Raw genomic sequence first — 238,752 nt, forward strand, 5'->3', positions numbered from 1 at the left:
GTCCAGGTGATGCCAGTGCTGCTGGTCTCCAGATCACAATGAGTAGCAAAAATCTAGAGAATGTCAAGAATGCAAGATAGGTTAATTGGTGGGGTGGGGAGAGTCCTATTCCAGAACCAGTGGAATCCTATGATCTTTTTAGCTGAACAGATGTGTCCCTCTTAGGACTTTTAGGTCCTCTGGCCATCCATGTGACAAATACGTACTGAGAACCTACAATAAACAAATGTGCTTGGTGCTGGGGGAAGGGTGAGCATGGAGAAGAGGGAAGGTGTTAAACAGGATACAGTTTTTGCTTCCAGGATCTTTCAGACTGGTCATAGAGATGTAAGAATGAACAAGCCATGTCAGTGGAGTGTGATGGGAGCCACTTAGCCCAGTCTTGAGGGTAGTAAGGAAAATTCCAGAAGGAAGCAACAACAAAACCAAGGCATAGAGTTGGTGTTTGAGAGGCAAGGTGCCTGTGATTTGGGTGTCCATGTGTCGTAGGAGGTACATTCTGGAGATAGAGATAAACATATACAGAGGCCCAGAGGAAAGAAAAAGCATGGCATAGCTAGGTAGCTACACACAGTTCAGTACTACTGGGATGAAAAGGGAATAGAAAGGACTAAGGCCAAGAGGGATAAGGCCATGAGGAGGCATTACAGTCCATGTTTATGATTCCAGATACTATTTAAAGACTTTCTAAAGGAAACCACTAAATAGGAGTGATTTGACTTGATTTTTGCTTTAGAAAGATCATGGTGGTGGAAGTAAGATGGTATGCAGTGGGAATGTAGAAAAGTGAATGGACTTGAAAAATCTGCCCCCATTTCCCTGGTTTGATGCAAAGAAAGTACTGCACTAAGCAACTGAAGACTGTTGAGACCAAAAGTTTGGGAGATGCCACATCAAAGAAGGATATCAGGATGCAAACAGCACCACAACTCTTACTGGGACTTGGAGGACCCACCAAATCTCTGTGAGTTGGTGCCAGTATTCTAGTAAAAGACCTTAGCCACCAGGACATACATTCCCAGGCATACCAGGGTGGTTCCTAATTTTATTTGTGAAAGAAGTAAACTCTTCTAACTATTCATTTGGAAACATATCTGCATAACAGATGTATTTGTCCAGAACCTGTGGGTTGGGTTTTTTTTTAGAGAGCTTGACCAAACCTGCTGGACCAGGGCTTGATCCACTAAGCTGTTTAATGCTCTCAAATCTATAAAGACCTTAGCTTGGAGTGGGTGTATCACAGTAGTGTTTGCCACTCTTAATATCATACACTCGCTCAGGTTCCTATATGCTATTTCTGTTTGTTGTCCTATTGGCTAAGTCAAACTTTACATGTCTAAAATCAGTCTCATCCCATTTACCCTCAAGCAATCTCTCTTAATATTTATATCCTTTTTGCTGTAATTATTATCATTATTTTTCTAATCACTTGGACTTGTCACTATGAGCCATCTTTTTTGTCTTTTTTTTCATCCACCCCTCTGCCATATCTTGGTTCTGGTTAATGTTAGACTAGAGATCTTCATACTGCTTTGACTTCTCTAATCTCTGCTATCCATTATTTACATATTACCATCCCGATACGTCCTTATATTATAAATATATCTTGACTAGAATTTATATATATATATACACACACACACACACACACACAAGTATATTTAAAGATTTTATTCATTCATTTGACAGAAAGAGCAAGTGAGAGTGAGCACAAGTAGGGAGAATAGCAAATCAATTTTGTTTAAAGCTCGGTAAAGGAGATGGGCAGGCAAATCCTTATGGCTGTGTAATCCTAGAAAAATCACTATGCTTGTCTGTGCTTCCATTTCTTCATGTAGCAGACTGGAAAAATAATAGTACCCACCTCACAAGGTAGTTATGAGCATTGAAAGAATTAATGTTTGTAAAGCATTTAGAACAGAGCTAGACACATGCTAAGCCCAGAAATCTGTATAGGAGTCTATAAGGAAATGGATTTATTTAGAAAACCCCTTGGGTTCTATCCATTGGATAGAAAATCATAAGGGGAGGCCCTGAGCCATTATCAGGAGTGACTGGTGGTGTGTGGCTAGGTTTGTGAGGAGAAGATATGGAATGAATATTGTATCTAGATGAATCTAGGAGTAGAATATAGTAGTGATGGTACTCCTGACCAGAAATCTGAGCTTAAATCTATTGACAGAATTTTTCAAAGCCTTGATTTACTAACTGGTGTTTTAGATTCAAAACATTGGTTTTCACAGGCATTTCAGTGTAACACAAGGTCATTTAATTAGGTCCCAACTAAGACAGCTGTCACAGAAGGTTTATAGCTTACATCTGAGAAAGTCAAAATTTTCAAAATATGGTTAGTTCCAAAGTATATTTTTGATAAATCAGCTTGAATACTGCATTGTGGATAACAAGGTTAAATAAAGGTTCTAATAAGACAAACAGCGACAATTTAAATAAATCAGATGTTTTTGCCGAAGATTACTCTGTGATTTTCTCCAATTATTCATGACATTTCACCCATTCATATTGTGATCTGCTTTAATAGTGGAAAGAAAAAAAAAAAAACCTTGTCTCCTTGTTTATTCTTTGTTCTCAAGGAGATAAGCTGTTTATAAAGATACGTTATTTGTTATTTAAATCACTTTTACTGAAGTTGTTTATTTCCTTGTTTCAGTTTCTAAAAATATTGCAACAATTGTAATGCTTCTTAGAGATGTCTATTCAATTCAGAAATGATTTGTACTGAAATTCTTTGCTAAATGGGCACAGGTGCTGATGTGTATAACATGCTAGAGTGAGTCAAAACTAATAAATGCTAAAAAAAAAGATAATGGGCATATACTTCTGTCAACTTTTGAAATCTGATTAAAAATATTTTAGACCTAAAGTCTCAGGTATTTGTAAAGGTTGTCTCTATACTTACTACTTCATAACTAATAATAGTAATAATAATGGTAATAAATTAGATAATACTAAAACTATAAGTAGAAAAATTGCATAATTTAAATCCAGAAATCTATTTTTTAGAAAATGCCCTTTAATCACTTTGTAGACTTTCAAGATCATAATTATTATATAAAAGTTGTTACATTAGAAGATAATTTACCTGGTAGTAAAGTATCAAATTAAAGCTGAAAAATAGTACTTGTAAACAGATTTATATTTTAAAAAGATTGTTGAACAGCAGACATGGAAAATCGTATCTCCTGCTTCTCTCTTTGCTATGCATAAAATTACCTCCAGAAAAAATTTTGGTAATTTGATACTATAACGCTACATAGTAGTATAGCATATGTTCTAAGTCTTGCATATCAATGTACAAACCCAAACTATGGCTTACCCTAGGTAATCAAGAGGATTGATGTGTAAAATAAAGCCAAGTGGATTTGATATTTTAAGGGACAGTTGATTATTTGCAAGAACTAAAGCTTCAAAATCCAGCTGAGTTGATTTGGACTAAAGAAATGAAGCCTGGTACCAGAAATTATAGTATGTATTCCTGCTGAGTAAGCCCTGCATACTGCAAACTTGGATCTGTGGATGCACATCTCTCCCTTTGAAGTTGATGAGAATTGCTTGGCCTAAGTGAGGTACATGCTGGGAAAATTGAGTCCTTACAATTGGTGTGTATAGACATTAGAGGTCTCATGACACTTTCCTCATCTGTTCCCTTAGTTTTCTGTACACAGTCTTGGTTTTGGCAGAAGACACTCAACTCTTCTTGAATTAGATATGTCCCATGACTAAACGGTATTCAGGTTTTATCATCTAGAGACTCTAGATAAGAACTACTCTGTGGTTGGGGCGCCTGGGTGACTGAGTAGGTTAAGCGCCTGATTCCATTTTGGCTCAGGTCATGATCTTGGGGTTGTGAGGTCAAGCCCCATATTTGGGCTCCATGCTTAGTGCAGAGTCTGCTTGTCCCTCTCTCTCTCTGCCTCCCCCGCTTTGTCTCTAAATAAATAAATAAATAAATAGATAAATAAATAAATAAATAAAATCTTTTAAAAAACCCATATTATATTAAAAAAAAACTCTGTTGTCAGTAAAGTTGGATAAATAAAACTCACCTTGATTTAAAATTTATCCAAGTAATGTCCCCAAGATGTCCAGTTGAAAACAAAACACCCAGCTGATTCCTTTGAAGTGTAGGCCAAATCACAGCAAATTTTGAGACTAATTACCTGGTGCAAGTACTAATATTGACTTAAACAAATGAGTTCATACAGTTTTATGATTGCATCTTTGAGTTTTAAAGACAGGTTGCATTTTAGGCCAACTTAAGTTCCTCTAAATAAGTAGTCTATAGAACTGAAAAACATTCTGTCTCTTTGATTGCCTGGATGCATCACATCAATCAACTAACCAACCAACAAAACTAGATTTGTTATGACCAACACTAAGTGTCAATGAAAATTCTATGTAGCATGGTCTGCTTTTTTCTATGTATAGACCTGACTTACGGGCTATTTGAAGAATTATCTCATTGAATAGGCAAGTTTTAGCCCCTACTACCACTCAATTAACCTCAAAAAGGAGTAGTACCTGTGTTATCTTAAGTAAGTAGATTTTTTTCTCATTAAGTTTGGATATCCATCTATGTGATTTTTTTTTTTTTTTTTGGTAATGATGAATACTGAGCACATATGCTATATTAAACCTGGAATATCCTTGGAGTTGCCCTGGAAGTATTCAACTTCAAATTTTTTTTGGTAAATTATCTTTGTAATGATTTATATTAATACGATTTTTTCCCCTAAATACAGAAAGTACCAGAACACACTTAGAAATAATGGAAGGGGGTAGAGGGTTGAGGATGGGATCAATTTTCCAGTTTTTCCAAAATAATATGTAGAGAGGTTCATGGAAACAAATGAGATATTTGGTACGTTTTCTGAGTCTAAGTCTTTTGGCAGATATGAGAAAGGTAGGAGCCAGAGCTTGATTTTCTAAAGGCTTATAACAAAACTGTATTTCATTCTGTAGACAGTAAGAAGGCATTGCAAGTTTAGAATCTGTGATGGGATGTGGTCAGATAGGTCATATTTTTGGAAACAGATCTGATAGTGGGCTGGAGTGAGAGATGTAGCCAGTTAGGTGGTGACTGCATTCAGCCTTGGAAAGATAGAAAGGAAGACCCAGTGATGATGGATTTAAGCCATATTAAGATGATAGGATTCAGGAGTATCTGGGGAAAGATTGGCTGTGAGTGATGAAGAACAAACTAATTGAAGGTGGCTGCCAGATTACAAATTTGCATGTGGGGTTGTGGGAGGTTAGAATAGGTTGGGGGGGGGGGTCACTGCTCTTAAATAGAAAGATGGCAGAGAGGGCATGTAGAGAAGTTATATAAGGAAAGCTTCCACTCCCCCCTCAAAAGTTGGGTAAGGAACATTTAAGGAGGTAAAACATAGGTAAATAAAGACATGTCTTATGGTTCAAATAAAAAAAGGAATATTCCAGTAAAGGATATTAAAAACTGAAAAACAGACAGAACCAGTTATTTTTAATCTGCTGTTGAAAATAAGTAGAAAGTAAATAAAGATTTGAGCACTGGACTTGACTTCCAAATATTTTGTCTTGGGCAGTCTCTAGTTACAGGTTAAACAATGTTTCAGTAACGGAAAAAAATGGTAACTTTTGTTGGAAAGTTAGCAAACATAATTCTTATTAGAAGGAATGAACTGCTTCTAACAAAATCTATTTATTTAAAATATTTTTAAAATTTATTTATTTGACAGAGAGAGAGGGCACATGCAAACACACAAGCAGGGAGCCCTGACACAAGGATCCGTCTCAGGACTCTGGGGATCATGACCTAAGCTGAAAGCAGATGCTCAACCAACTGAACCACCCAGGGCCCCCCCCCAAATTTTCACTTTATGTAAATTTATGTTGTTGAAGTAGGTGTATCTTGTTTAAAAGTTTCCATAGTTAAAAAGGCACTTAACCATATTTAATGAGTTTGTTGAAATTAAGTAACTTAAAATATATTTTTGGTTCAGAATCTTTATATACAAATGTTCGAATTTAGAAGCTAGGTATTTGATTCTACTTTATAAAATGGGTCATTATAGTTTTAAATCATTCCTTGTGTGTCTTTAAATGAACCATATTTTCTTATAGTTCTGAAATATTAACATAGAAGAACCTATAATTATGAGGTGCTTTAATTATGAGGAGCCAAGTGTAATGACAAATCCATGAATAAATAAGTGGAAAATGAGTGTTCTTTGGTTGTATTCTACTTCTGTGGTACTGAGTTTGATGGTGTTTCTTTATTTATTTTATTTATTCATGAGAGAGAGAGAGAGAGAGAGATAGAGAGAGAGAAAGAGAGGCAGAGACACAGGCAGAGGGAGAAGCAGGCTCCATCCAGGGAGCCTGATGTGGGATTCAATCCCAGGACTCTAGGATCACACCCTGGGCAGAAGGCAGGTGCTCAACCGCTGAGCCACCCAGGGATTCCTTGATGGTGTTTTTGATCTTTAAAATGGGGTGCCTAGGTGGCTCATTTGGTTAAGTATCTGACTCTTGATTTCAGCTCAGGTTATTATCTCAGGGTCATGAGATGGAGCCCTGCCTTAGGCTCGATGCTCAGTGGAGAGTCTGCTTGAGATTCTTTCTTCCTCTCCCTCTGACCACCCCTTCACCCACTCATGCACTCTCTCTAAAATAAATGGATACATCTTTAAAATAAAATGGGCTCAAAATATTAGGGATATAACCGATTTCATACAGCAGGTTATTTGCTTTTTTGTAGAGACCAAAACAATAAATTTTGTATTTTTATGAAGACTGCTCCTTCAGTCATTCAACAAACATTACCTACTAACCCAGGTGCTATCCCAAACCTTGGGAATACAGCAGTAAACAAAACAGACATAAATCCCTGTTTGCATAGAGCTTAAATTCTGGGAAGAACAGATAATAAACTAATAAATTAGTAAAGTATGTATTATGCCATAATGGTTAACGGTTGTGGAGAAAATAAAGATGGGAAGGAGGTAAAGGAGTGCTGGGTGAGAGTGTAAGTTTATAGAGGTAGCTAGGGAAGGCCTTGACTGAGTAGAAGGAGTATGGAAATGAGGAAGTAAGCTAAGTAGACCTCTTAGAGGAGAGCATATTAGGCAGAAAGCATAGGAAATACAAAAGCTTTGGGGTGGTAAGTTGGCTTTCAGTTCCAGGAATAGCAAGAAAGCCAATGTAGATGGACTGAGGGAAGGTAGGGAAGAGTGGCTTGAGATGATATCACAAAGCCAGTTGAGGTCCAAGTCATGAGGCCTTGTAGGATGTTTTAATAATGGAGTGATCGGGGAAGGCACTAGTGGATATTAAGCACAGGAATGACACAATTCAACCTAACATTTTATTTTATATTAAAGATTTGTATTTGTTTTTGGAAGGGAAGGGGTAGAGGGAGAGGGAAAGAAAATCTCAAGCAGGCTCCATGCAGAGAATGCAGACTCCCAACACGAGTTTTGGTCTCATGACCCTGCAATCGAGACCTGAGCTGAAACCAAGAGTTGGACATTTAACCAACTGTGCCACCCAGATGCCCCTCAACTTAACATTTTAAAACATAAATCTGACTGCTAAGTGAGGATGGCTTGTAGAGGGCAAAAATGGGAGCAGAGAGATGAGTTAGTAGGAAGGCAACTGCAACAATCCAAGAGGGAGATGATGGTGACTTAGACCAGTGTTGGTGGTGGCAATGTTGATGGTGTAAAGTGATAGGATTCTGAATACTTTCTAAGGTGAAGCCAACGGATTCACTGTTGGACTGGATGGGGGATGAGAGAGAAAGATGGCCTGAGCAACTGGAAGGGGCTACAGATAGGGTAGTGGAAGTGGGTATGTGGTATTAGGGTATCCTCTTCCCCCAAAGGAAACAACAATAATCACAGTATTAGGAAATGGTATCCTGGCTGCTTCATGCCAATGGCCTATTCCATCTGCTCCTCTGCAGGCTGTCTCTGACAGTGGCTTAAAAGCACTCTCTAAAATGGCAACCCCCTGAACATAGGGTTGGAAAATCACAATGTATTAGAGCTGGAGAAAAATTAGATATTCCAAATCACCCATATTTATTATGGGTTATCATCTCATTTATTTAAATCCTATTTAACTTTTTTTTTTTTTTTTTTTTTGCTTTTAATGAGTTTCATAAATTTGTTACTTGAAGTATTAAGTTTCAGGACTTTTAAAAATTTCTCCCTACATTTTACAAACCTAGAATACATTCTTTATTTTTTATAATTCTTGGATATCATGAATCCATGCTGTCCTAGACTCATTATTTTAGATTTTGCCTTATCCCTTTTTAGTTTCTGTTTACAGTGTATTTGATTAACTCTTTGTGTACATACATTATTGGACTTAATTCTCATAAGAACTCTGGAAGGTAGAATAGACACTATCTTAATCTTATAGATAAGGAAAACAAAGGGAGAGGTTAATTTGTGACAAAATCAGAACCCAAGTATAATTTCTGACTCCTGCCATAGTATGTTTTTTCTCGACCAGATCACTTTCTTTCCCATTTCCTTCCTTCCTTAATTATCCTTCTCTGGATACTTGGTTTTGTCCTTGAGATGAGGTGCCAGAACTACTTGGCATTCTTTCTAGGGAGGTTTTTAAAGTAAGGACAAGATAATGCTTTCTGGTTTTCTGACAACGTTTAAAAAATTACTTTCGGGTTTATCTTTGCTTTTCGTTTGTTTTAGCAATTGCAGGAACTGCAGAACATAGGATTGATGTTTTAATAAAATGGTTTACAATGGCTACTTAAATAGTCTTCTGGTCATAATGAATTCTCCTGAATACAATAAATGTAATCTAAGTTACCTCATACGGGCCACACAATAAAGTTCACTTGCCATGTTTCTGTTTTCACTTGCACAAATTTCTTGTAGATCTTCCCACAAATTTGGCATTAAACTGTGTCTACGAGTGCTGTTTCAATTGTTAAGCTGTTGGAATCTCTAATAAAAATTTCTTTGGCCAAGGCAAGCAACTGTTTTCCCAGAGCAAACAAAATGACACATAATCTCTGAAAATCTTTTCTTTTAATTTTTTTTTTTTTTTTTTTTTTTTTTTATTTATGATAGTCACAGAGAGAGAGAGAGAGGCAGAGACACAGGCAGAGGGAGAAGCAGGCTCCATGCACCGGGAGCCCGACGTGGGATTCGATCCCGGGTCTCCAGGATCGCGCCCTGGGCCAAAGGCAGGCGCCAAACCGCTGCGCCACCCAGGGATCCCAATCTTTTCTTTTATTAAAGATTTTATTTATTTATTCATGAGAGACACAGAGAGGAGGCAAAGTCACAGGCAGAGGAAGAAGCAGACTCCCTGGAGTCTGAGGCGGGATTCGATCCCAGGACCCCAGGATCACAACCTGATCCAAGGGTAGATGCTCCACCACTGAGCCACCCAGCTTCCCCTAAACTCTGAAAGTTTTGAGTGTGATAAATATGTAAGTGAAGGAAGAATAGTTCAACTTTTTTCAAAAGGTTTTTTTTTTTTTTTCACAAAGCGTCACACCCCAAATTAATAACACTGACATGAAAGAAACATTCACTGTAGCAAGGAGGAATAGTCATGTCCCACAACAGAATTAAAGATAGCACGCAGGAAGTGTAAATGGGCTTATTTCGGAAGATACAGTCAAAACAACTTTTTCGTACTTTGACAGTTATATAGAGAGCCTCCAAATTATTATACTATGCTGTGCTCTCTTTTTTTCCCTGTTCCTTTGGAATTTTCTATTGTGGACAAAAATGCTTAACTTCCTGGAATGTTTTCTAGCGTAGTTGTCTTAATTCTTACTCCACCGAAAAGTGGCTTTGCGGCTTTTGTATAACTCAGACTTTCTTACCTGCCTGCCTTAATTCAACCTATTTCTTATTCTGGGAAGGTCCTCACCTCCTGTTCAAGGTAAGGCCTCCAGAAAGCCGTCCTGAGCTCCCGAAGTGCTCTCCTTTCATCGATTCCACATCTGGTGCAATCTTGCGTTGCTTTTTTTCTTTCATCCCTACTTGGGGTGGGGGCGGGGGATTGCCAGCCTCTTCTGGACAGCAGTTTATTTTTTATTCTTTTTATTATTATTCATTTTTTTTTTTTTAATGGACAGCAGTTTGTATTCTCCATACACTTACCATCGTAACTCAGGCCTTTTCTCTTTGTTTAATGAAATGAGGGCGACCGCTGAGAAATCCGTCTTTGGATGGATACACAGTCCCGTGGCCCCTCCATCCACTGATTGTGCGTCTCGGGCCACGGCCTTTCCCACGGCAGCTGCACATGCTCTCAAGACATTTGAGTGTGTGCCCTGTTTAAAACGATGCACGCTCCTCAAATGCAGGAAGTAGACAGGTGTGTGTGTGTGCAGGAGGAACACGTCTCAGGTGCCCTGCCGACGCGGAGGAGGCCAACTGGAGGCCTCCAGGCCAACTAATCAGGGCTACCGTTGCGGGAGCCTGTGACCGGGTAACATCAATATGTCGTTAAACTCCGAGCGCCCACGGGGTCACCTACCTCTTACTTAGGTCTCGAACTCTCGGTCAGCCCAGGGGTGGTTCCGTGACTGCACATCACTACCGCGGCCCTCGCCCGCGAAGGCGTCTCGGGGTCCAGCGCCGCGGAGGGGGGCCGCGCGGGCCGCAGGATGCTCCGCCTCCCTAGCCCATCCCCCACCCGCCGTCCCCGGTCCCCCGTCCCGCGACCCCGGGCGCCGCCGCGCTGCATGCTGGGAGTTGTAGTTCCGGCTGGCGGCGCCCGGAAGGACGGAATGGGGCCCCGGAGTCTAGGGCAGCCCTCTCCCTAGCGGAGGTCGCCTTCTTCCTCCGGCTCCCTGTCGTTCCCTCCGGCGTCGCCTTCTGTGAGCGCGGCTTCGTCTGTGCCGCCGTTTCTCTCTCGGGTTTCAATAAAGTTTTCCTCTTCCCTTGCTCAGAGCTCAAGATGGCGGCCTCCTGGTCGCCCTCGGTTACCCTGCGCTTAGTGCAGACCCGGCTGAGAGGGACATGTGTGGGGTGCGGGGCCCGGGCCGCTGCCCTCGCCCCGCCGGCCGCCGCCCCGGGAAGCTCCTTTCGGAAAGGTCAGTGACTGTGCCACGAGTAGGCCGAGCCCACTGCACTGTGAGCGGGGAAGCCCCGGGTCGGCCTCCCTCCCGCCTGTCGGCCCCGGTTGCCCCCTGATCTCACGGCTTTCGGAGCTTGGGGGGCCCCCCCGGGGCGCTCCAGCCTCCCTCGTCCAGGTCGGGCTCCCCTCGAGGCCAGCACTGGAGGAAGCTGAGCCCCGCTCCCCTAACCCTCCCTCTCCTTCCTCCTCCTCTCCCTCCCCCCTCCCTCCTTCCTCCCTCTCCCTTCTCCCCCTCCCCTCCCCTCCCTCCCCCTTCCTTCTCCCTCCTTCCCTTTCCTTCCCCCTCCTCCCCTCCCCCTCTCCCCCTTCTCCCTGCTTCCTCCCCCTCCCCTCCCCTCCCTCCCCCTTCCTTCTCCCTCCTTCCCTTTCCTTCCCCCTCCTCCCCTTCCCCCTGCTTCCTCCCCTCCCCCTCTCCCCCTTCTCCCTGCTTCCTCCCCCTCCCCTCCCCTCCCTCCCCCTTCCTTCTCCCTCCTTCCCTTTCCTTCCCCCTCCTCCCCTTCCCCCTGCTTCCTCCCCTTCCCTCCTCCTCCCCCTTCTCTCTGCTTCCTCCCCCTCCCCTCCCTCCCCCTTCCTTCTCCCTCTTTCCCCCTCCTTCCCCTTCCTTCCCCCTCCCCTCCCTCCCCCTTCCTTCTCCCTCTTTCCCCCTCCTTCCCCTTCCTTCCCCCTCCTCTCCCTCCCCTCCCTTCCCCCTCTTCCCCCTCCCTCTCCCTCCTCCCTCCCTCTCCTCCCTCCTCTCCCTCCCTCTCCCTTCTCTCTCCCTCCCCTCCTTCCCTTCCTTCTCCCTCTCCCTCCTCCCTCCCTTCTCCCTCCTCCTCCCTCCTCCCTTCCCCCTCCCTTCCCCCTCTCCCTCTCCCTCCTCCCTCCCCTCCCTCTCTTCTCCCTCCCTTCTCCCTGCCTCTCCCCCTTCCTTCTCCCTCCCTTCTTCTCCCTCCCGCCCCCTCCTTCCCTTCTCCCTACTCCCTCCGCCCCCCACCCTTGCAGCCTGGGGCCCCTGCGCCACAACCCTTCTGAGTGCTCCACGCCTCGGACTTCTGTGGGCCGGGCTGGCCCCTTGGATTCTGGGACGCGGGTGTCGACATATCTCCCAGCAAAGAGTCCATTCTTCTAGCTCTTTTCAAGTCACCAGAGGAGGCTTCGGTCGGAGGGCTTTTGTCACTGGGCCTGCTCCAGTTAGTTATTCATTCAAATCCTTACATGTCCGTAAGCGAATGAACATGTATCCTGAGCAACCGAGTCTGATTCCGCTGCTGCTCTCCTATGCTCCCCTCGCGCTGCTGCACCGAAGCAGGGGCCAGGTGGCTGGCTCCCTCAGCACGAGGCCCAGGGTTGGGGGCCAGATGGGCAAGGTATATTTTCTGAACGAATGAGGTTATTCTTATTGTCTCTTCCATCCACATAGTCACGTTTTCTTTTTTCTCATCTCCAGGCGCCCCTTCTTCTGGGTCTTATTTGACAGAGAGACAGAGCACGAGTTGGGAGAGCTGCAGGCAGAGGCAGAGGGAGAAGCAGGCCCCCTCAATGTGACCTGAGCCCAAGGCAGATGCTTAACCAACCGAGCCATCCAGGCGCCCCTTCTTCTGTGTCTTAATTTTTTTTTTTTTTGAGATTTTGTTTATTCATGAGAGACACAGAGAGATGGGCAGGCTCCTTGTGGGGAGCCTGATGCAGGACTCGATCCCAGGACCCCAGGATCAAGACCTGAGCCAAAGGCACTTAACCACTGACACCCAGGTGCCCGGTGTCTTAATAAATGGAGACTCATTGGCTTATCTAGCTGAAACTCTATCAGTCTTTATTAATTCTCATCAATGGAGTTGAAATTAATACTAGAACTCTAAGTCTCCTTAGGTTTTTCTGCAAAGCTTAGCATAAATCACTTACTACATAATGGAATATTTTGGTAGCATAAGGGTTGAGTCCTAATACAAACTTTATTTTTTAAATTTGTGAAATAGGTTATAAAAGCAAATGATACAAGAAAGAATGTGGTAAAATGTTCCACCCCGTCCCTTAGCCACTTAGTTTTCCTCCCCAGAGGCAACCTCTAATACTAGTTTCTTATGTATTCTTCCAGACACATTCTCTGTATGAACAAACATATGTGTATAAGCATCTGCAGTTAAAAAATAAAGAAGTACTAACATACCTACCCTCTTGTACCTTTCTTTTTTTTCACTTAGTATGTCTTGGAAATCATTACTTATCAATACATACGGAATTTCCTCATTTTAAATAGTTAAAATAGAATTCTATTCTATGCATCTACCATATGAAAACTTAAGATTGAAGGAATATCATCATGATACCATAAGATTTCCCGAATGCTTATTCTGTTCCATGCAGTATGCTAAGTGCTTTCTACATCCATTATCTCATTTAATTCTTAGTATCCTCATTTTGGGGATGATAAATTCAAGGTTGCAGCAGTTATATGGCTAGTTAAGTGTCAGAACTTGTGGCTTCAAGTAAAGGCCATACTTAGATTTACATCTGACCCTAAAGGCTTTGCTATTAACCTGTATTCATATTTTTAAAAAATTAAATCAAGAATTTTATTGCTTTCTGGGGGCACCTGGGTGGCTCAGTCGGTTAAGCATCTTCCTTTAGCTCAGGTCATGATCCCAGAGTCCTGGCATCAAGCACTGCACAGGGGAGTCTGCTCCTCTCTCTCTCTCCTCTGCTTGTACTCTCCTCTCTCTCTAAATAGATAAATAACATCTTTAAAAAAGTTTTTATTGCTTTAAGAATTATCGCATAGAATTTCAAAATCACTAGAAACCAAAGGGTTAATGGGACTAATTACAGCTGCAGGCTAATAAGTACTGCTGCAACTTTTCCTCCAGACCTTTTTCATTTGCCTTTAAATTTCCCTCCTCCTGGAAGCCTGGGTGGTTCAGCAGTAGAGCATCTGCCTTTGGCTGGGGGGGCTGAGTCCCACATTGGGCTCTCTACATGGAGCCTGCTTCTCCCTCTGCCTGTGTCTTTGCCCCCCCCCCCATGGATGAATAAATAAAATCTTTAAAAACGATTTTATTTATTCATTCATGAGAGACAGAGAGAGGCAGAGGTAGAGACACAGCAAGATTATTGCTAGGTTTGGATGGTTACTAACAATTCAGAGCAAAAATGGAGTGACATTTGTGCCAAAATCACACAAGCAGTGTTGAGTGCGTTGACCGTTCAATGGAAATTACATGCTTCCTGGAGAATCTGACTGATTGGAAAAACAGAAAAAATGAACTTTGGCAAAAATATGCCAAGAAACCAACTTAACTTGAGAAGAAGCTTTGCTGGCTTCTCTGCTTTGGGTAAGAGTGGCCCCTAGAAGTAGGCTTGGTTTAAGCTCCTATGAGATGTTACATGGAAGACTCTCTTTACAGTCTTTTCATGGCTTAGGAGTTCCTCATGGGGCTCACGTTAGGGAATTGAATACTTTCAGCTATGTTCGCTATGTACGTTTGCTTCCAGTAGGCTGATGTGCCCTTATACTGTCTGAATCCTGGAGACCTGGAGTTATTAGGGACCAGGAAAAACAAGCACCTGGAGGGCTAGCTCCAACCTCAGTAGATAGGACCTTATGAGGTACTGTTGACCATCCATTCTAAAGTGAAACTAAAGGCAATTAAGCCATTTAGGATCATGACCTGAGCTGAAGGCAGACACTTAACCCACTGAGCCACCCAGGTGCCCAATAAAAAGAAAATTTACATTGAAATGTTTTTCAGTATTTAGAGTCTGATTTTAAAATGGGTTTTGTATCCCTCAATTTTGCATGGGGGTATTTACTGTTTACTGTATTCATCTGCATTTTTTTTCATCTTTTCACATCTACTCTTTTACTACTGTGTAATGTGAGAGAAGCACTGGCTTAATGTTAAATGAAAGGAGGAAATAGACCAAGACAAGGAATGAGGGGAAAGGAAGAGCATAGTCTTTGTTTTTATGTCTCATCTAAGCTTTATGCTAGCCCTGGCTCCAAGGTGTTTTGGAAACTAACTATGAAGAATTTAGGGATCATAATATGCTCTTCATCCAAATCAGCCTACCTGATTGCCTAACTTTAAATTCCTTGGGAAATACAACCTTATAAGTTCCATTTTGGGATATGTGTATTTACATTAGTTTATTGAAAATTTAAATTTAAATTTGGTATTTTAGTGTAATTTAAATATATACGCTCAATTTTTATTTTATTCCCGTTTTCTTTTAGGTCTAAGTGTATCTTCATGTAATGTAGAGGTTGTTCAACCTCCAGATAGTTAAGGGGAAACATTTTTTTAGAGATTAGAGTGGCCATGATGTGGGTGGAAAATGCCTCAAATTTGCCATTCAGTTGAAGCCTTGTATTATTAATTGTGTGTGTGTGTGGGGGGGGGGAGGTTGCGGAGGAGGAAGTGAATGAAATTGAGTCTCAGCCCTTGAATAGCTCACAGTATTGGAAGAGTGATGAAATTATAATAGCTAACATTGAGCCCTTATAATGTCACTGGTAAGTCTGACTTTTTCTAAAATTTTTTATTTATTTATGATAGTCACAGAGAGAGAGAGGCAGAGACACAGGCAGAGGGAGAAGCAGGCTCCATGCACCGGAAGCCCGACGTGGGATTCGATCCCGGGTCTCCAGGATCGCGCCTGGGTGGCGCAACCAAACCGCTGCGCCACCCAGGGATCCCAAGTCTGACTTTTTCTATGTTCCAGGTGATCTGCTGGCAGTTTTTCTCTCATAATTTAATCCATAAAAACCCTGTAAAATACTTTTACCTCTATTTCATAGATGGATAAACATTCCAAATGGGATGTGAACCCAAGCACTCTTTGGTCCAGAACCACAAACTTAACCATTGTTTTCTGGCTCCTTAACATAACAATGGACATTAATAACCCATCATTTAGGCTCATTTTAGTGTTGTAGGATTATGGAGGTGAAAGCTCTGCTTGGAGAGTTGAGGATGTTGTAGCACAAGCATAGAAGTGGGCTGTACAAACCTTTATTGGTTTATTGGCCCTCAGGGAGAGCAGCTAGAGATGAAGCTGGGGAGGTGGCCTGGATCTGGTTAAAAGTCCTGTATAGTGTGCGAAGACATCTAGGCTCAGTAGGACGCTGGTGGAGGTTTCATAAATAGAAAAGTTGTATCGGTGTTAGCATGATTATCATTGCTGCCTGAAAGACAGATTGGAAATCCTGGCTGGAGAATACTGGAAGCTTGGTGGTTATTTAGAAGGAAGTTGTAGTTCTGGAGAGAGCTGTTCATAGCCTGAATTACTGCTGTGGTGAGGTGGGAAGCAAGGAAGGGGATTCAGAGACAATTCTTTGGTAGAATTGCCAGACATTGGGGGAGACAAGGAAAGAGAAGAGTTGAATCAACTTAGGTTTCCTAGTTTGGGTAATTTGATGGCATCAACATCCATCTGTCAAGGTAAACAAACCAAACACACAAAAAGTAGGGCCAGAGATGTTTTAGGGAGAGATTTCATTTTGAACTTGTTAAATTTGAGGTGGTTATGACAGTTCTGGGTAAATAAGTTTAATTAGTTATAGAGAATATGAGGGTCTGAGACTAAGAAAGGAAATATGAGGATGGAAGAACTAGCCTGGGGATATTTCTAAAGTGAAAAAGAGAAAAGGCTAAGGGTGAGTCCTTGGGAAAATTGACATTTTATGAGAAGAATATGACCTTGTTGGAGAGCATTAAGAGAATCCTAGGAAAAGTAGAAGAGAAACCAAAGAGGAGAATGTTTCTAGGTTTTCTAAAATTGAAAATTAGTGTATCTGAAAATTCTATTTTGTTTAAGCTAGCCTTAGAAATTGTTTCATAGAGGCAGGTACTGTGAGAAGCCACATCTTGTTTGTTTTTTTTAAAGATTTTATTTATTTATTCATGAAAGACACACAGAGAGAGTCAGAGACACAGGCAGAGGGAGAAGCAGGCTCCATGCAGGGAGCCAGATGCAGGACTCAATCCCAGGACCCTGGGATCATGCCCTGAGTTAAAGGCAGATGTTCAACCGGTGAGCCGCCCAGGCCTCCCAAGAAGCCACATCTTGTGATTTCCTCTCTAGTGTCTTTTTGTATCTCATTATTAAATGATGACTCATGTTTATCCTTGGCTCCACAATCTCTTCTTTACTAAGTGTATACAGGAGATCTTGATTGGGCATTTATATGAGAACTAATGTACCTCAACCAAAGGAATCGGTATAATTTATTGGTGGTATATATTAGTGATTAAGAAATGGGCTTTGGACTTTAGTACCCAATTAGATGAATATCCTTATGTGAAACCTCATGTTTCTTGGATTTCATTAACATCCATTTATTAGAAAAGAATGTTCATGCCTACTCTTGACACTGATAACTTTCTGATAATGGTTTTGTCCAATTCGTTTTTAAAAAGCATAGCACAGCTTATCACATAGGCAGAGCTGGTACCCTAGGTGTAGTTCTAGGGTGGAGGGAGGGGCAGATAACCAAGGGTGGGTCTGAGAATAGAACTGATAGGAAGGAATATAAGAGGTCCAGAAATGGGTGATCGATCTGTAGATTAGCACTGCTGTACACGTCAAGAGCTTCATTTTCTTTAAAAAAATAGAATTTAAATGGGGGTATAACTATTCTTTTGATTTGTCTTTTTACTAAAAGTATCACAGAAATAATAGGTGTTAAGTGTCTAGAAACTGGTAGTTCAGCCTTGGGCCTGGTATAGTAATATGTTCCATAAATTCTCTGACAAGTGATCTAGCCTCTACTTGAATATGTTTAATACTTGTTCTCCTAGGTCACTCATAATTTTCTCTGGCCTGTAACTAAGTTTTATTCTAATTTCTCTCTTAAAAACCCCTTTCTCTCTGTTCTTCCTGCTGTGTTATGTCTTCTTTACCTAAGGTCCTTGATTGAGGTCCCATTTCTGCATCTACTCTACTGGAGTTCCTGATACTTTGACCTTCAGATTCTTTTTCATAGCTTTTGTTCATTGTCTTGCTTGTACTGCCTTATTTCTTCTCTTCATTAAGCCCATTCTAGGAATTAATTTTTTTTAATTAATTTTTTAAAATGTATTTTTTTAAAGATTTTATTTATTCATGAGACACACACACACACACACACACACATACACACACACACAGAGAGGCAGAGACACAGGCAGAGGGAGAAGCAGGCTCCATGCCAGGAGCCCGATGAGGGACTCGATCCCAGGTCTCCAGGATTACATCCTGGGCCAAAGGCAGGCGCTAAACCACTGAGCCACCCAGGGATCCCCATAGGAATTACTTTTCAATGCATAATCTATTCATGTTCTTGACCTGGTAGCAGTTTTCAACAACTTTTAAAGCCTGAGTATATAATTCTTAGAGTAGTTCCTTCATAGCTTCATAAGGCAACTATATCTTAAATGTAAACCATGTAGATTCCATTAAAAAATTCTTATGTGAGTGTGAGTATATAAAATTTAAAGTAAATGAACATAACAAATGTTATTTTTCTTTAGCACTTGAAAGAAAATAGATCCCTTAGATCTCATTATTAAATAGTGTATGAACCGAGTGAATATTAAGGAGTTACTCAGTATGCTAGGCCATGCCTATAATTACTTCAGAATAGCTTTATTCAGATTTTTAGGCGGTATTTTACTGATTTGTTATCATGAAATTTAAAGTACTATTTTTTTTCCTTTTGTAAAGTTATACACTGGCACATTAAGATTAACCAGCTTCTAAAGGAAAAGAATGATAACCAGCAAGCATTTAGTTTTAATTTTCATAATTTTTCTATTTAAATCAAAAGCACCCTTTTAAAGCCCCTAAATCAGCCTTTTATAAATAAAGTAAATCATCTTGTGATGCATTCCTTGATGATGGCTTATGTTGTTTTTCTAAAGAAAGAGTTTAATTAAGATTTGATTTTCTTCTGTTCTGCACTTTGTTTATTCATCACTGAATCAAACATGGGTCTTTAATGTCACTGGTAAGTCTGACTTTTTGGGTCATTGATGACCATTGCAGTTTTTAAAAAAACAGCTGAATATTTATATTTGGGATATGATTAGAACATAACAGAGCGTAAATAGGCTGCCTATGACCTTAGTATGGGCTTTTGTCATTGTAGGAGAACATTTCTGGTCAGTGGCCACTGTTTACAGTTTGTTAAAATCAACACAAATGTACAAATAACTCATGAATAATTGTGAACACGGTATTTGAATGGATGTTTAATAAATATGCATTAAAAATCTAATTACAGTAATGAAGTTTACAGCTGAAATTTTAATCCAGCCCTTTAGAAATATTAAATGTGCTTTTCCTGATTGTGCATTTTTCTCACAGCAGTTGGGTAAACATTTTAAACTGGAAATCTAAATTCCTTATATAGTTTTGATTTCATTTAACTAAGCATGTGTTCTTTTTTGGCAACAGTCTTCTTCCTCTTTGTGAAGAAGTGAACCTCCTTTTATTCCATAACTGTTACTTTGAAGAATTTTGATCAGTTCTATCTTAGGACTGATGAACATATGGGATACCAGATGAATAATAAAATGTGACCTGCAAAGACAAGATTGTGATTTTGGTTTCATTGATTGTATTGGGACAGTAATTTAATTTGGTATTTCCATTTTCTCATCTGTGGAAATGGGATTAATTATCCTAACTCTACCTTCCTTGCAGGTCATTTATGAGGCTCAAATAAGTTATTATGTGAGAAAGTACTTTGGAAAGTATAAGAACTTTTTTTTAAAGATTTTATTTATTTATTCATGAAAGACACACAGAGAGAGGCAGAGACATAGGCAGAGGGAGAAGCAGGCTCCATGCATGGAAGTTCAATGTGGGACTCCCTGGTCTCCAGGATCACACCCTGGGCTGAAGGCGGCACTAAACTGCTGAGCCACCCGGGCTGCCCAACTATAAGAATTGTTAAATAAATGTGGACTATGCTAGGAGTAATTGAAATATTATTAAAATGCTAGAGGTGGTAGATTCCAGTCAGTGAGTAGAAATGGAATGAATTCAAGTCTACAGAATTACTGAAGTAATTTTAACTTTGGGGAGGACTCCTTATCTTAACAATGGCAAAGGACTCAGTCTGATTTCAGTGCTTTGAATTCTAGAAAATGCAGTTTTGATTTTTTTTTTTTCTTTAAGATTGTGGAAAGGGCTTCTGTAGGTAACCAATGATAGTTTCTGTTCTCCTGGATTTACTGCCTTTTCTCTGGATACTTTGAATATCTAGAGGTTCTTTGTCATAATGTTTCAAAGAAAGCTGTTAACTTTGATTTATAGTAGCAAGTAAAATATCTTAATTTAGTAAGAAATTGATACTGTTTTCAAAAGCAACTTAAGTAGTTGTGAATTATTTGCTGTTCAGAAAGCTATAAACAATATTTTAGGGGCACCTGGGTGGCTCCGTGTTAAGCATCTGCCTTTGGCTCTGGTTGTGATCCTGGGGTCCTGGGATTGAGTCCCTTATCAGGCGCCCTGCAGGGAGCCTGTTTCTCCCTCTGCCTATGTCTGCCTCTCTCTTTGTGTCTCTCATGAATAAATAAATAGAATTTTAAAAAAAGATTTTATTTATTCATGAGACACACACACACACACACACACACACACAGAGGCAGAGACACAGGCAGAGGGAGAAGCAGGCTCCATGCAGGGAGCCCGATGTGGGACTCAATCTCGGGTCCCCAGGATCACGCCCTGGGCTGAAGGCGGCGCTAAACCTCTGAGCCACCAGGGCTGCTCAAATAAATAGAATCTTAAAAAAATATCAAAAGATAATATTTTATAGAATCAGAATAATAGAGGTGAATTAATGACCTCTGTGTCATATAGTCAAATAATGTTAGATAGGCATGTAGTTTCTACTTTAACTATTTCTTTCATTTTTGGGTAGCCCTACATGTTAGAAGATTCTTTTTAAAAATATTTTATTTACTTATTTTAGGTAATCTCTATACTCAACGTGGGAGTTGAATTCACGACCCCCAAAAAGTCTTGGGCTCCTCAGATTGAGCAGCCAGGTGCCCCTAGAAAATTGTTTAAGTAGAATGAAATTTGAGCTTTTCTTTACCTTCTTTCATTCATATTGAATCTTTCCTCAGGCACAACATATATAACTAGTCCTAATTGCACATATGACAGTTATTTAAATAGATCAAGACTGATAATATCATTTACTTATTCATTCATTCATCAAATTTTTGGGTGCTTCCTTGTCCTGATTCCATTTGACAACCTTTCAAACATTAAACACTTATATTTCTTCCATTCATTCATTTATCCCCCAAATATTTCTTGGTGCCATCTATATGCTAGACATGGGGAGTTGGATATTCTTACTATGTTGCTTCTCAGTGTCAACTGTCCCTTGTCCTATTAGTCAAATATCATGACATGGTTTCTAGATCCCTAGAACTACTTCCCTTCTTGAGAATACACTCTACTTTCTGAATGTTACTCTGAAAATATGGTCTCCATATCTCAATATATTCTTTCAGATATGTCTGGCTGGAGTAGTGTTATAGGTTACCTTTCCTGTGGCCTGTTATGTTCATGTCTCACCTTAAGACTCCTAGGGCTGTTAAGACAGATCTCTCCAATTTGTACTTGGTTAAGTTTTTCTTTTTAAAAAATATAAAAATTTTTTATTAAATAAATATAACAGTACATGTGTGGTAAAAAATATAGAAAACTATTAAGTATACTTAAAATATTAAAAAGTCGTGGGGCACCTGGGGGTGGTTCAGTTGGGTAAGTGTCTGCCTTTGGCTCAGTTCATGATCCCAGAGTCCTGGGATCGAGTCCTGCATTGGGCTCCCTGCTCAGCGAGTTTACTACTTCTCCCTCTGCCCCTCCCTTTGCTCACACTCTCTCTCTTTCTCTCTCAAATAAATAACTTTTTCTTGGTTTATTTTTTTAAATTTTATTTGAGGTGTAATATTCATTTAGAAAAGTACACATAGTTTTAAAGCCTATTGAATTTTGACAAAGAGAGTAGATCTGTGTAAATACGGACTAACTAAAGAAATAGAACATTTATAGTGCCTGAGAAAACTATTGTGCACCCTCTGAGTCACTAATCCTTTACTTGAGATGGTAATCAACATCCTGACAAATATTACTATTGATTTATTTTGCATGTTTTTGAATTTTATATAAAAAGAATCATGATTCTGAAATATTTTACTTAACGTTATGTTGGTGAGGTTCATCAGTCTTTTATATATAGCAACAGCTAATTCATTTGCTGAATATAATATGACACTGTATAGTTATACCACAATTTTCTTAAAGGTCTTTTATTTTTTTTAATTGCAGTATAGTTGGCACACCACATTACAGTAGTTCCAGGTGTACACCATAGTGATTGGACAACTCTATATGTTTTGCGGTGCTCACCAAAAGTGTAGCTACTACTGGTCACTATACAATGCTATTACAATACCATTGATTATATTCCCTGTGCTGTATCTTTCATCTCCATCACTTACATGTTCTATAACTGGAAGCTTGTGCCTCCCAATCCTGTTCACCAATTTTGCCCATTGCCCATCTTGTCCTTTGGAAACCACCAGTTTGTTCTGCATTTATGGGTCTGTTTCTGCTTTTTCTTTGTTGTTCTTTTGTTTTTTAGGTTTCATGCATAAGTGAAATCATACAATATTCGTCTCTCTTATTTCATGTAGCATAATACTTTTGAGGTCCATCTATGTTGTTGCAAATGGAAAGATCTCATTCTTTTTTATAGTTAAGTAACATTCTATTGTGTATGTATATACACCATATCTTTTTTATCCATTCATCTATTGATGGATATTTAGGTTGCTCCATATCTTGGCTATTATAAATAATGCTGCAATAAACTAGGGGTGCATATATTTTTTCAAATTAGTGTTTTTGTTTTCTTTGGGTAAATACTAGTGGAATTACTGGATTGTATGCATTTCTATTTTTAATCTTTTGCATTATTTCATACTGCTTCTTACAGTGGGTGTACCAATTTATATCCCACCAACAGTGCGTGAGGGTTCCTTTTTCTCCACATACTCACCAACACTTGTTTCCTGTCATTTTGATACTAGCCATTCTGACTGATGTAAGGGTTCTACCACAATTTTTAAATCCATTCTACAGTTTTAGATAATTTGGGTTGTTTCCAGTTTTTGGCTACTGCCATTCATAGTACTGTTCTGAGTGTTTGTACATATATTTTGGTGTAGATATGTATGCTTTCGGTTGGGCAGATGTCTGAGAATTGCTGGACCATACAATATATTTTCCTCTTTAGTAGAAAAGGCCAGTTTCCCAAAAATGATTACATAAATATATATTTCTACTAGCGGTATATGAGATTTCAGCTGCCTGTGTCCTCATCAATACTTGTGTTCTTTTTATTTTTAAAGATTTTATTTATTGATTCATGAGAGACAGAGAGAGAGAGAGAGGCAGAGACACAGGCAGAGGGAGAAGCAGGCTCCATGCAGGGAGCCCGATGTGGAACTCGATCCTGGGTCCCCAGGATCAGGCCCTGGCCGAAGGCAGGCGCTAAACCACTGAGCCACCTGGGCTGCCCAATACTTGTATTCTTTTTAATTGTAGTCACTCTACTGAATGTGTAGTGATACCTCATTGTGGTTTTATTTTGCTTTTCCTTGATGACCTTTGAGATTGACCATCATTTTTACATATTTATAGGACACTTGGATAGAATCTTCTATGACATACCTTTTCAAGTATTTGCCCATTTTCCTAATGCATTTTTTGTCTATTTCTTTCTTTTTTTTTTAAGATTTATTTATTTATTCATGAGAGACACAGACTGAGAGAGAGAGGCAGAGACACAGGCAGAGGGAGAAGCAGGCTCCATGCAGGAAGCCAATGTGGGACCCAGTCCTGGATCCCAAGATCATGACCTGAGCTAAAGGCAGGTGCCCAACTGCTGAGCCACCCAGGCATCCTTGTCTATTTCTTAATAATTGTAGTTCTTTATATATTTTGGATATTAGTCCTTTGTCAGATGTATAAGCTGTGTGTGTTTTCTCCTGGTCTGTGGCTTGCATTTTAAGTTTTTTTTTTTCATTTTAGCTTTTTTAATGGAATTTTTTTCCTGAACAGAAATAATTAATTGTAATGTCCATTTTTCAGCCTTTTTTTTTTTTTTGGTAATCCTATTTAATAAATCTTTGCTTCCCTTTAGGTCATGAAGGTATTCTGATATTTTTTAGAAGTTTTGTTTTACTTTTCACACTTTGATCCATGGTCCATCTGGAATTTTTGTATATGATGTTAAATTGGGTCAAGATTCATTTTTTTTTTCATGTGGATCTTCATTGACCTGGAATATCTTTGAATAGAGCATCTTTTTACCAGGCTACTTCAGCACTACCTTTGACATAAATCCAGTGACCATATATATGTGGGTTTCTATTTTTTCCTTCAGTCTATTTTTATGCCAATGCCACAGTGCCCTAATTTTTTAGCTTTTTAACTTTAATATCCATCTGTATGAGTCCTCTAACTTCACTCTTTTTCAAGATTGACTAGACCTAAGTAAGCTGTCTGGTACCACAGCCACCTAGACACACATGGACGTTGAGTGCTTGAAATGTGGCTGTGACTAGGGAAGTAAATTTTATATTTTATTAATTTTAGTTAAATACAGATTTTAAAAAGGATACCTAATTCAGATATTGGAAAATGTTTTTTTAAAAAAAGACTTTATTTTTAGGCAGTTTTAGATTCATAGAAAAATTCAGTGGAAAGTACAGAGATTTCTCAGATACCTCCTGTCCTCATACTTACATAGCTTTCCTCATTATTAACATAAGTATTCTTGGAACAACTTAGGAATATGAATCTACTTTCTCAACTGTAGATTTTGTGAAGTCTAAGTACAGATTAAATATTTCCAGTGAAAATTTAGCATCCAAATTGAGATATAGTCTAAGTATAAAATACATACTGAGAAAAATAAGATATTTAAAAATGTAAAAATCTGAGTACATGTTGATTACAGTTCTTGGTGTCAAGAACTGTGAAGGATCTGAGATTTTATCCTGCTTGCAAGAAACATGTTAGCTTGTCAGGATTTCATGAATGTTGGCAGAAGACGTGAAACTCTGGGTCAGAGACAAAGAATTTTGTTATTCATGGCTCAGCAGGCTATGTGAGTGTCATGTATGCTTCCATTCTCCTTGCCTCTCAAGCCCCATGGCAGTGATGCAGGGGTTGGCCCAGGTGGATGCTGGCATACTCAGGGTTTCCTAAGCTCAGCGTTCCTCAATTCTGAAACAAAACCATTATCTTTTATAAGGATGTTGTGAGTAAATCTTAGATTTTGACCTGTAGGGGAGACATTATACTAGACAGCAACAAATATTTATTGAAAGACTATCCAGGACAAAAGGTGTCTGTGCCTCTACTGAAAGGTGAGCAGAAATTCAAAAGATCTGTGAAAAATTACCTAATGAAATACTATTTTGGATATGTTGGATTAAAGTATGTGATTAAAATTAATTTCACCTCTTTTAAAAAACTTTTTAAAGAATGTAACTCAGAAAAAATTAAGTTATATATGTTCACATTATATTTCTTTTGTACAGCACTGGTTTAAGCTATTCTAGGTCTTGTGCATTGCTTTATAAATTTCAGAATCAGTTTAGGAATTTCCTCAAAAAAGTGTTGGGACTTTTTAAAAAGTGAAGTAAAATTTACCTAGAGTGAAATGTATTTATTATTCAATGAGTTTATTATTCAATGAGTTTTAGCAAATGTTTTCACTGTTACTTGCACTCAATGATAAATGAGTTACTTTATTCAATGAGTTTTAGCAAATGTTTTCACTGTTACTTGCACTCAATGAAGATACAGAAGAGGGGTTGACATACTGTTCCTGGAAAGGGCCAAATAGTAAATATTTTATGCTTTGTGGGCTATAGAGTCTCTATAACATTTTTTTTCTTGCCCTTGTTGCAAAAGCAGCCACAGATAATGTTTAAATGAATAGGACCATGTTCCAGTAAAACTTTATAAAAACAGTGAGCTGGAATTGGCCCATGGTCTATAGCTTGCTGACTTCTGATAAAGAACATTTCCATCACTCTAGAAAATTCATTCTGCCCTTTTATTCATTCTTTTTATTTTGTAGGTGATTACTGTTCTGATTTCTGTCCCCATAGATTAATTTTTTGACCACAATGATTTTATCTGTTCTTGGAACTCATAAATGGAATTATTAGTATATACTTGTTTCTGGTTTCTTTTACTTTACATGTTTTTCAGAAAAACTACTAAAGCATAAAATCATATGAGTCAATTTTTATTGCTGAGTAGTATTCCATTATATGAATATACCATAATTTGTTTATTCATTCTCCTTTTAGTGGACATTTTAGTTGTCTCCAGCTGCTACAGTCTTATTAGGTATGTTTTCATTTCTGGAAACAGGAGTGGCATTTCTAGTTCATATAGGGAGTGTAGTTTATAAGAAACTGTCATACTGTTGTCTAAAGTGATTTTGCAAAAAAAAAGTGATTTTGCTATTTTATACACTCAATAATGTATGAATGTTATGGTTGCTATATATTTTTACCAAAAATTGAGGTTGTCAAGGTTTTAAATTTTAACCATTTTAGTGAATGGAAACGTTATCTTACTGTGGCTTAAAGTTGCAATGCCGGGGTACTTGGCTGGCTCAGTTGGTAGAACATGTGACTCTTGATCTTGTCGTGAGTTTGAGCCCCATGTTGACTGTAGAGATAATTAAAAAAAAATTGCATCTACCTAATGACTAAAGATGTCCAATGATATTTTCATGTGTTTGTTACCGTTCAAGTGTCTTTTATCAAGTATCTGTTGATGCTCTTCTATTATTTATTTATTTATTTTAAAGATTTTATTTATTGAGAGAGACAGTGAGAGTGCAAGTGGTGGGAGGGGTAGAGGGAAAGGGTGAGAGAGAATCTTAAGCAGATTCTGCAGTGAATATGGAGCCGGATGCGGGACTCAATCTCATGACCCTGAGATCATGACCTAACCTGAAATCAAGAGTCAGCTGCTTAAGCAGCTGAGCCACCTAAGTTCTCTACTTCTGTCCCTTTTAAATTTGGGTTATTGGGCTTATTGGGAGATGTTCCTTATACTGGTTACAAGTTCTGTTTTTTGGGTTTTGTTTTGTTTTATTTTTGGTAATATATATGTATTGGGAATATTCCTGTTGGAATATTTTTGAAGGACTTTTTTTAAGATTTATTTTTTATTTTTAAAGATTTACTTATTTATTCATGAGAGACACACACAGAGAGAGAGAGAGAGAGAGAGAGAGGCAGAGACACAGGCAGAGGGAGAAGCAAGTTCCTCACAAGTTCCTCACAGCAAGCCAGTTGTGGGACTCGATCCTGGATCCTTGGCTCACGCCCTGAGCTGAAGGCAGACATTCAACTCCTGAGCCACCCAGGCACCCCCCTTTTTTTTTTTCCTGGTGTCCCTTTGAAGAACTTTTTAATTAAAAAATTATACAAAGTCATATTCCACAAAATTCACCCTGTTAAAGTGTATAATTCAGTATATTTGGTACATTCACAAAATTGTGGAGACATCACCAGTAATTCCATAACTTTATTTATTTATTTATTTATTTATTTATTTATTTATTTATTTATTTAGATTTTATTTGAGAGAGAGCTAGTGAGCAAGAGAGCACAAGGAGGGGGAGCAACAAAGGGAGAGAGAGAAGCAGGTTCCGCATTGAGTACAGAGCCCAACACAGGGCTCGATCCCAGGACTCTGGGACCATGACCTGAGCCGAAAGCAGATGCTTAACTGACTGAGCCACCAGGCACCCCAAATTCCATGACGTTTTTACTGCCCCCAAGAAGAAATCCAATACTCATTAGCAGTCACTACCTGTTCCTCTCCTCTACCCCTTCCTCCACTGCCCCCAGCCCTGACAACCACTAATTTATTTTATGTCTGGATGGATTTGCCTACTGATGTTTCATATAAATGGGATTGTACAATGCGTGGTCTTATGTTGGTTTCTTTCACTTAGCATAATATTTTTGAGGATTATCCAAATTGCTTATATCAGTACTTCATTCCTTTTTTTTTTTTTTTTTAGTACTTCATTCCTTATCATGGCTGAATAATTCATTGTATGGATGGATATGCCATATTTTGTTTATTAGTTGATGGAGTTTTGGCTGTTTCCACTTTTTGGCTAATCCAAATAATGGTATTATCAACATTTGTGTGTACATTTTTGTGTGGATATATGTTTTCATTTCTCCTGGGTGTATACTTAGGAGTAGAATTGCTGGGTCATGTCATAACTCTGTTAACTTTTTGAGGAACTGTTACTGTTTTCAAAAATATCTGCACTATTTTACATTCCTACCGGTAATATCTGAGGGTTCTATTTTCACCATTTCCTCTTTAACACTTACGGTCATTTTGATCTTCGCTCTCCTAGTGGGTGTGAAGTGGTATTGAATTGTGGTTTGGGTTTGCATTTCCCTATCAACTACTCATATTGAACATCTTTTCATGTATTTATTGACCATTCATATATTTATGTTCAAATCCTTTCCCTATTTAAAAAATTGAGTTATAAAATTGAGTTGTAAGAATTTATATATTCAGGAGCCAAGTTCTGTAGCAAAAATGTGGTTTGCAAATATTTTTCTCATTCTGATGGTAGTTTTCTTTGTTTTTTTTTTTTTTTTTTTTTTTTAAGATTTATTCATGACAGAGAGATAGAGAGAGAGAGAGGCAGAGACACAGGCAGAGGGAGAAGCAGGCTCCGTGCAGGGAGCCCAACATGGGACTCCATCTCTCGTCTCCAGGATCCCACCCCGGGCCGAAGGTGGCGCTAAACTGCTGAGCCATGGGGGTGCCTTGTGGGTAGTTTTCTTGACAATATTCTTTGTGTAAAAGTTTTAATTTTGATGAAGTTCAATTTTTTATTTTTTTGGTTGCTTTTGGTATCATATCTAGGAATCATTGCCTAATATAAAGTCATGAAGATTTAAAATTGTTTTCTTCTAAGCATTTTATAGTTCTTGACTATTTAGGTTTTTGATCCATTCCTACTGGGATTTAATTGAGAATTATTAAGTCTGAATTTCACAGGTAATCGTGGTGTTCAGACAGGATTTGGCTTAGAAGGTCCACACCTATTAGGAGAATAGATCAGAGATTGGCAAGCTTTTTTTTTGGTAAAGGACCAGATAACAAGTATTTTTGGCCTTGCAGGCCATATGGTCTTTGTTGCAGCTACTCAACTCTGGAATTGTAGTGTGAAAACTGTTGTAGATGGTATATAAACTAATGGGCATGGCAGAGTTTAGCCTGTAGGCATAGTTTGCAGACTTCTATACTAAATAAATATTTATGTGTAGTTTCTTGTTTGAATTTAATATTTACATTTAAAACCACCTGGAATTTATTTTGGTATGTAGTACGAAGGGATAATCCAATTTTTTCCCTTGTCTCCCTGTGGTCCAAATGTCATTTGTTGAGTAATCTGTTGCCTCCAGTGCATAATTTACTTACTCAACAAATATTTATTGTGTGCTTGTCATATGCCAGGTATTGTAGATAGTAGGTATATAGTGAATTCAACAACCTATCCTCTTGTAGCCTGTAGTCTAGTTGAGAGGGACAGACAAGATGAATAACAACAATGTAAGTTAGGTGATAAAAGAACAGTGATAAGATTTAGTATGCTTCCCTCTTTTATTATATATTACTTTATACCATGAATACTTTTTGAGTATTCTATTCATTGATCTTTTTTTTTTTTAAGATTTATTTATTTTCGAGAGAGTGTGTCTGCACGCATGAGAGAGGGAAAGGGCAGAGAGAGAGGGAGAGAAAGAATCTCCAGCAGACTACATTGAGTGCAGAGCCCGAAGTGGGGCTCAAACTCCTGACCCCTGAACAGGACCTGAGCTGAAACCTAGAGTCGTTCGCTTAACCAACTGAGCCACCCAGGTGCCCCTGTTCATTGATGTGTGTTGATCATAATGTTTTAAATTTACTTTCATATCTGATAAGCAAGATCCCCCTCGTTACTTCTTCACAATTTTCTTTTTTTTTTTTTTAAGATTTTATTTATTTATTCATGGGAGACACAGAGAGGTAGAGACATAGGCAGAGGGAGAAGCAGGCTCCTTGTGGGGAGCCTGATGTGGGACTCAGTCCCAGGATCCTGGGATCATGCCCTGAGCCAAAGGCAGATGCTCAACCACTGAGCCACCCAGGTGCCCCATTTCTTCACAATTTTCTAAGGATTTTTGGTGGAACTGTATTTAATCTGTAAATTGTAAAGAATTGAAGAATTGGTAATGGTGGTAAAGTTGTGTGTGTTTCTAATAATATTATATTTTTCCAAAATTACACTTATGCCCTTGAGATTTTTTATGTCTTAGAAATTGATAATATTGTTCATCTTTATTCTAGACTTTTTGTTATAAGTAGGATCTCCTTATTTTTCTATTGTATTTTCCAAATGATTATTGCTAGTATGTTGGAAAAGATAAAACTGTTAAAGTATTTTTCCAGTAACCTTCTTTTTTGCTTAAGAAGGGACATAAGCTATTGCATTCTTCAAAACTCCTAAGTGGCTTCCTATTGTCTTCAGGGTTAAATTCAACTTATCATTGCAAGGCGCTGTGTTATCTGGTTCCTTTATAATTCTTTAGTAGCTCATGTCTTGCCCCATTGGGCCTTCCACTTTATACCTCAGCCATACTGAACTTGTTTCATTTGGCTTTTGTGTGTGCCATATTCTTTGTGTTTGAGAACCTTCTCTCAGGCTAATGCATCTCATTGCTTCACTCCTTCCCTCTCTCCCTCCCTTCCTTCCCTGGCTAACATCCCTTTGTCCTTTTGCTCTCTAGTGAAACATCATTTCCTCTGAGTACCCTTCCTTAACTCCCTAGGCTAGGTTACTAGCTTCGGCTCTGGGATTTCCTAGCATCCTCCTCTTTCCTTCACTACATATTATATTTTATTAGAGTTGTTTATCCACTTGTTTGTATCTCTCCCAGTACACTGTCAATATTTTGAGTGCAGTTATAGTGTCTTTCCAACTCACCTCCAATTGTATTAGAAGTTTTTAGCACAGAGCTTTGCACTCTTAGTTTAGGTGCTGACTGAGTTCTTTTATTTCATAGGTTTTTCAGTTGATTTTTTTTCAGTATAATTAAGCTTTTGAACTTAAATGCACCTTAGTTAAATTTTATGCTGGTTAGTTTCATCCAGTTTTTCAAAAAAATATTTATTCATGAGAGACACAGAGAGAGAGAGGCAGAGACAGGCAGAGGGAGAAGCAGGCTCCCCATGGGGAGCCCGATGAGGGACTCTATCCCAGGAACCTGGGATCAGGCCCTGAGCTAAAGGCAGACACTCATCCACTTAGCCACCCAGGCATCCCTCATCCAATTTTTGTAGCACATTAACATCTTGAATCAGGATTATGATCCAGCATTGATTTGCCTCCCAACTCTGTGTCCTGTTTATGTTTGAGGACTAGATCATTGTCATTATTTAGTGCCAAATATATCAATATATATTTTTTTTTATCAAAGCTCAAAAAGGTATCCATAAATCTGGTTTGTCAAAATCTTAAAAGCCAACAATGTGAAATATAAGGGTTTTTAGATTTATAGGGAAAGGAATTTCTTCCTCTAACACTTCAGTTTGGGGCTTTTTTTTTTTAATATTTTATTTATTTATTTTAGAGAGCTTTAGAGAGCAAGAAGGGGAAGGGGCAGAAGGAGAGGGAGAGAGGGAATCTTAAGCAGACTCCATGCTGAGCATGGAGCCAAATGTGGGGCTCAGTCTCACAACCTTGAGATCATAACCTGAGCCGAAACCAAGAGTCTGAGGCTTAACTGAGCCACCCGCGTGCCCCAGTTTGGGGCTTTTAATAGAAAAAGCTGCTGCTGGTGTATTTTGGAAGTGCCATTTATTAGCAGAGGCAGGCTGACCCGAGAGTGCAGGCAGGGGCAGAGCGCTGGCGGGGCCTGGGGAGGATGGAGATCCAGAAGACAAGTGGGAACACAGCCTTCACTTCTCAGTCGTATTATGGTCACCTCACTGAGAGTGATATCCTGGGGTTTGGTCACTTAGGTTCAGATCCTGGCTTGGCCATTCACTTAAGTTTCCTAACCTTTTAAGTTATTTTGGTTTCCCCATTTGTAAGAAATAACGTTAGCTACCTCAGAGTTTTTGAGAGAACGTGATGTACAGAAAGTGGTGTGTGCTAAGTACAATGGTAGGCATTTCATACTGTCAGTTTTCTTTACCTTTCAGAATTCTGTCGCTCATGAATTTTCAAATGAATCCAAGTTTTACAAAGAAAAATTGAAGCTGTTAAAATGAACATAAAGCATACAGCTTTCCTGGGATATATAAATACCTCTTGTGGCCTGTAGATTCTGTGTAACCTCTTTGTTCTACTGAGGTAAACGCACATAATGCCTTGAAGTGGTCAGGTTCATCACAGTGTATTGAGTGTTCTGGATATACAATTGTTTAGGAAGAAATAATGCAAAAAGGTAGTTACCTTGGAAGCTCTTTATATTTGTATGGTTGTGTGTCATATTGCATATCTTTAGTTCTTTCCTTTAAGTATAGGATATATATTTTTTAAAGATTTTATTTATTTATTCATGACAGACAGAGAGAGAAGCAGAGACACAGGTAGAGGGAGAAGCAGGCTCCATGCAGGGAGCCCGACGTGGGACTCGATCCCGGGTCTCCAGGATCACACCCTGGGCTGAAGGCAGATGCTCAATCGCTGAGCCACCCAGGCATCCCAGTTTAGGATATTTTTGAGCTGAGAAATCCTTATAGAAAGTTTTGGAATTGAACCCCAATTTACTGACAAGTTACATGTAAAGTTCTGCACATTGAACCACATATTTATTGATTTTGAGTTTTAATTTTGAGATAGGTTCTCAAAAAATATTTAAGTTCAAGTATTAGCAAGCCTTAAGGATGAAGCAGACATTTTTTTTATTTTATTATTTTTAAAGGATTTTTTATTTATTCATGAGAGACACAGAGAGAGAGGCAGAGACATAGGCAGAGGGAGAAGCAGGCTGCCTGCAGGGAACCCAGGACTCAATCCCAGAACCCCAGGATCTTGTCTGGAGCCAAATTCAGGTGCTCAACCATTGAGCCACCTGGGTGTCCCTGACGCAGACTTTTAAAATAACATTTATTAAAAAATTTTTTTTAAAGATTTTTTATTCGTGCGAGAGAGAGAGAGAGAGAGAGAGAGAGGCAGAGACACAGGCAGAGGGAGAAGCAGGCTCCATGCAGGGAGCCCCATGTGGAACTCGATCCCGAGACTCCAGGATCATGACCTGAGCCAAAGGTAGGTGCTCAACAGCTGAGCCACCCAGGCATCCCTAAAAAATTTTTTTATTTTAAGTAATCTTTCCACCGAGCTTCGGACTCGAACCCATGACCCCAAGATGGAGAGTTATATGCTCCATAACTGAGCCAGCCAGATGCCCCTAGAGTAACATTTCTTTTTAATTTTTTTTTAAATTTTTATTTATTTATGATAGTCACAGAGAGAGAGAGAGAGAGAGGCAGAGACACAGGCAGAGGGAGAAGCAGGCTCCATGCACCGGGAGCCCGACGTGGGACTCGATCCTGGGTCTCCAGGATCGCACCCTGGGCCAAAGGCAGGCGCTAAACCGCTGCGCCACCCAGGGATCCCTAGAGTAACTTTTTTTTTTTTTTTAAAGATTTTATTTATTTAGTCATAGACACAGAGAGAGAGAGAGAGAGAGAGAGAGAGGCAGAGACACAGGCAGAGGGAGCAGCAGGCTCCACACAGGGAGCCCGATATGGGACTCGATCCCAGGTCTCTAGGATCACACCCCAGGCTGCAGGCGGCGCCAAACCGCTGCGCCACCGGGGCTGCCCTAGAGTAACATTTCTTAATGGCAAAATGGTTACCTTTTGCTGAGACAGTCTGGTCCACTGTTTTGCTTAAGTCCCTAAAGAACATCTTCAGGATATTCTCAACTATCTGTGTATAGAATTAGACATCCATTCCGATTTAGAGCATCAAAGAATACAAAATTCATAATTATTCCCTTTGCTATGGTCACTCCAACTCTGTAGAAGCTGTGTTAATGCAACTAAGCTTTATAACCTATGAATTAGGGTTCTCTAAAGAAACAGAGTAAAATATACATACGTTTAGAAAGTGATTTATTGTTAGGAATTTATTCATAGAATTATGGAGGCTGATAAATCCCAATATCTGCAGTCAGCAAGTTGGAGACCCAGAGACCCAGGAGAGGCTGTGGTGTGATTCCAGTCCCAGTCTGAAGACCTGTGAACCAGGAGAGCAGATAGTGATATTTTAGTCTAAAGACCAACAGGCTCAACACCCAGGAAGAGCCCGTATTTCAGTTGGAGAGCAAAGACAGGAGAAAACTGATGTCTCAGCTGAAAGGCAGACAGAAATTCTCTCTGACTCAGGGAGGGTCAGCATTTTGTTCTATTTAGGCCTTCAGCTAATTGGATGAGGCCCATCCGCATTAGGGAGAGCAGTTTGCTTTACTCAGTCTACTGAGTCAGATGTTAATCTCATCCAGAAATACCCTCACAGACATGTCCAGAATAATGTTTGACCAAATGTATGGTCCATGCATCTCATGGTCCAGTCGACTTGACACATGAAGTTAACCATCGCAACATATATCAAGACTTTGATTGTCCTCCATGTGTCACCATTTTCCCTCATGTCCTTAAAATGCTTGCGGCAGTCCAGGCATCCCCATTTGACAGATTAAAGTACAAAGGCAAGGGAGCACCTGGGTGGCACCGTCGGTTAAGCGTCTCACTGTTGGTTTCATCTCAGGTCCTGATCTCAGGGTGGTAGGATCGAGCCTCCCCATGGGGCTTCACAGTCACTGCAGAGTCTGCTTAGGACTGTCTCTCCCTTTCCCTCCTCTTTTGCTCCCCCTCCCACCCTGCCCTGTCTCTCTCAAATAAATGCATCTTAAAAAAAAAAAAAAGTATAATGGTAGGAATGAGTGAGGTCTTGTTCTGGCCTCCTTTTGAAGAGCACTAGGGGGAACGGGCAGAAGCTGACTTCTCCTTAGGCATCAGGCATCATTGGCTAGGATGGTGGTCACGTGCCCAGTCTGCCAAGGAGAACATTACCATGGCTGAGCATTGACTCCAGAGCCTGTCCTGCCGCCCTGCTGTACCTGTGGGGACAGAAGTTGGTTCTGCCACTACCTGACTACAGGAACGTGGACAGGTTACTTAGCACTTCTATGCCTCAAATTTTTTCATCTTTAAAGATAATGGTAGCACCTATGTCATAGAGTGGTTGTGAAGATTAAATGAGTTAATATATGTAAAGTTCTTAGAAAAGTAGCTGGTACCTAGTAAGTACTTAGTAGAGTATGGCAGTTGTTGCTGCTGCTATTATTAGCCACATGATCTTGGTCAGTTTACTTAATTTGCAATACTAACTATGGTCCAAATTATGGACATTTTGGAACTAGACTATTGTTACAGTTTCCTAACTGGTCTCTCTGCTACTACTTAAAAAAATACATATGTAATAACTTTATTGAGATAGAACTCATATACCCTGCAATCCATCTATTTCTGCTTCTACTTTGTATTCTTACCATCTTCTTTCTTTTTTAAAATTTAAATTCAGTTAATTAACATATAGTGTATTATTAGTTTCAAGGGTAGAGTTCAGTCATTCATCAGTCTTATATAATACCCAGTGCTCATTATATCAGATGCCCTCCTTAATGCCCATCACCCAGTTACCCCATCCCCCAACCCACCTCCCCTCCAACCTTCCGTTTGTTTCCTGTGATTAAGAGTCTGTTATGGTTTGTCTCCTGCTCCGATTTTGTCTTGTTTCATTTTTTACCCTCCATTCCCCTATGATCCTCTATTATTTCTTAAATTCCACATTTGAGGAGATCATATGATAATTGTCTTTCTGTGATTGACTTATTTCACTTAGCATAATACCCTCTAGTTCCATCCACATTGCAAATGGCAAGATTTCATTTTTTTGATGACTAAGTAGTATTCCATTGTGTATATATATGTATACACACATATATATATTTACCACATTTTCTTTATCCATTCATCTGTCCATGGACATCTGGGCTCTTTCCATAGTTTGGCTATTGTGGACCTTGCTGCTATAAACATCCTACCATCTTATTTTCTACAGAAGTAATCTTTTAAAAAATCATATCGCACTACTGATCAAAACCTACTTGTTCTTTTTTTTTTTTTTTAAGATTTTATTCATTTATTCATGAGAGACAGAGGAGAGAGGCAGAGACACAGGCAGAGGGAGAAGCAGGCCCCATGCAGGGAGCCTGACTTGGCACTTGATCCCAGGTCTCCAGGACCAGGCCCTGGACTGAAGGCGGCGCTAAACCGCTGAGCCCCCCGGGCTGCCCCAAACCTACTTGTTCTTAATCCTATTTGTAAGTCTACACTGTTTACCATGGCTTATAAGACCCTACATGTCTGGTCCTTGCTCTTCTTTCCAACTTCATCTTATAATATATTCCATCTTGTTCATGTAAATCAGCCACATAAACATATGTTTTCTCCTTCAAAAATGTAAAGCTTATTTCCATTTATACTTGAGGGCTTTTGCCAGAGCTCTTCTCTCTGCCTGGAGTGTTCTCACAGATCTTCCTCAGGGTTGACTCCTTTTGGCATTCAGGTGTCTACTTAAATGTCACTTCCAAGGAAGGCTTTTTCTTCTAACTTAAAGGAGTCTCCAGTCATTCGCTAGCATTGGGCTTTTTAAACTTTAATGTGCATATGAAATGCCCAAGTATTTTGTTACAATGCAAATTTTGATTTAGACCCCTGGCATTGGGCCTGAGATTCTGTTTTTCTGTTAAACTTCTTGGGGTCCCTATGCTGTTGGTCAGAGACCCTAGGATATCACTTTCATTTTCATCAGTGTACTGATAAATGTCTGCTTCCTTAATTTTTTTTTTTTAATCTCTTTTCCCCTTGACTGGAGTGAAGGCTCCATAAGGAAAGGACTTTGTTTTTAGTATTTTTTTCCACTGGTGTCAAGAATAATACCCCAGATATAGTTGGTTTTCAACAAATAATAAGTGAATGAAAATTTATCCATGGATTTTTTAGTTATTTGTATGATAGGATTATTGTGAGGATTAATAAAAATAATTATGTCGTTACTTAGTCTAGTCCCTGGCACACAGTGAGTGCTCAATAAAAGTAAGCAGCTATTAATAGATTTTCCTCCTAAAACTCTGAGTTTTGGCAATTCTTTAAAACAGTGGTTCTTAACCAGTTTTTGTTCACAAACTTGATTGAAAATCTAAAGGAGTTTGTAGTATATTTAGAGACCTTGCCTCAGAAAAAATACACCATAACACATACACATACAAATAATTTTCTTTTAATAGGCTCCCAGACCTCTCTACTCCCACCCGTCATGGACCATAAGTTAAGACCTTGTTAAAAAAAGAACTGTGTTATGTAACAACCATTGTCAGCGCTATTGATGGCAATTTGTCTTTTTCTAATCTTTTATAATTGTCCTGTTCATTTACCTCTTCTTTCTGTATTATAGGCTACCATGTACCATTAAGATAAGCATAACTGTAGTTTATTATTTATTAATATAGTGAGATTAGTTAAGTGGAGCATATTAGCTTGTTGACTGTACAACTTCAGAAGAATTTTTTTCTTCCAAATTTCTATCTTAAAATGAAAACTTAAAAATTGGGGGAGAAGAAATCCAACTTCTTGCTGAGCTCCAGGCCTTGATAGCGCAGTTGGGGCCAGGACACAGGGACGGGAGCCAGAGAGAGGTTCTCTTGTGTGGAGAGCCAGGTATCAGTGGGTATGTTGCTCTCCTGACAGTAGTTCTGCAAACTGCATTGATAAAAAGGGACTGATGTTCAACCTACTTCTAGGTGAATCCAACAGAATCTTCTCTCCAAGCCCCTCAACCCTTCTTCAATGACAGGGTCCCAGAGGAAATGATGTCTTCCCTCTTTTTGAGGACTATTTTGGATCTGGCCCTGGATCAGGATCTGGAAATGGCTTCCTAACTGAAATTGAGCAAGAATACAAACCAGTAGATGAAAATTGTGTGTGTGTGTGTGTGTGTGTGTGTTTTAATAACTTTAGGACTCTGAAGAGAAATCTGCCCTCAGACAACCAGGACTTGGGCCAAGATGGACCAGAAAAGAGGATTTTATTATATAAAAGAGAGGGTTTTCCATCTTGATGCCAGGCAATGTTTTCAATATATTTTATGTGGTATAATTAAATAATTTTGGAACATAAGATTTTGTAGAAATTTTAAAACATCTGAAAAACAAGTTTAGGTTTTATCTTTTTTCCCCCAATGAATCCTTTTTTTTTTTAAATTTTTTTTTTTTAAATTTACTTATGATAGTCACAGAGAGAGAGAGAGGCAGAGACACAGACAGAGGGAGAAGCAGGCTCCATTCCCCGGGACCCCGAGGTGGGATTTGATCCTGGGTCTCCAGGATCGCGCCCCGGGCGCTAAACCGCTGTGCCACCCAGGGATCCCTCCCCCAAAGAATTCTTAAAGCGTCCTTTATCTGTCTTATTGTCCTGGGAAATACCTGTGTTTCCTTTGTATCATATTCAACCAGCATCACTATGAAATTAACTAAACTGCCTGTGTCTATAAAAGTGCTTTAAATAATAAATTACACTTTTTAAAAAAATTCAGTTTGAGAAGCAAATTGACAGTATTTTGGCAGTGTTTCATGTCTAAGTCTTTAGAAACCTGACTCTAATTTTGAATTATAGATATGCCTCAATTCTTATTAAAAATCCAGATGAAACACAGGGTGAGTTTATAGAGTGAGTATTTGACAAGTCCAGTGTGAAGTGTTCTAATGCTACCATTGCATGTGCTTATAGAACTGGTGGACATTGTTGAGAATTGTGATTGCTGTTACAATTAGAAACTTAAGACCCAAATTAAAGCACAGTTGTGCTCTCAATACTTCATACTGCTTTATTTTTTTTTTCCCGGGATATCTGTATATTTTCAAATGTTACTCTTTTAAAGCAGAACTAAAACCAATGAAAAAAAATTGGGGGCAATTGCTTTCCCTGCTAATAGTGTCCTAACAAACAAACATGGTGAACAATCTCAAAACCCGTGGCGTTTCTTGAAAAAAATGGGGCACAGAGAGACAAGGGACAAGAAAGGCAAGGATTCTTTGTATGCCCAGGAAAAGTGGGCTTTGATGTGGAAATGTTAGGATTTGGAGCAGACAGTCGAGAAAGAATTCTTGAGATGTCTTCTGTGTACAAAGGTGGTTTTATTAAAGCCAAAGGGACAGAGCCCCTGGGCAGAGAGAGCTACAGTGAGGTCGTGAGGAGTGGCTGATTATATGCTTTCAAGTTGGGAGGGGGTTAGAGATAGTGTAAGTCTCTAAGGAATTTGGAAGCAAGGTTTCCTTGGACCTTGAGGGGTTTTTTACTACTATCTAGTAAAACCTTAGTGAGACCCTTCAGATGAGTATTGTGGGCGATATGCTTGGAGAATGATTGTGAACATATATCTTGGGGGATAGAGATAAGGGAAGTTTCCAAAGGGATTTTTATATGTTAAAGTAGATTTTTCGGATCTTGGAGGTTGGGGATAATGTTAAGCTAAGATTCCCTTTTGCCCTTAGCAAAGTATTAATATTGAGGCAGTTGAGTTCCTAGAGGAAGGTCACTGCCTGTCTCAAGGACTTGTCAATGGGCTGTAAGTTATAAGGAAATTTAATTTTTTCTTTTGCCTTTGTTCCCCACATCAGCCTTATTACAGGAAGCAGAGAGGCTATGGTGGGCAGACTAAGGAGATTTTCTGGGGAAAAGTTAAAACTACAAAGGAGATTGTGTTGATGCCTGAATGCATAGAGCCTAACTTCAGATCTAGATAGTGCTGGCCATTAAGACATGCAGGCATTTTGAACTGGGAGGTTATAAGAAGAGAAAAGGTCAAGTGATCCAGTTCTAAACTTCATCTTTTGTTTAATATGAAGACAATGAAATCTTGAGGTTATGTTCACTTCAAAAAGGGAGGGGAATTGAAGTACTTAGAAATGCAGTTAAAAGCTGGGGAAACTAATTTTTCCTTGGGTGTGTGTGTGTGTGTGTGTATGTGTGGATAGAAATAATAGTTAAAATACTTCCCAGATAAGGAAGTTATAATCATTCAGCCAGAAGGACAGCATCAATATCATGATAAGCCTTGTAGTACATGTTCTGTGGAGTTTAATGGGATCTTCCTAAAATTTATTTAGGAGAAAGTAGTAAAACAACATACAAAATTGAGGTACTAGAATAGTGCAGGCTTTATGGGCCTCTAAAATCTTCCATTTATGTTTGTAGATCAGTGCGTGGATCTTCAGAATGGCATTTTCCCACTGTCCATTTGGAGTACAATAAGACAAATTAATACAAATCAAAATAATATGGCAGTAGCATCCCATAATTTGTGTACACTGATGTAGTAACAGATTGAATTTAGTGCAGCTTTTGAGAAGTCTTTTGTGTTTCAATTTATACAGCTGCTATCCAGGCCTAAGCTGGCCAATATCTCAGCCTTGAGTGTCTTGTCTTGTCTGACTGATTGTCTGACTCTTTTTTAGACTTTTTTTTTAAGAGATCAATTTTACGTTCATAACAAAATTGAGAGGAAAGTACAGAGATTTCCCATATTCTCCTTACCTTCCCCTCCACTCTCCACCCCCCAACATGCATGGATTCCCCTGTTATCAATATCCTCCACCAGAGTGGTATATTTGTTAGATATAACATGTATCCATCATTATAGTACCAGACAGAGTGTTTTTACTACCCTGATAATCCTCTCTGCTTTTCTGTTCCCTCCTCCTTGCCTCCCTCACCCTTTGTCTACTGCTGATCTTTTTACTGTTTCCATAGTTTTGCCCTTTCCAGAATGTCATATAGTTAGAATGTCTGACGTTACAATATGCAACTTTTCTAATTGGCTCTTTCACTTAATTATATCCTTATATGTTTAAATTTTCTCCATCTGTTTTCATTGCTCAATAGCTCATTTCTTTTTAGTGCTGAATAATATTCCATTGTCTAGATATACCGATTTATTTGTCCATTTGCTTACTGACAGACATCTTGTTGACTGTGTGTGTGTGTGTGTGTGTGTGTGTATGTTTTTGTATTTAAGTTTTCAACCCCTTTGGGTAAATACCAGGGAGCATGATTGCTGGATTAGTATGTTTAGTTTTCTAAGAAATAAACTGTCTTCTAAAGTGGTTGTACCATTTCATATTTTTTCTTCTTTCTTTCTTTCTTTCTTTCTTTCTTTCTTTCTTTCTTTCTTTCTTTCTTTCTTTCTTGACTTATTTACTTATTTATTTATTCATGAGAGACAGAGACAGAGAGAGAGAGAGAGAGAGGCAGAGACATAGGCAGAGAGAGAGGTAGGCTCCATGCAGGGAGCCTGATGTGGAACTCGATCCTAGGACTCCAGGATCACGCCCTGGGCTGAAGGCAGGTGCCCAACTGCTGAGCCACCCACTCAGGTGGGTGTCCCACTGTTTTTTTATTCCCACCAGGAATGAATGAGAGTTCCTGTTACTCCACATTCTGGTCAGCATTTGTTAGTGCTCTGAATTTTGGCCATTCTAATAGATGCATAGTGGTATCTCGTTATTGTTTTACTTTGCATTTCTCTGATGATATAGGATGTAGAAGTTTTTTTCATATGCTTCTTGGCCATCTGTATATTTTCTTTGGCAAGGGGTGTGTTTAAAGTCTTTGGCTCATTTTTATTTTTATTTATTTATTTTTTTTTAAATTTTTATTTATTTATGATAGTTACACACACAGAGAGAGAGAGAGAGAGAGAGAGAGAGAGGTAGAGACACAGGCAGAGGGAGAAGCAGGCTCCATGCACCGGGAGCCCGATGTAGGACTCGATCCCGGGTCTCCAGGATCACGCCCCAGGCCAAAGGCAGGCGCCAAACCGCTGCACTACCCAGGGATCCCAATTTGGCTCATTTTTAAATTGGGTTGTTATCTCATTGTGAGTTTTAAAAGTTCTTTGTATATTTTGTACCAGAAGTCCTTTATCAGATGGGTCTTTTGCAAATATTTTTCTTCCATTTTGCGTCTTGTCTTCTAATGACACCATGGCATTGGCTTTCACAGAACAAAAGTTTTAAATTTTAATGAACTACGCTTATCAATTATTTCTTTCACGGATTGTTCATTTGGTGTTGTATATAAAAAGTCATCACCACACACAAGATTATGTTGGTTTCTTCTATGTCTTTTATGTTTCTCCTCTGTTACCTTCAGGAATTTGATAGTTTTGTGTTTTACATTTGTCTGTGATCCATTTTGAAGTGATTTTTGTGGAGTGTGTGGTCTTTTACTTTTTTAAAAGATTTCTGCTTTGACCCATATGTTAGAAATGTATCGTTTAATTGCCATATAATTTAGAATTTTCCTGCTACTGATTTCTAGTTAAATTCTGTTGTTGTCCAGAGCAGACTTTGTATGATTTCTTTTAACTTTGTTAAGATGTGTCTAATGGTCTAGAATGTGGTGTGTTTTGGTGAATGTTCCATGTAAGCTTGAGAATAATGTGTATTCCACTGTTGGATAAAGTATTCTATAAATGTCAGTTATAGCTAGTTGATTGCTAGTGCTGAGTTCAATATGTCTGAGTTTCTGACCTATATATTCATTCTCTCTAAAGAACTTAATTTAACATTTCTTGCAAGGCAGATCTACTGGCAACAGATTAATTTTTGTCTGAGAAAGTCTTTATTTCTCCTTTATTCTTCAAAAGTAATTTTGCAGGTTTCAGAATTCTAGGTTGTTAGGTTTTCTTCTCAATACTTTAAATATTTCACTGTACTCTCTTCTGGCTTGCATGGTTTCTGAGGAGAAGTTGGATGTAATTTTTATCTTTGTTCCTCTGTAGGGTGGATATATTTTTCTTCTGGCTTCTTTAAGGATATCCTCAAGCATAGAGATCTGGTGATTTTGAGGTTGTGATTTTGAGCCCCACATTGAGTGTGGAGATTACGTTAAAAAAAGTGGCAAATTGAACACCAATAAAAAATAAATTTATATAAAAAAATAAAAATAAAAAGTAACTTAAAAAAATTAAAAAAAAAAGTTTCTTTTCCTCTTCTTATGCCAGAAGCAGAAGGGGATTTTTTTCCCCATATTGACTCTAAGAACTTGGTTGAACTCCTCTAGGTAAAATTCAGAAAAGTGTGGGGACCCTTCTATGACTGGTTATCTCTGGAGTTTTTAACTCTGAGTTGTACACATTGAAGTTCTAGCAATTTGTCAACCAAGTTCAGGTTTTCCTGCCTGGTTTCCACTTGTGAGTCTCTGTTCTCATAAGCCATTACTCTCTGTATCTGCCTATCTTTCTCTTTAATCTTGGGGCAGCAGTTTGCCCGGCATCCTGCCCTTTTCTTATGGACCTGAGAAGAGATGTTGGTTTTTTCAGTCTGTTCAGTTTTTCATTGTTGGGATGGAGTGGCAACTTTCAGCTTCCTTATATGTGCAACTGGATAACCGCTGTTTCTCTTTTTATGTCTGCTGGTTAGCTAAAGTGATGTCTTCAGTGTGCATTGATTTTCTTTTTTGAAAAATGCAAATGAAGTGTATACTACTAAATAAAGATGTTAGGCTCGTAAAAAATAAAAGTAGAAGCCAAGAATATTAAGCCTCTCTAAAGCAGATGCAAAAAGAAACAACATACTTTGCCTGCAGTCCTGATCTTTCCAATGACTGACTTTCAAAATTAGATATTTAGAGGTACCACTCGGCAGTGGTTGAGCGACTGCCTTTGGCTCAGGGTAATCCCGGAGTCCTGGGATTGAGTCTTACATCAGGCTCCCTGCAGGGAGCCTTCTTCTCCCTCTGCCTGTGTCTCTGCCTCTCTCTGTGTGTCTCATGAATAAATAAATTTAAAAAATAAAAATTAGATATTTTATGATTGTTAAAAGGAATATCAAGGCTGAGGAGTATCTTCTGGCATAACTATGAAATGAAAGAATCGAAAGTATTTGAGACACAGTAAGCAATCCACTTGATTAGAAGGCAACTCACATTATTGAATCTACCTTTGTATTTTCCATTCTAACCAGTTTCCTGACATTTCTGCTATTGCCCATCATAATTTAGGCCTTGATTGTTTCCCAGTTAGAATAGTTTCATAACCAGTTTCTCTGTACCCAAATTCATTTTACTTGTTAATGCCAGTTAATCTTGATACATTACTGCTGCAATTTTTTGCCACTCCACTGTCATTTAAAATAATAATATAAACCCCCCCCTGGTATTCTCTTATTACCCCATTACACATTACCTGTTGTAGATAATCATTTCTTGTTTCAGTGGCTATCTTTTGGAGAGTACTCTGGAAATGCAGGCTGGGGCCCTATTACAAATTTCTTGAACCCCAGAATGAGGACACTCTGTTTGGGGATCCCCAAAACTACCGCCAGGTTTGATGATTTGCTAGGAGGATTCACAAGACTCATATAGTTGTACTCATGGCTGTGAATTATTACAGCAAAAGGGTACAAACACAATTAGCAAAAGGGAAAGGCATGTGGAACAAAGTCTGGAAGAAATTAGGTGCAGGCTTCTAAGAGTCTTCTCCTAGTAGAGTCACATAGACATGTTTAATTTCTCTAGCAATGAACTGTGACAACAAATGTGAAACATTATCTATTAGAGAAGCTTATTAAAGACCAATACCTAGGGTAGTGGGGGGTGGTGTAGTCACATAGCTACTCTTTGCCTAGCATGTACCAAAATTCTGGCCATATAGAAGGAAAATAGGTGTTCAGCATAAACCACATAACTTGTACATGGTACAAACAGTTTAGGCACAGTAAGTTGCTCTTTCTATTTCTGGGAATAGTGGGAACCCTCTTGGAATCCAAGTTCCCAGCCAAGAGTCCACCTTGTGAGCAGACCTTTCTAAGAACATAATCTCAGGCCTGCTGTGCTCATTTCTGTACACTGTTTATACTTAAAGTGATTCAAAAAGTGGAAAGTGGCTTCAGGCTTCTTTGGAAGTGGGGGTGGTACAGTTGTAGAAATGAGGGAGATGGGAAGAGGGTGGGACTTTGTACCTCCTCTCCCAGTTTTCTCTTTAAGATTGCATGGAAGGTTTTGTGTGTATATATACATATATATATATATATGTATATATATACACACACACACACACACACACACACACACACATAAAGTGCTACTGTTAAAATTATCTTTGAAAACTACTCCTTTAAACAATGAGATGAGTTCTAAGAAAAATGTTAATACAATCACAGTTTGGATTTTAGCAAGATCATCTCTGTAGTTGATGAAAGATATTTTACAGATTGAGGTAGTGGTAAATTTGGGGCAGTGGAGGTGATCAGAGGCAAGGAGGCCAAACCAGAGATCATAGAGCCCCAGCTAGGATGGTAGCATGAGGAAGAGCAGGAGGGGGATGATTATAGAGTATTTGCTATATAAAGCGAGTAGTGTTAATGGGTGATTGAGGAACTGGTTGAAGAGCAAGATAGAAGTTTATTAATCTTTTACATAAAAATCCAGTTAGGTGGTCCAAAGCTGGTTTGGCAGCTCAGCAGTGTTGGAGAACTTTGCTCTGCTTTGCTCAGCATTCTGTGGGCCTCCCCTTGCCAGGTTGTCTCTCCCAGCTGCAGGCAGCACACTTACATTCCAATTAGAAGAAGGGGAGAATGGGAAGCAGGGCATGCCTTCCTCTTTAAGGGAATGTACCAGAGCTGCACATGTTTCTGTTCACATCCTGTTGGTTAGAACTGGTCATATGGCTGTGCCTGGCTGCTTGAGAGGCCAGAAATGCGTTATTTAACTGGGCAGCCTCATACCCAGCTAAAACTTCTGGTCAGAAAGGAAGAATAGTTATTAGAAGACAACCCTGCCCTATCCCCAACACTCATTGTTTATTTAGAATTTTCTTCCCTTTCTTCAGAAAAAGATGGAAATAACACAGCCTGTTAATTTTTTCCCCCAAGTAAGTAATTTTCATGTTACTGAAACAAAGGAAACATGATATTCAATGAAACAAGGATAATACTGGCAACATATTTTTGTAAAATCTTTAACTTAAAGAAGGGTGCCAGCCCTGTCTAAAAATGTGCCAGTTTGCTGCTGTTTATTGTTGCTTCTAAAAAATACAGAGAGAGGTAGTCAATAATATTAAAATAACTTTGTATGGTGACAGATGGTAACTACACTTACTGTGGTGAGAACGTTTAAGGTATAGAATTGTTGAATCACTGTGTTATCCACTGGAAACTAATATAACAGTGTATATCAATCATATTTCAACAAAAGAGTAAATAATAATAAAAATAGAAAGGGAGTTACTTGCTCATTGCACCTGGCCCAGATAAGGAATAGAATTATGTGTGGTCTTGCTATGGCCAATCATTTCTCTCCCGGGAGAGGCTAAAAAAAGGATCAGAAAACCTCACTGTTTTGAAACAGGCACAGTTGTGTTTCAACTCTTTGTGTTCAATTTAAAAGTTACAGAAAAGGAAAGGAATCCTATAAGTGTTGAAATCAAAGTGGTAATATCTGAATGCTGTGTAGTTTTGGATAGGGAATAAAGGGGCAGTAGAAAATCCTTTGTGATAGTCTCTGTGTCTCTGCTTTGGTACTCAAGAACCAGAAGTTGGTGTAACTCAAAGGTGCCAGCCCTGCTGTGGGGAAGGATCTGATGAATCAGGTGGCCCATTTAATGGAGTGGAGGTAAAGCCGAGACTCTATGGAAGGTTAGGTTTTCTAGAAGAGGAGTTGCAATGATAGCTTATAGGTTTGGGGTTTGCTCCCTTTTATTAAAATGAGATAATTATATTCATTGATTGAAGTGTGTTTTATCCTTTGATTTTCTTTTTAAGTAGGCTCCATGCCCAAGGTGGGGCTCGAACTCATGACCCTGAGATCAAGAGTTGCACACTCCACTGACTGAGCCAGCCAGGCACCCTAAAATGTTTTATTTATATCAAAATGAGATTTACAATAGCTGCTCACATACACATACTTGTAACTGAAAGGTTTTAATGTGACTATTAAGAAACATGTGGAGTACTATGAAATATCTTCATTTAAGAAAGTCTAAAATTTTATATATATTTTTGTTTGTAGCCTATACAGTTCAGACACCTGAGATTTCTTCTTCAACTGCTGCTACAGAGGTTTATTCAAAAGCTTTGGCTATTTGTCATGGACCACTGGATCACTATGACTTTCTGATTAAAGCTCATGAGCTGAAGGATGATAAGCATCAAAGAAGAGTCATACAGTGTTTGCAGAAATTACATGAGGACCTTAAAGGATACAGTATAGACGCGGGAGGCCTTTTTTCAAAGGTACGGTTTGTGTGATATTAAAGACGGAACAGTTAAAAGTGTAAGCATTTTATTAAATGGATTAAATGCAGTCAATACGATCATGAAACTGCTTGAAATTTCTCACCAGTTCCTTTTTTAAAATATTTTATTGTTTGAAGGGTGCCTGGGTAGCTCAGTGGTTAAGCATCTGCCTTTGGCTCTGGTCATGATCGAGTCCTTGATACTGAGATCAAATCCCCTATCAGGCTCCCTACAGGGAGTCTGCTTCTCCTTCTTCCTCTTCTCCTTCTCTGCCTCCTTCTGTGTATCTACATGAATAAATAAATAACATCTTTAAAAAAATGATTTTATTTATTTGAGAGAGCATGAATAGGTGGAAGGGGCAGGGGGAGAGGGAGAAGCCAGCCCTACCCTGAGTAGGGAGCCTGACTCGGGGCTCCATCCCAGGATTCTGGGATCCTGACCTGAACTGAATGCAGACACCCAGGGGACTGAGCCACACAGGTGCCCCTTTTCAGTTCCTTTAAACAAGCTGTGTTAGATCCCCATTCCTGATGGGAATCAGGATTCTTGATGCTCCATAGCTCTCTTTTACCTTTGGGGGGATTCAAATAGCTTCATATTTAGGTAATGATTGATGCCATCTAGTCTAAATGAAAACTGTACAATTAAAAAATTTCCCCTTCCTCTAGCTCAGGCCTGTCCCAGGATCAGCAATGCAGAAGGTGGAGTGATTTGTTCTTCTCCTTTCCCTCCTCCTCCTCCTCTCTCTGCTTGCTTGGCTTCTCTAGGGTCAGAATAAGGGGATGGAAGATGGGAATAAAACAGCAAAGTCTTAAGTAAACAGTTAAGGGCCTTTTGTGTGGTAGACACTCACATGCTAGAGCTTTGTGGAGAGGCACACTGGTGGGTTCTTTTGGTCTCCCATGGAGATCTCCCCACTGCTCCACTTTTGGACCTCTTATGCCTCTAGTTGAACACCTTGCACCACTGCATTTTGCTGGTCCCCCTTGCCTTTACACTTAACCTTCTTGAGTGGGCTCCTGTCAGGACAGTTCTAGCCACTATACCTTTTTATGTTGTCTATTTAGGCTACAGGAAGCCTAACATCTCCTTTCTCCAGTCCCTACTCTAGCTTCAGTCAGCCTCTTGGAGACCTATGTCAGGTTCTTCCATGGACACTTCCATAGCTTGCTTTAGTAACTGCCGGTGGATTTCCTCCCCAAAACAAGCATCCAGCTGGAGAGGGGGATACCCATCTCGTCTTACACTCACTCCTAATCTCTTTGGTTGCTTCCCTTGGAGACCACTCGCCCTTGCTCTTGCTGTGAGGTTTATCTGGGGTAGGTGCCACCACATTCCTTACTTAGCTAATGGCTTTCTACCTTGATTACTTTCTTCAGTTCCACTTTGACTATGGGGCTGTTTTTGCTTCTTTTTTCTTTTTAAAGTAATTCCTGCATCGGTATGACTAATACTTCTTTTTCTTTTTTTTAAATACTTGTTTTTCCTTGTCCTTAGCTTTGAGCTTTTGCTGAAATTCTGAGACAACAGGAAAACTCCCATTCCTTATCCCATTATAAAAGCCATTGTCATCAATTGTGTCCTCTTCAAATTATGAGGGATATTAATAGAAGAAGAGTTAGAATATGGTTCAACTGAAGACACTAGTTTTCTTTTAATTGACTGGCCAACCATCCTCCCTCATGTACAAACATTCTATTGTTATGAGGTCTTTAGAGAAAAGGTAATATATGTGTTAGTAGTACTTTATTTAAAAACTCTAATCAAAGTAATTTTACTTTTAAAAAAGCACTTTAGCATATACTTACATAGTTGTATTTTTATAAGAAAGAAAAATGCAGTCATTGCATTAACAAATCTTTTGGTTAAATGGACTGAGGATTCATTTAAGTTACAAGAGATGGAGATTTAAAATAAGACTACATATGCAAATAGCAGTGAAGGCCATCTCCATGATACAGCCAGGCCTCCCGGAGCCAGAGCCTGGGGCTTTGCATCAGTGGTTCTGAAAGTGTTGATGACTTGACTGGCAGTGGTAACAGGTACCTGCTGATTCTTGCTCCAGTGCTCTGTCACTCATGTAATTTGCTTACTATGTTGTTCCTTCCCCATGTCTGTTTCCACTTCAGTTTGTTCTGCCCATTTATTAATTCTCTTCCTGTGTCTGTGGTTTAAATTCCTCAGTTAGAATCTGATAGGAAACCCAATCACTTTATCCCTGTTTGGGCAAAGCTTTCATACCGAGTCTCTTGGAGGCCACGATTCAGGGTAAAGATCAGATCTCTGCCTCAGGTACCATTCAGGGCTCTGGTGATTATAGTGGTTCCCCAGAAGTAGACTGTGAGTGTGGTGGCCAATGTGATTGGCCAGTCCAGCACTTATTATAGGAAATAATAAGGAATTTATCCCTTTCAATGGGCACCCTTTCTTCATCTTCCAGTATTACCACAATACTGGAAAGAACTAAAAATTTGCAAAGCATAGACTGCTTATGTACTGTGTACCTAATTATAGTTTGTAATACAGATGGTCTTCCAAATAAAACATTGGCTTGGTTACGTGTCATAGCCAGGAGGCAGGATGTTTTACTTAACTGGGTTTTTGGTTATCTGAGAGTTAAATTGCTTTCACAAATTTTCTGTTTTATTCTCTTTCTCGTCCTTTTAGAAATTCGGTCCTTTTTTTCCCCTCCTCTCCACTCTGTATCATCTGTAGGGCTCATCTTACTGTGATTGGTGAACTTATATCCAGTGAAAAGTAGCCTTTAATCATTAATATATCTGGCTGCCAGTTCAACAACATGGTTTTTTTTTTCTTTAAAATTATTGTTTCGCTTTTCTCATAAAATTATTATTTGGCTCTTCTCTGGACTTTTCTCCCACACTTCCTCCTGTGATTTTTGAATTGGCAATGATGGGTCTGCTTGGTAAATTTACAATTATTTAGCAGTAAGTAAATGTAATATTTACTATGTAGAATCTCTGGTTTTAATGTGTAGTTGTAATCTGATGTAAGAGATTTGACATCTCAGGTAGTTTTATTTTATTTTATTTTTTTTAAAGATTTTATTTATTCATTTATGACAGCGAGAGAGAAAGGCAGAGACACAGGCAGAGAGAGAAGCAGGCTCCATGTAGGGAGCCCGATGTGGGACTCGATCCGGGACTCCAGGATTATGCCCTGGGCCGAAGGCGGGTGCTAAAAACCGCTGAGCCACTCAGGATCCCTTGTCAGGTAGTTTTAAATGTGTCTAATGAAAGCTCATATTTGTTAAATCCTAATGTATATGTGAATAAGTCTTTTGTAGATAGATTAGCATTTCTTTGTGGTAGTATTTGCCCTGTAGTCCCTTAAGCTTGCTAAATCTTTGACATTGAAAGAGACCCAAACATCTAATATAATTTGAGTAAAACATAGATAAAAGCTTTAGTTTTTGTGTATTTGTTTGTTAGGGAGATAGAAGTTTATTGAAGAGAGGAGAGGAAAGGGGTCCTTTACCCTCATAAGCATGGCAGTATGACCTGTTTGCCCTCAGACCTTCAGACCAGGGAGCCACCCTGGTTAGAGACCTTTAGTTGTCTGAGGAGTACTAGGGTTTGACCCCTGGAAGGCCAAAAAGAGAAAGGAGAGGGAAGAAAGCTTCCCTAAGGCGATCTAGCTCGTTCCTCTCTGGGGCTTTGGATCCTCATCTAGGAGTAACCTTGGCTTGGGGGTGGAAGCACAAAGTCTCCCCATATGGGCCACCAACTGTGGTGCCTCTTTGGATCAGATGGGAGGTCCGCTGTGGGGCAGCTGGTCAGGTGGAAACCGGCAGTGCAGGCAATGAAAGAATTCACCCAAGGCAGAACAAAGGAGATAAAAGTTTATTGAATACACCGGAAGGGAGCAACGGACAGCACAGCATAGGAGAGACTGCTTAAAAACTTTAGTTTTTGAAAATTGTAAAGATGCCACAGACCTATTTCTTTTTCAATTTTCAATTTAAATTCCAATTAATTAGCATACAGCATAATATTAGTTTCAGGTGTAGAATTTAGTGATTCAACACTTATGTACAATACCTGGTGCTCATCACAGCACATGCCCTTCTTAATTCCCATCCCTTATTTAACTCATCACCTTTCTCCATCCCCTTTGGTAACTATCAGATTGTTTTCTATAGTTAAGAATCTATTTCTTGGTTTGCCTCTTTTTTTTTTTTTTTTACCAATGTTCACATGTTTCTTAAATTCCACACATGAGTGAAATCATATGGTATTTATCTTTCTCTGACTTATTTTGCTTAGCATTATACTCTTTAGCTCCATCCACATCATAGCAAATGTCAAGATTTCATTCTTTTTTATAGCTGAGTAATATTCCATTGTATAAATATACCACTGCTCTTTACCCATTTGTCACTTGATGGACATTTGGGCTCTTTCCATAATTTGGCATTTGCTGATAATGTTATAAACCTCAGGATGCATGTATCCCTTTGGATTAGTATTTTTGTATCTGTTGGGTAGATACCTACTAGTGCTGTTATTGGATCATAGTGTAGATCTCTTTTTAACTTTTTAAGAAAACTGCATACTGTTTTCTAGAGTGGCTGCACCAGTTTGCATTCCCACCAATAGTGTAAGAGTGTTCCCCTTTATCCACATCCTCGCCAACACCTGTTGTTTCCTGTGTTGTTAATTTTAGCCATTCTGACTGGTCTGAGCGGATATCTCATTGTAGTGTTGATTTGTATTTCCCTGATGATGAGTGATGTTGAATATCTTTTTATGGGCCTATTGGCCATCTGGATATCATCTTTGGAAAAATGTCTGTTCATGTCTTCTGCCCATTTTTTAGCTGGATTATTTGTTTTTTTTGATGTTGAGTTTGATAAGTTCTTCATGTATTTTGGATACTAACCCTTTATTGGACATGTCATTTGTAAATATCTTCTCTCATTCTGTAGGTTGCTTTTTAGTTTTGTTGATTGTTTCTTTCACTGTGCAGAGCTTTTTATTTTAATGAAGTCCCAGTAGTTTATTTTTGCTTTTGTTTCCCTTGTCTTAGAAGACCTATCTGGTAAGAAGTTGCTATGGCTGGTGTCAAAGAGGTTACTGTTGTGCTCTTTAGGATTTTGATGGTTTCCTTTCTCACATTTAGGTCTTCCATTTTGAGTCTATTTTTTGTGTATGGCATAAGAAAGTGGTCCATTTTCATTCTTTTGCACGTAGGTATCCAGTTTTCCCACCACCATTTGTTGAAGAGGCTATCTTTAAGAGATTGGATATTCTTTCCTGCTATGTCAAAGATTGATTGACCATATAATTGTGAGACCTATTTCTTCTAAAAATCAGAGAAGGAAAATTTGGGCTACTAGGTTGTTTTAGTGAAAGGAGAACTTTATTTTTAGATTTGTTGATTTTGGGAACTAATATTTATGATTTTATTTTTTCTCTAAGCTTATTGAGAAATTACAGTTCAAGGGATACAAAGTGATAATTTGATACTCATGTGTTGCAAAATGATTATCACAATAAGGTTAGTTAATATCTGCATCCTTTCACATAATTACCATTTTTTTTAATGGTGAAAACATTTAGGACCTACTGTCTTAACTACTTTTGAGTATATAATTTTTTCTTTTTTAAAAAATTTTAATTTAAATTCAGTTTAATTAACAGTAGTATATTAGTTTCACAGGTAGAATTAGAGGTTCATCAGTTGCATAAAATACCCAATGCTCATTCTATCAAGTGCTCCCTTTAATGCCCATCACCTAGTTACTCCATCCACCACCCACCTCCCCTCCAGCAACCCTCAGTTTGTTTCTATAGTTAAGAGTCTCTTATGGTTTGTCTCACTCTGTTTCCATCTTATTTGTCTCTCCCCTGTGTTCATCGGTTTTGTTTCTTAAATTCCACATATGATATATGTCTTTTTCTGACTTATTCTGCTTAGCATAATACTCTCTAGCTCCATCCATGTCATTGCAAATGGCTAGATTTCATTCTTTTTGATGGTTGAGTAATATTCCAGTGCATGTATGCATATGTCTGTCTGTGTGTGTGTGTGTGTGTGTGTATGTATGTATGTATGCCACATCTTCTTTATCCATTCATCTGTTGATAGACATCTGGGTTCTTTCCATAGTTTGATTGTTGTGGACATCGATGCTCTAAACATTGGGGTGCAGGTGCCCCTTTGAATCACTCTGCTTGTATCCTTTGGGTAAATATCTAATAGTACAATTGCTGGGTCATAGGGTACCTCTACTTTTAACTTCTTGAGGGACCTCCATACTGTTTATTTTTTAGTTAATTTTTAGTCCCCATACTGTACATGGATCCCCAGAACTTACTCATCTTATAGCTGGCACTTTGTACTCTTGTACTCTTTGACCAACATCTTGTCTGGGGCCCACAGCCCCCAGTAACCATCATTCTACAAATTTGACGTTTTTAGAGAAAATACAGCATTTGTCTTTCTCTGTCTGACATATTTCACTTAGCAATATGGGCATTTGTGAGTGTTTTTTTTTTTTCCTTTTAATGTCAGCTTTATGCCCACTGTGGGGCTCGAACTCATGACCCTGAGGTCAAGAGCTGCATCATACAGGGGCATAAAGGGACCAGCTGAGCCATATAGGGGCCCTTGAGCATTTTTTAAAAAAGATTTATTTATTTTAGAGAGAGAGAGAGTACACAAGTGAGAGGGGCAAAGGATGAAGGAGAGAGTGTCTCAAGCAGACTCTGTGCTAAGTGTGGAGCCTGATGTGGGGCTCAGTCTCAATCTTGAGTGGAAACCAGGAGTTGTGGGCTTAACCGACTGATCCACCCAGGTGCCCATTGTGCAATTGTTTTTAATGCAGAATTTTAAACATTCATTACAGTGAATGTACTTGTTTTTTTTTTTCATTGTACTCCTAAGAAACTTGCTGTAAGGCTAAACTATAATATTAAAATGCCCCTTCACAAAATGTCTGAATTCTTGATGAGGGTAAAACTGGTGGCAGTCTACCAGGCAGTTTTTCCTACCTGTATAACAGTGTTTTCTCTAATAAAAATTTGAAAAAAATTATGAGCAGATGACCATGCTATTGAAACAACAAACTATGAGGAATGAGCATTTATGAACACTTTACCTTTGTTATCAAATAAAACTTACAACCAGGTTAATCTGACACATTTAATGTATGCATAATTGTTATTGTGCTGTGAGGTAATTAGGCATAAATGGTAAGTAGTTCATGTAAATCACTATAATTAGAATTACTTTTACACAGCCAAATCAAGCATTTCTAGAGTCAGGGAGGGAGAGAATTAAATAGAGTGTAGAGCTATTCTGAAAATCTCTGTTTCCATTAATCAGGGCTATACAGACAGCCGGGTTTTTCCATCTCTTGAGAGGCGACATCATAGCCCAAGAGACCTGGGAATAGGAGTGGAAGGCACAATATTCTTTCTTTTTCCTCCTGCTCTCTACAAAATAATTTTCAGTGTTTCCCTAATGAGAAATTATTTCCAACTCCCTTTTACATCCTATCATCTTTTATTTGGATGTCTCTACTTACCCTCCTAAGAACAATGTGTATATCACATAGAAAAGACCTGTCCTGCCTTTAAAGTCAGCTAATCTTGATGTTTTTTTTTTTGTTCTGGCTTCTAGCACTTGGAGGCTATGAGCAGGATACCTGGAATGCTAGCTGTGGCCTTTTAGACGATGTGGGAGGCCTGGTCTGAATCCCTTTAGTTATTTATCCAAGACTAAGCCATTTGCTGTTTTTCTCAGTTTTCCCCTTCTCTCTTCCACCTAATGGACTGAGCACTTATTCTCTCCATTCCTCTTCTTAGAACAGGCATTTCCTATAGGTAAAGTACATTGAACAGCATGATTTGGGCAAAATTTCCCTGATCCTTTTATCCATTAGAAAATCATAAGCAATGTTGAATACAAAATGGACAGTATCTATTGTTACACTTTCATTAAAGACCAGGAATTAATTAATTAATTAATTAAAATATCTGTATCCATGGTGGGGCTTAAACTTATGACCCCGAGATCAATAGTCACATATTGCACCAACTGAGCCACCCAGGCACCTCAAGACCAGGAATATTTTTAAATGAATATTTCTCATATCAAATTTTTATGACAGCTGAAGCAAAAGCATTATGCCCTAACCCAGTGATGGCATTATCTGTAGGAAGTGAGATCAGGAGTGTTACTACATTGTTTTTTTTGAAAGCTAACATATCCCAGATTCATTTAAATTCTGAATTTTGAGAAACAGAATATAATAGGCCTGTTTCTGTCCCTAGAATAATTAACCAATGTATTCAATTACATTTTAAGTTTTGTCATAATTCCTAAGGTGAAATTATGCCATCAACATAGATGGAGAACATCTTTAATCAGTCCTTTGAAGTGAATCTAAAGGAAGGGGTATAGGCCTACTTCATAATGTTTAGGATTAGAATTTTTTGTTTTTATCCCAGAACTGTCTACTTTGGTTATGGAAGCAAAATTATATAGGTCATAAGGAGATATCAGTACCATGGAATCTAGGTTGAGATTATATAGTTGGATCTCTAGATCAAGGGTTGGCAAATATTTTTCTTTAAAGGTCCATGTAGGAAGGCTTTTAGACTTAGGGGGCCATATGATCTCTGTCCCAATTACTCAGTTCTACCATTGTAATCAAAGCAGCCACAGAAATACTATATATAAATGTACTCTAGCAAATATTTATTTACAAAAACAGGTGTCAGGTTGAGTTTGGCCCACAGGCCATGATTTACTGACTGCTGCCCTAGATGACTGCTACCTGACCAGATTTTGAAGACTGGTGGGAGACCATTATTATATTCACTACTCTACTTGAACTGTACTTAGTCTTCATCTAGCTTTCCAATCTAATTCCCTGTTACTCTAGTCAACAGAATCATTCAGTATTCCATTACATAGGCAAACAAATGGGACAAAATAGAAAGTTCAGAAGTTGCATGACAACTTGACATACCATTGAAGTGGCACTGCAAATCAGTGGGGGGAAAAGATAGTCTAGTCAATAAACAGGAGTGAGACAATTGATTATGTGAAAAGTAAAATAAAATTAGGTACCTTTTCTTCTAAACATAAATATGTTATTATTATTATTTTAAAAATATTTCATTTATTTGAGAGTGACAACCTGAGCAGAGGGACAGGGCGAGGAAGAGGGAGAGATACAGGGCTTTATCCCAGAACTCTAGGATCATGACCTGAGTCAAAGGCAGATGCTTAACTGACTGAGCCACCCGGACATGCACATAAACATAAATTACATCGAATTAATGTCCTATACTTAATCTTCTTGAGGGAAATATAGAGGAATATCTTTATGAACCTGGGAAAAGGTAGAATTTCTTATATAAGAATTGAAAGCATAGGGGCACCTAGGTGGTTTGGTTGGTTAAGCACCCGACATGATTTTGGCTCAGGTCATGATCTCAGGGTCCTGGGATAGAGCTTCATGTTGCGCTTTCTGCTCATTGAGGAATCTGCTTGTTTCTCTCCCTCTGTTCCTCCCCCTGTTCCTGCTCGAGCTCTCTGTCTTTCAAAAAAAGAAATATATATATATGAAAGCCTAAATTATGAAGATAAAGCTGGATACATTTGGCTATACTAAAATTTAAAACTTTTAGCCAAGTAAAAAGCATCATTGGAAAAGTGGAAAGGTGGAACGTAGACTGGGAGAAAGTATTTGCATCAAAAATAATTGACTATGGATTATTTAGAATGTATAAAGGATTATCAAAAATAGAAAAAAATGCAGTAGGAGAATGGATGAAGAGTCTGTTTTGGGGGGATAATTAGCAGATGCCTCAAAAATGGGTAAGTAAATCAGAATGTATTTCTAAAATGGAATGCGTGGGATGATTTCAAAATCAGGATTGTTAACTCTCAGGAGTTAGGACACAAAGGGAGGCTTCAATTGTATCTAACGTTTTACTACTTAAATTTTGGAATAAGTATGTCAAAATATGGAGATTTGATAAAGCTGGGTGGTAGGTAACCAGTTAGTCAGTATTTAATCCAAGTTAGCCAGTTTATAGTAAAAATATTTTTAAGTGTAATTGTTAGATATTTTGACAGGTTCTTTTAAATCATTTTGAGGGAATTACAATTTGATAATGTAGTTTTAGACTCGTTCATCATTTGGTTCTTACAAACAGACTGAGGAGGGGAAATTATTAACACAGAGCTCAGAAAGGCATAGAAAGTACCTTAGGCTTTTTAGCAATGGAAATTTTTTTCTCTGAAATTCCATGAGCTGAATTTTCTTGGCCTTAAATCATTTTCATGAATGCCAGATGTTTCTGAGTTCTATATGTGTAGCTATGTGTCCATTTAATATTGGATTTAATCTTTCTTTCGGTAATGTTTTGTCTTTTTAAAGTAAGGTACTCATTTCAAATACTGGGGAAATAATGAGCCGAGTGTTTTTTTGTCTTCTAAAGGAGAATTAATAAATCTTCAGAGTGGACATGGGAAAGTAGTTCTGTTGTGTAGCTGGGAAAAGCAAATCATTTTGTTTTATAACAGAGGTTATCATGCGGGTGCCTGGGTGGCTCAGTCGATTAAATGTCTGCCTTTAGCTCAGGTCATGATCCCAGGGCCCCGGGATCGAGCCCCATCAGCTCCCTGCTCAGTGGGGAGTTTGCTTCTCCCTCTGCCCTTCCCCCTGCTTGTCTCTCTCTCTTTCACTTTCTCTCAAATAAATAAATAAAATCTTAAAAAAAAAGAAGAGAAAAGTCTATCATGCTTAGCTAGAAAATGTATCTCTTTGCTTATTGGAGGACCCTGAATTTTGTTATATATAAATTCAATTCAACAAAAAGAGAGTTGGTTCTCATTATGTGCTAGGCTTCATGCTGGAGACTGAGCATACAGATGTGAATGAGAGTAATGGTTACTGATTTCAGTCATATTTGTTCAGTAGAAGAATGATCATAAACAGTTATAACGCAATGAATTAAATAAAAAAATCATGTGGGTATGAAATGCATATGGGAATAGTCTTTGAGAGCTGACTAAATAAAAGAATTTTAAATTCACTTGGGACTTATAAGTCTGACTTAATTAAAAAGAAATTTTATGAATCAAAGTACTATTGATTTACTCTTCAAGGACCAGATTCCAAATGTGGATATATACATTAAAATCAACAGCATAAAACCCACAAAAAACCCCTATTTATATATTTAAGTTTATATGTATTAACTATGTACTCCTATTACTATATTTAAAATACTGTGTTCAACATGTTTAAGAATATTCCAGTTAAAAATATATTAAATTACTTTCACATTTGTGTTATTAAGATAAATGAAGATATTGCTCTAGGCATATGACACTGGCTTTACCATATCAAATGTTTCCAGTTTCTGAATTGGCCATGTGACTGTCTTAGTATTAAATAAATTTAGTATTATTCTTATAATCATTATTAAATGTTTCTGTTAAATGTAATATTTACTATCTCCAGAGAATAAAATGTAAATAATACACTTAGATTAATAATTACTTTATAAAACACTACTGAGAACCATTCTATAAAACTTCCATTTATGCTATTAAATAATAGCAATTTTTGAAACTAAAATTGAGTATTCAAAATTAAAGTTAGCGATGAAAAAAGTCTCAAATTTCTTCTTGGGTTCAAAATGTTCAGGAAATTTGTGTGAAGACTGAATGAAACCTAAAGGCAGTCCTATCATTTTCAGGATGTGGGGACTGTGGGGGAAAATTCATCACATAGTAAAGGAAAATCAGGATGGATAGATGGCAGGCTAGAAAAATCCCTTGGCAGAAATTATTCAAGGAGTAAAAAAACAGAGGTCTCCATTTTAAGAATTGTTCACTTCTATGCACTGGCAATAAGGCCTTTGATTTGGAGGAAGCAATGGGTAGGGAAGCATGGGAGCAAGGGTGAGAATCTAAGTAGAGGGTGAGAGATCTTTTTTTAGATGAAGGCCCTTGGGTGAAGGGCACACTCTAATTGGGAAAGCCATGTGATGTAATAGATTATGATTTGTCAAGTTCTGGTAGTTTCATTCTTCTTGTAAAGTCACCAGTTAATCTGGGTTGGAATTGTCTAAATTTTCCTTTTAATTTCAGTTGTTTTCCAATAAAATCTATTTCAGCCTAAAGTTTAGAGTTGTCCCTCCTAAGCTCTTCACTAGTTGCTTTTACATTTTGCTATTCCTGAAGATTCTCTATGAAGGCAGCATCCTTGAAGGATAACTCTAAGAAGTTATTCCCTTTTAACAATATTAAGCCTTTCAAGAATTAGATATTTGCGTTCATTTAGTTTAAGTTGTGTAAAGCAAAATCTGCTTACTATTCTTTTTTTTTTTTTTAGCTGAGTGAAAGCCTTTATTTTGAAACAAGAGATGAGGGAATAAAACCTGAGCAATTGCAACCCATGCCCTCATCATAGAAATGTGCAGATATTAGGATCTGAACACATGTTTCAAGCCATACTGCCATGCCATGTACAGTTTCTTTAAGAGAAGCCTAAAGCACAGCTGCAAGGCAATCTGTACCTTCTTCATGGCAATGAAAACCACCACAGTTCTACTTTCAGTTGTCTTTGCTTCAGTGAACCACACAAATACCCCCACAAATATTTCTTCCTGAAACACACTTTTACCTGGCAACCAGAATGCCTGGAGATGTGAGTGCCAGTGTCCTTGTCTATGGTTTCCTCCCATTCTATTCTCCAGTGTATCAAGAGCAGTATTAGAAATAAAAAATCTGATTATTCCATTCTGCTTAATTAAGACTTCTCAGTACTCTCAGGAGGAAATATAGACTCACTGGTGTGTTCTACAAGGTCCTTGAGAACCTAGTCCCTGCCTCTTGCCCACTTTATCTGTCTTAGTTCTTTGCTGTTCAAGCACCAGCTGTGACAAACTACTTGAAGATCCTTGGAAAAGGCTAGGACCTTCTCTCATCTCTGGGTCTGCCAAGGCTACCCCTCGCTCCATCCGTCTATCTCATTTATCTCATATTGCTCACCTGGTGACCAAATACTCCTTTAGTAAATACTTTGTTTTCTGGGTCTTTTAGTTCGCAGAGCCCAGCTCACTGCCTGCTATGAAGTAGATGCTCAGTGGTCAATCCATGCTTGCAGAATAAATGAGAAATGAGTAACCAAGCCATCAGTGAAGATGCACAAAGCAATCTCTGCTGACTCTGAAGGCTGTCAATGTATCTTTGTGTCTGTGTGAGAGTGTTGGTGTCTCTAGGAGTTTCTAGATCCATTTGCCTCTCTATGGATATGTTTGTTTTCTCGTTCCCTCCATAGAATCAGTTATTTGATAATCCAGGAGAAACCTCAACCAGGTTCAGAATGAGGGTATTGGGGCACTTGGGTGACTGAGTCGATTGTCCGGCTCTTGGTTTCAGCTCAGGTCCTGATCTCCTGGTTGTGGGATTGAACCCTCAGCAAGGAGTCTGCTTGAGATGCTCTCTCCCTTTCCCTCTGCCCCTCCTGCTCGTGATCTTTCTCACTCTGAAATGGATAAATATATTAAAAGAAAAAAAAAGAATCAGGGATATTTTTCACACCTTTTTTTTTTCTTTTGGATGAATTCAGATTGGTTTGAAAATTAATGCATAAGCATAATTCAGGACATTCATCTGAACTAGTAGTGGGCTGGAATAGATCACACCTAGCATAGTTTTGTCTAAGCCAGTCCAGAATCAGAGTATCATGAGTGAATTAACATGGAAGATTTGCTGAAGAAATTGCTGGCTGTTATTTTGTCTCCCAGTGGCACATATAGACACTTATAAATGCTTATTGCTTGAATGCATGAGGCATTAAAAAGTCATTTGCATCTTCAAACTCTGTTAGAGTCAGAAATTAAGCCATTTCTTATGCTGGTTGTTCTAGAGGTTTAAGCTCCCCCCCTCCCCACACTTGCTAGTTATTTAGATACTTAAATAGGCTTAATTATACTAGTAAACCGAACAAATTGGTGTACTTTAGGTTATGAGGGTTCTTTTGCAATTCAGCTGAAGGCATTTAAAAAAAGATTTTCATTTAAAGAGAATTTATGGGTGCTAGCATATAGTTCAGTCTTTTAGTTTTTAAAGATCTTCTTAGAAACCTGAAGTGATCTACTTTTATCAGAAAGTGGTCTATGTTGAGAATGATATAATGCTAGTTTTTAAAAGATGTAATTATGCTCAGCATTCCAGCTGGAATCATTGTCTCTGATTCTATCATTTCTGGAGATAATAATGGAATGATGAGGGGAGTGGGGAGAAACAGGAAAAGTAGTATTCCTGCATTTTAAACAAATTGAAAACAACCCTTTTTATTTTAAAGCACCACCCTTATTATCTAATTGTCCTAATGGAAATTATGCTGAAGTAGCAGGTGGGTAGTATCCCAAAAAGGTGGAGGACATTCTGTTTCAATTTATAAGTTTGATGAGAGTCACCTTGGATTACTTTTTAATGCTAAAATTTTAATATAAGGAACAAAACATAAGTTAAAATGATTAAATCAAAATATTCCTGAGGATGACAAATGTTTACTTTGCAGCAGTTAAAGGAATAGTTTTGGCAACAGTTTTGAAAGCACTTGTCTAAAATGTTAAATATGCAGATACTTTTAGAATAATTTTAGACTTAATTCAAAAGTGAAAGCAGTTCACCAAACAAAAAGTAAAAGCAATTTAGTAAATAATCACCATACTTCCCCCCCAACTTTTTGTTTTGAAAAATTTCAACAATTTGCTTATATCCATGAATGGTTGAGATTTTGCCTCATTTGTTTTTTCTAAATATATGTACATATATATGTACACACACACACACGTATTTTCTTTAATTACCTGAAGGTTGCAACATAGTAACATTTGACCCTTAAAAACATCATTGTGTATGTCCTAACAAGGACCTTCTCCTGCATAACTGAATTACCATTATCACACCCAACAAATTTAACATTGTTATAATATTATCGAAAATATAGTTGCCTGATTTAGCAAATAAAAATACAGAATGTCCAAGTAAATTTGGGTTTCAGGTAAATAATACTTTGTTAGTGATGTATTATCTCTTGCAATATTTGGGACATGTGTACACTAAAAAATTATTTGATGTTAATCTGAAATTCACATTTAACTGGGCATTGTATATTTTATCTGGCAACTCTAAATATGAAACCCACATTCACATTTCTTAAGTTGTTCCCTAAATATCCCTTTAACTCTGTGTGTGTGTGTGTGTGTGTGTGTGTGTGTGTTTGGATTCACATTTTGTATTTGATTATGTTTCATAACATTTTGATAGAATAATGATTGGATATTTACTTTTTAAAATGTAAACCCCATGTTCAAAAGATTCTTTGGGTGGAAATGGGCTTTGAATACTGTGTATAAACTTCAAAACATAAATTTTACTGTATTTAGTGGTTTGGAGTATATCACCAAACACATAACAGCCAGGACTCCAAACAATGGTGGTATCATCAACCGTCCTCTTTTTTTTTTTTTTTTTTTTTAAGATTTTGTTTGACAGAGGGAGAACGCAAGTGACGATTTATAAAAGGGGAAGGGGCTGAGAGAGAGGGAGAAGCAGACTCCTCACTGAGTAGAGAGCTGGATGTGGGCCTCCATCCCAGGACCCCAAGATCATGACCTGAGGTGAAGGTAGATGCTTAACCAACTGAGCCTTCCAGGTACCTCCCCCCTTTTAAGATTTATTTATTTATTTGAGAGAGAGGGAGAGAGCCTGAGCTCAGTGGGGAGGGACAGAGGGAGAGAGAATCCCAACTGGACTCCACACTGAGTGAGGAGCCCAGTCTCCCCGCCCTGAGACTGTGACCTGAGCCGAAACCAGAAGTTGGATGCCTAACCAACTTTGCCACCCAGGTACCCCACAGCATATTTCTTTATTGAACAGTTGTCAGTTTAGTTATATTGTTTTAAAAATTTTTAATGACATTCTTCTGACACCTGCTTTTCTTATTCTCTCTTTTGATTTAGGTTATTAACAGTAAGTATCCTAAACTTGAGAATGCTCTCTGACTAGAGAGTTCTAGGAGGTTTTTTTTTTTTTTAAGATTCCATAGATAATTGATATCATTCAGTATATGTCTTTTTCTTTCCCTTTTTTCTTAAGTTTATTTAAGTAATCTCTAGTTGATGTGGGGCTCGATCTCACAACCCCGAGATCAAGAGTAACAGGCTCTTCCAGTTGAGCCAGCCAGGTACCCCAGTATATGTCTTTTTCTTTCTTTCTTTCTTTTCTTTTCTTTCTTTCTTTTCTTTTCTTTCTTTATTTCTTTCCTTTTCTTTTCTTTTCTTATTGACTTATTTATTCATGATAGACATAGAGAGAGAGAGAGAGAGAGAGAGAGAGAGAGAGAGGCAGAGACACAGGCAGAGGAAGAAGCAGGCTCCATGCCAGGAGCCTGACGCGGGACTTGATCCCAGGACTCCAAGATCACGCCCTGGGCCAAAGGCAGGTGCTAAACTGCTGAGCCACCCAGGGATCCCCCGTGTACGTCTGTTTCTGTCTAATTTGTTTCACTTAGTAAAAAGCCCTTGAGATCCCTCCATGTTGTTACAGATGGCAAGATTTCCTTTTTTTTTTTATACCTGAGTAATATCCATATATATATAGAAATTTACCAACTGATAAATGGATAAAGAAAATGTGGGGTGTGTATATATATATATATATATATATATATATATACACACACATACCCCTAGGTTATTTTCATGTCTTGGTTGTTGTAAATAGTGGCACAATAACGTGAAGGGGGGGGTATCTTTTTGAGTTAGTGTTTTCATTTCTTTTGGATAAATACCCAGAAGTGGAATTACTGGACGAATTTTGGGGTATTTCCAAAAATCTGCTATGTGTCCTCCCCTTTGGGGAGGACATTAAAATTCACTGTGCTATGAAAAAAAAAAAAGAAAAGATGGCAGCAATTCATATTCTTACTAATTTATGAGCCTGCCTGTCTCCCTACATTTTTGACAATACTGTATTCTCTCAGACTTTTAGGTTTTTGCCATGGCAGTATTTCATTGTTATTTTAAAACACATCTCTTTCATTGTGGAGGAGAAAATGTATTTTTTCAAATGTTTAAGCCATTTGTTTTCTTATCGATTTATAAAAACTCCTGTTTACTAAGGAAAAAATTATTGTCTGTAATATTGCAGGATTTTTTCTTGCCTTTTTACTGTTAGCTCCCCCCCCCCAAACAGAAATGTTTCATTTCACTGGTTTTAATGTTTCTGTCTTTTCCATTTTAGTTTTTGGGTTTGTGTCCTGCTTGTAAGACATTATACTTAAAGATTGTAAAAATAAATTCACAGCAACACATTTATAAAGATGTTGATGAAAAGGAATACAAGAGAAGTGAAACATTTAATTTGATGGGTATGGTTCTTAAGAAGGTTGTGGGGGTGAGAACTGAGATCCAGAAATAGAAAGTTGCTTAGAGGGGAGCCTGGTTAAGCATCTGCCTTTGGCTCAGGTCGTGATCCTGGAGTCCTGGGATGGAGCCCTGCATTGGGCTCCCTGTTTCTCCCTCTCCCTCTGCTGCTTCCCCTGCTTGTGCTCTTTCTCTCTCTGTCAAATAAATAAATAAAATCTTAAAAAAAGAAAAGAAAAGAAAGTTGCATAGGAAGAGGAATCATCTCACTTTGTTACAAGAGGGAGAGAGAAGGAGTTCCACCTCAATGCCTTCTGTTTTCTCTCTAAGAAGAAGTGGGAGACATCTGCTGAAAGTGATGGGGGAAGTGTAGAATAGCTTGAAGGAGCTGAGAAGGTTCCAGAGAATTATTGTAGAAACAGAATGAACTAACCAATGAAACAGAATTGTTGGCAATAGGATGGGACTGGTGAGAGGGCGCACTCTGAAGGGCTTTCAGACTTGTTTCAGCAATATTCCAAAGTCTGGATGGACATGATGGGAGGGTTGATTTCTTAGGATGAGATTTTTCTATTTTTACTATCCTTCCATCGTTTATTTCTAATTTTATACATTATGGTTGGAGTACAGTGATTCTTTGGAATTTATTGAGGTTTCCTTTATGGCTTAGTGTATTGACTATATTTGAAATTGTGCTACGTGTTCTTGAATGTTTTCTTTATGCGTTTGGTATAGAGTTTATTATATAGATAAGAAGCAGCTTGAGTGCACGTTAGTGTTCGGATCTTTGAGAGAGATGTTTCAAAGAGTGTCATTTTTTTTTTTTCTGGTATGGTACATAGATTTTGATGGGAACAAAATAAAAACCTCAGTAAAACATGACGTTTGTGGTCTTGAGCATGAGTGAGTGGACCTTGTGATTAGTTAGTTATACAGAGCTGGGCAGTGTGTGGGAACTCCCCTGTACTGTCCCCTGCACCTAGTAGATAAGGAAATGGCAGGTTGTTGAGTTGATATGGCTTATCCAGAGTCACTAAGCTAGTAAAGTAGCAGAACCAGCATTTTTACCTAGGTCTTTTGGGTTCAATTCCAGTGCTCTTCTGCTCTTTTATACTAGTGGAGATAGGTGATAGGTTACCACTACCTTCCAACATCATCTTTAAACTTACCAGGTACACAATCTATAATATATTGTCAAAACCCCATTAGAGATGGTGTTGTCATTCTCCTTTACAAATTTCCAAAGATATAGGTAACATAGCAAATCTCACAACTGGTCCCTAAGGAAACTTGTTCATGTTCAGAGTTTCAAGCCTTCAACTAGTAAGTGTTAAGTGTGCGCATTTTAAGGGTAGGGTGAGTATCAGCATCCTGGCAGGAAACCATTCACAGCAGATGTTTCAAATAAAGACTGAATCCAGATGACATAGTCATGGGCAGGGCAGGCCTAAGACAGCAAACAAGGGATAGAGGACTGAAGGAGGAGCCTGGAGTGGGCTGGAGTTGTAGCATGAGGACCTGATGGATGGTCCTGGAGGGATGCAGCTTTGCCAGAGACACAGCTCTGAGGCAGAGAGGGAACAGGAAGGAATGGCCCGATTTTTCTCTGCTCCCTCCCTGCCATCTCCTGCTAGTGTGTCCCAAGGGCTGAGACCAGTTAGCAGCTAGCTAGCAAGGTTAGCCTCTTGCGGTGCAGAGCTGGAGAGAGAAAGTATGGGAGAAGGAAATGGAGAATATCATTTGCTGAGGAATGATTTAGGGTGGAGTTTTCTGAGACCTAAGAACAAATGTTAGAAATTAAAACATTAACAAAGGAAAATTAATGGAACTGAAAAAGAGGGTAAACTGTGAGAAAATGTAAATTAGGAACATGTAAATGATGTGGGTTCCTGTGTAAGTTAGTCATTTTGAAGAAAACTGTGAACTTTACTTTCCCTGAATTCACTACTATGAATACAGAATTTTAAAACTCGTTTAGGATCCATTTTATAGTCTAAATAGTCTTACTGTTTGCCATTCAATTCTGATTTTCCCCTTAAAAATATAGATTTTTAAATCCCTTGAAATAATTTCAATAATTTTTGGTAGACTGAAATGAATTAGGAGAAAATCAGCTTACCTCTCCAAGTGAAAATACTTGGGAGTATGTATTGTTGAGGTAGACAGTACCTAAATTGTTACAATTATATAATATCATAGTTACATAATTGTAAAATATGCATGTAATATATGGTGTAATATATTTGCTAAAATGTTCTTTCCAAAATATGTTGAGTTTGAGTGGGTAAAACAGAAGATAGGACCAAAAGTTATTTATAGGGGCAGCATTGATCGAGTTCTCTCCATGTCATCGTTTTTCTCCAATCTTGTTAAATTTTTCTCTCGAACTTCATTTATTTAGCATATATTGATGATATCATATGAAAGTACTAGAGTAGACCGTGGACTATTCCTGCAAAATGTGTTGTGAAGAATTATGAATTGCTATGACACTTCAAGTTACCTTATACAGAATGTTGCTTTCAAAAGATTTCTGATACATAGAATATACTTAGAGATTATGAGGTTCTATGCAAGTTTTCGAATTTGAAGCTGTTCTAAAATTATTTAAGAGCATAATGCTTTTTTCTGGCAAGTTGAAAATAGAATAACCAGTGTACAAGAATGGCTCATATAAGATTTTAAAACAAAACAAATTAAGAGGTTTTGGCAGGAGTGGAATCTGTTTTCCGTTGAGATTTAAGAATAGATGGAGAGTTAATGTGCAGAGGAACACAGGGAAGGCATCCAGCTGGCAAAATCAAAGCAAAGAAGATCCTTTTGCCTAAATCATGGGGAAGGTTCTTTTGGATGAGGCGTGCTGGAGTCAGGCACTGGGTTTACAGAGAAAGCTAAGAGGAGCAGGAAAGCTAGAGAGGTTTCTGACATGCTGGAGTGAACCCACAGAGTAAAAACAAAAGTGTTATGTACTAGATTATATCCACCCTTTGAGGATGTTCTCTGCCAAAATCCTGACTGATCTAGTTTGTGCTAAGTGGCGTAAACCTTCGCTTCTTTCTGCTTTTACCCTCTGAATTCTCTCTGCTCTGGCTTAACCTTGGCTTTTGTACAGATGATTAGAAACTGTTACAGAGTTTGAAGATTACTCTTCTAAGTGGAACAAAATTTAGGATGGTTATTTGGGTTGAGAATAATATCAGGCACAGAGAAGTTCATTTTGTTTCTTCCTTGGAGCCCTCCATCCTCCTGTGTCGGTCTGGACTAGATTGCTTCTTGATCTGCCTGTGCCTCTGTGTTTCTGGAGCAACCCTCCATCTTTCCAGGGCTTCCTTGCCAGGATCCTGTCTTTCCTGGAGTCTAGGTGTTCCTATTTTTGTTGGGGTGTGTTTTTAAGACCTTCTGTCTGGAATGTCAATTTTCCATTTTCATACTTGATGGGTAGATTTAATAGATTAGATTGGATATCATTGTCCCTCAAATCTTATTCTTTGTTGTTTGTGGCCTGTTCCTCTACCTCTTTTGTCACCGTCCCCAGTGGCCACCTTGAACATTTGTAGGATGTTCTTTTATATCCCTGGTACATGATACCAGTCAGGATTGTGACTTGATACAGGTTTAGTTTCCCTCCCTGTGCTGAATACTTACCTTGTCCTCACAGCTTAGAAATCAGGTTCTTCAGATTTGAGAAAAATCTGCATTATTTCTTAGATGACTTCCTCCTCTCTTTTCCCCCTCTATTTTCTCTTTCTGGAATTCCTTTTTTTGTCAGATATTGGACCTCCTAATGAATTAATCCAGTAGTTTTTTTATTTTCCACCTATTCTTGTTGCTACTTATTTGTTGTATTTTCTGAGGCATTTCTTCAAGTTTATCTTCTAATCCTTTTTCTGAAATTTTATTTCTGCTACCATATATTAATTTTTTTTTTAACTTTTAAGTAATCTCTACATTCAGTATGGGGCTTGAATCATAATCCTAAGATCAAGAGTTGCATTCTCTACTGACTGAGCCAGCCAGGCGCCCCTCTGCTACCATATTTTAAATTTCAGAATGTTCTTTTGTTCTTGATGTTCCTTTTTCAAAATTGCATTTTGTTCTTGCTTTATAGTTTTAATAGCTTCTCTTATTTTCCCCAGCATATTAATTATATTGATTACAGTTTTATTTTTAAAATACTTTATTTATTTGAGAGAGAGAGTGTGCGCACATATGAGAGTGGGAGGAGGAGCAGGGGGAGAGAGACAAGTAGACTTTGTGCTGAGCACCAAGCCCCACATGGGGTTTGATCCCACCACCCTAATATCATGACCTGAGCTAAAATCAGGAGTTAGTCACCTAACCAACTGAGCCACCCAGTACCCCAGATTACAGTTTTATTTTGAAGTTTTCCTTTAGCTGTCTGTATAGTCTGTTTCCTCTGAATTTTTTTTAAGGATTTATTTATTTATTTTTAGGGAGAGAGTGTGCATATGAGTGCAAGAATGGGGAGGGGCAGAGGGAGAGGGAGAGAGAGAGGATCTCAAGCAAACTCCCCATCGAGGGCAGAGCCCATCTTGGGACTGGATCTCACGACCCTGAGATCATGCCTGAGCCGAAAACAAGAGGTAAAGAGGTAGACACTTAACTGACCGAACCACCCAGGCACCCCTGTTTCCTCTGAGTTTTTATCCTCTTGGTACTCTTGCTCTGGTCTCCAACTTTCCTCTTGGACATTTTTCTTTTCTAGTTTCTATTGATTCTTGTGTGTCATCAATTCATTATAGAATCTTTTCAGACACTAACAAGCCAATTGAAGACTCTGTCGTAAGAGGTTCGTTGATTGATGTGCCCTACCATAAGGTGATCTAATAGGGATCAGTTTTTTCTTTGGGAGAAGTCCACACATAAATGTCTTCAGGATTTTTTTTTCTTTTTTTTTTTTCTGGAGACTATTCAGTGTCTTTAGAAAAATTCTTCTGATCTCTTGCTTGCTGAGAATGAGCTAGGCTGTCATTGTTTGGGGAGCCCATTTGGGAAAGAGGGGAAGTTACTGAATGATGTAGGGGATGTTGTAGGACTTCAGAGCCCTTGCTCTGGGCTACTATGATTCTTGCCTCCCATATTAAAATGTAAGTTGGTCTTCATAGCCTTTTACATCAAATTTTTTGTACTTATTGTGTACAATAGCCCATTTTAGTCCTGTATATGACAGTTAGACACTGTGTATATGATAACATTAAATTATTTGCATGTTAGAGATTTATAATTTGTTCTTAATTTGCAGCTTTTTTCAAGGAGCAAACCTCCAAGGGGCCTGTATGTTTATGGAGATGTTGGTAAGTGTGTTGAAGTAAGTTTTGAGTGGTCCAAGTAGGATGTTCCCAGCTTTCATTTAGGGATAGTTCTGTTTCCACCCCTCACTCTACTACCAGTTAGGGAACAGGATGAGGCCAAGTAAAATGGCATGGGGAGAGAGAAGGGCAGTTATCTTAGTTTTCATTTTTACTTCTCAGAGGGTACGACTAGTTTAAAGCTGGATTAGTTTATCATGGTAGGATACAGACATTGTTTAGTGTATAAGCTGAGTTGATCTCAGGGAAGGGAATTATCTATAAATAGGTTATTAAGGTAAATCAGAATCTCATTGCTCAGTGCTATTTGACTCAGCTAATACTTAAAAAAAATTAGCTGCTCTTTTTTACTTTAACTTCCACTACTATTTTTACTCATAATCTAAACCCTTGTCCTCAATATAGTTATTATTACCTTTAATTTAGTTATTAGTGGATATTAATGGGTGAGTGGTTATGTTTCCTTGGTTTCCCACATCCATATATTGGGTACAAAGACTCACCTTTTCTTGGAAACCTTATGAGCTATTGCTTACTTTTTAGACTTTCCTAATCAATGAATGTCTTGCTTCTTTTCTGAACTCATTATTGGTGAAGTTGTCTGTTTTTTGGTTTCTGTTTCCTTCAAACACATTCTTTTCTCCTAGTTCTAAACCTCTCCCTATTTAGCCACCTTCACTGATGTCATGGTGGTGGCTCTTACTTTATTTGGTCTTTTTGGTTGTCAGTCATTTCTTTTATTGGCTTACTCAAAATGCACATTTACATATAGCAAAATTAGTTTTGCTTCTCAACTGATAAAGCTCAGGCTCCCCTATAGTCATAACAAATTCGTGTTATGAGGAAGTGGTGGCAAAGGTCATTATCTCAGTAATAATTTTAGGACAAGAAAAATAATAGGAGTTGAATAAGTAGTGATAGTACCTTAAAGATCCAACTGTTTTTTTCTGGGTCCGCCCTCTACTTGTTTGTGAATGCCTGTTTTACACTTCCAGGGTTAGCTTGCCCCTTAAGATTCTTTATGTTCTTGGAGCTTATAGACTTGAAAAATGTCAAAGAAGCTCAAGCTGTTGTTTTTCTTAGTTCATTGGCTAATTGGTATTTTTGAGAACAGTGTATGTTTACTTCTTATTTAGAAAGCAATTTATACCAGGTGCTTGAGCAGTTTTGTGTGTTCACACCTCTGGGTACTGCTAGCAGTTCTCATTCTGTTGTCATCTCTCATTCTTTGCCTCTTTGGAGAACATTTACTTCCTGTACCTTTACTTTCATGTTTAGTCATGGTGAAAATCAACATTTTTGTTTCTCCTATTACCTTAACCACTTAACCATAAATGGAGATGATTGGTAAAACACAACTCTTTCCACTTCTGCAAAAGGACTTAAAAAAGTACCACAAACCTATAAAAGTTAATGGATTTTAGTTTGAAGAATACAGCCATATACTAATAAATGGAGGTATGGTAAATGTGGATTCATCTGAGTGCTTGAAAGAATTAGAGAAGATGTGGTAACATGGGATATTCAGAGAGATACGTGTGTGGCAACCTTTGGTTAGGAACACCTTTATAATGCAGAGAGGGAAAGAGAAAGGAATTCTACAGTAGGAAGGGAAAAGATTTTCATTTGAGGGGAGCTATCTGTCTGGAAGAATAGCCTCAGAATGCTCTAACAAGCTCTTTTTTATTATAGTTTTCCTTTTTTATAGTCTTGGGAAACAGGTGTTCACTTTTGAAGAGACTCAATGGGAAAGATTCCTGTTTTCTAGCAACCCCTTCCACCCCTTATTCCTGGCTCTGTCATGAACACTTTACTTGTTTTGAGATGATTGACTCAGATGGACCCTCAATCCAGGGAACCCCAGTAGAGTTGATGGCATTATCATCATGACTCAACCCTGAAATGTTTTCCTTAATAAAATGTTTAGCATATCTCAAAGCAGAAGCCAAACACTGCAGTGGGAGTGTTTTGTGGCTTCATTCTTACCCTGTAGTTGGCTTTCTTACAAGGTTTCAATTCTTGACTAGTAGACTGCAGTGGGGATGGCAGAGTTAATGATTTCTCCCTTATATTTGGAGACAATCAAAGTAGATTTTTGTTCATCAGTCCCTTTTCTGCAGCCTCCTGGTTTAACCTTACCTGTTTCACTTTGATATTTTCACCAGTCAGAAGGTAGGCTGGTTTTAAGGTGAAGAGTTGGGAAGCAAAATTCTGGGTTTGGGTAATGGAGGACAGCACTTTCAGCTCCTTCAACAGGGGTTGGCTGTGAAAAGGGAACCTTAGGAGGGGACCACTGAAGTAGTTGTTTTTTAGGTTTTATAAATTACTTCCCTAGTAAAAATCTTCTCAAGAAAAACACAGGGTTTTATCTAGGACACTATGGAGACCAAAGCAAAATTGTGAAATAGGTAAAATTGAGCATTGGTTTCTTCTCCACATTTTTTTTCAATATCTGTCCTTATTCTTGCATTCAGTTGACAAAGTTTATTGAATATCTGCTGTGTGCGAGGCAGTGTGTTATTTCTGCAGATGTAATGGCAAATGCAGATGTAATACTGTGTAAGACGCAGTCTCCTCACCCAGAGCTTACAGACTCTTGTGATGGCTCTGAAATATTTTTGAACGTGACCCACAGTGAAAAATATTTTTATATTCTGACCTACATATGTATATGTGTGTACACTTGCACACACATGCACACCCCCCCCCCCGAAAAATAGTTTCATGAAAGAAAACTTACACTTATGTGTGATACATTTGGATATTTTCTCTTCTGTTCTATTCTAGAAAAAATATTTCTGGTTGTAGAGGCAATTTGAAGGACACTGGTCTAGGTTCTCTAATATCCATCACTACGTGTTGGTGTACTAGAGTTTGTTCCTGCTGTTTCATCTTTTTGGGCATTAGGATTTCTCATGCTGGATCTTCCATAGGACACAGATTTCTTCTCTACTAGTTAAATTAATCTGGTTGGACTCATATTATCCGAGGATCTGCCTTCTAGCTAAATGTCTGAACTACCTCTAATCTGTTTCTAAACTATTTTAAACTTATGTGCTAAATTTTTAATGGGATCCATTGGATGAGTAGGTTACTTCTCCAGCATATTTGCATTTAAAATGTCTTCTGGGGTGCCTGAGTGGCTGAGTAGCTTAAGCATCTGCCTTCAGCTCAGGTCATGATCCCAGGGTTCGAACCCTACCTACATTGGGCTCCCTGCTCAGCGGGGAGTCTGCTTCTCCCTCTCCCACTGCCCCTCCCCCTCACATGTGCTTGCTCTCTCTCTCTCTCTCTCTCTCTCTCTCAAATAAATAAATCTTTTTTAAAAATTAAAAAAAAATAGAGTCTTCTAAGACTTAGAATTTCACTGAAACTTGGTATATGAATAAAACTGTAGTGATTGAGTTGTTCACTTGATGATTTTGGGCAGAGAAATCTTTTAGCATCTCTGAAATTCCATCATACACAGGCACTTTCTTGACCAACATACTAAATATAATTGTGCTTATAGCCACATTGAAAGAATTTTACATTTTAGAAAAGATCTTTCCCTTTTTTGGTAGTGTCATGAACTTACTATTTCCTTCATACTCTCCCTAAGCACTGTTTGGTGTTGAGGACAGTCAAATGTTAATAATTACTTGGGTATATCTACTAGTCTCTAGTAGAGAAAAAAGTAGACGTTGGTAGAAATAAGAGAAAGAATGAATACAAAATAAGTAGAAATTTATATACCATTTTCACACTCTAAAAATTAACATTACTTTTAATTCATTAAATATTCAGCTATTCAGATTTCTAATTATGTCATAAATGTTTGTTTTTAATATATTAAGTCTTCAGTGTGTGTGTGTGTGTGTGTGTGTGTGTGTGTGTGTATGACATACCACAGAGATGCCTTAGGAAAATTCACATTTCTACACTCGTCTGTACACATACATACATACATAAACTAATTTTTCCTGTAGGATTTCCTACAGCTTGGATTTTGCTGATGCATCCCTGTGGTTTAATGTGAGTTTTCCAACTCTGTCTTTTTCAAGGTTGTTTTGGCTATTCTATGACTTTTGCGTTTCCATAGACATTTTAGAACTGGCTGGTTAATTAAAAAAAAAAATCCTTCTGGGATTTTGCTTAGGAATGTGTTCAATCTATAGATCAATTTGGAGAGAATTGATAACTTAAAATATTGATATTTTTGATAAATACTGATTTTTTTTGATAAAGATCGAGTCTTCCAATCTATGGGCATGGTATGTTTCTTTATTTTAAAGATCTTTAATTTCTCTCACTTCTGCTTTGTAGGTTGTAATGCAGAGTTCTGCTATATTTTTTGAAAAATTTATTCCTTTGTGTTTTATGTTTTCTGATGTCACTGTAAATGGTATTGTATTTTAAAATTTTAATTTCCAACTGATTGCTGCTAGTGTATAGAATCAGTTGATATTTTTGGTAACTTTGCTATATTCAGTTATAAACTCTAGTAGTTATTTGATAGATTATTTAGGAATTTTTGTGTATATTATCATGCTGTTGCAAATAAAGACCAATTTTCCTTTACAATTTGTATGTCTTCTAGTTCTTTTTCTTGCCTTATTGTACTAGCTAGGAACTCCAGTATAATGCTGAATGGAAGTAGTGAGAGTGAATGTTCTTGCCTTGTGTGAAATTTTAGGGGAGAAGTGTTCGGTCTTTCACTAGTAAGAATGATGTTAGTTGTGGGGTATTTTTTTTTTTAGGATTTTATTTATTTATTCATGAGAGACAACAGAGAGAGAGAGAGAGAGAGAGGGAGAGGCAGAAACACAGGCAGAGGGAGAAGCAGGCTCCATGTAGGGAGCCCAATGTGGGACTCGATCCCGGGTCTCCAGGATCATGCCCTGGGCAGAAGGCAGGCGCTAAACCACTGAGCGACCCAGGCTGCCCTGTGGGGAATTTTTTAAATGTATTTTTCTTAATGTGGCAAATATACATAACATAAAATTTACCATTTTAACCACTTTTACTTGTAAAGTTCAGTGGTAGTAAGTACATTAACATTGTTTTGAAACCATCACACCGTTCATCTCCAGAACATTTTCATCTTCCCAAACTGAAAGCCTGTACCTATAAACAATACTTCCCCATTCCAAATGCCCCTCCCTCCCAGGCCCTGATAACCACCATTTGATTTTCTGTCCCTGTGAATTTGACTACTTTAGGTATCTCATATATGATGGTATCATATATTATTTAAACTTTTGTGTCTAGCTTATTTCACCTACTATATTGTCTTCAGGATTCATTTATGTGTCAGAATTCCATTACTTTTTAAGGCTGAATAATATTCCAGCATATGTATCCAGTTTTTGCCTATTCATCTGTTGATGGATGTTTGGGTTATTTCCATCTTGTTTTTTTTAAAAGATTTTATTTACTTATTTGACAGAGAGCGAGTGAGCGAGAGAGCATGAGAGGGGGAGGGGCAGAGGGAGAAGCAGGCTCCCTGCTGCAGGCCTCGATCCCAGGACCCCAGGATCATGACCTGAAGGCAGATGCTTAACTCATGGAGCCACCCAGGTGCCACTATTTCCATCTTTTGACTATTGTGAATAATACTGCTATATCTGTTTGAATCCCTGCTTTCAGTTCTTTTGTGTATATACTCAGAAGTGGAAGTGGTGGATCATATATGGTCATTTTGTGTTTAATTTTTTTTTTTTTTAAGATTTTAAATTTATGGCCGGGAGCTGGCTGGGCTGGAGGCCAGGGGGCCAGTGCCTGCCTCGGGGAATGGGGCTGCCGGTGGCATAGGGGCCATGCCTGTGGCTCTGGGCCCGCCCTGCGTCCGCACCTGCCCCCGGCCTCCGCACCTGCCCCGGCCTCTGCACACCTGCCCCGCTATGCGCCTGCCCCAGCCTCCGTATGGGCCTGCCCCAGCCTCTGCACCTGCCCGGCTATGGGCCCACCCAGGCCTCCCCACCTGCCCCGGCCCCGCCTCTGCACCTGGCCCCGGCCTCCGCACCTGCCCCGGCCTCCGCGCCCGCCCTGCTCTGTGCCTATCTTGCTCCGCACCCGCAGGGTGAACCTGGCGGCCGTGGTGTGGCGCCAACTCCTCCCGAAGAGGTAGGTGGGTGCTCGCCTAGGTCTTCGGGCTCTCGCTCATCTACTTCCTCAGCAGCACCTTTGAATAGAAGGAAAGAGCAATGAGAGCTCAGAATCTCCTCCAGGTTCAAGACCACGACCAGCCCGTTCCGTGGAAGGTGCAGGTTCACCTGGGGAGCAGCAGTCTGCCCAGCAACCAGCGCTGAACTCCATGCAAGGGACGCACCTCCCCACGGATGAGCTAGGATACATCTGTGAAAGGAAGGATTTGCTGGTGAACGGCCGCTGTAATGTCAACGTCCCTGGCACGAAGCAGTACCACTTTGATGGCTGCTGTGGTCCTGTGAGTATTGTGTGTCCTGCTGCCTGCAGCCCAGCAAGCAGCTTCTCCTGGAGCGCTTCCCACCAGGCAGCCGTGGCATTCCAGAACCTCTTCATGGCCCTCGAAGATCACTTTGAATTGTGTCTGGCCAAATGCAGGACCTCATCCCAGAGCATGCAGCATGAGAACACCGATAGGGACCCCATAGCCAAGCACTGCTACGAAGAGAGCCCCCCTGAACTCTTCCCCACGTGACAAGCACAGGAGACAGACCACACACGAGCGACCAGGCGCCACAGGAGAACTTGTGGCCTGAAGCCATCCTCCAGCGTTCTCTAGCCTGCCTAGAAGAGAGGAATCGTTGGAAGCTTTGGCTTTGACCACTTTTTGTGCTGTACTCTTTGGCCTCACTCACCACTGGGCTCTACCCTGTGGAACTATTCTGGGAAGCAGCTTGGAAACACCAGTGCATCACATTCAAGGACAAACTACAGGCAAGCCTGTGGAGCTGCTGGTGCTTTGCGGCACTTCTAGTTGCAGACTCCTCGAACCCTTCACTGTAAATTTATTTATTGGATTTCTTTGGAGTAGTGGGAACATGATAATGGTTTATATGGGAAGATGTCTTGCCTTAATAGTCAAATATATTCAAGGAAATTGTTGTTGTTTTCTTGTGGGGTTTCCTGAGTGAAGTCATCCCTTTACTCTGATAAAATGGCCTCTTTGAACATGCATGTTCTCTCAAGGTAATTGTTTTAAAAGGTCCTTCAGAAGTGGGCCCTGGACACTGTATCCTGACATCTAAAATTGTCAACAACTCAAAGATACTATTCTGTTCTGGCCCTCTACCAGCCCCCCTTGCAGGTGGCACCAGCTGCCCACAGGTTTTCTGGTCATGGTATTTGAATGTGCTTGCATTACCTGCATGTGAGCATCCTCTGGACCAGAAATTCCAACTCCCCGTTCCGGAGGATTTTCTCATTTCCAATGCCACTGCTGAAATGATTGTGGTCTGCTCAGCCATGGTACCCTGGGAGCCTCCTCCCTTCTCCTGTCATGGAAACCTGCTGTTATGGCAATTCCTAGGTGAAGAGACACCTAATAACTGGCTGTAGGCAGTCATCCTTCATTGCTTTCAGCTTCGGGACACATAACAGGTTCAGACCTTCAGTTTCCTTACGACTTGTGAAGAAGAAAGCCCAAGTTTCCATCAAGGTGCTGCTGTAAGTGAGTCACTCCTACCCTCAATGGGGCGAGCCCGTGAACGCATTGCATGCCAGTTGCGGGTCCACGTGCTTACACCGAATCTCTCAGGCTCAAGGTCAAGAGTATCTGGTCCTCTGATCAAGACATTCTGCCCCTCAAGTACTATGGCTCTTTGCTCTCAGGAGACATGGACACACAGCTCTTTCCTAGAGCGAGCCCCTTACTAATCCTGGGATCAGGCCAGGTCTTTTTCATCTTTTGATTGTTCGAGCTGTTGACCTTGGAGTGGGGTACTAGTTTTACAATCCACTTTTGACATTTTTTTTTCAGTAGGGTTTTTTTCTTTGGACCATGTTTCCTTCCAACATGTTTCTGCGGTATGTAGGAGTAATTCCCCACGACTTTCTCCTATTATTTCTTAAACCTCTCTTCCCAAAGGGGTTTGCCCTCCTTAAGTAAGCCTTCTCAGAGGGCTGTCTGGCAATTGTTCTTTCTTTTTTAATTTTTAAAAAAGATTTTATTTATTTATTCATGAGAGAGAGAGAGAGACAGAGACATAGGCAGAGGGAGAAGCAGGCTCCATGTAGGGAGCCTGATGTGGGACCCGAATCCGGGACTCCTGGATCATGCCCTGGGCTGAAGGAAGGCACTAAACCGCTGAGCAACCTGGGATTCCCCAATTTTTTTTAAATGTTTTTTTCCCCCCAAATCTATTTAGTTTGCATTGGACTTTTTGGATTTTATGTGCATTCACGGTGCTAAATCAAACTTTGTATGTGGGAAAAAAAAAGATTTTTAATTAATTAATTAATTTATTAGAGATAGAGGCAGAAAGGCAGAGGGAGAAGCAGGCTTCCTGCAGGGAGCCTGATGCAGTACTCGATCCCCGGACCCAGGCTGTGTTTAATTTTTTGAGCAACTGCCATACTGTTTTCCAAAGCAGCCACACCATTTTATATTCCCACCAGCAACACACATCCAATATTTGTTATTTTTTTCTTAAAAAAATAATAGCCATTGGGGATCCCTGGGTGGCGCAGTGGTTTGGCGCCTGCCTTTGGCCCAGGGCGCGATCCTGGAAACCCGGGATCGAATCCCACGTCAGGTTCCCAGTGCATGGAGCCTGCTTCTCCCTCTGCCTTTGTCTCTGCCCCTCTCTCTCTCTCTCCCTGTGTGGCTATCATAAATAAATAAAAATTAAAAAAAAAGAAAAAAAAAGTATGCTGCTTTTCCTAGTTTGCTGAGAAATTTGATCATGAATGTGTGCTGACTTTTCTCAAACATTTTTTCAGATGTGAGGATTATATGGTTTTTATATACTGAATTTTATTTTGATATGGAGTTGTTACTTACATGCCAACTTGATTCATTTGAAGTATCTTTTTTTTTAGGATGGACAAAATCAAAACCAAAGCAAAAACACCATGGTAGTTTCTAAGAGCCCTTCATATGTAACAATATGTAAGGTTAATCTTTCAAGTTTCATGAAGGCAGGGATCTTTGTCTGTTTCGTTTACTACCAGATCCTGAGCACCCAGGATAGAGACTCACATGTGGTATTCAGTAACAATGTATTGATAAAGTAAATAAGGATATTAATTTTATTTGTAGTAATTTTTGACATTCAAAAGGTTAAATTTCAGGTAGCAATTTTTTCCATTATGATTTTTTTTTCTTTTATCCCCAGAAACTTTTATATGATGGTTTTGTTATATTTTAAACCTGGTTTTTAAAGAGTTAGCACAAAGATTACATTCAAATATATATTCAGATTTTTGTTTAGATCATGACTTTTTTCTAGATCTATAAGTGTACTGTGTTTCATGCAGCAGAATTTAAAATTTTATTAATTTTTTGCATAAATGTAATAATTTAAGATCTGTTGCCACTCACTGTATCAAGAAGTATTTCACTAAATATTTTTGCAAAAAGATTACTTTTAAATTGAATGAGTTTCTTCATCAATGACCAGATTTGTTTGGTAAATTGTATTTTCATATACAAAAAACTTTCTGGTGATTCAAATGGCATAGGCTCAAAGTTGTATGGAATGGAGGAAACCAAACAGATTTAAGACTCAGATCTTAAATCTTGAGCTGCCTATGAATACTTGTAGCTCCTGTGCAGAGAGGATGGGCACTCTGGTGGTGTGGTGGTGGTGGTGGTGGAGGAAGCAGTGAAGATGAGGGACAGCACAAGCATGGCTTGGCTTGGCCTGCTGAGGAATGCTGGGTCTGAACCGAGCTTGAGGACTGCCAGTGTCCCCAGAGCCCTGGGCTTTCTGCGAAGGAATAAGAATTTCTCTGCATATTTTGTTAAATGTGACTCGATAACTAAAGTAATCACAGTGGTTAAAAGTTTTAGCGTTGAAAATTAGATAATTAAATTATAAGGGTTAAGGTTTTAATTTCTTCAAGTAGGCCTCATTTTGTAAGATTTATGTTCTCAACTTTTTAAGGTTATATTTTAAGAACACTTTCTTTAAAAGCTAAAACAAAACAAGCAAAGGGAAAAAAGAGACAAAGCAAGAAATAGACTTTTAGCTACTGAGAACAAACTGATATCAGAGGGGAGGTGGGTGAAGGAGTGGGTGAAATAGATGATGGGGATTAAAGGAAAGGAGGGCACTTAGCTCTATGAGTAGTACCATGTGATGTATGGAAGTGTTGAATCACTATTGTAACTAGTATTATATTGAAACTAGTATTACATTGTATGTTAACTGTACTGCAATTAAAATAAAAAAGAACATAGTATCAATATTTGTAGAAGAAATCCTGTATGATACACAGGAGAAATAAAGGTAAAGCTACAAAAAAAGTGTTAAAATGGGCAATTCTCTAGTTCTAATCTATATTATTTATTTTCAGCATTGATGTTAGTTACTAATCTTTATTTTTTTTTATTTTTCATTTTTGAATTTCCTGTGGTGCCTAAGACCACTTCTCTTACTTATGGCCCAATAAATATTTACCTAATTGATTAAGTTATTTTATTCATATTGATGTCTTTTGGAAGACAAATTGAGAATGAATAATCTGCAACTCTCGTCAGTTTATTTACATAATTCTCTGGGGGGAAATAGCTCCTATAATGTTAACTAAATGTCATATTTCCTAATAACAGGATTTTAATAGAGAAGAGCAATATCAACATTTTATTTTTAGCTGGTTTAACACAAAAAATAAACACTCCTTCCTAAAAAAGTAACATAGTCTCAAGTTTTCCAGTAGAAGAGGGTGGTTTCATTATCCCAAAGCTAATGAACAATCCTTAGAGTAATCAGTACATACTTTTTAATAGTTGTTTTTTTTTTTTTTAAGGTACAGGGAAAACGATGGTGATGGACATGTTTTATGATTATGTGGAGATGAAGAGGAAGAAACGGGTTCATTTTCATGGTTTCATGCTAGATGTTCATGAAAGTAAGTTAAATGGTCTAAAAGAAGGGATTTTTAAGTGGGTAAACACTACAAAACAGTTTTTCTCATCTTTTACAATTTTTAATCTTTGAATCTTTTAAAAAATTAGAATTTGTTTAAAGTAAGGTTTTATTTGGTTTCATTTGTTTTATGCTATGCTGAAACAACTGATACATTCATGATGTATTTAGAGTTGATCCTAAAGACAAATTCAGTACTTCCCATTAAGAGAAGTTACTATATGAAGGTCGACTATTTTGTCTTTCTACTAAGGATCAATAAGAAATGTTGGGATGCCTGAGTGGCTCAGGGCGTTAAGTGTCTCCCCACAGTTCAGGTCCTGAACCCAGAGTCTTGTGATAGAGCCCTGCCTTGGGCTGGATGGTCAGCAGGGTATCCTGCTTCTCTTTCTCCCTCTGCCACCCCCCTGCCTGTGCTTGCCCATGTGCGCTCTCTCTTTCTCTCTGTGTCAAATAAAATCTTAAAATTAAAAAAAAAAAAGTTAAAAACTCATTTATTTCAAGAAGTTGTTCTTGATTAGGTCCTTTCCTGTGTGTCACCCTAGCATGTAGGCATTCATTTACATGTATGTATGCCTTATTGCTTTATCAGTGTTCTTAGATTATTTCATTTTTATAATACTTGTCTACCAAATATACTGTAACCTAACCAGGCCAGGAACATTGTATTTCCCTTCTAATACTTTCAGCATTTAGCATACATATAACGAGTGAAGTGAGATTGCCTAGAGATAAGGAACATCCTGATTTCATATGCTAGACGTAGGATGGTATCACCTGCTCTGCCTACATCCCTAAAATCCTCAGCAGTAAGATTGATCTGTTGATCCTCTAGTTACCATCTGGTAATCTAGGCTATCACTTTGTCATCTCTGAAGTGATTGAAGGATGGGGATAGAATGACTACAAAGTGTCCTCACAACCATGGGAATGTATTAAGATGTAAACAACTTATTTTGAGGTAGAAAGAATGCAACCAATTTTCAAAAATCACATTTGATTTTACATGGCACTTAAACTTACTTTTTATGTTCACACTAAGGTTTCACTTACAGATTTAAAAGATTTGTTATGGTTGTCTAAAATGTACTATTAATACAGTATTCAATTTGTGTTTAATTGCATCCATTAAAGGAATTCACCGCCTTAAAAAGAGTTTACCAAAAAGGAAGCCAGGATTCATGGCTAAATCCTATGATCCAATAGCTCCCATAGCTGAAGAAATCAGTGAAGAAGCATGTCTCTTATGTTTCGATGAGTTTCAGGTAAGGTACAGATGTTTCATAGATGTAGAATGGTATACTGAATGACATGTGAAGATTTAAATTCTGTTTCTGATTTTATCATTGTTTTATAGATTGATTTGACATGCTACCTCTTATGACTTTATTTTACTGTCTAGTCCAGGGCTTAGCAAACTATGGCCCACACAGGGCAAATCTGGCCCATCTGCTTTTGTATTACCAGTGAGAAAAGAATGATTTTTATATTTTTAAAGAGTCTTTTGAAAAAGAAAAAGAAAATGCCACACAGACCATATGTGGCTTGCAAAGCCTAAAATATTTACTACTGATTCTTTTATAGGAAAAGTTTGCCTACCCCTATATCATAGTCAATGGAGTTACAGTTTGCCTATACCATGATGGAGATAATATCATTATTACAAAATAATGTCTTTAAAGATGTTTGTGGTTTTTAAAAAAATGTTATATTAAAAACAAGTGATTCACACATCTCTTTTAAGCCTCACAATTTGTCATGAAGGGAGGGAGTTGGCCCTAGTTGAATTTTCCAAGTTTCTCCTAGTTTTAGGATTCTCTGAAACTGTACATTTAAAGTGGTAAAAAGTTATTTTCTGATCTTTATTTCTTTTATTTTAAAGATTTTATTTATTCATGAAAGGCACACACAGAGAGAGAGAGACAGAGACATAGGCAGAGGGAGAAGCAGGCTCCATGCAGGGAGCTCAATGTGGGACTCTATCCTGAAACTCCAGGATCACACCCTGAACCAAAGGCAGATGCTCAACCGCTGAGCCACCCAGGCATCCCAGATCTTTATTTCTTATGAGAACAAATATGGCATGCAGGCAAATAACATGTCTTATGCTTTTTCTGTATCCCATTGTTTAATAATAATAATAATAATAATAATTAATAGATATTCTAGGTTAAGAATTACTCTCTCCTTGTTTACTATCTTTAGTAGTTCTGAAATGTGATAGTCGATTTTTCTATAATTCTTACTATGAGAGCAATTGATTATTGGAATGAAAATAGAAAAATTCACAAGTATTGAATATAAGCTTAAAAATAGGGCTACACCCCCAGAGCTTTTGAATAATATTTCTGGAGCTGAGTGCATAAACTCCTGTGTCTGATTGCTTAGAATAAAGGCCCAGAGAACTTTCAAGGGGTAGGAAGCTAACATTTGTTTTGTGCCTACTCCGAGGTAGGCCCTGGGTGAGTCACACATCTTATTTAAGCCTCACAAACATATCTGTGATGAAGTGAGGGAACTGTCCTAGTTGAATTATCAAGTTTCTTACAATTTTAAGATTCTCTGAAATTATGCATTTAAATTCGCAGAGAGTTATTTCTTGTTCTTCTGTGTTTAAAAACCTGGGTTGATGGGAAGATAAGATGGTCAGGTTGCCATTATCCCAAATGAGGCCTTTAGCAACTTGATACACTTATCTAACAATGGTCTCAATTTCTGATAGGTGAGAAAGAAGAATTTTCACCAGGAATGGTGTTACACTGAGCCATCTGGGGAGGAGGAATCTTTTTTTCTCCTTGCAGTCATATTAAGACAGCCTCACATTCACCTTTTGTATTGTAGAACTGCAAAGGTCTTCAGAAGAAAGGCTTATGGGGAAGAAATGTTCTACCCTGAAGAAGTGTTCTAAGTGCACCAATGTGTTGCAGAAAGAGAAGGGCCTTGTTTAGTTCTAAAAATAGTAATGAGTTAACAGTTATGCTGTCAACAAGTCAGTGATAAATTAGTGAAGACCATCTCTCTTGTTTTCTCATTATGAGTCTCTTAATCACATTATCACTAAATAAAATTGAATTAACAGTTAAATTTTTTATTAAAGCATTGAAGTTAGATTTTTTTTTTTTTTACAAAAGTCGAACCTTTTGTAAAATGATCCATGGTATACAAAGTGCTTTTTTATTCTATAAAATAGCTATGCATTTAATTCTATAAAAAAGCCATCATATTCATCACATAGATGAGGCATCATAGTTTCCTTGGTATCATATAAAAATCATTACCCTTAACTTAAAGAATGTAAATTTTAAAACAGAGAAGAGATCCGTCTGTTTCTGTGACATGAAGACATTGGCAAGACTATTTAAGAAGGTTAGGAAGTGTTGAAAATTTGCTCATGCAAAGAGATCCTGAGAAGATTAATAGCAAGCAGGGCCAAATTACCCATTAGGTGTAGTAGGCATAGTACTTAGAGTCCATGATACTTTCAGGGCCCCATGAGAATATTTTAATTTCTTTTAAAATTTGTAGAAAAAAACGAATATACCATAATGAATTCAGCCTGTATCTATATATATTTTATATCAACTCAGTCATCAAATACAATTTATATATATAAACATTTTCAGAAGCATTTTTAAAAAATATTTATTTGAGAGAGAGAGAGCATGTGTGCACATGAGCTGTGGGGGTGGAGGAGGGGCAGATGGAGAGAGAGAAGCAGACTCCCTGCTGAGCACCGGGCTCAAAGCAGGGCTCAATGCAGAGCTCAAGGTGGTGCTCAATCCCAGGACCCTGGGATCATGACTTGAATTGAAGTTAGATGCTTAACCAACTGAGCCACCCAGGCGTCCCTCAAATGCATTTTCTAATTGAGGAAGGGGCTCATGAAGGTAGAGGGTGCCTAGGACCCATGAAAGTCATAATGTTGCCCTGATAGTGAGACCCTAACAGAACTATCTCTGGTTGCATTGGGCATTCTCCATTGAGTTCAGATTTCAGAATGTTGTTGCATGATTGAGAAGAAGGAAACAAAAGCAACTCTCAGGATGCTCATGTTCCACATGAGTGAGTCTTGCAATAAAAGTGATTTTTCAAATTATGTATTAAGTATAAAGGCAGGCAATAAAAGTGATTTTTCAAATTATGTATTAAGTATAAAGAAGATCAAGGGGGAGACAGGACCCTCACTTGAAAGGTGCTTGCTAACAAAGAGAAAGTGGTTGTGATGGACCGGTCATCACCCACTGTGTCCAGCCAGAGTTGGTTTGATGTTCATTCATTTGTTTACTAATCCATCCCAGTTGCCTTATTTAAAGAGCCTTATCCCATACTGCAAGACCTCATGTGACCCACAGTCAAATGGACCATGTCTGGACATCTGATCTATGAGTAGCAAACCCACAAGCTTGCCAACAACGTTGCACTTGTGTGATGTGCCCTGGGGATTGAGCCAATCATATCCTCTGTCTCGTGTCTTTGAGCTAAAAGGCACTGAAGGCACTTCCTGCACAATAATGAAACAGGAACAAAGAGACAGAGGAAATAACTGAATCCCATTAGGGGGAGGACTACAAGGCTGCTCCCTGGACAGCTGCTGAGCTCTCCAGAGCTACCTCAGCTCCTAAGCCTGTGTTTAGCTCCAGTTCCCCGCAGGTTCTATCAGTGCTGTTCACATCTTGGAGTCTCAAGTAAACCCCTTTTCTTTAGCTGAATCTCCTGTGCCTGTTTCTTGCAAACAGTCTTGATGGGGATGGATTAGTTCATGTTTTGCTCCTGTCTGCTATATCAGGAGGGATTTCCCTATAGCCTGGAAAAGATAGCATAAATAGTACTGTGAGGACATGTCACCTTCCTTCATATAAAATCCAGGACCTCCAATGGAAGGAGAATCACCTGATGAACTTAAGACCAAAGAGCAAAGAGCTGTATCTCGTAGATTGCTTTCTACTATAGGTAACAGAAAACCCAACTTAAAAAAGGCTTAAACTCTGTGTGCGTGTGTGTGTGTGTGTGCGCGCGCGCACGTGCGCATGCACGCGCTGGGGGTGATGGAATTAGAGGGGTGGAAATACAATAAGATAGTGTCATTCCTTTTACTCAAGCCTTTCTGCTTCCTCTCTGATCTTATCTCCTTTCAGCCTTACTTACTGCAAATAATTTCCAACCCTATTTTCTTCCTGGATTAGGGAACCATAGCTTACAGTGGGTGTTATACTAAATGCTTCTTTCCCACCAGGGCTCTGAAGAACACAAATGCAGAGATGATAAAACAAGACTGAATATCAGCTTGATTACTTTTATATGATCGCAAGTGCTACTAGAATGTAGTATTCTATTATGCTAGAGTTGACAACATGAGAGCCCTCTGCTTTTGAACAAAGTTGTCCTGCATGTCCTAGGATGAAAAATGTTAGTAGTTTTGCTCTTTTATATCCTCTACAATTCTCAACTTGAAGCCTGGAATTTACACTGCATGTGAGAAAAGGCCAATTATCTACATTATACCTACCATTGAGAAGAACCAGAGACAGCAGGAGTATAAGGGCAAGAATATGTCCCCTAAGGGCAGAGGTGATCACTAAGCAGAACCTGCATCTCCTAGTTTCAATATCTGAACTGTCTTCTACTGGTCTTAGAAAAGCTCTTCCAGCACACCAAAACTGGATTATTTCTAGTCCAAATCTCTGTTTTCCCCCTTTTTCTAAAATTTGGGGGGGGCGGGTAAAAGAATACCCCCAAAATATTGCTGCAGCAGCACTCTGATTCCCAACATCCACACAACTTGGAACAAACAAGCAGAGCCTTCCCACTGAACTTTCTGCCTGGGGCAGTCTCCCCCAGAGACCCCAGAGAGTCTCTCACGTCTTCAGATCTCTGCTCAGTTATTGCCTTAACAAGGCCTATTCTTATAAAATTGTGATTTGTCATTAATCAATGTCCCTTACTGTCCTTTTAAAAACCATTAAAACAACATCACCCTCTGCATATATATATGTATTATTTATTATATTTACTGTTTATTATATATATTCCTCCATAAGAATGTAAACTTGAAGGCAGGAATCTTTATTTTGCTAACTGATGTATCTCAAATGTCTAGAACAGTGTTTGAGGATGAGCAAATGAATAATAGTGAGTGAAAGAATGAATGGATAGATCTTAATACCAAACGATATATATTGAGGCAGTCTCCCAACTAAGACCCATTTCCCTTAATTAATAACCCACCATTTTTTTTGCCAACATTCTGAATTAACATTTTTTGTTTAACTTAATAGATGAAAAATGGTATGTCATTGTTTGAATGTGTATTCCTTAAGTAATACTGTTTGTTTACTATGTTTACTAACTAGTAAAATCCATCTTTTATTTTATTTATTTATTTTTAAAGATTTTATTTATTTATTCATGAAAGGCACGGAAAGAAAGTAGAGACATAGGCAGAGGGAGAAGCAGGTTCCCTGCATGGAGCCCGATATGGGACTCAATCCCGAAAACCCGGGATCACGCCCTGAGCCGAAGGCAGATGCTCAACCACTGAGCCACCCAGGTGTCCCCAAATCCATCTTTTATGTACTGTTCTAGATAATGCCATTTATTGGAATGCTTACATTCCATCTATTATGTATATTCGGTAATAACATTAGTTACTGTTTATTGAGTACTGTGTGCCTATGTTCTTTACTGTACTATATGCTATGTACCATTCCATCTACAGCTAAAATTCTATTCAGCTACATATAAATAATATACAATTAAACTAGCATATATATATAACATACACAGATAATAATCATAGCTAACTACTTTCTTATTTTACTATAAGAGTTTACTATAAGGATCATGACAATTTTTCAAGATAGATAATTATTACTACTTTCATTATATTGAAGAAATAAGGGTCAGAGAAGTTAAGTAACTTGTGCAGGGTTACACAGCTAGTAACTTAGTTTGAATTGATCATTGGTGCTCTAATTCACTAGTAGTAACAGTTATGCTATATATTCTCTTTGGTATATGATGTCTTGTGTTATATGGCTCTGGAGCTGAATAGGCTTTTAGTAGATATTTTAAATGATAGAATCTAAAAATTATCCTTAAGCCTATTAATCCTGGTGCAATACATTGCTGATACCCTACAAAATAATTTTTTAGGCATTTTATTCTTAACAATCATGTCTGCAATCACCACTTCACTTTTAAAATGGAATCCTATTAGTAGTCTTGATTTTTAACTAGTTATTATTGGCCTTTAGGTGATGTTAATTAATATAATATTTATCTTACTAGGGAGCTGAATGAGAATTATTGCTGCTTAAAAACAACATATGTACTCTTGAATTTGGGGAATTTTAAAATTATGTTTTGGTAGCATTCAGAATACATTTGCAGAATGTATTCCTTGTTAGCTTGGTCATCTTTCCTAAGTATGGCATTTCAGTTTTGCCTGTTGTGTCAAACATACTGTAATTTTGTTTGAGAAATTTGTCTTGGTAGATTGTTTTATGCTAAAATAAAAGAGTAGCTTTTCCTCAAAGTTTTCTTTAGGGTTTCATTATGTTGACTTTGAATATTTATGTTTTTTGTTGAATCATCTATGATTCTGAAGAATAATACTAAAGGAAACTGATTTTTTAAAAAAATGTTATTTCTTCCTGTCGCTTTTAGGGACACTGGATAGATGTTTTACTAATATGGTCTAAAAAAAAAGAATTCTGATGAGCAAAATATCATGCAAAATTCTCCTCCATAAGCTATCAATATCATTTAAAAAATAGTTTTGACCGTTTTTGTAAAACAGGAAAGCTATTAAAAACTGCTAATAAAAAATAGGTGCTTATTTTTGTGCTAATACTAATTACTGATAATGCATGCTTATGTTTGTCACTCATTACATGGCACTGTACCAATCAGTGTGTGACTGAGACTTGAGCACTTACATATGTAAATTAACCATTAGATTTTTTTTTTCTTTTTTACTTAAGTGAGTCATAATGGAAAGCAACTCTAGGTCATAAAAAATCTTTTCTCTTTAATGCTAATGAAATGTCTCCCCTCTCTATATTAGCAGACTACCCTTATTGGTAATCTGTAGCCTTCTCTTTTGTTCCTGGTGGTAATGAAATGCTGGATGCTGAAAAAGCCCACTCTCCAAGAATGTGTGGCCAATTGTCTTCTGTTCACTTATACTGTAAAATTACTGTTCCCCAGCAAAGCTGAACAAGTGCAGGGACAAGATCAAAAGAGTACACATTGGCACCCGGCTACCCCAAGTGACTCCTGCTTTATTAATTAGCTATAGCTTCTCCAAGTTAATTTACTCTGATAGAGCAAAAGCATTTTGTAATACAAAAACAACAATTTATGACCCAACCACAAGTCTTTATTTTTTGCTTTTCTTCAACTCCCAGTTTAAACTTTGCACTGTGTTATATAAGCTGAAGGTTTCTTCATGTCTCTAAACCTTAGGACGCAAAAGCTATTTTTAATTTATTTTCAAAAACATTAGTGAGATAGTCAATGGCTATTTTTATTTTCTAAAATTGGGCAACTTTTAATTGCAATCATTCTCTTTGAAAGTCAGTGTATTGGGAACCCAATTTAAAAGTGCACTTGCTTCTAAAATTTGCAAGCTTGTTTGTTCTCTCATCAGAAATGCCACTGGTGTTTAAGCATTTGAAAAGGGCCTTCTCTGTGAGTATTTTTGCGGAAGCAAAATTGGACAGTGATCCTAAGCTCCAAATTAAATAATATCACTTTCCTAAATAATTAAATAGTCCGACTTTCCTTTTCATTTTAATCACCACTTCGTAAGTTCCCGACGTCTTTTTAATTTAAGGAATCTTCAGTAGTTTTCTAGTTAATGTTTTAAAGTTATATCCTGAGACAGTAAAAGAAAGATCTGCATGTCCCTATTTCCTGGCTTTGTTTTGTTTTTTTTTTTTTTTTTGTTCAGGTGGGAAAGAAATAATAAAACTTTGGCATAAAACATCAGCTGAAAAGAGAAAAGTGATGTAGACCTGTATAGGCTGGGTGGTGGTTTGTTGTGTTACAACCACTTAGTTGGTAACTTTCAGTATTTTGATCTAATTTGAAAGAATTCCTCCAGTTTTTAAGCTCTAACATAGTTGAAAAATAACAATGTGATATTTATTGTGTGATATATTTTGTGAATATAAAACAAATTTTATTAAATTATCTAAAATACTATTAAAGATCAAAATGTTTTTACATAAGTATCTAAAACCCATATTATCATATTTATAAGGGAAGGTGCAGTGATTAATATCTACCTTCACTATACATTTGTTTTTGAATTCAACTCCCTCCCTCCTTAATTCCTCTATTTCTTTGTCATTTTTAAAGAGCTTTTTAAGAAGTTACTAAGCTTACTTGTTAATTGTGTATTTTAAAAAATTTTAGAAAAGATAGTTGTATGTATCTCTATAACTTGGATGGAATGGTTTTATCTATATTATGCATTTCTGCTTTTGTCAGAAGTAATATTTTAAAGAACTGCATGAACCATTCTTGTAAGATATTTCTTTTCTTCTTTTTTTTTTTTCCTAATGGAAGGAATATTTGTGTTTGCGAAGGTTAGCAGAGGCTGGCTGTGCTGGAAGTGACTGCAGTGCCTTTTGATTATTCATGGACAGTAATAGAAGGCACTTAAAAAGAACAATGAAATTGCTTATTTTTGTGATGGGCCATCTGTTGAATTGTTTTGTGCAACAATTGCACAATAGTATCTATGTCATATCATTCTATTTTCAACAGCAGCTGATTATGTCTCACTGGCTATTTGTCCTTATTTCTAAAGTGCCATAACCATTTAAAGTCACCTTTTCAGGGACCTTTGCCAGAAAGGTATTAGAAATATCAATCAGCTCGTTTATTATTCTTTCTTCTTCTTCTTTTTTTTTTTTCTCTTCTCTTTTTTTGGGGGGTGGGGTTGGTGCACGGGGTCTGTGATAGGAGTAGGAGGAGGGATTTGGTCATGTTAGCTCTAATTAATTAGACTTCCTAAATGTTTAGGACAATTATCTGTGCTTTCCACCTGTAGTTTATAAAAGAAGTTAACATCGAACCATTTGATAATTTGTGTAGAAATGATAGGCTTGCAAAAAAGAGTCAAGTTTAAAAGACTACCATACAGTCTTTCATGATTTTAATTATCTACTCTTTTCTTCATGATGATAATTAGAATTTTTCTCTTGGAATTCACTTCCATCCTTAAAAAAAAAAAGAGAGAGAGAGAGAGAGAGAGATAAGCCATTAGCAAATTTGTTAGAGCAGAAGTGAAATTAAAATAAAACAAATGTGTTGTTGTCCATAGGTCACTGACATTGCTGATGCCATGATTCTGAAACAGCTTTTTGAAAATCTGTTCAAAAATGGGGTCGTCGTTGTGGCAACATCCAACAGGCCACCGGAAGGTAAAAACAAACATTGTGTTAGTCTCATCCAATTAGGTGGAAACTAACAAGCTTTGAAAAATCTATAGTTTTTATAGTCATCTTATTGTGTTAATAAATATGATGAATTTGCATATGATTAATTTTATAACAGACCATCTAAAAGTCAGTTGATATTTGTATTTGAAAAATGTTTATATTCTTAAGGTAAATCCATGTGATCTCCTGTGTTTGATGAACTTGCTGTTTTTCTCTAAGTATTTGATGTATCATATGTTCATATCAAAAAAATGATGCTGGCAGGCCAGGTCTGAGGGAGGACCCAAAGGGGGTCCTGTAGGACCAGCCAAGAGGGTCCTTAGCTTTCTTCAGGATGGAAATTAAATATAAGTCAGCAGGAAGTGAGAGCAGAGTTTACTGAAGATATAGAGAGAGCAGATACAGACAGAGTGAGAAAGTTGGAAAGGAAAAGAGCATGAGTTCGTCTTTGTTCAGGGTCTGAGATTTTTTTTTATTAAGGACCATGGCGTAGTGTATGTGTCCTTTCAGGCATCAAGGAACTGGTTAGAATGAAGATGAGGCCCAGGTATTATTTTTTGGAGCTAGGGGGTCCTGGTGTTGAGATGTCTAGCTTTGGTGGTCTGGAATATGCACATGACAGCTTTATCTAGTCATTGTCATCTGGTCTTTCCTTAGATGTTATTTATTCTGAAGAAATCATTAACTTTGTGTCCCTTACAAGGAGGACATACACTATTTGCATTCTGTGGCATGTGTAAAGTAGAGTCGGGGAGCAGGTCCTAGCGAAAACAGAAGCAGGAAAAGGAGCAAAAAGCGGATTTTTATGGAATTCTTTAGTTTCTCTCTCTCAGAAACACAAGCCTTTTAAATTACTTTTTAGAGGCCATAAAAGAAACAGTGAAATGAAGACAAAAAACTCCTAATTGAATCTTTGACTTAAATCTTGCCTGCATATGTAGTTTCTAATCCTTAATTTATCTCTAAAGAAACACTGGTGGCTTATTACTTAAGAATTAAAATGCAAGTAATATTTAGATAAAAACAAGTTTAAAATGTTACATCTCTCAGCCTGTAATGTGGTCAACTGAAGGCTGAATGAACCAAAACTAATGTTTTATGCATTCTTAATATCTTTCTACTCTGGAATGGTCTTCCAGCAGTTCTCTGCATGGCAAAGTCCTTACCTTTTTGAGGTCTTTACTCAAAAGTTATTTTGCTAATGAAGCCTAGACGTACCTTTTTTTTTTTTAAGATTTTATTTATTTATTCGTGAGAGACAGAGAGAGAGAGAGAGAGAGAGAGAGAGAGAGAGAGGCAGAGACAGGCAGAGGGAGAAGCAAGCTCCATGCAGGGAGCCTGATGTGGGACTCGATCCCAGGTCTCCAGGATCATGCCCTGGGCTGAAGTCGGCGCTAAACTACTGAGCCACCCAGGCTGCCCACCTTTCTTTTTGAATCTGCAACACCCCCCCCCTTTTTTTTTCCTGGCACTGCTTCTTTTCTTTTCTTTTTTTTCTTTTTTTCTTTTCTTCTTTCTCTTTCTTTCTTTCTTTCTTTCTTTCTTTCTTTCTTTCTTTCTTTCTTTCTTTCTTTCTTCATGTGTGGACTTACTATATAATTTATTTATTTCCTATATGGTTTTTTTCTCTCTCCTCTTCTAGGGTGTAAAATATTTGTGAGGGCAGCATCTTTTATGTCTTCTGTTCACAGATAAATTCTAAGCACCCCAAACAGTGCCTAGAACATGGATGGATCCTCAGTAGTCTTAGAATGAATATTGAACGAATGCATGTTTTTAAAAGCTCTCTATGGTTGCAATACTGAGAATAGATCATAGGGTTGAGATTTCAAGGTTGGAAGTAAGGAGACCATTTACAAGAGCATTGCTGCAAACCTGAGGGGAAATGATGGGGCAGTGAAGGTGGTGAGAGGAATCAGATTCTGGATATATTTTGTAAGCAAAGCCATAAAAGGACTTACTAATGGAGTGAATATAGGATATTTAAAAAAAAAGAGAGATAAGGATCAAGAAGTTTTGGCTTGAGCAATTAGTAGGATGAAGTTACTATTTCCTGAAATGGGGAAGACTATAGAAGCTGATTTGGGTAAGAAGGTGGAAGGAGGGGTTTCTCTAATGATGAGGCGGATGCATATAAGAGTTTGGATTTCAGTGGAAAGGTTTGGACTGGAGATAAAAATTTGGGAGTCATTGGTACTAAAGGAAGTTGGTAAGAGCATCCTGTGAAGGAAGAGGAGAACCAAGAGAGTGCCAAGAGAGGAAAAGGAAAGTGTAGAAAGGAATGTATGGTCACCCTTGTTAAACGCTGCTAAGAGGTGAAGATGAGGTTGGGAATTGACTATTGGCATTAGTGACTTGGAGTTTATTATTAATGAACCTGAAAAGAGCAGTGTAATAGTATGAGGTTTTTTTTTTTTTAATAAGCCATGTCACTGGATAACTTACATTGAATTTGCAGTCTGTTATCACCTAGATCTTACTTTGTGAGCCACTGTCAAACTAGCTCTGTCTCGTTCTATATTTGTGTAGTTGATTTCTTTTTTCTTCCTATTACATTTCAACTTATTAGTCTATCTACATGGTTCTATTTTATGATTTATGTTTGATTATATTTGATTTACATTTGTATCTTTTTGAAGTATCACTCTAACAAGTTATTTTTAGCTATCCCTACTATGACATTTATAAAATGGCAATCATGCCTTTATATTTTCAGTCACTCATTAATTAAATGTGTAAATAGGATAGGACCAAGTTTAGACCCCTGTCTAATAGTATACCACAGGAATTCTTATTTTAGGGAGACATCAATTACTTAATACTTTTTTTAAAAATTATTTATTTTAGAAAGAGTGCAAGTGGAGGAGGGGACAGAGGGAGAGAACTTAAGCAGACTCCCTGCTGAGCATGGAGCCCGACTTGCAGCTCCATCCCATGACCCTGAGACCATGACCTCAGCTAAAACCAAGAATCTGATGTTTAACAGACTGAGCCATCCAGGCACTGCAATTACTTAATACTTTGAATCCAGTTATTCAAACAAGTGCAGTTACATCTAATCTGTTATAGTATAAGACAGTTATGAATGGTTCTGTCAGATGCACTTATTAAAATTTATATAATGTTATAGATAGCATTCTTGTGACTTACCAGGGTGGCAACCCAATGAGACAAGGCAGTGAGTTCTTTCATATTATATCATTTATCAAGACTGCTTCAGCTGACTGTTAACAGTGTCATCAGTATTCTTTTTTTTTTTTTTAAGATTTTATTTATATGAGAGACAGAGTGACAGAGAGCAGGAGTGAGGAGGAGAGGGAGAAGCAGGCTCCTTGCTCAGTGGGAAGGGCTTGATCTCAGGACTCTGGGATCATGAGCTGAGCCTAAGGCAGATGCTTAACTGACTGAGCCATCCAGGCACCCCATCATCAGTATTATCTTTAGACATTTAGTGACAAGGTGTGCTCATAAATAGCAAAGTACTAGAACAAGCTTGGAACATCCCCCGCCCCCCATAATGACTATTGAAAAAAAATTGCAGTTGGTTCTGGTAAACTGAGGAAGGATAGTTACAAGGAAAGGTTAATGAACATTCTGGAGCTAATAGCTTTGTGTGTGTGTATTTTTTTTTAAAGACTTTATTTATTTATTCATGAGAGACAGGGAGAGAGAAAGAGAGAGAGAGAGAGAGAGAGAGAGAGAGAGAGAGAGAGAGACAGGCTCCCTGCAGGGAGCCTGATGGGGGACTCCATCCCAGGACCCTGGGATCACGCCCTGAGCTGAAGGCAGACTCTCAACCACTGAACCACTCAGGTGTCCCTGGAGCTAATAGCTTTGTAGGAGTGAGTTACAGGCTCACCAAGGTGGCACGTAGAAATTTGAGGTGGATCACCACTTTTCCAGAGAAGACTGAAAATTCAAGATGTAGAATTGCAAAAGTTGGGCATTAGCCACAAACTTGAATCCTTTCTTTAAATATAAACCATAGACAGACGCCTAGGTGACTCAGTGATTGAGCATCTGCCTTTGGATCAGGGTATAATCCTAGGTCCAGGGATCAAGTCCCACATCAGACTCCCCTCGAGGGGCCTGCTTCTCCCTCTGCCTATATCTCTGCCTCTCTCTCTGTGTCTCTCATGAATAAATAAATAAAATCTTTAAAAATATATGAACCATAGAGAGGATACTGTTATACAGTTGTCTTGTTTTGGCCATGGCAGACATGATCATAAATGGCTTATTATTTTAATATGAAGAAGATGGCTTTTATCTATTATACCAGCAAAAGATAAAAGTTTAGGACAAAAGTCAGTGGTTGCTAGAGATTACAGTGGAAAGGTATTTCACTGCAAAGGGGCAACATGAGAGAATTTTTTGGGATGATGAAGCTTGTTTTGTATCCTGATTGTGATTATGGTTACATGTATTCAAACTGATAGAACTGCACACCAGAAAAGTTAAGTAAAATTAAGAACAAATCACATGGATATTCAATGGCAGAACAGAGATTAGAACCTAGGTTTTGTGACTCTTAACACATTGCCCTCTATCATCTCTCCTTGTTGGTCATCAGGGATTTTTGTCCATCCTGTCCTAGATAAAGCAGGTGTCTTTCCAACCATCAAAATACATTTAACATTTTCTTTAGGTCACTGCTTTTTTTTTTTTTAATTTATGATAGTCACACACACAGAGAGAGAGAGGGAGGCAGAGACATAGGCAGAGGGAGAAGCAGGCTCCATGCACCGAGAGCCCAATGTGGGATTCGATCCCGGGTCTCCAGGATCACGCCCTGGGCCAAAGGCAGGCGCTAAACCGCTGCGCCACCCAGGGATCCCCTAGGTCACTGCTTTTAATGTAGAGCCCCTACATATGTTGTTACTGTTTTAGAATAACATCTACTAATTCTCAGAGTGTTACAAGAGGTGGGGGAAGAATCTTCTTGTTGAGGGTTCTCTCCCAAGTGCTGGAGAGAGAATGACCCCTTGGAGGGATTGAAAGGTAGCCAGTGTGGCTGGAGTGCCATGAAGGAGGGGAAGTAGGATGCAGTGAAGTACAACATGAATCTGGAGAAGTGACAGCTAGAGCTTATAAAGCAATAGTTAGGATTTTGGATTTTATTCTAAGAGAAATGGGAAGTTACTGAAGTACTTAAAGTTGGGACTGACAAGGTCAGAGGAGAAATATCAATGGATATGCTGTGGAGAATGGGTTATGAAATGGGATCTAGTAATATGGTGGATTCAGTGAAGACATATTAGGAGACTCTTGCAGTATACTGGGTAAGAAATGGTGTTAGGTTGGTATAAGGCAGTAATTGTTACCCAGGGGGCTATTTGGCAATGTTTGAGGCATTTTTGGTTGTAACATCTAGGCAGGATGGAGAGGGTACTGCTACTGGACTCTCATAGTTCTGTAGAAGCCAAGAAGTCTACCAGAACGTCCTATAATCTGTAGATCTACCCCCCACAACAAGGAATTATCCAGCCAGAAATGTCTGTAGTTCTGAAGTCGAGAAATTCTGATATATAGGTTATTATCTATGGATGGAGAGGATAGATCTGAAAGATATTCAAGAAGTAAAATGAATATCTCCTGGTCATAGTGTGAATATTGAAGAAAAGTGAAAGGGAAATGTACAAATTGTTTTAAGATTTTAGGCTTGTACAACTGAGTGGTAATGCCTGTCACAGAATACAGACAGTATAATCTGTAGATTAAAGGTGGAAGATAGCACTCAGTGAGAAAAACGTTTTCTCCCTTCATTAATTTTTTTAGTCTCTCTGTTTAGTTTTTTTCCACTTCATTCATTTCATTCCCTCCATTTCTAGTTGTAAAGCATCAACTGGATAAGAATGGGGATTATTGTTGATGGAATCTACTATCATACCGTAATCCATTAACAGCTTATGATTTGTCAATTAATAGACAAATTATTAATTTTACTAGAAAATGATAAACATTTAATAAGCAACTAATAATTTTAATGGAAAAAATTGATAGCCAAATGAAGACAACACCAGAGGTTAGGAACCTAAGAGAGAAAAGTCCCATAGAAGAGAAGAAATGGAAGCAACACTTGAGGGGTGCAGGGAGGTGAAGGGAATAAGGTACCAATGAGTAACTTCCTGTATGTTACTTTTTTCTCGTCCTAAATTTGAATTCCTATCTTGCTTGGGTCCAAGGCCTTACCCTCTGTACCCCATGTAGTTCTTAAAACTCCAAACCATGTTCGGGATCCCTGGGTGGCTCAGCGGTTTGGCGCCTGCCTTTGGCCCAGGGCGCGATCCTGGAGTCCCGGGATCGAGTCCCACGTCGGGCTCCTGGCATGGAGCCTGCTTCTCCCTCTGCCTGTGTCTCTGCCTGTGTCTCTGCCTCTGTCTCTGCCTCTCTCTCTCTCTCTCTCTCTGTCTATCATGAATAAATAAAATAAATAAATCTTAAAAAAAAAAAACCTAAACCAGTATCAGCTAATGAGTACTACTTTAGCTTTTAACCTCCTGTTTGCTTGCTGCTGGTCTGTAGGGATCTTCCTAGTTTCTTGCAAGCTCAAAATATGTTTAGTATATTTTAAACAGCAGTTGTAGTGTAAAATTTGTAATGTAACTATTTTATATTTTCTAGGATAATCTGGTTAAGGCTTTTAAAGTGAAACAGGATTTTGGGTCAGATCCATAGAAATAGGAAATTGCTAGCAAATTTTCAGGTAAACTAGATCTAGATATAGTTTGTATTTAATTTCTTATCTTTGTAAAACCTCAATTAGATGATTTATTTGTCATCTAGGGAAATACTTTATATGGCTCATATACTTTTCAATGATGATGCTGTTGGGTCATTAGAAAAGCCAAAAAACAAAATTCACAATTAAAATTTTATAAAGCATATATATATGCTACTCAGTTTTTAGGTTCTGAAATAAAATTTTGTTAATTACATGAAGTTTTATTAGAGAATAAAAGGTATTTAAGAGCATGTAGACCCTAGCAATAAATTGATAATAGACACATGGATTAAATTAATTGAAATAGAGATGCCTGTGTGCTTCAATGATTGGATGCCTGCCTTCTGCTCAGGGTGTGATCGCAGTCCCATGTCAATCTCCCGTGGGGAGCCTGCTTCTCCCTCTGCCTGTGTGTCTGCCTCTCTCTCTGCGTCTCTCATGAATAAATAAATAAATCTTTAAAAAAATTAATTGAAATGTGAAATTAATAAATTTAAGAACTTAATTAAAAAAGAATACCTTTTTATGGGGAAATAAAATATGTAAATTCATTTCAATGTGCCTCTTTGACAGTAAAACAGAGTGGTAATAACCCTATTGACGCATTCTGGTCTTTCTAATTTTAAATTTACTGTTTATTAAAATGAAAATGCTGCAGGCAGCATTACAATGCCCAAGAATAATCCTGTGTTACTTAGATTATCAGACAACAACACTATGTGATCCTTCCTCAAACAACATATCCACAGTAAATAAAAAGCTAGATATTACTAGAAACTTGGCTAAGAGTTATGCACACACGTACAACAAATGTAATTTGTCATATTAATGTTTCTAGGGAGAAAAAAATCCAGTTGTGTTCACTATAAAAGCTACAAGCATTTGGCAAAATTCTACATCTTTCTTAATAGAATCACTCCCTAAAACAGAAACAGATGGGTAGTTTCTTAATATGATATCAAATATGTGTGTATCAGTTCAAAAATCAGAATCATGCTTAGTGGATACACTGGTATTTCTACTGCAAGTATGAACAAAGGATGCCAATTGTCACTCTTTAACATTAAACCACAGTAGAGGCAGAGACATTGTAAGAACAACTAGGAGGTTAGGGAGGGAAACCAAGGAGAAACCGTGTATCTTCATTTTAGGAGATTAGTCATACCATTTCTTTTTCAAGGTTATATAAAAAGAAAATACCATAATATGGGAACAATAAGTAGAAAAGAGAGAGAATTATTAGAAAATTTCTGTTTTATGTTCTTTAAAAATCAAGAAAACATAGACTGTGTGATATAAAAGACCTACTTAGACTGTGTAATATAAAAGACCTACACAGAGAAAAGACAGATTGAGTTGAAACCTTTTTTATTAAGAAATCAGCTGAAATAAAAGAAAGCTAAGTGAAATGAAAAGGATTAAGTTAAATTAATAAAAGCATTAGATGCCCTATAATATAGAATTGAAATTACAGAAAATGAAATCAGTGATGTAGGAAAATAACTTATGTAGAAATAGAATAAAGATAATAAAAATGATGAAAAAAAAGTAAATAAGTGTCCTGGAGGAAAGAGGTCTTAATGTGAGCTTACTAAAATGAAATGGTTGAAATAAGAAAATTGATGATACCAATGAGTGGAATGTAAATGAATATTTGTAGTTACTGCTTGCTTAGATATTTGTAAATTTTGTTCCCTTTGGAGAAAGTATTTGCAGATCCTGAGTGACTGTATCATCATTTGTTGTACTTATAACTAGGGAAATACACAGTCAAATATTTTAGAATTTAAGATATACCTTCTACTTTTCAAATAACTAGAACAAAGATAAAAGAAAAAAATTTTTAGAACAAAAACTAGAAAGCAGAAGAAACAGCAAAAAGTGTGGGTAAAGAACATAAAACAAGATCAGGCATGTTGACAGGAAATATAAGTGGATTACATTTCTCTATTAAAAACTAAAACTTCTGATATGGCTAAGTAAGCTCCTAGCCAAATGGCCTTCTTTGCAGGCAATAATAAATTTGTAAAAAAAATATGTATATAAACTATCTGAAGGTCTTAGAGAGTAAAAAATATCAGGCAGATTCTAGAGGGAAGATAAAGCTTGGAATAAAGTCCAAAACTGGAGAGACTGTCCATTTTTTTTAAATGGCTATCACCTTTAGGGCAGGTCAAGTCAGTGGTACATTGAGTGATTGAAATTCTGATAGAAAATCCACAATCTTTCTGGCCTGAAGGACCAGATGGTGGAGTTTGGGACAAGAATTACTGCAGGAAAATGGGAAGTGAACCCCAAAGTGAACTCTATGGATGTAGCCCCAAGTTCTATGCATAAATCTTGCCCAAACCTCTGACCTCTGAACCATACATTTGCAGGGTAAATCACAAACTTCCTAACTAAAGTAGGGTAGGGGCACTTGGGTGGCTCAGTTGGTTAAGTGTCTGTCATTGGCTAAGGTCCTGATCTCAGGGTCCTGGGATTGAGCCCTGTATCAGGCTTCCTAGAGCCTGCTTCTCCCTGTCCCTTTGCCTGCCACTCCCCTTGCTTGTATTTGCTCTCCCTGTCAAATAAATAAATAAATAAAATATTAAAAAAAAATAAAGGTAGGGTACTGAACTGAGATTTCTGTCTGTAGCTTGAGTCATCCAAGGTAATTTCTTGCTAAAACAAAAATATTGACACTCTTTAGAAAATGAAACAGAATCCACAAGGTCCAGGATACAATCTTAAAGTGAAGAATGAGGAAAATATGATCCGTCCTCAAGAGAAAGAAAAACAATCAACAGAGATCAACCCTGATATGACCTAGATATTGGCATTAGAGTTTAAAGCAACAATTAAAACAATAATTGTTAGAGAAATGAGGTAAAGAAAATATGTTCATAGTGAATGAAGAGAGAGGAAACCTCAGAGAAACAGAAATTATAAAAAAGTAACAGGTTTAAATTTTAGAATTAAAAAGGACAGTATCTTAGGTAAAAATTCACTTGACGAGCTTAATAGATAATGAGATAACTAAGCGAGGAGGCAGAGATCTTGAAATAATTCAGTATGAAGACTTGAAGAGTAAATAATAGAAGAAAAGAAAGTCATAAGAATTTGTAGAACTATTACAAGCTTTCTAACATATTTCTAATTGGAATCCCAGAAGACAAGAAGACAGAATGAAGCAGAAAAACTTTTGAAGAAATAATGACTGAAAATTTCCTAATCTGGGGAAGACATAAATTTATGGGTTCAAGAAGCTCAGTGAAGTTCAAACAAAGTAAATACCAAGAAAGCCCTGGTTGGCATGTTGTAGTCAAACTGCTAAAAACCTAAGCTAAAAAGAAAATCTAGAAGGCATTTAGAGAAAAATAGCATATTAAATACAGGGGAACAATGATTAGCTTTGGGTGACTTCCATTAGGAACTATGGAGGCCAGCGACTGTGGAATTACATCTTTACACTGGGGGAAAAAAACCTATCAACCTAGATATGAAACAAAAATTTCCTTCAAGAATAAAGACATAATATTGGGACCTCACCAAAATAAAAAAGTTTCTGCATAGTAAAGGAAACTGTCACCAAATGAGAAAGTCTGCTGAATAGGAAAAGATACTTGCAAGTGATGTATACAATAAGGGGTTAATATCCAAAATCTATAAAGAACATAGAGAACCTCAAAAACAATACCAAAAAACCTCCAATCATCCAATTAAAAAATGAGCAGAGGACCTGATAGACATTTTTCCTAGGAAGTCATACAGATGGCCAACAGACACATGAAAGTGTGGTCAGCATCACTAATCATCAGGGAAATGTAAATCAAAACCACAATGAGATATCATCTAAATGCTTGTGAGAATGGCAAGTATCAAGAAGACAAGAAATAGCAAACATTGGCAAGGGATGTGTATCCTTGTACATGGTTGGTGGGAATGAAAATTGGTACAGCCACTGTGGAAAACAGTATGGAGGATTCTCAAAAATAAAAAATGACATATGATCCAGTAATTTCATTCCTGGGAATTTACTCAAAGAAAACGAAAACACTAATTTGAGAAGATAAATGCACCCTTATATTCATTGCAGCATTATTTACAATAGCCAAGATATGGAAGCAACCTAAGTGTGCATATCGATAGAGGTATGGATAAAGAAGGTTTACTGTGTGTATATGTGTATATATAATACATATAGAGAGTTGTCAAATCACTATCTTGCACACTTGAAACTAATATAACATCAATCAACTATAGCTCAATTAAAAAGAATAAAGACAAAATAAAGACATTCTGACAAAAAAAAACTGAAAGAATTCATCACCATTGGGCTTGAACTATAAGATATTTTAAAAGAAGTTCTTTAGGTAGAAAATAAATGATAACAGATGGACACTTGGATCCTCTAGAAGAAATGAAGAGCATCAGAAATGGTAAATATTGGGGTAAATAAATAACTAGTTTTCCTTCTTAATTTTTTAAAAATTGAAATAATTGTGTCTTTGTAAAATTATAATATTGTCTTCTAGGGTTTATAATTATATGTAGATATGATGCATATGATACCTATCACATAAAGTGGGGAGTTTAGATGGACTTATATTGATGTAATTTTTCTACATTTTTTGTGAAGTGATAAAATATTGATTCTAAGTAGACGTGAAAAGTTAAGGATATATATTATAACCCATGAAACAACAACAAAAGTAATATAAAGGCCAAGAGACAAATGAAAAAGGAATTTAAAAATGTATTTAAAGAATCCAAAAATGTCAGGAAGAAATGAATAGAAGAAAAAACGGGGGTGACAAAAAGAAAACTAATAATATAGACCTAAATATTGTGTATCAATGAACTAAACATTCCAATTAAAACAGAGACTATCAGAATGGATTAAACATTTCAGAAAATATAATTTAAATGTAAAGTTAGATTGAAAGTAAGTGGTTGCAAAAGATATACTATACAAATAGTTACTTTATGAAGGCTGGCATGAGTTTATTAATGTCAGATTAAATGACTATGGCAGGCACTGCTGGCCCTGTGGCCCCATTAGAGGATGCTTATGCTGGGCTCAGCTTCACCTTCTTTAGTTCATGGCAGCAGTAGGCCTGTGCCCTTGACTCCTGGGCCATGGTGCGAGAGTTCATCTGCTAGGGATTTCAGTTGTAGGTAAATCACATATTTTATGGTAATTTGTAGAAAATAGTTTTGAGCCTAAGATCATTTCAACAAGATGGCATATTTTATCTAGTACCAAAATGAGCATGTAAATTCCTAATCTGGGACATAACTGCTCAAGAATGATTTTCTGCTTTACCAGAATGTACTATTAGTTACCTTCAGCTATAATAATTAGTGATACCAAAAAGAGGAAATATTTTCAACATTAAGGGATCAATTAAGAGATCTTTAACAGCAAGGCCTATCTAATTTTGTCGTTGACATTGCAGGAAATAAGTGTGATATTATCATAAAAGGGAAGTCATGGAGAGAGATGCTAAGGACTCCACTGACTCATCCATACAGTTTTTATAGAGAGCAGTGCAAAAAAAACCACAATGAACTTAAATGAACTCTAAAGAAATTTGTTAGAGAATCCATTCATTCACACTAATACTCCATCTGGTAGTAAGGACCTCAGACTACAAAGACAACTGTTATTTAGAGTCCAAGTGAAAGCTGTTGTCAGCTAAGCCTCAGCCACTCACACACTTGATAATGAAATAGATGGTTCTAAAAGTTAACAGGAGGGTTGGAGTCCCTGCCACTGATTTTTGCCTGGCTGGTGTTGGGTTGTTGTCTTGCCCAAAAGATTCCCAGAAATATAGAGGTTCTGTTCTCTCATTGAACACTTCAGTCAAGATAGTGATCCAGTAACTTCCATTATAAAAGGAAGCTCCGCTGTGAAAAACTACTTCATGGGTGTTAGACTTCACTGAAAATAAATATGTAAGTATATGGATGGTAGTATTTTTATAATCAAGACTTTATGTAACATTTTGTGAAGTTTCTCTCTCATGGTTCTTAAGACCAAGACCCTGTGGAGCCTGTAATTTCTTGGCATCCCATTATCACTCTTAAAGGGGATAGCACCCTTTAAAATGTTGTAGGATATCTAAAGTGAAGGGCTGGCAATTATTATTTAAATAAGAAATGGATTTAATTTACAAGCGTATTTGTAGAATTGATGTGAAGGATTTCTTCTTCCTGCCATCTCTATAGCAGTTTTCATTGAAAATATTAGCTAAGGATATATGCAGTAACTCAACACCAACCAATAATAGATGTGTAGATCACCCTAACTTTTTTTTTCTTAAAGATTTTATTTATTTATTCATGAGAGACACACCAGAGAGAGGCAGAGACATAGGCAGAGGGAGAAGCAGGCTCCCCGTGGGGAACCTAGTGTGGGACTTGATCCCAGGACCCTGGGATCACAACCTGAGCTTTGGCTCAGTTGTTCAACCACTGAACCACCCAGGCACCCTAGAAAATGTTTTTAAGCAAAATATAATGAGAATGTAACATTGAAATTTTTAGGAAGTTGCTAAAACAGTTCTTTGAGGAAAATTTGTAATTAAAAAAAATTTTAGAGGAAGAAAAGTCTCTAAAATCAGTGACCTAAGATTTTACCTTAAGAAGGCAAGAAGCATTCTATCAAATGGGAGAAAATCTTTGGAAATCATATATCTGATAAGGGTTTAATATCCAAAATATAAAAAGGACTCATACAACTCAATAGAAAAAAACCACAATCTGATTAAAAAGTGGCCAGAAGGATCTAAATACATTTTTCCAAGGAAGCTGTATAGCTGGCCAACAGGTATATGAAAAGGAGCTCAACATCACTAATTGTCATGGAAATTCAAATCAGAACCACAATCAGTTGTCACCTCACACCTCTTAGAGTGGCTGTTATAAAAAAGACAAAAAATAGCAAATCTTGGTGAGGAAGTGGATGAAAGGGAACCTTTGTGCACTGTTTGTAGGAATGTATATTGTTGCAGCCATTATGGAAAACTGGAAGTTCCTCACAAAATTAAAAATGGACTACCGTATGCTCCAGCAATTCTACTTTTGGAAACTGAACTCTTAGATGCAGGGAAGGGATTGATGGTTGCCAGAAGTGAAGGGTGTAGAGTGAACAAAATGGGTGAAGATGGTCAAAAGGTGCAAACTTCTAGTTATAAAATAAATAAGTCCTAGGAATGTAATTTATAGCATGATGACTGTAGTTAATAATACCATATTGTATATTTGAAAGTTGCCAAGACAGTAATCTTTAAGATCTGCTTTAAGGGTAGATCTTTAAAAAAATTGTAAATTATGATGATGGTAACTGGACTTATTGTAAGCAATCATTTTGCAATATATACAAATATCAAATCATGTACACCTGAAACTAATACAAAGTTGTCAATTATATAAAGTTTAAAAATTTTATTCAAATTCAGTTAATTAACATATAATGTATTACTGGTTTCAGAGGTAAAGGTCAGTGATTCATCAGTCTTATATAACACTCAGTGCTCATTACATCATCTGCCCTCCTTAATGTCCATCACCCCCCCCATCTCCTTCCCCTCCAGCAGTTCTCAGTTTATTTCCTATGATTAAGAATCTCTTGGGACACCTGGGTGGTTCAGTGGTTGAGCCTCTGCCTTCAGCTCAGGGCATGATCCTGGTGTACCGGGATCAAATCTCTCATCAGGCTCCTCGAGGGGAGCCTGCTTCTCTCTCTACCAATGTCTCTGCCTCTCTCTCTTGTGTCTCTCATGAATAAATAAATTAAGTCTTTAAGAAAAGAAAAAAAGGGGTCTTATAGTTTGTCTCCCTCTCTGATTTTGCCTTGTTTTATTTCTCTCTTCCCCTATGATCCTCTGTTTGGTTTCTTAACTTCCACATATGTGTGAGATCTTATGATAATTTTCTTTCTCTGATTGACTTATTTAACTTAGCATAATTTCCTCTAGGTCCATTCACGTTGTTGCAAATGGCAAGATTTCATTTTTTTGATGACTGAGTAATATTCCAGTGTGTGTGTGTGTGTGTGTGTGTGTGTGTGTGTGTGTTGTGTATGCACACCACATTTTCTTTATCCATTCATCTGTCAAAGGACATCTGGGCTCTTTCCACGGTTTGGCTATCGTGGACATTGCTGCTATAAACATTGGGGTGCAGGTGCCCCTTCAGATCACTACATTTGTGCCTTTGGGGTAAATACCCAGTAGTGCAATTGCTGGGTTGTAGTAGCTCTATTTTCACCTTTTTGAGGAACCTCCCTACTGTCTGTCTTCCAGGTGGTTGCACCAGTTTGCATTCCCACCAACAGTGTATGAGGGTTCCCCTTTCTCTGTATCCTTGCCCACATCTGCCATTTGCCGACTTGTTAATTTTTAGCCATTCGGACTGGTGTGAGGTGGTATCTCGTTGTGGTTTTGATTTTATTTCCCTGATGCCCAGTGATGTTGGCATTTTTTTCATAAAACGGCCATTTGTATGTCTTCTTTGGAGAAATGTCTGTTCATGTCTTCTGCCCGTTTTTTAATTGGATTGTTTTTTGGGTGTTGAGTTCCATTAGTTCTTTATGGATTTTGGATACTAACCCTTTATCTCATATGTCATTTGCAAATATCTTCTCCCATTCTGTAGGTTGTCTTTTGATTTTGTCGTCTGTTTTCTTTGCTGTGCAAAAGTTTTTTATCTTGGTGAAGTCCCAGTAGTTCGATTTTGCTTTGTTTCCCTTGCCTTTGGAGACACATCTAGTAAGAAGTTGCTGTGGCTGAGGGCACAAAGGTTTCTTCCTGTGTTCTGCTCTAGAATTTTGATGGATTCCTGTCTCACATTTAGGTTTTTTTTTTAAGATTTTATTTATTTATTCATGAGAGATAGAGATAGAGATAGAGATAGATAGAGAGAGAGAGAGAGAGAGAGAGAGAGAGAGAGAGAGAGAGAGAAGCAGAGACACCAGGAGAGGGAGGAGCAGGCTCCATGCAGGGAGTCTGACATGGGACGTGATCCTGGGTCTCCAGGATCACGCCCTGGGCTGAAGATGGCACTAAACCGCTAAGCCACCTGGGCTGCCCACATTTAGATCTTCTATCCATTTTGAGTCTATTTTTGTGTATGGTGTGAGGAAATGGTCCAGTTTCATTCTTCTGCATGTGGCTGTCCATTTTTTCCAACACCATTTGTTGAAGAGACTGTCATTTTTCCTTTGGATATTCTTTCCTACTTTGTTGAAGATTAGTTGGCCATAGAGTTGAGGGTCTATTTCTGGGTTCTCTATTCTGTTTCTTTGATCTCTGTGTCTGTTTTTGTGCCAGTACCATACTGTCTTGATGATTACAGCTTTGTAATATAGCTTGAAGTTCGGAATTGTGATGGTTAGGTTTCCTTCATAGGTATCTTATGGTTTTGGGTGCAATTGTAAGTGGAATTGACTCCTTAATATCTTTTTCTTCTCTCTCATTGTTAGTATATTGAAATGCAACTAACTGATTCTTGTGCATTGATTTTATATCCTGCCACTTTGCTGAAATTCTGTATGAGTTCTAGCAATTTTGGGGTGGAGTCTTTGGGTTTTCCACATAGAGTATCATCTTATCTGCAAAGAGTGAGATTCAGATGCCTTTGCTGATTCAGATGCCTTTCATTTCTTTTTGTTATTTGATTGCTGAGGCTAGGACTTCTAGTACCATGTTGAACAGCAATGGTGAGAGTGGACATCCCTGCTGTGTTCCTTTTTTTTTTTTTTTTAAAGATTATTTGGTTATTTATTCATGAGAGACACACACGCACAGAGAGAGGCAGAGACACAGGCAGAGGGAGAAGCAGGCTCCATGCAGGGACTCAATCCTGGGTCTCCAGGATCACGCCCTGGGCTGAAGGCAGTGCTAAAGCAAGCCACCTGGGCTGCCCCCTGCTGTGTTCTGACCTTAGGGGAAAAGCTCTCAGTTTTTCCCTATTAAGAGTGATATTCACTATCAGGGGATCCCTGGGTGGCTCAGCGTTTTAGCGCCTGCCTTTGGCCCAGGGCACGATCCTGGAGTCCCGGGTCGAGTCCCACATTGGGCTCCTAGCATGAAGCCTGCTTCTCCCTCCTCCTGTGTCTCTGCCTCTCTCTCTCTCTCTCTCTCTCTCTCTCTCTCTCTCTCATAAATAATAATAAAAAAAGAATGATATTCACTGTGGGCTTTTCATATATGGCTATATGGCTTTTATGATATTGAGGTATGTTCCCTCTAACCCTATACTGTGAAGAGTTTTCATCAAGAAAGCATATTGTACTTTGTCAGATGCTTTTTCTGCATCTATTGAGAGGATCATATGGTTTTTGTCCTTTCTTTTATTAATGTAGTGTATCCCATTGATTGATTTGTGGATGTTGAATCACTCTTGCAGCCCAGGAATAAATCCCACTTGGTTGTGATGAATAATCTTTTTAATGTACTGTTGGATCCTATTGGCTAGTATCTTGGTGAGAATTTTTATATCCATGTTCGTCAGGGATATTGCTCTGTTATTCTCCTTTTTGGTGGTGCCTTTGTTTGATTTGGGGTCCAGGTAATGCTGGCCTCATAGAGTTTGGAAGTTTTCCTTCCATTTCTATGTTTTAATTCTTCTTTAAATGTTTGGTAGAATTCCCCTGGGAAGCCCTCTCATCCTGGACTCTTGTTTGTTGGGAGATTTTTGATGACTGCTTCAATTTCCTTGCTGGTTATGAATCTGTTTAGGTTTTCTATTTCTTCCTGTTTCAGTTGTGATAGTTTATACGTCTCTAGGAATGCATCCATTTCTTCTAGATTGCCTAATTTTATGGCATATAGTTGCTCATAATATGTTCTTACAATGATTTGTATTTCTTTGGTGTTGGTTGTGATCTCTCCTCTTTCATTCATGATTTTATTTGGACCCTGTCTCTTTTCTTTTTGAAAGTCTAGCCAGGGTTTATCAATCTTATTAATTCTTTCAAAAAAAATCTTATTAATTCTTTCAAAGAACCAGCTCTTAGGGTCGCTGATATGTTATATTGTTCTTTTGGTTTCTATTTCATTGACTTGTGTTCTAATTTTTATTATTTCTCTTCTGCTGGGTTTATGCTTTATTATCTCTTCTTTCTCCAGGTCCTTTAGGTTTAAAGTTAGGTTGTGTATTTGAGACCTTTCTTGTTTCTTGAGAAAGGTTTGTATTGCTATATACTCCCCTCTAAGGACTGCGTTTGATGCATCCCAAAGGTTTTGAACAGTTGTGTTTTCATTTTCATTTGTTTCCATGAATTTTAAAAAGTTCTTTAATTTCCTGGTTGACCCATTCATTCTTTAGTAGGATGCTCTTTAGCTTCCATGTATTTGAGTTTTTTCCAGATTTCCTTTTGTGATCAAGTTCCAGTTTCAAAGCATTGTGACCTGAAAATAGGTAGGGAATGATCTGTCTTTTGGTACTGGTTGAGACCTGGTTTGTGACCCAGTATGATCTATTCTGAAGAATATTCCATGTGCACTTGAGAAGAAGGTTTATTCCATTGCTCCAGGATGGACTGCTCTGAATATATCTATGAAGTCCCTCTGGTCCAGTAGGTCTTTCAAAGCCTTTGTTTCCTTGTTGATCTTCTGCTTAGATGATCTGACCATTACTGTGTGTGGGGTGTTAAAGTCGCCTACTATTATTGTATTATTATTGATGCGTGTCTTTAATTTTGGTATTAATTGGCTTATATAATTGGCTGCTCCCATGTTAGGGGCATAAATATTTACAACTGTTAGATCATTTTGATGGATAGACCCTTTAATTATGATATAGTGTCCTTTGTCATCCCTTATTACAGTCTTTGGTTTAAAATCTAATTTGTCGGATATAAAGGTTGCCACCCTCGTTTTCTTTTGATGTCCGTTAGTATGATAAATGGTTTTCCACTCTCTCACTTTCTATATGGAGGTGTCTTTGGGTCTAAAATGAGTCTCTTACAGACAGCATATCAATGGGTCTTGTTTATTATCCAGGCTGATACCCTGTGTCTTTTGATTAGGGCATTTAGCCCAGTTACATTCAGAGTAACTATCAAAAGATATGAATGTATCACCTGTAAAGTCACTGTTCCTATATATTGTCTCTGTTCCTTTCTGGTCTATGTTACTTTTGGGTCCTCTCTTAAAGGTTCCCTTTTAATATTTGTTTGTTTTAGGGCTGGTTGGTTATCACAAATTCATTTAGTTTCTGTTTGTCTTGGAAGCTTTTTATCTCTCTTGTTTTTTTCAATTTTTTTCAAAGATTTTATTTATTTATTTGACAGAGAGACAGTGTGAGAAAATGAGAGAAAGAGAGAGAGAGAGAGAGAGAGAGAGAGAGAGAGAGAGAAAGAGAGAGAGAATGAGCATGAGTAATGGGGAGGAGTAGAGGGAGAAGCAGCCTCCCTGGTGAGCAGGAAGCCCGAAATGGGACTCCATTCCAGGACCCTGGTATTGCGACCTGAGCTGAAGGCAGATGCTCAATGGATTGAGCCACCCAGGCACCCCTCTCCTATTTTTTTTTTAAAGATTTTACTTACTTACTTACTTACTTATTTATTTATTATTTATTTATTTATTTATTTATTTATGAGTTTTAAAAAAGTTTTATGATTTGCTTTGGGTTTTATAGTATAAAACTTTATCAGTCTACCTTCAAGTGATGTTATACCACTTCTAGTATAGTGTAAGAACCTTACTTTTAATATGATACATTCATTTTTTCCTTCCAGCTTTTGTGGTATTGTTTTCATATGTTTTATTTCTGTATGTTATAAATCCCCAAATATGCTGTTATGTTTGCTTTAAATAGTTATCATTTATATTTTAAAATGTTCTAAAAACATTTTATTTATTTGAGAGAGAGTGCACAAGTGGCAGGGGAAGTGGGGGTTGGAGAGGCAGAGGGGGAGGACGAAGGATAAGTAGAGTCTATACTGAGTGTGCCAGTTTGCATTTTCTTCAGCAGTGCACAAAGGTTCTTTTTTTTCCCCACATTCTCATCAACACCTGTTTCTTGTATTGTTGATTTTAGCCATTCTGACAGGTGTGAGGTGATATCTCATTGTAGTTTTGATTCGTATATCCCTGATGATGAGTGATGTTGAACATCTTTTCATGTTTGTTGTCCATCTGATACCTTTTTGGAGAAAGGTCTGTTCGTGTCTAATGCTCATTTTTAATTGTATTACTTGGTTTTTGGGTGTTGAGTTATATCAGTTCTTTATATATTTTAGATATTAACCCTTTAGTGTATGTCATATTTGCAAATATCTTCTTCCATTCCATAGGTTGTCTTAGTTTTATTGACTGTGCAGAAGCCTTTTAATTGATGTAGTCCCAATGGTTTATTTTTGTTTTTGTTTCCCTTGCCTTGGGAGACATATGTAGAAAAAAGTTGCTAAGGCCAACGTCAAAGAAGTTACTGCCTGTATTCTTTGCTAGAATTTTAATGGTTTCATGTTTCACATCCATTTTGAATTTATTTTTGTGAGTGGTGTAAGAAAGTAGTCCAGTTCCATTCTTTTGCATATTTTGTTCAGTTTTCCCAACACCATTTGCTGAAGAGACTCTTTTTCTCACTGAATATTCTTTCCTGCTTTGTCAAAGATTATTTGACCATATAGTTGTGGGTTCCATTCTGGGTTTTATATTCTTCTATTGATCTGTGTGTCTACTTTTATGCCAGGAGCACACTGTTTTGATTACTACAACTTTGTAATGTAACTTGAACAATGGAATTGCGATGCCTCTAGTTTTACCTTTTCAAGATTGCTTTGGCTACTTGGGATCTTTTATAGTTCTATACAAATTTTAGAATTGTTTGTTCTAGTTCTCTGAAAAATGCTGTTGGTATTTTGATAGAGATTGCATTAAATATGTAGATTGCTTTGGGTAGAATAGACATTTTAACAATATTTGTTCTTCAATCCATGAGCATGCAATGTCTTTCCATTTCTTCTGTCTTCAATTTCTTTCGACAGGTCTTTCACCTTTTTGGTTAGATTTATTCCTAAGTATCTTATTATTTTTGGTACAGTTGTAAATCGGATTTTTTTCTTAATTTCTCTTTCTGCTGCTTCATTATTGGTGTATAGAAATGCAACAGATTTCTGTAGATCCTACAACATTACTGAATTTATTAGTCTTAGCAGTTTTTTGGTGGAGTCTTTTGGGTTTTCTATATATAGCATGTCACCTACAATAATGAATATTTTACTTCTTCCTTACCAATTTGGATGCCTCTTATTTAGTGGACATCGTTGTCTTGTTCTTGACCTTTGGGGAAAAGCTCTCACTTTTTCTGATTGGGCATGATATTAGCTGTAGGACTTTTCATATTTGGCTTTTATTATGTTGAGATATATTCCCCTTAAACCTATTTTGTTGAGAGTGTTTATCATGAATGGATGCTCTTTGTCAAATGCCTTTTCTGCATCTGTTGAAATGATCATATAGTTCTTATCCTTTCTCTTATTGATGTGATGTATCATGTTGATTGATTTGTGACTATTGAACCACCCTTGCAAACCAGGAATAAATCCAACTTGATCATGGTAAATGATTTTTTTAAATGTATTATTGTATTCAGTTTGCTAGTATTTTATTGAGGAATTTTGCACCTGTGTTCATCAGACATATTGGCTTGCAGTTTTCTTTTTTTGTGATGTATTTTTATCTGGTTTTGGTATCAGGGTCATGCTGGTCTCATAGAATGAATTTGGAAGATTTCCTTCCTCTTATATTTTTTGGAATAATTTGAGAATTATAGGTATTAACTCATCTTTACATGTTTGGTAGAATTCGACTGTGAAACTATCTGGTCCTGGACTTTTGTTTTTTGGGGAGTTTTTGGATTGCTGATTTCTTTGCTGATTACCAGTTTATTCAAATTATCTATTTCTTCCTGTTCAGTTTTGGTAATTTATATATTTATGGGAATTTATCCATTTCTTCTAGGTTGGCCAATTTGTTGGCACATAGTTTTTCATAATATTCTCATAACTTTTATTTCTGTGGCTTTGGTTGTTATTTATCCTCTCTCATTTTTGATATTATTTGAATCCTTTCTCTTTTTTGCCTGACAGGTCTGGCTGGAAGTTTCTCAATTTTATTGATATTTTACAAAGAACTAGCTCCTGGTTTCATTGATCTATTGTTTGTTTTAGTTTTCTATATCATTTATTTCTGCTCCAGTCTTTATTATTTCTTTCCTTCTGTTCATTTTAGATTCTGTTTGTTGTTCTTTTTATAGCTCCTTTAGATGTAAAATTAGGTTGTTTGAGATTTTTCTTCTTGAGGTAGGCCTGCGTTGCTGTAAATTTTCCTCTTATGACCACTTTTGCTGCATTCCAAAGTTTTGGGACCATTGTATTATCATTTTCATTTGCTTCCATCTACTTTTTATTTCTTCTTTTATTTCTTGGTTTACCCATTCATTGTTTAGTAGCAGGTTATTTAACCTCCATGTATTTGTGATCTTTCCAGACTTTTTCTTGTGGTTGACTTCTAATTTTATAGGCTTGTGGTGTTAGAAGATTCATGGTATGTCTTTAATCTTCTTGAATTTGTTGAGACTTGTTTTGTGGGCTAAAATGTAACCTCTTTTGGAGAATGTTCCATGTGTACTTGAATGTATATTCTGCTGTTTTAGTATGGAATATTCCAAATATATCTGTTAAATCCATCTGGTCCAGTGTGTCATTCAAAGCCATTGTTTCCTTGTTGATTTTTGATTAAATAATCTGTCCATTGATACAAGTGGGGTGTTAAGGTTCCCTACTGTTACTGTATTATTATCAATTCTTTTATTTTTGTTATTGTTACTATGTTACTGTTTTATGTATTTGAATGCTCCTATGTTGGGTACATAAATATTTACAATTGTATCTTCTTGCTGGACTGTCCCCTTTATTGTATATAGGGTCCTTTTTGTCTCTTGTTACAGTCTTTGTTTTAAAGTCTAATTTGTACAATGTAAGTATTTTTACTCTGACCTTCTTTTGACATCCATTTGCATGATAACTGTTTCTCTGTTCCATCACTTCCAATCCGCAGGTGTCTTTTGGTCTGAAATGAGTCTCTTGTAGGTAACATAGATAGATCTTGTTGTTTTTTCTTATTCATTCTGTTACCTTATATCTTTTGATTGGAGAATTTACTCCATTTACAATCAAAGTAATTATTGATAGGTATGTATTTATTGTCATTTTATTATTTGTTGTGATGTTGTATCTAATGACTTTCTTTGATCCTTGCCTTTCTTTCATGTTTTGCAGAATTGTTTAGTGATATGTTTACATTTCTTTCTCTTTATTCTTCGCATATTTAATTAGTGGTTTTTGATATATGGTTAATATTAGGTTTGTATATAACCCCTTCTGCGATGCTTGGATTTTTAAGGAAAAGATCAGTATATCCATGTACATCTCCAAAGTATTTAGATTCTTGTAATTACTTTAAAAATCCTCTTTGCATATATTTCGTCTATAAGTATTATTATAGTTATTCACTGTGGAGAATGTAGAGGTCCTTATAACAGTCTTGAAAAATGAATGTGCCATAATTTCAGTACTTTGTCTTATATGACCAAGTGCTCATTTAACTCTATTTAGAGAGCATTAAAAAATTGTAGGCAAGAACTGCTGCTGAATTTTTAAATAGTATTTAGTAAACAATGACAAATGTTGATATAAATTTATTATAAAAATATGTCTAAGAAAAATAATATTAAACAACTAGTATGAAAAAATTGGTAGCTAACATTTCAGGAGATGGATCTATTGCATTGATAATTAGCATAATATTTGAATTGCAGAAAGCTCTTCAATTTAATGAGTACAGTTCTTTTTCACTTAAGTGTCCTATAAAAACCTAAAGGTTTTCAAGCCAAATGAATTTTGTTTAGAATTCTATTAAGAAAATGCTTCTCAGAGCATAAAGTTTGGATTATATATCTTTATAAAGGCAGATTATTTTTAAAGTTGACTTTTTGAAAAATTAACTCTTGAAGACTATTACTAGATATTAACTTTGCTGATGAAGTGGAAACTTTCAATCAAGAATATTACAAGTGGGCTTTTTATATCTTTCATTGTCATGAACCTTCTGAAAGGTACATACTTGTTAAGTTGCGTCTCAGAACCTTGTATGTCCACAAGAAAGGTATTATTCTGTAAGTGAGACCAAAAGGTTACCTTAACATAGGTAAACTTTCATTAGTGTAATAGCTCAGTGTTAATTTTATAACATTGTGTTCTTCGATATTCACTTTGGTATTTTTCCCAATAAGTTTTAAAAGAACTTACTGTGATATAATTGATATACAATAAATGACATGTATTTAAAGGGTACAATTTACAAAATATTGGCATGTGTATACATCTGTGAAGTCCCCACCACAATCAATATAATGAACATTTCCATCACACTCAAAGCTTTCCTCTTTCCCTGCTTTCATCTCTCCCAGTCAGTGTTGTCCTGCTGGCCCCTTCTGTAGGCAACCATTATTAATTTGCTTTCTGGTAGTATAGCTTTAGCTTGCTTTTTCTAGAGTTTTATATAAGTGGAATCACATAGTATGTACCTTTTTTTTTCTTCTTTTGGTCTGGCCTCTCACTCTGCATAATTATTTTGAGATTCATCTATTTTGTTGTGTGTTTGGTTTCTACTTTTTATTGCTAAGTAGTATTTCATTGTACAGAAATGCTACAGTTTGCTTATCCACTCACCTAATTATGGACATTTGGATTGTTTCCAGTTTTTGGCTATTATAAATAAAGCTGCTGTAAACTTTCAGTGTATTTAAAGTATTTTAGTTTTTGGGACATCTAGCTGGCCCAGTCAGTGGACCATGTGACTATTATCTTGGGGTCATGAATTCAAGTCCCACATTGGGTGTGGAGCATATTTAAAAAAATCGATAAAATAAAATTATTTTATTTTCAAATTCTACCACTTACTGATATTCATGGCTGTCAGCTCTTATCATACAGCAGTGTTTTTATGCACTTTCCCCAGCAACTTGATGATTAGGGAAGATTATGAAAATACCTAACTTAACCCATTTCCTGCATTTTACCCATTTTATTCATTTGAGATATTGATTATAGGAAAGGAAAAATCTCATTTTGAATTTGAAAGTTCTGACAGCCTGGCCAGCATTATCTTACTTTAATAATATCCCTAAATAAGAATATTAAATGTAACTGAATTAAAGCCTCTAGTTCTTAATTAACCAAAGAGCTTTGCTGTTAACATTCAACACTGCAATGATGTTATGATGAATATTTTTCTAAAGAGAATAAATGTTTCCTAATGACCATATTTTATTTCCATAAGTAAATGTAACAGTTGAAGACTATCTCAGTTATCTAATTTCCTCTAAACAAGGAAATAGGGGCAGCTCGGGTGACTCAGCAGTTTAGTGCCCACTTTCAGCCCAGGGCCTGATCCTGGGGACCCGGGATCGAGTCCCACGTCGGGCTCCTTGCATGGAGCCTGCTTCTCTGCCTGTGCCTCTGCTTCTCTCTCTCTGTCCCTCATGAGTAAATAAATCAAATCTTAAAAAACAAAACAAAACAAAAAACAAAACAAACAAACAAAAAAACAAGGAAATAGGACAGCCCGGGTGGCTCAGTGGTTTAGCGCCGCCTTCAGCCGGGGTCCTGATCCTGGGTACCCGGGATCAAGTACCACGTCGGGCTTCCTGCGTGGAGCCTGCTTCTCCCTCTGCCTGTGTCTCTGCCTCTCTTTCTGTCTCTGTCTCTTGTGAATAAATAAATAAAATCTTTAAAAATAATAAACAAAAATATAGAAAGGATCCTATAAAGCATATTTAAAAGAAAATTGAGATGCATAATGTAATTCATGGATTTTATTATTGAGAAAACTTTTTTACTGCTCCCATTTTATACTTTTTTTTTTAAATCTCATTTATTTAGGTTTTGGTTTTAAAGAAATGCTTTGTATGAAATAAAATTTCAGTCTCTTGAATAAAATTCCAGATCCTTTTTTTAGGAAAAAGGAAGAATATAGAAAAATATGCAAAACTTTAAATTTGTTATCCCTTTTCACTTATTTACTCTTGACAGTGTTTGTTCATGTGTGTGGATATGTGTCTGAACACACATACACTGTGACACATGTATATATAAAAACCACCATTCTAAGGCAAAAAACTAGCTGTTTATTACTTATAACTGCATTAAATTTATAGTCCTTTGAGAATGGATTTTTTATTTTTATTTTTTATTTTTTTTATTTATGATAGTCACAGAGAGAGAGAGAGAGAGAGAGAGAGAGAGAGAGAGAGGCAGAGACACAGGCAGAGGGAGAAACAGGCTCCATGCACCAGGAGCCCGACGCGGGATTCGATCCCGGGTCTCCAGGATCGCGCCCTGGGCCAAAGGTAGGCGCTAAACCGCTGCGCCACCCAGGGATCCCCTGGATTTTTGATTTTTAGATAATCTCTTTTAAAGTGGCCTTAGTGTCATTTATCTTAATGTTAAATGCATAGCCTTGATATAAATACATGCTTAGTTTTGTTTTTTGATGTGTTTTATTAAAAGGCTAATCTTGTCACATACTTTTAATTCTGTACTGAGAATTTTTAGTATAGGTTGAGATAAAGGGCAATATAATTCATTTCCCAGTAAAATTCTATGTGCTGGAATATTCAATACTTTTAAAAATAAATATCTTATGTTGAGTCATTGACTTTAGGATTATTTGTGATATCTTCCAAATTCTTTTATTGCTTTTTAGTATAGTTTAAAGCTAATTTGATTGAATGTCTTTTGATTTTCTTTCTGTAATTGTCAGTTCTTCCTCTTATTAAGAAAATAATGAATTTTGTGTAGTGCAAGAATAGAAATCAATTTTGGCTATTTTTCTTTTGTGTGTTTATCTTTTTTACAAATAGAAAGCTTCATTTTCCAGGCTAAGATGAGCTAACATTGGATTTAGGCTAAGTAAAAAGCTAATAGCAGTTTTTTTGTTTTTTTCTTTTCAGATCTCTATAAAAATGGACTCCAAAGAGCTAACTTCGTACCATTCATTGCTGTCCTAAAGGTAAGGAAAATCACTTACTTGTGTTCACTGATTAATGTCGTATGGATTGATAATTAAGGGCTTTTATAGGATTGCTAAGGGCTTGCATTCAAGCAAAATTCATTTTGATATTAGACAGTTACAGTCAAAGACAGTAAAGGAGAAAAGGATTTTTTTTATATAGTATTCATCAATGTGTACACAGGAGAAATTATAAAATATAGTCTAAATTATTGTCTAACTGAAACATTTGATAGTTTGCATTTATAAATTTTAATTTGAGGTTTGCTCATAAATATTATAGTGGAATGTTTAACCTTATACATTGATTTCTGAAAAAATATTTAATGTTCTCTGTTTCTTTTAGGTTAATGGTCTTTAACATGTTTTCTCAGCTATTAAAGTTGCTATTTCAGAGTAGCATTATTACAAAAATATTCTAATATATTTAAATGTGATTGCCATCAAGTTATCATGAAATTATGTCAAGTTGAGGCACATAGTTTAAATATTTGTGTGTATCATCACTGCATAGAGTTTGAAATAGTCTTCATTACAATCTGATTAAGAATAAAGTAGTCTCCTTTTCACTGTTAATTTAAATAAATTTTTACACAGTTATTCAATAATTCTATATTCTACCAACATTTATTGAGAACCTACTATGTGCAAAGTCCTACATTAGGCATAATGGGTAATGCAATCATGAATTTTCTGTTTCTTGCATACAAGTCATTTATAATCTAGTTGGGCATATAATACATACACAGATATCTATAACACAAAGCAAAGTGAAGTATCAAAAAAGTACGAAAGAGACGCATATGTGCCAAATATAATTCCCATAATTCTTAGTTACATATTTTTTCCTGGTCTAAAATAATATAACTGAAGAAGGGATAAAGTTGTATTATGTTTTAAAACCTAAAACCTCAAAAATTTGTATCAAGAGTTAGAAATAATGGGGCACCTGGGTGGCTCAGTTGGATTGAACGTGGACCCTTGATTTTGGCTTAGATCATGGTCTCTGGATCCTGGGATCCAGCCCCTGCCAGCTCTGCACTCAGTGGGGAGTCGCTGGAGATTCTCTCCTTTGCCCTTTGCCCCTCCCCCCACTCATGCATGTATTCTCTCTCTCTCTTTCTCTAAAATAAATAAATACTTGAAAAAAGGAGAATATTTTTTCTTCAAATATTCTAAAGATAAAGTCAGACGATCTTTTTGAAGTTGTTGTTGATACTAAACTGTATTCCCTGTGCTATACTTAGGAGAATTAAAGCATCTATTTTCTTGACCAAATTTTAAGTTCCCAGAGGTTTTTAATTTCTGTGAGATATTTATAGATATAAAGAAAAGTACTCTTTGAAGATTTATGCTCTTAGTAATTTTTTCCCCTTTATATAAATCAAGTTTTACATTTGGAGAGAAGGTAAATCTACAGTGTTTTCTCCATGCTGGAAATCCAAAGTGATTGGTATATGTAGATACCAAAATGTGAACAGGGAAGCTGAGAAAAATGAGTGATAAAAATAGTATCTTCAGGTAGCAGGAAATATATGAAATATGAAGAGTGAAGTCTCACATAATGAAACAAGTTTTCAGGGAACTTGGTAGGTATACTTTTTTTTTAACCACAAACCTTATTTTTTGGCCAGTAATTTATCATACTTTATTAGCATTATTAATAAGCAACCAAATTATCTAGATTTAATTTAAATTTTTTCCCTTTCTCACCCCTTTTTGGGGGGGGGGAGAGAAGAAGGAAAACCAAAGAGATAAATAATCCAAATTTGAAATTGAACAAGAACTGATATAAATAATGTACAATTTGAAATTGAACATAAACTAAAATTCCTAGGGTACTAAATACTAGATTGGATGAGAAAATGTTTAAAATGTCTAATTTATTCAAAAGACTTTTCACATATAGCAAAACATCAACCCAATAAATATATGCTGTGGCTGGTTTCTCTGGGGCTTTTTTTGGTGGGCTTATGAAGTTTCCCTTGTAAGGAAAGGTTGTTTCTTATTCATTTAAATGACATTTTACCTATTCACATATGCTAGTGTTACTCTTGCATTTTGGCCTAGCTGAGGGAAATGTATAGCAGAAGTCAATCTTAAATAGAGAATCTTGGTTTAATAAAAAGAGATCATAAACCAGATAGAAATTTATTTGGAGAAAAAGTACAGTATAAAATCCATTTTTTCCTTTATGTTCTCCTCTATAAATCAAGTGATAACAAGTCTGTATTTCATTACAAGCATTTGTGATTTATTGCTTGGAGTATTGCAAAAAAAAAAAAAAAAAAAAAAAAGAAGAAGAAGAAGAAAAAAAAAAGCCCAGAGCTTGTGTAAGCTGTTAGTGAACAATATTTTTATAAGATAGTAGGAATGGTGAGGAGGACTAATGCACTATTAAAAAAACAAAGTGTATGGGGATCCCTGGGTGGCGCAGCAGTTTGGCGCTTGCCTTTGGCCCAGGGCGCAATCCTGGAGACCCGGGATCGAGTCCCACGTCGGGCTCCCGGTGCATGGAGCCCGCTTCTCCCTCTGCCTACGTCTCTGCCTCTCTCTCTCTCTCACTGTGTGACTATCATAAATAAATAAAAAAAAAAATAAAAATAAAAATAAAAAAACAAAGTGTGGTATACAATGAATTATTGTTCTGCCGTATAAAAGGAATGAAATTCTGACATATGCTACATTATGGATGAACTTTGGAAACATACTAAGGAAGAGAAGCCAGAAACAAAATGACAAACATTATATGATTCCACTTATATGACGTACCTGGAAAAGGCATAGGCAGAAAAACAGAAAGTAAAATAGAGGTTACCTGGGGCTGAGAGCAGAGGGGAATGAGTGGTTATTGTTTCATGTGTAGAGTCTCTCTGTGGGATGATGAAAACGTTCTGGAAATACACAGTAGTAATGGTTGTACAACATTGTCCATGTACTTAATGGCATTGAATTGCACACTTAAAAGGGTTAAAATAATAAATTTTATGTTGTGTATGTTTTACCACAATTCATTACAAAAATAGAAAAGTCACAGTATTGGAAAGGATACAGAAAATGTTCAGATATATTTCCTTTAGAAAGCCTTCTTAGAGTGACCCCTTCAAAAAAGCAAAGCCAAACAAAACAGAACAAAAAACCCTTACACATAATTTCCACTGCCTTTTAAGTAAGGGAGGCTCCTGTTTTGCCCTTCCTTGCACTTTCTTTGAGTTTATTTTGCTGGACTTTTTCTTATTTACTGAGATTAATTTTTTAAACTCATTTCAACCTTCATCGCTAAATGCATTTAAGGCTATTTATTTTCCTCTAAATAGCTACATTCATTAAGTTTTGATATTTAGTATTTTTGCTATTAAGTTTAAAGTATTTTCTAATTTCTATTTTGATTTCTTCTTTAATCTTCGAACCACCCAGAAGTATGTTTCTTAATTTCCAAACAAACATATGAAATTTTCTAGTTTTACTTTTTGTTATTATTTTCTTAACAAATGCTTGATTGCATAGTCATCTGAGGATATGCTTTGTGCAACTTAAATCCTTTAAAATTTATTGAAACTTGCTTTATGGCTTTATATGTGGGCAATTTTTATAAAAATATTCTCTGTGTTCTTTTAAAAAATATTAAAACATTTTTACTTTTTAATTTAATCTCTTCATTCCATGTGGGGCTCAAATTCATGACCCCTGAGATCAAGAGTCACATGTTCTTTTGACTGAGCCAGTCAGTCCCTCCATATTCTCTATAGTCCTAAAAATAATGAGTTCTCCACTAGAGTTTTGTATGACAGTATATATAACATAATATACCCATTAGATTAGAATTTTTAATTATGCTGTTCTAAGTTTTATTATTTTTTTCCCATCAATTACTATGAAACTTATGGAAAACATCACTCACTATTATTGTGAATTTGTCTTATTTTTCTGATAATTCTGTCATTGACCTTACATATTTGGAAACTATGTCATAAGTTACATGCAGATTTAAAATTGTTAAATATTGCTTATAAATAGAACTTCCATAATGAAATTTTTAACTAAGTAGTAATATAAGCTCCTTTGTTTCAAGAGTAGTCATAATTACCTGTTGAAGCATTTTGTCATGTCTGCTTTTTTTTTTTTTAAGTTTTATTTATTTAAGTAATCTCTACAATCCAACATGGGGCTTGAACTCACAACCCCGAGATCGAGAGTCTCATGCTCTTTGAGCCAGCCAAGCGCCCCTCAACTCTGCTTTACATTGGACAGGTATAGGGTAATTTTATAAGATAATTCTAACATCTCTATCATCTTGATGTTGGCATCTACTGTGAGATCTTCCTGGTTTTTTGTGTAAATGAATTTCATTGGATTCTTGGACATATTCCTAATCTGTCATGAGACTTTGGATCTTATTCTTTAATCATTTTTTTATTGTGGTAAAGTACATATAACATAAAATTTACCATTTTAACCATTTTTAAGTGTACAATTCAGTAGCATTACATACATACACATTATTGGGCAACAATGAACTTTTTCATCTTCACCAAACTGAAATTCTTTATTCATTAAATAATAGTTCCCATTCTTTTCTTCTCCCAACTTCTGGTAATCACCATTCTACTTTCTATGTGAATTTGCTACTTTTAGATAGCTTATATAAGTAGAATCATATAATATTTGTCCTTTTGTTTCTGGCTTTTTTCATTTAGCATAATGTCTTCAAGGTTCATCCATGCTGTAGCATGTGTCAGATTCCATCCCTTTTTAAGGAGTAAGACTCCATTTTATGTATATACCATAAATAGTTTATTCATTCATCTGTTGATGGACATTGGGTTTATTCTACCTTTTGGCTATTGTGAATAATGCTGCTCTGAACACTTGTATATAAATACTAGTTTGAGTCATTTTAATTCTTCTGTGTATATACCCAGGAGTAGAATTTCTAGGTCCTATATAAATCTATATTGAAGTTTTTGAGGAACTGCCATACTGTTTTCCTTAGCAGCTGCACCATTTTCTATTCCCACTAGCAATGCACATGGTTTTCAGTTTCTTTACATCCTTGCCAACACTTGTCATCATCGTTTTTTGTTTTTTATAATAGCCACCCTAACCCATGTAAAGTGGTAAATCATTGTAGTTTTGATTAATATTTCTCAGGTAATTAGTGATGTGTAGCATCTTTTCATGAGCTTATTGGCCATTTGTTTGTCATCTTTATTTGTTTATTTTTTAAAGATTTATTTATTTGAGAGAGAGAGCACACGCACACATGAGTAGGAGGGGCAAAGGGAGAGGGAGAGAGAATCTCAAGCAGACTCCACATTGAGTGCAGAGCCCAATGTGTGGCTGGATCCCATGACTCTGAGATCATGACCTTAGCCAAAACCCAGAGTTAGTCACTCTATTGACAGTGCCACCCAGGCATTCCTGTTTGTCATCTTTGAACTTTAGTTTTAGAAGACTTTTTTTGGACACTATTCTGATAGGATAGGCACTGTCTCATTACTGCCAATTATAGGTAGAAGTCCAGGTTCTTTATTCAGCATCTATTGAACAGATGCTTCTTCCTTCTGTTGGTGGAGAGGTTCCATTGATGTCATCAGGGAGGGAAGGGGTGCTCATTCTTAACTGGCAGGGATGATAGTTTCAACCCCTTACTCAGCCTTCTCTGACATCACTGGCAGGAGGTTCGGAGTGCCTCATAACAGCCTTGTGAGAACGCACTTCTAGGTTCCTCTCTTGGCTGGAATGGGTGGAGGTCACACCATGGTTTGTTTGTCACTGCAGTATTTGCTTCAGTGAAAGTTATTGTCGAAAAGTTTTCTCTTTTGTTATACTGCTGTTTTCCTAGCCTTTTGGCCAAAGAGAGCAGACTTTTGTTGGGTCCTCATTGTCTGTATCCATTGGCATTTCTGGGATGCTGGCTTTTTCAACTCCAAGTCTGAAAATTCTGAATTGAAAAGAAAAGCAGAGAACTCACCACTCTTTTGTTTGTCAGGTCTTGAGATCCCTAGCTGTTCTTTCTTCTTTTCACTTTTTAGCATATTCTTATATTTATTTTATATATATATATATATATCTCCAGGATTTTAATTTGTACTTAGCAGGAGGGATAGGGAAAGAACATCTACTTTATCTTCCCAGAAGTAGAAGTCAGTTTATTAAATGTCCTTGTCTGCTACTTCCATCATTTCTGGTTTGTTTTTGTGGTCTGATTTTCCCACCCTTGGTTTTGAGTCTTCCTACTTCTCAGGAAGTTTAATAATTTGTGATTGGATGCTGGACATTGTGGTGATTATATTGAGTGTTACTTCCTTTAAGGCTCTTGAATTTTATTTTAATAAGTGGTTAAGTTTCTTGCAGATCAGCTTTATCCTTTTGAGACTTATTTTTAAGCTTCAATAGTGTGTCTCAAGTAGCTTTTATTTTAGCCTTTCTTCTACACATAACCCTTCTGGGTCTCTACTGAATCCCCTTAGTGTCACTGACATCTCTTTACTCATATAGAGAATGTTCAGAATGCTCATATCTCCTGGCTTTGTGTGAATTATTCTTTCCCCATTCTTGTGAAGTTTCACCTTATGCACATTCAATTTAATATTCAGCCAGAAATTACAGACATTCCCTATATAGATATCTAGAGCTCTTTCTCTACATACTTTCTCTTTTACTGAACTCTGCCATGCAAAGCCCAACTGCCTCAACTTCCCTAAATTCTGATCACTGTCTCCTCAACTCATTTAGACTGCTGTACTGCAGTTGTACATGTTTTGTCCAGTGTTTTAATGTGTAATGGCAGGAAGGCAAATTGAGTTCTAAATACTCTGACTTGGCCAAAAGTATAAGTCTCTTTCTTATATTTTTTTTGGAAGTACAATTAACATACATTTTTAAAATTGAAGTATAATTAACATATTAGCCTCAGGTGTACAACATACTGATTCAACAATTCTGGACATTATTCCGTGTCACCACAATGAGTATAGTCCCCATCTGTAACCAAACAACATTATTACAATATTATTGACTATGTGCTGTACTTCTCATCTTCATGACTTATTTATTTCATAACTGGAAACTTATACCTCTTCATCCTCTTTTTTTTTTTGGATTTTATTTATTTGTTTGACAGAAAGTGTGTACACACAAGCAGGGGGAGTGGCAGGGAAAGGGAGAAGCAGGCTCCCCATGGAGCAAGGATCCAGATGCAGGACTTGATCTTGGGACCCTGGGATCATGACCTGAGCTGAAGACAGATTCTTAACCGACTGAGCCACCCAGGCACACCTTCTTAATCCTCTTTAATCTATTTCACCCATCTCTCCACCTGTCAGCAACCATCGGTTTGTTCTCTGTATTTAAGAGTTTGTTGTTCTGTTTCTTTTATTCATTTGTTTTTTAAGATTCCACATATAAGTGAGATTATATGGTATTTGTGTTTCTCTGACTTCTCTTAGCATAATATCCTTGAGGTCCATCCATATTGTTGTAAAAGGCAAGATCCCATTCTTTTTTATGGCCAAATAATATTCCATTGTGTATATATACCATATCTTCTTTATCCATCCATTTATTAAGGGACACTTGGGTTGCTTCCATATCTTGGCTGTTGTAAATAATGCTGCCGTGAATATAGGGCTACATGTGTCTTTCTGAATGAGTGTTTTTGTTCTCTTTGGGTAAATACCCAGTAGTGGAATTACTAAATAGTAGTATGCTATTTCTATTTTTAGTTTTTTGAGGAATCTCCATACTGTTTTCCACAGTGGCTATACCAATTTACATTCCCACAGCAGTGCATCAGGATTCATGTTCTTCACATCCTTGCCAATATGTGTTCATTTGTTTGTTTGCTCTTTCTTTCTCTCCCTACTTCCCTCCCTCCCTCCTTCCTTTTCTCTCTTTCCTTTGTAGGCTCTGTGCTCAATGTGGGGCTAGACTTCACAATCTCAAGATTTACATTTTCTGATGATTAGTGTTGTTGAACACCTTTTCATGTGTCTCTTGGCTATCTGTATGTCTTCTTTGGAAAAATAACTATTCAGGTTCTCTTCCCATCTTTTAATTTGATTACTTGGGGCTTTTTTTGGTGTTCAATTATGTAAGTTTTTTATGTATTTTGAATAATAATACCTCATTGGATATATCATTTGCAAATATCTTCTCCTATTCAGTAGGTTGCCTTTTTTTTTGTTAATAGTTTGCATTGGGATCCCTGGGTGGTGCAGCGGTTTGGCGCCTGCCTTTGGCCCAGGGCGCGATCCTGGAGACCCAGGATTGAATCCCACGTCAGGCTCCCGGTGCATGGAGCCTGCTTCTCCTTCTGCCTGTGTCTCTGCCTCTCTCTCTCTCTCTCTGTGACTATCATAAATAAATAAAAATTAAAAAAAATAGTTTGCATTATCTTGGCTTTTAATTGTAAAGAAGAAGAAGACAGGATATTTTGTAATTTAGGAACTCTGAGCTATATATTTTCATAGATACTTAAAAATAGGGTAACTATTTTAAAAAAGCAGTGATGGGAACATCTTTTCTATATTTAGATGAATCTTTAAATGGTGGTACAATCACATGAGGGGATATAGAATACTTACTTGGAATGATATTTTCCAAAAAGCTTTTGATAATTATAATAATGCTCATAGAAAATGTGAGTGAAAAAAATATGATGTAAGAGTATATCTATTACTCTCTTAACTCTGGAGGTAATATACATACATAGGAAAATACTGGTAATAAGTACTCCAAAATGTAACCAGAACTTAATTCTGGATAATAAGATTATAGATGATTTACATTTTCTCTGTTAGACTTTTCTAAGGTTTCTAACATTAGATGTTTCTGGAATGATCTTGTGTTATTTTTTATAATAAAACCTATTTTTTTAAGAGGGTAAATTTTTGTCTCCTTCTTAGGAAGTCAGCAGACATGGATAGGACTACTCACATTCAAAGTTGAGAATTTAGCAAAAAGCAAAATGGAATGAACATAGGTCCTGTGTACAGAGGCTGTTATGAAGAGTGGAATGGCGGGCATAGGAAGGAGGCAGCAGGAGCAGATAGGAGAGGTAGATACGCACCAACAATAAAAGCACATGAGGGGTACACTCTGGAAGAACTACCCCAAGAAATGGGAGACTTTTTCAGATAAGATTTTTCTGTATTTTAAAAGATATTAAAGACATTAGGAGCCCAATAAAATAATAGAGCAGAGATGAAATAACTGTAAGATTAGATGGAAAGTGAGGTGGCAAAGGTAAGAAAAGAGAGTGAAGGGAAACCCATTAAAAAAGTGAAGAGCATCTTAGGAAAAGCAAGGTAAAGAATAAAAAGTGCTAAAAATGAAATTAATGATACAGACCTGACTTATGAAAAAAATCACACAAAATGGAGCTAGAAGAGTTAGAGAGAGAAAACTATTGTAGTGAAAATGCTAGATATGGAAAGCAGATAACAGAGATCAAACATTCACATATTTCGTATTTCTAAAAGAGAAAAAAAGAACAGAAGAATAATACATTTTTCTGGTGTATAGCTGAACTTCAAGGATAAAGAATCCTGTAGTTAAATAGAAGAAAAATCAGTGGGAAAAAAAAAATCAAGCTGAATAGAGACTTGTTTGCTACAAGTAGAGAGTAGAATAGAATAGTTTCTACTTTGCTAAAAAAAAAAAAAATAGTTGTGCCCTTTTGTTAGCTAAGCTATCATGAAAATCTAAGCCTGCAGATACATATTTTTGGATATGTGGTGTCATAGGAATTGTAGAAATTGTGAAACTTCTTGAACAAACTACTTTAAGCCAAAATTAATAACTTGTAAATCGAAATATTATGGTAAGAAAACACTGGTGATCACTGAATCTGATTAAATATTATCTTACTCTGGTCTGTAAATCAGTAAAATTTTTTCATAATCAGGTGAGAATTTCTGTAATTGAATTAACTAAAGAATTCTAAAGAATATAGAAAAGAGGCCCCAACCCACACTAAGCAGTCTGAGTGGAGTAGATGGTATACATGTTAGGAGTATTTCCAAAGACCAAATGATGTTTATTTTTTTTTTAAAGATTTTATTTCTTTATTCATGAGAGACACAGAAAGAGAGAGGCAGAGACACAGACAGAGGGAGAAGCAGACTCCATGTAGGGAGGCCGATGTGGGACTCGATCCCCGGTCTCCAGGATCATGCCCTGGGCTGCGGCAGTGCTAAACCACTGCACCACCGCTGCTGCCCGAACAAATGATGTTTAAATTAGAACTTAAAAGTCAAATAAAAGTTACCAGGCAAAGTACAAAAGGTGTGCATCATGGAGGAGAAAACATACGGGAAAGAAAGAAGCATGAGAATGAATAGATTTAAAATTTTGTGATTAGTAGTTCTTTGACATTTTCATAAAATAGTAACTATCACTATTCTGTTTTCTTGCATCTCAGAAGTTTATTTAAAAGTCAGATTTCCCCCCCTAAAATAAAAGAACATGTTTATATCATATGTATAGTAGTTCCCTGTTACCCGCAATTTCACTTGCTGTGGTTTCAGTTACCTGAGGATCCCCCATGGTCTGGAAGCAGATGATCCTCCCTCCGACCTATTGTCAGAAGGTCACTAGTAGCCTAACACTACATCACAGTGTCTATGCCACTCACCTCATTTCATCTTACCACATAGGCGTTTTATCATCTTACCTCATCACAAGCAGGGTAGGTAGAGTACAATAAGATATTTTGAGAGAGACAGAGACCATATTCACATAACGTTCATTACAGTATATTGTCATGTCCAATTTTATTATTATTGTTAATCTCTTACTGTGTCTAATTTATAATTTAAACTTTATCTTAGGTGTGTATATATAAAAAAAACATAGTATATATAGGGTTCAGTACTATCTGAAGTTTTAGGCATCTTAGATTGTATCCCTCACAGATAAGGTAGGGGAACTACTGTAAATTAAGAAAAAAAGTTTAGTACTTAACATTCCCTTATGTATATAAAAAAGATGGTTAATACTATGATTAGTAGGCCTGCTTCAAACTTGAAACTGCTTGCTGATCCTGTGACACAATGTCCTGATTTTGCTGATTTATTCTTAAAGAATCTTTGTTGTGATTTTAATAAAACTTAGGCAGTTCTTGGTATGTGAACAGATATAATTGTGGAAGCATGTGTTGGTATCTACACAGCACTATTCTACAAAATTAAATACATCTGTCTCATTCCATACTGCAGTATTTTAGACTGTGATAATCTATACCAGGAATGATAAACTGTATCCAGTGGCGAAATCTGGCCAATTTTATTGGCCAATTTTATTGAAAAACTTAATGCTTATTCATTTAGGTATTGTCTATGGCTATTTCCTCACTACAGTGGCAGAGTTAAGTAGCTGTGGCACTTATGGCCTTCAAATCCTAAAATATTTATTATCTGGCTTTTTACAGAAAGTTTTCTTATTCCTGGTTTATACAACATGCGAGGAAAGAGAAACAAGTGTTTAAAATAACATTTGTATATAGCACTGTTTTCCTATAAAGTATGATTTGTTTTATGTGATGGAAATCCTTTGTCAGCATAGATTCATTACATTAGTCGATTTTGTAGTAAGTGGCATTTTAAAAAGCTTGCTATAATAAATGGTTGATAGAAGGCATGAAGCTTGAGGAACCAAAAGGTAAGAGGGTGGTTCAGTATCAATTTCAAATAATTTGGTAAATTGAGAAATATCAGCTTTGTTCGGATCAGCTTTCTTAGAAATATCCTCAATTTTATACACTTAAGAAAGTAACGTCTTAAATGTTTGTTTATTGTATAATACACATTGAACATAATCTCTTTCCATTATAAACATTATTTAAAATTGTGGTTGAAAGGCAAAGATGACCAATTGGCATTTTGAATAGAAGAATAGTTTTTTAGGTTAATTTCAACTGGCATTCTGGATACATGGATTGTCTGGCAAGCATTCCTCTTCTCATCTGATCAAATTCCAGCAATCCATGGTATTTGGACAGCTGTTTTATATTTGGGTAAAAATCTGTCTCTTTACTCCATCCCACTTAAACTATTGTGTCTGATGTATTCTATAATGAGCCCTTAAAGAGATAAATGCTATTCATAATTTTAGAGTTAAAAAAATTCTCCATGTGGATTTATTTTTTAGTTTTTTTTAATGATTTTCTTTTTTTTTTTTTTTAAGATTTTATTTTTATGTAATCTCTACATTCAACACGGGGCTCAAACTAACAACCCTGAGATCAAGAGTTGCATACTCTACCCATTGAGCCAGTCAGAGTGTACCTTTTTACAATTTTCTTTTTATTTTTAAGGGGCACCTGGATGGTGGCTCAGTCTGTTAAGAGTCTGCCTTCAACTCCTTGATTCAGGGTCCTGGGATCAAGCCCTGCATTGGGCTCCTTGCTCAGCAGGGAGCCTGCTTCTCTCTCTGTCTTTCTCTCTCTCTTTCCCCCTCTGTCTGTCGCTCCCCCTGCTTATGCTCTCTCTCTGTCAAATAAATAAATAAATAAAATATTATTTTTTTAAAAGCAGCTCCTTTTTTTTTTTTTAAGATTTATTTATTTATTTATTCATGAGAGACAGAGAAAGAGAGGCAGAGACACAGGCAGAGGGAGAAGCAGGCTCCATGAAAGGAGCCTGACATGGAACTTGATCCCGGGTCTCCAGGATCATGCCCTGGGCTGAAGGCGGCGCTAAACCGCTGAGCCACCCGGGCTGCCCAATAAAATCTTTAAAAAAGAAAGATTTTATTTTTAAGTAATCTCTATATCCAACATGGGGCTGGAACTAACAACGCGGACATCAAGAGTCTCATGCTCTACCGTCTGAGCCAGCTAGGCATCCCTTTGATTTTCTTAATCACTTTAATAGTATGGATAGATTTAAAATAATCCCTTCATGGAAAATGTTCCCATGCAATATTGTATGTAGTGTTTTGCCACATGGGGACAGATTCTATTATCACTAATGTGGCATTTTAACTTTAATTCACACTAACATTTTAGCAAACTATCTTCTTTATTAAGTTTTAACATTTTTATTTAAAATTAAATGAGTTAGGGCAGCCCTGGTGGCTCAGTGGTTTAGCACCTGCCTTCAGCCCAGGGCATGATCCCGGGATCTTGGGATCGAGTCCCACGTCGGGCTCCCTGCATGGAGCCTGCTTCTCCCTCTGCCTGTGTCTCTGCCTTTCTCTCTGTGTCTCTGTGTCTCTCATGAAAAAATGAATAAAATCTTTAAAAATATTAAATGAGTTAGAAAAAAATTAATTAGGTAATTAATAGATTACCAAAATCACAACTATAAGCTGGTCAGAAATAACCAACAAGGCATTCTACAGTATAATTTTCTCTTTGACGAATGTTAGATGATGCAACTAGAGAAAAATAAGATACTGCATTAGCTCTTATAAATATGAATTTTCCTTTTTCTGATAAAGAATTGTCCATTTGGAAAGCATCTTAATCTGATTGTTTGACATTTGTTGGGTATAAATATGCAACACAAAAAAATGCTTTCTAATCTAAAGTAGTAATAGCTTTGCTATAACCATTTTATAGTATTTGTTTAATATTCAAGTAATAACTTCGTTTCTTTTACTTGGCTGTTAATGTTTCTCAGTTGTTACGCATTCTTTAAAACTTACACGCACAAAAAGCTATGTATTAGGTTTTGTTTTTGTTTCTTGAAGGATTTTTTTTCCCTAAGAAATCTTATATCTATAGTGAACTCTTAGAATATTCCCATATTGTGCTTTCTAGTCTTAAACTTCAGAAAAATTGTTTATAACCCTTAGGTAAACAATTTAATGCTCAATTGCCCAGCTGCCTGCATTGGGATTTATAGACTGGCTAAGTATATTTGCCATTTCTTTCTCCACAATTTTCATTTCATTGTTGAAATTGATTTGTCAGTTTGCTCATTATAACTTGCAATAGTAGAGCTTTCAGATGGCTAAATAATCAGAAGCAGGGTTTGAGGTTAGTGTCAGCCCCACTTACTAACCTCCACTCTGTTGTCACCTGAGTCAGTGTAGCAAGGATTAACCCTTTGTTAGTGTGATAATATCTTTACTTATGAGTTAGCTTTTTATCTCTGAAGATCAAAAGAAACAAAATATAGAAAAGTAGCAGCCTGGAATTGAAGAGAGTTATGACTTTCCTCCACAAACTACTAAAGTGTTCATTTAAACTTTAGTATTTAATGTTTTAAGATACTGACTTGTAAAACATTCCTTTATTTTGCTGTTTTAGGCTGAAGAAATGAAGGAAATCTAAGATATTTTCATTAACCTATTTCGCCTATGTTTGAGAAAATATGTTTAAGCAAATTGGCTATAGTAACAGGCATTAAACTTTATTTGTGACAGTGTTTTTGTGCTGTGTCCTCAAAATGAATAAATATCTAGAATAAAAGTTGTTGTAATGTGGATGTAAAATGTAATTCTTGTCTATCTTCATACCAGAATGTACACTTTATATTAGTCAAGGCCTGCCTATGGAAAAGTAATTTTGGGTGTATGCTTTTTAAAATAATATTTTTTGTAATAGTCTTACATAAAATGAAAACAAAGATTTCCCATTAAATATATAAATTATACATTTGAATTTATATAATATATAAAATATAAAAATGATATGTTTGTATCAAACTGAACTACAGAAAACTTGCTTATATGTATTATATATAAAATATGTACTGTTAGGTCTTGAATTCTCTTCTCTTAGAATAATAAAATCATTTTTGGCTAATAGAAAAAATCAGTTCTTTAATGATGAAAATGGTTGAAAGGAAGTGTGTCTTAAATATGAATTAGTTGTTTCTTTGACTCATGAGATAAATTAGTTTAATTACATGTGGCAATTTTCTTGGCTAGTGATGTAATGTGAAATCAAATTCTCCTTTCCCCTCCCTGAAAACTCAAGCCAATTAATAGAACTTTTAAGCTCTTTGTCATAGGCCACCATGGAGGTCTGCAAAGAAGAACTTTAATCCAATAAACATTTCATTTAGATCATGAAAAGAAAGCATGAGGAGAAGCTCATATAAGAGAGGGTGTTACTATGATTCCAACCATGAAGAGATGTGAGGAATTTGCCAAATTAACCAAGACGTCCTCATATTTAACGCATAAATGTGTCAAAACTAACAGAATAATTATTTAATTTGGTTGAACTTTATATTGAGAAAACTCTAAAAAGCCACAACTGTTTTCTTCAAAGCCTTCACTGTTGGGCTGGATGGACAGGGCAAAGGGAGGTTGTGAGAAATCCAGATAGCAAATAACACTGGCCGAAGCTGGTCAGAAAAGGGAATAGATAATTAGACGTAATTAGCGTGTATGAATTGTTGTCTCTCTGCCCTTAGCTTGAATAAATTTTGAAGAAAAAACCCTGGTGGTGAAAATCCTTTGATGTAGGAAGAGTCATTGTGGCTTGGCAGCATAAAGGCAGTGTTTTATACTTCTTACATAATGGTCGTGATACAGAAAGAGTGAATGGACTCTGCACCCCCCTGTCTGCTTTATAGCAAGGACTTTTGGATTCTCTTGAAACAAAATGCATCACAAGTTTTCAGTTGTTAGTAATGAGGTAGCGGACCTCATCAGTGCTCAGAGGAAGCCATCTTTAGCTTTTGTTTAAATCTTAATCACAGTTTTTTTCTTTCTGGGAAATCTGTTTTCTTAAATCAACACTTCTTTTCCCTTCTTTGCTTGCACCTCCAATAAAAGGAAGGAATAATGATCAAGAAAGCTAAATAGAAGAGTTAAACAAAAATTATCACATAAAAGATTTATACTTTTTTTTTTTTTTTTACATTTTTGTGTTTTTAGTCCCACATGAAAATGATCCTTGCTGATGCCTTTTTACCTCAGGTTGGTAACATTCTGGGAAGGTCATTTTATAATAAAATGTCTAAGAAAACATAAAGGGAATGATTTTATATTGATTGTAGAAGGAATTTATTTTTCAAGTTGAACTTACACAAAGTAAAAAATGGTAAATATGTTCCTTTTTCACTGTAGTTTTTTTTTTTTTGTAGTTAAGTTTTTAAGTGGAAATTAGCTTGGTTAAAAATATCACTCGGTAGATTTACTATAAACTTATTTGAGAGACATAGTGAAAATATAGGTTTGGGAACCCAGCTCTGTGCGGATATTCTATATCCACTCCTGAGAAGACAGACATTATTCTTGAGAAAGCATTGCATTTATTTTGAAGTCTTCTAAAACCTGAAACAATAAATCACCTAAAATGTAGTATCAATTTATTCTGATAGTTGAATAATGTTCCCCTTGACTATCTAAAATATTTTTAAAAATCTTCAGCAAAAAGAGAAATCAGCTATTTCAAAACTCTAAAGCATGTATTTGGGTGGGGGGAGTTGCTGGTGTTAAAAGAGTTTGCATGTCATCCTCAATATCAGAATAGTATCTCTATATCTATTTCTGATAAATTTTCACCCTCTTCCATCAACTATTCTGGAATTCCATTAAAAAAAAAAAACCCTACCCTTTAACTGCCCAGATTTCCTTCTAGTTAATATTCTTCTTTTAACATACTTTAATGATAAGACTTTCTCCAGTAGTCATCAGGATCCATTTCTTAATGTGTAATCTCTGAATCTATTTTTATAAGTGTCATTTTGCTTTAGCATATTTTTGTTCTGACGTTTTGATTCTGGATAGACTTCTTTCAAGCCACAATGCTCTGAGATGCTTTTGGCTACTTAACCCATTTTGCATATTGTGCCATTTGTAGAATAAAGTAGCCTTTTATACTTGAAGTTGATTTGAACTCTGAAAGGCAACACCTGAACATCTCACAAAACTGGATAATTATGGCTGATTGTGTTTTTCAGGTATAGGTCACAGGAAATTCATTTGGGGTAAAGTATGTACAAAGCTAAGAAATATGCAGATTTTCTGTTGTAGGATTGTGTAAAAATTATTTACAGTTAATACTTGCATAAAGGTTAGAAAGGTTGATGAAGTGATATTTAGTTTTGCTTTACTATTCACTGCATGTCAGAATGTAATTATGACTGATTCATGAAACTGTCTTAGAAACGAAGCATCTTTATTAAAATGCTGATCAAGATAAGAGCTGACAGTAATAAAGAATAGAACATTTTAGTCTTGTTGCTTTTGAATGATTGCTAATTACCCCAGAGGTCATGTATAGTGCTTGGTAGGATTCATTGACATTATTTCTTTTAAGTCTGCTGTTTCAACAACATCTGAGCATGAAGACACAAACTGTGTGCACACTGAACAATAGTTTGGCCAAGTTTTTGAGGCTTCAAGATATCCAAGAAACCTTTTTCTGCTTTAGTGAATTTAGCTTTTCTCTCAAAATCATAGCATATTAGAGGTGCTTGGTACAAAATACTTTGTTCTTTACTATTGACTGTATCTTATACTTCCCATTTTCAGATTGGTGTTAAATAATATACAACTTATTGAGACAATATCCTCTCTGAATATGCACAAACATTAAATAAATAACAAAAATTTAGATAGGCAGTAAAATTAGAATTAATAAAAGGGACTTCTTAATGTATAATTGGAATGTAGTTTCAGTAGTGTTTATTTTGTTTCTGTTTTTATTAAATGTGCACTTTGTAATTTGCCTCTGAAGACATGTGAAAGTCCTTATAGTGTATTCTTCAGTCAATAATGAATAATGATCATTAGGATTCACATATTATAAAGATACAGTTGATTAGTTGAAAAAGTCTGCCATAAAATCTTTAAAATTCTTAACAAATGAAAGTAGAAGAAACCATATAGTCATGTCACACATATATATATATATTTTTATTTATGATAGTCATAGAGAGAGGGAGAGGCAGAGACACAGGCAGAGGGAGAAGCAGGCTCCATGCACCGGGAGCCCGACGTGGGACTCGATCCCGGGTCTCCAGGATCGCGCCCTGGGCCAAAGGCAGGCGCCAAACCGCTGCGCCACCCAGGGATCCCATGTCACACATATTTATGTGGTGTCCATGATATAGCAGAAAAACAATGGTTTAAGAAGGCAGTTCTTTGTGAGCCTGTCTCTGTTCCTGACTTTGGCAAGTCACTCGAATCCACATAAGTTTACATTCTTTTCATCTGTCAATGATGGGATTGGACTGCAAGACTCTTATTGTGCTACAAATTTTCAAAAAGTTCAAGTTTCAGATGCTTACTTATAAATTATTTGTTTTGAATTATGATAGGTTTCTCCTCCAAACATTGTTCTAAATATAGTGTTAAAGTCCTAGGCTAGCTAGTCTATAGAAGCCTAGTTGCCCAGGTAGCTCAAATATTACCCTTTCATAAGATAAAATAGAAGAAAAACAACATTCAGATTTCAACATGTATTTATTAAGCGCTTAGCTACTGGGATTGCAGTGATGAAATTGTCCTGAAATGAATCCTGCCATCAAGGAAATCAGGATGTTCTAGTAGAGGAAATAGGCACACCAACAAATAATTATAGTATAAGAAAAATACTATACTTCAATATAGATTGAGTTAGGAGTGCTTAACTGTGTGTTGGGAGATTACAGTGCTAGAAATGATATAAAAAGTGATAAAACCACAAATTTTAAATAAATTTTCTACCTTCTATAATGCTGGTGATTGTGGAGGATAAGTGAATGAAATTGAAATTTATGTGAATTCTGAACGGACTCGTGTGTGTGTCCGCAAATTTCAGAGGTTGATGAAATTGAGCCTTTTTGTTTGTTAGGCCTTTTGTTTTCTTCACTTAGGTGTATCTCTGCCATCACTCTTAGTTTAATAGTCATGCTTATGATTTTGTTTTGCTCTGATTGGAATTAAGTGAAGATTTTCCTGAGAAAGCTGGACAAGACTTAGAATGGAAAGATGAGGGCAGAGGGAGAAAGCAAAAAATAGTTCCAGTGTATGTGGGAGAAGATACCTGATGTGGAACTAGGTAAGTTATGAAAAATGAGAGCTGAGAAATACAGAGCAAGGAATATGCTAAAGGAACCTTAGCAACATTGATCCATCACTTTATAAAAGTGTGAGCAATTGAGGCTCATGCTTAAGACTGCCCGGCTAGTGGCAGAGTCACATCTAGAACCCAGATTTCCTGCTTTTCTTCTGGGAGTTCTTTCCACAAACTTTGTTGCTCCATATGTGTGTGTGCATGTGTGTGTCTTAACATTATATATTTGTTATATTTACATGTTGTAAATCTTGTCTTTGGGTAGAATTAATTATATTCTCACTTGCTTGATATTCTCATATCAACAAGGAATTCTTTTTCTTTTATAAAAGTATAATCTACTAATCTACCTTTAGTTGTACACAATGATAAATATAGTGATGTTCAGTCTTGTTTTAGCGAACAGCTTCAAATTTATTCTTCAGATCTTTTATCAGAGAATAGAATAAGTTACAAGATTGACTGAATTCATCTTCTTTCTCTTCCTCTTTCATCTCTAAATAAAAGTGCTAATGAACAGTGAAATGACAAAAAGCTGAGCAAGTACAAGGCAGGAAGAGCAGAACCAGAGATCAGAATATTTCTAAATGCTGTCCTGGATACTATAAGTTTTAATGAAGTGTCCGAAAATTATTTTTAAAGATAAATATTTTTAGATGAGTTTTTATCATTCTTGAAGTTGTGATTATAGTATAAATGGATCACATGCATTATGTACGTTGTGTATTTATATGGTTGTATTTTTTAAGATAGGAAAGTCATTGTTCATCCCTGAGGATTTGTATAGAAGAAGGAAAAAACTTGTGAGTAAATTTACTGGGTTTTTAAAAAACAGATTTTGCAAAGCTGCAGATGTAGGGGGAAGTTCCTCTTGGCCTGAGGGTATATTGCACAGTTCCTTTTTGTGGAAGAAAAAGAAAGCTTACAGGTGCTGCAGTTATGGGTTGGTAGCATGGTTTTAAAAAAGATTCTCAAAAGGCATATCATTAACTTCTTTCCAGTCTGTGATGTCATTCTTATGTTTTTCTTTTTTTACCTCGGGAATGAGGACTCTGGTCTTCTTGGATAAAGTAAACAGTGGGAGAAGAAATGGAAGATTAATTAAAATTCTATTGGTTATGACAGAGCTGGAAATGTATAATGGCTGTGATTTCAATAAGACAGCTATCAGCTTTTTCCAAGTACCACTAATTGGGGACAATACACGGAGTTCTCTAAGATCTTTCCTTTTATAAAATTTCATAAGAGAAATGAATGCATGCTCTATTAAAAAATCTGAGCGTCACGTAAGTGTATATCTACTAAATATCAAATGCTCCCCCTTCAGTACTTTCCTCCTCTCTTCCACCCTAATTCCTACTTCGCTCATCAGGAGTGGCCACTGTTAAAAAATTTAATGTGGAGGAATGACGTCAGTATCAGGGTGGAATAAGACATCTCTTGTTCCTGCTCTTTCCCTCCAGACCAACAATAATTTGGCATCTGTTCACAGACAAAAATGCCTTTGTGGATGGTGTTGGATTTAGCACCTTATGCCAAGGGACCTAGGAGGAGGCTTTCCTACCCATGTGTCAGGTAATAGGAATTTAGACGTTGGTCCTGGCTGTGGACTTTGCAGTGTTCTGTGAACCAGCTCTAGTCTCTATCAGCTATGGTCTGGGAGTCCCTGGAAACGCTATCTTAAACAGTCACCCAAGGATGAGAAAGCCTTTGTAGATGTCCAGGTTTCTAGTGGAGAAATTCCAACACACAATGGGAACAACAAACAAAAAACCAGAGTTTGGACACATTGGAGAGGGTAAGAGGAACTGTTGAACTTTTCCTCCATCACTCCTCCCTGAAGGCAGCACAGCGCAGGGCCAAGAGAGACCTTCTTGGCCTGTGATTTCTCCTGTAGGGGATCATAAGAGGATTTGAATGATCACCCTGCTTCCTCAGCTGTGTGGAAGGCTGCGTAAGAGGCTTATTCCTCTTTTGCCCCATCCAGAGTACTGCATCATGAGCTCCATGACTGAGGGTAGGATGAGTCTAGGAGAAAAGCAGATAGAGCTCTTTGAAGGCATTAAAGAGTGGTGGATCTTACTAAGTGCTTCATGCACATTAAGAAGCCTGTTCACAAATTGCTGGCGACACCTTGCCCACAGATCCCCATTGTTGGCTCAAGGGCATCCCCAGTGCTCTGCGTATCTCACACCCTCACTTTGTGGCTAGTGCCCTGTCTGTGCTCCCAAAGGTCATGGTAAGAGTGAGCTTTGGTAGATGGCTGGTGAGCATGTTCAGAAAGCCAGCCTGAATCTGCACACCAGGGAGAGATCACAAACGAGCTTTAGTGCTACTTTTGGGAAAATAAAAGAAAGGCTGTCAGCACTCAGCCTTATATGTTGCAGGATTGAGAGAAAATATATAAGGTTAAGAAATCAAGAAGGAGCAATAATTGTGGAGCATGTGTATCCAGAGAAGGTCTGAGAACACCTCAAAATCCCTAGCAGGCTGATGGAAGATATTTTTCTCCTGAAAGTTATTAGTAAAGACAGGAAGGAGTAGGAGGACTGCTACTTCAAATGTGAAGATAACAGTACAAAAAAAAACACAAAAAAGTAGAGCTAGCATGTGAATCAGTAATTCCACTTCTGAGTAAGGAAATGAAATCACTATCTTGAACAGATACCTGCCCTTGGTTCTTCACAGTATTATTTATAGTAGCCAAGATGTAGAAACACCCTAAGTATCCATTGGTGGATCAATGGATAAAGATGTGGTACACACACACACACACAATGGAATATTCTTCAGCCATAAGAAGGAAATGATGCCATTTGTGACAAAATAGATGGACCTTGAGGGCATTATGCTAAGTGAAATAAGTCAAAGACAAATACCATATATATATCACTTATATGTAGAGTCTAAAAAAAGCTGAACTCATAGAGTCACAGAGTAGATTGGTTGTTGCCAAGAGCTGGGGAGTGGGGGAAAGGGGGAGATGGGTACAAACTTCAGTTGTAAGATGACTAAGTTTTTGGGATCTAATGCACAGCATGGTAAATATAGTTAACAATAATGTATTATATGCTTGAAAGTTGCTAGATTCTTGCCATAAAAAAAGAAATGGTAATTATGTGAGGTGATAGGATTTTAACCAGTGCTCCTGTGGTAATCATTTTGCAATATGTTATCAGTTGTACAAATTAACCTTGCAAATATTATATGTCAGTTATATCTCAGTAAAGCTGAAAGAAAATCTATCTTTTCAAGCAGTTTTCTGTACACTTTTTTGCATACATATCTCTATATATGCCTAAGCATATAGTTTTGTTGTAAATTAATGGAGTAATAGTTACATCTTAATCTGACTTGGGCTTTTATACTTTGGAGATATCCTGGAGATCTTTTTTATATCAGATATAACTCCAGCTCTTTCTTTTAAGAGTCTGCTTTGTATTTCTACTAATGCAGTGTTAGTATTTCTAAACTAATCTGCAATTTTTGTGTACTTCAATTTACTATGTTTCAAATAATGCTTTAAAAACCTGTTTACAAATGCATTTTTAGTCACAAGAGTCAATGTTTTTGGAGGATAAGTTCCTAGAAATAGAATTTCTAGGTCAAAGGTTCTGTGCAATTAAAGCTTTATTAGGTTTTGTCAAATTACACTTGTATATTAGATAACATTGAAAATTAAATGGTGAATTTGAATATACAAACAGTATGGATGATTTCTTTTGTAAGATGATTTTTTTATTGTTTTTTATTTTTTAAGATTTATTATTTATTTTATTTATTTATTTATTTATTTATTTATTTATTTATTTATTTATTTATTTATTTATTTATGATAGACATAGAGAGAGAGAGAGAGGCAGAGACATAGGCAGAGGGAGAAGCAGGCTCCATGCCGGGAGCCCGACATGGGACTTGATCCTGGGACTCCAGGATCGCGCCCTGGGCCGAAGGCAGGCACTAAACCACTGAGCCACCCAGGGATTCCCCGATGATTTTTTTTAAAGAAGCCACATTAATCCTTCTAGAACCCAAATAGATATAAATAAATAAATGATAAGAAATCCCATGGAATTAATGTGTGGGAATTTTACTGTTGTTTGGACGTATCAAGTCAGTATCATATTATTGCAAAATCATGATGGCCAAAATATTTAAAGGTGGTAGAACTTTTAAACTTTTGTTCTATGTCTTTTTCTGAATATAGGAGATATGTGTAATGGTGAGGAGCACATGGTCTGCAGACCTGAATTCAGTCTCTGCCCTCTAAGAGCTAAATAACTCTAGACAAGTCAAGAGCAGAATTTTTGCTCTTTTTGAATCTTAAGTACTACATTTGTAAATTGAGGCTGATAATCCTATCTTTAAGGGTTATTGTAAAATTAGGTACTCAATAAATGGTGGCTGTAGTTATTTTTATTCTTGTGACAGTTTTATAAAATATAAAGATAACCACAATTAAACATTTTATGCATAACATATATGATTAAACATATAATATGGCAGTGGAGCATCTTCTGTATAACAAGCAGAAAACATGTAAACTGTATGTAGCATCCCATGGCCCAAAGGTCACCACTTTTCTGATGAACAGAAACATCTCTTCATATAAATATTAGGGTTGTTTTATTTTCCACCTTATGCCAAAACAATTTGATAACATAGGACAAAAGTTCATCAATTCTGATGTGCTCATTATCTTTACACATAACTATCTAAGATACAAACTGGTATCTTAGATTAACCAAATAAATGAAGTCTTATCGGGAAATCAGTATACTAACAGCACCTCAGGTCTTGACCAAGTTGACAGAGGCAGTAATAGATTCTTGTTCTTGACAATTTCCTACTTCTTGATATTCTACAGATGATAAATACCATATTTTACTAGAGCCCAAATATTTTCTAGAATCAATATGTCTAAGATAAAGAATGTAGAAAGGAAAGCTAGTCGTTGGCCTTTTGAACAAGATCTCTGGTTACATAGTAGCAGTAGTCAGTCAGATGTTTCACCTTTCCTTTTATAGATGGTGAGAGTGGAGGTGTGTTTTTGAAGGGCCATGGTTTCATCTCTGAGTTCCAAACACTGACAGAGAGATCCTACAACTGTTGTGCTGGGCTTCAGTGCTACACCTGCTAAGTTTGATCAGGTATGCCACCAGATACTGGTGCTTTGCCTCTTTCTTTAGAAAATATTTTTAGTGGCATATACAGAAACTCATTGTTTCAGGAACACTGGAATGTTCCAAGTCACAGTGGTGCTCAAAAAGATAAGAATGTAGCCTCTTAACAATATGAGATGTAGGGGGAGAGGCAAGATGGTGGAAGAGTAGGCATCCTTGTTTCATCTGGTCCCCCAAACTTACCTAGGTAACTTTCAAACCATCCTGAACACCTATGAATTCAACCTGAGATGTGAAGAGAAAATAGTTGGAACAATATGAGATGTAAGTTGAAAAACCTAACTATAAACTTAGGGTCTTCTAGTTTGAGATGTTGGAATCTTCTACTGGACCAGTCACTCAAGTCTTCTTCTGTCTTTTCTGTATATTCCCATGTTTTTATTTTCCCTAGGGAAATTTATTCCAAATCCTCTTCATCTAATCCAAGTACTCCAATTATAGAATATTTCTCCAACCTATGTTAAGCTTTATCAATCCTTTGTTTACTTAGTATTCTATTTATTTCCTTTGTTCATTCACATAGTTCTTGATAACTCATGTTTTTTTTGTCTTTGCCCACATTGTGAAGTAATGGTGATTTCTTTTTCATCTCATTTTATCCAAATATAAACAAGAAAGGAATCAATGCTACCAATCTGATTCTGTGATTCTAGGACCATAAACACCAACCCTGGGTGGTCTTATGACTCTAGTTATCACCTATGATGAACATTGTGGTTGTTTTCTCCAAAATTCCGTCTACCTCTCTTTTACTGTGTAGTAGCCATGTGATTTGGATGGGACCAACTGGAGGTGGGGCCAGATTAGGTTAAACCAGTGGTTCTCAACACTGATTGCTTATTAGAATGACCTAAGGTGTGGGGCACATGGGTGGCTTAGTGATTGAGTGTCTGCCTTCTGCTCAGGACATGATCCTGGGGTCCTGGGATCAAGTCTCACATTGGTCTCCCTGCAGGAAGCTTGCTTCTCCCTCTGCCTATGTCTCTGCCTCTCTCTGTGTGTCTCTCATGAATAAATAAATAAAAATCCTTAAAAAAAAAAAGAATGACTAAGGAACTTAAGATAAAATAAACAAAGTCAGCCAACGTAAACTGTCCTCTACAGAAATATCTGGGAGTATGACCTAGGCATTGGTACTTGGTAAATAATTGCCAGGTAATGCTTGCAGGCAACCATTGTTGAGAACCACTGGTCTACCAACAGGGTATTTCCATCTTCCTGCCATTTGCATTGGTTTAGGAAGCTCAGAATTAGCTTGTGTCTTTTCCCAAGCTATATGAATGGTTGTGGTAGGCATAAGCAGCCTAATCAGCATAGCTCAGGACTTTTGTATTATGAATGTGGATATATTCTCAGTTTCATCTCTGACATTGAAGAAACTCTGACTTGAGATGAACATGTTACTTGGAGGAAAATAGAATTCCTTGGCTGAATTTTCTGTTGCATCTGAGTTCTAACAAAGACTTTCTGCTTGACTCTACTTTAGTTAAACTCCTTGAAGCCCTCTCCTCTACTCAGCCTCAGGCTTGGCCAACCATGCTCATGCCAGTCTTTGCTGAGTAGTTTTAGCAAGAATCTTGCTAAGTCAATTTCCATTTTTGTCATAAAAGCTCCTTGGGAAAGGGACTGTACTGATTGGCTTTTTCCTGTAGTTTCTAACATACTGACTTGCACCTACGCTTTGCATATAGATAAGTTTGCTAATGATTTGTTCAGTTGATCAGTATTTACTGAGTATGTGCTATGTACTATGTACTAGATATGGTGCTAGGGATACAGTGATGAACAACATAAACATGATCCTTATCTCAGAACTTACAAGCTTGAAACCCAAATCTGTTTCTGTTATCCCAGTCATTCTAAAAAAGCTTCCAATTTTTTATGTAACATAACTGGACAGGGTTTCTGAAAAGTTGCCTCATATCATTTTTGTATGGGGTATGGTTATAATAAGTAAATGAATCTGTTCATTGCAAAACAGCTGCTTCTCAAGATAACCATCAGGACTGGACCTTACTTGGTTAGCATATGAGCAGAAGGCAGCTGACAGAGTACTGCAAGGACTTTCCAAAAGCTCATGTGAATTTTGCATTGCTTTGTATATCCAAGTGAGAGGCCTGGTTGCTTGAATGTTTCCTGGGTATAGAGACAATATAGCAAACTAATTAAGAATATGAACGCTGAAACCAGAATGCTTGGATTGGAATCCTGGTTCTCTTACCAAAACCCAGGTTCAGCTGCCCATTCCTCAAAAGGCCAATACCAAGAGATGAGTTTTGACTGGAAAGGAGCATGAGCTTTATTCAGGAGGCTGGCCACCTGGGTAGAAGGCACAAACTCTTGTCCAAAGGCCAACTCCGAGATTTCTGCCTGGTCCAGAGATTTTTAAAGGGGTTTAAGGGAGTGGAGTAGTCTGTGACATTTCTTAATTATGTACAGACTTGATGCCAGCTACAGAGTTATCTGGGTGCTCAGAGGTTGTGCAGGAAGTTATGGTTCCTTGGTGTCCAGGGGTGATTGTGCAAGAAAGTCTGGTTCCTTGGTACCTGGGGGCAGTTGTGAGTACTGTTCTGTCTGCAAAGGAGGGCAAGATCTACAGATGCACAAAGGGAGGTCAGCAAAGTCATTGTGTGACCTTAAAAAGAAAAACATGTTTTATTAAAAGATTTCTGGGCTAATCAGAAAGCCAAGGCAGCTTCAGGCAGACTTGCTGGCCTCTGTGGCCTAGGAATGTTTGGGTCCTTCATTCCCCAAGGCCATTGGTCTGCCAATCTGAAAGAAAGTAAATTAGTTCTGTTACAGATCAAGGGCCTCAAGTCAGCAGGCAAGGGAGTGCATCAACCTGAAGTAAGTTAACCTTTAAGACCAGCTGGAGTACTGTTATAGTTCTACCACTTTTGAACTTTTTGATAATGGAAGGTTACTTCTCTTGTGCTTAAGTTTCCTTATCTGTAAAGTGGGAATAATAATAATAATAATAATAATAATAATAATAATAATAATACCACCAACCTTAAAGGGTGTGAGAGGAGTATATTTAAGGGGTTTGGAATGGTTGCTGGCTCCCTTATATTTAACCTTTGCTATTTAATGATGTTGATGATGGAGATGGACTCATTTGTTTACATCTCAAATTCTCTTACCAAGTTTATGGCAATTTTATTATGAGATATAAAAAATATGAACAGAAACTTCATATGTATTTTGTAGAAGATAGTAATCATCTGAGATTAGTTTTAGTTCCCCTTTTTGCACCTATGAGAGAGGGAAATAAATCATCCTCATCATAGGACTTGAATCCTGCTTTGTAGGGCCTGTGAGTACATGGTGCCGTGTAGTGAGTTAAGCAGACAGTTCTTGCTCTCTTGGAGTTTATCTTCCAAGACTGGCAACATCAGTTTAGATGATCAGGTAAAGGTCACAAAAATAGTGGACTATGAGTTGACCAGATACTTTAAACATAGAAAATGTCCTATATAATGGAAGAGTACTATAATACAATCCAGTATAGTATGGAATTTAGTATAGGATGAACATATCTCATACACAGTTTTGGACTAAACACTTCAAGGAAATTATAATGGAATCATACAGTATTGACCTCTAGTAGAGCAATTAGCATAGTTAGGCTGTGCAGAGGTAATTGATTTGGGACAAAGAAGGAATTGGGAAGCAAAAAATAATCATGTAAATTGTATAAGACTAAAGACAAATGATCCTGTGGATGCTATTTAATAAAGCAGTGTAGCATGGTGGGAAGATCGCGGATTTGGGGCATGGATAATCTGGGCAAATCATGGCTCAGCCACCTACAAACTATGTGGCCTCTCTAGAGGTATATGAATTGTGAAATTACTGTATTTTCCCTTCCAACTGTGGCTGCAGAAAGAGGCAGATTAGTGGCTCACCTTATAAGCAAGTGTATAAAACTTCTAGCTTCAGTTCTGGCTTTTTTTTTTTTAATGTTCAATTGTTCTTTCCTTTCTTACTGTTTTTAAAAAATGTCTTACTGTATGCCTATTAATGGAACAAGAGTATTAATATTATTAGTTTGCTTGGGCTCCCATAACAAAATACCACACGCTGGTGGCTTAAACAACAGAAATATATTTTCTCACAGTTCTGGAGGCTGGAAGTCCAAGATCAAGGTGTTGGCAGGGGTTTTTTCTGAGGCCTCTCCGTGCCTTGCAGATTACTATCTTTTCCCTCTGCCTTCACATGGTCCTCCTTTTTTTTTTTTTTAAAGACTTTGGTTTATTCATTCATAGAGACAGAGAGAGAGAGAGAGAGAGAGAGAGAGAGAGAAGAGAAGAAGAGAAGAAGAGGAGAGGAGGCAGAGACACAGGCAGAGGGAGAAGCAGGCTCCATGCAGGGAGCCTGACGTGGGACTGGATCCAGGGTCTCCAGAATCACGCTCTGGGCTGCAGGTGGCACTAAACCGCTGCGCCACCGGGGGTGCCCCTCATGGTCCTCTTTTCATGTCTGTGTCCTAATTTCCCCCTCTCATGAGGACATCAGTCATAGTGGATTAGGACTTACCCCAAAGACCTCATTTTAATGTCATCACCTCTTTAAAGGCTCTGTCTCCAAATACAGTCACATTCTGCAATCCTGGGGGTTAAGACTTCAACATGTGAATTTGTAGGGAACATAGTTTAGCCCATTGCAGTGATTTTTTTAAAAAGTAATCTCCTCCTTAAATTTTCTCAACTATAAAATGGGGATTTAAAAAAAAAAGATTACTCTATAGAACACTTCTGAAAGAAATTGAGGAAGACACAAAGAGATGGAAAAATATTCCATGCTCATGGATTGGCAGAATTAATATTGTGAAAATGTCAATTTTACCCAGGGCAATTTACACGTATAATGCAATCCCTATCAAAATACCATGGACTTTCTTCAGAGACTTAGAACAAGTTATTTTAAGATTTGTGTGGAATCAGAAAAGACCCCGAACAGCCAGGGGAATTTTAAAAAAGAAAACCATATCTGGGGGCATCACAATGCCAGATTTCAGGTTGTACTACAAAGCTGTGTTCATCAAGACAGTGTGGTACTGGCACAAAAACAGACATATAGATCAATGGAACAGAACAGAGAACCCAGAAGTGGACCCTGAACTTTATGGTCAACTAATATATGATAAAGGAGGAAAGACGATCCACTGGAAGAAAGACAGTCTCTTCAATAAATGGTGCTGGGAAAATTGGACATCCACATGCAGAAGAATGAAACTGGACCACTCTCTTGCACCATACACAAAGATAAACTCAAAATAGATGAAAGATTTAAATGTGAGACAAGATTCCATCAAAATCCCAGAGGAGAACTCAGGCAACACCCTTTTTGAACTTGGCCACAGTAACCGGAGAAGGACAAACAGTGTATGTTCTCATTCATTTGGGGAATATGAATAATAGTGAAAGGGAATATAAGGGAAGGGAGAAGAAATGTGTGAGAAATATCAGAAAGGGAGACAAAACATAAAGACTTCTAACTCTGGGAAATGAACTAGGGGTGGTGGAGGGGGAGGAGGGCGGGGGGTGGGGGTGAATGGGTGACGGGCACTGAGGGGGACACTTGACGGGATGAGCACTGGGTGTTATTCTGTATGTTGGTAAATTGAACACCAATAAAAATTAATTTATATAAAAATAAAAATAAAAAAATAAAAAAAAGATTACTCCGTGTATGACTATTGTGAGGATTATATAAGGTAAGTTCAGGTTATTATGCACTAGCACAAGTGAGACATAATAGCACTTGGCAATGGTTAAAGTATCTTGCTTTCCTGCTTTTAGAAAGGATGAGAAATTCTGAAACTGCTTGATAAAAAGAAGGCATGCAGATCTTACTTAGTAAGGTGGTAGAGTGTGAGTATTTTAAGCTAGAGACAAGTGGGATAACCAGGGATGTAGAGTGGCACAGTAGGGAAAAAAAATTTTTTTTTTTAATATATTTTGGAAGAGATGAGCAAGAAAGCAAAGAAGGCTGAGTGGCTTGTGGTAGACTCTGAGGCTTGGGTCTATCTCAGAATAAAGAAACTTGAACAAGAACTTAGAGATGAAGCTTGAGAATTTTAGACTGAAGGGTGCTTGGTTGGCTCAGTTGGTTAAGTGTTGGACTCTTGGTTTTGGCTCAGGTCATGGGTCTCAGGGTCGTGAGATCAAGCCCCTCATTGGGCTCTGACTTGGTGCAGAGCCTGCTTGAGTTTCTCTCTCCCTTCTGTTCCCCTTCCTGCTTACGTGCATGTCTGTGTGCTCTCTTTCAAACAGAGTGAGCTCCTGAGCAGGGAGAGGAGCAGAGAGAGAGAGAGAGAGAGAGAGAGAGAGGAGAGAGAGAGAGAATCCTCAAGCAGACTCCCCACTGAGCTTGGAGCCCAACTCGGGGCTCGATTTCACTACCCTGGGATCATGACCTAATGGAAATCGAGAGTGGATCGCTTAATGAACTGAGACATCCAGGCACCCCAATAAATAAAATCTTTAAAAAAAGAGAGTTTTAGACTGAAAGAAATCATAATTCAATTCCTTTATTTTTTTTTAAGATTTTATTTATTTATTCGAGAAACAGAGAGAGGCAGAGACAAAGGCAGAGGGAGAAGCAGGCTCCACGCCGGAAGCCTGAAGCCTGAAGCCTGATGTGGGACACAATCCCAGGTCTCCAGGATCACGCCCTGGGCTGAAGGCGGCCCTAAACCGCTAAGCCACCTGGGCTGCCCCAATTCCTTTATTTTAGAGAGGAGAAAACTGAGGGGGAAGCTAAGTAAAATTACACTTCTAGTTAATTGGCAGAGAACTTAGCAACTTTGAAAAATGGTGTTTGTGATTGGGAAAAGAAGAAAATGGTAACTTGAGGTAAATATCTGAATTCTATCAGGCTGTCAGAGCAAAGACTTATTCATTATTGTATTTCTAGGATCCAGGGAAGTACCCAGCATATAGTGTTCAGTGTTTAAGTTAATCCAAAGTAACTATTGAATTTTCAGGGGATTTGTTAAACCATAAGTGTGTATTTTTTTTTGTGATATAAAACAGTGTAGCATATTTGTGAAAATATAGGACATCTTTAGTATCATCCTGAAAAATTAACATACAAAAATATTACGTCAATAATTAAGGTGAGTATTCAAAAATCAGTTGTATTTCATTACAGTGGTAGTAAACACATATTTATGCTCATACACTACTGGTGAGAGTGTAGGTTGTACAGTCACCTTGGAACCCTGACAGTGTTCACTAAAACTGAGCAGATTCTCGTGGTCAAGCAGTTACTCTTCTAGGTTTACATCCGATAAGAGCACATGCATGTGTGCACCAAAACTCATGTGCAAAAAAATGTTCATGGCTGCATTATTTGAAAGAGCAAATAACTAGAAACAACCCAGATGGTCCATCAAGTAGAGTGAGTCAATAAATTGTAGCTTATTCACATAGTAGATATGACACGGCAATCAAACTGTAACTGTACACAGCATATGGATGGATGAATCTTACAAACATAGAGGAGCCCAATCTCAAAAGAATACATACTGGATGGTTCCACTTATAAAAGCTTCCCAAACAAGCAAAATTCTATGTTGCTAGTAACAGGGTACTGATTACCTTTGAAGAGGTAGAAGAGGATACTAGGGGGACTTCACAGGTGCTGGTAATGTTCTGTTTCTTGATTAAGTTGGACATTTATGACTTGTGTACTTTTCTGTACTTATGTTATACTTACACTATAAGAAGCTTAAAAATATGTCCAAATTTATCATGTGTTGAATTTTTATATATCATTGCTTAAGCTTAAAAGTGGTAGCACATGATTATTTTAAATGAGATTGAAGCAGGTATTTTAGAATGTGTATCTGTTCCAACACATATATCTGAATGTATACTTGCCTCAAGAAAAAAAAAGATGCCCCCAACCCTGCCTCCTTTTTTTTGGTTCAGTATCTTTCTTGTACTCTTACTTGTCATTTACTGATAGTGTTATATTCTTAGTGAACAAAACAGGGCTGTATGCAGTGTAGCTTTCTTGTATGTAAATCTAGTTCTTTCTCAGAACTTTTAAGACATTCAGAAAATTAAGCTTAGAACTGTGTGTGTAAATATGACCCCATTCTCTGTCATCATCTCTATACATGTAGAAAAAACTTGAAGGATATAAGCTATAAGCAAACTTTTTTCTGAGAAGGGGATAGACTTTCATTTCTACTTTTATACTTTTAATATTTGAATTGTTTACAATGAGCATGGATCACTTTTTTAGCTTAAAAAGATACTGTTTTAAAGCATTACGTTAGGGGGAGCCTGGGTGGCTCAGTCAGTTAAGTATCTGCCTTAGGCTTAGGTCATGGCCAATGTAGGGCTCCCTGCTCTAGCGGGGAGCCTGCTTCTCCCTCTCTCTGCCCCTCCCCCACATTGTGTGCTCTTTCTCTCTCTCTCTTGCTCGGCTCTCTCTCTCTCTCTCAAATAGATAAATCTTGAAAAAAATGAAGCATTAAGTTAAAAGACAGATTTTGGTTATTTAAATATTTTATTTCCTGGTACTAGAGAAGCCTCAAACATATTTTACTTCTATGCTTACTTATTAAAAATGTATAGAATTGATCAGTTCAGTATTGTCAAGAAAAACTTCAATAATGTGTATCTTTTAAGTTCCTATTTAATATAATCATTTAGATAAGACATAAAACTTTGATTTATATTTTTTCTCTTTTTCCAAATTTTCCATAGTAAGGAATATTACTTTTACAATAAAGAGTATCTAAGGTAGGCAGATTTTATTATTTCAGTCTTTGCTTACAAGGTTAATATGTTGTGGTTTTAAAGGATTTTCTCAACAATATTTATTGTTCTTTTGTTCCAACTTGGAAGGGAAAAGCTAGAGTAGAAGCTGTATAAAGTTATTTTGTAAGATGGCTATTTTTCTGATGGTATTCTTCATAGTTGCTAAAAATACACACAATAGATCTTGAAGAAAATGCAAACTTCTAGAATATGATTCTTTTAGTAGTACATTTTTCTCTACAAAGTCAAGGCCTTTCATTCATGCATATGCTCCTACTGGTGTGCCCACCTTCCTCCATTTCCTCCCTAAATTTCCTACTTGCATTTTTAGATTGTGTAATTGTATTTGTCCTTTGTATATGTAAATATACAAACTATTTTAAAATAAATTTATTTTGGTAGCTGATTAATTTTATTCATTGCAATTGGATGGTGATAAGAGGTCACAGGTCTTATAAATACCCCTAGAAATTAAGAAATTAGATCATGCCCTTTTGACTAGATTCATCAACTTGGAAACGGCTTAGCTTTCACCCTTTTCCATCCTTCTGCAGAGCGTTCTGAAGAACTTAGTTTAAGTGAATAAAATCTGAAAATTTTGAGGTTTATTTTTCTTTAAAAACATAAACGGAGTGTTAGTATGTTTCAGACAATTAAGAGCTAAAATCTAAGGGCTCTGGTTGTAGTTCTTTTGCTGCTGATTAGGTATTCCTCGGTGGTGATTAGTGAATGTACAAATGCAATCATTTGGTAGGGCTTAATCACTTATATGAGAGAGAAGTTAGTTACCCAGAAAAGAGAAATTGAAGCTTGTATAACTTCCATTAGTCTTATTTTTTTAATAGCAAAAAATAAAGAAGAAAAAATTTTGGCTAAATTAGGAATATTGGGTCATATAAGATAAATTGTGGTTTAAAGGAAATAGCCTGGCTAAATATGCTTACATGAATATATTGCTGTGCTATTTATTATATTGTCTGTGGTACAGATAGCTTATGAAAAACTGACCTTTACCATACCAGGACATATTTCCCTCAGAGAGATAAGAGTATGAAGTGTTAGCTAAACAAGGGCATCTCCTCATTGTACTGGGTGACTGAGCCCCCACAATTAAAACCCCGGGCAACAGGGGGAAGGTATCTCTTTTCTTAGTTTTAGTATATTACTCAAAATTGAGAGGAAGAGAGATGTATGGCTATACCCTTTAAAAAACAAAACAAAACAGCAGGTCATCTGAGGCCAGAGGAGCATGGAATGCATGTATTTGAGCCATACTATATTCCTTTCTGGTGAGATGGGTTACAGGCTCCAAGTCCTGAGAGCGAAGCCTGGGGAGTGGGTTTGAGCCATTTGGAATGGTGAGCTAGGGATGTCTGTATGGGGAGGCCAACTGGCTGCTCAGGTCTAGTACTGTAGGGTGGCATGACTTTGTTAGGTTCAGGAGTTGTTCATCATAGGTTTAGTTCAAAAGCTCAGCTTTGTAGACTTCTCCAGAGGACCAGCTTCTTCTTGGAGATTATTTTATACTAATTAACTTCACAATTGCTAATATATAAATCAAAATACTCCAGCCTTCAGCCCAGATTTCTGGGGTATTCCTAAGGTGATCAACTGTCCCAGTTTGCCCAGGACTATCCTGGTGTTAGCACCAAAAGTCCTGCATTCAGGGAAACCCCTCAGTCCCAGGGAGATGGTTGATTTTACTATTTTACTTTCTTGAGCCACTTAGCAGCTGCAGCATGGGAGGAGGGGAAATGTATTCTCACTGCCACTGTGTACAGTTTCTTCCCCATAACACAGATGATAAACAGCCCTCAGCTCTTGGGTAGCAGTTCAACCCAGGATGCAGTTTCAGAGAGGAAGAATGTTGCTACATTCTAAATATGCCCAGATATGACTGTTCTGATTATCTATTGCTGTGTAACAAATGACTGAAAAAATTAGAGGCTTAAAACAACATTGCTTCATTATCTCTCCCTGTTTCTGTGGGTCAGGGATTTGAGAAAGCCTCAGCTGGCAATTCTGGCTCTTACTACCATAGTGGCAACAACTGGAGCAGCTGGGGACCAATCAGACACTTCTGTCTTCATGTCATCTCAGGGCTTCTCCAGGCCGAGTCTCTGTATGGACTGCTTAAGCTCTCTCCAGGCAGTTTGATGCTTACCTAGCATTTCAGGGTTCCAGAGCAAGTGTTCCAGCCAGTAAGTAAGGAGCTGCCTTGGATATCACATAGGATATTATTGCAGGGCATCATCTTGTCATCGTCACAAGATTCAGGGGAGGGAGAGCATAGACCCCATTTCCTGATGGTTGGAATATCAACATCACAACATGTTGGCATGGAGAGATTATTGCAGCCATTTTTGGAGAATACAGTTTGCCGCAATTACCTTGGCCCAAAAAATCAGTTTTTCACTAATAAAGGTAATGAAGTTGTTAAAATACAATTTTTTCCTCATGAATTTTCATAAAGCAATTTTCATTTCGGATGAAAACAAAAAGATCAGCCTGTAAATGTTTCTTGAGTTGTTCTGAAAACCCTTGCTCACCATTGTTCTACTGGAATACATATGTATATATAATATATAACATATATATGCCCCCTTTCCCCTAAAAAGAAAGCCAACTGACCAAGATAGGTGTAGCAAAAGTTCACAGGCTCTACAGTAGGAGTTTGAGGAGGTATATGTACGTGTGGTGTATGAGTTTCCATGCACATGTGCAGCCTGGGGGGATGGAGAAGAAAGAGTAACTGGGAGAATAGAAGGACATTAGTGGCATAGGACTCAGGCCAAGGGAGGTGTCTACACCAGGAAAGAACTCTAAAGACACTGATGGCTGGAAAGGGAACTAAATAATGAAAAAGGGCAGTGGCTGTCATTTACAAATCAAGGGCAAATATACATATAGCATTACTTTAGTAAGATCATTTGGTTTAAAATGTGAATACTACTGTTCGGGCCCAACTCTCCCATTGTGATGCTGAAGACCCACGAGCTATTCTTTCTGATAGCTTCTTACTTCCTGGTAACTGGAAATGGGCTTTACTTTTTTTTTTTTTTTAAACATAATGTAATTATGTGGGGAATTTGCTGATTAGTATTGTTTTAGCTAAGTTTCAGAAAGGCATGCTGCAAATCTTAACTTTTTCAACTGAGTTTTGGGGACTTGAGATATATTTAATGTTCAACTTCTGTGATTCTTATTTGACTTCTCTTGTTTTGTTCTAAACTCATGGTTTTATTGAAGAAAAATTTCAAAAATTAAAAAAGTTAAAAGGGTAACAGAGATAATTCTAAGCCACCACTTGTTTGTGTGTTTCAATTATAGAAATACTGTAATACGGTCCAGCTGGATTCTGGGATAGACTACCGGAAAAGGGACCTTCCTGCTGCAGGAAAACTCTACTATCTGTAAGGTTCTCTCTCTCTCTCTTTTTTTGTTTTAAAAATTTAATTTTCTAAGTTTAAAGTCTAATAATTAATCGGGAAAAGAGAAAAATAAGCAGGATAATTATTAGAGCAAGAAAGGCTAGTTCTGAAGTCTGTGATTTTAATTTAAATACAAAATGTTATCATCTTAACTTCTTTAGACTGTGTTTTTTGCCATCCACATTTGCATGATTTATAATGTGTGATTGGATGAAACCCTAATTAGTTTTTTGGGGAAGAGTGATGACAGATGGTTAGAAAGTAATGAGAATCCTCTTATGAGACTCTAGTATTAAGAGAATATCTTTACTGTGTGAAAGTAATTAATTATTTGTGGACATCTCCTGACAAATGTGCCATTTCTGTTCCCCAAAAATTGTTGTTTTATTTTGTTAGACAATCTGTTTGTATTTATCATTGTTGATTGACTTCCATACGTAACTATGTAAAATATATATACACAAGTACAACTGGATATATTTCATCTTTTAAAAAGGAAGACTCTGCTGAGTAGGAGCCATTTATAACAATAGATGTATTCAGCATGTGCAGTTAATGCTGAAAAACAAATAGTTGGTTTTAAAATGTCATTTGTGAGAACCTGAAAAGGTACAAGTGCTTTACAAGTGTAAACTGCTATTTAGTGTATACCAGCACTATTGGACACATAGTGGGTTTTCAATAAATAACTCTAAGGGCTAATTTTGATTTATCTCCAAGGCATATTTCTGCTAATTTAAATTTTGATGACAGCGTGTATATGAGAGGTTCAGAAAAGTTCTTGTCTCTACCACCTTGTAAGCAGAAGTACTTTACTGTTTTTGAAGCAGAAATTAGCTAGAAAAATCACATAATTAAAATTGCATGCTTTACAGTGTATCGGGAGGGGGACTATTTCAGTTTATTATTCAGATTCTGATGATTATTATAGAAGGTTCTTCATGTGCCCTTAAGTACTTTGTCTTTAAAGTACTTTATAATTTTTAAAAATTCTTATAGCTCTTCTTTCTACTTTAGCTTAGACTTTTATCACTCTGTTCCTTTTGTTTGTGTTTTACAGTTTTTAAATTTTTCTGATATTTGTAATCTTTCCCCGATTCTTTGCTACCAATTTCATGATATTCAGGTGTGTGGTACTCAGAAATTAGCTTCTTATTATTCTCTGCATTCTTTTCCAAAGGGGGCAATCCTTGTTCTCTGTTTTCCCACAAAATATATCCTTATGTGGAAGAATTAACATTTTCCTAATGTGAAATTCCTTAAATCAAGATGGTAGTCTGGGTCTAAATGATGAAATTTGTTTCATATTGCTAGAGAGGTCCTGGTGGAATTTACAGGACGTGGAAAGCTAATTTTGTTGGGAGCATAGCCATTTTTCTCTCTGACCTTCTCCCTGGCGCAGCCTCTTCCTTTTCCTGATAAAAACACAATTTTAACACAATGAAATTCAGGTTTGTACTTAAAACATGCATTGGAGGAAAAGAATATCTAACACATCCCAGAGTCCAGAAATGAAACTCTGGGGACCAACTTTCTTAAAAATATATAAATTCATTTAATCCTCAAGGAAGGTAGATTTTGTTCATGTATTTAGCATCAAAAAGGGCTTCACCATAATCTGATAACCAAAACTAGAGAACCTAGAGGCACAGCTCACTCAGAGGGTAAGGCAGTTATGTGTCCCTGAGGGACCATCAGGAATTAAAGTCTTCTAGGGAGTGGGAGAATAATATTAGATGCAGAGACAGGGTACCAGGAATGTAATTTATATTGTCTCACATGAGCCCTTAGGGAGAACTTCTTTCATGACAAAAAAAACATTTCCTAGGGTCATGTTAACATTTCTGATTTAATTAGGTTTCTTTTGATCTTATTCTTATAGGGAAACTTATTAATTTCCCCCATAACAGGTTTTAATGTACCATGCTATATATTACCCTATTACAGCATGTGTTTCTTTTTATTACCTTCTGCCTAAACATCTGGCCTTTGTTCCTGAACATGCAAGTTCAGACTCCTTGAACTCATTGTCAATCTCATTACCTGCCTTCCTCAGCTGCCTGAAAAGAAAAACAAAATTCTAGCTTCCCTCCAGGGGAACACCAAGCATTATCTGAGAATTTCATGGAAGTAGAAACCTATATGTGATCTGTAATGAAATAGAAGTATTCATTAATTCAATATTTTAATACTCTAGCTTTCCAAAAACTAACTCAAAATATCCCATTACACAATCCAAATAATATCAAGAATCATCAGAGATTTTTAAAAGTACCCCAAAAGCTGACACAGGGATACTTCCTATGGTTCACAATATTGCCTGAGTTACATAAGAACTAATTCATACACGATATTTTATGTTCATATGTAATCTGTTTCAGTTGTAGTTTTACGTTTATATCACATTAAATATCAAAATCTTACAGTACCTTTATAAATAAGTTCCAGATGTTTTTGGCCCATCCAAATCTCATATAATCTCATATAAAATAAACTCAGAAGCTTTAAGTTTATCAAGTTACAAACGACAGAAAACTTGAGCCCAGACACCTGAACTTTTGCAGAAATTAAAAACACCCATGGTTGTCCAGTTTTGCATTCTGTGGTAACTGCGTGATCACCCCATACATGAACACAAAGTCATTCTCTTCCTTGTTGCTTGGTGGATTGGGCTCAATAGGAATCCCATGTGGGGAATATGGTTTGCCAAAATCCAAACCAAATTGACTAAGCACTGGGCTTCCTGTTTGCATTTGGGTGGGGGCTTGGACCAGTAATTTTTTTGAACTGCCTGGTGTTTGCCAATGGTGGCCCCATCCCATGCCTTCCAGAGAATTTCACTGCTTCAGATTAGTTCTCTGCTTGGAGACTGGTGACACTGGAGGTTATCATTTTCCATATGCAATGAGCATCTCTTTTCAGACAGGAAATGCCACTTCTTGAGGGATCATGGGATGTGATTTGCTGCCACTTCTGTGAAGGGTTATAGTTTTTCATGGCTAGAGGAGATTGCTAGGGACTCTCCCTTGTCCCTTTTCTCATTTTTTCATTAGGAACTGAGTAGTACAGATTCTTTTTTCTAAGTCTGTTGAAAGAACTAGGGGTTGGGGATGGGGAGAGAGTTCCTGTTCATCCTACACCCCACTCCTAGCAGAGGCTATGGCCTCAGTGGAAGACTTTAAACTGAACCAAAAGGGATGGGGGCAAGGTATTGATCCTGGGATTTGATTTTACCCTACTTACTAGCTAAAAGGTTTGCCTGTTACTGTTTCATGGATGTTGGTAGAAGACACAAGAGACCTGGGTCAGAGACAGGATTTTATCACCCTTGATATAGAGAGCATGTTATCAGTGCTCTCCTTGCCCTGTGGTCCCATTGTGAGTGTGTGTGTGGGGGGGTGCATATGGAGTTTTGCCAAGGGCCCAGATGGATACCTGCATGGCAGTGAATTGTATTATAGCAGGGGAACTCTGAACTTGGGGAATCGACCATTTTATAGCCAGAGGTAAGCAATCCTGTTTTTTGTCTCAAGGGAAACATTGCCTTATCTTTTAAGGTTTCTCGTGCCAAACACAACCTTGAGAAATGGTTAGGGCCACATGTTCTTGGCATGCTCAGCAAGATGTGCAAGAGAGAAAGAGACCCATGGACGACTGTTTCTCCCAATATAGGGAACCTTTAAGAAGCCAGGCTTTCTCCCTTTATTTCTTTTGGCTCCTATCCACCAAGTCATCTATGACATCTACAGAATTTATATCTGAACGCATTATTCAGTTATTTAATATTTCGATTAAATTGTCTCAAGACCATTTCACTTTCATGGACCTTACTGATATGATGAAAAATATGTTACAACTTTCAGGCAAAGCTCAAATAGTCACATATTTTTACCTGGCTTAATATAATACGTATATTCATCTGTCTTCTGAGCTGATCTCAAAAAGAAGTTTCTTCTTTTACCAACATAAGGTTCATGTCTCAAGTACTCTTAATCTCCCACTTGGGAAATATCTATTCCAAGTAGAAAATAATTTGGGGGAATATATCATTGAACATTAAAAAAAAAGTTTGCTGGCAGAAACCATATAGCTTTAAGGTTACAGCTCTGTTTTAGAAGAAAGATCTGTGAAAACAAACACTGGAGCTCATACATGTTAAACCATCCCCACAATTTAAAACTTCATGTTTCTTGCCTATGATAGTCCACACACACACTCCTCCTCCCTCAACTGAGAGAACCCAATCAATGAAAATTTAAAACATTTCTAGCTCAATTGTCACATTTTTTCATAGCTGGAACATTGGCAGAGATCTGTCTTCTGCCTGGAAGGTTGCCACCTTCTAGTTCACCAGAGTTTCTAAGAGGACATCTTGGGACCTTCTCCCCATTACCATTCCAGGTGTTTCTGTCTTAGACATTGGAATTTACAGTATCTGTCTTAGTTTCTCTGACCAGTTAGAATACCAAGCCGGTCAGTCATTTCCTGTTTAATTCCTACTGGAGAACCTCTGAAACATCTGCCAATAGAAGCAACTTGAAAATTGTTAAGTCTAGCTCCTTTCCTTTTAGGAGCTAGTTTGTTTCAGTTCCATGTGCCTGGCTGTCCAGAGTCCTGTAGCAGGCTGTGTGCATATTCCATTGGAAAAATTTTTCTCTCATCTATAACGAAGTTTTTATGGTCGAATGCCAAATATGGTCCCCCTATATTCTTTTCCCTTTAATTCCTTGAATTCCCTCATGTATCTTTTAGAGTCTTCTACATTCATATTATAACTATTCTGACACTAATTTTCATGGTGTCACAATGGAAAGGAAAATATCACATAAATTAAGGAATATAAAATTTGTTTAACAGCAAAGGATACAGAAATATATCCATATGGTGATAGTTGCACAAAAACAGAGGATGGCATGGCATATTCTTATTTGAAGTTTTAAGTTTTTCTGTCATTTGAGGGCCCGTTAGCTGACAAAAATATCACCCGATCAGAATATAGACCCATCAGGTCACCTTTGTCATTCTTGTGTTGGTAGGTGGGTGGGGGAGAAGGGAGGCTTATACTATCCTGGTAAGTCTTGACTATTGTGGAGACTGGCTATTACATGGCTGCTCACAAGGTACGGTAACCAAGTGCAGACTCTAGGATGTGCCTGAATGTCCACTGTCAATTTGTGTGAATCAAAGCTCAGTTTCCAATCCTTCATCAAGACCAACGCTAGGCCTTCCTGAAGTCTGTTCCTTAGAGGGTCAAGGGAAAGAATTTCTGCCTCTGGCAGTGAGAGCAACTACTTCCATGGGATAGGGTTAAGACTGTTGATTTGGCCAATCCTTAAGCCTGGGGAAGGGAAGAAGATGGTTGGGGACATTTTTATTGTTTACAAATTAAGTTTTATTCCTTCTTAGTATCGTAACGCAGAACATAGAGGTTTATATACTTAAGAGATGATCATATTCATAAAGTATTTACAGATAAAATAATACAGTGTGTGAGATTTGCTTCAAAATAATCCAGGGTGAGGGAATTGTGGGACGGAGATGGTTTAGATGAAAAAACATTGACCACAAATTGAGTGGGTGATTGTTTGCACTGAGTTTATTATACTGTTCTCTCTACATGTATATATGTGTGAAATTTTCCATAATAAAAAGTTTTTTTTTAAAGATACAGAATCTTTTTTTTTTCTGATAATACTAGCAGGAATTTTATTAATTCTGGTGATTATAAAGAAATAGCTTTTGTTATATGGATTTTCTCCACTGCTGATTTCTATTTCATTGATTTCTGCACTTTATTAATAATTTTATTCTGCTTAGTTTGGATTTAATTTGCTCTTTTTCTAGTTTTTAAAGATAGAAGTCAGGCAGCCCGGGTGGCTTAGCGGTTTAGCACTGTCTTCAGCCCGCAGCATGATCCTGGAGACCTGGGATCGAGTCCCACATCAGGCTCTCTGCATGGAGCCTGCTTCTCCCTCTGCCTGTGTCTCTGCCTCTCTCTCTCTCTCTGAGTCTCTCATGAATAAATAAATGAAATCTTTAAAAATAAAAAAATATAGAAGTCCTTGATTTTAAACCTTTCTACTCTTTTTATATAAGCATTTTAATGCTATAAATTTTCTTCTAAGTATCATATTAATTGCATTGCATACATTTCAGTATGTCCTCTTTCCCTTGTGATTTATTCTTTAACCTATGAGTTATTTAGAAGTGTATCGTTTAGCTTCCAAACATTTGATGATTTTTCTATACATATTTTGAGAGCTTTTTCCATACAGCTTGCTCTGAAATCTATGCTTAGTATTAATGTAGCCACTTCAGCTTTTTTTTTTTTTAAGATTTTATTTATTTATTTAAGAGCGTGAGTGAGAGAACAGGAGTGGGAAGAGGAGCAGAGCGAGAGGGAGAAGCAGACTCTCTACTAAGCAGGGAGCCCAATACAAGGCTTGATCACCAGAATCCTGGGATCCTGATCTGAACTGAAGGCAGAGGCTTATCTGCTGAGCCACCCAGGTGCCCTGCCACTTCAGCTTTTTTAAAATTAGCACTCACATGATCTATCTTTTCCCATCCTTTTACTTTCAACCTGTGTCATACTTAAAATGGTTTCTTGAAAGCAACACATAGTTGGAAATCTTTTTTTAATGCAGTCTGACATTCTCTATCTTTAATGGGGTTATTTAAACCATTTACATTTAATGTGATTATTGATATGGTTGAGTTTTAATATGCCATTTGTTTTTTCTGTTCTTCCTATTTACTTCTTTTTCTGATATGTTTCTTTTTTTAGATTTGTTTTCTCTCTTATATTAGCTTACTTGCTATACTTTCTTGTTTTTGTTTTTGTGGTTGTTACAATTTAGAGTTAGCATCTTTAACTTACCTAAGTTTAACTTAGTTTTCAAGTAACACCTTGATGTCAAATACAAAAACCCTACAACAGTATACTTCTATTTTCACTATCCTGGCCTTTGTGCTATTGTACTCATATATTTATGTAATTATGTACTACTATATGTATTATATTATGTTGTATACTGCACAATGCAGTGTTTTTATTTTTTGCTTAAACAGTCAATAGTCTTTTAAAGAGATTTTAAAAATAAAAATTATTTTACATTTACTTACATGAATACCATTTCTTATGCTCTTCATTCTGTTGCATAGATTGGAATTTCCATCTGATATTATTTTCCTTCTTTTTGAAGGTCTTTAACATTTCTTGCAGTGGTACTCTGCTAGTGGTGAATTTTCTCATCTTCTGTATGTCTCTAAAGTCTTTTGCTTTTATTTCTGAGAGATATTTTTGCTGGCTAGAGAATTTATGGTTGACAGATTTTTTTTTTCCTTTCAGTACTTTAAATGTTGCTTATCTTCTGACTTGTATTGTTTCTAATGAGAAATCTATAATTTTTTGTCCTTCTTTACATCAGATGTCTTTTCACTAGCTATTTCCACAGTTTTCACTTTGTTATTGGTTTTAAGCTGTTTATGATGTGCCTTGGTGTGATGTTTTTGTTTCTTTTTTCTAAGGTTGTTTGTACTTCTTGGGTCTGTGAGTTTATAGTTTTAATTGAATTTGGAGAGTTTTAGTATATTTCTTCACATGCTTTGTCCCTTCTCCCCCTTTCCAATTTCTGGGATTCCAGTTATGCCTACATAAAACTGCTTTATGTTGTCTCACAGCTTACTGATTCTCTGTTCATTTCTTTTTCAATCTTTGTTTTCAATCTCATTTTATTTTTAGTAGTTTCTTTACAGTGTGTAATCTATTAATCCTATCCATTGTTCACCTCAGACATGGTATTTTTTTTCTTTGTAGAAGTTCAACTTCTAGAAGATTTTTATATCTTCGTTTTCTGTTCTTAATGTCCTCATGCCTTCCTCTATTAAACATACAGAGAATACAATGTCTTAATGTCTTTGTTCAGTAATTCTATCAAATATGTCATTTGGGGTCTATTTCTAATGATGGATCTTTATCCTTCCATGCTTTTTTTAAAGATTTATATATTTTATTTTAGAGAGAAAGAGACATGAGCAGGGGGAGGAGTAGAGGGAGAGGGAAAGAATCTGGGCCCCGTTACTCTATTATGGCCAGAAGTAGAAGTTTCCAGGCCATTATCCTGAAAACAGGTAAATAAAAGAATCAAGTTTTCCTATTTCTTTTTTTTTTATTTTTCCTGTTTTAAAAGAACTGACTTTTAGTATAACAAAATAGTTGGTGAGGGATGCTTATCTTTATAGAGATTTTCTAAATGACAAATGAAAAAAGAATTAGAATTCACCATTTTATAAAACCCTCATAATTTAATGGAACTAGTTAATGATCATAAGTTCTATAACAATTGCTATAGAAATGGAACCTGAATTTGATCAATTTACAGGAAATATTAGGTGCAATGGAATATGTTAAATAACATCATGGGAGTATATTCATCAAAATGTAGACTGCAGAATTTTTAGTGACATAAACAGTCTGCTTCTTAAACAAATAAGAAAAAAAAATAACCTTTAGTTTAAAAGAGGCTTAAGGAACATACCAACCAATTACTGTGTGTGGACCGCACTTAGACCCTAAATCAAACAAACTGTAAGAACAAAAGCAAAAAACAAAAACACTATGCAACAACAATCAGAGAAAGTCACACACTAACCGCATGTAATGACTTTGAAGAATTATTATTAGCTTTGTTAAGTGTGATAAGGATATAATACTTATTTTTTAACAGCTTTATTGAAATAGAATTCACATGTCATACAGTTTACCCATTTAAAGTATATTAAGTAATTGCTTTTAGGATATTCAGAGAATTATGTAACCAGAACCACAGTTGATTATAGAATATTTTTATCACTCAACCAACCACTGACCAGCCCAGACAACCACTAATCTACTTTCTGCCTTTCTATATTTGCCCATCATGGATATTTCATTTAAATGGAATCATATAAGATGTGGTCCTTTGTGATTGCCTTCTTTCACTTAGCATAATTTTTTCAGGATTCATATTATTATTGCTAAATAATATTCCATTAAATGTAGAAATTTTATTTGTCTACTCATTAGTTGATGGAGATTTGGGTTATTTCTGCTTTTTGGCTATTGTGAGTAATGCTGCTATGAACATTCATGTATAAGTTTTTGTGGGGTTTTTTTGTGAACTTACATTTTTATTTCTTTTGTGTATACCCAGGAGTGAAATTTCTAGGTGTGGTTAATTCTACATTTAGTCTTTTGAGGAGCTTCCAGACTGTCTTCCAAAGCAGTGTACCATTTTATATCTCCACCAGTAGGGTATGAGGGCTTCAATTTCTTCATGTCTGTGACATCACTTGTTATTATCTCTGTTTTTGTAGTCATCTGTATTAGTTTCCTAGGGATGTTGTTACAAAGTACCATGATCTGGGTGGCTTAAAACAGCAGAAATTTATTATCTCACAGTTTTGGAGATTAAAAAAAAAATCAAGTTTTTGTCAGGGCCTTGTCTCCTCTGAAACTTCTAGGAGAGAATCTTGCCCTTATCTCTTCTAGTTTCTGTTGTTTGCTGTCAGTACTTGGTGTTCCTTGGCTTTGTAAATGTATCAATCCAATCTCTGCCTCTGTTGTCACATGGTCTTGCTATGTGTCTCCTTATAAAGATATTAGTCATATGGGATTAAGGGCCCTCCCACTTTACCGGTTAACATCTATAAAGACCCTATTTCCAAATAAGGACACATGTGGGACACCTGGGTGGCTCAGTGGTTGAGCATCTGCCTTTGGCTCAGGACGTGATGCTGGAGTTCCAGGATTGAGTCCCATGTCAGGCTCCCTGCATGGAGCCTGCTTCTCCCTCTGCCTGTGTTTCTGCCCCTCTCTTTCTGTGTCTCTTATGAATAAATAAATAAAATCTTAAAAAAAATAAGGGCACATTTGATGTACTAGGGCTTAGGACTTCTTATCTTTTTGGGGAAACACAATCCAACACAAATACAATCCTAGTGAGTGTGAAATGGTATCTCATAGGGTTTCCATTTGCATTTCTCTGATGGCTAATGACATTGAGCATTGTTGCATGTGCTTGTTGGCCATTGTATTTTTTTTTTAAAGATTTATGTATGTATGTATGTATGTATGTATTTATTTATTTATTTTATGATAGAGAGGGGGGGGGCAGAGACACAGGCAGAGGGAGAAGCAGGCTCCATGCCTGGAGCCCGATGCAGGACTCGATCCCGGGACTCCAGGATCTTACCCTGGGCCAAAGGCAGGCGCCAAACTGCTGAGCCACCTAGGGATCCCTGTTGGCCATTGTATATCTTTTCAGGAGAAAAGTCTGGTCAGATACTTTGGCCATTTTAAAATCAGGTCATTTATTATTTTAGTAGCGAATCTTAAGTATTCTTTAGACATTCTAGGTATAGGTCCCTTGTTGTATATCTGATTTATAAAAATATTTTTGTATTCTTTTTTGTCTTTTTGTTTTGTTGATGATGTCCTTGAACCACACAAGTTTTAAATTTTGATGATTCCAATTTATTTTTTTTCTTTTATTGCTTTATACTTTTGGTGTCATATTTAAGAAGCCATTGTCAAATCCAAGGTTGTGAAGCTTTATGCCTATGTTTTCTTCTAAGAGTTTTATAGTTTTAGCTCTTATATTTAGGTATTTGATTAATTTTGAGCTAATTTTTATATATGCTATGAGATAGTGGCCCATCTTCATTCTTTTGCGTGTGATATCTAGTCCCAGCATCATTTGTTGAAAAGACTATTCTTTTCGTATTGAATTATATCGATACCATTGTTGAAAATTAATTGGCTGTAAATGTAAAGATTTATGGCTGGTCACAATTATATCTCAGCAGTCTGTTTCACTATATGTCAATATCACACTGTCTTGATTGCTATAGTTTTGTAATAAGATTTGAAATCAGGAAGTATGAGCCCTACAACTTTGTTCTCCCCCTTCCCCCAAGATTGTTTGGCTTATTCTGGGTCCTTTGAATTTCCATAAGAATATGAGGACCAGCTTGTCAGCTGGTCAAAAGCAGCTGGACTTTTGATAAGGATTTTATTGAATCTGTAAATTACATTGGGAAATACAGTATCAAATATTCTAATTCACGAACATGAGGTGTTTTATTAGTTTTCTAGGGCTACCCTACAAAGTACCACAAACTGAGTGTGTTACAATAGCAGAAATTTATTGTCATTGTTCTTGAGGTTAGAAGTCCAAAATCAAGATGTTGGCAGGTTGGTTCTCATTGGGTACTCTGAAAGAGAATCTGTTCCGAGCTTCCCCTGTAGCTTCTGGTGATTCCTTGGCTTGTAGGTACATCACACTCCAATCTCTGCCTCTGTCTTCAAATGGCATTCTCCCTATGTGTCTTTGTATCTAAATTTTTTATTCACATAAGGATACCAGTCATTGCATTAGAGACTATTCTAAACCAGTATGACCTCATCTTAACTTGATTATACCTACAAAGACCCTATTTCAAAATAAGGTCACATTTGCAGATATTGGAGTTTAGGGGTTTGACATTGAGGACACAGTTCAACACATAACTGATGTCTTTCCATTTATTTTGATCTCCTGTAATTCCTTTCAACAAGCTTTATAGTCTTCAATGTATAAATCTTGTTAATAAAATTAATATTTGCATATTGATCTTGTAACCTGCAACCTTGCTGAACTTGTTTATTTGTTCTAATAGTTTCTGATAGTTTCTAATTCCTTAGGATTTTCTAAATATAAGATCATGTCATCTGCAAATAGAGATAGTTTAGTTCTTCCTTTCCAATCTGGATGTTTTTTTATTTACTTTTCTTTGCCTAGAACATCCAGTGCGATGTTAAATAGGAGTGGTATATTCCATTAGGGAGTGGACCCTTGTCTTGTTTCTGAGCTTAGTAGAAAAAACTTCATTCTTTCACCATTAGTTATGTTGTCATCTCTGGGTTTTTCACAGATGATGCCCTTTATTTAGTTGAGGACATTACCTTCTATTAATTATTGAGTTTTTTTAAAAAAAATCATGATTTGATTGAATGCATTTTCTGTGTCTTTTGAGAAGATCATGTTTTTCTTGCCTATTATTCTGTTTATATGGAATATTTCATTAATTGGTTTTTGGATTTTGAGTCAGCCTTGCATTTCTGCAATAAATCCCAGTTGGTCATGGTATATTACCCTTTTTATATGTTGCTTGATTTAGTTCGCTATGAGAATTTTTGTGTTTAAATTCATAAGAGATATTGGTCAATAGTTTTCATGACATCTTTGTCAAGTTTTGCTCTCAAGGTAATACTAACCTAATAGAATGAATTGGAGAGTGTTCCCTCTAAATAGATTTTTTCTTTCATTGTAAGTCAGTCTTGATAGTTTATGTCCTAGGAATTTGTCCATTTCATTTAGGCTGTCTCATTTGTTGGTATATAGCTGTTAATAGTATTCCCTTATAATCCTTTTATTTTTAATATTCTCTCATTCCTGATTTTGATGACTTTTGTCTTCTTGGTTTGTCTAAGTAAATATTTGTCAATTTAGTTCACTTTTTCAAAGAAACAACTTTTGTTTTTGTTTTCTTTGCTGTTTTATTTTTCTATTCTCTATTTCATTATTTTCCACTCTAATCTTTATTATTTCATTCCTTCCATTTGCTTTAGGTTAAGTTTTCTCTTCTTCGTCCAGAATCTGATGGTGAAAGGTTAGGTTATTGGTTTGAGATTTTTCTTCTTTTTTAATGTAAGTACTCAAAGTTATACTTTTCCTTGTAAGCACTACTTTAGCTATATTGCATAAGTTTTGGTATGTCGTGTCTTCATTTTGTTATCTTAAAGTATTTTTCTGATTTCCTTTTGATTTCTTTTTTTTAACTCGTTAGTCATTTAGGAATATGCTGCTTAATTTTCATATATTTGTGAATTTCCAAAATATTGGAAGGGGCCTCCGTGTTATTAATTTCTAATTTCACTCCATTATAATCAAAGAACAGACTTCATATAGTTTAATCCTTTTTAATTATTAAGGCTTGCTCTATAAAGACTAGGATATGATCTTTCCTTGAGAATGTTCCATATACACTTGTGAATGATGTGTATGTAGTATTTATATAGATGTCTGTTAAGTATATATATATGTCTAGTTAGTATATATTGTAGTCCAAGTTTTAAATATCCTGTTGATCTTCTCTCTAGTTTTTTTTTTAATCCTTATTGAAATTTGGGGGGTACCAGGCAGCTCAGTCAGTAGACCGTGCAACTCTTGATCTTGGGGTTTTAATTTTGAGCCCCACACTGGGTGTAGAGATTACTTGAAAATAAAATCATAAAAAAAAGTTGGATATTGAAGTCTCTAGCTATGATTGTTGCAAGACTGTTTCTCCCTTCACTTGGTCAGATTTTACCTCTTGTATTTTGAGATTCTGTTGTTAGGTGCATATGTTTGTATTATTATTATCCTGATGGAGTGAACTTTATCATTATGAAATGTCCCTTTGAATATTTAATAATATTTTTTGTTTTAAAATCTGTGTTGTCTGATGTTAGTAGTGGTTGCTGTTTGCATTAATATGTCTTTCTTCTTGTCCTTTACCTTCAACCTAGTTGTATCTTGGAACCTAAAGCAAATCTCCTGTGAACAGTTTATTTTTGGATTTTGCTTTTATATTTAGTCAATCTCTGACTTTGATTGAATTGTTTAATCCATTCACAAATTATGTTATATATAATATAACAATATATAACAATATTGATATTATTGATATATAATATTGATATATCGATATAATAATATAGCAATAATTTATATGTCACTATCAATAATCAGTATGTTGTTATTGATATGTATATTGATTCACACCTGCTCTTTATGTTTCATGCCTTTTTTATTTCTTAGTTCTTCCTTACTGTCTTTACATTAAGTGAATATTTTTAGTGTAAAATTTTAATTTTTTTTTTTTAGTGAAGACCTATTTAGCTCTGAGAAGTATAAAGTTTCATCAAACTGAAATGTCTCAAATGTATAATGAAGCATTGTATGTTACTACATGTTTTGAGAATTAAAAGGTCAGTAACAGTGATGAATCTGTACTCTAAGGTTACCTGTCGGGAAAGGGGCTCTATGGTGGAAAAATACAGTTGGTTCTCAGAAGTAGATGCGCAGTATCTTTCTTATAAGAACTCCTATTGATACTTTATGAATGAGTAAGGCTCTGTGACATTATAAACTTATAACTTTATATTAGTAAAAATAACTTTCTGCTTTATATCCTGTAGGGCATAGTCAGGTAGGCTGTTTATCATGTCTTTTAAAATCACAAAATTGTCATATTTGATAAAATTTAGATGCACATTTAAATATTTATTAATTAACCCTGTATTACTTTAGAGAGTACTGAATTAACAATTTCAAGGGTTTTAAACTATTTGAAATACTGCCTAAAAAGTGGTACAAAGCAAAAGAAGTTCACCTTGTATAGACTTCAGTATCAGGTTCCATCAGTGAGCTCAGCATACCTTTTATCTTCCATTTCTTTATTGACTGGTAATTTGACAATAGCATATCATAATGTTGTTTTGTTTTTGTTTCTGTTTTTTTTTTTTAAGATTTTATATTTATTCATGAGAGACACACAGAAAGAGAGAGGCAGAGACATAGGCAGAGGGAGAGCAGGCTCCCTCCCTGCAGGAGCCTAATGTAGGACTTGATCCCCAGACCTGGGATCACAACCTGAGCCAAAGGCAGACACTCAATCACGGAGCCACCCAGGTTCCCCCATCACAGTGTTTATATGCCAGCAGGCCGGACAAGTACCAGAATAGAGCTGGCCTACCATTTCCAGCTGAACACATTGACAAAGTATTTAACTGCGTGGCTATACTCACCTAGTAAAATGTAATAAGTTATATACACAATGTGTACATGAGTAAATAATATGTATGCTCACACATATATATATAAATGTACAGAATCAGGTTTTTAGATTTCCTTAGAATTCTTATCTTTTATTTCATCTTCAGAAAGATCACATTTATAAATGAGGGTCAATCTTCAACATTAGAAAAGCTGATCTGGCAAATGTCCTACGTCTTTAGCTCTTGCTGTGTACCTTTTTTAACTATTAAAACTCCCGGGACGCCTGGGTGGCTCAGTGGTTGAGTGTCTGCCTTTGACTCAGGGCGTGATCCCGGAGTTCCGGGATCAAGTCCCACATTGGGCTCCCTGCATGGAGCCTGCTTCTCCCTCTGCCTGTGTCTCTGCCTCTCTCTCTGTGTCTCTCATGAATAAATAAATAAAACCTTAAAAAAAGAAAAAACAACAACTATTAAAACTTCCTGGGCCTGTCTTTCTGAGGCAGATATGACCATTTTCTTCTCCTGAAAGGAGTCAGAGCTTCTTACTCTCTAGCTTCTTCCTCATTTTTATTTATTTATTTTTGTAATCTTCAGTCATTCTAGCTTTTCTTAATTATATGAAAAGGAAATACTGTATCTACAAGTTGTGATTCTGTGTGTTATGCCACTGACTTATTTGGGGGGAAAAGCAATATTTAGATTTGGTAGAAATTTTATATGGAGTTTGGGCTGAGAAGAAGGGGGTGAAGGTCTGGAATTTGAGAGCAAAAGGTGCTAGGTCCTACTTTCAGCATTATACACAGGTCAAGATTAATGGAACCAGGTAAGTTACTCTCCAGGTGATTGAGAACGGTGGGAAATTTAGAGATTGAAATGGATCTCTGAACAGTCAATTAAGCCTTTGAATGATTGAGAAGATAAATAGTAGGACAAAATCTATTCTAACAACTGATTCCGTTATGTAAAACAAACCTACAGCATTTGAAATGCAACCAAGTCTGTTTTATATTAAGGCAAATATAAACCAGCTTAATCTTAGACCTGCCTCCAGCCCCAGATTATGTTTGGTAAGAGCACAAAGAGCTCTACAGCATGAATGCACAAGGAATCAGTAGAGTGAGAAGGCTCCCTGCCAGGGAAGTTTGGCACAAGAACTCTAAGAGGAAGGGGAAATTTCTCCCTCGTTGAATCAACTTTGGCTCTCTGGAATAGAGAACATGGAGAGAGAGGGACCAAGGAAAGCCAACCCTATTCTACTTGTTGATACCCTAACAAGCTGTTGATTTTAAAAAGGGGATAAAGGGGCAAAGTGTGGGTAGCATTCTGTTCCTCTGAGTCAATCCTAATGAAGTGGGAGGTTCTTGAAGAAATTAATTTCCATTTAAATTCATGTGTGACCCTCTTCTAGAAACCTCTACTTCTTTTGGAATTTTTTGTTGAGAATTTCAAATGATCCAGCAATAATAAGGTCTTTTTTTGACATGTTCTATTTCTCTGTCTAAGTTTTATGTTGAATGCCTGATTTCAGCTATAGAAATTTTCTTGAAATTGGAATGACTGATTACTTTCTTCTCTGTTTACTAATTTAATATGGAAAAATAAATCATGATTCTCATACTTCCAAAGCAATCAGGCTTTTAATCCAGGGTACTGTACTCACAGGTTTCCTGTAGGAGTTGATGCCAAATTTCCTGGCAACGAAACAGTGGTTGATTCCAGGGCTTTTCTGACTTAAAGACACAGTGGTACTACTTAACAGAAAATAGAAACCTGCCCCTCCACTGCAGTTTCTGAGCTTAACAAAAAGTGACAGAAGCAATGAAATGGGTGGATTTTACCAGGGCATTATAGAACAAGAGAAAAATAGTCTGCACTCTGCTTGGGCCCCATATCCTCCACCACCACCTGCCCCCACCCCTAGCCCCTACAAAAATCATTTGGAAAGAATAACGTTGTTTTTTTCTTCAGAAATGACTTTAATTCTCTTACTTTTAATTATCTGTGGGCAGAATTTCTGTTTCACATCTTTTCTGCCCCAAAACGCTGCCATATATTAGCATCCCCACTGATGGGGGAGTTACCAAGAATTGAAGGAAGTCACTTAAATTCTTTATCCGTACTCAGCTGTAGGAGCTTGTTTCTGTTTCCTCAAGAGGAAAAGGCTACACTTCAGAGCATCTGAGCTTAATTCCTGTATTTTCTCCTGATCATTGTGTTGCTACCCAAGTCATTCTTTCTTAAGATATGCCATTTTATGGTTAAAATTGAACTACACAAAGCTGAACAGAACACTTTCTTCCTTGGTATGTGACATGATATTCTTGTAGCCCCAAAAGAAAACTCTGAATTTAGCTCCCCTTCTACACTGAAAAAAATCATTTAATTTAGTGCTGCGTTGAGGCTGCAACTTTCCTATTACAACTGCTCTTGACTACCAGGTATTACGCTTTCCTCAAATTTTACTGGCTAAGCTGGAATATTTTTAAACTGAGTTTATAACTTGGGTCTCATTTTAATCACTGTTTGTATTTTTGTATAATATATATCCTTGTGTATTTTTTGTACATTTGTTTTCTGAACATGCCTATTGCCAGCCATAGGTCTTAGTCCCAAACACTTGATTTTTTTTTTTTTAAAGACATCTGACCCTGGTCCTTCTTTAGAGCTTCACAGGCATGGTCATATTTTTGAGTATGGATTTTTAGCATAAGACAGTGTTGCTGTCTTTTTAGTTTCCTTGGAAAACTGACTAGAGGGCCCTGGAGTCATAGACTCATTCCCATCACTCCAGTTTCTCTCCATTATTAATAGCTTTCTTTTCCTATTTTGAGGTTACAGTTATTTTCTCTGGCTGAAAATTTTACAATAATGTTATGTTTTTGAAATTTCCTTTTTAAAAAAATCAAGAGATCTTCATGTGTTTAAGAATGGTTTTCAAATTTTATGTTTCTCGGAATGACATCTTACTAAAAGGAAATGGTTCTGGATTGACTATTGCATTAACTATATTTGTATTTTTATGTCCCACACATTCCTAAAAATAATTTGAGGCAATTTACATTAAAATCACTTAAAATATGTCCACTAAAATGATTAAAATGAAAGAAATGGGGAAAAAAACCAGTGTGGAACAAGTAGAACATTTTTATGTACCAGTAAGAGAGTGAACTGCCACAACCACTTTGGAAAATTTTTTTACAGTATTTACTAAGCCGAACTCTTCGGGTATACCCGAAGAGTAGTAATTCAGCTCCTAATTACACACCCAATAGACATATATACAGAAATTCACCAAAAGATGTGTGCTAGAACATTCATGTAGCACTATTCATAATATCCCTGAAGTGTAAACTACACAAGTGTTCATTATTCAGGACTGAATTGTGGCCTCCCCAAAATTTACAGGTGAAGTCCAAACCCCCAGTGTGACTGTATTTGGGGATAGAGCCTTTAAGTGGATAATATGAGTAAACAAAACCAGATACATGTTAATAAGGGAAATGAGTTTATAATTGAGCAATAAGTACCCTAACTCCCGACTCGAAAATGATTTAGGGCACACTCTTAATGATTTGATCAATGTCAGTGCAAAATGACATTTTCCTGTGTCTGGAATAGTTGCCAACCCACTAAGATAAGGACAATCAGAAACGGTGCTCATGCTATGTGTTTTAAAAACCTTCAATTTAAAAAATAACTTTTACATATATTTTAAAATAATCTTATTTTGCATTTATTTTGTGTTAATGTTTCCTTTTAATATTTTCTACTACCAAAAGACTGTTTCTGGTAGAGATCATTTTTCTGTTATTGAAATACGTAACAATATGCACTATAATATATAATAAAATATAAATATATGTCATAGAATATTGATTTGTAATAATGATAAGCCATTTTTATGCCTTTTCTTTTATAGAAAACCACTGAAGCTTTTAGTATAATTCTATAACAGAAAAATGATTCATGTTTATTAGTATTGTGATAAATACAGAATAACCTATGATTTGAGGAATTTTCAAGACTCATACGTTTTGGAACTTTGGAAACCCTTTTGAGGATTCCCCCAGATTTCCCACCTTGTGTGGTTACCCCCCAGCTGTCCTCCAGGTCTTCAGGCCAGGACTGCAGTTTTCTATCGGAGTTATAGTTGCCCTGAGCAGTACTGACTTTATGGTCTTCAGTCTGAAAGCTGTAAAATGGGTAATTCACCCCATTGTTTCCCTTTTCCCAAGTGTCACCTCCCTCAAGAATCTGCCCAGTGTTTTCAGGTCACCTGTTTTTGTATTTTATCTAGAGTTGACAGTTGTCATGAGCAGGAGGGCCTTTGGGGGTAGAGCTTATTTGGTCCTATTAGACCCAGAACTCTTCTACCTCTTCTGAGAGCCTATCCAGTAATCTTACAAAGAAGGCAGCATGGGAAATAGCTTTTTTGAGAACTCACCTGACCAAAAATGTCTTTGCTTGAATAATAGTTTGGGCATGGATAGTTTGACAAAAGCTTCCTTTAGAAAATTTTAGATGGGCACCATTCTCTTCATGTTTCCATTATTATAGTCACAAAGTTTCATGGGAATTGATACAAATCAGTTTCTTGACCTTTTATATTTAACCTGTTTTTCCTCATGAAGTTTTTAGAATATTCTTTCTTTATTCCTGACTTCTGAAATTTCCTGTTAATATGCCCAAGAAGGGAGCCTGCCCCCCCCCCCGCCCCCCATTCTTTGTGCTGGGTGTTCACTGGACTCTTTCAGTTTAGGTCTTCATGCTCTTCAGTTCTAGGAAACTTAATTTAATTTTTTCATTGCTGATGCTCCCCTCCCCCACCCCCCTTTGGAGCTTCTCCTGGTTAGCTTCTCCTGGTTAGATATTGAGCCTTCTGTATTTATTTTCTGATTCTCTTATTTTCTCTTCTGTTTTCCATTTTTTTGTTCTATTTTCTGAATGGTTACTTCATTTTTTTCTTCTAATTATTTTCCTGAATTTTTTATTTAACAGTCATATTAGAGCTCTTTCTTATGCACTATTTATTCTTTTGGTTTGTAGCATCCTTCTTTGTTTATGCATATTTCTCTCTCTAGGTGTATTAGAGTGTATTTCTCTTTGCTGCAAGATCTCTTCTTATGCTTTATTTTAGTCTTTATTTTATATCTTAGAAGCTTTCCTTAACTGTCTAGAAATACTTGGTTGTCCATTCACAAGACTAAAGCATTAAAAAGCTGATTAGAAGTTCTGTGTGCATAAATAGGGTTTTATTGATTGGTAGTCTCCACTGGAGGCTGGTAGATTAGGTGGCAGGTCAGGTTTTCCATTGAAGAATCCCCAAATGTCAGTATGTGCAAGTCTTTTTTTTGGTTATTCAGTTTCCTCCAGAGTGTTTCCTTCAATCTTTCTACTTCCTAAGGCTGAAGTTTGGCTAGTAGGGTTCTGGATGCTAAAGAGGGAGGGACTGTTGGTTTTACTATTTAGTCTGTAGGATTTCAGTATGGTGTCTCTTCCTCTTTCTTCCTTGTTAAAACTGACCCAGATGGTAAACTTAGTTTCAGCTGGAGTGGAGGAGACATACCGGACTCTTGCTCTTCAGGTAAAGGCAGGGCATCTAAAGACTGCCTTTGTCTTATTTCCCAACCGTGCCCTTATTTCCAGCCTGCCCCCTCACCTGTAACAAGTATCTCTAGTTGTGCTAAACCCTTGCAGGGTTTTTAGTGAGAACTGGCTTGCTTCATGTTGCTTAGCACCACATCTCCCAATTTCTTTTTTTAAAAAGATATTTATTTATTCATTCATGAGAGACACAGAAAGAGAGGCAGAGACATAGACAGAGGGAGAAGCAGGCTCCCTGTGGGGAACCTGATGCAGGACTTGATCCCAGGACCTTGAGACCACAACCTGAGCTGAAGGTAGATGCTCAACCACTGAGCCACCCAGGTGCCTCCATTTCCTACCTTTTGATTTCTCAATCTGCCAAGGTCCTACTCATCCAACTAAGGACAACAATGCCAGATTTTTCTTCTTTGAGGCTCCCCTAATCTTTCCAAGTGAGTCTTTTAAAGAACTCTTCCCTCCCATCACTTGTCTTTGGGGTAGGGTAAATCACCCTCTCCTTTCCTAAGGGGAGGGTGCTTACATCAATATACAGATCATCTAAACAGAAAATAAATAAGGAAACAGTGGCTCTGAATGACACACTGGACCGAATGACACACTGGACCAGATGAATATAACATATATATTCAGGACATTCCATCTTAAAACAACAGATACATGTTTTTTCAAGTGCATATGGAACATTCTCCAGAATAGATCACATATTAGGTCACAAAACAAGCCTCAAAAATTTCAAAAAGATCGAAGTCATACCATACATCTTTTCTGACCACAACATTATGAAACTAGAAGTCAACTGGAAGGAAAAAATCCTAAGGGGAAGAAGGGAAGAAAAAGGCTCTTATCACAAATACTGCACATATAGAGCTCTGATCCCCTTTCCCCTCCTCTTAAAGACACTGTGGTGTGGTAAAGAGGAGGGGATGGTGGAGGAGGGGGTGGCATTTGGAATAGGGCTGGTTCTCTTCATTATTTAACCATGGAGGTAGGAGTCTGAACCCAGTCAGAAACTTTAGAAATTGGAGCACCAAGCACTTCTAGCCATCAACTTTGGACCTTAATCACATTTCCAGGACAAGAGGGGAAAGTTGTACTTAAGAACTGCACAGTATTTCATTGTGTAAGTGTATTCAAATGTACTTCATGCCCCATTATGGGACATTAGGTGGTTTTTTTTTTCCCCTGTTTCTTTGTTGTTGGAGGTGTCACTACGAACATCCTTGTAGTTGTTAACCATTATTATTTCCATAGGTGAAATTGTTATGAGTGGAATAGCTGCGTGATATGGTCCTAAATGTTTTTATTACATGTTATCTGGTTGCCCTGAAATCTTGTACCAATTTTATGCTACTAAACAGAAAATTTAAATTTTTATATGTTTGGATCTTAGATATGAAGACTTAATTCTCTGAGTCTCAGTTTTCTCTTCTGTAAAAATGGGATAATAACAAATACTACATGGAAAGGTAGGGAAAGTATAGGTAAACTAACTGTTACACAATAGCTGCTTGATAAATATAGTTTTTGTTATTCCCCGTGTAACACGTGGAAATAGTTCACATGGAAACCTAAATTTTTTACTAGAATTATGAAACATACTCAAAGATGTTTAAACTAGTCATGAACCTGTATAATGAGTAAAACTGAATCTTTTACACTAATATGAACAGGTAAATTTTAATTTCTATTTTTACTTTTCTAATTCTCATCCTTAAAAAAGTTAATGAGCTCTGATTGATGCATCATCTTGTAGGGAAATCTGGTCTGAGTGGAGGGTGAGAAGATTACTGTTTTCTTGTAAATTATCTGGTAAGAGATTATGAATAAGTTCATTTCTGGTAAGGATTTCTTTCATAGCATCCTCATTTCTCTCATGGCAATATAAATATATCTAATAAAAACAAAGTACATAGTAGCCCCTTTCTGCTCTTAAGACAATTAGAAGCTGAGGTTTCTGTCCTTTAAGCGGTCAACAGAACTCACTCCCTGAGGTCAAGTACACTTTGGCTTAGATAGAAAACAGGCTGCTCAGTTTTAAGTTACATGAACTACTTCTGTGAGTATTTATTTTTAGGCCACTTAACACCAGTAAAATTTTAATTATGCAAGTTGTAACATCTGAGTAACTTTTTATGATAATTTAATATAATTTTTATTTATTATTTATTTTTGAGAGAGAGAAATGGAGCGTGTGTGTGCAGGGGTGGGGGTGGAGGCCCAAAGGGAGAGGGAGAGAGAATCGTAAGTAGGCTTCATGCTCAGTGTGGAGCCCCACATGGGGCTCAATTTCACGACCCTGAGATCATGACCTGAGCCAAAATCAAGAGTCGGATGCTTAACCTACTGAGCCATCCAGGCGTCCCATATAGAATTTTCACAAGATACTGCTATAATAAAGATAATTGTGTTATTTCACATATAATTTCACTGTAAGTGAAATAAATCATATATAGTAATTTCATAGATAATATAGAAGATGCGGCCTGACCTAAGTCTCGTGAGCCACATTTTAACATTATGGTATATTTGAGCACAGAGTAAAAGAGAAATCACTACTGAGGAAGTTTGTTAGTAATGGTTTATTCACCAAATGTGCTTTGAGAAATGTAACCATGTTCTCTCTTGGTTATTTTTCAGAATTCATTTCTCCCTCTCTGTTGGGTAACATGCCTATCCTAAGGAGAAGTTAACTCTCTGCAAGCCAGCAGATAATCTGGGTGGCTGGATTTGCTCCTTCTTTTTTATATCCCTTAAAAAGTACCTTTGCTTCTCCAATGGTTGTGTGTGATTATGTCACCATTATAAGGTGGAGACAATACCAAATGAATTCCTGAGAATAATGTTGGCAAAGCCATTTAAACATACATGTGCTTGGTATGGGCATTGGCATTTACATTGGCTTGTGTGATTTCTTTGTACCTTTAAAATTGTTTTTTTTTGTCTCTACAATCGCTTTCTGTAGTATCATTTTATTATTTTAATACTACCCTATTCAAATGTCAAATAGCTTTCCCCTGCAAAGTTAACCATTGCAGATGATGTTTTTAAGAGATCTACAAGGTGGAATGGTGATCCCCCGGAAGGTGGCAATTCTAAACCCTTCATAATGACCATGTGCTGTCTTGCATTTTAAAAGCATTAGGAAGTAGGTACTTGTGTGTTAAATGCCTGCCGCCTGGTAACTATCTCAAGGGAGAAATGAGTTTAGTTTCATTTAAACTTAAAGAAAAAATAATTTGTTATATTAGTTTTCAAAAAGACTTTATTAAGCTGAATGTCCAGAATTGAGTTTAATTGCTTCCACACCTAGATAAGAGTGATTTGTATATCAAAATCAAGCATATCGTCAGGTCATCCTGTGTAAGTTTGTATGTAGAGTTGAAGTTTTTTTTTTTAACAGCATTTATTTCTTCTGCCAGTTATTTTATTTTATTGACAGTTAATTTATAAATCCCTCTTTTAAAAAAAAAGTGATAGGAAAAAAGGGCACAGTGTTATCACGTTTGTATATGTGGGTTCCCTAAACCATATGGTGATTTGTAATTAGAATACAAAGGATTCTTTGATGAGACTAACTTCTTGGTAGCTGCAATGGTAGGCATCACAGAAGGAGAGAGTTTCTTGAATTTCTGACAAGGACACTTTTGAGAGAAACTGTGTGGTCTGTAATTGTCCTTATACGCAAAGTCTGATAAAGTTATTGATGTGCAGATCAAGTCGGTATTTCGAAGCTGGTAATTTAATTCTGGATGTTTGATCCTCTCAGTCAGTGGCTTGACTGGATTTTTTTTTTTTTTAAAGCAGCTTCAATATTTAATTTCACATGTACCCTCTCAGTAGAGATTTCAAAGGATACTTTGCTGGATGCTTGACTGCCTTGTCTATTTGCTCTTGTTTTGCATGCAAGAGAGAGCCAGAAGCCTTTCTTCTCATTGTGTACACATAGTATTAATGGATTTACTCTGCCTGTATCGTCTCATTACTGGAAACAGCCAGAAGCACAGAAGTCTTTCAGTGTATGCAAATAGGGCAGGATCATCTACCTGAGAGTTAATATTCTCTGCTTTTAAGTGTATTCCAAATCTAATGTTTGTATTTAGAGCATAACATCCTGTTCTCTTTTTTTATGGGCAAAAAGCTAAGCAGGCTCAGGCAGCTGTTTGATGTTGGCTTCAAGTGTTATTAATTTCATATTCTATTATTCTTTTCACTGTAGCACAAGTGAAGCTGATGTGGAGGCTGTCATGGATAAGTTGTTTGATGAGCTGGCTCAGAAACAAAATGATTGTACGTAAGTTAATTTCTCTTGAAAGAGAATACATTTAGAACACAATGCCCAATCTCCACTGACCAATTAATAAGTTCCATTGCTGTATATGGGTTGATGCCACGCTCAAGTGGCAGTCATTGTATCAGCATTTTGTCTAATTTATGTGTTGAATCATGTGCTATTATTCATCAAGCTATGCATTTCCTATCTGTAAGAGATGAATTTTATAGTAATTATCCAGACAAGATTGAGTCTTTGTTCATGTTCCCATAGTAACTAGACCAAGGATTCTAAAAGTGCAAGGCAGAGAGCTGCGGCTGAATAAAGCCTGTGGAACTGTTGCCGACTGCACATTTGAAGAGCTGTGTGAGAGAGTAAGTATCCAGACACGTCCAGACTCATTGGCCTTTTCACATGTTAAAATACTTCATATTTTCCTTTCTGCGTATTTCAGATTTTAAAATACTGTTCACAAGAGTCAGAACTGATTTAAAAGGCTCACGAAGGGAAATACTCATCTGTATATGTCATGTGCCTTTTATAGACATTGGCTCAAAATTCGCACTTAGAAGGATGCTAAAGCAAAATTGGAAATACAGAGAGAACTATCAACTGTTGCTGGAAGCAAAACAAAAATCAGCTTTAGGGATGTTTTGTGAAAGTCAAACATAGGAGAAATTATGTTTTCCTAAATTGAGGTGAGGTTAGTGTGTGGGGCAAAGAAGATGAAGTAATACTACTATGATTTAAGGAAGCATGACATGAAAGAATTTCTAGCCCACCTGTGATTGTCATTTCTGATCTATTTGGGCAACGAAGAAAGTGAATTTCTATAACTTTGTCATCTATATTATATAATAATATATTCAACAGAAAAAATGTATATGACACGTACATTCATATATATGAGAAAGTCCTTGATTGCAAATTCATTATAGATATGAATGAATCTGTTTTTTAAAAGCTCTGGAATTCTCATTACTCAGTGGATGTTCAATATATTTATTGACTGTAAATCTTGAGAAAAATCCAAATTATACATAACTTTAAGCATAATTTCTCAACTGTCCTGTAAGTGGTCTCTGACTTATCTTAAGTTTTATTTTTTTATTTTTTTTAAGTTTAAAATAACTAAAAAAAAATTGTTTTTCAGTGAGGGGGAAGAGTAAGTCTTTATTTATAGCTGCCAGCCATTTTGTGAGTACTTTTCTCAAAAGCAAATGACTTGATTACTTTTAACCCGTGTAAATTTGTAGTTTTTAAACCAGAGAGCTGAATCTAATCTGCAATTGTTATTAGAGAAATAAAGCACTTCAAATCAGTAAGGTTTAAGATCAAGGAAGATCCTCTTACAGGGCAAAAAACATTATCCTTGGTAGTAGTGAAAGTCATCCTGGGTAATATGTACCCGTCACACTTCTGTGGGGTTTCATCAAGGTCCTAATAACCTATTAAGGCTTCCATTTAAGTTATACTCACTTGGCTAGAGAAATAAACTTGAGAAAAATCGAGTATATTGAAAAGATGAGGCTCCTCTTTCTTCCACAGAAGCGGACCCAGTGAGGAAAGAGGAGGGACAGACCTGTTGGGCATAGATGGTCTCTTGGAGCAGACACTGAGTATTTTTATTTTTTATGTGTTCATTATTTCAGGAGATACCTAGTGCTGGGAAAAGGCCACTACTCAGGGCCCAAATCTTTATAGTCTACTCTGAGGAGGTGGTGGGGAAGAAGACTGTTGCAGAGAATTCTTTTTCCTTTATTTACAAAGTTTTAGAACAATTAAATAAATTCAGGTAAAAGATTACTAGTGTACATCTTACCTTTTTAAATCAAATTATTGTATAGATCAATCACAAGATTTTATTACACCCTTTTTATATAATTTGTGGGACCCGTGTGAAACAAGCTAGGTCCAGGTATGTGTGTTGAAATGTTATGTTTAACTGCATGTCTCCTAAATTCCTTCTCACACGTTTAACTGCATGCCATAAATTGCAAAGCAGCTAAAGGACTAGAGTTTGTAGGGAGGATTCAAGATTGCTTGAACAGATGGATGAGATGACTTTCAAAATGCCTTTCAACACCAAGATTATGACTGTTTAACTTAAGGGTTGATGAGGAATTCGAGGAGGGAAAGAGGACAAAAAGACTTAGGGATAATTTTTGACATTGGATTCACATGCTTCCTATAAGGATCTGATCCATTCTCTACTAAGCTCTTTGTAATCTTACTTCTGCTGTACCTGTCTCCTATGCTTCAGCCAGGCTGGCTGCTGCCTTATTTGGACATGGTATTGCCACAGGTCAGCATATTTGGGAAATAGCACACATAAATTAGCAATGCTGCAATGCTGCAGGAATGGTTTTGCTGCTGGGAAGGTAAAGGGCCAGGGAGATTCCTGGGCTGCCTCAGTTCTGGTGATTAATGCCCTTATTCCCTGATGCTAATCACCACTGTTGGCATCCAAACACCATCAGCCTTGACTCTTGGCCAAATAGTAGAGATAAAAGCTATTCATCCTTTAGTATTTACTGAGAGTGTACCAGGCACGGAACACAAACCAGAAGTAGTTCCCAACCAGTGGTTTCAGTTGGAATACATGAAATGAAATAAAACATAAAATAGAGATAGAGAAGCAAAGTGTTTTTTAAAAATTCCCCAAGAGATACTGTTAAGTACAGTTATAAGTCTAACAACATATAAACTAATATGATACAATCAAGATTAATAGATGAAGGCCAAAACACATATCTGATGGATCTCCATTCCTTGAATACTAAAAACCAAAGAAGAAAGCTAATAAACAAGAAAGAAGTTGACAGTGAACTTGCATATGTGAACGTGCATGCATATGCATCAACTGATATATTTCTCTGCTTAGACTTTTTACAAACACACCTGGCTACCTATCATTATTTTTAAGACGCAAATAACAAACTACTCTTGCAAATAGTTACTTGTGAGCACAGTTATCAGTTGAGGAAACAATTTTCTGCAGGTGTAAAAATTACATTTTTCAATAAGGAAAATTTAGGTATAGTCAGTTTACTCATTAAGCCTTTAGAATTCAGTTTTGGCTCACTTTCTTTGAGCAAGGTTCTTTCATTTTTGGTCTACAAAAGCTTAACCCTAAAGCCAGTGGTTCTCAAACTGTTTGGTTTAGGACCTCTTTACACTCTTAAAAATTACTGAGGAACCCAGTAATGGGTAATGTTTAATGGGTTCTCTCTCAGTATGTACTCTATGTATTAGAAGTTAAAACAGAAAATTTTCAAGTATTTATAATTGATTTAAAATAACAATGAATAAAACCCATTATATTCAACCCATCAAATTAGTATAAATATTTTTATGAAAAATAATATTTTCCAAGGTGAAAATAATTTAGTAGGAAGAGTGACATTATATTTTTTGCAAAGTTCTTTAATATCTGACTTAATAGAAGATAGGGACATTCTCCTTTCTGCTTCTGCATTCAGTTTATTATGATATGTTGAAGTATATAAGAAAATCTAGTCTCGGATATGTAGTTATAAATGGGAAAAATATTTTAATAGCCTTCTCAGATAATTGTGGATGTTCTTTTTTTGATGCTACATGAAAATTCAATAAGAACTTCCTTCCAGGGACGCCTGGGTGGCTCAGCAGTTGAGTGTTTGACTTAGGGGATCGAGTCCCACATTGGGCTTCCTTCATGAAGCCTGCTTCTCCCTCTGCCTGTGTCTCTGCCTCTCTCTCTCTCTCTGTGCCCTCATGAATAAATAAATAAAATCTTTAAAAAAAAGAAGAAGAAAGAAAGAAAGAAAGAAAGAAAGAAAGAAAGAAAGAAAGAAAGAAAGCTTCTTCCAAAGAACACAGTATGGAAAGAGTAACTTTATAGTGGAGAAACCTGACAAACACTACCTCAGACAGGTGTGATCAATGTTAACATCAACAGCAATAACTCATATTGATAGTTTATGCCCTTGATACGATGTGATGAAAATAGCACTTGACCTCTGTGGTCTTTCTTCCATTATTCATAATTGCAGTCTAATCATGAGAAAAACATCAGGCAAATTCCAGTTGAGGGACGTTCTACAAAATAACTGGCCAGTATTCTTCAAAACTGTCAAGATCATCAAAAATAAGGAAAGTCTGAGAAACTGTTACAGCAGAGGGGAGCCTAAGAGCCTCTAATGATGAATAAAAGGTAATATAGTATCCTTGATGGGAGCCTGGAACAGAAAAAGGACCTTAGGTAAAAAGTAAGAAAATCTGAACAATATATGGACTTTAATTAATAGTATATTAATATCAGTTCATTAATTGTAACAAATGTACCATACTAACGTAAGAAGTTAATAATAGGGAAAGCTGGATTGGGGAGTATATGAAAACTCTGTACTATCTTTTCAATTTTTCTGTAAACCTAAAACTATTCTAAAGGAGTCTATTTAAATTAAAAAAAAGAAACTTGACAAGAAGTAGATTTAAAATGTTGGTTACAGTGTAGAATCTGAGACAATTTCAGTGTATTTTTGATATACTATTAATATTAAAATCCATGAATTTTTCTGTACCTTTATTTTTCTTTTAAAGATTTTTTTTTTTTTTGAGAGAGAATATGAGCAAAGGGAGGGATAGAGGGAGAGGAAGTAGACTCACCACTGAACTGGGAGCTCAATGTGAGCTCTATCCAGGACCCAAGGTCATGACCTTAGCTGAAGGCAGACATTTAACTGACTGAGCCACCCAGGTTACCCCTCCTTCTTGAACTTTAAATCTTTTGTCATGCATGATTTTGTAAGAGAATGAATGAATGCAGTGGTTATTGGAAAATATTGGTTGACTGAGTTTATATAGCTCTTCCAAGTGTTGACACACTTAATTATATAATATAAAAGCATTAGATTCTTTAATATCATCCCGAGTCTCATCAGAAAAAAATGTTTAAGAATTAGGAAGCTGTCAGGTTTTCCAAAATTTAATTTTGCAGATTTGAGGAAATGTTCTTGGAGCAGGGAGGGAGAGAGGTGTGAGAAAAGGGGAATAATCTGGGCTTTTTTAGTTTTACTTATGGCATACATCAGTGGCTTACAGTTATGAAACCTTCTTTTATCTATGATGGCACTCATACCAATATCTACCTAATATATAAATCTGTAAATATATTGTTTTTTCTTGGAAGGAGCCATGGCTCAAAAATAATCTTTACAGACCATCAACCCATTCACTTCTTGCCAGAGGTTTTGTTTCATGGTGGTATCGGGGTGTGGTTGAATGAGCCTTAAGCTTTAAGAGCCTCCTAGAAATCTGTGCCATCTAAAACTGGGACTGTCCCAGACATACCAGATGCCTGCTTTTTCACTTGGGGTTGGATGTGTTTTTTTCTTTACTAAGTGGTTTTTGTTTACTACACTATTTAGCCTGGCTCAGAAGATAATTATAATTAATTAAGAATTTTAGGTTACATCTGAAACTGAATGATTTCAAGAGTCCTCTTCATTCAAGTATTCAGTATCTGAATTGCCACAGTTATAATGTTGCAAAGAAATACAAAATTATTGGGGTGCCTGGTTGGCTCAATCAGTTAAGTGTGCAACTCTTGATTTCAGCTCAGGTCATGATCTCAGGGTCCTAAGATCAAGCCCAGCGTTGGACTCCACATGGGGCATGGAGCCTGCTTAAAGTTCTTTCTCTCCGTCTTCCTCTGCCCTCCTCCCACTCCATACACATGTACTCTCTTTCTCTAAAAAAGAAAAAAGAAATGCAAAATTATCATAACAAGAAAAAAGTCACAAATTACTGACCACTTAAAAATGTAGCCCTTCCTCAAACATCTCTCACAGCTTAATACTAGTACCTAGCCCCACCTATCATTTCAAAGTCTTTTGCCAGTCATTCAGTGCTTGTCTGATGTAGTAAATATCTCACCATAACAAGATAGATAAAAGTAAACCTATCCATGCAAAGCCACTGACAAATAAAAATTGGCCAACTTGATGAAGAAAAAAAAGGATAATGGCACCATAAAAGCTTTAAAAGAAAATAATTGAAATATTTATGAATTAAGAGGATTTTGAAAAGCCTGATGAAATCCTTAAATATTTTTATAAAAATATTTTTCTATGTAGTTGAACAACCAAATCGTGAGATGCACTATTTTGTCAAGAAAGTTATGCTGGAAATAAATAGTAATTTGTTCATTGTTTGTTCTAGGAATTTAGTTCATAGTTACTATTACCCATATTTTTGTTAAATAAGCTAAAACAACATTTTTATGTGTTATTTACATTTTTCAAGATAAAGCAAGATTGAAAGTTGAATTGAAGGATCAATTTTACTACTTGTAGATGGTGATTTGTATCTTCCAAGGAAATAACTATATATTGGGTTATAAGTTGTTATGTTTTTCTCTGTATTTTGTTGGTTTAAAAGGAAAAAGAAAAAAGAACTTTACAGAAATGCCCATAAAACAAGGCTGGATTAGAAATTTGAAAACTGTAGCCACTCGGAATGTGGCTATTTCCATGATGTAAAGGTAGGGGATGGGGGAAAAAGAATCAGAAGGAATGAAGAAAAGCTGGGTTGAGAGAACACCTTCCTACTTTCTTCACATGACAAGTTTTCTGTTACAGTGCACATTGTGAGGCTGAGCAGTCTTGCTCACCTTCTATTCCCAAACTAGGGCAAGATCAGCTCCCTAGGAGATGCAGTACATGGCTATGGATTTTAAACTCTGCAAGCCTTTGATGACTTAGACTCAGCTGTCTGAAGCTTCTCCAAGGGAGAAAGCTTATTTTCATTTCTGTGAATATGTGTCTGGTCTCTGTAATGGAGAGAAAGCCCCTAGGGATTCCCAGAGTATCTCAAGGGAAGAATGAATGTGCTGAGAACCGTACACCTTCAATATATTCCGTCTTAGGAGTAGAATTATTTTGAGGATTAAATGTAGTTGTAGACACCTCTGTGTGTTCCTTTAAGATCACTTCTTTTTTTTTTTAAGATTTTTTATTTATTTATTCATGAAAAAGAGAGAGAGAGAGACAGGCAGAAGGAGAAGCAGGTTCCATGCAGGGAACCTGGTGTGGGACTCAATCCCGGGTCTCCAGGATCATTCCCTGAGCTGAAGGCAGGCGCTAAACGACTGAGCCACCCAGGGATCCCCCCTTTTAAGATCACTTCTGTAAGAAAGTATGACAAACCAATATTTAATATTTACTTTGGTCTTTAAGAGTAATGTGCCATTTACCTGCTAAATGATTAAGAAGCATGAATTAATTTTTAAAAAATTAAAGTGATCATTAGCTTTTTAAAATTAGAACTTGTTTTTAATTTTAAAGTAAGTGGTCTGACTTGGATTTAATAATAAATATATTATAACCCTAAACTACACCTTTTGATTCCTGGAGTACCAAGAAGTTCAAGTCCTTGACTCTGCCACCTACTAGCTGTGTGATCTTGGGACAGTAACTCAACATCTCAGTGCTTCAGTTTCTCCACCTACGAAGTGAGGACAATAAAAGGAATATTCTCAAAACAGAAGATTTATACAATGAAAAGACTTGTAAAGTGTTGAGGAAATATAGATCAATCAATTAATAAGACTATAAGTACCTTAAAGGTCCTTGTTTGATTTTTTTCTTTAAGTTTTAACACTGATGACTTTTTTTTTTTTTTTTTTTTTAGATTTTATTTATTTATTCATGAGACACACACACACAGAGGCAGAGGGAGAAGCAGGCTCCATGCAGGGAGCCTGACATGGGACTCAATTCCGGGTCTCCAGGATCATGCCCTGGGCTGAAGGTGGCGCTAAACCGCTGAGTCACCCGGGGCTGCCCACTGATGACTTTTCTAATGCTTACCTACCAACTGGTGCTCTCTCTCTTTCTCTTCTTTAACAAAAAGCTTTATATATTAAGGAATTCTTTGATTTTTAATTTTCAAGTTTTTCTATTTCTCACCATAAAATCCGTGATTTGATATAGTCCGTAGTACCTTTCCCCTGGATTAGATCAGTTGACTCAATTGGTGATTACTTAGAACATGCTAATTGGAATATTAGTAAGATATATCCTATTAGATATATTGTGACTTTGAAATGTACTTTATGGAAAAAAGTTTGAGAATTGTTAGACTATACTATCTTTGTTTCTTAAAATAACTTGGTGAAGATATTAAATCAGGTAAAAATTTTGAGAAAAACTAGAATTATAGTATCAAAAATTGTAAGATTTCTGTGTATTTTAGGGTCAAATGTTACTTAGCTCTTTTATCTTTTATTGTTAATCAAGAAATATATGTTGTGTAATATTCCACCTTTTCCAAGATTGTTACAATGATTCAGTGGCCAGCAACTGTTTCTTAACTGCATCCACATTGTTATACTACTATGTTATGGGGAATATAAAAGAAGTATAAGAAGTTTCTTTCAAAGATTTCATAATTTAGTAAAAGAAATAGCATGAACAAATAGTATGTAGGATAGAAAGAGGTCCAGCTGAATCAAGAGTATCTTATCCAGATACTCTGTAGCTGAGTGGCCTTGGACAGATCACTTAACCTCTCTGGGTTATTTTATCCATAAAACGTGAAATGTGATCAACTAACTTCTTTCATTTGCTTGAGCTGTAACAGTCTACTTTGAGGAGTTGTGCTCATTAATACATACAATGAATACATCAGGAGTTAAAATTAAGGATAGTGAGGATTGGGAAGACTGTGAGGAGACATGAGATTTAAGAAGGAAATTGATCTTGACTTTGATAGGTGAATAGAACTTGGTTGAGCGGGATCCTTGGGTGGCGCAGCGGTTTAGCGCCTGCCTTTGGCCCAGGGATCGAATCCCACGTCGGGCTCCCAGTGCATGGAGCCCGCTTCTCCCTCTGCCTATGTCTCTGCCTCTCTCTCTCTCTCTCTCTCTCTGTGACTATCATAAATAAATTAATAATAAAAAAAAAGAACTTGGATGAGCATAGTGAAAGTATTTCAACCATGATCTGAAGCTAAACCCTGAATGTTTCAGGAGGAACAGAAGATACTTGCCTAATGACAACAGAATACATGTTAGAAAAGGGAAATAAGAATGAAAATCTTAGATCTGCCATAAAAATCAGGCAGAGAAAATAAGATTTTTTTAAAGATTTAATTTATTTATTCATGAGACACACACACACACGGAGAGAGAGAAAGAGAGAGAGGCACAGACACAGGCAGAGAGAGAAGCAGGCTCCATTCCATTCAGGGAGCCTGACGTGGGACTCGATCCCCGGTCTCCAGGACCACACCCTGGGCTGAAGGCAGCGGTAAACCGCTGAGCCACCCGAGCTGCCTGAAAATAAGATTTCTTATCATGATCCATAAAGTCATTTTAGATTGAGCAGGATCATGGTACATAAGGTAATAGAATGATCAGTAGGGCAGTATACTCTAGGAAAGTTTGTGACTTTCACCACCATGTTCCATTGAATCAGCAAAGAGTATCTCCTCCTCAGAATGCCCTCCTGTCAAGAGGGAAAACTTGATTAAATATACCAACATGCTACATAATTGTTTGTGACCTTTTATGTAAGGTAACAGAGCTTAACCCTTTCTATATTATATAGTACTTCATTCTAGTCATTCAACAGATATTTACTGAATACATAATGGAAGGTTGGTATAGTTCTAGGTGCTATAGAGGGTACCAACATGAAGTAGGTAAAGAGGAAGTAGGCCTTAAGGGCTGGAGGGTTGAAGATTCTGCTGGTATGGGAAAAGAGGGAGGGAGTGTGAGGGTAGCAATTGGGATCATGAGGGCAATCTTTGATCTTTTCTTCCCCTGAGGTTTTGTGTTTTTATGAAAAACACAGAAGTAAGAAATTACAAAGTATGTTCAGAAAATTGAAGACTCAGGAGGGTTCTACTTCCATTAATGATAGAGTAGCACCGATTTGACCAACCTACCTTTATTTACTATTATTTTGTAAGTAGGCTCCATGCCCAACATGGAGTGCAACGTGGAGCTTGAACTCATGACCCTGAGATCAAGACCTCAGCCGAGATCGAGTCAGACGCTTAACTAACTGAGCCACTGAGGTGTTCCCAACCCACCTTTATATCATTGCTTTAACTCTGGGCAAAATCTAAGAAATAACTGTCTGGAAGGCACTGTTGAGCAACCAAAAGCAGGGAGAAAGTGGAGCACTGGCAACACTGAAAGAAGGGATTGACACTGATAAATTTCTTATTTTTATAGTTTTTTGCCAGAGGACAGATCATAGTTGTTCTCATATGGAACATCTAAAACTTCATAGAAACCTGCAATATTCCTGGCTTAAGGAATGAGAAAAGAGTGAGTGACAATAGCATCTGGAAAATAAGAAAATTGTGGAAAGAGAGAGAACCACAGAGGAAGAGCCCAAAATTCTTCACAGAGACTGCCCAAATCTTGAGCTAACCTGTGAACTACATAGGCACAGCTAAGACTAAAAATATTCAGCAGAGATTTCAGTTGCTGCCTGTCACAAAGGAGACAGTTTGGAGTTTGAGACTAGCCAAGTTAATTATCTGCTAAAATGGCAACAGCAGAAAATCAACATATTTGGTGGAATATAAAAGAATTCCAAGTCTCCAACAATATATCATTCATTATCTAAAATACAATCCAAAATCGCTAGTTGTATACAGACACAGGAAAATCTGATCCACTTTAAAGGATAAGTGATGACAGAAACTGATCCTGAGAAGATACAGCTGTTGGAATTAGAGACAAGAATTTTAAAGTAACTTTTATATCTATACTCAAGGATGTAAAGACAAATATACTGACAATGAATAAGCAAATAGGAAATCTTAGCAGAGAAAACTATAAAAAAGAACCCGGTGAAAATTCTAAAAGTAAAAGTTGAGAATTCTAGACTTAAAAATTTTGAAGTTTATTTTATGTACTTAATACCAAATTGCAGAAAACACAAGAGTCAGTGAATTTGAATATAGACCGATAGAAATTATGCAACAATCTGAACAACAGAGGGGAAAAAAAGGCAGAGCCTTATGGCAGAAGAAATCATTTCAGACATCAAACTATATCATTGGAGTCCTAGAAGGAAAAGAGAGAAAGGGTGGAAAAAAATTTTTGGAGAAATAATGGCTGGAGTTTTTCCAAATTTAAGAAAAGCTATAAATTCATAGATCCCAGGAGCTCAACAAACCCTTAGTGGATACAAGGAAAATAACTCCTAGGCCCATCATAGTCAAACTGATAAAAACTAAAGATGCAGCCAGGGTAACAACGGTATGATTAAAGATCTCTCATCAGAAGCAATGAACACCTGAAAACAGTGCAATATCATCTTTAAACTACTGAAAGGAAGAAACACCCAATATTCCAGAATTCTTTTAACAGAGAATTTAAGGGTCATGGCTGGAATTTAGATTGTATGTAGGAGAGTAGAATGCGCTCAGGCAGGATAGATGGGTTGAAGTCAATATAAAGGGGTTTGCATACCAGATGGTAGAGTTTGAACGAGAACCTTCATCAGCATAAAACAAACTAGTCATTATTTTTTTTAACAGATCTATATTGGATAATCTGGTAAAGTTGCATAAGATTGGCACTGGTGCTACCATATGTGGAGCCTTTGTGTACACTAGATAAAGCTCCCCAAGAGGGGCATGGAGCTAAGTGAGCAAATCATGCCTTTATGTGGCCCTTCCTCTAAGATTGATGCTGTCCCTCATCCGGGTCCATGGCTTGTGGCAAACAGAGATTGAACTGAATCTCTGTTCTCAATTGTGCCCTAAAACAAGTATACATGATAGATAGAAAGAGCAAGATGAATATGAGGGAAATCTGTAAGATTGGATGGAGAGAGGTCTCAGGGCCAATGACAAGCCACCTCGGGCTCTGATGTTTTTAGTTTGGATGACAAGTGGAATGGCAGGACCCTTAACTGATACCTGAGGTAGGAGAAGGGGACTTACAAACAACTGGAAATCTAAGACAGAAGATCCAAATCTGGAAGCCAAAGTAGAGATGTGTTAGTTTGAAGTTGAAAGGAGTCAATGAAATCACCTGAACTGACTTTGAAATGGAAGAGATGAGGGGTGTAGATGGGATTGGAAAATCCTATCATGAGATTTAGTGGAAGGAAATAGAGCTAAATCAAAGTTACATTAGAAACAACTAAAATTTCCCACCATTGTCATGAAGATTATTTTTGGTTAGATTTTATTTATCTATTTGAGAGAGAGAGAGAGAGAGAGAGAGAGAGAGAGAGAGAGAGCACAAGCAGGGAGGAGAGAGGGGAAGAAGCAAGCACCATGCCCAGCAGAGAGCCTGATAAGGGGCTCCAGGATCATGACCTGAGCCAAAGGCAGACACTTAACTGAGCCACCCAGGTGCCCCCTTGAAGATTTTTTTAAAATGGAAGTAATTTGCTAGATTGATAACATCTTGGGATTTGGAGGTTACTTTGTAGAAGGTCTTAGTAGACATATATACAAGCCTCTGCTCTTAATAACCTCATCTGTTTTATTAGGTTATTGTTTTCCAGCCTTAATATATATGGAGAAATTCTGTAAAATGTAAATTATTATTCACATTTACATGAAGGTAAAAAATTATACTGCCCAGTGTTATTGAGAAATAATTGACATATGTTCCCCATTAAAGGGTTTAAGGTGTACAGCATGATGGTTTGAGTTACAGATATTGTGAAATGATTACCATAGTAGATTTAGTTAACATCTACTTTCTCATATAGATAAAAAGAAAAGGAAGTTATTGTCTCATAACTGAAAGTTTGTACCTTTTGACCACCTTCCTCCATTTCCCCTCCTCCCAGTTCCCCATCTCTGGTAACCGCAAATCTGTTTTTATTCGATGAGTTTGGTGTTTTTTGTGCTTTAGATTTCACATACAATTGCATTTAAGTTAGTTAACTAACAAAAGAGGGTATTGCTGTTTAGTATCAGAAGTTCTTACATTTATTTCACTGGATGCCCTTTGAAAAGCAAACTAAATAACAAAAGTTTTAAAAAGAAGTAAGAAAAAAGGGGGCACCTGGGTGGCTCATTCAGTTCAGCACCTGACTTGATTTTGACTCAGGTCATGATCTCAGGGTGGTGAGATCAAGTCTGGCATTGAGATCCACACTGGGCGTGGAGCCTGCTTAAGATTCTCTCTCTCCCTATCCCTCTGCTCCCCCCCCCCATCTCTAAAAATAATAAATAGAAAAAGAATAATTCAGGCATGTATTTGTTTATACCTTACTTGGTTCCAAAAAGTATATGTACACCCACAAATAGAATTATGTATATTTTTTTTTTTTAAAAAAAGCAGGGCAAAGAGGAAATAGAGAATAAGTTAGAATGGAAAAGTTAGTATATATAAATCTATGTCATAAACTTCTACAAGGCTCTTGGACAATTATATCAGCTGTCAGCTTTCTCTCAGTCAAATGGGGGAAAGATGTTCAGTAAGTTAGAAGACAAAAAAATCAGAAGTAAAAGTCTTTGTCGCACTTGGACCTTTCATACAGGGACTTCCAAAAGATGCCAGCAGACCACTTTCTCAGCTCTATTCCTGCTGCCACGACCAGTTTGTTTGCACAGATCCTTATATGCAAGCTAGGGGCAGAATGAAAAATGACCCTGCAAGTGCTATAGAGGTTAAAAAAGCACTTTATGAGTAAGTTTTTCTGTTTATTATCAGGCTTGATCCAGAGAAATCATTTAGAGATTGGATAAATGCTTAGAGATTGGGTAGACTCATGTTCAGGCCTTTCACAGATATGGTATATATTTTAATAAAACTTGGGCAGCAGATAATTCAAGGTTGTCTTTTTGGTAAGAAGGTGGAGTAAAAAATTCTATTCTATTACTCAGTTTGAAGGGTTCGGCCCTTTGTGTATCCAGCAGCACAGAGAAGCATTCAGCCTTGCTCTCATTAACTTTTTAATATCTTTAGAAGATGATTTAGCATTTTTCACCAAGTATTTCCATGATTTGGAAAGCAAAAGAGTGGGAGGAAGAATAATTCTTTGATATCCACTTCTCTTCTAACTCTGATTAGGCTTTTTAAATATCCACATCTAAGAGGATTAGGGAGACCCAAGGAACTCTCACAAGGAGAAGCAAAACAAAAATAACAAATCTCTGCGTTTGTTAAGATTTTAACATGTCCAGAAGTCATCATCCTCAAATTTAAGATAATTGTTGTTCTAAAGCCTCTTCTTACTTTGTAGTGTGTTAAGTATCACTTTTTATGCCTCTTCACATTGATTTCCAAAGGAAGAGTTTGCATTGATGGACCTTTCTTTTCAGATGCACATGTAGGTGTAGAACCTAATTTGGGAGTAATCTTTCAAATTTCTTCTGGATAGATCTTAACAGCCAGGCGAATTTATGTTTCCTCCAACTGAGATGTAGCAAATACTGCCCTCTACTGAGGAGATGCTCAGGATGGCTTGATTATGTTAATGATCCAGTGCTAGTCTTCAGCTACTGGTTTCAATGAATTTGGTAGAATCATGTTATTAATTACTTCATCATTGCTGTATACATTCTTTTTAAGTCATTATATTCAAAAATAGAAAACAGGATAGGAACATATTTCAGCTTTGGCCACATAATTTATTACCTTCTGTAGTCTATACAATCAGGTATTGTAATGTCTGACGCATTAATAATGATGTTTAAATTTCCATTTGTTTTAAACTAGCTAAGTAAAATCTTTTTTGCCAGGGCGAAATTAGAAGCAGGTTGTTATAGCATTGTTTTAAGAAATGAGTTTGTAAAATAATTCTAGTAATAATTGGGCAATTTTTCTGCCCTCACCAATATTTTTTTCAGTGTCTGCTGGATTGCTAATATCTGGATGAGTCATTTCAAAGAAAGAGTTGTTTGTGCAACTGAAATAAGTTTTCTTTCATTATTTATGGTTTTAATGAGTTAGTTATGTATGGTTAATTATCAGTAGAGGATCACATTAAGTACCTTCTAAACAAAAACTCTTTAAAAACTAACCAATGAAAATAGTTATACACACACTCATGTTAGTATATGGTATGTTTTTGAAAGTGTTGTGCAATCTGTGTTCCTAGATATGAAGAAAATGGGTTCTTTTGTTACGCTAAATGCTTGATATAATGCATTGTTTCAACTAACTTGTTTAGTTCCTGTTTTTCTAGAACCTGGTTTGCTTAGGGTTGGCTCCAAGCTAAACAAATTTTAGAAGCCACGTGAACTAAAACCTTGTAATCCAAAGTATGCCCATGGCTTCTTATAAAATCTAAAGCTTAAGGTCACCTGGCTGGCTCAGTTGGTGGAGCATGTGACTCTTGATCTTGGGGTTGTGAGTTTGAGTCCCATGTTGGGTGTAGAGATTACTAAAAATAAATAAACTTTTTCAAAAAAATCTAAAACTCAAACCCCTTGTTACCTTAACTCAGAGGTTTTAGATACCATGAGGGCTGTAAGAGAGTCTCACCAGGTTGAATAATCTCATGGTAAAGCCAGATTCTAGGATGAAGTTAGCCAAAGTCTGTGAGGGAGGCTGTGAAGGTTCATTTCCCTCAGCCTTAGAAACCATTGGACTCTAGGCTGCTCTCTCACTATCCCTCACACCATAGTTAACTGAAAACTTAAGCTGAATACAATACTTAGGCAGGACTTTCTAATTCTGGAAGTATTTAGGGTCTTTCTGAGTGGAGGGATCTGTGCTACAGATGCTTCCTTTGGCACAGTTGAGCCCAGTTTATCCCACTTCCAAGAGGAGCAACTCTTGAGTCCCCTGACATTTTAGGGGTCTATTAAACAATTGAACAGTCCATCCTAGTCAGCTACCAGCTCATCAGTTAACAAATGATAGTCTGGTTTACGTAATCCCAGGTGGTTAGTGTAATCCATCTCAGTAGTTCTTACCATCTCATGGAGATTTTTTTGTAGTGTTTATGCTATTTCCCTGGAGCTGTGTTGGTGCTTACATTCAGGGGTGCTTGTTAGTAGTCATGATGATGCTAATGACCTCCTCCTTCTTCATATTCTTCTAATCTTGTGTTTTTAACTAATCTCCACATTTTTCATTTTGGTTTCCTGTGCTATAGGCTCTACATTAAATGTCTTTGTGCCAGTTGTTCTGGTTTCTCTTTCCCAAATGAACTGGAAGTACTCCTTAGGAATAAACCCAGCACAGTGCTTTCCATATAGCAGGCACTTAGTCTGATTTGATGTGGTCTGTGTTTTATGAAAGTTGTCAGTTCTAGAATCTCCAGAATTTGATATCTCCAGAATTCTGAGACTTCTCACATACACAAAGCTAGTCAAGTCAGGGTGAGAAAAGAGTGCAATGGCCTCTGGTTTGCCACTTTGATTTTTTTGTTGAGTCATTGTTTCTACAAACTCTTAAAAAATATGACACACACACCCCCATCAAAAGAGTACTGTATTAACCATTATTATTTGGCCATTGAGGGACAGAGTTTAATAAAGATCTGGTAGTTTTGGATAGAACTAGCCTCCTGCCCTTGAGACTCTGTAAGTCAAGCAGTAAAACTTTTCTTCAGCACACCAGAAAACACCTTCTGAAGCGGAATGTATAAGAGATGGTAGTATTTTCTGGAATGGTGAGATATTTCCCAGTTGGATGTTATGGACTTCATATTACTGAGATTTCTCATAGCAAGGGGCCATATTGCCATCTTGAGAAATTATGTACTCTACAAATACACACATTTCAGTGCTTTGTTTTTCTAATTATTATCTTTAATGATTTGGTGCACATAGTTGTTTTAAGAAATTCATGTGGTATTTTTAGTTTGTTTTGCAAAGGACGCATTTATCCTAATTCCGTTAAGTTGGGTTTTTTTTCCCTATTAAAAAGTACTTTTCTTTAAGATATGAGGTATTGTCATTTCTGTATACACAAAGCAAGATGCCACACATACTTGTTTAATGAGGAGCTATCAGGGTAGCACTACAAGGAATTTATAAAGAGGCGTCTATAGAGATAAAGAGTAACCCTTAGGACAATATAATCTAGACAGCGCTTGAAATAATAATCATCCTACTTGAGCTAAAATAATGGTGGCAGAACAAGCATTAGCCAGGCAGAGAAAAAAGAAACTCAAGCTGACAGCTCATTCGTGTGTGCTGAAGTGGATCAACCGCTCCTCGCAGGGCAGAAGGCAGCCCGGTGGTAAGGCTCGTGCATTTCACACTGGTGTGGCTTTGAGAAAATCCCCACTCTCAGCACCAGGGTCAAACCAAAGCGGACAGCTGTGCCGGTTCTCATACAGGAGAAAGAAGCCAGCAGACAAGCTCTTTATTCCTCAAAGTTTGTTAGAGAACTACATATAATCCAGCTGTATACTCCCGGTAATTAAGGAAAACAAATGTTCTTTGCAAACTCATTATAGATTTAAAGTTCTTTAAGTTCTCATCAGGTTTCCACAGAAACAAAGAGTTTGAAACAATAGTCGAGAATGCACAAACCATCCCATAAGTGGATTTTAATTGTTTCTGTTTAGAAAATTATTCAGATAACCAGCCACATCAAAGACTATTAAACTTTTTAATTGCTCAGGTAGAGAGATGGAGAATGTCATCATTATCTGTCATAAGAAGAATCTGCATTAGATAATGCTACTTGAATTCTGAGCTAGAATAACGTACTCAAGGATGCTACCAACTGAAGTGGCATTCAGTACTCGAAAATAATCATATGCGTTAATTATTCATAGGACACAATGCATGAATTTACAATACTAATTACGGTTTTAGAAGGTGTCTTATGCTATGGTTTACTTACGGAAGAAGATCAACTAATGCAAACAAAAGTATAAATACTTGGCAACTGCTGTAGCTATCTTGTACATGCAATTTAGTGGTATGATAGGTCCTGAGAGTGGAGAAACATATCTTTGTGTTTTGCCAAGTTCTTGTAAGATTTAGTTACAAAACTCGGATTTATTAAGCATTCAGGAGTTATCACTGATTCTGAAGAAGACTTGGCGATAATGCATTCGCTGGTTCACTAGTCTTGTATTGCACAAGATCTTGTTCCTTGGTCTGTTGGGTGCTACGGACACTAAGGTGGACAAGAAAGTACTGACCTTTCTGGAACTCCCTGTCTCCTACAGTAGAGCGAAGTGCAGCCCAGTTTGAAGAGTTAGGGAGACTCCATGGGAGTCTTAATGGGAGATACGGAAAGTCACAATCCAAAGAGTGTGGCTGAGGAGACAAGAATAATTGGAGCCATTACTGTAATCAGGCAACCTCACATAGGCATTCTTCATTTCTCCAAAAATATTTTAAATGGGTTTAAAATTACCATTTTGTTTAAGAAAAACTTTATAATGCACTTGGATGCCCCAAGCACATTTAAATACTGAATACTAATACATACATACATACATACATACATACTGAATACTAAGGAAAGGGCATCAGTAGTCCTGTGGCAACATATCATTTGGGTGGCATACAAGGCTAGATAAGACAATTTGTCAGCATCTACATGTTTTGATGAAAACATTTTCTAAATTTTTATAATATAATCAGAGAAAAATTTACAAAGATATTTTAAATATATCAAATACTAAATTTGAACAAAACTTTTAAATAAAATCTCTTCAAATTTGTAATGAGAAAAGTTGGCTCCATGAACATAACTTAAAAAATCAGCTTTGATTTGAAATGACTTGGTTCCTGATTAAAAATTTAATTTTTAATGATAATCTGAAGAAAACTTGAAATTTTTGATAGCTACCATCTTGTGTGAACAAGAATCCTTATTCACGTAGGAAATGTTAGAAAAATTTTCCCTTCCATTCATGGGGGACTCTGTTAGTAATTTGTGCCAGCCTTGTCATTAGGACAATGAGGGAAGATGGATGAAATAAGAATTAGGCGAACTGCCGAAACAACCCCAAATCTCAGAGGCTTACCAAATAAACGTGTGTTTCTTGCTCACATCACCATCTGGTGTAGGCTGACCAGGTCACTGCCCATGCGCTCCTTCACAGAAGCAGGCTCTGTCCCCCTTGTGCTTCCACCCTCCAAGTCCTCCGAACCCTTCTGTTCACCCTGAAGATGCGTAAAGGATGTGAGGATTCTGTGGGCCAAATCGAGAAGCCATGATCACTTTTTTTCACATTCCACTGGCCTGAACCTGATCACGTGGCCACACCTAAATGCAAGAGAGTCTGGGGAACATGGTCTAGTTGAGGGCTAGCCCAGGATGGGGACCCAGTAGACTATCCCCAGCTTGGACAGAACCTCAAAGGACTGCATGCTAGGAGTAAGCATGAACCAGAAGTCAACCAGCCCTCTCATGGACTTTGCTCAGATTCAGTGAGCTGAATAACTTAGAGTACTTCAAGCCTTGAACTTGGATTTTTTATTCTACAAGTATTTCTTTTCAGAGATAAAATCTAATACACAAAGATAACCAAACATACGAGGACACAAGACACCATGGTGGTGAACAAACAAAAAGAATAAATGATAAAATCAGGAACTCCAGATATTTGGAATTATGAGTCCATATTTTAAACAAGCTTACATATTCAAAGAGGTTTTTTTGTTTGTTTGTTTTTTAAGCAAGGCTTGGAAATATAAGTGTAGGGATCCAGAGACTATAAAAAGAGACATACCGGCTTTGGGAAAGAATCGATAAAAAATTCTAGACCTGTGGGCAGCCCAGGTGGCCCAGTGTTTTCGCGCCGGCTTCAGCCCAGGGCGTGATCCTGGAGACCCGGGATCGAGTCCCACATCGGGCTCCCTGCATGGAGCCTGCTTCTCCCTCTGCCTGTGTCTCTGCCTCTCTCTCTCTCTCTCTCTCTGTGTGTGTGTCTCTCATGAATAAATAAATAAAACGTTAAAAAATTCTAGACCTGCAAAGCACAATAACCAAAATAACTCACTGGATGGGTTTAAGAGTAGATCAATTACAGCCAAGGAGAAATACAATGGACTAGAACGTAGGTCAGCGGAAACTGTCCACAATGAATCGTGAAGAAGTGAAAAAAGGAAAATACAAAAATAAAAGATAAAAGTGAGAGAGAATATGAAGTTTACTATAGGTTCCCTTCGAGGACCATAAGAAGAGAGACCCAGCATGGAGCAGAGGGCAGTGTACACGTACAGATGGACTGGGTACTACTGTCTGGCATTTATTCGTTGGCGAAGAGGGATACTGACAGCACACTAATCATCAAGCTTGCGTGGAGGAAATTTGCTCAAGTTAAGACATGATCTAAAAGGGAGTATTTCAACCTGGGCTGTGACGTGGGTTTTGACATCACTAGGCCTTCGCTCTGGGGAACTCTGGTGCTTGTCTGCAAGAGCTAACTTTGAACTATCGGGAGATGCTACCTTTTACCTCACCCCCAGTCTCTCTAGCTACCCTAGGGTGAAGAAGCGTTAGTTGAAAGTAACTAACTAAAGTCCAGTCTTACCCCAAATATGACATCCTTTATGCTTTTGTCAGACTGTAAAGGAGAAAATATATGTTCAGCCTTGTGTTTTATTTTTCTTCTTAAATGTCCCTGAGAAAATTCTACAGATTAAGAACACCTTGGGGGAAGAAACTGTCCGTGACAAAACTCATGTTATGATCTCACATATGAGATAAGTGATAAGATGCCCATTATAAAAATGACACTCCCCCCCCCAACCAAAAAAAAACATTATTGTTTTTGCTGTTTAAAAGTAATACAAGTTCAGAGAGCAGGGGGCGGGGTGGGGGAAGAGAATCAAAAAATATAACAAAAAAAAATCATCTTTTATATTACCACCCAAAGAGGACTGCTGTTAACATTTTGGTCTATATATTCCTAGACTTGTTCTACATACCTGCTAGGATATACAACAGAGGCTTGCGCCAGCTAAGAAAAAGTGGGATTTTTTTTTTTTGTCTTGTAGGTAGTTTAGTTGTTTTGGAGACAATGGGAATAAAAGAAGGAGCAAGCCGGCTTCTCGGGCTCTATTGTGTTTTATTCATTATTCATTCACTAATTCATTCAGTAAATATCAAGCACTTCCAATGTGCTGGGGTAGGGGCCTTTCATTCTGTGGGCCCAGGGCCTTCTACCACTCCGGGTGCTAAGTAACCAAAAAAGTGAGAGGAACAGGCCCGAGACACTAATTTTGGCATCTATAAATATGACTTCATGGAGGGCCAAGGTGTCTGGCTGGCAGATATTTCAGTGGCCCAGAGACAGCAGGAAGGACCAAAGGAAGTGGCTTCTACCTCCTGAGTACAAAGGCAGAAGCAGACTGGAGTCGGTTAAACTATTTGCTTGTTGAGGTGGCCTAGGCTCGTGAGCCCAGAAAGTGGTTATTGGATGGTTAATAAAAGAATAGCTACTGTGCATTAAGTATCTGACCGTTGTATGCCAGAGGGGTACGATGCATATATCATTTCATCTGCTTTTCACACAAGCTCTGTAAAGAACATTTCTTGAGCACTTAATGTGACAGCCACTCTCGTAAGATTTTACATGCGGTCAATATAGCGAAGCCTCAGGACAAACCTGAGACCTGTCCTGCCGTGATCCCCCATTCACAGATGTGGAAATGGAGGTTCAGAGAGATTGCTCAAGGTCACATGACTTGAAGTGACAGACCAATGATTCCAAAGTGTCTAACATGTCTCTGCCCACAATTGTTTAACTCATTTATGTAATTTTTAAAAATAGCGTTTTTGAGTAATAAGGAAACCCCCAATCTCTCACCCAAACCAATCCTGAAAGTTTGTCACTTCCTGGATACTTCAACATCAAAGTCAGTATAAGAAAACACTCGTTAGATACCTACTAAAAACTTCGTATTTAATATTAATCTTATTGGAGCTGGTTTCTTTGGAGAAAAGACATCCTTCTTCAATTAATACATTTCATTCTATTTTTTTTAATGATTTATTTATTCTGGGGGGAAGGAGGGAAAGGAAGAGTCTTAAGTCGACTCCTTCCTGAGCATGGAGCCCAAGGAGGGCCTCGATCTCACCACCTTGAGATCACTACTGAGCTGACACCCAGAGTCGAATGCTTAACTGACTGTGCCACCCAGGCACCTCCATTCTTACATTTTTAAAGAAAACAGTAATGTGGTTACCTCTTTTGTGGCCTGCACTGAGATTTCTTTAGCAAAGAATAACACTTCCTTTTAAAAAAATTTTTTTTTAAAGATTTTATTTATTCATGAGAGACACAGAGAGAGAGAGCGAGAGAGAGGCAGAGACACAGGCAAGAGGGAGAAGCAGGCTCCATGCAGGGAGCCCGACGTGGGACTCGATCCCAGGACTCCAGCATCATGCCCTGGGCCGAAGGCGGCACTAAACCGCTGGGCCACCCAGGCTGCCCATGAATAACACTTCCTAGTATTAATGATCTTTTGTTTGTGTGTGTGTGTGTGTGTGTGTGTGTGTGTGGTGGTAAAATATTACATAGTGTAAAATTTTCCCTTTTAACCATTTTTAAGCGCACAGTTCAGTGGCATTAAGTACGTTCACATTGTTGTGCAGCCATCACCACTGCCCATTTCCAGAACTCTCCTCATCCCCAACGGAAACTCAGTATCTATTAAAAAACAGCAGCCCCTCATTGCCCCCCATCACCATTGTTTTTAAAGGAGACAGACAACTATATAAAGCTTAATTTTCTTTACGTGAATGAGCACATAATTGTTTTAGGGATGCGAGGGAAGGGGATACTTGCTAATATAACGGCAAATGCAGAACCTACTGACAAAGGTATATAATTTGTAAAAATAGCTGAGTGAGCAGAATCCTGATTTTCAGTTGCCCTAGGCACTTCAGGGCTCTCCTGATGATGATTTTCCTTGGGCATGTAGTTATACTGATAGAAATCACAGCCGTGCATAAAGAACGAGTTTAATTATACATAACTACATACCTAAGATGAGCTCGTACATTTTTTTTTACATGTACTTTCCGATTTGCAAAGATGAGACACTACATTCTAACTGATCTCAAAAAAGCAGCGTGTGTCCCCCTCAGAGCCCCAGTGTGTCTCGTGGGAGGAGCTTCGCATCCTCACTCCGAGAGGCCTGTCCTGCCTCCTGTGGTCCCCGCGGTCCCTGCTGTGACCCTGAGGACTCCAGATGCGCCAAGACCCAAGGGTTCGAGGGTTCGGGAAATAGCCAGGGGTGGAGCAAAACTAACCCGTGCGACTGAGACTGACACTTCTCCGCGTCCCCAGCTTGTCCGAGCTGAGCCTAATCATTGGAGCTCGAAATAATGGACGTGAAAAGCGGCCAGAGTGACCCGAGCGCCCGTGGGTGCCCCAGGCACTGTGCTGGGTGCTTTGCACATGTCGTTTCGCGTATTGCTTCACAGTCCTGTGAGCTAGGAACCAGACTCCCATTGTATAGATGGGAAAACCAAAGGAAGAGAAAGGTGATGGGACTTCCCGAAGGTGCACCGGTCATAGGCCACAGACCCGGGAGCGGCTCCGGGTGTAGGAGGCCTGGCGGCGGGCTCCCTCCTGAGGCTGGTCCGCCCGCCCCACGCCCAGGCCCCGCGTGGCCCAGCGCGTCGGAGCCTCCGCTAAGGCCGGGCTCTGGGCCTGGATGGAGAGGCTGCCCCGCCAGGGAAGGGAAATGGGAAAGGCAAGGGTCCCCCCTCCCCATTTGTTACCCGGTTGGTGAGAGGACATGGGGGAAGGGACATCTTGGAGCGGACTTCCCAAGGGGCCGGCATTCTTTGTGCTCTCGGTGCCCCCCTTGGCCCAGGCTCTGCGCTGCTGCATCCACCCACCGCAGGGCCGCGCTCCCTCGAGGGAGCCGCTCGCCCAGAGCGTCACCCTCTGACTTAGGCTCCCCTCCCCACAGCTCCCACAGCTCCGTGAGAAGTGTGACCGGTGTGTGACTGGTGTGAGGCGGTGGTTGGGAGGGCGTAGGCGTAAAGAGATGGGCTCTGCCGTGGGGATGGCCGTCTCCCCTCCTCCCAAGTCCCCAGGTCCCCCAGGAGCACAGCCCTAGCTGCATTTCTGTTGCGATGCAAGTGGCTCCCCACGTGGCGACATTTCTGGGCAGTGTTGATGGGTTCTGCTAGAAATTGAGGTGGCTCAGCTGCCTGTGTCCCAGGGATGGGTCAGGTGCCCGGGAGCTTCCAGAGGCACGTCAGGGCAGCTCCTGGCCCACCCAGGCCCTGGTCTCGTCCACGCTCCAGCGGGGCCAGAAACACTCATCCGCACGCAACTTCAGATGGAGAGAGGTTAACGCTTCCTGGGACTGTTCTAACCCCAGAGACTGTGTTTACAGGCAGTTTTCATAATTTTCATGAGTTTAAGTTCATGTTGCAGAAACAAGTGCCTTTACATCGTAGGTGGGGCCTGTGTGATGATTTTGTGAACCTTGAGCGCTGTACCCTCCTCACGTCAAGAGGGAGCATGCTGCACCCACTTACCGCCAGGTCTCTGCTTCTGCTCACGAACCCCTCCTACAGCGGTATTTCCTGCAGAAGTTAGCAGCGTTCACTGCATTGCACCTGAACAGCTGTACTTCCAATTAAGTGAAAAGTATTTTCTGATTGTTTCATACTGAAACATAGTCTTTGTTTCAAAATGATGACAGAGGAGTTGGCACGCTGTTAAAGATCGCTCCATCGAACAGTAGCGACAGTTTGTCGCTCCATAGGATTTGTTGGGACATGTTTTCATTTATGTCATATAAATAAAATGGAAGACTGGGTTTAGGACAGGGACCTACAAGGCACCAGGTGAGGTAGCTTGAGATATTTCACTCCCCACCACACTCTTGTCTTCTCTCTTGCCCCTTTTCTTTTATGTTTTTTGTATAATTTATTTTTTATTGGTGTTCAATTTGCCAACATACAGAATAACACCCAGAGCTTATCCCGTCAAGTGCCCCCCTCAGTGCCCGTCACCCATTCACCCCCACCCCCCGCCCTCCTCCCCTACCACCACCCCTAGTTCGTTTCCCAGAGTTAGGAGTCTTTATGTTCTGTCTCCCTTTCTGATATTTCCCACCCATTTCTTCTCCCTTCCTTATATTCCCTTTCACTATTTTTTGTATTCCCCAAATGAATGAGACCATATAATGTTTGTCCTTCTCCGATTGACTTACTTCACTCAGCATAATACCCTCCAGTTCCATCCACATTGAAGCAAATGGTGGGTATTTGTCGTTTCTAATGGCTGAGTAATATTCCATTGTATACATAAACCACATCTTTATCCATTCATCCTTCGATGGACACCGAGGCTCCTTCCACAGTTTGGCTACTGTGGACATTGCTGCTAGAAACATCGGGTTGCAGGTGTCCCGGCGTTTCATTGCATCTGTGTCTTTGGGGTAAATCCCCAACAGTCTCTTGCCCCTTTTCTACATCACTGTTATAATCACAGCAGACACCGTCCTTAGCCTACAGTGACAACACTGCTCCATTTGGTCAAGGTGCCCCCCCCCCCCATCTACCACCTAGATTAGACTGTGATGAGAAAAAGAGGGATTTTCAAATTCAGGGCAACCAGAATTGGCTTTAGTCTTCTAGTCTTTATTTTCATTCTACTTACAGCCACTTGGAGCCAGTGACTATCTGGAACTGTCAAAGAATTTTGATACAGTATTTTTACGAAACATTCCACAATTTACGCTAGCAAAGAGGACACAAGCTCGGAGATTCATAACTCTCATTGACAACTTCTATGATTTCAAGGTAAGTCTGTAGTACATTTTCCCAAGACTAAACATTTTGGACTGTGGAGCTAGGTTGCCTGGAGTCCTGGTTTATTCTCTGTGCCTCAGTGTCCTCATCTACAAATTGAGGAAAATAATATTTATTTCAGAGAATTATCGAGGGCAAACTATGCTAATCCATGGAAAGCACTTAAAAAAGAGACGCCTGGCACAGGCCAAGTGCTGTATAAATAGTATCAGTAGTAGCAGGAAAAGTAGTAGTGTAAGGCTTCCGTCAGAAGACACTGTGAGGTTAATGATGCCATCATTCACCTCGACATAGCACGTGCTCACCCCATGATGATGTACAACAGATGCTTATCTAGACTGAGTGCTCAGTAAATTCACGTGTTGCATGAATAAATGATTGGACTGAAAAAAATGGTCGAACAAATGAGTGACTAGAGACCATCCTCGGTATTGGAGCTCTCTCTCCCTGTGACCCTGAAACCCTCGTGACTAGCATTGCATCATCTTGTTTCTTTTAGCCATGTGTTTTCGCATGAGTTGCAGAGCCTGTGTCCATTCCTCAGAGGCCGTACAGCCACTGAATAAAGAATGTGCCTTGGGGTCAGGCTGTCCGCCTTGAGGAGCAGTTTAATATCTTTGAGTTGTAGTTACCTTCTGTAGAAAAAAGAGGGGGTAATAATGGTAGTTATTCCATGTGGCTGTTGTAGGACTAAATGCGCACGTAAGGCCCTCAGAACGTCGTGTGGCATAGAGCCAGCTTTCCATGAAGGTGAGCGCAATTAATAGTATGTATCTGTAGGGCTCCTGGGTGGCTCAGTTGAGCATCAGACTCTTGGTTTTAGCTAAAGTCATGATCTCAGGTCCTGGGATCAGGCCCCATGTCAGGCTCCACGGTCAACAGAGAGTCTGCTTGAGATTCTCTCTCTCCCCCGCTCCATCCATGTGTGCCCACACGTGTTCTCTCTCTCTCTCTCTCCCTCTTAAATAAATAAATAAATAAATAAATAAATAAATAAATAAATAAATAAATAAATAAATCTTTTAAAATCTAAATAAATTTTTACTATAGTATATATAGTAAAAGTATAAGTACAACCTCAAAATAGAGTTAAATATTATTCTACTGTTAGATATCATTTCCCCCCCATTGCACAGAAATAGAGCAGTGATTCTAAAATTGAAGGGATTTTGCGGGGAGGGGGAAGGTACCAGAATCCACTGAGAAGAGGTGAGATTTTAACATTTCATTCATTCATGCATTCAGCAGCCTTTCTCATGCCAAGTGCAGTGTTAAATGCTAGAAATTCAACGACAGGCAAAGCCAGATCTGGTGCCTGCCTTCATAGAATGTATAGTCTAGCGTCAGAGAAGCGTTAATCAGATATCCACAGAACTAAATGTAAGTCACCCCGGAGGGCTGATCTCTTGGAAGGATTGAGAGAGGAGAATGGCGCTGTGCATGTCTGGGGGAGAGTAGACCGATCTTTGTGGGGGGTGGGGGTGGATCTGGGGAAGTCCTGCTGAGGACCGCCTACATCAGAATCCTCTGGGCTACTTAAGATCCATGTTCCAGAGCCCATCCTACCCCCAGCCCAGTAAATGAACCCTAATCCTAAGGGGATGGGTATGAAAACCTTCATATTCACAAAGCTCCCCAACCGCTTCTTAGATGCCCTGAGAAGTGATGCCTAAATTCCAATGCTGGGGGGCCATTTGCAGCAAAGGCCCTGTGGCAGGCCTGAGCACAAAGGGCAGTTAGCTTGGCTCAGGAGCAGTGCTGAGAGGAGCCTGCCATAGTGAGTGACATCTAAATGTGCCACACACTCCCAGGGCGGCGGCATATGTACTCAGGGAGGCGGGAGAGACAGGAAGTTGGGAACACCAGAGCTCAGGGATCAAGTCCTGTCACTTCCCAGACGCTGCTCTGAAATAACTGTGTGGGGTCCGGAATGAAGCCTGGACATGGCCCTCCCATTTTTAGAGGGCTCATGCTTCAAGAAAAATGGTAGAGGGGCATTAGTAGGTGGTTCTTAGAGTAGGAGGTTTGATAAACTCTGACTCGATTACATGGAATACCTTAAAGAGACCGATGGCCCCCATCTCCCCCTCCCTGGTCCTATTTCACCCCCACTGTCCCACTTCTTAGTTAATGGGAAGGAAGAGTTTTGTGGCCATACGATGGAATACCAGAACCTCTTTCCTAACATTTGCTTTAACTAGATCACACATTTCGCATTTATGTTCTTTTTTTTTTTCTAAAGAACAGTTGAAATTATCTTATTTCAGAAATTGGGAGCATTAAAACATACATAATTCTAGAATGTATTCATGGAAATTTGTGAGATCAGGGTATTCTTATCTCAATAATGAAAAAAAAAGTGTCATTTGTGATTAAAAAGAACATACAAGAAGAGGAGGTAGAAAGTGATCCGGACATGGAAAAACTAGTCCCAAATGTTGATACATTATTTTAAAGCATTGGCATAGTTGTTTAAATAACGATTTTTAACAGGTAGCCATGAATCCTGGAAACAAATTCAGGACTTATTAAAACATCAAGAAGAGTATGTTTTGTATTTAAACTGGTGGGCATAAAATTCATAATGACATAAAAGCTGTTTCCAATGTATGATCACATATGTGCACTCACTCAGACACTTGCATAATCAAGAAATATTAAGGTCAAGCTCAGTCTTTTTGAAGTCTGTCTCGGTAGGATGCTGATATAAAGGTAGGTTCTAGAAATTCAGGGTCTAATTAGCGTAGCGATGCCCTGAGCTTAGCAGTCACCTGTACAGCGCATCCGGGGACCATCTTCGGGGCGCACAGAGACAGGTGTACCTATCAACCCCCGGGTGTGATGGGAAGACCACTGGGCTTCGAAGTGGGGGACCTGAGCTGGTATCCAGGCCTAACGGTACCCGATAAAACCTTAGCTCTCCCCTATAGCTCCCTACTTTATAAGATGTTACAAGCTGTGTGGAAATATTCTGAAAAGGGCCCTGCAGTTTAAAAATATCACTTTAAAGAGACACAAAGTATTCGAAAAAATATGAACATCTTAAAAGCAAAAAATCTAAGCTCCCTGTGATGACAAACAGAATATTTATTTTGTGAGAGATTGTTCTGGCCTTTAACTTGCAAAATGTGCGGAGTAAGGCTCTTTACTCATTTTCGTGTCTTTCAGGTACGCGTCATTTGCTCTGCATCGACTCCTATAGCGAGCTTGTTTTTACATCAACATCATGACAGTGAGTTGGAGCATAGCAGAATACTGATGGATGATTTGGGGCTGAGCCAGGTAGGCAATATTAACATAATCTCTTTTTATTATAAAACAGCCTAATTGTTTTTTATTTTATATGTGGCTGCATTTTGAGGAAAAACACGGTGTATGCTTAACCATTGATTTGCTGTTTTCTTCTAAAGTCAATATAGCAGACTTTTGCTCAGCATCACTAAATGTAGAGAATATAGTCTTAGAGTGCAAGCAATCTTCGTGATCATTTTTTTGCATATAAGGAAAACCAGAGAGGTGGACCAGTGGGCCCGTGGTCACACCGCTGACTAATGGGGGGGCCAGAGCTGGACACCTGGGCACCTGTGTCTGGGCTCATTCTGCGACACCATGCTGGTTCTTCACGTCTACTGGATCTGCAGAGTGTAAAATACAGTATCCAAGTATGTGGGTTGGCTCTTCCAGGACTGTGGAATGCTTGGCATAGCCCTTGGCTTAAAAAGAAATCCATTATTCATCCTCCAACCTCCATTCCATGAACATTTAAGGAGCACCCGTGGTGGGGGCTCTGGGGACACGCTACAGAGAACCAGCCCACACTGGCCCAGTTCTCCTAGAGCTTGGGGTCTGGTGATTTGCAACAGGCCAAGCAGAAATGATTTTACATTTCCTTCTTAAGTAGAAACATTACAGGGCATATTTCTCAGAAGTTGAAATATTAGTTAAAATTTTACAGCTGGGTAGCCCCCATGGCACAGCGGTTTGGCGCCGCCTGCAGCCTCGGGTGTGATCTTGGAGGCCCGGGATCGAGTCCCACATCGGGCTCCCTGCATGGAGCCTGCTTCTCCCTCTGCCTGTGTCTCTGCCTCTCTCTGTGTGTCTATGAATAAATAAATAAAATCTTAAAAAAAATAAAATAAAATTTTACAGCTATCCGTAAACACCTCCAGAGTGAGGGGAGCCCCATTCTTCCAATCCCAAAAGCGAAAGGCCATTTGAAATGAGGAAACAGTTCCTTACTGACCCGAGGAGAAACTCTGCATCCTTGGGAGTTTGGAGGAAATGAGGCTTATAAGTCATTAAAAGGTGAACATGCAGGGCAGCCCCGGTGGCCCAGCGGTTTAGTGCCACCTCCAGTCCAGGGTGTGATCCCGAGACTCCCCACGTCGGGCTCCCTGCAGGGAGCCTACTTCTCCGTCTGCCTGTCTCTCTCTCTCTTTCTCTCATGAGTAAATAAATAAAATCTTTTTAAAAAAGGGTGACTGTTCAAAATATGACTACCTAACTGTATGTGTAGAAATAAAGAGGTGCTTATGAACCCATATGCTGGGACCCTTCAAAATGGTGCTTTCTCCAGGAGCAATACGTATATCCAAGTAATGTCTTCTGTCATTTGAAAGAATGTACTTGAGGGGCTCTATCAGGCCAGTTTCTAAAGTTCTTTAAATCACTGGCTCTTCCATTTTTCTCCCTAGGATCGGGGTTCAGATACAGGGCCAAGCCAGCTCAGCATGTGGGACTAGTGATGTAAGAAGAAATGAGAGCTTGTGACCGCAGGGCCATGCGGTCTTGCAGTGGGTCAGCCAGTGATGCAAGGACTAAGGAGTCCAGAAGTTTTCTCTGAAGTGTGGTACGGATCCCTAAGGAAAGAGACAGAATTTCTCTTTCTCACTTACTGGCCACAAGCCCACGTTGGTATCACCAGTGCCAGGCTGTTTGCTGGCCTCACAGAGGGATCCCCAAACTTAACTCTGGTTGGCAGGATCAAGTGTCCAGCAGCTCAAGACCAAAAAGGCAGCCCTGCCTTCCCAAGGCTCGTTGGCCAAACCTCCAGGCCCACAGCAGACCTCTCGCCCCCGTGCAGAGGAGGCTCTGCAGAGGTTTGTGCTCCGGGCCTCCTGTTGGGAACGCGGGCCTGCCTCCGGCTTCCTCACTCGCCAGAGCTACTGTGTTTCGGTGTTAACTTATTTCTGCTGGGCCTTTTTTGGAGAAAGAATTCTTTTTCGGTCTGACATGTCTTTACCTCCGGTTTTGCAGAAAATTTTCATCACGCAGCAGCTTTCTTCCTGCAAACATTTTCTTATTTGGATTTTGGGGTATTGTTTCAGCTTTCATCATTCTTCTCATGTTGTCCCTGTTGTTTTCTCCCTGGTAATTTGTTCCGTCTATGGAATATTGGTTTAAATTAAGTTGATTCTGCAGTCTAATTTAGGAGCCCATATATGAAAAAAATGTATAGAACATCTTATAATCTAAACCTAAAAAGAGAAACCTAAAAAGTCGTTTTAAACCTGTCCTTAGTTCTATAAATGGTGATTTGTGGTAGTTCTAATTGGTGCGGGGTTGTTTTTTTGTTTTGTGTTGTGTTTCGGTAACCAGGACTCAGCAGAAGGACTCTCTATGTTTACTGGAGAAGAGGAAATCTTCGCATTTCAGCGCACGCTTTCCCGACTCACAGAAATGCAGACTGAGCAGTACTGGAATGAGGGGGACAGAAGCAAGAAGTAACCATCGCTTTTGCTTGATTAAAACTCTGGACAAATGATTACGGCAGGGAGAACTCTTTATTATGGGACTTGAAGGAATCATTTTTCTCATAATTAATTATGCACTTTGTGCTCTGGACCATTTTATCTAAAATTGCTGTCAAAGATGGAGTGGATTAGTAAGTTAAAACCATTTTTATAGGTTTACTTTTTGCCTATTTATTTGATTTTATTTCTGCACCACAAAATTAAAGTCATCACTCCTGAAGATTAATGTAGGACCAGACATTTTGGCTTCATATTAAGCCACCTGAAACACACACACACACACACACACACACACACACACACAGTTAAATGCAGTGTCGTTCTGAACATCTCTGAGCTTTGGCTACATGGTGATACAAGCACATCTTTTATGAGAGGGAGAAAAAACCTTACATTTCAATACAAAGCAAAGCAACTTTCCGATCTTAGTATATACTAAAGAGAACAACAACATTTTAGGACATGGGCTTACACATGTGATTTGGGGGGGCCATAAATCCTACTAAATCTCATAGGCCTTATGACAGCATAGAATAAGGAGCAAGGGTGTCGAATTCTAATCGACAGGCAGATCCTGCAATTCTGAGTGCCAGTAGGAGGACAGATACCAGGAAGATGGGCCAGTGAGAGAGTGTCAGGAGGGGACAGAGTTCTGGACACCGAGCATCAGAGTGAACTCTGCTTCACCTGAGGCCAGCAGGACCCCTTCCCACAGGAAGACAGGCGGCTCCTTCCCACTGCTCCTGCATTTGCTCCGGCTCCAGAATGACACTCCCCACCCTTGCCTCTGCTTCTGTGATGAGATGGACTTAGTAGTAAATAGGGGAGAACACTTGATGAACCTTAAATAAAATCTGACTTGTCCTTCATTGAGGTCATTCCTTGATTCGTTCAAGTACATCCTGACTTGGTTTTTATCACAGAAGGGATCTTAGTTGAGGCTGTTATGTGAGTCTGAATCCTTCTTCAAGAAGAAAAAGAGAAAAGGAAAAATGTGAAATCTATCGAATATTGCAAAAATCAGATATTTGGGGGGGGGGTAGGCACAGCCCAAATAAAATGGTTACAGTTGTCAACACAGGTAAGCTCCTTGAATCTGTTTAATTTATAAATTAATAATTACCCACATTAGTCTGTTTTAGACACTAACCCAAGTCAAGCAGATAGATGGATAGGTACCTGAGGATAGAGAAAAGTTTAAATCATGGCATCTGAAAATTAAATGTGGGTTTAAAAGCCTTAAAATTTTCTAAAATTGAAATACAGTTGACACAATATTACTTTAGTTTCAAGTGTACAGCGTCACTCAACAGTCTGTACGTTATGCCGTGTTCACCACAGGTGTAGCTGCCATCTGTCCCCACACGCAGTGTTGCAGTATCACTGACTGTATCCCCTGTGCTGTGTCTCTTATTCCTGTGACTTGTACGTTTCCATAACTGGAAGCTTGTATCTATCTCCCACTCCCCTTCACCCATTCCACCCATCCCCTCTCCCCTGGCAGCCATCAGTTTGTTCTCTATATTTATGGATTTGTTTCTGCTTTTTGGGGTTTTTTAGTCTGTTTTTTTAGATTCCACATGTAAGTGAAATCGCATGTTTTTTTTTTTTCCCCCTCTGTCTGACTTATTTCACTAGCATAATACCCTCCAGGTTCATCCATGTTGCTGCAAATGACAAGACCTCATCCCCTTTTATGGCTGAGTATAAAAGTATCTTTATTGAAGTGAAACAAAAAAGAGTTCAAAAGAGATTTATTGCTAGACATTTACATGAGCTCAGGTAAAGAATTGATCCTGGAGAGTTCTAGAATTGTCCCTGTTTATAGATAAGGAACCAAGGCTTAGAAAAGAAAGCAGCTGGACCTAAGATTCACAACTGCAAAACTCACTATACCTCACCACCTCTATAAAAAAGAGATTATTTTAAATATTGATTTAAAAAAACAGTGAAGATGAACTTACAACAGAACCATTGCTTTGAACTCTATAAATATAAAATGCATAACTCATTTCTATCAGATTTTTGCTTTTCACATTTCTTTGGTAATTATGCCAAATCTTAATGAAAAGATAGTATGAATGGATGGACAGACAGATGGACAGCCTGAATGATAGAAAGAGGAACTGTCTCTGAGTGTGTTGGGTTGATGTGAAATAGTCCCCACTCAAGTTCTGTTGTAAAACTTCAGTTGAGGAAAAAAAAAAAAAACTTCAGTTTTTACCAGGTCAGGTATTTGGAATTAGAATTTTATTTTTCCCTGGAAACAATGTGATGTTAGTTGGGGCCCTGGCTCGATGCACAGAAGCCCACTGGATTCTCAGTGTAACTGTCCCATAATATTGGTACCGAAGAACTTCAACTTTTAAGTATTGTCTCTGTAGGGCAACGCCGTAGTTCTGGTTTTACCTGAGTACCTGGATCATGTCCCCGCTTCTGTCCCTCCCCTGTGCCCCCCACGCCCTCTGGGGCCCGGCTGTAGTGAGAGGGCTCTCTGAGCTGGGAGTGGGTGGGAGGAGGGAGTTCCGTGGTGGCTAGAAATGGCACATCTTTATCCCCATCTCTTCTCCACAAAGTCTGTTTTATAAAACAGCCTGCAAGAAAAAGAAAAATCTTAAAGACTAGTTATAACAACAACAAACAAAAGGAAATAAGCTGTTACCAGGAAACAATATGGTGCTAAAAGAAAATTAATGCCAAAATGAGACATGAAAAACAACTTTTAGATTGGAAAGCAATGTTTCAATTCGTGTGTTTTTCCTCCAAATCCTGTTCCTATTACATTCTCAACATTCCGGTCTTTCTCCCGGGGTTGCATGAACTCTCTGAGAGCAAATGCTCACTCTCTCTTTAAAAAAAAAAAAAAAAAAAAAGCTTTAAATTGATAATTTGAAGACAGGGCGAGTGTTGCTGTGGAATATTCCCACTCACCCAGAAACTCAGACAAGGCTATCTTTAGAGTCGGGAAAATGACCCAGGGCACCCTCCGAAATGATCCCTAGTTTCCCAACTCAGAAGAAACCAAGTGGAGAAAAAGGAAAATTTTTCTTTAAAAAAGGAGAAGGAAAAATTCCGATCACTGCATTATTCTTGCCAGGTAGGCTTATTTGTCAACACCAGTAATAATGAAATTTAGAAAGACACAGTGGACCTAAAGAATTTTTAACCTATTTCTGATGTTTATAAAATGCAGAAGATGATAGTACCATTCTAATCACATTTATGCATTTTCAGTGGGATTTCAAATTTTAATCATAAGGAAATACCGCAGTCTCTCCCGGAGTCTATTTCTTCTACCTGTGAGTATACAAATAATATTCTGAATTACTTGGAATCCTGAAAAAAATTAAGATTTCACTTGTTAAAATTTCTAAATTTTGATGTGCCCAAATCCATGTATTAATGTTATTTAAGAAACACGTGCTCGCTGCGTGCTGGGCATGGTTCTACTGCTTTATAAACTCCTCGATCCTGTAACAATCCTGTGAGGTCGGTGCTGCTCTTCCCATTTTACACGCGGGGAAGCCCGGGCACGGGAAACGGTAAAACGATTTCCTGAATTGCTAAGACGGACACCGGGGCCCTAACATGGCCCAATACTAATTTATTCAACTTTCCGTGTAACTGCTTCGGTGCTGAAAACAGTTTCCCTAAGTCCAAGTACCTGAACCCGTAGCCCCTCATCTGGGGTAGAAGCACCCCTGGAGACGGGGCCCGGCGCCCTGACATTTGGCTTCCCGGCTCATGGCCAGAACCTGGCAGCAGGTCTGGAACAAGGGATCCCGTGGTCTTGTACACGATCGTCTGTGGATCTCCTAACCGGTAAGACAGCCCTTGCCGGTAGAAAAAGTTGGTCTTTGGAGATGGAGTCTACACCTCTTGCTCGAGGCAGAATGAAGATCTGTTTTTCCCACTGGCATAAGCAGGTTCATTTTCCTGGAACATAAACCTAATAGATCTGTCCTCTCGTGGAGCGTCTGCGGACTCTGTCCAGCTGCGCACCTGAGCAACATGTCTGAGGCCCTGTGGTCTGTGATAGCCTGAGTCTCCGGAGGGTACCTGTCTGTCTTTCCTGCTTGCGCGGCAAGTCTCCCGGAGGTTGTCCCCAGAAGTTTCTGGCCTCAGGGCTGTACTTTTTTGGGTCCCCAGTGGTTGGCTGCCGGTCTCTAGGATGCGCCTGTTCCGCTCATCCGAGTACAATGGGAAGGGTTCAGGATCTGGTTCTGGCAGCTTTGGCTTTGTGACCTTGAATTAGTAGTGCTCTGAGCCTCGGTTTTCTCATCTATAAATGAGAACAGTAATACCCATTTCATAGAGTCATTCTGAGAGTAATTGGTGAAAAGTGCTTTGCAAATGGTAAAGGGTTCAATGAAGAGTAGTTGATACGAATGATTAGGATCACAAAGCAATAATGAATGCCAACTCTGCCTTGCATTACAGCCTTGGACGAATGCCAACCAGAAGATGACACATCCCAACCCAAAACGGTTTTGTTTTTTGTTTTATGTTTTTTAAGATTTTATTTATTTGAAAGAGAACAAGCAGTGGGGAAGGGGCAGGGGAAGAGAGAGAAGCAGACTCCCTAATGAGCAGGAAACCTGACGCGGGCTCCATCCCAGGGCTCCATCCCAGGACCTTGGGATGACGACCTGAGCCCAAGGCGGATGCTTGATCAACGGAGCCCCCCAGGCGCACCCCCCCCACACAACCCAATACGGTTTCTAAGCACAAGGGAAAAGAGACGCCGGACCCAAGGGCACGGATTCTGGCCTAATGAGATGCTGCCAGGATTGTTAAATTCAAATGTGTTCTTTCAGGCCCAGAGGGAAAAGAGATTGTTGCCTCTTTGACGAACCAAAGATTTCCCAGAAAGACAGCACCACCTCGTGGTCAGCGGGGTGAACCGACCGAATAATAAGCCCGAGAGGCGCGCGGCGCGGGCCAGAGGGGCTGATCCTCCAGGGCCCGGGCGGCCCGAGGGCCCGATGCGCGGGTGGCCGCGGGCCGGGAGCGCCCGCCCCGGAGCAGGTCCCGCCGGGCCACTCGCTGCTCCGGGCCGGGGCCCAGGTCGGCGTCCCAGGGCGTCCAGGGCCTCCCCGCTGTCCCCGCGGCCCGATGCTCGCGCTGCTCGACCCAGGACCCAGGTCGGGGTCACGGGGCCTCCCCGCTGTCCCCGCGGCCCACCGCTCGGGCTGCTGGACCCCAGGACCCAGTCGGCGTCCCAGGGCGTCCCGGGGCCTCCCCGCTGTCCCCGCGGCCCACCGCTCGGGCTGCTCGACCCCAGGACCCAGTCGGCGTCCCAGGGCGTCCCGGGGCCTCCCCGCTGTCCCCCGCGGCCCACCGCTCGGGCTGCTCGACCCCAGGACCCAGTCGGCGTCCCAGGGCGTCCCGGGGCCTCCCCGCTGTCCCCGCGGCCCACCGCTCGGGCTGCTCGACCCCAGGACCCAGTCGGCGTCCCAGGGCGTCCCGGGCCCCGCCCCCCTTTCCGACTCCCAGGCCCTCGCTCCCACCCTGTGGTCTCGCCCGCGGCCACCGATGACCTGCGTTGGTTGCTCCTACTTCCCAGGAGGGGGAAACGGAGGCCCCGGGTCAGCACCGGGGAGCGCGACTTCTGGACGCACCTGCCCTCCGCGGCCTTCCCTGCTGCCCTGGGGCCTCGGGAGCCCCGTCTCCCGGGTCACTGCGGGCTCGGAGTCGGGGTGGGAAGGAGGTGGGTGAGGGCAGAGGGCCGGGGTCCCCGTGCTGGCAAGATGCAGAAGCACCGACTGGCTGGTGCAGCGACTCCCGCTAAGGAGGTGTGGTCACCACCAGTCCCCTTGTGTAGTTAGGAGGTGGGTTGTTACCCCGAGGCCGCGGGGAGCCCACCGCGGGGGGCGCGGCCCACAGGGACCCCCGGTGGCGAGAGGCAACGACGCGGGTTTCTGATGGCACCACGGACAAGCCCGAACACGGGCCCCACGGAAACTTACACGCAGCGCCCCTAAATGAGTTGGGAAACTCACACACAAAATAACACCCAATATTTTTCTAGGGCACACAAAATCTAAATCTATGGCAGATGGGTTGGAGGGAAAGGACATAGACTAGCATGGCCACCTGGGGGGGGGGGAGTGAGATGGGGGGACAGGTGAGCGTAGGCAAAATAAGCAAAAGGAGGGCTTTGCATGCGCAAATGACATCGATGTGTCGAAAACTGGGGAGGAGGATCCCTGGGTGGCGCAGCGGTTTGGCGCCTGCCTTTGGCCCAGGGCGCGATCCTGGAGAACCTGGATCGAGTCCCACGTCGCGCTCCCGGTGCATGGAGCCTGCTTCTCCCTCTGCCTGTGTCTCTGCCTCTCTCTCTCTCTCTCTCTCTCTCTCTCTCTCTCTCTCTCTCTCTCTGACTATCATAAATAAATAAAAATTAAACAAACAAAAAAAACATTTAAAGAAAACTTGGGAGTAGGAGCAACACGGAGTAGGAGCAACACGATTCCAAGCACCAGAGGTCCCCAGAAAGGAGAGTGAGAGATATTTGGGAGGAGTGTTTGAGGGAGAGTGAGGGGTGTGAGCATCCCGCTGGGGATGCTGGCAGCGGGGGGCAGGGGGGCAGGCAGCGGGCAGGGCCTCCAGGGAGGTCCCGAGGCAGCAGGCAGTTAGGGGAATGCAATGACTGTGTGGAAAGTCTGGGGCCGGTGTGAAACTGGTGAGGCAGGGCAGGCTGGGGTGTGGGCTCAGCAGGACAGGCGGGCAGGGGGTGGAGGGGGAAGGAAGGGGGAATGACCCATCTCCCCAGTGGGTTCCTAGAAGGCTTGAGGATTCCAAGAACTAGGGAACTCGATGGCAGTAAACAAATGTTTCAGGAACACTGCTCACTCTTAAAATTACTGCAGACTCCAAAAAACGTGTATTTGTGTGTGTGTGTGGGGGGGTGTGTTTATTTAATTATATTAGAAATTAAAGTCGAGAAATTATTAAGTATTAATTCATCTTAAAAGTAATAAGCCCATGACATCTCCATAAGCAGCTTTATGAGAAATAGCTATATTTTCCAAAACAAAAAAAAATTTAGTAAATGGCATTGTTTAAATTTTTTGGCAGGTGCCTGGCTTAATAGGATATAGTTAGTCTCCTACCAGCTGATGCACTCCTCTGGCTGTGATATGACACATGGTGTAGCTCCTGGAAGATTCAACTGTATACTTGAGGGAGCATGAGAAGGGTCCAGAATGCCTTAGCGGTCTTATGAAACAATAGTTTTGACCTCACAGACTCACTGAGAGAGTCTTGAGACCGCACTTTGAGAAGGTTGAGTTTATTGCTAAAGGGATAAAGGACTCCCGTGAACCCCGTGGGGCCCTTCTCCTCCTGCCTCTTACAGCCTCCTCCTCCGAAGGTTCCTGGCTCCTTTTCCTTTTTCTCACCTCCTAAGTTCTTTTTTTTTTTTTTTTTAAGATTTTATTATTTATTCATGAGAGAGAGAGAGAGGCAGAGACACAGGCCGAGGGAGAAGCAGGCTCCATGCAGGGAGCCCGACGTGGGACTCAATCCCGGGTCTCCAGGATCATGCCCTGGGCCGAAGGCAGCGCTAAACCACTGAGCCACCCGGGCTGCCCAAGTTCTTTCTTCATTAAAGATGATAATTATAAAAGACCCGATATTAAATGAAATACTTTCACACCTCTCATCTGCATATTCTCTTCTTGATTCCCACGCCTGCAAATACCGACGCTGAGGATTCCCAGGTGTGTGGCCCCCTCCCTGACTTTCCCCCACCTGCTGTGTTGCCACTGGACCTGTCCTCCTGAACGCTCTTTGGATTCGGTGTGTCTGAAAGGCTACTTCCTCCCTCCCAGTCTTCCAAGTCTGCAGTATCTTCTTGCCGTGATTCTATCCCAGGCACTCACGATACTCTGATACTCCAGGAATCGGCAAGGGCCAGTGATGCTGGCAGCAGAAGGGAAGTGACGGACACCAGGAGCATGTCGATACGGGCTTGAAACTGGTTCAAGCAAGTATTTGCACAGGATGCCACCTGGTAGATGGTTAATTATGGGAATGAGTAGCTAATCCAACAATCTGAATATAGGAGCCGTTTGAGCGAACATGGTCCCAAGGCCTCTGGCTTGTCCTGAGTTTCCACAGTAACTGAGTTAGGTCTGATGTCCACACTGCCCCCCACCCCCCTTCCCCATTCCCCCAGGGGTGAGTAGAGTTTGGAGTCTTAGAGAATGAGGCCGGCCTTCAGGAGTACAATAGGTAGTTGTTAGTTCTCATTCCTCTTGTTCAGTCTCTAACTTAAAGAATTAAGAGCTTCTTGCGGTGAGGCCAGATGCATTATGAAAGAATAGTTTTGACCCCACAGACCCACTGGGAGAGAGTCTTGATTACGCTGCAGTAGACCAGCAGCCCCCAAAAATCTCCATGGCTTACCAGAAGGTAGTTTTATTCTTTGCTCACCCAGCATTCACCATGGGTTTCCAGGTAGTGGCTCGGCATTCCAGGCCTCTTCCTTTTTTCTTTCTTTCTTTCTTTCTTTCTTTCTTTCTTTCTTTCTTTCTTTCTTTCTTTTCTTTCTTCTTCCTTCTTTCTTTCTTTCTTTCTTTCTTTCTTTCTTCTTTCTTTCTTTCTTTCTTTCCTTCTCTTTCTTTCTTTCTTTCTTTCTTTCTTTCTTTCTTTCTTCTTTCTCTCTTCTTTCTTTCAGATTTATTTATTTGAGAGAGAGCAGGGGAAGAGTGCATTATGGGAACACGACGATGTAAATGCTTACAGAATCATGGCTACTTTGATAAGGGACTCTGTGCATTGTCTCAACTTTTCCTTAAGAAGATATCTCCAATTTAAATCAAAATAAAAACTAGAACCAAGGCAAGGATGAGCCATACTTGTTGAGTTGCCCCAAATCTTAGCTAGGAGGAAGTCTCCATTCATGTTTGGGGATTCAGATAATAAACTCAGAAATGCTTGGAATCTAGATCGCCTGGCTTATCACACCTGCTGTGATTATCTTCCGCATGCATCTCCCCTTTGCTTCAGCTCCACCCCCGCAGTCCACACCCCTTCCCCAACCCCTACCAGAAAGGGCCACTCTAATCACAAAGATCCCTCCAGGAACTCCCCTGGGGGAGACCAGAAAGGACCCCTTCTCCAGCTGTCGCAGATGTTACTAGAACTTACCCATTGTCCAGTTCACCTTTCCTTCCAAGCTTATGGGAGGATCACACCCCCCAGCCCCTCAGCAGTTAGGTAAGACCATGTGGTTAAGTTCTAAGCCACTGGCTGTGAGCAGAAATGATGTGCCATGGCACATCCAAGGTGAACCACTAATTAGTCAGTTTGACATCTAGATTTCTCTTCTCTTGCTGCAGAAAACATGAAAATATATTAAGACAGATACAGCCAAGATGAAAGTAGCCTGGGGGCACCTGGGTGACTCAGTAGGTTAAGCGTCAGACTCTTAATATCCGCTCAGTTCATGATCTCAGGGTGGTGAGATCGAGCCCCGTGTTGGGCTCTGTGCTCAACATGGAGTTTGCTTGGGATTCTCTCCTTCTCCTTCTTCCTCTGCCCCTTCCCCTGCTCTCTCTCAAATAAATAAATCTGAAAGAAAGAAGAAAGCAAGAAAGCAAGAAAGAAAGAAAAAGAAAGAGGAAGGAAGAGGCCTGGAATGCCAAGCCATGGCCTGGAAACCCATGGTGAATGCTGGGTGAGCAAAGAATAAAACTACCTTCTAGTAAGCCATGGAGATTTTTGGGGCTGCTGGTCTACTGCAGCGTAAACTAGCCTACTTTGACCAGTACCAGCCATCCCCCAAGTCAGCTCTTTTCATTTTTATTAATTGTCTGAAGACCTCATCCTTCCCTGAGAATTCATGCTAAGAATGGCTTCTCTCTTCAGCTCAATCTCCAGATCCATGTGCTGTGTCCCTGGGAGGCGGGGGCACTGTCAGCTTATCTCTATAATCTCCCAAAGCCCGACATTCGTCCGTGTGCTCCATCTGTCCTCACCAGCCCTGCTGCCTCATTCCTTACCTTTAAATACTTTTAAAAATACTTGCTATCTTTTTAATACTTTGTGTGTGTGTGTCCATGGTCAGAGTGAAAATATCAGGTGGACAGGTTTAAATTTATCCTATGACTTAAAACCCATCCTCACTCGCACTCCCATGGCTAAGAAAGCCTCTTCATGTTATTTAACGCTTGGAGTTCAGTCGGCAGTTGCTTAAAACTTTAAGTAGCTGCAAGTTATTAAAAAAACCAACAACACAACAACAACACAACCCATCTGCTCATGTACAAAGACTGTACCCAGGGAAAACCGTTTTCAGGGATGAAACCAACCCAACCAAAGAAGGAAAGACGGTATAAAATCCAAAAGCACCAGAGCACATGCTTATGGGGACTCATAAAGGAACACAGTCACTTCATTCATCCAACAGGGTAGGAATCCAGAGGCAACCTGAGGGAAGGGTCGGGTGGGCAAGAACAGGAGTCAGGGGGACATCAGAGACCCTGTGCTGCTACCGGCTGTGCATAACTGTGGGCAAGTCACTTAGCATTACTCCTTGGGACTCATCTGTGGGGTTTTCCTGTGAAGCTCTGACATGTTATCATTCGGTTCCATAGTCTACAGATAGAAGTGGCCTGTAAGCACATGGGAAAGTGCTCCCTCACTCGTTAAGGAAAGGCCAATCAAAATCACAGTGACACGCCATGCCATGCCACACCAGTGGGATGGCCAGGATCAAAGAGAGAGACAATAGCAAGTGTTTTTTTTTTTTCTAAGATTTTGTTTATTTACTTATGAGAGACCCACAGAGAGAGGCAGAGACACAGGCAGAGGGAGAAGCAGGCTCCATGCAGGGAGCCCGACATGGGACTCGATCCCGGGTCTCCAGGATCACGCCCTGGGCCGAAGGCAGGCGCTCAACCGCTGAGCCACCCAGGGATCCCATGACAATAGCAAGTGTGGACCAGGATGTGGAGAAAGTGGAACCTCCTACATCACTGGTGAGAATGTAAAATGGTGCAATTTTTGAACGTGAGTCTGGCAGCTCCACCAGATGTTGGACATAAAGTCACCACGGGCCCCAGCGCGTCTACACCCCTTTGCATCTACCCGAGAGAGATGGAGATATGTGTCCCCCCCACCATGTGTACGTGAGTGTTTATGGGCAGCCTCACCCGTGTTCGTCAGAAAGTGGGAACACAGCTCTACACCCCGGGGGAAGGGGTCCGCTGTAGGAGGCGCGTCCAGGCAAGGGCCGGCTTTCCAGCCTTCCAGAAACGGAGCATTGGTAACGGGCTGCAGCGGGCGGGAACCTTGGACACTTGACCCCAAATGAAAGAAGCCGGTCACAATGGCCACATGTGGCATGACCCCATGTATGTGGAAGGTTCAGAAGAGGCAGGTGCGCAGAGAAGGGAAGTAGGGCCGAGGGGGAGGCGCAGGAATGAGGACTGATGAGGGACACGGTCCTCCGGGCCGGCCCCGAGGGCTGAATTGCTAGTGTCCGGCCCGCAGCTGCGGTGGCCGCTCAGTCCTTCAACATCCTGAACTGTGCGCTCCGGAGGGCGGCTCTGGGGTCGGGAACCGGAGCTCCCCAAAGCTGCTACGATAGTGTGCAGGTGTTCACTAGGCACTTGTTCATTTTTTAAAAGATTTTATTTTTTCCATGAGGGACACACAGAGAGAGGCAGAGACACAGGCAGAGGGAGAAGCAGGCTCCCCATGAGGATCCCGATGCGGGACTCGACCCCGGGACCCCAGATCACACCTGGAGCCAAAGGCAGACGCTCACCCTTGAGCCCCCCGGGGCGCCCCACTTACTCATTCTTTCATCGTTTACTGGCTGTCTCCTCTGCGCCGGGAGCCGGGCACGCGGGGGTGCGAAGCCTCTGGCCATGCTGTGCCCAGGACCTTTCGGGGACAACGCAGGGACGCAATGTAAGTGCCAAGAGGGCGGCTGCTCCGGGGGTCCCGGGAACCCCGAGTGTGGACAGGTCAGCCCAGAGGTTTAGTGGAAGGCCGAGAAAGGACAGGGTGGCGGACACGGGGCGCTGAGTGGGAGGTACGGGGTGGAGGACCCTGGCCTCGGGGAGATGAGCCCGGTCTGGGGGTCTGGGGACGCAGCAGAGTGGGGGGGGTGGGGGGCAGGAGCGATCACTCGGGTGCTTTGGAAATTCGGGAGAAGGAGACACGCCGGCTCGGCTGTTAACTCCTCTGAATGCTGGGGAAGCGGGCTGTGATGTGGTTCGCCCACACTTAGCTCCCTTGCAGAACCCCAAATTCAGGGTGCGTGGTGTAAAAACTGCTGCCATTATTAAAACGTGCCCATATTTTGCACTAATAAACCTCTTATATTTTTAATCAAATTTTGTGACACGTAGAATATTAAATTCAATGGCTAGAGACGCCTGGGTGGCTCAGCAGTTGAGCGTCTGCCTTCGGCCCAGTCTGTGACCCCGGGGTCCCGGGATCAAGTCCCTGGAGGGAGCCTGCCTCTCCCTCCGCCTGTGTCTCTGCCTCTCTCTCTCTCTGTGTCTCTCATGGATAAATAAATAAAATCTATTAATTAATTCAATGGCTAAAAGGGCATCTGTTGATTTCTGTTGATTAGAGTGACATAGTCTGTCGAATTAAAAATAATCGCTTATTCCTCTGTGCTACTGACATGATCAGGTTTGATGGCACAAAAACACTCCTGTAACCGCCAGAGGGTAACGAGGGCCAAGCAGACACATGGGCGAGGACACCGCCGCGTGAGGCCGCCTTCGGGGGGCCTGGGGGCCTGGGGGTTGGGGGACAGGCTCTGACGCCCGGAGCCGCCGTAGCACAAGGCAGAGGCTCCCGGGGCGGCCCTGTGGTGCCAGCCGAGGGCAGCTCCTTCCTCCTGCCCGAGCCGGGGTGACCAGCGCTCAGAGAGGCCCAGCCCCGGGCCTGAGGCAGGAAGAGCCTCTTCCCTGTTAGCCACCTCGAGAGCGGGGCATGAGCGCCCAGAAACCTCTTCCCAGAGTAAGGGAAGCAAGGCCCATTCTGCACGCGCGTCCTCCGAGGCCTCTGCGTGGCTTCTCGGGGGCCCCGGGGACCCCAGGATGGGAGGCCTGGGTGGGAGTCACTCCATGGGTGTGTGCAGTGGCCTCTCCAGGAAGGGAAGGGCCTCAAGTGCCCGCCTGCCTTCTGGAAGCTTCCAAACCCAGCGCGGCCCGGCCCCGGTGCTGCCCTGGAGGAGCCTGGCCCGGGGGAGGGTGGGCCGCCCCGGCCACAATCTCACTCTGAAACATGCCCTTCCTCACGGGGTGAGCTCCCCGCCGTACGAGGAGGCCATACTGTTCCCGGGGGCGGTAAGTCACCCCAGTGTCCCCAAGCCCAGGGAGCCCGCACCCCGAGGGCGGGGAGGCAGGGCCCCGGAGGCCGCCGCCGACCTGCCGGGTGTCAGCCTTCCCTGCGGCCTGGCCCTGGGCCCGCAGGGCGCCCGGAACAGGGGCGTGGGGCCCTCCACGTTTCTGGAGAAATCTGGGGCAGATCAAACGCTCGAACTTACACCCCCGAGGGACTTGACTGTATTTGTTCGTTCTGCCAACTTTTGCCTCCGACCAACGTCAGGGTCGTTTGTGGGCCACAGAGAGACACGGCGAGACTTTTTGTTTGTTTTTAACTGAAGTAAATGAAACAAATTAGAGTTAAAAAGACGTTAAAGTAAAGCTGCCTGCTGACCTCACGCGTCACTTTGCGCCGGAGCAGTTTCTACTTCTTGTGTTCCTCCCTCTCCCCACCTCTCTCTGCCCCCCCCCCGGGGGTGGAGTTGGGGTGACCTCGGCGGCGCTCGTTCTTCAGACCCACCCGACAGCCCGTACTTTAAGGGGACCTGGGGGCAGTCTCTTGCTCAATATTCATGGTCGGCAGCCCTGGCCCTCATTAGTGTGTGTGTGTGTGTGTGTGTGTGTGTGTGTGTGTGTGCGCACACGCGTGTGTTGGGGTGGGGGGGTGGACAGCTGACTAACCACCGTGAACCGAGCAAGGGAGCAGCAGGGCGTGCTTGGAAGGGGACAGAGAGGCTGGTGGGGACGAGCCCTTCCCTCCGTCGGGTCAGAGAGGCCCCTGAGGAGGTACCATCTGAGCACAGCCCCAAGGACACAGGGGACCACAGTGTGACCCTCTGGGAAGGCTGTCCCCGGCAGAGGGAAGCCACTGCAAGGACCCCAGGCAGGACTGTATTGGGGGTGTGGGAGGAACACAAGGAGCCTCTGTGCGTCTGCATCTAAAGACTTTTTTGGGTGCACCTGGGGGGGCTCAGTGGTTGAGCGTCAGCCTTCGGCCCAGGGTGTGACCCCGGGGTCCCGGGATCGAGTCCCGCATCGGGCTCCCCATGGGGAGCCTGCTTCTCCCTCTGCCTGTGTCTCTGCCCCTCTCTCTGGTGGTGTCTCACAAATAAATAAAATCTTAATAGGTAAATAAATAAATAGATAAATAAACAAATGTGAGAAAGAAGCAGCCTTCCCACAGCCGCTGCTGCCGCACAAAGAGAGCGTTCTGGACGTGTCTGGGAATATTGCATCATGATGGGATTTGCGGCCAAAAATGATGTTAAGTTTCATCAGTAAGAACTCACATCTGCACACTTAAAAACACAAAGTCTTCCAAATTAAGGTTTCATTTGTTAAAAAAAAAAAACACCACAAAAACAATGCACAAAATAAAAGACTCCTTGGTGTCAAGAAGTGGGGGAAAAAACTGTCATCAGCGGTGGACAGAACTGAAATACTGGTATCATGAGTTAGTAAGTGCAGGTATTAATACAATTTTCCTAATTTGAATCTATAAATAATATGTTTTTCTGCGACAACTGCTTTTAAAACTAAGCACGGAAATAAAACTGAGACTGGGCTTTTGAATCCATAACGTATTAAACGATGATTTTTTTAAAAGATTTATTTATTTATTCATAGAGACAGAGAGAGAGAGAGAGGCAGAGACACAGGCAGAGGGAGAAGCAGGCCCCATGCAGGGAGCCCGACGTGGGACTCGATCCCCGGGTCTCCAGGATCACTCCCTGGGCTGCAGGCGGCGCTAAACCGCTGCACCACCGGGGCTGCCCTAAACGATGATTTTTAAAAGAGAATAAAGCATTTCCAAGTACAGTCTTTTTTTTTTTAATTGAGGTATGACTGACATCCAACATTACGTTAGTCTTAGGCGTACGACACAATGGGATTTGTATGCGCTGTATTGTGAAATGATCACCCTGAGGAATCTAGTTCATATCCATCACCGTATACAGTCACAAAAACTTTTTTCTTGTGATGAGAACATTAAGATCTACTACTTTCTTAGCAACTTTCAAATACACAGCACAGGGTCACCGACCACAGTCACTGTGCTGTACGCTACCTCCCCAGGGCTTATTTACCTCAGAACTGGAAGGTTGTAGCTTTTGACCACCTGCACCCATTTCTTCCATCCTCCAAACTCTTGCCTCTGGCAACCACCAGTCTGCTTTCTGTATGTATGAACTCGGTTTTTTGTTTGTTCATTTTTTTTTAAATTCCACATATAAATCACATCACACGGTATTTGTCTTCCTCGGTCTGACTTACTTCACACGGCATAATGCCTTGAGATCCATCCATGCTGTTGCAAATGGCAAAATTTCATTCTTTTTATGACTGAATGGTATTGCATTGTACACATATACCGCATTTTCTTTATTCATTTATCTGCCAGTGGACACTTCTATTGTTTTCATGTCTTGGCTGTTGTGAAGAAGGTGGCAGTGAACATGGGGCTGCACGCGTCTCTTTGACACGATCATTTTTTTTTTCCTTTGGCTATATACCTAGAAATGGGATCGCTAGATCATGTGGTAGTTACATTTTTAATTTTGGGGGGAACTTCCACATTGTTTTCTGTGGTGGCCAGTTTGTGTTCCTGCCAACAGTGCATGAGGGTTTCCTTTTCTCCACGTCTTCCTCTGCATTTGTTATTGCCTATGTTTTTGATACTCGCCATTCTGACAGGTGTGAGGTGATGTCTCACTGTGGTTTTGATTTGCATTTCCCTCATGATTAAAGACAGTATCTTTGCATGTACTTTTTCATGTAAGTGTACGTGTTCTTTGGAAAAATGTCTATTCAGATCTGCCCAGGTTTTAACTGGATTTTTTTGCTATTTCGATCACAGTTTTGAGAGGAAAAAAAAATTTAATTTTGGCCTCTAAAATGTATTTCTGTGGGGATCCCTGGGTGGCTCAGTGGTTCGGCACCTGCCTTTGGCGCAGGCTATGATCCTGGAGTCCCAGGATCGAATCCCATGTCAGGCTGCTGCATGAAGCCTGCTTCTCCGTCTGCCTGTGTCTCTGCCTCTCTCTCTCTCTCTCTGTGTTTCTCATGAATAAATAAATAAAATGTTTTTATTTTTATTTTTTTAAAAGGGAATCCCTGGGTGGCTCAGCAGTTTGGCGTCTGCCTTTGGCCCAGGGCATGATCCTGGAGACCTGGGATCGAGTCCCAAATCAGGCTCCCTGCGTGGAGCCTGCTTCTCCCTCTGCCTGTGTCTCTGCCTCTCTCTCTCTCTCTCTCTCTCTCTGTGTGTGTCTTTCATGAATAAATAAATAAAATCTTTAAAAAAAATAAATTAAAAAATAAAAAAAAATGTATTTCTGTATTATAGCCTACAAATACATTGCAACATTAGTACAAGTGTATAATTTATGTATTAAATATACATCACATTTATTAATTGGGATATAGGATGAAAAAATTTGGAGATTACTAGTGTGGTACATTTTTTTAAAAGTTTTTATTTTAATTTCAGTTAGTTAACATACAGTGGAATATTAGTTTCTGGTGTACAATAGAGTGACTCAGCACTTCCGTGCATCACCTGGGGCTCATCACAAGTACCCTCCTTAATCCCCATCACCTATTTAACCCGCGCTCCTCACTCCCCTCCCCTCTGGTAACCATTAGTTTGTTATCTACAGTTAAGAGTCTGTTTCTTGTTTTGCCTCTCTCTTTTTCCTCCCTTTGCTCATTTGTTTCTTAAATTCCACATGAGTGAAACCATATGGTCTTCATCTTTCTCTGACTTATTTCACTTGGCATAATACTCGCTAGCTCCATCCATGTGGTTGCAAATGGCAAGATTTCATTGTTTATTATGGCTGAGTAATATTCCATTGTATATATACACCACATCTTCCTCATCCATTCATCAATAATGGACCCTTAGGCTGCTTCCATATCTTGGCTATTGTAAATAATGCTGCTCTAAACTTTGGGGTGCATGTATCCCTTTGAATCAGGATTTCTGTATTCTTTGGGTAAATACCCAGTAGTGCAATTGCTGGATCGTAGGGTAGTTCTATTTTTTAGCTTTTTGGGGAACTTCCATACTGTTTTCCACGGTGGCTGCACCCAGTTTGCATCCCCACCAGCAGTGTAAGAGTGTAGTATACTTTTACTGGCCACCTCCCTAACAGCTATTCCTTTTCTTTTTCCAAATTCAGAGTCCAGTTTTTTTTTTGGAGAATGCTCCCACCTACTTTGTGGCAGCCATATGTACTGTGTGAGAATGATTCCACCCTGACTCCAGAGTGGACTCCGTTTGGCTTAAGTTAGTTAGAGGATCCCGCCCGCCTTTGGGCATTGTGATTGGCCTAGACATAAGAGCAGGACCCAGTCTGGTCCTCATAGAGACAGAGGGAAATACTAACCAAGGGCTTCTGACCAGGAAGCTTCCTCGATCTTCCAGGCACTATCAGTAGAGATAGCTTATCTTCCTCTGGACAGTGTAGCAGCAGATATGAGGCCTAGCCTGGCACTGCTACAGTGAGTTCTGTAGCCTGTGGATGATGCCCACATACAGAAGGGTCAGGGTAGAAAGAATCACACAGACAGGGACCCAGAACTCTGAAGGCAACACGAACCTCTGGATCAATCCATGCCTGAAGTTTTCCCTCCCTTTGTTTTTTTTTTTCAGTTATATAAGCCAAGAAATTCCTTTTATTTTGTTGGTATTCTATATTACTCGAAACATGGAAAGTCCCCATCAAAACATTTAGAGAGCAGTGAATTTAGCTGAACTATGGAACAGAGACATCATCAAATGTTCTGGAATATCACTAACGGAAGGGTGCAACGCTGGTTAAATGAAGACTCGTTCATAAAGCCCGTGCTCAAGCATAGTTAGCTCTGCACTTTAGAACAAAGTTGGATTGCTGGGAAGGCCCCAATTCTCAGGGCACTTCATCTACCCACTTTCAGCAAAACTTCAAGCTGGTAGGAGTTGGCATCTGCCCTTTTCCGCCTCCTTTGTGATAGCTGTACCATGCTCCCAAACGATCAGTTTCTTTCCCCCTGTTTCAGACTAAGGGGTAAATGGATTATGGGTCTGGTGGGTTCTTCCTCTCACGGTGTGGACCGCAAGGGATAGAAACTCCCATCATTCAGAGAGCTCGGGAGACGGAGGCGGGGATTCGCACGTGCGCTTGGCGCACAGCCACAAGATGGCAGGAGGAGACCAGGGAACCCCGTGTCTTCAGGCTCTGCAGGCCGGGCCTGGGCCTCCCGCTCCACCGCCAGGAGAGCGCGGCCTGCCAGCCCGCCCACCAGGTGAGTGAGTACAGAAAGACTGGTTTGACCTGGAGTTCCCTGTGGAACAGTGAGGGGTGCTGAGGCAAACGGGTGCAGGCTGTGAAGTTTGGGGTGACGGTAACCAGTGGGGAGGGACGCGCGTTTCTGCTTTCCCTCCCTCCCTCTCTCTTCTCCACGTGCCACACAGGGGCTCTGGTTGTGAACACGCCCCTCGTTGTGGGAAAAGCCGGTGTAAGATGCACAAAATGCCCTGAAAGCCACGGAGGAGAGATGTTTTTCTAGAAAGACTGGCATCAGTGGCCCATGTGCGTCTGTTGCTCCTGGAACCTTCTGGGCACGTGTAGCGTGCCCTGGTATTCCGGGGCCCGTGGACCATGGATGGCCTCTCGATGGGCCTCCCACTTTGACACCACTGTCTGCTTAAGTGACAGCAGCTGAGTTACAGTCACTCGCCAGAAGGCGCTGCCTCTTGAAAAAGAGGCCAGGGGCAGAGGGAAAGGGGTTTCCTTCAGAGAGGAGGGTTCTGGGAAGGACGGGTTTGGAGTTGGGTGCTGTGGTGAGTTCCCAGCCTGGTTGCCCCTGAGCCTGGTTCTGCCACCGGGAATGAAGGGAGGCCGACCCCTGAAGCCCCTCGCAGGGCTCCGCCGAGATGACAAGAGGCATTGATTCTGGTCTGAACAAACTCTGTACGTAGTGACGTGTACAGAGTCAGAGGCCGTCCACCTGGTCCTCCGTGCCGAGCTTCACCGGCTCCGGAGCCTCCGATTGTCCTCAGCAGGGAGCCTCCCTGCACCCTCTGCGCCAGCGGGCCAGCCGGTCTCCTCTTTCTTCTCCTCCTGACTAACCGCCTCCCATTTCGGAAATATCGTTGTTATTTCTCCGCGTCTGAAGCTGAGAGATGAGCGGCATACCCGATCGCTGCGAGTTTTCACTTTGGTCAGGACATTCTTCTTGCTGCTCCCCTAAAGGCCCTTCTGTGCCCCTCCTGCCCTCTCAGCACGTTAGGCCTGGTGGCCAGAGGTGGCCGGTAAGGGATGGAAGGCCTGGTGGCTGGAGGTGGACAGTAAGGGATGAAAGGCCTGGTGGCCGGAGGTGGCCGGTAAGGGATGGGAGGCCTGGTGGCTGGAGGTGGCCGGTAAGGGATGGAAGGCCTGGTGGCTGGAGGTGGATGGTAAGGGATGGGAGGCCTGGTGGCCGGAGGTGGCCGGTAAGGGATGGGAGGCCTGGTGGCGGAGGTGGCCGGTAAGGATGGAAGGCCTGGTGGCTGGAGGTGGATGGTGAGGCATGGAAGGCCTGGTGGCCGGAGGTGGCCGGTAAGGGATGGAAGGCCTGGTGGCCGGAGGTGGCCGGTAAGGGATGGGAGGCCTGGTGGCCGGAGGTGGCCGGTAAGGGATGGAAGGCCTGGTGGCCGGAGGTGGCCGGTAAGGGATGGAAGGCCTGGTGGCTGGAGGTGGATGGTGAGGCATGGAAGGCCTGGTGGCTGGAGGTGGATGGTGAGGGATGGAAGCCCTGGAGGAGGAGGGAGTCTGCACAGGCCTTGGTGGAAGGTTCTGGCCAAGTGCAGCTGGAGCCACCCTACTGGCTCTTGGGGAGTCTGAAAAGCCAGGCCTAAGCACAGGCCCCTCTTCTTCCATTGGAGCATTTCTGGAATGGGAACCAGGAGACAGTCTGGTGGCTGTAAGGAGAGGCACCTGAGACCGAGAATTAAAGTGGCTCGGCGCTGGTTCCCTGCAGGGGCCTCGGGGGCTAGCAGGACGGCCTGGGGCTGGATCTGGGGGACCACGGCAGCAGGCGGCCCAGAGTAGGGGGCCACAGCCACCCTGTGGAGAGACTATGCCCCACGGCTCTGCCTGGGTGCTGGTGGCCAGGGAGACCGCGCCAAGGGCTAGGTACCCAGGTGCTGGGAGGGCACTTGGCTTGGGGTGCAGCGGGCCCCAGGTTTACGCGGCGTTGGTACAGGCACCTGGGGAGGCCTCAGTTTCAGCTTTCAAGGTGGAAATTACCCTTTCAGGAGAAAAATGCTCCAGGCTTGGGTCTCATCCCTCAAGGGATTGAATCACTTTTCAGCAACTGTTGCATTTTTTATTTATTTTATTTTATTTATTTATTATTTTTTATCTATTTATGATAGAGAGAGAGAGAGAGAGAGAGAGAGAGAGAGAGAGAGGCAGAGACACAGGCAGAGGGAGAAGCAGGCTCCATGCACCGGGAGCCCGACGTGGGATTCGATCCCAGGTCTCCAGGATCGCGCCCTGGGCCAAAGGCAGGTGCCAAACCGCTGCGCCACCCAGGGATCCCCAACTGTTGCATTTTTTAAAGATAGGCAAGATTAGAATGAGGGTGGTGGTGCTGGTGGTTGCAAAACCCAGAATAAACGTCAGGGGCTTTCTTAGGTAGCTCATCTTTTTATTTATTTATTTTTGGTTTATTTTATTTGTTTGTTTGTTTATTCATGAGAGACACACACACACACGGGCAGAGACACAGGCAGAGGGAGAAGCAGGCTCCATGCAGGAAGCCCGACATGGGACTCGATCCCGGGTCTCCAGGATCACATCCTGGGCCAAAGGCAGCGCCAAACTGCCAAGCCACCCGGGCTGTCCTTTTTTATTTATTTTTTTTAAAAAAGATTTTATTTATCCATTCATGAGAGACACCCAGAGAGAGAGAGGCAGAGACACAGGCAGAGGGAGAGGCAGGCTCCATGCGGGGAGCCCAATGCCGGACTTGATCCTGGAACCCCGGGACCATGCCCTGGGCTGAAGGCCGCCGCTCAAACACTGAGCCACCCAGGTGACCCAACTCATCTCTTTTTTTTAAAAGGGATTTATTTCTCCCCCCTCCCCGCCCAAGCTGAATCTTTCCTCCGACAACAGTTACAGGCGCTCTAAGGCGGAAGTGTATAGACACCAAGCCCATCCCTCACCCGCTAATGCAGAACCCTTTGCTGATGAGAAAGTGTTGGCATCTTTCCTTAGCCTAATCCCCAAAGCATGGGAAGCCGGGGATCTCGGAATGGGGCTAAAGGCCTGTCAGTCAGATAAAAGAATATCTATTGACGTCTTTTGTCCAATCTTTCTGTATATGAGGCCTTCCTTTCAGTGTCAGAAGGAACTAAGGCCTCGCCCATGATTTTGGCTCTACTTTATTGCCCATTAATTGAGAAAAATTACGAATGACCAGTGTTTATGACAGTGCCCAAATACCGTTCAAAAACAGTAACACAGGGATGCATAAGATAGTGCTTTTCAGTCTCGGGCAATGGCTGGAAGATATTGGCAGAGTCGTGGTGACAGCTCCCGGAAACCGAGGAGGGGAAAAAGCTAAGACGTATCCTTACTCTTAAGACCTCTATCATCTAGTTTTATGAGTGGCCTCGCAGCGACGGGAGTAGCATAGCCCTGGGAGACAGAGCTATGGGACGGGTCAGGGATTTTCCTGGCACTTGACACAGTACCTTTCAGCCACAGAGTTCCTCTGGAAGTGCTGCTGAATACCTGGGGACGCAGAAGAGAGGGATCACCTGTGGTCAGAAGCTGCCCCAGGACCGAGCTCCACACGGGAGAGAAGCAAGTGCCTGTTGGCAGCTTGACACCTGGGGCCTTCCTTCTGAACAACCCTGTCTCAGCTGGCTTGAGAAATGTGATGCCTGGTCGACAGGAACAGCCTGAAGTCAGCCTGTCTCTATTACAGGCTCGCTTTGGTGCTTTGAGAAATAGAGTTCACCTTTCTACCTAGAGATTAGTCCTCTTTCCCTGGGTACCTTAGAGGCAAGTGGTCAAGAAAAAATAAATCAGCAGCCTGATCCTGCAAGACCAGCCAGGGGTTGGACTTTTTTTTGGGGGGGGAGGGGAGTAGGGAAGGGTGGGAGGTGGCAAGTCTGTTTTGTACCTTCCTGCCGGCCTCCCAGGGAGAGGTCCAGAAGTGGAAGTCCAAAGACCTCTTTCTCAGAGGGCAGGGGGTTGCCATGTGAGTGCAGGAGAGCACCCTGGCAAGGGTAGAGAACAGGAGAACTTGGTTGAGCAAACTAAAATTTTGTATTTCACACTTGAGTTACGGACACGGTGGCAACTATGGGCAGGAAATGTAACTGGGGCGTAATTCATAAGAAGTCACAGGTCACCAGGAAGCTTGGCCGAGCCCGGAGCTGGACCCAGGGAAAGAAAATCAGACCTCCCTAAGGAGTAACTCTGCACCACACTATCAAAAACAGAAAGCAGGTTGCCTTACATTAATGCCAATTCAGTAGAAATAAAGGATCTCTCAGAGCAGTCAACTTTCTGTGGCTAAAAGCCAAATGAGTCTGGTAATTTTATTATAATACTTTTCTTTGCACTCAGGAACACGTGGCATCCTTTATCAAGGCCATGATAACATTAGGTACCTGCAAAAGGCTTCAGTAAAAAAAAAAAAAATGTAATTTTGTACAGCTCTGATGACCTGCTGGTTCAGTAGAAGGTCGGCGCTTGCTACCAGTGGCACCCTCCGTGGACAGGGGCTGTGGTTTAAATACCGACTCTCTCTGTGCTCAGTGATCATCACAAGGAGGGGAAGATTCCAAATACCAGTCCTTTTTTTCCCCTCCTCTGGCCCACCCTTCCTTTCTTCCTTCTACATTTATTGAATGTCTGCTCTGTGCTGGAGATACAAAGACAAATTCGACACAATCCCTGGCCTCATTGAGCTTTCAGTCTAGCAAGGGACTAGACTTTCAGTCAGCGGGGAACTAGCAAGGATGGCTCTGCTCCAAAAACCATGAGGAAATAACAAATCCCCCTAAACATGTAAAGAAGGGAAAACACAACAGCTCTGGAGCATTTTATCTGAGTATCAGTGATAGGGACCAGAGGCTTTGTTTGTTAAAGGGTGCAGACAGAAGGTGTTAGACAAGTGCTTTTTGAAGACATTAATTAACACAGTCACAGATGCTAGCACCACCGGTGCCTCCGAGATTCTCTAGGCTAGCCTTTTCATTTTATGGAAGAGGACATTGAGACATAGGAAGGTCAGGAGGCCTGGGTGAGCTGAGGATGGAGCAGGGAACAGCAGCCACGTCTCAAGGTCCTTGTGCTTTTTCTCCTGTGTTGCTCCTGGTCTGGGCATTCGACATATAATTTTTTCTTTTGTTTGATAATTTTATCGTATTTTATTTTACTTTAACTGTTTTACTGAGGAATGATGATTGATGTACAGAAAGCTATACGTATTTAAGGTATACAACCTGATGAGTTTAGAGGTAAGTGTATGCCCATGAGATCATCAAGGCCATAAACTTATTCATCATCACTTCTAAAAGTTTATTCCTGCCCTCTTTCTTTCTTTCTATTAATTTTTTTCTCTTTTGTGGTAAGAGTACTTAACCTAAGATCTACCCTCTTAGCAAAATTTTACGTATATGATACAGAATTGTTAACTCTAGGTCCTATGGTTGTACAGAATTTAGTCATTTTGCATAACTAACATTGTATACCCTTTGACTGACACCTCCCACAACATATGCTCTTTTGTAAAGGGATTGAAACTTAGTCTGTGTCTCCAAGTATCTCCAGAGTCTGGGATGGAAGATGCCACTGCAAAAGGACGAAGGCTGAGCTGAAGGAGAAGGAAGTGGGTTTCTGGGCATTAAACAAAACAGAATAAACTGGTTAAAAGAGTGTTTAAGAGGAATTCTTTATAACAAGAGGAATGTGGTTCAGCTGGGTCAGTGCAACATGAGATCCTGTAATGTTCCCTTCAGGTGGTGGACTCTGTGAGCTGAAGCAGGTATGTATGAGGTCAGAGCCAGGGCCTGGCGCCCAGCGAGGGCCATAGGTGGGCTCTAGGCAACGTACTTCCAACCCAAGCATCTGTCTTCCAGATTCCAATGAGTGAAAGCAGAGGGTAGGGATGGAGACTGCATAGGAACGTGAAGAGAGAATATGGTCTTTGTAAGCCAGCCAGACCTGGGTTCTAGTCCCAGCTCTGTCATGGCCTCTGCTGGGAAACTTCCAGCTTGTGGTTTTCATTTTCCTCATTTATGAAATGGAGAGAACATCATCTCCTTTCTAGGGCTGTTGTGACTTAATGATGATTAAATACACAGAGAAGCTCCTAGTACAGGCACTGCTTCTTAGCAGATGCTCAGTAAATCTCAATTAAATGTAAATTGTTTAAATCCATCATCACTAAAAGAAAATTAAAAAATTAAACAGTTCAAGAATTTCAAGCGCTAGTGAGAATGTGGACAAGGAGCATACTTATCAGTGCTGGGAAGAGTGTAAACGGTACAACCCCTTCAGAGAACAGCCCGGCATTCGCGAAGTGGAAGATGTACATGCCTATGCCCCAGAAATTCCTCTCTGAGGTACACACTGTACTCATGCACACAGGCCTAGGGACGTCAGAACAACGACGTTTGCTATTGCACTAGACTGGAAACAACCCAGGGAGTCATCAACATTAGAATAGGTAAACGGACTATATATAGATTAGAGCTAGACAGAGAGCTATTCATACAACGGACGATATGGCAATGAAGATGAACAAAGTTCGGCAGCACACAGCAACATAGGTGAACCTTACAAACATAATATCGAGAGAGAGAGAAGAAAGATCCAAAAGAACACAGAAAAGACCACATATGGGGCACCTGGCTGGCTCAGTCGCTAGAGCGAGCGACACCTAATCTCAGGGTAGTGAGTCTGAGCCCCACATTGGGCATGGAGCCTACTTAAAAAAAAACGAAACAAAACAAAAAGAAAGAAAGAAAAGATCACATAAGAGGTGCAATCCAATTCATACGAAGATTAAAAACAGGCAAAACTAAAGGACTATGTTTAGGGATGGAAACAGGTAGAAAGCTATAAAGAGAAGCAAAGAAATTACTACCAAAAAGTAGAAATGATTACTTTTAGGGAGAGAGAGGAGGGCTTTGATGGGGAAGGGCACCCCAGGGATTTGTAGGGTGCTAGTAATGTTCTATTTCTTGACCTGAGTGTTATATGATGTTCTCTCAACAAGCATTCATCAAACTGTACTGACACATAAACTAAACTCTCCTGGGAGTTTCTGTAAGCATGTTCTACTTCTCAACAAAAAAGTGGAAAAGAAAAAGTATATGTTGAAAAACAAGATAGGCATATCGTCCTCCTAGAAACAGGACGAGTACAAAATACAGGTGTCTTTTAAAATATTTTAAGTGGCTCAGCGGTTTAGCACTGCCTTCAGCCCAGGGCCTGATCCTGGAGACTCAGGATTGAGTCCCACGTCAGGCTCCCTGCATGGAGCCTGCTTCTCCCTCTGCCTGTGTCTCTGCCTCTCTCTCTCTCTCTCTCATGAAAAAATCTAAAAAAAAAAAAGAATTGATGTTTAAAAAATAAATAAATAAAATAAAATATTTTAAGTGCCTTGATTTCATACTGGATAAATCGAAAATTCAAGGTTAATAAACTTTTTTTTTTTTTTTTAAATCTGAGAGAATGAAAGCATTAGGCGTGGCCACATTAAGGACTTCTAGAAGGGATTTTCCAGGCATTCTCATCTTCTGAGTATTTCTTGAATCCAGAAGTTAAGCAATACCGACGTCAGAATTCTGACTGGCCTGATTTTGGGATTAATATACTACAACTATGAGAAAGCAGGGGAGTAGTCGCTCACAACACACACAGATACACTAGTTCTTACACTTTTGAGAAAGGAATGCAGGTCTAATTGTTCACCTGGGGATCAATTAGTCTAAAAAGAACAACTTCTTGATAATATTGAGTTTTTAGGGGGAGGGAAAAAGGGTCATGACCTCTTGCAGACTGAGCCTCATGGAGCTCTTCCATCTGTGCTTTCCCCAGACCAGCCGTGACTGTCTCATCAGCGAAGAAACTTGATTTCAGCACTTCCCGCAGAGTCATCAGATCTGGGGGCAGCTGAGACTGGTTCCCGAGACCCCTGTCCTTTCCTTGGCCGTCGGACTCCCCTCTCGGTGGCCTGCGCGCTGGGGAAAGGCTGGAGGCACAGGCCACAGTCTCTCCCATTTCTAGGCTCTGCGTGGGTCTCGCCCTTCAGGCTGGTTGTCGTGACAACCGGTCCACTCTTGGACAACACAGTTTCATAGCACAAGTGAAAAAAAGGGGGAGGAGGGTTGGCTCAATCCTCACCTTCTTGGTGGGCAAAACTACAAACTCCATAGGGAGTTTCGCTTTCCATCGCTTTCCATAGTGAATAGGAAAGCCTGACCCAAAGTGACAGGGATTGGTTAGTTCTCCAACCAGGACAGGTACCCTAGGGATTGTGGGGTTTTTATGGAATTATTCACTTGGCTTCCTTATTTGTTTCCAAAATACAGATTTTATAAAAGTCATTATAAGAGTGGAAAAAAAAAAAGAAAAAACAAAAGCCCCCCGTTATACATTTGAGAATTGAAGTTGCAAAAGGGCTCACTGCTGTGCAAATGTGTGAGGTGGTTCAGGTGTTGTGCTTTCATAAAGCGACTCGTGTTTGGAGGCCTGGGCGCTTCTTCTTCACATACGTCTCAGTTACTGATTCCGTCACCCATTTTGTTGGCCCATCAGGAGTCTCTCCAGAAATGAGCCCAAATAGCCCCTCAGAGGGCACAGAAACGTGATCTTAGAGGAGAACTCTCCAGAGGGGCAGAGGAGTGAAGGTGAGAGTTTTCCACCACGGGGAGGGGAGTGGATGGAACCCCAATCAGAATTTCCTGTCTGGTGAGAAGCCAGGTGCTTGGGCCAGACCCCCCTCAAATGCTTCCTGGAGTGGGCAGAGAGCCTGGGAGCAGACTCAGAGAGTGGGTCCCACTAACGCCGCTGGGACACCTACTCAGGCCGCCATGAAAGGTCTACCAGGACCTGAACTTGAGAGAAAATTCCTTCAACAAAGGATAAACTTTCTTCTAAGACATCTGAACTTGACAGATGAATGACATTCAAACTCAAATACACCATCCTTATGTGGCCACGAAGGCAGCTTACTCGGTACTTTTCTCTGCCAGGGTTCGCTGCAATGTAC

The 238,752-nt window shown here is 38.8% G+C and overlaps 1 protein-coding gene and 1 pseudogene across 2 annotated transcripts; both read left to right on the plus strand.

The window, feature by feature from the left end:
* Positions 1-10,759: 10,759 nt before the first annotated feature.
* On the plus strand, positions 10,760-212,529 carry AFG1L (AFG1 like ATPase). Of its 2 annotated transcripts, none has more exons than XM_055330283.1 (13): positions 10,760-11,089; positions 47,380-47,603; positions 70,305-70,356; positions 81,307-81,408; positions 82,560-82,690; positions 91,759-91,858; positions 118,611-118,669; positions 154,930-155,012; positions 179,696-179,766; positions 180,023-180,123; positions 205,281-205,421; positions 208,599-208,712; positions 211,029-212,529. In XM_055330283.1, exons 1-13 carry the CDS (start codon positions 10,954-10,956, stop codon positions 211,155-211,157), a joined length of 1,443 nt encoding a protein of 480 aa, XP_055186258.1. In that variant the 5' UTR covers positions 10,760-10,953; the 3' UTR covers positions 211,158-212,529. The 2 variants fall into 2 exon arrangements, with proteins under 2 accessions (XP_055186258.1, XP_055186259.1); XM_055330284.1 differs by having other exon boundaries at positions 210,125-211,109.
* LOC129512764 (SREBP regulating gene protein-like) lies at positions 76,310-77,032 on the plus strand (annotated as a pseudogene).
* Positions 212,530-238,752: the final 26,223 nt, after the last annotated feature.

This window comes from Nyctereutes procyonoides, unplaced genomic scaffold (assembly GCF_905146905.1).
Source record: "Nyctereutes procyonoides isolate TBG_1078 unplaced genomic scaffold, NYPRO_anot_genome, whole genome shotgun sequence".
Lineage (NCBI taxonomy): Eukaryota > Metazoa > Chordata > Mammalia > Carnivora > Canidae > Nyctereutes > Nyctereutes procyonoides.

Bases quoted from the DNA above. Each gene is read 5' to 3' on its own strand.
- AFG1L (XM_055330283.1), top strand. From the start codon at position 10,954: ATGGCGGCCTCCTGGTCGCCCTCGGTTACCCTGCGCTTAGTGCAGACC. The intron at 91,859-118,610 runs GTAAAAACAAAC...TTTTCTTTTCAG, and splicing joins ATCCAACAGGCCACCGGAAG to ATCTCTATAAAAATGGACTC. The intron at 208,713-211,028 runs GTAGGCAATATT...TTCGGTAACCAG, and splicing joins ATGATTTGGGGCTGAGCCAG to GACTCAGCAGAAGGACTCTC.